A 288,358-nucleotide genomic window follows, 5' to 3' on the forward strand; every position below is an offset into this window, starting at 1 on the left:
TCTCATTGAATGGCGGAACAGGCTCGACGGGCTAAATGGACTCCTCCTGTTCCTATGCTCCTATCTTTACCACCTGGGCAGTGATCTGGTGGACTGGATCCCCGCCCGTTGTATGAAGCTGCCCCGATTTACATTCGCTTGAAACTGTTGGAATATAAATTGCTTTCCAACAGATGGGCGAACCACTTCTCGAGATTACCACCCATATGGTGAAGGCAAATCTTTACTCATGATATTTTCAATTACAAGGTGGGTTATAATTGTCTTGTTCATGCTGATTCACCTTCTAAAACTAAGGATTAGTAAAACTGATTTAATGTTTAACATAGTTTCATGCTTGCATGCAATCTGGGACTCTGAGTTTAAATAAAGCATCCATTCAGCAGTCACTAGATCTCAGTGAAAGAAAGACTTGCATTTCCATAGCGCCTTTCATGACCTCAGGGTGCCCAAAGCACTTTATAGCCAATGAAGTACTTTTGAAGTGTAGTCACTGTTGTAATGTAGGAAACGTGGCAGCCAATTTGCGCACAGCAAGCTCCCAAAGCAGCAGTGAAATATACAAGCAGATAATGGCCTAGAAATTAGGTTTGCCTCCGCCAGGGCTTTTGCGCCCGAAATTTTGCGCCCGCGATAATTGCCGCTGCGCCCGCCAAAAATTCAGCTGCCCCGCGCCCAGACGGCTGCGGGCGCTAATGGAGGGTTTCAGCGCCTCGCTATGGGCGCTGAATGCAGGTTTGCGGCGCTAATCCCCCGCTGCGGCACCCGATGCGGTGCGGCAGGCTGGGGTACTGCAGGCCTCCTCCTTCTGTTAAGGAGGAGCTGCCTGCAGCCGACCGCTGACCGGTCGATTCGCCCGACAAATGAGCCCGGCACCTCGGAGAAGTGCCGGGCTCGCGGGCCACACACATCAGTGCCGCGGGGGGGTGGTGGAGGAGTCCGGGGAGGGAGGTGCGGGCAGGCGGCCGCCGGGAAAGCGGCCGGCCGCCGCTCCACCTTAATGCGCCGGCGCTACGTGCTGCAACATCCCGTTGAACAATCGTTGGTTGCGGCTGCCACGGGCGAGGCGGCCGCAACTGAATTTGGGCGTCCGGCCGCGTTACCATGGCAACCGGGACGCTGCGCACACCGATGACGTCATCGGTGCCGGCGCAGCACTACCGGCTACCGCCGATGGTAGGGCCCAACGCAATTTCGATCGCGGCTATAATTCCGGCGCAAGGCCCTCTAACGCCTCTAATTGGGCGCTAACCCCACCGAATTTCTAGGCCTATCTGTTTTAGTGATGTTGATTGAGGGATAAATATTGGCCCCAGGACACCGGGGATAACTCCCCTGCTCTTCTTCAAAATAGTGCCATGGGATCTTTTACGTCCACCTGAGAGAGCAGACGGGGGCCTCGGTTTAACGTCTCAGCTGAAAGACGGCACCTCCGACAGTGCGGCACTCCCTCAGCACTGCACTGGAGTGCCAGCCTGGATTATGTGCTCAAGTTTCCGGAGTGGGACTTTAACCCAAACCTTCTGAATTAAAAGTGAGAGAGTGCTGCCAACTGAGCCATGGCTGACACAGTGTTGTCCAAGCCCCTGAACTGTAGGCTGAATCTTGCCCATTCTCTAACTTGAAATGGCCCAGCAGACAGTTCCTGATCAAACAAAGATTGCTTTGAAAAAACCCAGCATCAGAAACATCTGACCTGCCAATGGGGAATAAATAAGAAGCAATCTACCACTGATGTCGCTCTCTGCTGGCGCGTAACAGACTGACACATGCTTCCAGCAGTGTAGCTTCCTGCCCTCAGCCAGGATCTGACTTTGAAATCAGGATACTGCAGGTTTAGGAGATATAATGTGCTCTTTTATTCCAAGCCTACTCCAAGCTTTAATAATGCTCCACACTCCTGACGCCTAAGTGATCGGCACCCCATCCACTGGCTTAAACATTCACTCCCTCCACCACCAGCGTACCGTGGCTGCAGTGTGTACCATCTACAAGATGCACTACAGCAACTCGCCAAGGCTTCTTCAGCAGCACCTCCCAAACCCGCGACCTCCACCACCTAGAAGGACAAGGGCAGCAGGTGCATGGGAACACCACCACCTCCAAGTTCTCCTCCAAGTTACACACCATCCTGACTTGGAAATATATTGCTCTTCCTTCATTGTCACTGAGTCAAAATCCTGGAACTCTATACCTAACAGCACTGTGGGAGTACCATCACCACACGGACTGCAGCGGTTCAAGAAGAAAGCTCACCATCACCTTCTCAAGGGTGGCTAGGGATGGGCAATAAATGCTGGCCTTGCCAGCGACGCCCACAGCCCGAGAATGAGCATTAAAAAAAATTGAGGTTCTTTAAGACAGGGAACCTTCAGTAAAAAGCTTACGATAATAACACTTAAATAGCTCCAGAAAGAGCACACTGATAAGACGAGTGCTTTGTCTGTGTAACATGCTTTTAAACAGTGTTCTCCCGCTTTGACAGAATGATGTGTAAAGTGTACATTTCATGTAATAAGCTCTAGTTTATGCAGGACTGAAAACCTGTTTATCACAATCTATTACAGTATCTGTTTCGTTAAGCAAGTTCCGTGGTGGCTTGGCTATATACCGCCAAGCTTCATTAAAGTCGGGCGGACTTTGAGTTATTGTCTATATTCTAATGAATGTCCTTATGTAAATTATGCTTAATTATAATAATTCATTAATATGTTAAGTCTTATGTCGTTAAAATATGTCTCCCCTAGTTTTTCTTCACATTCCCCCCATGGTAAGAACGTAACTCAATCAGTAGATCTGATGCTGCCCTTCAACTGACTACCAGGTCTGGTTGCAAGTTGTACCAACATTGGTCTGACTTCTGCTCCTCTTCCCTTCTTCAGAGGGAGGTGACCAGTCAGCACTTTGCTCAGAGGGCATGGTTGCCGTCCATTTGCAGAAACCCAAATCCCAATGCTAAGACACTACGTCAGTGCAACACTGCGCTGTGCCACCTCTTATGTTCTGAGTTCTGCACAGAATCCCCCAGTGGCCCTGTGATCAAGCGAGCTATGCAGACCAACAAGGTGCCAAGTTCAATTCGCTGTCTGTTTGCTGATCTTAGAACATAAGAACATAAGACGTAGGAGCAGGAGTCGGTCATTCGGCCCCTCGAGCCTGCTTCGTCATTCAATAAGATCATGGCTGATCTGATCTTGGCCTCGACTTCACTTCCCTGCCCGCTCCCCATAACCCTTGACTCCCTTATCGTTCAAAAATCTGTCAATCTCCACCTTGAATATATTCAATGACTCCGCCTCCACAGCTCTCTGGGGAAGAGAATTCCAAAGATTCACGACCCTCTGAGAGAAGAAATTCCTCCTCATTTCCGATTTAAAAGGGTGTCGCCTTATTCTGAAATTACGCCCCCTAGTTCTAGATTGGCTGAGCTGATGAGAGGGCTGCTACAATTAACCTCAGCGCCCCTGGGTTAGAGAATGACCAATGAGCCAAGGTTTACAGTCCCGATTACGATCTAGTTGCTCCTGCTGCATGCGGACGTACTCTAACTGTGCACCCCAGTGCCATCACTCAATATTGAGGCTCGCACAGTAGTGGCCGCTCGTGCAAGGTATCAGACGGCAGTGGTTACCCATTGAATCGTACTTCAGCGAAGAGTCAATGCATTAAGGACAGGAGAGGATAGGAGGGGGTGAAAGTGGTGTCAAGAATTGGCGATTTAAAAAAGGAGACTAGACCGACACCTTGGGTTAGTGGGGGCAACAATTTTTAAAGTAAGTATTCAAATTAGGCTGGATTAACATAATTATTCTTCTCCTCAGTTTAGTAGAGACAGGACATTCAAGTTTTGCGTTATTATAGCAGAAAACTTACTTCCAATTAATCTGATACACATATGCAGAACAATTAGCATAATTCATTGATACAAGTGCTTGTAATGATCTCAGAACAACAGCATGCAAGTTTCAGGAAGGGTGAGCTTTCAAGTTTATAGACCACAAGGAGGATGTGAGAAACAACAACAACAACAACTTGTATTGATATAGCGCCTTTAACGTAGTAAAAGGCCCCAAGGCGCCGCACAGGAGTATTTTAAGACAAAAAATTTGACACCGAGCCACATAAGGATAAATTAGAGCAGGTCAAAAGCTTGGTCAAAGAGGTCGGTTTAAAGGAGCGTCTTAAAGGAGGAGAGAGAGGCGGAGAGGTTTAGGGAGGGAATTCCAGAGCTTAGGGCCCAGGCAACAGAAGGCACGGCCGCCAATGGTTGAGCGATTATAATCAGGGATGCTCAAGAGGGCAGAATTAGAGGAGTGCAGATATCTCGGGGGGGGGGGGGGGGTTGCGGGGCTGGAGGAGATTACAGAGATAGGAAGGGGCGAGGCCATGGAGAGATTTGAAAACAAGGATGAGAAAGGTTGCATCAACATCACTTGTCAAACCCCCCTAGTTCTGCTGCACCGTGTGACGTCAAGCGGGAATAGTTACAGATGAGGCTGGAGACTGTATACTTTGCTACATCAATACGCACTTCAGAACAAGGGAAGTATCAACAACAGATTTTGGAAGTATATAAGTTTATAAACTGTCTACTTGGAGTCCAGGAAGATTGATGAAAATTGACATGACAGCAAGCTAAACTTTGAATTAAAAAAAATCTTTGAATTTCTCTTCCCTTTCCTTGTCACCCTCTTGAAGACACTGACTCAAGTTGGTGTACAATTTCACAGGTGCTGGATACTCCAATACCCACCTGGCCCTTCGCGCTGTGTCCGCCTGGATTGTTGCTTGAGATTTGTGTGCCAGCTTTTGAAAATTCCAGCTCGCCCTCGGTAGGGAGCCTTGCCCACTTGCAGTACATACCTGGAATTCAGGCACATAAAGTTACCTCTGGGGTGCCAAAGGATATTCTACCGTGGGGGCACCACATACAAGCCTCATCCTGGCCATACTCAAAGCCCGTGCGCACCTGTGCATGCACACGCACCACAGCCTTTCCCTCTATCTGCTCCAGGGCCCTAAGGTCAACTGTAGTACCTGCCCCCCACCCCCTTACTTCCACCCAGTAGAGTTTAGCAAGTTCAACACAGATCAGGGATCGAAGCTAGCTCCCAGGCTCAGCTCCGGCAGTGCAGTTACCAGCCACCCATCAAGGCGAGAACTGAACGTTTAAGAACATAAGAAATAGGAGCAGGAGTAGGCCATTCGGCCCCTCGAGCCTGCTCCGCTATTCAATGAGATCATGGCTGATCTTCTGCCTCAGTTCCATTCACCGGCCCTATCGCCATATCCCTTGATGCCCTTACTAGTCAGAAATCTAGCGACTTCTGTTTTGAATATACCCAATGACTGAGCCTCCACAGCCCTCTGGGGTAGAGAATTCCAAAGATTCACCACCCTCTGAGTGAAGAAATTTCTCCTCATCTCAGTCCTGAATGGCCGACCCTTTATCCTGAGGCTGTGGCCCCTGGTTCTAGACTCCCCAGCCAAGGGAAACATTCTCCCAGCATCCACCTTATCAAGCCCTGTAATAATGTTGTATGCTTCAATGAGATCCCCTCTCATTCTTCTGAATTCAAGAAAATAACTGCATCACAAATCTCAAAACGCAACAATCACAGGTCTCACCAAAGCACTTTGCGAAGCTCTTTTTCAGCACCTACGACGGTTTACTTGTTCCAACAGCTGTAATGAATTAGAGAATACTGCTGGAAACTAGGCTTGGCTAATCAGTTAGACCAGCTGTAAATGAGTGTGTGTGGTGTTCCAGAGGAGATTTGCGGACAGCAAGGCAAAGTGCTGATAAGGCAGAAGACTGATGGGTTTTGCACAACTCGGTCAAATGATCGAGGAAGATGCAGGAAGGAGCTATTATCTGTTAGATTTGATATTGCAGTAGACAGTAGCGATAACGTGTGAATAGATGTTTCTGCTAGAGATACACTTAAAAAGGCTGTGTTGAAATTATCTAAATACAATATTGATAAGGAACACAGGAGCCTTATCAGGAGCATTTACTTTCCAATTGACAATTATAAAATATGATTTACAGAGATGTGCAGAAGATTTAGATTCCGTACAGTGGTTAAGTGCATTTTCAGCAGCCAATGCTACATGTTCATATCTTTACACCTCTGGGAGCAATAGCCCGGTACGTTTGAGGGCTGAGATGCAGCTTTTCTCTTATAGGCCACACAAGCTACTCTGAGGCTTGCTGCCGTGGGAAAGAATTTGCCCTCAGGCCATTTCCATGCATCCACATAGCAGCAGGCTTTACTTACACTGCTTTTGGTGAAGGCCCAGAAGCAGACCATGTTCTTGCCCTCTTGGCTGTGGAAAGTGCGTGGCACTGCGGCACAAAGCAAGAGGTACCACAAAGGCATCTTCTTTAAAACAGAAAGCATAGATGAGTTTTGTTCTTTTTTCAATATTATATTACGTTGTCTTCAAAATCCTCGATTTCAAAATTCTTATCCTTGTTTACAAATCCCTCCATGGCCTCGTCCCCTCCCGATATCTGTAACCTCCTCCAGCTCTACAACCCTCCGAGTTCTCTGCGCTCCTCCAATTCTGGCCTCTTGCGCATCCCCGATTTTAATCAGTCCACCATTGACGGCCGTGCCTTCAGCTGCCCTAAGTTCTGGAATTCCCTCCCTAAACCTCTCTGCCTCTCTCTCCTCCTTGAAGTCGTTCCTTAAAACCTATCTCTTTGACCAAGCTTTTGGTCGCCTAACCTAATATCTGTGTGTGACTCTTTTGTCTGATAATGCTCCCGTGAAGCGCCTTGGGGTGTTTTACTATGTTAAAAGGTGCTATATAAATGCAAGTTGTTGTACATTCCTAGGAATGCTACAACCAACTGAAGACCAGGTGAACTGCAGAAGACCTGTTTCATCTACTTCTTTTCAGGAGGCGCACAAGTGGACACGGTTCCATTTTTACCTCTCCGAATGCAATCAATTCATCTCCTCCAATGGCTTTTCCTTCCATGAAGTATGGCCACCTATTATGTGGTCTAAGGCCCATCCTATTCCTCATCTATATGCCGTCCTTTGGTGACAGCATCCGCAAACAAGGGGCCAACTCTCATGTGAATGCTGAAGACACCCAACTCCACCTCTCCACCAGCGCCCTTGACTCCATAAACACTGCTGCGCTGTCCAACTGCCCGTCTGACATTAACTTTCGTTAGTTTAACATTGACAAGGCAGGAGTTATCCTGCTTGGCTTCCACCAGACACTTTGCATTTCAGGTGCTGATTCCATCTCTCTCACCAGCTGTGCACTCAGACTGAAGCAAACAGTGCACCATCTTAGTATCATTCTCCACCCTGAGCTGAACATTCAACCCACATCTAGTCCACTGCCAGGACAGCTTTCTTCTATTCCAGATGCTCATTGATCACCTCCATCGAAATCCTCGTCCACACCTTCACCTCACAGCTCAATTGCTCCGCAGCCTTTTTTTGCCACACTCCCAGTTCCAACTCATCCAATAATATCCCGAACAAAGTCCTACTCACCTATCATGCTCCAAGTATCAGTATGGCTCAGTTGATAGCAGTCTCGCATCAGAGTCTAAGGTTGTGGGTCTAATTATAAAACGAGGCCAACAGTTCAGTGCAGTACTGAGGGAGCAGTGCATTGCCTTTTGGGCGAGATGTTAAATCAAGGCCCAATCTGCTTGCTTAGGGGGACATAAACGATCCCATGGTATTATACAAAGAGCAGGATATTCTCCCAATGTCCTTGTCAACATTTCTCCCTCAATCAACACCACCAAAAACAGATTAACTGGGCATTTAGTTTACTGCCATTTGTGGGAACTTGCTGTGCACAAACTGGCTGCTGTGTTTGCCTAGAATTCAAAATGCATACTTCGTGACGATATGAGAGGAAGATGGTTGTGGTGGTTTGAGGTCAATCATCACAGCCCCAGGATATTGCTGCAGGAGTTCCTCAAGGCAGTGTCCTAGGCCCAACCATCTTCAGCTGCTTCATCAATCACCTTCCCTCCATCATAAAGTTGGAAGTGGGGATGTTCACTGATGACTGCACAATGTTCAGTGCCATTTGCAACTCCTCAGATAATGAAGCAGTCCATGCCCGCATGCAGCAAGATCTGGACGACATTCAGGCTTGGGTTGATAAGTGGCAGGTAACATTTGCGCCACACAAGTGCCAGGCAATGACTATCTCCAAAAAGCAAGCATCTAACCACCACCCCTTGACATTCAATTCATTACCATCGCTGAATCCCCCACCATCAATATCCTCGGGGGTCGCCATTGGCCAGAAACTTAACTGGACCAGCCACATAAATACTGTGGCAACAAAAGCAGGTCAGAGGCTAGGTATTCCGCGGCAAGTGTCTCACCTCCTGACTCTCCAAAGCCTTTCCACCATTTACAAGGCACAAGTAAGGAGTGTGATGGAATACTTTCCACTTGCCTGGATGAGTGCAGCTCCAACAACACTCAAGAAGCTTGACACTATCCAAGACAAAGCAGCCCGCTTGATTGGCACCCCATCCACCGCCTTAAACATTCACTCCCTCCACCACCGGTGTACCGTGGCTGCAGTGTGTACCATCTACAAGATGCACTGCAGCAACTCACCAAGGCTTCTTCGGCAGCACCTCCCAAACCCGTGACCTCTACCACCTAGAAGGACAAGGGCAGCAGGTGCATGGGAACACCACCACCTCCAAGTTCCCCTCCAAGTCACACACCATCCTGACTTGGAAGTATATCGCCGTTCCTTCATCGTCGCTGGGTCAAAATCCTGGAACTCCCTCCCTAACAGCACTGTGGGAGTACCTTCACCACACGGACTGCAGTGGTTCAAGAAGGCGGCTCACCACCACCTGCTCAAAGGCAATTAGGGATGGGCAATAAATGCTGGCCTTGCCAGCGATGCCCACATCTCATAAACAAATTAAAAATAATAAATTTCTTACTTGACAACCTCCATTGGCTTTCTGTCAACTTTAAAATCTTGATACTCATCTTCAAATACATCCATGGCCTTGTCGCCATATCTCTACAATCTTCTCCAGCCCTAAGCCCCAACTATCCGAGTTTGTCCACCTCTGCACCCTCCACCCCATCCCACCATCGATGACAGCACTTTCAGTCATCATGCCTTTGCGTTCTGGAACTCTCCCTAAACCACTTTTCCTCGCCAACTCTCTCTCCTTCGAAAGCTTCCCGTAAACCTTTCTCCTCAACCATTCCTTCAGTCACCTAGCTTAACTTCTGTCTTGCTCACTGTACACTGTTCCTTCAAAAGGTGCCTTCAACGATTTTATAGAGAAACTTTTGTAATTATTGTAAGTTATTGTTAAAGCATCCCAAAATCAACTGGCACTGAACCCAAAAATTACTTTTATACTTACCCTGGGTTCTGTCAAATGTCAAATTGAACTCTGTATTACTCTCTTGCATGTATATACTGTCTGGGGTCTCCAATCTTCTGTGGGCCTGCTGGAAGTCAGTTTGGTAAACGGAGACCAGGGGCAGGATTTTCATTAGACCATGGAGGCGGGATTGGAGGCGTGCGGGGGGTTAAAATCCCAAAATCGGGGGTCCCGACCCCATCCCGCCTCCATGCCAGTTTCAAAGGAGGCGGGTACCCACCCCGCACTGGTACCCGCCTCCCCGAGGCGGGAAGGGGATTAGTGCCAATTAACTGCCTGTTAACAGGCAGTTAACAGGCAGTTTTTAGCCTAATCCCTATTTTTAATGTTGAAGTGTAGGATTCCCGACGGCTCCAAACCACGCCAAGTTAGAGGAGGCGGACCGTCGGGATGAAGGGCTTGGAGGGGTCAAGATGTCCGGTGTTCAGGTGAGTGATGGGTGCATGAGTGCAAAGGTAAGTGTGTTTGGTGTGTGTAAAGTGTTTAAATAAGTTTTACTTACATGTACTTACCCTTACAGCCTTCCTTCCTTCAGGTCTCGGGAGTCCCTCATCTCACCGGCACAGAAAGCAGAATGGCTGCGAGCTGTCAAAAATTGCAGCATTCAGCTTTCTGTTCCGGGGAGATCTCTAATTCAACCTGAGAGGAAGGAATTAACTTGTAGTACAGATTGTCAGTGTTTGACAGCTTCAAACAGCTGTGAAACGCTGATATTTCAGCTGTCAAAAGGCCTTGGCAGATGAAATTTCAATCTGTGACGTCACCTGTTGCCGGGTGGCCCTTAATTGGCCTGCTGAGCCCGCTGGGCGGGCTCAACAAGGTCAATCAAGTAAAAATCGCGTGGGTTGGCTAGAACTCGATGGAGGTGGGACTACAACCCCGAAAGTTGTAGTCCCGCCTCCTACCCGACTTCTCAATGAAAATCCAGCCCCAGGTCTTCCACATGTGCACCCAAGATTGGGTCACCATTTCCAAATCAGTCTTCTCCAATAGGAGAGCAGAGTCACTAGAAAGACGGTGTGCTCAGCCGCTTCTGCTCAAAGAAATTCTTCATTTGAATAGAAGTCACCCGGCCAGTTGTGAACACGCGCTGAGGCAGACCAGTGCAATAGGCAAACCCCCGCCATGACACGGACTCACTGATGCAGTTCAGCACCCTGACGAGGCCAATGAGGTAGCTTGGAGTATTGGCAGACATTGGGAAACCCAGACTAAACTGGGGTCACCACTTGCAGTAGAACAGTGCAGCGTGGGAGGTTTGGTGGTGTGCGGTCCACCCGTCGGAAGTCAATGTCACTGCAATGTAAAAACACCTTCACAAGCAACAGACACAGGAGACTTTCATCGAGGGATGACATTCCAGTTGGACGTATTCCAGGAAGTTTTATCCCGTGACCTTCCGCCTTTAACCGCTCCGCTCCCACCATTGGTCACTCGACACGTCCGTCCTTGTGGGTCACCCACGACAATTGGAAAGCAAACAGACTCTCCGTTAACCGATTGGCTGATTATTGACCTTAATTCTTGATATTCAGCCTTTTTCCCATCTCCAATATTTTATAAATCATAAACAAAAGTGCTCAAAGAAAATGAAAAAAAAAACACGCGATTTTTTTTGGTGTCCCAGTGATTTTTCTCCTGGGTTGCTCACAGCAGTGTCCTGGAGATTAATCTTAATTCCGGGAGACTCCAGGAAAATTCAGGAAGGTTAGTTTTCATCCCGGTCATTGGTGAGAGGACAGAGTACTAACCCGGCTTCCCCAACCTCATCTGTTCTTTTTCATAAGTAACTTTTTTTTTAAATCATGCATTTTTATTTGACTCACCTCCAATTGGGCTTCAGAGTCCTTGCGTGAAGGCTATGAAAAATTACTCTGGAAAACTCCCACTCTTTAAAAACGATACTTATCCAAGTCTTTCTTCGCTATCGCAGTTTTTTCAGTTGTAGCTGAAATGATTCTGACCTGAATAGTTTGCCCATAGGGGAACATTTGAAGTCTGTTTTGAAGCCATTTACTTCAAAGCAGGTGAACATTTTACTGAGAGAATCTTCCCCTCATGAAAAACAACCCTTCATTTCGATCATTTTCCCTTTTTGAACATTTTTGTTTAAAATGGTGTTGTCACTGCTGATGCTCCCGGACCCCTGGTGATATCATTGACATTTGCTTTTAATTCTTCATTTTTAATGATGAGACTCGCTCTTTTGGTTGATAGAACGTCAGGTCATATGTTAAATGAACAACAACTTGCATTTATACAGCGCCTTTAATGTAAAAAAAAAAGGTCCCAAGGTCCTAATGCTTAGCCCTTGAGGGAGAGATTCGGAGGCGTGACCAAAGCTTAGTTGAATGGATGGATTTTGAGTAGGGTTTTAAAGGTGGAGACAGAAAGTATGAAGGGCGAAGGAGAGAGTCCCAGTCCCAGTCAGAGGTCTGATATTCAGCTCAACCCAAACAATTAACCAGGGGCTGAATCAGTGTAAATAAAAATCATTTTTGGTGTTGGTGTTGCTGATTTAGATGCATGCCAGTATAACCTGCCATTGGACTCCAAGCAAAATTGCCTCTGTGCTGCTACATGCATCCCTCCCCCTGCATATCATCTACTGCAGCCAACACAGTCTGACTATGTCAGGTGCACCCCAACCAGCCAATACTAGGTACAACATTGATTATACGCACCATAAAGCTTGTACCCTCCATAATGTCACAACTGTGGTTGACATTTTGCTCCCTTTGAATATGAATGGAGAGGAAGTTCTGGACAACATCTCAATTTCCAGTTTAACATTCTGGGGTAGATGGCACTGGAGAGGTACCACCAACGCTGCCTCTGCAAGATCCTGCAAATCCATTGGCAGGATATGGGCACCAACGTCAGTGTTCTCGCTCAGGCCAACATCCCCAGCATCAAAGCTTTGACCACGCTCGATCAGCTCCGATGGACGGGTCACATCGTCTGCATTCCCGATACGAGACTCCCAAAACAAGCGCTCTACTCGGAGCTCCGACACGGCAGGAGAGCCCCCAGGTGGGCAGAGGAAGCGCTTCAAGGACACCCTCAAAGGCTCCTTGGAAAAAGTGCAACCCCCCCCCCCGACACCTGGGAATCCCTGGCCCAAGACCGCTCAAAGTGGAGGAGAAGCATCCGGGAAGGCGCCGAACACCTCGAGTCTCTTCGCCGGGAGCAAGCGCAAGCCAAGCGCAAGGAGCGCACGTCAACCCAAGCACCCCACCCACCCGCCCCTTCAACCACCGTCTGCCCCACCTGTGACAGAGACTGTAGGTCCCGCATTGGACTCATCAGTCACCTGAGAACTCATTTTTAGCGTGGAAGCAAGTCATCCTCGGTTCCGAGGGACTGCCTAAGAAGAGAAGAAGAAGCATGGGCAGCAGTATTGAAGGCTAATATTTAATCTTACAATATGGGCGTTGAGTTATACTTACAGCTATGCCAGTAATGCATTCATTCTTTAAAGTAACAGCCAGAAGTGTGGGTAGAAATTTGAACTTTGTACACAGTACTGCCCACCATTACACCCCCACCCCACAACTGTACATCACTGGGACTCAAGCAAAGACAACAACCTTGCCATTGTCCGTTATGTTTTCTGGACAAAACAAGCAACAGAAGGATGACCCCCTCCCCGCCCTCCACCTCCATTGCTGAGATGAATCAGGCAATTATTTCTCAGCAACTCTTGTTCACCTCCTAGACTTTCCCAGACTCTTGCTTGCAGCATGGAGGGGTGGCGAGGTGCCTTCAAGCTCCACCACACTGGAGCCACAGAATGTTAGGACACTGCCAGGCTTGCTTTATTCAGCCGTCCCATCGTGAAGAGGCGGCCAAGCACAGGGCACATGTTGCCCGCGCTGCCAGGCAGAAGCCTGGCGTAGAGCAGTGCCGACTGATGCCTGCAGTCCATGAGCCGCACTTCCTGTTGTTGCGCCTGGATGTACTGGACCGTCGGGACACAGCCTATAGAGCATAAATCGGGCGGGCCATCAACGGAGCACAAGATTTGATTTTGCTTCCCCCACCCCCACTTTGTTGTTTGCTTTTCCTGCGTTCTCGCTAGATTCTAAACTTTTTCCTTTTCCAATCTCCACTCTGTGGGTGGGTTGGGGAAAAAGTTCTTACAGCCTTAGTTCAGCGGGAGCCCAGGAAGCCAACTGGAAGTTTCACAGTGATACTGGAGCTCAGGCCAAGTACACAAACTTCCATGGGGCTGGAACCATGGAGCTGGAACCATGGAGCTCCCGCCATCAGCACCTGTGGTGTTAGATTCTGTACGAAGCTCTCTTATGCAGCAAGAAGCAAAAACCCAGAGAAACATAAAGCTCAGTTGAACACAAAGGTGTGAACAGATGGCTCTCAGAAACACACCGCATGAAGCACAAGATGAAGTGCAAGTATATATGAATAAAATTCACAGATCAGATCTTCGCACCTCCGAGTCCAAGTCACACCGCACTTCCTGACAAAGGCTGTGTTCACACACACACATTCTGCCAATGCACTTCAAGTAGTATTGCAGGCAGATCGTGACTCTTGCCTGCTATACCTTCGAATCTCGACTCGAAACGCATTATAAAGTGGCCTTTTCGTTCATCACCCTTTACTGACACGCATTTGCAATGGGTCTAGGCCACCTGCAATCCATAAAACATGACGTCTCGTTAGTTTGGCCGGGTCTGCGGACAAAGACAGGCCGGGAAAGATGGCCGCCTGCGGGGCCACAGGAAACCGGTGTGGGACGGAGCACCTGGGCAACTGGGAGAAACCGTACCTTCTGTGGGTGAAGGAATGCCGTGCGATGTCGCAAAGTCTGTGAGTTCGAGGAGACCATTTCATAAAATATTGGCCCCTTACTAAAATTTTTATTTTCTCCATTTCTTTTATAAGAATTACCAATTATTCTGTATTTGGTTGGACAAGGAAACAGCAAACCGATGATTGGAGTATTAAATTTATAAGAAAATATATTGAAATTTAAAATGCAGGATTTTGTCCTCAGCTCCTTATTCCCCTGCCTTCTGATTAATATCTTTCGTGATTTTCCAAGCAATTCTTACACCACCTTCAGACTGCTTCTAATTTCCTGCTCTCGGCTGAGGCATCGCTTGCTCGAGTCTAATATTAGCTTGCAGTCCTGCTCAAAGTTTCTCTTATTCCTGAATCCTGTGTTTCTCCTTCTTCCGGGCCTGATTTCTGCAACTCCTTTCAGATTTTCTCGCTCTTCCCTTCAACTTTCGCTTATTCTTGGCAGAAGCCACGCCTTCACCTACCTACCTACCTACCTACCTCTTCTTCTGGCTTGGACTTGTCTAGTCCTCGTGAGCATGTGCTCCACGTCCCAGCCTTTGCCCACTCCTGCTGGCCCTTGGGTTTCAGCCAAAGTTCCCTCACTTCTGCCAGGTTCCTCCAACTGCGGATTAATGTCAGTTCCCACTGCTGGCCTAGGCTTCACCACCAGTTGTCTACACCCACGCCCCAACCCCCCTCCCCACCCAATCTTACTCCTGGCCCAAGTTTCTCCATTGAGGTCCCCTGTGGGTTCCACTACCAGCCAAGACTTCTTGTGCTCCAGGCTCCCTAGTGTGATTATGTGATGGTACTATGTGTCACAAGGACACTGTTGCCAATTTGCACCATTTCAAAATGTAAGCTCATTATTGTGTTATGCGCTAACAAACAACTGAGTTTAAAAAAAGTAGGTTTAATGACTCCCACTATTTATTATTCAGTTATTTTGTTTGCTTGCTTGCCATGTTTAGCTGAAAATCTGGTTCAGTTCAGCTTTTCTCTGAATGCTGACCTACAGCGTGGCAGGATTCCAGTGTAATGCTTTCGAAGAAATGGCTCATTCGTGATGCTCTGATGTGCCAACGAGGAGCCCCATAAAAAGTTGAGATGATCTGGGTTTAGGTCATCTGTTGCTTGCCACGTGAGCTTCAGACCTCAGCTGCTCCACCAAGGGACATGACAAGCGAAACATAGAACATAGAAACATAGAAGATAGGAGCAGGAGTAGGCCATTCGGCCCCTCGAGCCTGCTCCGCCATTCAATGAGATCATGGCTGATCATCCAAATTCAGTACCCTGTCCCTGCCTTCTCCCCATATCCCTTGATCCCTTTAGCCTCAAGAAATATATCCAACTCTTTCTTGAATATATTTATTGAACTGGCCTCCACCGCCCTCTGTGGCAGAGAATTCCACAGGTTCACCACTCTCTGGGTGAAGAAGTTCCTCCTCATTTCAGTCCTAAATGGCTTACCCCTTATCCTTAGACTGTGACCCCTGGTTCTGGACTCCCCGACCATCGGGAACATCCTTCCTGCATCTAGTCTGTCCAGTCCTGTCAGAATTTTATAGGTTTCGATAAGATCCCCTCTCAATCTTCTAAACTCCAGTGAGTATAAGCCCAATCGACACAATCTCTCCTCATACATCATTCCTGCCATCCCAGGTATCAGTCTGGTGAATCTTCGCTGCACTCCCTCCATGGCAAGAACATCCTTCCTCAGGTAAGGTGACCAAAACTGCACACAATACTCAAGGTGCGGTCTCACCAAGGCCCGGGGCAGACAAAACTGTTCGTTCGTCCCTCCTTTGCTGAAGGTGCTGATTCAAGTTAGTGAACCTTTCAGCGAGCCCAAGGCGTCCTTTGATACCACATCCAGTGACTATTTATCATGTGTAGGTCCAGTGTGCAGCGGCAGGCTGGGGGTGGGCTGGTGTGGGGGAGGTCAGCCTCAATCAGTTTTGATCCTATGCTCATCCATCACAGCCACTGACGTAAGAAAACTACTAGGCACTTGGTCTAAGCGCTGAACAAAGTTTTAATCAACTGTTTTACAACATGGAGGTCTAGTTGTGTCCTTCACTAGTTCCTGTTAAGAATGGCCTGTGCAAGCTGGGCCTATGCCCTAGTATTTATACTCTCCATGGACAGCGCCACCCGCAGGCCGCTCAGTATTATTTCATAAGTCTTTCTTTCATGAATGACTGATTCATGTCAGCCACATGTTCCCCTTCCTTGCACTGATGTCATTGAGAGCAACCTCGTCGGGGAGAATTTTTCGGGGGGGTCAGCGGGCGCGTTTGGTGGCGGGTCGGCTGGGAAAAAATTTTTTTGACAGCGGGTAGGGAACCCACTGTCAACCCGCCTCCACGCTAGTCTCCCAGATGTCGGGTCGGTCATCGCTGAACAGGCCCGACACCATGCGGCAGGGGAGGCAATTTAGATTATTAAGAGCTTGTTAACAGGCACTTAAAAACTATTTTAAGCTCACCTTTAGATTTTTAGAGTTTGCCATTGGCTTCTCCATTGCTCAGGGATCACGTCGGGTAAGCAGGTCGGGTGTTGTGTCAGCATGTGATGATTTCTTTACTTGACAGCTGCAAATGTGGTATAAAAGCTCCCATCTCACAGCTGTTCACTTTCCAAGGTTAGAAGCTGTTGCTTACTGCATTTGGAAGACAGATTGAGCTTTATGCAGGTTGCAAGTGTTTGGAGCAAACTCTCTATCCAGCGTCACCTCATTGGAACAACCTCTCGCATCATTGACAGATCGCTTCTGTCATCCCAAGTTCACCTGCCATCTATTCCATCAACATCAGTGCCCTTGAAACTATCTCACCTTGGTCCTCAGAATCCCACCACGATCAGTTCCAACACCAGCAGCACCAGGCACACCAGCAGCACCAACAACAACACCAACCTTCTCCGCAATCAGCTGGTGCTGCGCAGGACAGAGGGCATCAGCACCTGACCACATTGCTGCCTGGGAGGCCAGGGATGGCCTCACCATGGCCAGAATTACTTCACTTGACCCTGTACACCCTGGCTGCTACATGATGAACCAGGTTGGCACCACCCCACACCGCCACCATAAAGAATCTCTACAATGCCCAAGCCATTCCTTTTACACTCATGACCATTGTGGGGGTACCGTTATGACTCACCATTCACTGCAACTCACTAAGCCACTTCCAAAGGTACACAGAAATCTGTCCAAGAATGCAAAGTGTTGAAAATAAAGATTTCAATGTTTGACACCACATTAACAGAAACTTCACATGAACATTGGCTAAAACACCCAAGTGGCTACCCTTGTGTGTTGTTAGTTGGTATGATTGGACTAGGATGAGGGTGAGTGTGAGGGGCGGCTAGTGAGATGGGGAAGTGATAAAGTAGATAGAGAGGGATGGGTGGAGGTGCAAGGTAAGTTGGTGTGAGTAAGAATGTGCAGGAGTAGGGTAGGGAAGGCAGAGTGATGGGGATGTGATGAGCGGCACAGCAGGATGAGGTTGAGTGTGGCTTTGCAGTAACGTTTTGTGATCTACTGAGATCATTGAAAGATTTGCGCCACTGCAGCCTGGTCCTCCTAAAGACATCCCTGCTGGTGTCCTCCTGTGCAATGTGCAACCAGGCTGCGTTGGTCTCCTGGGGAGGTCTCTTCCGCCCATTGGAAGGGAAGAGAACCTCCCTGCGTGCTGTGACTCCCTCCATAAGCATAAGGAGGGAGTCATGGGAGAGCCTGGATGCAGCCCTTCACCTCTGTGCAGTGCTTGTCAGTGTTTGCAGCACCTCAATGCTATAGAACACTCACAGCAGAACTGTCAAAATAAATTTGGACATGGCCCTTTAAGGAAACCGACTGATGACATGTCTTCAAGTGACATCATGAGACCCGCTTCCTTCAATTGGCCAGGAAACACGTCGGGCGGGCTTAACAAGCCCAATCAGCGTAAAATTCATTTCACAGAGCGGGCTGGAGCTAGCATCGGGGTCGCACCCCGCCACTGACCCCGGCCGCACTGGGCCCGGCGAGCTTGGGGAAATCGCGGCCAATCTCTGTAACTGCCGAATTTGCTATCACCCATTTTACACCACCGCACAAAGTCAAAATTACCCCCCTCGGGTCAGGCAAGAGATAGAGAAAGAGAGAGAAAGGGAGAAAGGGAGAGGGAAAGAGAAGAGAAAAAAAGAGAAAAGATTAAAAAAAGAAAATGAGAAAAAAGGGAAAAGAGAAGAGAGAGCGAGAGAAAGGAGAGAGAGTGAGAGAAGAGAGAGAGTGAGAGAAGAGAGAGAGAGCGAGAGAAGAGAGAGGAGAGAGAGAGAAGAGAGAGAGCGAGAGAAGAGAGAGAGAGCGAGAGGAGAGAGAGAGAGAGAGAGGAGAGAGAAGAGAGAGAGGAGCGAAAAGAGAGAGAGAAGAGAGAGAGAGAGAGGAGAGAGAGGAGAGAGAAGAGAGAGGAGAGTGAAGAGAGAGCGAGAGAAGAGAGAGAGAGAGAGGAGAGAGAGAGAGGAGAGAGAAGAGAGATAGAGAGAAGAGAGAGAGAGCGAGAGAAGAGAGAGAGAGAGAGGAGAGAGAGGAGAGAGAAGAGAGAGAGAGCGAGAGAAGAGAGAGAGAGAGGAGAGAGGAGAAAGAGAGAGAGAAAAGAGAGAGCGAGAGAAGAGAGAGAGAAGAGAGAGAGAAAAAAGGATAGGATACCCAACTCTGGCAACAATCTTGGAGGGAGAATTTTGGCTGAATACCAGCAGATTCCCGATGGGAATGGTGCAAATGGCTGTTTCCGTCATTGCTCTGGGGGTCCTGCTGAAGTTACAGTGGGATTCCAGCGGTTGATCTTTTTTGGAACCTCCAGTACACGAGCTGTGCAATCAGTCACGCATCTAATCTTATGCACAATATAAACCACTGCACCTTGTTTTGGTAGTAAGCTGCCTGTGAACAGGGAATTCTGCAAATGGGCAATCTAATCCTACAGGACAGGAGAAATGCTAGAGGTGGATATGCTCCTGCACCCTTTGGATGGACTGGAGTGTGTGTGTGTGCCTGTGTGGGGCCAGGGAAACTGGAGATAGGGACATAGGAACAGGAGTCGGCCATTCAGCCCCTCAAACCTGCTCTGCCAGGCAGTCAATTAGATCCTGGCTGGTCTCCAACTCAGCTCTATGGAGCTGCCTTTGCTCCGGATCCCCCGCTACCGTTACCTCACAAAAATCTATCGATCTCAAGTCTTCAAAAGGTCCAACTGTCTCAGCATCCACAGCTTTTTGGAGGAGGGGACTACCTCAGAACACTGGAACCCCCTTTGTAGGACTTAGCAGCCACTAGGAGAGGCAAGCGTGGCACTCAAGGAGATCAAGACGAGTGCGTACACACAAAGTGAGGTGCAGAACCAACTGGCTGGCAGCTGCAAACATCAGCGAACGTGATGTAAATGTTGGATCGCCCCTTGTAGATTAAGGCTGATTTTTCAGTTTGATACTTTTAAGTCGAGCTTTGGCAGATAAGTCAAAGCAGCGAGGTGTCCAAAGAAAAGCCATCCTCAGTGCAACACTGAAACTTAAAAGTACACTGCTCACTTTTGATCTTCTTAACAGCTCTCTGTTAATTGGGCCTGACCAGAGTAACCAGACTCATTTCAACTACTCTAGAGAGCAACACTTTAAGGCTGATTGCATATATTATGGAGATTTCCCACTATGGTGGCGCCACATCTGCAAAATGTTAAATGCGATCAATGCAGTAAATTAATTCCAGGATAAACTTGTACAGCTAAAGGATGGGAAGCGTTGCTGTCGACAGAACGTGGCTGAGGTGCTTCAAAAAAGAGGGGCAAACCATATGTCTCGCTGAAGTGAGCAGTCTGTACAAGCTGAAGGGTGGGCGTGTTTCAGCCGTGTAATTTTACTAAATGATAATGAATGGATCAGCATTGTAAAGAATAATAAGTGTCTTTACAGAGAACACATGGCTAATGTGATCTCCTCGACTGGTTTCAATCAGCTGAGAAAGAAAGACTTGCATTTCCATAGCGCCTTTCACGACCACCGGACGTCTCAAAGCGCTTTACAGCCAATGAAGTGTTTTTTGAAGTGGAGTCACTGTTGTAATGTAGGAAACGCGGCAGCCAATTTGCGCGCAGCAAGCTCCCACTAACAGCAATGTGATAATGACCAGATCATCTGTTTTTGGTTATATGTTGGTTGAGGGAGAAGTATTGGCATGGGGGGGGGGTCGAAGAGGAATTTCCCAGAGTATTTTCTTCCCTTATTGGCTGCGGTCTTTTCTCTGTTTATTTGCCTCTCCCAGGAGATGATAGCGGTGTGTGGGGAGGCAGGGAGGAAGGAAATGTCTAGCCATGATGCCAGCCATCATGAGTGTGGGCAGGCTTGATGGACCAGATGGCCTTTTCCTGCCCGCCATCTTCTTGTGTCAACTAAGTCACTAACTATTGGTTTATCTTAAGACAAAATAGATCAATCAATAATTAGTGGTTGGCACAAATCTTTTCAACCTTGCTGGTGCCCTGGTGTGAGACGCTTGGATCTTAACCGAGCTTCCTCAACGAAATTTTGTCCTCAGGTTTTGAATGAAAAGTCTACACACAATATCGTACTTTTCAGGTGCTGATAGCCTTGTTGTGCTTTTTCTGGTTTTGTAGTACAGGATTTCAACATTTGCGGTTGTTTCTGTTTATCATTAATCATTTTCATCTTTTTTCTCCCTTGTGGATTGAAATTAAGGAAGAGTAAAATCGGTTGGGTGTAAAATGACCCCTACACCCACCCTGTTCCAACCTGTTGGCTTAAAGATAGAAAGAACTTGCATTTATATAGCAACTTTCACGACCTTGGGATACCAAAAAGCACTTTACAGCCAATGAAGTACTTTTTTGAAGTGTTGTCACTGTTGCAATGTGGGAAACGCGGCGGCCAATTTGTGCACAGCAAGCTCCCATAAACAGCAATGTGATAAGGTCCAGATAATCTGTTTTTCGTGAAGTTGGTTGAGGGATTAATATTGGCCAGGACACCGGGGATAACTCCCCCGTTCTTCTTCAAATAGCGCCATGGGATCTTTTACATCTACCTGCAAGGGCAGACGGGGCCTCGGTTTAATGTTTCACCCGAAAAGTGGCACCTCCGACAGTGCAGCGCTCCCTCAGTACTGCACTGCAGTGTCAACCTGAAATTTGTGCCCAGGTCTCTGGAGCGGGAGTCTCTTGAGTCTAACCCACAACCTTCTGACTCAGAGGCGAGTCTGCAACCTACTGAACCACGGCTGACACTCTTGGGTTAGGTTAAAATTGGGGTGCACAAGTGGCCCATTTTAACGTGGCCCGCAGGCCCGAGAATTGAATGTATAATGTCATTCTAAACAACTGTCGGCTTAGCGCAGAAGAGACGAAAAACAATGGGACAGTCCCAAGCGGCTAAATGTTCCTTCCTGGAATCTTTGTGAAGCTATGTAATCAGTGAAATGTGAAAGTGTACAATGAGTATCTGTTAGTCGGGAAGTGATCAATAAATGTAAACCAGATGAGGAATCCGGAACATCTGCTGTCTTGCATTAAGAACGATAAAACAGCGCTAAGAGGATTCCAAATACTCTTGCAGTGGTTTGATGGACAGTTAAACTCCTCATCTCGGCTGCCTGGTTACAGATACTCTAAGCCTGCTGCTTAAGCATGCATATTTGATGCAAGTCTTTTGTTCCTATTGCAAAAATCCAGGTGGCCGTGCAAATAACATTATGACGCTGACTGTTAGGCACTTGGAAAGACCAAACCTAGTTAAACAAACATTTAAAAAAAATAATCAAATGGGTCGAAGATGGTAGATACCCTTTCCCAAATCAATAAAAACTCCTTTGCTTGGAAAGTCAGTGCGAGTTAACTGCCTTAAAACCTAGCATTGAGAATGTCAGTGACAACAGCGGGCGACCAACATGTCAAAACTTATGAGGCTCTCATTTCTGTTTATTTTCTCTTTGGAAGGCAATCTCATTCAGAATTCCGTTTGTGAGCTTATGGGCTGCCGTTTATATTGCGTCTGCAGACTTCACGTGTGTCAGCTTTATAGAAACATAGAAACATAGAAGATAGGAGCAGGAGTAGGCCATTCGGCCCTTCGAGCCTGCTCTGCCATTCAATGTGATCATGGCTGATCATCCAAACTCAGTACCCTGTCCCCGCCTTTTCCCCATATCCCTTGATCCCTTCAGCCTCAAGAAACATATCCAACTCTTTCTTGAATATATTTAATGAACTAGCCTCCACCGCCCTCTGTGGCAGAGAATTCCACAGGTTCACTACTCTCTGGGTGAAGAAATTCCTCCTCATTTCAGTCCTAAATGGCTTACCCCTTATCCTTAGACTATGACCCCTGGTTCTGGACTCCCCGGCCATCAGAAACATCCTTCCTGCATTTAGTCTGTCCAGACCTGACAGAATTTTATAGGTTTCGATGAGATCCCCTCTCAATCTTCTAAACTCCAGTGAGTATAAGCCCAATCGACACAATCTCTCCTCATACGTCATTCCTGCCATCCCAGGTATCAGCCTGGTGAATCTTCGCTGCACTCCCTCCATGGCAAGAACGTCCTTCCTCAGGTATGGTGACCAAAACTGCACACAATACTCAAGGTGCGGTCTCACCAAGGCCCTGTACAACTGTAGCAAGACATCCTTGTTCCTGTACTCGAACCCTCTTGCTACGAAGGCCAACATACCATTTACCTTCTTAACCGCCTGCTGCACCTGCATGCTTACCTTCAGCGACTGGTGCACAAGGACACCCAGGTCTCTTTGCACTTCCCCTTCTCCCAATCTATTGCCATTCAAATAATAATCTGCCTTCCTGTTTTTGCCACCAAAGTGGATAACCTCACATTTATCCACATTATAGTGCATTTGCCATGTTTCTGCCCAATCACCCAACCTGTCCAAATCGTACTGGAGTTTCCCGACATCCTCCTCGCAGCTTACCCTCCCACCCAGCTTTGTGTCGTCTGCAAATTTGGAGATATTACATCCAATTCCCTCGTCCAGATCATTAATATATATTGTGAACAGCTGGGGTCCTAGGACCGATCCTTGCGGTACCCCACTAGTCACTGCCTGCCACTCAGAAAACGACCCGTTTATTCCAACTCTTTGCTTTCTGTCCGCCAACCAGTTCTCTATCCAAGTCAATACCTTGCCCCCAATCCCATGTGCCTTAATTTTGCACGCTAATCTCTTGTGTGGGACCTTATCGAAAGCCTTCTGAAAGTCCAAATACACCACATCCACTGGTTCTCCCTTATCTATTTTACCAGTTACATCCTCAAAAAATTCCAGTAGATTAGTCAAGCATGATTTACCTTTTGTAAATCCATGTTGACTTTGTCCGATCCTGTCACTGCTTTCCAAGTGCTCTGCTATTACATCTTTTATAATAGACTCTAGCATTTTCCCCACTACCGATGTCAGGCTTACCGGTCTATAATTCCCCGCTTTTTCTCTACCACCTTTTTTGAATAGTGCAGTAACATTAGCTACCCTCCAATCCCTGGGTACCGTTCCAGAGTCTATCGAGTTCTGGAAGATGATCAGTAGTGCATCTACTATCTCTAGGGACACTTCCTTAAGTACCCTGGGATGTAGACCATCAGGCCCTGGGGATTTATCGGCCTTCAGTCCCATCAATTTTCCTAACACCATTTTCCTACAAATACTGATTTCTTTCAGTTCCACCCTTTCATCAGACCCTATGTTCCCCGGCATCTCTGGGAGGTTATTTGTGTCCTCCTTTGTGAAGACAGAACCAAAGTATGCATTTAGTTGGTCTGCCATTTCCTTGTTTCCCATTATAAATTCCCCCGATTCTGACTGTAAGGGACCTACGCTTGACTTCACTAATCTTTTTCTCTTCACATATCTATAAAAGCTTTTACAGTCAGTTTTTATGTTCCCTGCTAGCTTACTCTCATATTCTATTTTCCCTTTCTTAATTAATCCCTTTGTACTCCTTTGTTGACTCCTAAACTGCTCCCAATCCTCAGGATTATTGCTTTTTCTAGCCAATTTATATGTCCTCTCCTTGGATCTTATGCTATCCCTTATTTCCCTTGTTAGCCACGGTTGAGTCACCTTTTTTGTTTTATTTTTACGCCAAACTGGGATGAACAAATTCTGTAGCTCATCCATTCGGTCTTTGAATGTTTGCCATTGCCTATCCACCGTCAACCCTTTGAGCGCCATTCCCCACTCAATCCTACCCAACTCGCTCCTCAGACCATCGTAGTTTCCTTTATTTAAATTGAGGACCCTTGTCTCTGAGTCAATTACTTCATTCTCCATCTTAATGAAGAATTCGATCATATTATGATCGCTCCGACCCAAGGGGCCTCGTACAACAAGATTGCTAATTAATCCTTTCTCGTTGTATAATACCCAGTCTAAGATGGCCTGATCTCTGGTTGGTTCCTCGACATATTGGTCCAGGAAACCATCCCGTAAACACTCCAGGAATTCCTCCTCCACAGTATTGTTACTAATTTGGTTGGCCCAATCTATATGTAGGTTAAAGTCACCCATGATGACTGCTGTGCCCTTATTGCACGCTTCTTTAATTTCCCTTTTAATGCCATCCCCAACCTCCACCTTACTGTTTGGAGGTCTATATACCACTCCCACTAATGTTTTTTTCCCCTTAGTATTTCTCAATTCTACCCATACAGATTCCACATCATCATATATTCCTTCGTTTTTAAAAAAAATAAATAAATCGGGTCTATCTCAAGTGCTTTTGATAGATTCACTAAAATGGCCAGGTCGCAGATCCCTAAATCCTGCACTTGGCTTGCACCCCCAGCCACCCCGCCACCTTCAGTGAGCCTCGACAGGTGGCGGAGTGACAGTGCTGGGAATCCAGCGAGAGGATCAAGCCATCAGGTGTGGCCCAGGTCAGACGAGGTTTGGAGCTCCACTCTGCGTTGCCTTGACAATGGGCACGATCCTTATCTTTTTATTATTTGTGCGGCTGCTAAACTCTGCCCAGAGCTGCTAAAATCCCCGGCCGCATCAATTGAAGGACAATGGGCACAGAATGAATATTTATGAACATAAAGAACATAAGAAATAAGAGTGGGAGTCGCCCATACGGCCCCTCGAGCCTGCTCCGCCATTCAATAAGATCATGGCTGATCATCGACCTCATGGAGGATCTTAGCTACAAGGACAGGTTGGAGAAGCCGGATTGGTTTTCATCAGAGCAAAGGAGATTGAGGGGTGATTTGATAGAGGTGTACAAGATTATCATGGGATTGGATAGGCTAGACGGGGAAAGGCTATTCCCACTAGTTGATGGTACAAGGATTAGGGGACACAGATTTAAGGTTTTGGGCAAGCGATACAGGGAGGATGTGAGGAAAAACTTTTTTACACAGCGAGTGGTGAGGACCTGGAACTCGCTGCCGACGGAAGTGGTGGAAGCGGAGACACTCAAAGTTTTCAAGGGGAGACTGGATAGGCACTTGAGGGAAATAAACTTGCAGGACTACGGGGATAGAGCGGGGGAATGGGACTGACTGGATTGCTCTACAGAGAGCCGGCACGGACTCGATGGGCCGAATGGCCTCCTTTTGCGCCATCATGACTCTATGACTCAACTCCACTTTCCTGCCCGATCTCCATATCCCTTGATTCCCTAGAGTCCAAAGTGCCTTGGAAGTGCTTTAAGGCGGCTTTTTATTCCAGTTCTATTAGACGTGCAGGGGTGGGAGGAGAGACGTGCGGTAAGGTAAACCATCTCACCAGCTGCAGCCTGGGGAGCGCATAAAGGAAAATCGGAAGCGCTTCATTACGAACATGCAATCCTTCCTCCTTGATTCTCCTCCACCCAGACGATTATTTGATGGCCACGCACACAAAAAAAGAGGAAACTCTGCCCCAGTAACTGTGCGATCGATCCCTCACAGGAACAAAAGGAGGAATCACTGTCTGAGTGCACCCAAAGCCAAGGCTCATTGGTGGCACTCTTGCTTCTGGGTCGGAAGGTCGTGAGTTCAATCCCCACTACACAGACTTGAGTACTCGGTGGGCACTGTTGGTGCAGTATTGAGGGAGCGCTGCACTGTTGGAGGTGCCGTCTTTCGGATGAGGCGTCTGCCCTCTCAGGCGGATGCAAAAGATCCCACGGTGCTATTCGAGGAAGTGCAGGGGAGGACTTCCCTGGTGACCTGGCCAATATTTATCCCTCAACCAACATCACTAACAACCGATTATCTGCGGCGTCTGAACAGTAACTGCTTGGAGGCTGCATGGTGCCCGCTCTGGCCAAGTCTGTCCTAAAATGGCACTCGGAGTCCAAAGGACTCCTATTTGCATATTAAAAGGGGCTTACCTCCTAAAACAGGCAGATGCTTCGACCACCTTGTAAGCAGAGCACCGGCGCTAATGGGACAGTAAATTTACCGGCCCCATTTTGAAGCCATCACCGCCACCCCCCCCCCCGCCCCCGCTAATGCCGAGTTAAAATCGACCGCAAAGCGTTTTTCGACAGACGGCGAAGGAAAATCTTTCAGGGAAAGTCAGCCTGGGCTGCTCTTTGTAAGAGCTGACTGACGAGTGAGAGTTAGTGAAGGGAGCGAGAGGTGGGCGAGACAGCACCAGTGGGCCTGTATCCACATCTACAGATTTTAATACTCCAGCAGCCAGTGACTCAGCCCAAACTTGATTCATAGAAAGAAAGGACTTGCATTAACAGAGCACCTTTCACGACCTCGGCATGTTCCAAAGCGCTTTACAGCCAATTAAGTGGTTTCTGAAGTGTAATCAATTTTTTTATTTAGGAAACGCAGCAGCCAATTCGCACACAGCAAGCTCCCACAAACAGCAACGTGATAATATCCAGAAAATCTGTTGTTTTTTTTAAGTGATGTTGGTTGCGAGATAAATATTGGCCCAGGACACTGAAGTTAACTCCCTCTGCTCTTCCTCGAAATAGTGGCCGTGGGATCTTTTACGTCCACCTGAGAGAGCAGACGGGGGCCTCGGTTTAACGTCTCATCCGAAAGACGGCACCTCCGACAGTGCGGCACTCCCTCAGTACTGGCTCCGGGGAGTGTCAGCCTAGATTTTTGTGCTCAAGTCCCTGGAGTGGGGCTTGAACCCACAACCTTCTAACTCAGAGGCGAGGGTGCTGCCCACTGAGCCACAGCTGACATGCAAGTCATACTTCACTAATGGGTGATATTCACGTACGAACATATTAATGTGCTCATATAAAATTCCTTTGTGATTTTAGCATGGGGGGGCGGTTGTTAAACTTGTTTATTTTAAATGGATTAATGCCTTCATTAAAAAAAGTGGGCCATATTCATATCCTATTATCACACAGCATGACTTGAGCCCAGAAGTTCAGCACAGAGGTCCATAGGTGCAATCTAAACACTGCGCCTCAGCGACTGATTGAACGACTAGTTATCCCTCCATTAGAACTGCTCACTGCTGTAGTATGCAATGCCTTCTACCCGAGAACAGTATTAATATGCATTATATGCCGCACCAATTAAAAATGTGTTACTGCTGAAGAAAAAAGGGAGATGCATGCACTATAACAATCTATGTTAATGTTAACAAGGGAGTGCTTTGGGGAATTCAAATCAAATTTTGGTCTAAAATGTTAGTCATTTGCTAAAAGCACCCTCAAGGAAGATGTGGGAAACCTCATTTTCCTTCAAATGAAACTGTCAAAGAAGCTCATAATGATGTTGCTCATCATCATTTCACTTGTTCGGCAATTACTTTACATGTCAATAACCGAACGGTTTGCAAGAATCTGTGGCAAAGTGGATATTGTGTGGACCTTTCTTCCTAATGATCCCCCAATTTAGATCTAAATGCTGCACATTGCACCCACAGCCAGCCGGCAATGGGAAAAGACCCTCCCCCACCCCCCCGGCCCGTTCTTTACACAAGGTAAAAAAAAAACAACCCAGTTAAATTTGACTTGTGCTCAAACATTCAGATCCCCTGCATGAGGCTTTAAAATAAAAAAAGAAAATGATGCAAAGACTGACCAAAAAAAAAACTCTCTCACGTTCCGAGAGAGCTTGCAGCGGCTCCTGACATTTGACCCCAAATTGCACCGCTAGTCTGAAAGCATGTAATTAGTCGACAGGCTGTCTTTAGTCGCTGTTGAAAGTAGAGACTATTTAATAAAGAGCAACAGAGCACTGGGTGTCGTGTAATTGCTATGAACCCGGCGCGCTGGAAGGAATAATGGGCACCGTGCTATTAATAAAGCCATTTCAAGGCACATACAAAAACCAAACGTTGGACCTTAAATGAACATTGTGAAGTTAAGCAATTTACTGCACCCGTACTAAAAAAACATCTCGGCTGCACTGATTACTGGGCATCGCAGTTTGGAAGAGATGGCCATCAAGTCTGAAACTTGATCTTTCTACCTTTTTTTAAAAAAAGTATAAAACTAATGAATACGGTCTGGATGGTGAGGTAATCGGTTATTTTTTACACTCAAATATGTTTTAAAAGGTCCTCGTGAATGGCTTCACAGGAAGCTGGCAATCTGAAACAAAACCAGAAAATGATGGCAATGCACAGCAGGGTCCTTCGGAATCTGTAAAGCGAAAAGAAAGGGTCATGTTTAAACGCTGACATCCCCGAGAAATGATTTAGCATCGTCCATTAAACAGTTTGTGGAAAGCAAATCACTTTCCTTTGATAATTTGAAAAAAACAAATTTGCACACAGGCCTGAGAATGGCTCTGAGGTTAAAGGCACCGTGTGGTACGGTACACAGTCTAGCAGCACAGAGAGAGAGGGGGGCGTTCAGCCCATCGTGCCTGTGCTAGCTCTTTGAAAGAGCTCTCCAATTAGCCTCACTCCCCCCCCCCCTGCTCTTTCCCATAGCCCCTGCAGGATTTGCTTTTTCCAGTATGTGTCCTATTCCCTTATGAAAGTTACTTTTGAATCTGCTTTCCGGCAGCGCCTGCCATGATTATAAGCAAAGACAAGGCTGAGTGAAACTTAAAGAGGGAGGCTGGATTAGAGTACTCTCGTTTCTGGGTGTATTCTAATCGAAAGAAAGAGCATCTCTAAAGATAAGAGGTAAGCCATTTAGGACAGCGATGAGGAGGAATTGCTTCACCCAGAGAGTGGTGAACCTGTGGAATTCTCTACCACAGAAGGCAGTAGAGGCCAATTCATTAAATATATTCAAGAAGGAGTTGGATATATTTCTTAAGGCTAAAGGGATCAAGGGATATGGGGAGAAAGCAGGGACAGGGTACTGAATTTGGATGATCAGCCATGATCGCATTGAATGGTGGAGCAGGCTCGAGGGGCCGAATGGCCTACTCCTGCTCCTATCTTCTATGTTTCTATGCTTCTCACATCATCAGGACATCCCAAAGCGCTTCACAACCATGGAAGTGTTTTTGAAGTGTAGTTACTGTTGTTTTGGAGACAAACAGGGCAGCCAAGTTGCACACAGCAAGATCCCACAAATGGTAGTGAGCCATCCAGGACTGTAAAGGTCTCGCGTTCAGTCTTTGTTCTGCACCGAGTTAATTGAGCTTCACCTGGGCCATAGTGGATTGCTATAATTGATCGTGATAGGCTTGGGGGCAAGGCAAGTGGGGTCGGACCAGGGGGTGGGATTATCCAAGGTTACCACCTTGATCGCTATCCAGCAGCCTCTGCTGCACACAGTGGTTGCATGGTGAGAACAAGGTTCAGCTCTCTGATTATGCCTTTTATGGTAGAATTGCCTCCTGATACTGCGCGGGCTCATCCAGAAAGAATGGCCACCAGGGTGAGGGATCAGAGGGGCACCCGTTCCCATGGAGCACACTCACAGATTCAGCACGGGAGTGAAGATTATAATAGTCCGCCTTACCCCCCCCCCCCAAGCCCAGCCCAGCTCAGGTGCAACAGTGCGTTGCGTACAGGCCTAAGCCCAGACTAGTGTGATTGAAGTCTCCTCTCTCTATTGGATGTAAGGGTCCTGCGTGGAATCAGTTTGGGTGGACTCAAACCTGTCCTTAAAAAGGGTATGGAAAACTGCCCCATGGATAAAAATTCTGAACTGCAAATAAAAACAGAAAATGCCACAAATACACAACTGGCCAAACAGCACCTGAAAAGAAAAAGAAAAAGATTGTTTTAACATTTCAGGATAAGCCCATCAATGGACCTCAGAAGACTGCGGCATTACAACAGCGACGATGCTTCAAATGCACTTCACTGGCTGTAAAGCGCTTTGCGACGTCCTGAGGTGGTGAAAGGCGCGATAGGAATCAAACACTTAATTTCTTTCTTAATTCCTAATTTGGTTCTGATGGGGAACCTCAGTCAGAGCGAGGGTGGCTGGTGCGAGAAAGGAAACATTTTATTTGTGCAGTAAAGGCTAAGGTTACAGCACATTGTTGGGGCAGAAGGGAGGATGTCTTACCCTGGATCTAACTACCACTGGGCTCCCAAGATGGGAAACGATCTCCTTCTCAACAACAACCCGCATTTATATAGCGCCTTTAACCTAGTAAAACGCCCAAAGGCGCTTCACAGGATTGTAATTAGACAAATATTGACACCGAGCCAAAGAAGGAAACGCTCGGTCAAAGAAGTAGGTTTTAAGCAGCATCTTAAAAGAAGGAGAGGGGGCGGAGAAGTTTGGAGAGGGAACAGCCGGGGTTAATATCCCTCACTTTCATGAGTACAAACAAAATCACCAAAAGCCTGAGCGCTGTATTTTGCCATTGATATTAAGAAAGTTTCTTGCAACATCCTTTAGGTTAGAAGAACATTTTTATTTTACACAGAGGAGTACTGGAATATGGACTGCATTACCCACAAGTGGCTATTGAAAGTGAGTCGATCGTAGCATTTAATAGTGAATTTGTATAAACACTTGGAAATGAAAAATATTAAGTGACATAAGGAAGGAGCAGGGAAATTAGATAGAGTAGACAGTTCCTGTAGAGGAGCCAGGAGCAGTACAGGCTCAAAGAGCCAAATGGGCTGCTTCTGTGATTACATTTCTATAATACAAGTACAATATAATTAACTTGCGTTACCGATTGTTTTGAGATTCCATCGTGTTGGACTTAGGGTTATTAATACTGTTTTGTTGGGTAGTTTATTAAGGACAATGTCACAGATTGGCTGGTGAATAGACACTAATCCAGGATAGGGCCTTACATTCAAATAACCTAATTATATTTCTTAAAGGACAGATGGACACGATCTTAAGAAGTCTGTTGTAAAATGGGCACAGTTAACTGTTCAGCTCTCCAGACCGGGCAATCCTATTGTACAGAACTCATTTATACTGGATCTAGAGAAAGCACATATCATCACAAAAGTTGAGCAGCATTGAACAATGAGCAGCGCAAAAAATGGCCATTCGGCCCATCGTGCCTCCGGGATCAGACAGTCTGCCGATGCTCATTGTCCACGATTACACATGGAAAGCTGATCACTTATGTGAAGTATCCCAACATGTGTCACTGCCTTCAGTTGGGTGGTGTTGTGGGGGGGGGGGGGGGGAGGGTGGAGAATAAAGTCAGCCTGGCTTTCTTGTACAGAATAATTTAGGATTTTTAAAAATTCATTAATGGAAAGTGGACGTCGCCAGCAGGCCAGCATTTATTGCCCATCTCCAATTGTCCTTGAGAAGGTGGTGGTGACAACTTAGTGGCTCGCTGGGCCATCTCAGAGGGCAGTTAATAGTCAACCACATTGCTGTAAGTCTGGAGTCACATATAGGCCAGACCGGGTAAGGATGGTAGATTTCCTTCCCTAAAGGGCATTAATGAACCAGATGGTTTTTTTTACAACAATTACTGGTAGTTTCATGGTCACCATCACTGATACGAGTTTTTTATTCCAGATTTATTTGATTAACTGAATTTAAATTCCCCAACTGCCATGGTGGGATTTAAACTCATGTCTCTGGATCATTAGTCCCGGCTTCTAGCATTACTAGTCCAGTAACATAACCACTATACTACCACACCTCGTTTGTAACTTACTGGTTAAGTGAATGTTTTCCCTCCCTCCCCAACGTCTTGCCTCAATGTAAATCCATTCACGTGACATTCTGATGTATGCAAAGAACTCGGCTTCACTCGGAATGCACTAGTAAGGACCTGTCATTACATTCATTGACACATCAAGTCTTTTACTCCCCCACTTCACCTTTACAGCGTCATATCAGCAATGTTGAACTCCTTAGATGGTAAACACTGCTCATACAGCGGTCCCTTGTTATACTGTCATTGATGATGATAATGGAGAGGATCAGTAGTGAAATTCTTCCTGGGAATCGCTGAGGCACTCTCCCCTCACTCTCCATACCATTAGCACCACTGCAACCAAATGTGGCATGGTGCCACATGGCAATGCAGTCGACACTGGACTCAGAATAATACTCCACAATAATAAGAGTCATCGCCACAAGGGAGATAGACACCAAGTGAGACAATTCTGCTCAGACGCATCAACAAGTAACGGAAAGCAGGAGTGGCAGTGAAGCGAACAATCTAAACAACGGATGCATTAAAAAAACATCAAAACTTATTAAAGAATCTAAGTTCTCCTCATAAACAATGTGTCTGCGGGCTTGTACGCCAAGCTCTCTGCTGTGCCAGTTCTATAAAACAAGACCCCACATCGAAATCTGGAGAAAGTGCTGCGAAGCAAATTCATCTAATGGTCACTCAAGGTGATTCCTTACCAGTGTGTACAAGTTAACCGCTCTTATTCACCAATTTTTATTATTTCAGTCTCCTCCTCTTTCGGACCTCAGATGCCACTCATTTACTGGAAACACATGGAGGCGACATTCCATGGATTCTAACAATGACGCTCTGTAATCTGCTGATGGGGTGAATTTGCAGGCTATTCTACAAGGTAGTGTCTGCCCTTCCTCTAGTGGCACTGGTTACTGGCCAGGTGAAAATCCCTGGGCCGATCATTTTTTCCAACACCAGCTATACCCGTACCGGCCACTGGGAGGTGTGAAAGAGCAGCACAAGTTGATTGGTCCTCCAAAGTTTCCAACCCTCTTGTCACTGCCCCCTGCTTCCTGAAATGTCTGGCCGAGATCGGGAACTCAGTGTGTTGGGAACAAACCTGTGTCCCACTGCAATGAGGTGATGCAGTTTGTCAATTTAACAAAAAAAACACCTGGAAAACCACGCAGCAACTGTAGTGAAAAAACTGTGTGCATATAAAATATATTCTGTCTCTCTTTAAAAGAGATAGAGAATTTATTGAGAAAGAGATTTTTCAAAAGTGCTGGTATATGATCTATATCTTATTAAAAATGCCACGCCTGCGTGCCCTGGTCCAATCCTCTCCTGCCCTCTAACCCCCCACCCCACCTTCCCACCTGATGCCTCCCCCTGTGCAATGACAGGGGAGATCGACTAGTCCAACATAAAATATTCTAGGATTTACAAACTCTGACATTTCGGTCTGAGGAATTCGTGGGTTTAGATTTACAAGTAAAACGCACTCCTCAAAACAGTTGAATGCAGCTTTTCACTTTTTACATATCTCGTCTTGAAACTGCATGCCAAATAATACTGTCATCTGATGGCAACGATAGCCCTGTTAAATCAGCTAATGCTACTCTCAGTGTCACTGTGATGAAGAGACTTTAAAAGGGGTTGCAAGTAGAACGTGATTCCACAATAGCACCATAATGACAATGGGCGATTGTATGGGGCCGATGCCAAGTGGATTCAACCCACAGACCATATTGTGGGACAGGGGGCACAGAATTCTACCCCCTACAGCTCTTGCAACGATCCACTTCCACTGTTGCAGTACCCTTGATGCTACTTTTAGTGCTGCAAAGTGGGAAATCGCTGCTGAGCAACCCCGGAGGAAGCATAATAATAATAATAATAAAAAGGTTAAGACAACACTGGCGTGGACAGCAGGCTACTCGCCAAGTAACAAAACGTCCATGCAAATAATTGCACCGCCTTTGCAAGATCACAAAAAAAAGTTTGCGGACCAGAAAAAGCGCTCTCTTCTGCCAAATACAGACACTTGCACTCAATGCTGAATTCACCACAAAGTACCGCTCTTTAGTGAATCAAGAACCACTTCACGCATTGCATGGTGCCTGAGGAGCCCAATCCCCCCCATCCTTCTCACGGAGCTGGACATGGAACCCACGCTGCTTTCCAGACTGTGAGCCAGAGAACATCTGGGCCGCGGGCAGAGCGGGGAGAAACTGAAACTGTTGTCAAGTTTTTAAAAACCAAATATGCACAATACCACGGTGCCAGCAAGTGTCAGGAGACATCAGTGTCCACTCTAAACTGCACTAGGCGAATACCGAGGTCACAGATGGAGGCTGATTCATTCACTGCCCGCAACCAGCCAAGATACACACACTTGGAAAACCAGCAGAGAATTCAAAACATTAGAAATAAATAAACCTGCTAAAAGAGAGAGATTCAAATTACTCAGTGATTTCAAAGCAGGTGCCGACGGCTCAAATCCGCGAAAGGCAACTTTGATTTTACAAGGGCAGGGAAAAAAAAATCAAGTCAAATAAAGTAGAATTAACTTTAAAAGATAGGTAAAAAAAAAAAAATCCCAACAGCACACCTACCTCTTTCTGGGGCTTTCCAAACGGCGTACAAGCGGCGAGAAGCTTGAACCGGTAAACTCCCAGCACTCAACTTCTCTTATGGCAAGCTGCCTGTGACAGACCCAAGTGATTCTTCGGTGAGTGCAGCCTCAAGTGCTCGCATTTAATGAAGGTTATAGTGTGGGTTTGCAAAAAAAAAACGTCAGGTGCACATCAGACAGCAAGCGGGCATGTTGAGAAAGAGAGAGAGAGAGACACACACACATACATGCACCCTTCCTGAGTATGTGGAGCGTTTGGGAATACTGATTAGCAATGGAAACACGTTCAATTTAACTGACTCATCAAAAGAGGGCTTTGGTCTATTGCGAAGCTCAGGAAGAATTTTCTTTATTTAAAAAAAAATCCTGGAAAAAGTATTGCAAGCAGAACCACATGCACACACAGCACCTAATATGTGCTACTGTAAATGCCTGAGGCAAACAGTGAGGGAGGGAGGGGAATTGATGCAGACAAACTGTGAAATCGGTAGAAAGACACACAGACAGGCAGGTAGTAGATATATATACTGAAGATATGTTGGTGCATGGTAAGGTTAGGACTCAACTGTAGGAGTGACTGTAGGAATTACATTCACCAAGATTTAAAAAAAAACTGATCCATTGACAGGTATGCAAATCATTGGTGAAATGGTGACCTGTGTTTCAGACTGGTGTTAAAATCTGACAGTATCCATCCATTTGTCTGCTGACAGTATCTATCGGCACTCTCTCCCTCACACAGTAATGGGGTGCATGACAGCAAGGGGGCTTCATTGCAAAAATACCAGTCATTTACTGTTTTTTTAATTCACCATTCACAAAGGAGTTGTCACCGATAACGACTATGTTGCTCTAACGTTATATTGCATTTAGGGTTCCTAATCCTAAGAACAAAATTTATTGTACCATTTCAAACAACTTCACATTCACCCTAAATTCTTCTACTCAATCTGATAGGTTATCACAGGGGTGGCGGAGTGAGATGCAAGTTCATACCCACAATGTGTTATACAGAACAATCTCAACAACAACACAATATTCAAGGAACATGCAGCACTGTTAACATTTACCAAGTTCAGGGTGTAGCACTATACGACACTAAAGCCAGTTAGGGCCTTAATTAGGGAGTGCTGGAGGTAAGCGCACTGTGTATGCTGTGTTCACCTTTCTTTTGTATACTTGATCAAGCATCAGCCAGCTTCAAATCTATCAAACACGACAGCAAAGATTCACACAGACTGGTTACAGCACAGAAGGAGGCCATTCGGCCCGTTGAGCCCCTGCCGGCTCTCTGCAAGAGCGCTTCAACTAGTCCCGCTCCCCCGCCTTTTCCCCGTAGCCCTGCAATTTTTTTCACTTGTATCACTTCGCACTTTTCTGCGTTAAATTTCATCTGCCACATGTCCGCACATTCCACCAGCCTGTCTATGTCTTCTTGAAGTCTATTGCTCTCCTCCTCACCGTTCACTATACTTCCAAGTTTTGTGTCATCTGCAAATTTTGAATTTGTGCCCTGTACACCCAAGTCCAAGTCATTAATATATATCATGAAAAGTAGTGGTCCTAGATCCGATCCCTGGGGAACACCACTGTATACCTTCCTCTGGTCCGAAAAACAACCGTTCATCACTACTCTCTGTCTCCTGTCACTTAGCCAGTTTTGTATCCATGCTGCCACTGTCCCTTTTATTCCATGGGCTTCAACTTTGCTGGCAAGCCTATTATGTGGCACTTTATCAAACGCTTTTTAATAGTTGAGGGATATACAGCTTACCTTGTGACTAATGATACCAGGCAGAAAAAGGTAGCAGAAAATGCACTTACTTCATATTCACTGCACCCCAATGTAATTCTTTGGCTGGTAGTCAGCTGTGGCTCAGTGGGTAGCACTCTCTAGGTGGGAGGGGCTAGGACTGGGGCATGGCTAGGGCTGGGGCAGGGCTAGGACTGAGGCGGGGCTAGGGCTGGGGCGGGGTTAGGACTGGGGCGGGGCTAGGACTGGGGCGGGGCTAGGACTGAGGCGGGGCTAGGGCTGGGGCGGGGTTAGGACTGGGGCGGGGCTAGGACTGAGGCGGGGCTAGGACTGGGGCGGGGCTAGAGCTGGCGGGGCTAGGGCTGGGGCGGGGTTAGGACTGGGGCGGGGCTAGGGCTGAGCAGGTGCTGCTGGGTGCTGGAATAGTGCAGGCAGTTGGAGTGAGTTTGTAAAATGTTGGTGTTGGTTTATTTTCAGGTTTTATGCCTTTTTAGTCTATAAACAGCAGCCAGAGGACTGCTGAAGGGCCCGGGGCTCAGAGGACAATGCTCCCAGGATGAATTTAATCAGGGGAGAAAATATTGGGGGAAGGATTACATTACATAGGATTACATAGGATATATGGCACAGAAACAGGTCATTCAGCCCATTCTGCAAGCTTATTAATGTCACAGAATCACAGAATCACAGAAACCCCACAGTGCAGATAGAGGCCATTTCGGCCCATCGAGCCTGCACCGACACATATCCCACCCGATCCCCGTAACCCCTACACCAACACATATCCCACCCTATCCCCGTAACCCCACGTATTTAATCCCCCTAACACTAAGGGTCAATTTATCATAGCCAATCAACCTAACCTGCACATCTTTGGACTCCTGTAATTTGTTGCAGTCCTCAGTATTGACTATCCCTTCCAATTTGGTGTCATCCACAAATTTAGAAATTGTGTTTTTGATTCCAAAGTCTAAATCGTTAATATAAATTGTGAACAACAGTGGTCCCGGCACTGATCCTTGTGGAACACCACTACCCACCTTCTGCTACTGTGAATAGCTACCCTTTACCCCTACTCTCTGCTTTCTGTCCTGAAGTCAGCTAGCTATCCATTCTGCTACTTGTCCCCTGACTCCACATTCTCTGACCTTGTTCGTCAGTCTATTAAGTGGTACCTTATCGAAGGCCTTTTGAAAATTCAGATAAATTACATCTACAGCATTACCCTTGTCTACTCTCTGTTACCTCTTCAAAAAATTCAATCAGGTTGGTCAAGCAAGACTTTCCCTTTTGAAATCCATGCTGACTAATCATTATTATATTCCTGGTTTCTAGATGTTCTTCTGTTTTCTCCTTTAGTAGGGATTCCATTATTTTTCCTACTACTGATGTTAAGCTGACTGGTCTATAATTCCCTGGACATGTTCTATCCCCCTTCTTAAATATCGGTATTATGTTAGCTATCCACCAGTCCTCTGGTACTACACCTTTTTTCTAACGAATTATTAAATATGTGTAATAATGCCTCTGCTGTCTCTTCCCTAGATTATTTTAAAATGCGTGGGTGCAGTCCATCATTGTTTGCCAATATTGTTGCCCATTTTTTTCCCCCAAGTTCTAGTCTCAGCCCCTCAAAATCAGCTTTTCTCCAATCTATTAACCTAGTTTTCTTCATACTTATGTCCTTCTCAATTCTCATCTTAAAGGGAGAATAAAAGGCCCAAAGGTTTGGGCCGGGACCCCAGGAGGTTTGGAAAAGAAAACACGGTGGTTGGTCAATGCGAGGACAAGGAGATACGAGCTTGGGATATTATCCAGGCGGTACATGAGGACTGTGGTGAGGGAAGCTGCTTTGCCTGCCGACCAAAGCCGAATGTTGGGTTTGAGGTGATGGTCAGTGGCTGAGAGGAGGTGGAAAAACCTTTACTGAGTTTGAAGTTTGCAGATAAGTTCTTGGAGGTATCTCTGCTATATTCTGAAGGGGTGGTGGTCTCATTCTTAAACCTGCCAGTTTATATTGAGGATGATGTGCTAATAAAAAATTTGGAGTTGTGGGGCATTAAAATTTGCTCGGCAATAAGGAGATACTATTCAGGAACGTGAGTAGCAGATGGAACCCGTTATGTAAAGGTGCGGTTCCCAGAGGGGGTGAAGTAATTGCCCTATAGCATGAAATTCGAGACAATAGAAGGAGTGCAGTACTTCTGGGTACTGCATGATAACCAGGTGAAGGTTTGTTATTATTGTCTTGAACACAGCCATCTTTTAAGAAGCTGTCCAGACTTGTACTGTTATAATTGCGGTGAGTCTGGACACATCGCTCGGAGCTGCAAGGCGGAGAGCTGTGGGGTGTGTCACAAAGGCCCCACCCGCTGTGAGTGTGAGGCAGAAGGAAGCTCTATGAGTGATGAGGAGATGGGAGAAGGAGCAGGAGGTGTGAGTGGAGCGGCCAGAGGAGCGGAGCAGGCGGAGGACACAGCCGGTGAATGGTAGGAGAAAAGAGCGCAGGAAGAGGCAGAAAACTGCAGAGCAGAGAACAGGATGGAGATGGTGGAAAACACACCGAATACGGTGGAAAAGGACAAAGACAGTGGAGGGCAGCATGGGTCGAGGGCAGAGTCGAGTCACAATATGGCTTGGCTCTCCCTAAAGAATCTGTTGTCCGTGGGGTGAATGGGGTGCGCGGTAAGTGTAAGTACTCCAAAGAAAGACGGGTAATCGAACATCTCGGGGAGCAAGAGGGGGTAGGACAAGGAGAAGGTAATAGAGGCAGGAGCCTTAAAGGGACAGCGGGATGGGAGCAGGGAGACAAAAGGGAGCAAGTTAGGTGAAGACACGCCATTGTCCCAGAGAGAGAAGAAACGGGGAGCAAGGGTCTGCGGTGGAGATGAGGCTGAAGGAAGTGGCACTGTTGGAGAAACCGTGATGGTAGGAAGACTCTCTAAGGGAAAGGTATCTGATGGGGAGCAGGGACGGGAGGTTACAGAAGAGCTCAAGAGTGAGGAGTCAGAGGGGGACAGAGACATGGAAGTGGGGGGTGGGATGGCATTGTGTGGAAAGGGAAAGGTTAATGAGGGGCAGAAGGAGGGAGAAGGGGCAGCTCCTCGGCCCAAACCTAATGTAAGGAAGAGGCTGAAACTGCAGGGAAGGTTCAAACAGGAGGTGAAAAAGAGCCGGAGGCTGCAGGAGAAAGCAGCAGCTGCCAGAAAAGTTGGGAAGGAGCATGAGAGGAGGGAAGGGCCGGAGATTAAATGATGGGGAGATTATCAGACATACTTCCTTTATTAGGAGCCATGATTACATTGGTCTCGATTAATGTGAATGGACTGAGGGGTGAGAAGAAATTGCAGCAGTTTTTTGAGTGTTTTTGTTGGGTCTACAAGAAACCTTTTGGGATGAGGATATCCTTGGCCACTATTACATTTTTACTTATATTTTTTATCCCCACCTTTGTTTTGGCCTTTCCCCCCCCCCTTTCTTTTTTTTCCCTCTCTCTCCCACGTGGCAGCTGTCTCCCATCCTGCCAGCGCATTTCACACCTAATCTAGAGCCGTCTTTTGTCTCCACTAGTCCTATCACCATCTCGTCTCGTTCTGAATACCTCTTAATGTCTCTTCACTTCTCTTTTGTTCTCTCCCAGCCTGGCCTCTTAATCCATTCCATTTCCTGTGCTTCTTTAGTCTTGACAAAGGGTTCACCCGAAACGCTGACTCTATTTTCTCTCCACGGATGTTGCCTGGCCTGCTGAGTTTTTCCAGCATTTTCTGTTGTAATTTTGGATTTCCAGCATCTACAGTATTTTGCTATCATATCCTAAAAACAGTTTGGAAGGTTTGGCAGGGAGAGGTGTTTGCAAGTTACGCAAACATTAACCACAGAGGTGTGGCTGTTTTGGTGAGTCCGTCCATAAAAGAGAACATTGCCTTAGTGGACAAAGACACTGAGGGGAGATTTTTATGGCTAAAGGTAAAAATGGAGGAATTTAATTGCGATCTCTTTAATATCTATGTGTCAAACGACCATTGCAAGCGTCGTGAGTTTTTTTGGTGGTTATTCACAGAAGCGCCAGAGGCAGAAAACCCTTGTATAGTGGGGGATTTTAATGTATTTTTATCTTGGATGGACATTTCAGCCCAGATGACCTTTAAGGATGATAACTCCAGAGGGATGATTGTAAAAATGATGGCAAATTTAAATTTGAGAGACTTATGTGTTGTGTCCATCAGTAGTAAGACACAGACTGCAGGAGAATGGTACAACAGGTGTTTACTCAACGTGGCTCACTCTGGAACTGAACTGTACAGATTACTACTCAGTGCTATATACAGGTGTGTTTACTGCCGGTACTGCAGTATACATGAGCTGTAAAAAGTAGTTCCCCCCTTAAAGGTATATACATTACAATTCCTCCCCTTTTAGATTAACAGTACCATAACACTCATTTAACAATTAAATATCAAACTAATTACAATTAACACTTTTAACATACAACGTTAGCTGAAAATAGTCCATTTATATATTCAGTCTTTGGGGAGGCTTCCTGATCCTTTCTGGATAGCGCCTTTCCCAAGTGTCTTGCTGTTGGTGCGGAGGCGATTCTGGCACCCTGTCGTCGGTTGGGTCATCAGCTTCCGATGCTACTGTTTCTGGGGTAGATGCGACCTGTACGTCGGGTTCCTCACCAGGTACGTATGGGCGAGACATGGGGTTGACTTGTTCCTGTGACTCTAGGATCTGGTCAGCATGGCGTCTCACGATGTTCTCCCCAACGTCCACTGTGTACATTAGTTGGCCCTGCCATGTGCATATCGTTCCTGGCTGCCATTTTTCTGTTCGGTAGTCGCGGGCCAAGACTGGTTGCCCTACATTGAAGCTCCTTGTTGGCTTCTCATGGATGTGCTGGAATTGCTTACTCTCAACATCGCTTCGTACGTTTGGTCTGAGCAAATCCAGGTGAGATCTTAACCTTCGGTTAAAGAACATCATGGCCGGGGCCTGGTTGGTGATTGCATGTGTCGCACAGGCGAACAGGAAATTTTCCACCTTATGCTGCAGCGGAATGTTGTCATTGTACACAGCCTTTATTGCCTTCTTAAAGGTTTGTACGAACCTCTCAGCCAATCCATTTGTGGCTGGATGATACGGGGTGGATGTGTAATGCCGTACCCCATTCTTCTTCATAAATCTCTGGAACTCTTCGGACACAAACTGTGGTCCGTTATCGGAGCAAATCTGTTCTGGCAAGCCATTCCTGGCAAAAATAGTCCGTAGGACTGCAATAGTTTTCTCCGTGGTGGTGGAGGACATTTTGATGACCTCAGGCCATTTCGAGTGTGCATCCACGGCTATTAAAAACATTGGCCTAGAAATTCAGTCGCGTTTGCGCCCACTTATTGGCTATAGAGTGGTTTGCGCCGGAAGTTTTTTAGCGCCCGAAATTCAGTTGGTCCCTAACATCGGCGTTAGCCGGTAGCGCTGCGCCGGCACCGATGACGTCATCGGTGTGCGCAGCGCCCCGGTTCCAATGCTATTCCGTGCCGATGGCCAAATTCAGTTGCGGCCGCCTCGCCCGTAGCGGCCGCAAACAGCGTTTGAAAAACGGTGCCTTGCAGCTCCGAGAGGCCGGCGCATAAAGGTGGAGGGGCGGCCGGCCGCTTTCCCGGCGGCCGCCTGGCCGCACCTCCCTCCCCGGACTCCTGCACCACCCCCCCGCGGCATTGGTGTCTGACTCCCGCGAGCCCGGCACTTCTCCGTGGTGCCGGGCTCATTTGCCGGGGGAATCCAGCGGCGATCTCACAGCTGCAGGCAGCTCCTCCTTAAGAGAAGGAGGAGGCCTGCAGTACCCCAGCCTGCCGCACCGCATCGGGTGCCGCAGCGGCAGCTGGACGCCTGAAACTGACTTTCATCGCCCCAAACGAGGCGGCCAAACCCTGCAATAGCGCCCGTCTTGGGGCGGCGCAACTGAATTTCAGGCGGGCGCTACGGGAATCCGGGCGAGCGCAAAATTTCGGGCACTAAAGACCTGGCGCGGCGATACCGAATTTTTAGCCCATTGAGTCCATGAATGAACCAGCAAAATCAATATGCACCCGTTGCCATGGAGATGGGGGCCACTCCCATGGGTGTAGAGGGGCATGTGGTGGTGCATTTTGGACTTTCTGGCATCCTGAGCAACTCTTGGTCAGGTCCTCGATTTGTTTATCGACTCCCAGCCACCACACATAAGCCCTGGCAAGGCTTTTCATTTTTACCCCTCCCAGATGACCCTCATGAAGCTCATTGAGCACTCTATCCCTTAACTTGGGTGGAATTACCACTCGGGATCCACACATCAAGGTCCCCTGGCACACTGACAGCTGTTCTCTTCTTGTTGAGAATGCTGGCAACAGTGAGTCGCCATGTGCTGGCCATCCCTTCACCGTCAAATCATATACCCGAGACAGTGTCGGGTCATTTCGGGTCTCCTGTTCTATACGAGCGTTAGTTACCGGAAGGTATTCAACTATAGTTGAATGAAATATTTCGACAGAATCCACTGTTGGTGCTTCCTCCGCAGTAGGTAGTGGCAGGCGTGATAGCCCATCAGCATTTCCATGCTGTTTCGTGCCCTTATATTCAATCTCATAGTGGTGCGCCCCTAGAAAGAATTACCATCTTTGTAGTCGTTGCGCAGTCATCACCGGAACGCCCTTCTTCGGATTAAAAATGGAGACAAGAGGCTGGTGGTCAGTCAGCAAGTAAATTTCTGCCCGTGCAGATAGTGATTGAACTTTTTCACTCCCCACACTAGGCTGAGGGCCTCCCTGTCAATCTGGGCGTAGTTACGCTCGGCTGAGGTTAGGGATCGTGACGTAAAGGCTATTGGCCTCTCTGAGCCGTCCGAGAATTTGTGCGACAGCACCGCTCCAATGCCATAGGGTGACGCATCACACGCCAACCGAATTGGTAGTGCCGGGTTGAAATGGGCCAATACCTCTTTCGATGTGATTAGTGTTTTGCTCTTCTGGAAAGCTCATTTACATTCGTCACTCCACTTCCATGGCACCCCAGTTTGCAATAGGGTGTTCAGTGGGTGTAGTATTGTAGACAAATTTGGCAAGAACTTATGGTAGTAGTTTACCAGCCCGAGGAACAACCTCAGTTGTGACACGTTTTCCGGTGCTGGAGCCTTGACTACTGCCTCAATCTTTTCTGGGGACTTATGTAGCCCCTCTTTATCGATAATGTGGCCACAATACGAGATCTGTTTTTTAAAAAACTCGCATTTGGGGCGGTTAGCTCGGAGCCCATATTCCTTCAATCTAGTGAGCACCTGCTTCAGGTTGGCGAGGTGATCACTGTCATTTTCGCCCGTGACCAGGATTTCGTCCAAATAACACTGGGTCCCTGGGATCCCTTGCAGGACTTGTTCCATTGCCCTCTGCCAAATAGCCGGAGCTGATGCTACCCCGAATACCAGCCGCTTTTATTGGTAGAGACCTTTATGGGTGTTGATTGTGAGGTATTTTTTTGATGCTTCTTCTACCTCCATTTGCAGATACGCCTGGGCCAGATCAATCTTAGTGAAGTGTTTCCCTTCAGATAGCGAGGCGAAAATATCTTCAATCCGCGGAAGTGGACATTGTACGGTGTGAAGGACTGGGTTCACTGTTACCTTAAAGTCCCCACAGATGTGAACCTTCCTTGGTTCCCCAGGCATGCTGCTCAACGACTTTTTCATCACAGGGACGATGGGTGTAGCCCACTCGCTCCAGTCTACCTTGGACAGTACTCCTGAACGTTCCAAACTCTCCAGCTCTGCTTCGACGGCTGGGTGGATCGCAAAAGGTACCGGTCTGGCCTTAAAAAATTTTGGGCTTGCGTTTTCTTCGATTTTAATTGTTGCTGTCATGCCTTTTAGTGTTCTGAGCCCTTGCTGGAACACTTCTTGCGCGTCGGTTAGGATCTTTGACAGTCGCCCAGGTGTGACGTCGTCATCCTTTTTGGCAGCCACAGTCAGTGCTTGTATGGAATGCCAATCCAGCTGTATTTTCCGTATCCATTCACGTCCCAGTAATGGTGGTCCTCCATCTTGCAATACATACAGGTCTAGTTTTGGTGTTTCCTTACCGTTATATATAACGGTCACCCTTATTTTTCCTTTGGGGTAGACTTTTTGCCCCGTGTACATCTTCAAAATAATTTTTGTGTCTCTCAAGGGTATGTGTGAGAATAGCTGCTCATAGTCCCGTCGGTTTATGACTGTTAGGGCTGATCCTGTGTCCAATTCCATTTTTACCTGGACTCCTGCTATCTTGAGAGTGACCCAAATGGTTCGGTGATCCTCCATTTTGATCACATTATGTAGTTTCAGACAACTCAGCTCCCTGTTTTCGGAGTCGGTATCACTCTTTTGTTCGTCTGAACTATTCTCCGTCACCTTATGTACCTTCTTGTACTTTTCTTTTGGAGATTTCTTATTGCTGGTTTTCTTTCCTGACCTGCAGACTTGTGCTATGTGTCCTACTTTTCCACACTGTCTGCACACTTTGGCCGAGAAATTCGGTTGGCTTTGCGCCCAGTTTTCGCCCAAAGAGGGCTTTTGCGCCACTTGCTAAACTTCCCCCGATATTCAGCGGAGCGGTAATGGCGGCGTTAGCCAGTAGCGCTGCGCCGCCACCGATGACGTCATCGCTGTGCGCAGTGCCCCGCTACCGGCCCGACCGCCATATTGAGTTGCGGCCGCCTCTTCCGCGGCGGCCGCAAACAGCAACCAGAAAACGGGGCCTACCTGATGCGGTAGTGGGGCGAGTTAAGGCGGATGTGCGGCCGGCCGCTTTTTCGGCGGCCGCCTGCCTGCACCTCCTTCCCCGGCCTCCTCCACCGCCCCCCCCCCGCGGCATTGCCAGCTGTTTTCCGGGAGCCCGGCACTTCTCCGTGGTGCCGGGCTCATTTGCCGGCACTAGCGAGCGGCGATCGTGCTGTTGCAGGCACCTCCCCCTTAAGAGAGGGCGGAAAGCCTGCAGTACCGCAGCCTGCCGCTCCGCAGCGGGTGGCGCTGCGGCACTTACCGCGCCGATATTCAGTTTCAGCGCCCCAAGCGGGGGCGCCGAAACCCTTGATTTGCGGCCGGCTTCGACTTGGGGCGCTGAAACTGAATATCTGGTGGGCGCAAGTGGCTCTGCGCGCAGCGGTAATTTCTGGGCGCAAGCGAGCTGGCCGCCCCAAGGTCAATTTCTAGCCCTTTGTCTTTGAACCAGCAATCATTGTGGTCATGTGTTGTTCTGCCGCAGCGATAGCACTTCTCTGTTCTGTATGACATTTCGTTTGTGCCATATTCTTGCGGTCGCTGTTGTATCTCTGCAGCGCCCCGTGCTGCTGCTTCATATGATACCGCAATGCTGAAAGCCTTGTCCAGCGTAAGGTCCTTTTCAGATAAAAGCCGTTTCTGGGTACCTTCAGTTTGAAGTCCACACACAAACTTGTCCCTTAACGTATCTGCCAGTCCCGTTCCAAACTGGCAGTGTTTCGATAGTTTGCGCAGTTCTGTTAAACATTCAGCATTGCTTTCATCCTTATGCTGGTTCCGTTTGTGAAACTTGAATCTTTCTGCTATCAGCAGCAGTGTGGGGTTTAAATGTTCCTGTAGTATTGTCACTATGTCTCCAAAACTCTTTTCCACTGGCTTCGCTGGTGTTACTAGATTTCGTAATAAGCCATACGTCTTTGCACCCATTAAATTTAACAATACCGGCGCTTTCTTGTCATCTGACACCTCATTTGCCTTGCAGTATACCTCTATTCGTTCGACATATGTAGTCCAATCTTCGACTTCATTGTCAAATGCGGTGATACTGTCACTCTTCGGCATTTTGGGTGTGTTTAAAACGGCTTAAAATGGCGTCTCCCGCGCTTTCCTTCCTCCCCCGCTGCTGCCAACGCCGCTCTCGGCGGTCCTCGTGGCAATGACGGCGCCCTGTAGGTTTCGCGTGCTTCTTCTGCGCTGCTGCCAACGCCGCTCTTGGTGGTCCTCGTGGCAATAGCGGCGCCTCGCGGGTTTCTGCGCGTCTCTCTCCCTCTCCTCGACGCTGCTCAGCCCCTGAACACCGGCTGCGCCCTGTGCGCTCTGCCCTTTCTCTCTCTCCCCTGTCAACGCAGCTCGGCCCTTTGCTGTGCTGCTCGGTCGGGCTCTAGCCCGCCGCTGTCCGGGAAGGGTCTGCGCACTACCTGTTGCCAGCCCGTTTCGCTGGACCACTGCGACTGGAAAGCCAAGCCTGGCTCTCAACAGCCTCCCCTGCAATTCTCGAGTCTCTGCTGGATGACTGGGTGGTTGCCTGTGGTCGACGCCCGTGTCTCTGGCCTTGACCTCCAATCTACTGGTCTCCAGGAACGAATCCCTGGGAGGTGATGCAGAGTTGCAGGTAGGATCGAATTTGTCTCGTCGCCAATGTTGTGTCCGTCAGTAGTAAGACACAGACTGCAGGAGAACGGTACAACAGGTGTTTACTCAACGTGGCTCACTCTGGAACTGAACTATACAGATTACTACTCAGTGCTATATACAGGTGTGGTTACTGCCGGTACTGCAGTATACATGAGCTGTAAAAAGTAGTTCCCCCCTTAAAGGTATATACATTACATTATGGAGGGACCGGAACCCTATAAAAAGGGAGTTCTCCAGAACAGGTTGGGTTGGTGATGTTTTAAAACAGAGCTGAATAGATTTTGTGTTAATGCAGGAAGGGTTAACTTCTGAGGTGATGGAGATTTATTATAAAAAAGTATTTTTTAGTGACCACTCAGCTTTGTTTCTTAGAATTAGGAACAGCAGAGTTAAGTTCGGTCCAGGGGTGTGGATTTTAAACAATCAATACCTGAAAGAAATTGCTTATAAAGGAGGGATTTTAAATATAATAAAGATTGCTCGGAAGGAACCTTTGTTCTTGAAAGAAAGAAGAGTTTGGTGGGACAATTTCAAACATGAGGTAAAAGTTTTTTTTGGTCTGTTATGGGAAAAAGAGGGCGGCAGCTAACCAGCGTCGAGAAGAGAATATAAACAGAAGTTTTACGGATATCTGTAAAGCAGTTGACGGAGGGGATAAGGGAGCAATGAATAAGTGGGTGGTTTTAAAGGAAGAGTGGGAATTATTGCAAGCTGAAAAATGCAAGGGGGCCATTCTCCGTGCAAAGGCTAGAGATGCATTGGAGGGAGAAAGATGCACTAGATATTTTCTAGAGCAAGAGAAGCTGCGACAGAGATTATCATTAATTGGAGAGTTGACGGTTGGGGAGAGGATCATTAATGAAAGTGGGAGATTTTGGAAGCGGCTGGTAGCTTTAATCAAGAGTTATATACAAAAGAAGACATTTGCAAATTGGCGATGAAGAAGGTTAGTGCTTTTAATGAAGAGGGTTTAAAGGAGGATGAGAGAAGCATGTGTGACAAAGAAGTAAGATTAGCGGAAATAAAAATAGCAATAAGTGGAATGAAGAGGGGGAAGGGTAGCCCAGGGTCCAATGGACTAAGTGCAGAATTTTATAAAGAATTTTTAGAGATTTTAAGTCCATTGCTCTTAGAGGTTTTTAAGGAGATTAAAATTGAGGGAAGCCTGGCCCCATCTATGAGGAGAGGTATCATAAGCTTAGCTTATATAAAAATAAAAGGGATAGAAGGGATCTAAAGAATTGGAGGCCCATCACACTATTAAATGTGGATTATAAGATCTTGGCGAGGGTTATGGCAAATCGTTTGAAGGAGGTGTTACCGGAGATAGTTTGGCCCTCTCAGTCCTATGGAGTCATAGGCCGGGACATCGCAGACTCTGTGGTCTCAATCTGAGATGCGATAGAGCTCATGGAAGAGAGTGGGAGGGAGGCTTATGTATTAAAGATAGATCAAGAGAAAGCCTTTGATAGGGTCTCTCATGAGTTTTTATTGAAGGTTTTAGAAGCATTTGGTTTCAAGGACAATTTCATTCAGTGGCTAAGGATTTTTTAATTCAAACATATTTAGCTGTGTTAAATGTAATGGTTTTTTTATCCAAGTATTTTCCGATACAGAGGTCAGTGAGACAGGGTTGTCCCCTGTCCCCATTGTTGTACACATTGGTAGCAGAACCATTAGGTTACATGATGCGAAAGAAACAAGGTGTAGTTGGGATTGCGGTTCCCAGTTCCGGGCGGGTGTCGGTGATACACCAATATGAAGATGACACAACCTTAACATTGAGAAAATGGGGAGTCAGTGAGGAAAGCTATGGATGTAGTGGAGAAGTATTGTAGAGCTTCAGGAGCCAGAGTGAATTATAGTAAGTCCCAATGCCTGGTTGCGGGAAGGGGTAGGGGGGAACAGTTGGAGGGAAGCCCCTTTAAGGTGGTGGAGGTTTTGGAAGTTCTGGGGGTGCACATGGGGTGCAAGAAGGACAGGAATGAAGTGGATCGATTAAATTGGGAACTGAAGGTTATGAAAATTAAAAAGATTTTGGGAAGATGGAAAAGGTGGTTGAAAGTGCAAGGAAGAGTGACAGTGGTGTCCGCTCTCCTGCTATCTAAACTATGGTACTTATTGACGGTGGAGGATATTCCTGAGTGAGTGGAAAAGTCCATCCGAGAGGTTTGTGTGAGATTTTTATGGGAAGGGAAACCAGCCTTGGTTGCTTACAATACCATCATTGGATAGAGAAATCAGGGAGGTTTCAATTTCCCAGATATTGATTTGAAGAAAAAATCCTTTAGAATCAAATGGGTGAAGAGATTTCTTCAGAAGTCAAATACAAGTTTTTGGAAGAATTGTTTTGAGCATTTTTTTAAATGAAGTGGGATAGGAGGGCAGGGGATATTGTATATGGAATACAGTAATATGTTTTTGAAATCGATTAAACTTCTCCCTAGGTTATATAAGGAGGTTGTAGAGACTTGGGTCCAATTTATAAAAAGTGTGCAGTTTATGCCCAAGGGGGCTGAGGAATTTTTAGAACAGCCCTTATTTTTGAACAGGTGGGTCAACATCGAAGGAGAGGTATTATTTAATCAAGCTTTTATAGAAGCAGGTATTATATCTGTGAAAGATGTATTATATGAGATAATTCCAGGTTGGTTTCTGGAAGTGGTAGTGAGGGACATGGTTCAGGAGGAGGATCAGGAGGTAGAGGAAAAAGCAATTATGATCGTGTATGAGAAGATTGTGAGGGCAATGCCGCAAGATCGGATGGAAGAAATAAATGCGCAAATCTCCAAAGGAAGTAAAATGCGTCCCACTTTTCCAAGCTTTCAGCTGGAGAAAGGGGAGGAGTTGGTTCAATTTGACAACTGTAATACTCGAGATTTCTATGAGGTATTTAGATAATGGAGATTCAAGACACCTGCTGGTCAGGAGTTTTGGAAGAGTATAAACCCAAAGCTGGACTTCAACAGGATTTGGGAGGGAGTGTGGGTGAATTTTAAATGTCCAGAGTGGATTGAACTGGATTTCAAATTGGCTCATAAGCAGGTTTTTACCATGACGGTCCTATGTAAGATTGGGCGAGTGGAGGTGGCAACTTGCCCAGTGTGTGGGACATGAGATGAGACTCTGTCCCATTTACTGGTGTTATGTCTGCAGTTAAAGGATTTTAAGTACGATGTTCGACAGTTGTGTGAGTTTTTTTTGCTGGGTGGGGTCCGAAGAACAAGAATGGGAATCCCGCGGGACTCAATTTTAAGATGGGGATTGAAGGAGAGCCTGCCCGAGTCTAGCGGAGCGGCAATTAATTTAATATTCAGTTTGGCTAGATTTGTGATTGCGCAAAGAAGGAATGCGCTGTTTTTTAAGGGGAGGAGAATAAATCTAAGAGTATTTAAAATATAAGCTAAAAGATCATTATAAGGCTCTGTGGATGTTTTGTTCAGAAAGGAATTTAAAGATAGTATTTTATGATCAATTTTTAAAGTACAATAGATTAATATATGTTACAGGTGACAAATTAAATGTCAGGTTTTGATGTTAATATGTGTTGGAGGAATGGCTGTGCAGAGTGGCGGAATAGATTTGTATGATACAATAGAATGAGCACGCTGTTGTAAATGTTTTTAATGTTCACTGAATAATATTTTTTAAAAGTTGGCAGCACTCTCACCTCTGAGTCAGAAGGTCGAGGGTTCAAGTCCCACTCCAGAGACTTGAGCACAAAAGTCTAGGCTGTCACTCCAGTGCAGTGCTGAGGGAGTGCTGCACTGTTGGAGGTGCCGTCTTTCAGATGAGACATTAAACCGAGGCCCCACCTACTCTCTCAGATGGACGTAAAAGATCCTATGGCACTATTTCAAAGAAGAGCAGCGGTGTTATCCCCAGTGTTCTGGCCAATATTTATCTCTGAACCAACATTACTAAATTAGCTTATCTGGTCATTATCACATTGCTGTTTGTGGGAGCTTGCTGTGTGCAAAATTGGCTGCCGCCTTGCCTACATTACAACAGCGACTACGCTTCAAAAGTACTTAATTGGCTGTGAAGCACGTTGGGATGTCCGGTGGTCATGAAAGGCGCTATATAACTGCAAATCTTTCTTTACCTCTTTGACCACCTGCCCTAATATCTCTTTATCTGGCTCGATGTTAAAGTTTGTTTGATAATGCTCCTGTGAAACGCCTTGGGACGTTTTACTATATTAAAGGCGCTATATAAATGCAATTTGTTGTTGTTGAAGAATCAGAGGGTTTATCCACCCTAACCACATGTAGAACTCCTTGCAGACTGCTTACCACAGCGGGCAAGGATTTAAATCCATTAACATGAGTAAATTGTGACAAAAATGTCATCATTTTTATATTATTGAGTTTATCTGGATGCTCTCAGGATTCATTCATTTGGTTTCAATTGTCCCTAGTCAACAGAAACAGGTTGGCTGGTGGGAAGGTGTTTGTTTGGTGTGTTCTATTACTGTTCCTTCACATTATTGTACACATCTGTGTTTGAGCTAAAGTTGAGCGACAGATGTAAAGATCGCTGTATTGACTGATGAACATGCTTTTTAAAAGGGGTTCATTGTCTTGCAGCGCCTAATTGTACAAGTACATTTATGTTTTAAGCACCACAGGCAATATTTTATCTTTGGCTTCGCGTTTAGCTCTAGTATTGGCATTCTTGGCATCACTATCCCCTCTGATCTCAGATTGAACTCCCACATGTCCTCCTTTGCTAAAGCTGCCTCCAAGCAGCTTTATTTTCTCCTTTGTTCCAAGCACCTTTTCTTTCCCTGCAACAACTCTTAAATCTCCATAAAGCCCAAATCCATCCAAAGATCGAACCTCACTCCCAGGACAGCAGCACGCTGAGGTTATGCAACATGTGGTTCCGTGTTAGCGAGCATCCGGGAACGACAATGGCATCAGTGCCTAAGAGGCAAGTTTTCGAAGGGAGCCAAACCAGCTGGCTTCAGTTTTGTTGATACTGGGCTGAAGGAAGTTCTGCCTTGTTCAGGACTTGATGAATGATAAGGGCATTTGGACAGGGTAAGGACAATCATGGAATCGAGGGCGGTGGTGGAGAGGTACAAATGGTTGTATGCACGCGGAAGCAGATCTCATGTTTTAGGATAATGTTACTGATAGGGTTGCCAATTCTGGTTGGATGCATTCCCGGAAGTTTCATTCCATGACGTCTCACCTCCCACTCCCCCGCCATTGCTCGGCCAATTGGAAAGCAAACAGACTCTTCATGACTCAAATTGAATGATTCTTGACTGTCAGAAAGACTTTTTCCCCTCAATTTCTATATTTTTGTAATTAATAAACAAAAGTGTTCAAAGAATATGTAAAACAAATGCACCATTTTTTATTCGCTCCTCTGATTTTTCTCCTGAGTTTTGCTCGCGGCAGTGTCCCGGAGATTAATCTTCCATCCCTGGAGACTCCAGGACCATCCTGGAGGGTTGATAATCCTAGTTACTGAGGGGCAGCAGACAGTTAAGGGAGGGAGGTTCGGCATGGATGGGAGGTGACCAAGCGGAGACAAGAGGTGAAGCCATTACCTGTGAGCCTGTTATAAGAAATATACGTGTGAGACCAGTTTAATCACACTGGCCTGGAAACTGATGCTGCTGCTATTAACAGGAGAATGCTTAACATGTTGCTGTGAACCCAAATCTCTCTGCCTCTTGCTCTTTAAAACCTACCGCTTGACCAAGTTGTGTGTCAGCCAGTGGCTCAGTGGGTAGCACCCTCGTCTCTGACATCAGAAGGTTGCGGGTTCAAGTCCCACTCCAGAGACTTGAGACCTGGCTGATATTCCAGTGGAGTGCTGCACTGTTGGAGGTGCTGTCTTTTTGGATGAGACGTTAAACCAAGGCCCTGTCTGCTTTCTCTGGTGGATGTGAAAGATCCCATGGCACTATTTCGAAGAAGAGCAGGGGAGTTCTCCTCGGTGTCCTGGCCAATATTTAATCCCTCAATCGACATCATTAAAACAGATTATCTGGTCATTATCACATCGCTGTTTGTGGGAGCTTGCTGTGCGCAAATTGGCTGCCGCGTTTCTTACAATACAACAGCAACTCCAATTTAAAAAGTACTTCATTGGCCGTGAAGCGCTTTGCGATGTCCAGTGACCGTGAAAGGTGCTATATAAATGCAAGTCTTTCTTTCTTTTGGTCCTTGGTCCTGATATCCCCTTCTTTGGTTTGGTGTCAAAAATGTTTTTATTTGATGTCTCTCTCGTGAAGCGCCTTGGGACGTTTTGCTAAGCTAAGTGCGCTATATAAATGTAAGATGTTGTTGTTGATCTCTCTTTGTCTGCTATTATAGTGGAGGTGATTATCCATTTAAAATAAATAGGCTAACACCTGCATGAAAACAGCAGACAGAGAAATGCCATATGGGTGCCTCATGGGGTAGTCCCTAATATCGTGCGGTGACGCAGAACGGGCAGTATCGGATTGGCCGCCTGTTATACGTAGCGCCTGATAGGCAGTTCCATTGCACTCAATGGAATTTCAGGTACTGCGTTTAAGGGGCGGCTGATCCGAGAACGCCCGTTTTCACCACCGCCCGTAATATTGTTTCTAACCGTGTCCGCTGTGGCTCAGTGGGCAGCACCCTCGCCGCTCGCATCAGAAGGTTGTGGGTTCAAGTCCACTCCAGGAACTTCAGTTCAAAAATCCAGGCTGATGTTCCAGTGCAGTGCTGAGGGAGTGCTGCACTGTCGGAGGTGCCGCCTTTCGGATGAAACATTAAACCGAGGCCCCGTCTGCTCTCTCAGGTGGATGTAAAAGATCCCACGGCACTATTTCAAAGAGCAGGGGAGTTCTCCCCGGTGTCCTGGGCAATATTTATCCCTCAATCAACATCACTAAAACTGATGCTCTGGTCATTATCACGTTGGTGTTTGTGGGAACTTGCTGTGTGCAAATTGGCTGTCGCATTACAACAGTGACTACACTCCAAAAATACTTAATTGGCTGTGAAGCGCTTTGAGACGTCTGGTGGTCGTGAAAGGCGCTATAGAAATGCAAGTCTTTCTTTCTTTCTTTCTAATGATTATTCTACTAGGATGAGAGACTGGCCCAGCCTATCCCTGCCATCCAAGGTAGAAAAAGCAAATTGCCTTACTAGGGAGACATTTAAAAAAGGAATTCTTCCTACGATTGCAGAAACAACTTAAGAATTCCATTTGGGTTTGCCCGATAGAAACAGATCAAACCCAGTCTTTAAAATTAGCCGCCTACAGGGAGTGATGGAAGTGTGGAATTAGACTCTTTTGTATTTGTTGGAATTAATATTTCGATATTGTTCCCTCAGGTGACAACAGTCATAGGCTGAAGTCCCGGCTGATGATTGAGGAACATTACTCTGACGCTTATCAGTCAATGAGTGTTAACAGAGAACAGTGCTGGCACATTGAAAATGTCCTTTAGCTGACAGGATCCAACAAGACTGAACATCTTGCAGTGTTGTGTCACAACTCTGTGGCCTGCTGAGTGCTACATAACATCATGAGGAGTCGAGATGAAAAGAATGAGGGTGAAATAAAAAAAAAACCCAGAAGCGCTGTGAATGCCGTCAATCAGTAATTGAAAGAGGACGACAGGCTCCTGTTTTGAGCGGAAGGCTTCATCAGAGCTCGTCAGTCCTTGTCACATCAACCTGTCACATCCTGACTGACCTGCCGTGCATCTCATCACACAATGTGGCCTTTTACATTATAAGACTGCAGCCGATGGCAAACTGCCCATTCTCTTGCCGCCGGCTAGCACATAAGAACATAAGAAATAAGAGCAGGAGTCGGCCATACGACCCCTCGAGCCTGCTCTGCCATTCAATAAGATCATGGCTGATCTTCGACCTCAACTCCACTTTCCCACCCGATCTCCATACCCCTTGATTCCCCCTAGAGTCCAAAAATCTACCGATCTCAGCCTTGAATATACTCAATGACTCAGCATCCACAACCCTCTGGGGTAGAGAATTCCAAAGATTCACGACCCTCTGAGAGAAGAAATTCCTCCTCATCTCAGTCTTAAATGGCCGACCCTGTATCCTGAGACTATGCCCCCTAGTTCTAGACTCTCCAGCCAGGGGCAACAACCTCTCAGCATCTACCCTGTCAATCCCCCTCAGAATCTGGTATGTTTCAATGAGATCACCTCTCATTCTTCTAAACTCCAGAGAGTATAGGCCCAATCTACTCAACCTCTCCTCATAGGACAACCCTCTACAGACTATTTGACTATGTTCAGGTTTCCCCTTTGCGGACTCACACGTGTGCCCCAGTTAAGAGGGTCAGCTGAAGACCCCGAGGTAAATTTTCGCCTTCACCTTCCATCGCATGGGGTGGTAACCTGGCAGAACGGGTCGTCCGCACGTTATCGAACCTGTCCAATTTTCATTCCCGATTACCGCCAGTGCGGTGAAGACTGCCTGATTTAGGCTGCTCCAGTAGCGGGGAAGAGTGGCGCTGGGAGGCAGTACTCCATCCCTCTCCCCAAAAGCCCCGTAGCAACCTGAAAGCCCCATTTGGGACCATGGTTGACTTTGCTCAACCAGATTAGATTTATTTCCTCAAAAGAGCAGGCAGTAGTGGTGAGCTGAGGCTGCCAGTGTACCAGGCAGAGACAGGACTACAAGTACTGATCTCATTAATTTAGTTCAATCCTTTTGCTGTGGATTACCATGGAATGCACACCTGCCATCTTTTAACTATAGGAGACATGACACTTAATTAATTGCTTCAATAGTGCCTGGTATGTACACAAACTAAGTTAATGACTATTGGGCTAGTCTGATTGTTGTTGTTAATGCAGAATTAACCATGAGCTGGTAAGGTCGCCTCACTCACGCCCTTTGACCCCTGGTCCTTTTTAATGAACAGGTTTGCATTCCAAACTACTTGAATGGCATTAAATTGCAAGTAAATGCCTCTTATTTAAAAAAAATTGAATGCATACAAAAATAAAGCAATTCCTTACAGAGTCTGGGTATCTGAAACAAGAAGCAGAAAATGCTGGAAAGATGCAGCAGGTCAGTCAGCATCTGTGGAAAGAACAGACAAGTTCATGTTTCAAATGTCGAACCTTCATCAACTTCTTTTCCTTTTGTGTCAGCCGTGGCTCAGTGGGTGTCACACTCGCCTCTGAGTCAGAAGGTTGTGGGTTCAAGCCCCACTCCAGAGACTTGAGCACATGAAGTTCAGCTGACACTCCAGTGCAGTGCTGAGGGAGTGCTGCACTGTCGGAGGTGCCGTCTTTCAGATGAGATCACAGAAATCACAGAAACCCCACAGTGCAGATAGAGGCCATTTCGGCCCATCGAGCCTGCACCGACACATATCCCACCCGATCCCCGTAATCCCTACACCAACACATATCCCACCCTATCCCCGTAACCCCACGTATTTAATCCCCCTAACACTAAGGGTCAATTTATCATAGCCAATCAACCTAACCCGCACATCTTTGGACTGTGGGAGGAAATCGGAGCACCCGGAGGAAACCCACGCAAACACGGGGAGAATGTGCAAACTCCATACAGACAGTCGCCCGAGGCCGGATTCGAACCCGGGTCCCTGGCGCTGTGAGGCAACAGTGCTAACCACTAAACCAAGGCCCCGACTGCGCTCTCAGGTGGACGTAAAAGACCCCATGGCACTATTTCGAAGAAGAGCAGGGGAGTTATTCCCCAGTATCCTGGTCAATATCTATCCCTCAATCAACATTACTGTGATATCCGAGTGGTAAGGTCAGAAACTGAGATAAGCCTGACTTCAGGAACCAAAACTCAACTGTTTAATTATACATATGTAGCAGAGAACATAGCTCTTACAGCTGCAGCAAACACTTCCAATTCTTACTGTGCGATCCCAAAGATGGAGGATCAACCTCTGAGTCATACCCACAATGCAATGCCACTACCTTAATAACTGGTGTGCCAGGACATTACCTTAATACTGGTAAATATGATCCCTTAATATTTGTCTCCATCTGGTGGATAACTTAAGCATTACATCCCAGAGTACTATAATTACTAAAACAGATTATCTGGTCATTATCACATTGCTGTTTGTAGGACCTTGCTGTGTGCAAATTGGCTGCCGCGTTCCCCACATTACAACAGTGACTCTACTTCATTGGCTGTAAAGTGTTTTGAGACGTCCAGTGGTTGTGAAAGGCGCTATAGAAATGCAAGTCTTTCTTTCTTCTTTCCTTTTGGAGTGATGGTGTCCCACCTCCCCCCAGATGTCACTGCGTACTCTACCATCAATGGTAGACAGGGAACTGATGAATATAATTTGACCATTTTCCTTTTGCAGAATCGCCTGGTGAAAAGGATCAGTTGAAGGCCTGACATAAATTTTCAACTTCACCCTTGACTGCACGGGGAAAGAGAGGGTGGAGATTTCTCCAGAGAGCTTTGGCCAGCTCTGGTAGAATGGCCCTGAGCTGGATTTGATTCAAGTAATAGCATGCACTCAGTCTGGATGCCCAGATATCTGGTACCCCAGAGTAGACCGAGTTTGAGGAGGCTGCCCTGACCTCTCAATGTGCTAGAGGAATTGTCTGAATGGAGCCAATAAAAGGATTTGTATGGTCCCAGGAAAAATACATCTCAAATTGCCATGAGAACTGAGCCCTCTCCATTCCAAGATTTTTAACTTGTAGTCCACAGCGTAGGATGTTAAATTCTGATAATTATCTTCATCGAGGGGGAAAGAAAATCACCAAAAGTTTACTTTTTGTTTGAAATTAAGCACTGAATCAACTGATGCACCTAATCCAATGAAAACCTAATGTGTAATCTGAGCACACACCAGTTCTGACTGGTAAATTGAAGGAGAGAGACCATAATGTGGTGACAAGGCAAATGTCACAATCAAACCAGAGACAAACCGATACAGAAAACAAACTTCAAAGAGGCAATGGTAATCCTGAACTTTAACAATCCTTTTGTAGTTTCTTTTTTTTATGCGGCCACCAAAGTGCAGGATTAAGCATGGATAATACATTTCCGCTTGTTTTGCCCCATGTCAAGCACTCCCAGATCAAATAGAACATGGAAGGAGGCACGATAAAATGGAATTTATTCTTCTCCAAGTGCACCAGTCTCAATCTCGAGAGAATCCTCTCCTGCACCAATAGAATCCCCTTTCTCCTGTCCGCCCTCACCCAACACCACGACCTTCTGACCTTTGTCAATCATATTGTCAGTACAATGTTGTTTTCTGCAGTTTTATGCTGTCGACCCAAGTCAGAGACGGGAGAATTTATAATGGGGAATGAGGAAATGGAAGTGAAATTAAATAAATACTTTGTTTCTGTCTTCACGGAGGAAGACACAAAAAACCTCCCAGAAATACGAGAAAACCAAGGGTGTGACGAGAATGAGGAACTTAAAGAAATTATTATTAGTGAAAAAACAATATAATGGGACTAAAAGTCAAAAAATCCCAAGGACAGGATGACCTATATCCTAGGGTTTTGGAATATTGGACGCATTGGTTGTCATCTTCCAAAATTCTATAGATTCTGGAATGGTTCCTGCAGATTGGAGGATAGCAAATGTAACCCCGCTATTTAAGAAAGGAGGGAGAGAGAAAACGGGGAACTACAGACCTGTTAGCCTCACATCACTAGTTGGGAAAATGCTGGAATCTATTATAAAGGATGCAATAACTGGGCACTTAGAAACTAATAGTAAGATTGGGCAGAGTCAACATGGATTTATGAAAGGGAAATCCTGTTTGACAAACCTATTGGAGTTCTTTGAGGATGTAACTCTTGGAGTAGACAAAGGGGAACCGGTAGATGTGGTGTATCTGGATTTTCAGAAGGCCTTCGATAAGGTCCCACACAAGAGGTTGGTGAACAAAATTAGGGCACATGGAATTGGGGGTAATATACCAGCATGGATTGAGAATTGGTTAACAGACAGAAAACAAAGAGTAGGGATAAACGGGTCTTTTTCAGGATGGCAGGCTGTGACTAGTGGGGTACTGCAAGGCTCGGTGCTTGGGCCCCAGCTATTCACAATCTATATCAATGATTTGGATGAGGGGACTGAATGTAACATTTCCAAATTTGCTGATGATACAAAGCTAGGTGGCAGTGTCAGTTGCGAAGAGGATGTGAAGAGGCTTTACGGGGATCTTGACAGGCTCAATGAGTGGGCGAGAACATGGCAGATGGAATATAATGTGGATAAATGTGAAGTTATCCACTTTGGTAGAAAAAACAGAAAGGCAGAGTATTTCCTAAATGGTGAAAGATTGGAGAACAAGGGAAATTAGGATAGCATAAGATCCAAGGAGAGGACATATAAATTGGCTAGAAAAAGCAGCAAACCTGAGGATTGGGAGCAGTTTAGGATTCAGCAAAGGAGGACAAAGGGATTAATTAAGAAGGGGAAAATAGAGTATGAGAGTAAGCTTTCAGGAAACATAAAAACTGACTGTAAACGCTTCTATAGATATGTGAAGAGAAAAACATTGGTGAAGTCAAGTGTACATCCCTTGCAGTCAGAATCAGGGGAATTTATAATGGGGAACAAAGAAATGGAAGACCAATTAAATATATACTTTGGTTCTGTCTTCACAAAGGAGGACACAAATAGCCTCCCAGAGATGTCGGGGAGAGGGAGGAACTGAATGAAATCAGTATTTGTAGGGAAATGGTGTTAGGGAAATTGATGGGATTGAAGGCCGATAAATCCCCAGGGCCTGATAATCTACATCCTAGGGTACTTAAGGAAGTGGCCCTAGAAATAGTAGATGCATTGCTGGTCATCTTCCAAAATTCTATAGACTCTGGAACAGTTCCCCTGGATTGGAGGGTAGCTAATGTAACCCCACTATTCAAAAAAGGCGGTAGAGAGAAAATGGGGAATTATAGACTGGTAAGCCTGACATCGGTAGTGGGGAAAATGTTAGAGTCCATTATAAAAGATGCACTTGGAAAACAGTGACAGGATCGGACAAAGTCAACATGGATTTACAAAAGGTAAATCGAGCTTGACTAATCTACTGGAACTTTTTGAGGATGTAACTGGTAGAATAGATAAGGGAGAACCAGTGGATGTGGTATATTTGGACTTTCAGAAGGTTTTCGATAAGGTCCCGCATAAGAGATTAGCGTGTAAAGTAAAAGCACATGGGATTGGGGTAAGGTACTGACTTGGATAGAGAAATGGTTGGCAGACAGGAAGCAAAGAGTTGGAATAAACGAGTCTTTTTCCAAGTGGCAGGCAGTGACTAGTGGGGTACCGCAGGGATCGGTGCTAGGGCCCCAGCTATTCACAATATATACTAATGATCTAGACGAGGGAACTAGATGTAATATCTCCAAGTTTGCAGATGACACAAAGCTGGGTGGGCATGTGTGCTGTGAGGAGGATGCCGAGAAACTCCAGTATGATTTGGACAGGTTGGGTGATTGGGCAGATGCATGGCAGATGCAGTATAATGTGGATAAATGCGAGGTTATCCACTTTGGTGGCAAAAACAGGAAGACAGATTATTATCTGATGGCAATAGATTGGGAGAAGGTGAAGTGCAACGAGACCTGGGTGTCCTTGTGCACCAGTCGCTGAAGGTAAGCATGCAGGTGCAGCAGGCGGTTAAGAAGGCAAATGGTATGTTGGCCTTCATAGCGAGAGGATTCGAGTACAGGAGCAAGGATGTCTTGCTGCAGTTGTACAGGGCCTTGGTGGGACCGCACCTTGAGTATAGTGTGCAGCTTTGGTCACCTTATCTGAGGAAGGATGTTCTTGCCATGGAGGGAGTGCCGTGAAGATTCACCAGACTGATACCTGGATGGCAGGAATGACGTATGAGGAGAGATTGGGTCGATTGGGCTTATACTCGCTGGAGTTTAGAAGAATGAGAGGGGATCTCATTGAAGCTTATAAAATTCTAACAGGACTAGACAGACTAGATGCAGGAAGGATGGTCTCGATGGCGGGGGAGTCCAGAACCAGAGGTCACAGTCTAAAGATAAGGGGTGAGCCATTTAGGACAGAGATGAGGAGGAATTTCTTCACCCAGAGAGTGGTGAACCTGTGGAATTCTCTACCACACAAGGCAGTTGAGGCCAATTCATTAAATATATTCAAGAAGGAGTTAGATATATTTCTTAAGGCTAAAGGGATCAAGGGATATGGGGAGAAGGCAGGGACAGCGTACTGAGTTTGGATGATCAGCCTGATCTCATTGAATGGCGGAGCAGGCTCGAGGGGCCGAATGGCCTACTCCTGCTCCTATCTTCTATGTTTCTATCCCGCCCGTTATACACCCCGCCCGTTTTTTGTTGTCGTTAGAAGAATATTTCGTTCTTTTGGTGGTGTCGGTTGAAGAAGCAAGCCGGGTATTCACTGCTCTTTTTCGAATAGCACCATGGAATCTTTAACATCTATCTGAACCATCAAAACAGACGGAGGGAGCCACAGATAACTCTGACAATACAGTACCGCATTGGAGTGCGACAGCCTGAAATATGTGCTCACATCCTGGACAGGGGCTTGAGCCCAAAACATTCCGAATCTGAGGGACCAGCTGAGTCGGAGTGTTAGTGCTTGAGCCATGCTGAGGCTGTCTTGCCTCTTAATAGTATTTGGCAGACACTTTGCACCCTTCCCCCGCCCCCCTTACTTTCTCTCACTGGACAGCAAGAGAGGGAATCGTGCTGAACACACAGAGGAGTGAAGGAGATGCACAGCTGAGTGACTGACTGGAAGCCGAGAGATGGCGAGCAGCAGCATTGCCAAAGGACACGGGTGAAGGGGAGAGCTGGAGGTCACACCTTTGTCCTCTTGGTCAGTGCGACTTAACAGAACGGATGGACCTAACTTGCAAACATTGTGCGGTGGGCGGGTGCAGGGAACATCGAAAGAAAGTCCGTAATTCTGTCACTCGACAGATATCGTGGGACTGAACTGTTCTTCGGATTTTAAAAGACTTCATTCCTGTAGCAAATTAAAAGGCAGACAAATGATAATATTACAGTTTATTCAAAGAATGAAGTAACATTTTATGGCTCTGTACATTTCGTTAATTCTGCTTTATCACAATCATTGCAAATTCATTTCTGCAGCTGTTGAAAAGGATGGTCTGTTTCTTCTTTAGTTAAAGAGTCTTTCAATTCTCCAAAGGATTAAATTAATTTGAGAACAGCGCACACAGCTGCCAAATCTACACATGTGCCTTCTCATTTCTGTTTCTCAGTGATGTTTACTGGAGTTGCATTGGGCAGTGAAAGATCAACAAATACGGTGGAGTTAAGCTTACCCTATTTTAATCAGCTGCCTGGGCCCTACACTCTGGAACTTCCTCCTTAACTCTCCGCCTCTCTACCTCTCCCTCCTCCTTTAAGTCACCCCTTAAAACCTACCTCTTTGACCAAGCTTTTGGTCATCTGTCCTAATATCGCCTTATGTGCCTCGGTGTCAAATTTTGTTTGAGAACGCTCCTGTGAAACACTTTGGGACGTTTTACTACATTGAAGGTGCTGTATAAATGATGTTGTTATTGTTGCTGACAGGTCCAGGTAAGAGATCCTAGTCCTGGACTCAGGAACGTACCTACCATCTCCTAAACTTCCACTCCTTCTATGTGCTCCCCCAATCAGAGGAGGAAGCGAAGTGGATGGTTGCTAGGCTTCAGTGTTTGCCTCAAGAGATGGCGGTGCTGGGTCAGAAGATGACCCTGCAAGTGAAGGTGTCACAACTACTGTCGAAGTGGCTACCTGGGCCTGCCAACTGACCATCCATGCCAACTCCTGCTGTTGCCCTGCTGCTCAGCACACCCTGAACATAGTCAAGAGATCTATATGGGAGTGGAACTCTGGCCAGCTGTGAGGTTGTTGGCTGTCTCTATTTGATTCACCAATGTAGTGAGGCCAGAGGAGATAGCCTGCTGTAGACTGAAGCTGAAGATGACCTTTGCATTCTTGAGAGAAGCTAGTCTTGAGCTTAGGACCTTCGCCAGGAGTGGGAGGGGAAGGGGCTTTGCTGTAGAGGGCCTTGGAGTGGCCACGTTCTACATGGTGGTCCGCAGCTTGGTCAGGTAGTTGTCCAGCTCTGCACCGATACCGGTTGTGGACTCATCCAGTGACACCTCCAAAATGTATGGAGTGAATGACACACTCTCAAAATGACTCCATAATGTTCTGATGTTGAGCGACCAAAGAATGTTTTTAGACAGGTGCTATGTGGTCCAAATTCCTGGGCAGCTGATGGACGCCTCCAGCTGGTCCTCTAGCCAACAGGTTGTGCCTACACCTACAACCTACACTTTCTCCCCCTCACTCGTGTTTCAACCACGTGCTGCCCTCTCCAGAATGGATATATCTGTGCCGGTGCTTGCTAAGGTAGGAGTGGATGATGCAGGGAGGCTGTGAGCTGCCAGGTTTGAGGCTGTACAATCAGCCTCCTCTTGGACACTTGGAGGGGCAGAAGAGCACCGACATTACAATGTCAGCACTAAGGCACCCCTCGAAACACAGCAAGAGATTGGAATGTGTGACGCTGGAAGAGTGCAGTGTGGGGCTGTGTGTGAAGGAATGGAGGTGATAAGGAGATAAAGAATTACAGTAAACTCTTGTTTAAATGGCACTTAATCATCCGGAATTCTTTAATAACCGGCAAAATGGTATTCTGATTAATGCACATTCTAACTGCATGTTTAAATGGTGGGGAATGACTTACCACTTGTTCCCACTGTCGCTGTGGGCGCTGCAATCTTCCCCGCACAGTATCAGCTGGCTGTCCAGCCAATGAGGAACCCAAAGGGAAGTTTGACTGTATATTTGTGGGGCCCAGAATAAGCAGGTGTGCTCCTTCGACTTTTACAAAACCAGCTTGGGCCATTGCCACTCCATGTTCCACCTCCCCTCCTGAGTTCGGAACACCCCCACAGAATTACCACCTTCTGCTGGTCTGAGGTCGATATATAAATTGCCTCGGTAGGTATACCTCTCCGTTATCCGGAATTTTTAATCACCCGGCACCATCCCGGTCCCGTAGGTTGCCCCCATGCCCAGAATCGTAATGCCACGCTCCTCAGAACGAGTTCATAGTGTTGCCACGCCCTGCCTCAGAATTGCTCCACTTGTAGCTCCCCTGCACGCATGGCCCATTCCTCCGACACCTCGTTTACCAATCCCTCCTCCAACCCTTTCCTCTGTTTGGTGCTCACTTCCTTTATCAAATAGCCAGCAGCCAACGCATTAGTTCTGTGCTGCGGGAGGAGTGCTATTCTGGGTTGTCTACATCTGAGGATGGTATGATCATGCCAATTTCGAAGTTTGAAAGTTAGGTGTTTGATCCTTTCTGTTAAAGCTCGATGTCTGGCAAGACAAAGATAATTTAGCCCTGTCAACAATGTTCTATCTGTTCTGACTCACTGACAATCTTGGAAGCATATAATTTGGGATGAAATAATACGCTGCCCATCAACGTTAAGAAACACATGCTGGGAAACATTTAAATCACTGCCAAACATTATGTCTCATCACTTGATTGTCCCTCACTGTAGATTCGATTCTACAAATTAAGTGATTTTTTTAAATATAAAATTTGGACACAAAAGGTTTGCTCCAATTAAGATGGGATCAGGTTAACCTTTGGTTGGTTTAAATAAAAGCCTATTAATGAGCCATTGACCCACAGTGTCTGGACAGTTAACGTTCTCTGCAGCATTGACAGGGTTAAGACTGGTTCGTTAATCCAGCGCTCATTAAATGATCAACATTTGAACCCTCTGATGCACTATCATTTTTTCACTTGGACTGCACAGCTTTTTTCACTGGGATATGCTTTCAAGTGAGGGGTGGGAGGAAGTGCGAGTCCATTCTGTGTCAGTGCATGTACTGGTGTGTCATTTCCCTAACCGTGCATGTTATGCAGGGGGCACCTTATAATAAAACTTTTGTGAAAACAGGCCTCAGAACGATTGTTGGCCGCAACACACAGCTCGAGGAACATCACCTCATTTTTCAATTCGGCACTTTGCAGCCTTCTGGACTCAACATCGAGTTCAACAATTTCAGGCCATAACCTCTGCCCCCATTTTTTCCAGATGGCAGCTGTTGATGATTCTGCTATTCCCATTTACACCTCCTCTAGACCCATCTTTTGTTTCTTTACTTGTCTCATTACCATCTCCTTTTGCCTCGCACCATCATCCCTTTTTGTCATTTAATCTCTCCTGCCTTCCGCCCTATCACAGTCCTTCCCTTTTGTTCTTTCCCCTCCCCCCCCTTTCCCGGCCCGTACACTTGCTTAAAACCTGTCACAACACTAACGTCTTCCAGTTCTGACAAAGGGTCATCGACCTGAAACGTTAACTCTGTTTCTCTCTCCACGGATGCTGCCCTGACCTGCTGAGTGTTTCCAGCATTTTCTGTTTTTTATTTCAGATTTGCAGCCTCCCCAGTATTTTGCTTTTGTATGCAGCATTTTACATCAGAAGGTGGTCCTAAAACGTTGACATGTCATAAGCGAGGGCCCATTATACGCAACTCATTTTGTGTTGATATACTACTCACCGACAAGAAAAACTAGCAGCAGAAAAAGGGAAAAGTGCCCATCCATATCCAGGGACGTGCAGTATACAGCATGTGTGATATCAGATGTGCAGTACATGAGATGTATGAAAAGCAGAACTGGTCCCGCTTTCTCGGAGAAACTTCCTTCCTCTCATTTTTTTTTCTCTTCGTAACTTATTTCTTCTGCTGAAGGCACAGACTCCCTCACCGGGGTTGGGCCCAAAGGCACCAATCATTTTGCCCAAGTGGGGGCTTCACTCATGTGTGAGCGGACACCAATAATGAGGATGTCACAGACAAGCTGTGATCCGTATATATACAGGTAGACTATCCTTTATCCGAAAACCTCGGGACCAGCCGTGTTTCGGTTTTCGGAAAATTTCGGATTTCGGAAGGTATTTTATAAGACTGGGAAATTTGTCGGGGGTGAGGGTCGGCGTCGGCGGGGGGGTCGGGGGTGGGGGTCGGCAGGGGTCGGGGTCAGCGGGGGGTCGGGGTCGGCGGGGGTCGGGGTCGGCGGGTGGTCGGGGGTGGGGGTCGGCGGGGGTCGGTGTCGTGCGCACGACTTACGCTGAACGAAAACACTTTCGGTTTTCAGAGGATTTCGGTTTTCGGAAGTGCGGATAAAGGATACACTATCCCTTATCCGAAAGGGTGGGGGTCGGCGGGGGGTCGGGGGTCGGGGGGGAGAAAAGAATATCAGACAGGCCGCTGCAGCTATCGGACAGGCCGCTGTATTGTTGGGTTCACTCTCCCGGTATACCTCCTTCACACTGCCCGGCTTGGCCTGCAATCTCCTACCCAGGAGGGAACTCAGTGACCCTCTGCCCTGCTCAGCGTAAGTCGTGCGCCACGCTGGTCATGTCGTGCGCACGACTTACGCTGAACGAAAAAACCTTCGGTTTTTAGAGGGTTTCGGTTTTCGGAAGTTCGGATAAAGGGTAGTCTACCTGTACTTCCTGTGGTGGGGTGGGGGGGTTGGGTGGTCACTGTAAAGCAAACTAGAGCAGGGACTGTTAGGTCCGTGTGTTAATGGAGACACGGAATGCAGGAGTTGATTTAACAAGTGTTTACTGAACAAAGTCTGGAGGTGAACTAACTACACAAGACGCTATACAGGCTTATATACCCGAGTGGTTACTACCGGTACTACAGTATACAGGGGCTTCAAAAACATAGTTCCTCTTAAAGGTACATACACTACAGGGACCCTGGTTAATGTTTCCATTCTCTAACCCAGGGGGTACGACACTCAATGGTAAAGCCCGTCCCGGTGCCTTGGCTGAGGTTATCTAACTCAGCACAGACCAGTTATTGAACCTTGGATCTTCCTAGTCTGTACGGTCCAGAGACAGAGGCACCGAACATCTGTGGGGTGGTGCATCTTGGCATCAGTGCAGAGGTGTGCCCACCCTGGACCTCCTGACCCTGACCCTGCCAAAGTTCATGGGGTCAGGGGGAGGTCTAATGATTTGCATGGCCATTTCTGCTCACCAAGGAGGCCAGAAGGTCCATCTTAAGGGCCCAGGGTCAGAAAGAGGGGGGCGGGCATGGGTGTCTGGATGCCTCGCTTAGAAGTAACTTTAAGGTGCCACCCCCATCCCTCTTACAAAGGGAGCCACTTAAGCTTTTATTTAAAAAGAAATATGAGGCTGATATTCAGGATTCCAGGCAATGACCTCGGTCTGGACATCGCTGCTGGGCCCCACAACCACGATGAAGGCAGCAGGGACTAAGGAGGAGACAAGCATGGCGATGAATGAACTGGAAAATAGAACGACCTTGTGCTAATTAAAACTCACGTGTTCATTACTCTGCATGTCCTTGAGCTCGATTAGAAGGACCCGCTAACACCTCGTGGTGACAACTGGTGTATTTTGGAGAAGGACTGGGCTACATTTGAAAGAGGGCTAAACACAAAGCACAGCCTCCCTCGGAGTACTGCAGAAGCACTGCCTGGCAACTGAGAGTAAAGGAAAGGCAGAGAGCATTTCAATTAGCCCCACAGAGAAATGTAATTTCATAAAAGCTGAGGCAGGGGCTCCATGTATTGCAGGATGTAAGCGATAGAGGGAAATGCCTGGTTTATATGAAAAAGATGAGGAGATTCAAATTTGCCCACTGATCTACGTGACGGGGGAAGAAGCTATAGATATTCTCCACTCATTTGAGCAGACGGACAGAGGGGCCTCTGAGAGATAGTTATGGAAAGACCTGAGAGGCATTTGGTGGTGTGGAGAAATACAAATGATTTGATGGCTTCCATTTTCTAGGGAGTCTCAAACGCAGAAAGATTCAGTGGGGCCTTGCAAAATTTACCCTGTAATTTAGGAGACACTGAAATTTAACAAAAGGCAATAAGAGGGGCAATTTGTTGGCAGTTTTTACAGACCCACACTGTTTTGCAGAGCGCTGTGAGTACAGAACGCTATATGGTGAAATGTAATGATTTATGACAGCCTTGTAGTTGGCTTGCAACATAAATGATTGTTGGAAAGGCTTCAGCACGATCCTGACCTTACACTAGAGAAGGCAAAACAACACTCAAGACAGAACAAAGCTGTTAAAAAGCAACAGAGACTTCTTGGGAGAACCCAGACAGCTGGGAAAGCAAATGTAGATCATCTGAAGGCATGAAGAAAACTTCATGGGCGCGAAATTTGGTTACGCACCGCTCCCTGTAGCGCTGACGCGTTTCAGCGCCCCCTCCATTTCTGTTAAAGGGGAGGGATGCTGCGAGCTCTGCAGGGCCTCCTGTAGTGTCCGCGTATAAATAACACATGGACTGCAGGAGAACGGTAATAACAGGTGTTTACTGAACAGAGGGTATGCTGGAACTAACTGTACAAATTACTACACGGTGTTATATACAGGTGTGGTCACTACTGGTACTGCAGTATACAGGGGCTGTAAAAGATAGTTCCTCTCTTAAAGGTACATACATTACAATTCCTCCCCTTTTAGATAAACAGTACATAACATTCATTTAACAATTAAATAATAACTAATTACAATTACAATTTTCTTTGTACTATATACATCAGCTGAAAGTAATCATTTATAAATTAATTCTTTGAGGAGGCTTCCTGATCCTGTCTGGATAGCGCCTTTCTCGAGTATCCTGTTCTTGCGGCGGAGTCGATTCTGGCTCATTGTCATTGGTTGGTTCGTCAGCTTCCAATACCACTGATTCTGAGGTAGACGCAATCTGTACTTTGGGTTCATCACCAGGTGCGTATGATCGTGGCATGGGTTTGACTTGTTCCTGTGACTCTAGAATCTGGTCAGCATGGCATCTCACGATGCTCTCTCCAACGTCCACTGTGTGCATTAGTGGTCCCTGCCATGTGCATATCGTTCCTGGCTGCCATTTTTCTGTTCGGTAGTCGCGGGCCAAGACTGGTTGCCCTATCTTGAAGCTCCTGGTTGGCTTCTCATTGATGTGCTGGAATTGCTTATTCTCAACATTTGTTATGTTTGGTTTGAGCAAATCCAGGCGACATCTTAACCTTCGGTTAAAGAACATCATGGCTGGAGCTTGGTTGGTGACTGCATGTGTCGCATTCCGGTAAGCAAACAAGAAATTATCCATCTTGTGTTGCAGTGGTATGTTGTCGTTATACATCGCCTTTATTGCTTTTTTAAAGGTTTGAACAAACCTCTCAGCCAATCCATTTGTGGCTGGATGATATGGGGCGGATGTGTAATGCTTTACCCCATTATTCCTCAAAAACCTCCGGAAATCCTCGGACACAAACTGTGGTCCATTGTCGGGGCAAATCTATTCTGGCAAGCCATTCCTGGCGAAGATGGTCCGTAGGACTGCAATAGTTTTCTCCGTGGTGGTGGAGGACATTTTGATGACCTCTGGCCATTTCGAATGTGCATCCACGGCGATTAAAAACATTGAGTCCATAAATGGACCAGCAAAATCAATGTGTACCCGTTGCCATGGAGATGAGGGCCACTCCCATGGGTGTAGCGGGGCCTGTGCTGGAGCATTTTGGACTTTCTGGCATCCTGTGCTGCTCTTGGTAATTTCCTCGATTTCTTTATCGATTCCTGGCCACCACACAAACGCCCTGGCTAGGCTCTTCATTTTTACCCCTCCCAGATGACCCTCATGAAGCTCATTGAGCACTCTATCTCTCAACTTGGGTGGAATTACCACTCGGGATCCACACATCAAGGTCCCCCGGCACACTGACAGCTGTTCTCTCCTTGGCGAGAATGCTGGCAACAGTGAGTCGCCATGTGCTGGCCATCCCTTCACCGTCAAATCATAGACCAGAGAGAGTGTTGGGTCATTTCGGGTTTCCTTCTCTATACTTGAGTTTGTAACAGGTAGACATTTGACTATGGTCGAATGGAATATCTCAACAGGGTCCACTGCAGGTGCTTCCTCCACCATAGGCAGCGGCAGGCGCGACAGCCCATCAGCATTTCCATGCTGTTTCGTGCCCTTATACTTTATTTCGTATTGATGTGCCCCTAGAAAAAGGGACCATCTTTGCAGCCGTTGTGCTGTCATCACCGGAACGCCCTTCTTTGGGTTAAAAATGGAGACAAGAGGCTGGTGATCAGACAGTAAGGTGAATTTCTGCCCGTGCAGATAGTGATTGAACTTCTTCACCCCCCACACCAGGCTGAGGGCCTCCCTGTCAATCTGGGCGTAGTTACGCTCGGCTGAGGTTAACGAGCGTGACGCAAAGGCTATTGGCCTCTCTGAACCGTCAAGGAATTTGTGCGACAGCACCGCTCCAATGCCGTAGGGAGACGCATCACATGCCAACCGAATCGGTAGTGTTGGATTGTAGTGGGCCAATACTTCTTTTGAAGTGATTAGGCATTTACATTTCTGCAAGGCATGCCTACACTCATCACTCCATTTCCATGCTACTTCAGTTTGCAGCAGGACGTTCAGTGGGTGCAGAATTGTAGACAAATTTGGCAAGAACTTGTAGTGTCCGAGTATCAATAAAACACAGACTGCAGGAGAACAATAAAACAGGTATTTACTGAACAGAGGGTAAACGTCAGACTGAAGTACAGAAGCCTGCTAGGGCTTTTTATACAGGTGTGGTCACTGCCGGTACTGCAGTATAAAATCAGTTCTCTTAAAGGTACATACACAACAATTCCTCCCCTTTTAGATAAACAGTACATAACATTCATTTAACAAATAAATAATAACTAATTACAATTACAATTTTCTCTGTACTATATACATCAACTGAAATAATTATTTATAAGTTCAGTCTTTGAGGAGGCTCCCTGATCCTGACTGGATAGCACCTTTCTCGAGTATCCTGTTCTTGCGGCGGAGTCGATTCTGGCTCATTGTCATTGGTTGGTTCGTCAGCTTCCAATACCACTGCTTCTGAGGTAGACGCAATCTGTACTTCGGGTTCATTACCAGGTGCACATGCTCGTGGTATAGGTTTGGCTTGTTCCTGTGACTCTAGAATCTGGTCAGCATGGCGTCTCACAATGCTCTCTCCAACGTCCACTATGTGCATTAGTGGTCCCTGCTGTGTGCATATCGTTCCTGGCTGCCATTTTTCTGTTCGGTAGTCGCGGGCCAAGACTGGTTGCCCTATCTTGAAGCTCCGGGTTGGCTTCTCATTGATGTGCTGGAATTGCTTATCCTCAACATCTCTTCTTACGTTTGGTTTGAGCAAATCCAGGCGACATCTTAGCCTTTGGTTGAAGAACATTATGGCTGGAGCTTGGTTGGTGACTGCATGTGTCACATTCCGGTAAGCAAACAAGCAATTATCTACCGTGTGTTGTAGTGGTATGTCGTCGTTATACATCGCCTTTATTGCCTTTTAAAGGTCTGAACAAACCTCTCAGCCAATCCATTTGTGGCTGGATGATATGGGGCAGATGTGTAATGTTTCATCCCATTGTTCCTCAGAAACCTCCGGAAATCCTCGGACATAAGCTGTGGCCCATTGTCGGAGCAAATCTGTTCTGGCAAGCCATTCCTGGCGAAGATGGTCTGTAGGACTGCAATAGTTTTCTCCGTGGTGGCGGAGGACATTTTGATGACCACTGGCCATTTCGAATGGGCATCCATGGCGATTAGAGCCATTGAGTCCATAAATGGACCAGCAAAATCAATGTGTACCCATTGCCATGGAGATGAGGGCCACTCCCATGGGTGTAGAGGGGCCTGTGGTGGTGCATTTTGGACTTTCTGGCATCCTGAGCAGCTCTTGGTCAGGTCCTCGATTTGTTTATCGATTCCCGGCCACCACACATAAGCCCTGGCTAGGCTTTTCATTTTTACCCCTCCCAGATGACCCTCATGAAGCTCATTGAGCACTCAGTCTCTCAACTTGGGTGGAATTACCACTCGGGATCCACACATCAAGGTCCCCCGGCACACTGACAGCTCTTCTCTCCTTGGCGAGAATGCTGGCAACAGTGAGTCGCCATGTGCTGGCCATCCCTTCACCGTCGCCAGTGTAGTGTCCGAGTATCAATAATACACCGACTGCAGGAGAACAATAAAACAGGTATTTACTGAACAGAGGGTAAACTTCAGACTGAAGTACAGAAGCCTGCTAGGGCTTTTTATACAGGTGTGGTCACTGCCGGTACTGCAGTATAAAATCAGTTCTTCTCTTAAAGGTACATACACAACAGAACTTATGGTAGTAGTTCACCAACCTGAGGAACGACCTGAGTTGCGACACATTTTCCGGTGCTGTAGCCTTGACTACTGCCTCAATCTTGTCTGGGGACTTATGTAACCCCTCTTCATCAATCACGTGGCCACAATACGAGATTTGTTTCCTGAAAAACTCGCATTTGGGGCGGTTGGCTCGTAGCCCATATTCTTGTAATCTAGTGAGCACCTGCTCCAGGTTGGCAAGGTGTTCACTGTCATTTTCGTCCGTAACCAGGATGTCGTCCAAATAACACTGGGTCCCCGGGATCCCTTGCAGGACTTGTTCCATCGCCCTCTGCCAAATAGCCGGAGCTGATGCTACCCCGAATACCAGTCGGTTGTACTGGTAAAGACCTTTGTGAATGTTTATCGTGAGGTATTTTCTAGATGCTTCTTCTACCTCCATTTGTAGATACGCTTGGGCCAGATCAATCTTCGTAAAGCGTTTCCCTCCAGATAGTGAGGCGAAAATATCTTCTATCTGCGGAAGTGGATATTGTACCGTGTGAAGGACTAGGTTCACAGTTACCTTAAAGTCCCCACAGATGTGAACCTTCTTCGGCTCCCCAGGCGTGCTGCTCAATGATTTCTTCATTACAGGAACGATGGGTGTGGCCCACTCGCTCCAGTCCACCTTGGACAGCACACCCGAACGCTCCAGACTCTCCAGCTCTGCTTCGACGGCTGGGCAGATCGCATATGGTACCGGTCTGGCCTTAAAAAATTTTGGGTTTGCGTTTATCTTCAATTTTTATCGTTGCCGTTACGCCTTTTAGAGTCCCAAGTCCTTGCTGGAACACCTCTTTCGCGTCAGTTAGAATTTTTGACAGTCGTCCAGGTGTGACGTCGTCATCCTTTTTGTCAGCCACAGTTAGCGCCTGAATGGAATGCCAATCCAATTGTATTTTTTGGATCCATTCACGTCCAAATAATGGTGGTCCTCCATCTTGTAGTATATATAGATACAGTTTCTGTGTTTCCTTTCCGTTGTATTTAACGGGCACCCTTATTTTGCCTCTGGGGTAGACTTTTTGCCCCGTATATGTCTTCAAGACAATGGACGTGTCCTTCAAGGGTATGTGTGAGAATAGCCGCTCGTAGTCTCGTCGATTCATGACTGTTAGGGCTGATCCTGTGTCCAATTCCATCTTTACTTGGGACCCTGCTATCATGAGGGTGACCCAAATGGTTCGGTGATCCTCCTTTGCGATCACGTTGTGTAACTTTAGACAACTTAGTCTCCTGCTCCCGGAGTCATTATCACTCTTCTGATCTTCTGAACTGCTGTCCGTCATCTTTTGTACTTTCTTGTACTTTTCCTTAGTAGTTCTTTTAGTGTTGGTTTTCTTTCCTGACCTGCAGACTCGTGCATTGCCTGCATACTTTGTCCTTAAACCAGCAATCCTTCTGGTCATGGGTTGTTCTGCCGCAGCGTTAGCACTTTTCTGCTCCATATGCCATTTCATTGGTGCTATATTCTTGCGGTTTCTGTTGTATTTCCGCAGCTCCCCATGCTGCTGCTTCGTAGGATACTGCAACGCTGAAAGCCTTTTCTAGCATAAGGTCCTTTTCCGAAAGTAGTCGTTTCTGGGTTCCTTCACTCTGGAGCCCGCAGACAAACTTATCCCTTAAGGTATCTGCCAGTCCTGCTCCGAACTGGCAGTGTTTCGATAACTTGCGTAGTTCCGTAAGATAGTCAGCATTACTTTCGACTTTGTGCTGGTTTCTTTTATGGAACTTGAATCTTTCTGCTATCAGCAGCGGTGTAGGGTTTAGATGTTCCTGTAAGAAATTGACAATCTCTTCAAAGCTTTTCTCCATTGGTTTAGCTGGGGTAATTAAATTCCGCAATAGGCCGTACGTTCTCGCGCCCATCAAATTCAGTAATACCAACGCCTTCTTTTCATCGGCCACCTCATTTGCTTTGCAGTACACTTCAATTCTTTCCACATATGTGGTCCAGTCTTCTAGTTCGTTGTCGAAAGCAGTGATGCTGCCACTCTTCGGCATCTTGGGTGGTTTAAAATGGCGCCTCCCGCGCTTTTCCTTCTTCCCCAATGGATTAAAATGGCGCCTCCCGCGCTTTTCCTTCTTCCCCCGCTGCTGCCAACGCTGCTCCTAGCGTTCTAAATAGTAATGGCGGCACCCTGTGGATTTCGCGCGCTTCCCTTGCGCTGCTGCCAACGCCGCTCTCGGCGGTCCTCGTGGCAAATGGCGGCGACTCGCGGCTTTCTGCGCGTCTCTCTTTTGTTAATTAATTTTCTGAGTTTTATTCTTCTTCGACGCTGTCCACTGCGCGTCTCTTTTCCTTCCCCCTTTTTTATTTTCTTTAACGCTGCCCGGCTCTTGAGCACCGGCCACGCCCTGTGCGCTCCACCCTCTCTCTCTCTTTTTCTTCCTGACGACGCTGCTCGGCCCCCTTGCAGAGCCGCTCGATCGAGCTCTAGCCCGCCGCAGTCTGGGAAGGGTCAGCGCACTACCTGCTACCAGCCCGATTTGCTGGAACACCTTGACTGGAGAACCAAGCCCAGCTCTCCACAGCCTCCCCTGCGATTCTTTGAACTCTGATGGATCACTGGGCGGTTGCCCACGGTCGACGCCCATTGCACTGGCTTCGACCTCCAAGAAGCTTCTTTTCAGGGATGGATCCCCGTGAGGTGATGCAGTACTGCAGGTGAGTTCGAACCTGCTCGTTGCCACTGTAGTGTCCGCGTATAAGTAACACACGGACTGCAGGAGAACGGTAATAACAGGTGTTTACTGAACAGAGGGTATGCTGGAACTAACTGTACAAATTACTACACGGTGTTATATACAGGTGTGGTCACTACTGGTACTGCAGTATACAGGGGCTGTAAAAGATAGTTCCTCTCTTAAAGGTACATACATTACACCTCCGATGGCCCACACTAGCCCACCAGGGCAGCGTGGTGTCGTGGCCACAGCCCGGCACCGAGATGCGGTGCCGGACTGCGCAATGGCAGCCACGGACCACGCCAAGGGCCACCAGGAAGGACCGACCTGGAGGTCGGCCAAAAGAAGAAAATATCGGCGCAGGTCGCTGCCGCACCTCCCCTTTAAATACCGTCCGGCCAGCGGAGTGCAGCCCGGTTTCGCGACCTGCGAGGCTGGCGCTGACATTGCCCACGGCAGCCTCGCGGGCACAGCTGAATTTCTGCCGCGGGGCGATAAGGGGTCACAGCAGGGCGCTAAGGTGTCGCGCCGCTTGCCGATGACGTCGTCGCGGGTGGCACAGCCGCCCGGGGTGCTATCAGCTAGCGCCTCAGCAGCACCCCGCCGAATTTCTTGTGAGGCGCTATTATCGCGCCCCCCCCCCCCCGGGCAATAAGCCCTTTGCGCCCCCTGGAGGCGCTAACGGCAGGCGCAAAGGAGACGAATTTCGCCCGCCTATCAGTCTACAAAGGTGTTCCAACCAACGTACCCTCTGAATCGATGCCACAAATGCAGAAACAAGCCCACTGATATATGGAACGCTTACAACAGGTGTGGCCAGCCACCACCCAGAGACGTGTACCTGACAATGGCAGACACTCCATCATGAGCTCCAATATCAGGTGTGACTGAGACAGTTCAAGAAGCTGGGGATGTTTAGGTAACTCCCATTGTTCTGAACCTACCAGGCGGTTGGTGTCTTGAGAAGCCGCCATTGGGGACCTCCTAACTGGGCCCAATGCAGAGCCTGCGGCAAACATAGAAACATAGAAGATAGGAGCAGGAGTAGGCCATTCGGCCCCTCGAGCCTGCTCCGCCATTCAATGAGATCATGGCTGATCATCCAAATTCAGTACCCTGTCCCTGCTTTCTCCCCATATCCCTTGATCCCTTTAGCCTTAAGAAATATATCCAACTCCTTCTTGAATATATTTAATGAATTGGCCTCTACTGCCTTCTGTGGTAGAGAATTCCACAGGTTCACCACTCTCTGGGTGAAGAAATTCCTCCTCATCTCTGTCCTAAATGGCCTACCCCTTATCCTTAGACTATGACCCCTGGTTCTGGACTCCCCGACCATCGGGAACATCCTTCCTGCATCTAGTCTGCCCAGTCCTGTTAGAATTTTATAAGTTTCAATGAGATCCCCTCTCATTCTTCTAAACTCCAGCGAAAAAAGCCCAATCGACCCAATCGCTCCTCATACATCGTTCATGCCATCCCAGGTATCAGCCTGGTGAATCTTCGCTGCACTCCCTCCATGGCAAGAACATCCTTCCTCAGATAAGGCGACCAAAACTGCACACAATACTCAAGGTGCGGTCTCACCAAGGCCCTGTACAACTGTAGCAAGACATCCTTGTTCCTGTGCTCGAACCCTCTCGCTACGAAGGCCAACATACCATTTGCCTTCTTAACCGCCTGCTGCACCTGCATGCTTACCTTCAGCGACTGGTGCACAAGGACACCCAGGTCTCGTTGCACTTCCCCTTCTCCCAATCTATCGCCGTTCAGATAATAATCTGCCTTCCTGTTTTTGCCACCAAAGTGGATAACCTCGCATTTATCCACATTATACTGCATCTGCCACACTCCTGCCCAATCACCCAACCTGTCCAAATCATACTGGAGTTTCTCAGCATCCTCCTCACAGCACACACGCCCACCCAGCTTTGTGTGGTCTGCAAACTTGGAGATATTACATCTAGTTCCCTCGTCTAGATCATGCAATGGCCCTTCCCTTTAAGGGAGGGAAGGAGCCTGGGATCTCGGCAGTGCTGCACGGGACATTGTACAGCACTGCACCACTACCGCCCGCCCTGCATCCTTTAGCGCCCTAGGAAGGAAGTGGCGTGCTTGATTTAGCCCTCCATTTCCTTCCTGGAGCGCTAAACCCAATCTCGCCCCCTGCTAAGTTTCCCAGATTTCAAAGGTTACCGCCCCCAAATGGGGCAATACGGAATTCCTCTCCCTGGGATTTTGGATCAAATATAGCTCAGGCTGGCTGTAAGGATTCCATATAATATCAACTACATGCACTTATATAGCATCTTTAACTTCGTAAAATGTCTCAAGGTGCTTCACAGGAGTGACACCGAGCCACATAAGGAGATATTGAGAGAGGTGAAAAATGAGGTTTTAAGGACCGTCTTACAGGAGGAGGGAGAGGGAGAGAGGCGGAGAAGCTTAGGGAGGGGATTCCAGAGCTTAGAGTTGTAAGATTCTGGAAAGTGTAATAAAACCGCTGCTACCGTGTGGCGATCGAAATTGCGAACGAATTGTAAGATGATAACGGACATGTTGAAAATGCAGGAAATCAGCAGGTATTCTTTGTTTTTGAAGGCACAAAATGGTGGTCAGTATGGGTTCTTTGTTTGAGAGGCCACCTGGACAATGATTGACAAGGAAGTCCCGCCCCCATACATCTCACAGGAACAGGAACGTGTCATGCGGAAGGAGCTCCAATCAGGGAAGGCTTGGAGGCTGGGACTGACCTGGTGTGATTTACGATAACCTAGGGGCGGGAGTTTCCAAGTTTTCTGAAGAAAGAACATCAGAGAACACAGAAGAAGAACGCCGAAGACAGCGCAGGAGGGAGATCACCCAGAGTTGAAGGAGTATGTATGGGAATCCAATATAAGCTTAGATATTGTTAAAAGGGTACTTTTATGTACATTTGAATTAATAAGTTGCAGGCATATTTATTGCCGAGAGTTCTTTGAATTTATTGCCAAAGGTTCTTCTATACACACTCGAATTTTGAACTATAGTGTGAATAAAGACCAATTTTATTGATCACATCCTTGTCTGTCATTGTTAAGCTAATCCGTAATTCTCGAGTTCCGAACAGTAGTAAGAGAAAGTGCTACAGAGTCTAGGCAGCTGAAGGCATGGCCATGAATGTCGGAGCGATTAACATCGGGGATGCAAAAGAGGCCAGAATTGGAGGAGCGCAGAGATCTCAGGAGGGTTGTAGGGATGGAGGAGGTTACAGAGATAGGGAGGGGGGCAAGGCCACGGAGGGATTTGAAAACAAGGATGAGAACCATATGAGTTTGGTCAGTCTCAATGTACAAAAACAGCCCCAAAGAGCACTTAAAAAAACCCAGGAGTCTCATTCAGACAGGCTGCCAGATGGCTAGTGCGGGAAACGGAGGAATGTCACAACAGTACAGTCGGGATGCCATTCTTTCGCTGGAGCTGAGACGCATTATCGGGGCAAAGCAGAGTGGAATTTACTTTGACTTAGCGTCAATTCAGACAACGGAAGTTTAAAAAACAAAAGAAAGTTCCCCCCACCACCACCCCCCCCAAAAAAGTTGCGGCTTTGTACCATTATGCAGGGTTTGAAGTAAAATTAAATCTAAAAAGCAATGTGTCCCCGGTGCTGTAAAATGGAAACTGTGCCTTTCCTGCTCTGTGTGGCACAGTTCCACAATGGCTAGTGTATTTGAGGCTGGTTCCACACTGGGCAAAGCATTTAGTGCCCAGTGCGGAACTGAGCTTTTCAAAGGAGTCCAACGGAGCCAAAATAAGCAAAGGATCCCCTCCCCCCGAGCACTGATTAACCGCAGCGCCAGCCAAGTACATCACCCACTGCTGCTGTTTTAACAGGAGTGGGAAGCTCTGCTTGAAACGCTCTCTGCAAATGCTCTCATTGTTGAAGTGCAAAAAAGTATAACAAAAAAATGCTAAAGAATTTCCCGCCACCACCGGTACCTTGTGCAAAAGAGAAGAAAGAAAATCAGCGATGGTTATCAGTTCCAGCTGCCTTCCACTTCATTTCTCTGTGTGTGTGCGTGGGTGTGTTGGCGCTAAAATATTTGGCAGCAAGTGACGAGCGCTGAGGATACCGCGCAGCCAGATTGACTGGCAGTGGTTGCAGATTCCCTGAGTTGCATCTGCCCCTTTCATACTTTCTACCTCTTGTTGATGCTGGTGTCCATTTCTACAGTCGTTGTCGTTTTGCTGTCCACACAGTTTTGCTTCCAATCTATTTTAAAACCCCTCCGACAGGAGCTTACAGGTTAAGTTCAGTTCGAAGTGGCGAGGGTGGCCGGGACCGAATCAGAAAGGCCGAGGAGGCCAGTTTGTCTACTGGTTGAGCTCTGGTTGCTCGCAGTAACCAAGCTATGAGTGAAGATAGGTCATTCTCCTCACAAAACAAAAGCTTGTGGTCCTAAAGAGGCCCAGTGAGGAGAGGCCCAAATAAAATGTGCTTTATAAAGACAAGTTGTGACCTATTTGCTGAGCTTTTTCTGGCAAAATGCAAGTGTCTGAAGGCCCAACAATGGGTTTATTGTCACGTGTTCATAAAAAAAGGATAGCTCACTGTTACATTGTTATAGTATCACATCATTAAATGGAACTACTTTGGTATGGAACTACTTTGGTATGGTGTAGTTATATTGCTATGTGGCACACTGTGCAGTGCAGCGTCGGACATCTTGTATCACTCCACACCATGCGGCAGCACTGAAACAAAGCAAATACAGCTAAGTAAAAAGCACTAACTAAAAATGAACTAAAAGTGTCTTCTGTAATATATATAGTATAAGAACACAAGGAGACACAACATGGTGGCAGCGGTATAAGTGAGTACAAAATTGTGCTATACGAACTACGAATAAGACGAAAAGTGATTTTATGAGCTGATTGAGAGTGAATCGTACGGGAAACTAAAATGACTGTGCAAATGCAACCCCTCATGAACTGGGAAGCCGACGATATAGTAGAAGCATTCCGCAAGTTCAAACAGAAATGTGAGCTTACATTCAAAAGCTTCCTGAAGGGCACTACCAACGAGGAAAAGGTTAGTTACATTCTGTTGTGGACAGGAGAAAAAGGTCTAGATTTGTATAATAGCTGGAGTTTGACTGAAGAGGAGAAGGAAAACCCTGCGACAATTTTTGATAAATTCAGCAACCATCTAGAGCCTAAATCCAATCACCGTATACACAGATACAAATTCCAGAGTCTAAGACAGGAACCCGGTGAAACAGCTGACAATTTCCTGACAAGGCTGAGAAATGAAGCCAGCAAGTGTAAATTTAAGGAAATGGAGGAAAGGCTTGTGGACCAGCTAATATGGGGGTCAGCGCATGTAGAGGTACAAAAAGCCCTGATAGGAAAAGAAAAGCTCGGAATAACAGAGGCTATAGATACTGCGAGAGCTCATGAAGCCATGAAGCAGCAAATGAAAACGTTGATTTCTCAAACGGCTGACATGCGGACGGCTTCTGAGACGGACAACAGAGTGGATGCAGTGAGAGAAAAGTACAACACACAAAGACATGCACATGACAACGGGAGAAACATGTGCAGAAATTGTGGAAGACCGCATGATTACACAGACAAGAGGAAATGTCCAGCATATGGAACAAGCTGCAATGCATGTGGCAAACTAAACCACTGGGAAAAGAGGTGTAGAACGAAGAAAGACGGAACATACATCAAAAACAAAGGCGGACAGCAGAACCAGAGAAAGAAACACAATATCCATGCCATGGATGAGCAGGATGATGATGATGATCACGACAATGCACTAAACATTGAAACCATAAAGATACAGCTTCACGAGATGTCCAGAGCGGAAAATACTCCGAGGAGAGAATTGCACACCATCGTCCAAATAAAAAAAAAGGTCAAAGGTCGGCCCACAACCATCAACTTAAATTTGAAGCTGGACACAGGGGCTCAGAGCAACATTCTCCCATTGAGACTGTACCAGCAGATCTTTCCCAAAAACCTGAGAGAAGATAGCTACCCGAAAAATGGTTGTTTAAAGGCAAGTAATGTCACGTTGACAGCATACGGGGGGAGTGAGATTAAACAACTCGGAATAACCTTTATCAAAGGGACACATAAAAGAAAGAACATCAACTGCATGTTCTATGTCACCGACACTAAGGGGCCAGCGATCCTGGGATTAAACAGCTGCGAGAAGTTGAGATTGATCTCAGTGCATCACGAGCTGACGGAAACGCCACTGAAGATAGACAGCAACACCCCACTGGAGAACTACCCACAAATCAAGAGTAAATAAGACTTGATAGACATGTATCCGGAATGTTTCGATGATACAGTGGGATGTTTCGGAGATTTCCAATACCACATCACCATCGATCCAGAGGTAAAGCCCATTATCCATGCTCCACAAAAAGTACCCATCGAGCTGAAGACAAAGCTTGAAAGAGAGCTAAAGGAGATGGAAGAAAAGGGAGTGATCGTAAAGGTCACTGAACCCACAGACTGGGTAAACTCAATTGTGGTACGAGAAAAGCCAAACGGGCGTCTCAGAATATGTTTGGACCCCAAAGATCTAAACCAGGCGATAAAGAAGGACCACTATCCCACCCCAATGCTAGAGGAGATTATGCCATCACTGGCAGGAGCCAAGGTTTTCTCAAAACTAGATGCCAGAAATGGATATTGGAACGTGAAGTTGGATGAGGAATCAACAACACTGACAACATTCAACACACCATTTGGGCGTTACAAATTCCTGCGGCTACCATTCGGGTTAAAGGTCAGTCAAGATATCTTTCAACAGAAAATAGACAAGACATACAGAGGCTGTGAAGGAGCTATAGGAATAGCTGATGATATTCAGATCTATGAAGCAGATGAAAGAGACCATGACATGCGCCTACATGAGGCCATGGAGAGTACCAGGAAGGCTGGCATCAAGTTAAATGCAGATAAGTGCATAGTTAAAGTCAAGGAATGCCAATTCTTCGGTATGATTTATACACCAGAGGGAGTCAAGCCAAATCCAGAGAAGATTGAGGCGATTGCTGAAATGAAACCACCCAAAGACAAGAAAGAGCTGAGGAGTTACCTCGGCTTGGTCCAATACATGAGTTCTTTCATCCCACACATGTTGGAACATACAACAAATCTCAGAGAGCTATTGAAAGAAGATGCCGAATACCAGTGGTCTGAATCACACGAAAGGAATTTCAAACAACTTAAAGAACTGTTGTGCAAAGAAACAAGTCTGTCATATTATGACAGAAGAAAACCAGTCACTCTGCAAGTAGGCGCTTCTACCAGAGGACTAGGGGCAGCTCTGGTGCAGGAAGGAAAGCCGATAGCTTTCGCATCAAAGGCCTTGACGTCAGCCGAGACGAGATGTGAAATACCGTCAAGACCATGGCACACTGTTGGGGCAGAGCTCTTCATGTGCAATCAAGAATGGTACCTCATAGTGGAAGATTACTATTCCAAGTTTCCTTTTGTGAGAAGGATGAAAGACTTGAGAGCCACAACTACCACCAGGATTGCAAAAAGCTTAGAAATATAGAAACATAGAAGATAGGAGCAGGAGTAGGCCATTCGGCCCGTTGAGCCTGCTCCGCCATTCAATGAGATCATGGCTGATCATCCAAATTCAGTACCCTGTCCCTGCCTTCTCCCCATACCCCTTGATCCCTTTAGCCTTAAGAAATATATCCAACTCTTTCTTGAATATATTTAATGAACTGGCCTCCACCGCCCTCTGTGGCAGAGAATTCCACATGTTCACCACTCTCTGGGTGAAGAAATTCCTCCTCATTTCAGTCCTAAATGGCTTACCCCGTATCCTTAGACTATGACCCCTGGTTCTGGACTCCCCGGCCATCAGAAACATCCTTCCTGCATCTAGTCTGTCCAGGCCTGACAGAATTTTATAGGTTTCGATGAGATCCCCTCTCAATCTTCTAAACTCCAGTGAGTATAAGCCCAATTGACACAATCTCTCCTCATACGTCATTCCTGCCATCCCAGGTATCAGCCTGGTGAATCTTCACTGTACTCCTTCCATGGCAAGAACGTCCTTCCTCAGGTAAGGCGACCAAAACTGCACACAATACTCAAGGTGCGGTCTCACCAAGGCCCTGTACAACTGTAGCAAGACATCCTTGTTCCTGTGCTCGAACCCTCTCGCTCCGAAGGCCAACATACCATTTGCCTTCTTAACCGCCTGCTGCACCTGCATGCTTACCTTCAGCGACTGGTGCACAAGAACACCCAGGTCTCTTTGCACTTCCCCTTCTCCCAATCTATTGCCATTCAAATAATAATCTGCCTTCCTGTTTTTGCCACCAAAGTGGATAACCTCACATTTATCCACATTATAGTGCATTTGCTATGTTTCTGCCCAATCACCCAACCTGTCCAAATTGTACTGGAGTTTCACGACATCCTCCTCACAGCTTACCTTCCCACCCAGCTTTGTGTCGTCTGCAAATTTGGAGATATTACATCCAATTCCCTCGTCCAGATCATTAATATATATTGTGAACAGCTGGGGTACTAGGACCGATCCTTGCGGTACCCCACTAGTCACTGCCTGCCACTCGGAAAACGACCCATTTATTCCAACTCTTTGCTTTCTGTCCGCCAACCAGTTCTCTATCCAAGTCAATACCTTGCCCCCAATCCCATGTGCCTTAATTTTGCACGCTAATCTCTTATGTGAGACCTTATCGAAAGCCTTCTGAAAGTCCAAATACACCACATCCACTGGTTCTCCCTTATCTATTTTACCAGTTACATCCTCAAAAAATTCCAGTCGATTACCTTTTGTAAATCCATGTTGACTTTGTCCGATCCTGTCACTGCTTTCCAAGTGCTCTGCTATTACATCTTTTATATTGACTCTAGCATTTTCCCCACTACCGATGTCAGGCTTACCGGTCTATAATTCCCCACTTTTTCTCTACCACCTTTTTTGAATAGTGGGGTAACATTAGCTACCCTCCAATCCATGGGTACTGTTCCAGAGTCTATCAAGTTCTGGAAGATGACCAGCAATGCATCTACTATTTCTAGGGCCACTTCCTTAAGTACCCTGGGATGTAGATTATCAGGCCCTGGGGATTTATCGGCCTTCAGTCCCATCAATTTTCCTAACACCATTTCCCTACAAATACTGATTTCTTTCAGTTCCACCCTTTCATCAGACCCTATGTTCCCCGGCATCTCTGGGAGGTTATTTGTGTCCTCCTTTGTGAAGACAGAACCAAAGTATGAATTTAGTTGGTCTGCCATTTCTTTGTTTCCCATTATAAATTCCCCTGATTCTGACTGCAAGGGACCTACGCTTGACTTCACCAATCTTTTTCTCTTCACATATCTATAAAAGCTTTTACAGTCAGTTTTTATGTTCTCTGCAAGCTTACTCTCATATTCTATTTTCCCTTTCTTAATTAATCCCTTTGTACTCCTTTGTTGAATCCTAAACTGCTCCCAATCCTCAGGATTATTGCTTTTTCTGGCCAATTTATATGCCCTCTCCTTGGAACTTATGCTATCCCTAATTTCCCTTGTTAGCCACGGTTAAGTCACCTTTTTTGTTTTATTTTTATGCCAAACTGGGATGAACAAATTCTGTAGCTCATCCATTCGGTCTTTGAATGTTTGCCATTGCCTATCCACCGTCAACCCTTTGAGTGCCATTCCCCAATCAATCCTACCCAACTCGCTCCTCAGACCATCGTAGTTTCCTTTATTTAAATTGAGGACCCTCGTCTCTGAGTCAACTACTTCATTCTCCATCTTAATGAAGAATTCAATCATATTATGATCGCTCCGACCCAAGGGGCCTCGTACAACAAGATTGCTAATTAATCCTTTCTCGTTACATAATACCCAGTCTAAGATGGCCTGATCTCTGGTTGGTTCCTCGACATATTGGTCCAGGAAACCATCCCGTAAACACTCCAGGAATTCCTCTTCCACAGTATTGTTACTAATTTGGTTGGGCCAATCTATATGTAGATTAAAGTCACCCATGATGACTGCTGTGCCCTTATTGCACGCTTCTTTAATTTCCCTTTTAATGCCATCCCCAACCTCCGCCTTACTGTTGGGAGTTCTATATACCACTCCCACTAATGTTTTTTTCCCCTTAGTATTTCTCAATTCTACCCATACAGATTCCACATCATCAGAGCTAATATCCTTCATTCCAATTGTATTAATCCCTTCTTTAACCAGTAATGCTACCCCAGCTCCCTTTCCTTTTTGCCTATCTTTCCTGAATATCAAATACCCCTGGATGTTGAGTTCCCAGTCTTGGCCATCCTTGAGCCACGTTTCCGTAATCCCAACCAAATCATATTCGTTTACCTCTATTTGCACAGCCAATTCGTCCACCTTATTACAAATGCTCCTCGCATTAAGACACAAAGCCTTCAGGCTTGTTTTTTTAATGCTCTTAGACCTATTAGAATTATTATTTACTGTGGCCACGTTTGATTTAAACCGTTGATTTCTCTGACTGCCACTTTTGTTTTTCTCCTTCCTATCTTTTGCTTTTATCCCTGTTTCCCTTTCCTCTGTCTCCCTGCTCAGGTTCCCAACCCCCTGCCATTTTAGTTTAAACCCCCCCGAACAGTGCTAGCAAACCTACCCGCAAGGATATTTGTCCCGTTCTGGTTCAGGTGCAACCCGTCCGACTTGTACAAGTCCCACCTTCCCCAGAAGCAGGCCCAGTGATCCAGGAAACTAAATCCCTCCCTCCTGCACCAACTCTTTAGCCACGCATTCATCTGCTCTATCCTATTATTCCTATACTCACTAGCACGTGGCACCGGGAGTAATCCAGAGATTACAACCTTTGAGGACCTGCTCTTTAATCTGCTACCTAGCTCCCTAAATTCTTGCTGCAGGACCTCATCCCTCTTCTTACCCATGTCATTGGTCCCAATGTGAACCACGACCATCCCCCTTCAGAATGCCCTGCAGCCGTTCAGTGACATCCTTGACCCTGGTACCAGGGAGGCAACAAACCATCCTGGAGTCACGTCTACGGCCACAGAAATGCCTATCTGTTCCCCTTATGATGGAATCCCCTACCACTATTGCTCCCCCACTCTTTTTCCTCTCTTCCTGAGCAGCAGAAGCACCCCTGGTGCCAGGAAGTTGGCTGCTGCTGCCTTCCTCTGGTAAGTCATCCCCCTCAACAGTATCCAAATCGGTATACCTGTTTGAGAGGGGGATGGCCACAGGGGTCCCCTGCACTACCTGCCTGCCTCTACTGCTCTGCCTGATGGTCACCCATTTCCCTTCTGCCTGTGCAGCCCTTACATGCGGTGTGACCAACTCGATAAACGTGTTATCCACGGCCCTCTCAGCATTGTGAATGCTCCAAAGCCCATCCATCCGCAGCTCCAGCACCGCAATGCGGTCTGCTAGTAGCTGCAGCTGGATGCATTTCTGGCAGTGTCCCTGACTTCCCACATAGAGCAAGAGGAGCATAACACGGGGCTGGGCTGTCCTGACATGACTTACCATTTAATTAATTTAAATTAAATCAATACCACCAATTTAATGATATACTCAAGGGTGCTTGCCTGCCAGCAGTCCCCGCTACACCACAGAGACCCTAGAAACTATAAACCACAGAATTTAAGTTTTGCTGAACAAGGAATCCCGGAAAAGGTAATCTGTGACAATGGAACCCAGTTCACATCGAGTGAATTCAGAGCTCTGGCAGAAAAGTATGGGTTCAAAATAGTAACCTCATCCCCACATTTCTCAAGGGGACACGGGTTCATCAAAAGACAGATCCAGACTGTCAAGAGAACTCTCATCAAAAGTAGTGAGATGGGGGAAGACCAAGACCTTGCCCTCCTATCACTCAGATCAACACCACTGAAAGCAGACATGAAATCACCTGTGGAATTGCTGAATGGGAGGAAGTTTAAGACTACACTACCAGCAAAAATACATCCTCCCCAGGACCAGGAGGACTTCAGACAAAAGCTGGCAGAAGCAAAAATTATCAGAAGCAAACATTACGATAAACATGTAAAGACGCTACCAGAATTGCTGAATGGACAATCAGTGCATGTGCAAGACCCAGTGTTGAAAACCTGGAATCCAGCCAAGGTCATTGGAAAAGCTAATACTCCAAGATCCTACTTCGTAGAGACTGAACCTGGTAACCAATACAGATGGAACAGACTCCACATCAGACCTTCACCTGAACTGGATAAGCAGCAGACAACACCAGCAACATTGACAACACCAGCTACCACAAGCAGTACAACACCAGAAACAAGCGCTACAAATCAAACAACCACGAGCATGCACAGTCCAACTCCAAAGGCGACAGTAACAACAACAACAAGAGCGAAACACACCAAAACACCGCAGAGAGGAATGGTCACCACCAAATCCACAAGATGGAGGGACAACATAAGAACATAAGAAATAGGAGCAGGAGTAGGCCATACGGCCCCTCGGGCCTGCTCCGCCATTCAATAGGATCATGGCTGATCTGAATCTAGACTCATGTCCACTCCCCTGCCCTCTCCCCGTAACCCCTAATTCCCTTATCTGCTAGGAAAATGTCTATCTCCATTTTAAATTTATTTAATGTTGCAGCTTCCACAGCTCTCTGGGGTAGCAAATTCCATAGATTTACTACCCTCTGAGTGAAGAAGTTTCTCCTCATTTCAGTTTTGAAAGGGCAGCCCCTTATTCTAAGATTATGCCCCCTAGTTCTAGTCTCACCCATCAGTGGAAACATCCTCACTGCATCCACCCGATCAAGCCCCCTCACAATCTTATATGTTTCGATAAGATCGCCTCTCATTCTTCTGAACTCCAATGAGTAGAGTTCCAACCTACTCAACCTTTCCTCATATGTCAACCCCCTCATCTCTGGAATCAACCGAGTGAACCTTCTCTGAACCGCCTCGAGAGCAAGTATATCTTTTCTTAAATATGGAAACCAAAACTGCACGCAGTATTCCAGGTGTGGCCTCACCAATACCCTGTATAACTGCAGCAAGACTTCCCTGTTTTTATACTCCATCCCCCTTGCAATAAAAGCCAAGATTCCATTGGCCTTCCTGATCACCTGCTGCACCTGCATACTAACTTTGTGTTTCATGCACTAGGACCCCCAGATCCCTTTGTACTGTAGCACTTTGCAGTTTCTCTCCATTTAGATAATAACTTGCTCTTTGATTTTTTCTGCCAAAGTGCATAACCTCACACTTTCCAACATTATATTGCATCTGCCAAATCTCTGCCCACTCACTTAGCCTGTCTATGTCCTTTTACAGGTTCTTTATGTCATCCTCACTCATTGCTTTCCCTCCCATCTTTGTATCATCGGCAAACTTGGATATGTTGCACTCGGTCCCTTCCTCCAAATCGTTAATATAGATTGTAAAGAGCTGGGGTCCCAGCACTGAACCCTGCGGAACACCACTAGTTACTGATTGCCAGCCCGAGAATGAACCATTTATCCCAACTCTTTGTTTTCTGTTAGATAGCCAATCTTCCACCCATGCCAGTATATTACCCCCAATCCCGTGATTTCTTATCTTGATCAGTAATCTTTTGTGTGGAACCTTGTCAAATGCCTTTTGGAAGTCCAAATACACTACATCCACTGGTTCCCCTTTATCCACCCTGTATGCTACATCCTCAAAGAATTCGAGCAAATTTGTCGAACATGACTTCCCCTTCGTAAAACCATGCTGACTCTGTCCTATTAAATTATGTTTATCCAAATGCTCTGTTACTGTTTCCTTAATAATGGACTCCAACATTTTGTCAACCACAGATGTTAGGCTAACTGGTCTATAGTTTCCAGCTTTTTGTCTACTTCCCTTCTTAAATAAGGGTGTTACATTAGCAGTTTTCCAATCTGCCGGGACCTTTCCTGAGTCCAGGGAGTTCTGGAAAATGATCACCAATGCATCCACAATCCCTACCGCCACTTCTCTCAAGACCCTAGGATGTAGGCCATCAGGTCTGGGGGATTTATCCGCCTTAAGTCCCATTATTTTACTGAGTACCATCTCCTTAGTGATTTTAATCGTGTTTAGCTCCTCCCCCCCCCCCATTGCCCCCTGTTTGTCCAGTGTTGGGATATTTTTAGTGTCCTCTACTGTAAAGACTGATACAAAATATTTGTTCAGCGTCTTTGCCATCTCCATGTTCCCCACCACTAGTTTCCCGGTCCCATCCTCTAAGGGACCAACGTTCACTTTAGCCACCCTTTTTCTTTTTATATAGCTGTAGAAACTCTTGCTATCAGTTTTTATATTTTTTGCTAGTGTACTTTCATAATCTATCTTCCCTTTCTTAATTAATCTTTTAGTTATTGTTTGCTGGCTTTTAAATGCTTCCCAATCTTCTATCCTCCCACTAGATTTGGCTACTTTATATGCCCTTGTTTTCAGTCGGATACTATCCTTTATTACTTTACTAAGCCACGGATGGCTGTCTTTTCTTTTACTCCCCTTTTTCCTCAGTGGAATATATTTATCTTGAAAGATGTGAAATATCTCCTTGAATGTAGACCACTGCTCTTGTACCGTCTTACACTTTAATCTGTTTTCCCAGTCCACTTTAGTCAATTCTACTCTCATACCTTCATAGTCTCCTTTATTTAAGCTTAGTACGCTGGTTTGAGATCCAACTCTCTCACCCTCAAACTGAATTTGGAATTCAACCATATTATGGTCACTCATTCCAAGGGGATCCTTTACTAGGACAATTTTATTAATCCTGTCTCATTACACAGGACCAGATCTAAGATTGCCTGCCCCCTGGTTGGTTCAGTGACATACTGCTCAAGGAACCCATCCCTAATACACTCTATGAACTCTTCCTCAATGCTGCCATGCCCAATTTGATTAGTCCAGTCAATATGAAAGTTAAAATCCCCCATGATTATAGCTGTTCCCTTATTGCAAGCCCCAACTATTTCCTGATTTATACTCCGACCAACAGAATTGCAACTGTTAGGAGGCCTATGGACTACGCCCACTAGTGACTTTTTCTCCTTATTATTCCTTATCTCCACCCAAACTGTTTCACTATCCTGATCCTTTGACCCAATATCATTTCTGACTATTGCAGTGATTCCATCCTTGATTAACATAGCAACCCCACCTCCCTTTCCTTCCTGTCCAACCACCTGAGCGATATCGCGAATAAAAAAAAACCTCACGATTCTTTGCAGTTGATAATACTAGTTTAGATATAATATTTGTTAATTTAAATTGTTAAATTTCATGTTTTAGTTTTTTGAGAAAGAGTGATGTTACATTGTTATAGTATCACATCGTTAAATGGAACTACTTTGGTATGGTGTAGTTATATTGCTATGTGGCACACTGTGCGTGGGCAGTGCACAGTGCAGCGTCGGACATCTTGTATCACTCCACACCATGCGGCAGCACTAAAACAAAGCAAATACAGCTAAGTAAAAAGCACTAACTAAAAATGAACTAAAAGTGTCTGTAATATATATACAGGTAGTATAAGAACACAAGGAGACACAACACTCACAGTGTTTGGCCGATAAATATGGACCCAGTATTGAGCACTCTCGCCTCTGAGTCAGAAGGTTGTGGGTTCACAGTCCCACTCTAGAGACCTAAACACAGAATCTAGGCTGACACTCCAGCGCATTACTGAGGGAGGTGCCGTCTTTCCGATGAGAGGCTAAACCTTCTGCCTTCTGAGGTGGATGTAAATTAGTATTGAGAGGGAGGAGGCACTAGCGGTTTTAGCGGGCTTAAAAGTGGATAAATCCCCAGGTCCTGACGAGATGTATCCCAGGCTACTGTGTGAGGCAAGGGAGGAGATTGCAGGGGCTCTGACACAAATTTTCAGAACCTCTCTGGCCACAGGGGCGGTGCCAGAGGACTGGAGAACAGCTAACGTAGTACCATTATTCAAGAAGGGTAGCAGGGATAAACCAGGGAATTACAGGCCAGTGAGCCTAACATCAGTGGTAGGGAAATTATTGGAAAAAATTCTGAGGGACAGAATTAGTCTCCACTTGGAGAGGCAAGGATTAATCAAGGATAGTCAGCATGGCTTTGTCAAGGGGAGATCATGTCTAACCAATTTGATTGAATTTTTCGAGGGGGTGACTAGGTGTGTGGGTGAGGGTAGTGTAGTTGATGTAGTCTACATGGACTTCAGTAAGGCTTTTGACAAAGTCCCACATGGGAGACTGGTCAAGAAGGTAAGAGCCCATGGGATCCAGGGCAATTTGGCACATTGGATCCAAAATTGGCTTAGTGGCAGGAGGCAGAGGGTGATGGTTGAAGGTTGTTTTTGTGACTGGAAGCCGGTGTCCAGTGGTGTACCGCAGGGATCGGTGCTGGGTCCTTTGCTGTTTGTAGTGTACATTAATGATTTAGATATGAATGTAGGAGCTATGATCAGTAAGTTCGCAGATGACACGAAAATTGGTGGAGTGATAAATAGCGCGGAGGGAAGCCACAGGCTACAGGATGATATGGACGGGTTGGTTAGATGGGCAGAACAGTGTGTAACATTTGCATATTGAATTATCATTGGCCCGCAGGCATTAGTAAGGAATACCTATTATATTCACAATGTGATCACATGCTGAGTTGTCATTGGCCTGCAGGCATCTGTAAGGACTGCTATTGTTTAGAAGACCCAGGGGGTTCTGGCTCCATCTTGTCCATATGGTGCTGTATTGATTGAGAAAGCTTACAGACCTGATACTTCATTAAAAGAGTTTAAACTGTAATACTCCGTTGTCCTGCAATTTATTATTTTTGTACAAAGTGTGCAAAACAAGACACAGTGGCAAATGGAATTTAACCCTGAAAAGTGTGAGGTGATGCATTTTGGGAGGACTAACAAGGCAAAGGAATACACAATGGCTGGTAGGACCCTAGGAAGGACAGAGGATCAGAGGGACCTTGGTGTGCATGTACATAGATCTCTGAAGGCAGCAGGACAGGTAGATAAGGTGGTTAAAAAGGCATATGGGAATCTTGCCTTCATTAGCCGAGGCATAGAATATAAGAGCAGGGAGGTTATGATGGAGCTGTATAAAACGCTAGTTAGGCCACAGCTGGAATACTGTGTGCAGTTCTGGTCGCCACACTATAGGACGGATGTGATTGCATTGGAGAGGGTGCAGAGGAGATTCACCAGGATGTTACCTGGGTTGGAGTGCTTCAGCTATGAAGAGAGATTGGACAGGCTGGGGTTGTTTTCCTTAGAGCAAAGAAGGCTGAGGGGGAACCTGATTGAGGTGTACAAAATTATGAGGGACATAGATAGGGTAGATAGAAAGGAACTTTTCCCCTTAGTAGAGGGGTCAATAACCAGGGGGCATAGTTTCAAGGTAAGGGGCAGGAGGTTTAGAGGGGATTTGAGGAAAAGCTTTTTCACCCAGAGGGTGGTTGGAATCTGGAACTCACTGCCTGAAAGGGTGGTAGAGGCAGGAACCCTCCAACATTCAAGAAGCATTTAGATGAGCACTTGAAATGCCATAGCATACAAGGCTATGGACCAAGTGCTGGAAAATGGGATTAGAATAGACAGGGCTTGATGGCCGGCGCGGACACGATGGGCCGAAGGGCCTCTTTCTGTGCTGTATAACTGACTCTATGACCTGATGCTATTCACGGGGGGGGGGGAATAAAAAGTCACCAACGAGCTGCCTTCATTGTAATTTCAGTGTTAATTATCAGCGAGATCCTTCCTTCATTACAGCTGTGCAAGTCTCTTAGTGGGAAGCTGAAAAACAAAGGACCGATGATCCGACTCACAAATAAAAAAAAATTGAATTGAGGAATAGAATATTTCAGCCTCCCATTGATCACCATAACCAATCTAGTCCACTTGAAGTAATTTGCTGTCAACTCCTGTTACGGCACCAGCATTTGTTCAAGCAGTAATCTATTACACCTCAGTGTGTAATGAATTCCACAGGTCTTTGCCACTGCTGTTTCAACTTAAGATCTATCTGGGAAACTATCCTCACACTGACCTGTGAACTATTGATTCGTGACACGGTTTAATGGGTCTGCTAACTGAAGACAAAAAAAAAGCACACGCACCTCTCCAGGTTTTCTTCATGTACTGTTGACAACCATTGACAATATCATTAATAAATATACACAAATGGTAAAAAAGAAAATGGGTGAAGGGAGCTATTGGTCCACTCAAAACCATAGCGGGGAGCTGGAATCGTACAAATTTATTAAATATCTTATTTCAAACCTGTCTTTATTCATGAATGGAGGGCAAGTTGCCTAAGTCAGTTATGGGAGTGCAGGAGAAGCTGCACAGCAGGCAGATAACAAAGGATATTAATATAAAATGATTAGATACTTGAGGCAAATAATGAAAAATAATGTAACATGCTTCAGGAGAATTTAGATCTTTTTAGGTCACTGGGCCAGCAGATGCAGTACAATGGGGAAAGACGCCAAATAATTAGAATGGGAGACGGGAACCAAAAGGGAAAATGTGCGTCAAGGGGGTTAAACTGGATAACTCATCGAAACAGTCAATACAATGTTTAGCTGCAATTTAAAAAAAAAAGGCAAATATGATTCCAGATTGCTTTAACAGAAAATCAATTTAATTTTCTAATTAGCATTAACGTTTGAAAAGGAGAACATTTGCAGGGCTATGGGGGAAAGAGTAGTGGGTGAGGGGAGGGGGGCGGAGGGGGGGGAGAGGGATTAATTGTTTAGCTCTTTCAAAGAGCCGGCACAGGCACGATGGGGCGAATGGCCTCCTCCTGTGCTGTCTGATTCCATGTTAACGAAGGGGTTTTGAAAAGGTAAAGAGGGGAAAAAAAACTATGGGATCGATTTTGATTTCGGGCGGCCGTGATTTTGAGGCCCCGGCCTCATTGCATTCGAGCCGGCAACTTTTTACCTAAAGGGCAATGGAATAAGTTATCGGACAGACGGTATAAATGGGATCAAGAGATAGTTGGATGTGTTTCTGGAGAGAAATGGCTATGACGGATGTGGTGAGGAGAAACGTAGGTGGGATTCATTCTCGAGAAAGACACAGGCTCCTGCGGGTATAAAGGCCTTTTTATGTTACTAAAAATGCTTTTGTTCTGACAAAAGTGACACCATTCAGCTTTGTTTGAAGTAACACGATGTGAAGGAAAGATCTAAGCCTATAAAACGCAGTCTAAACTCAGTATCAATGCCATCGTTCAGCCTCTTCCCCCGTTGGTCAGTCACATACCCTCTTCATTATGTCCACGCTTCTAAATCGAAGAAGATAGAAATTACTACGACTTGCTTAGGCAGTCCCTCGGAACCGAGGATGACTTGCTTCCACATTGAAAATGAGTTCGCAGGTGACTGATGAGTCCAATGCGGGACCTACAGTCTCTGTCACAGGTGGGGCAGACGGTGGTTGAAGGGGCGGGTGGGTGGGGTGCTTGGGTTGACGTGCGCTCCTTGCGCTGCCTGCGCTTGGCTTCCGCTTGCTCCCGGCGAAGAGACTCGAGGTGTTCGGCGCCTTCCCGGATGCTTCTCCTCCACTTTGTGCGGTCTTGGGCCAGTGATTCCTAGATGTCGGTGGGGATGTTGCACTTTTTCGAGGAGGCTTTGAGGGTGTCCTTGAAGCGTTTCCTCTGCCCACCTGGGGCTCTCTTGCCGTGCCGGAGCTCCGAGTAGAGCGCTTGCTTTGGGAGTCTCATATCGGGCATGCGGACGATGTGACCCGTCCATCAGAGCTGATTGAGCGTGGTCAAAGCTTCGATGCTGGGGATGTTGGCCTGAGCAAGAACACCGACGTTGGTGCGCCTATCCTGCCAATGAATTTGCAGGATCTTGCGGAGGCAGCGTTGGTGGTACATCTCCAGTGCTTTGAGGTGCCTGCTGTACATGGTCCATGTCTCTGAGGCGTACAGCAGGGCAGGTATCGCTGCTGCTCTGTGGACCATGAGCTTAGTGCTGGGTTTGAGGTCCTGGTCTTCAAACACTCTTCCTCAGGCGACCGAAGGCTGCACTGGCACACTGAAGGCAGTGTTGGACTTCGTCATCGACGTCTGCCCTTGTTGACAGTAGGCTCCCGAGGTATGGAAAGTGGTCCACGTTGTCCAAGGCTTTGTCGTGGATTTTGATAATCGGGGGGCAGTACTGTGTGGCGGGGGGCAGGTTGGTAGAGGACCTTTGTCTTATGGATGTTTAGTGTAAGGCCCATGCTCTCGTACGCTTCGGTGAAGGTGTTGACGATGGTTTGGAGATAGAAATTAGGCCGCAAGAGAATAACATTTCAAATTCTTCTGTTGCTATAACAACTTACAAGCAATATAAAGCTGTTGAGCTTTTGAGCCCTACATATCAGGAAGGTCCCGGTTCAATTCCTGGCCTGTGCTGAATTAGCTGCACTCTCCTGGGGCTGGTAGCAGTAGCACAACACTTGGTCTCAATGATCCCCGGCTAGAATCCCAACAAATCAGCCAGGGCTCCTGTTCCTGATTGCTATTCAGTGACCCCTGCTGGAGAGTGTGTGCATGTGCGTGCACATGCAGCAGGTGAGAACAGGATGAAGCTTAGCTGTGATGCCTTCGTGGTCAAATAGTCCGCTGTCACACGAAGAATGGCCACTTGGAGTCACGCTTTCAAGAGGCGAAGAAAATCTGACAACGAAAACGGCCCTGGAAGAAAATGAGCCTTCCTCCCAGCATCCTTTCACCAGACTATCTCAGTGCCGCGATCTTTTACTTGCGTTTTGCGTTCAATTGTGGGGTTATAAACATGAAGGGCAGGAAAGACATGGGAATTTATAAAGAAAAGTCGGATTGACATTTCCAAACAGCTCTCAAAGTTACCCTCGCACATCTTCTCCATTTTGTGTGCTTCACTTTCTCATGAAACTTTCTCGTGCTTATATGCACAAAAATAGTCTGAAATTTTTCTAATCATCTGGCATGTTTATGAGTCCAATTTTAAAAATCAATAGTTTCCTCCACCAAACATACACACACCAAACCAAACAAATGAGGTGCCAGCAGTTCTTATCTCAACCTAAACCGCCACCTGCACTGATCAGAAATATAGACAGGCTGATATTAAATTTTAAGCAGTTGTGGAAAACTGCCACAGAGGAAAATCAGATGGGGTGTATAACAGGCGGGTGCATAACGGGCGGGGTGTATAACGGGCGCGGTGTATAACAGGCGGGTGTATAACTGGTGCGTGTATATCGGGCGGGTGTGTAACGGGCGGGCGGTTGTGTAACGGGCGGGTGTATAACAGGCGGGGTGTATAATAGGCAGGGTGTATAACGGGCGGATATATAACGGGCGGGCAGGTGTATAACGGGCGGTTGTGTAATGGGCATGTGAATAACGGGCGGGGTGTGTAATGGGCGGGGGGGTGTATAACGGGCGGGTGTGTAATGGGCGGGGGGGTGTATAACGGGCGGGGTGTGTAATGGGCGGGGGGGTGTGTAATGGGCGGGTGTATAACGGGCGGGGTGTGTAATGGGCGGGAGTATAACGGGCGGGGTGTATAACGGGCGGGTGTGTAATGGGCGGGGTATATAACGGGCGGGGTGTGTAACGGGAGGGTTGTTTAACGGGCGGGAGTATAACGGGCGGGGTGTGTAACGGGCGGGCTGTATGATGGGCAGGATTATAACATAAGAACATAAGAAGTAAGAGCAGGCATCAGCCATACGGCCCCTCGAGCCTGCTCCACCATTCAATAAGATCATGGCTGATCATCAACCTCAACTCCACTTTCCTGCCCGATTTCCATATCCCTTGATTCCACGAGAGTCCAAAAATCTATTGATCTCAGCCTTTAATATACTCAAAGACTGAGGGGGGAAAATTCAATTGTTTCTGTCTCCCGTTAGCGCCTTAAGAGGGCGCTAATGGGGCGCAAAGCAACTAGCGCCCGGGCGCGGTGATGTTTGCGCCACTCGCGAAATTAACTAGACTTTTTGCGGCGGTGCTAAACACTACCGACATGAGCTCCTGCGCCGGCAGATCGTGACGTCAGTGGAGTGCGCAACGCCCCGGTAGCGCCCCGGACCAGATATTGAGTGGCGCCCCCTGCCTTACCGCCTGCCGCTAACAACGACAGGTAGAGAGGAGCATTTTGCAGTCAGAAAGGGACTGGGGGAGCGCTAATTAAAGGCGACCGCTTCCTGCCTTTTTTTGTTGCTGACATTTGTGCACCACGCAGTCTGAGAGAGAGAGAGACTTCTGGAGAGATTCAACGCTGTGTGAAGGAGTTTTGAGTACTGAGCAGCACTTTGCAGGTTCATTTTGATTTGCCCTTCCTTGCTTCGCCAGCGCTCTGAGGTAGCGCCTCGCTCCTCGGCCTTTGCACCTTAAGGCAGGTGTGAAGCGCCTGATTTAGCGCTCCAATCACCTCCGGGGCGATAAAAGCCAAGTTTGCTGTCGGAGGCGATAATTAGCGCCAGGCCGATAATGGCGCCCCAAAAGGGGCGATACTGAATTTTTCCCCCTCAGCAACCACAGCCCTCTGGGGCAGAGAATTCTAAAGATTCACAACCCTCTGAGTGAAGAAATTCCTCCTCATCTCAATCTTCAATGGCCTACCCCTTATTCTGAGACTATGCCCCCGAGTTCCAGACACTCCAGCCAGGGGAAACAACCTCTCAGTGTCTACCCTGTCAATCCCCTTCAGAATCTTGTATGCTTCAATGAGATCACCTCTCATTCTTCTAAACTCCAGAGAGTATCGGCCCATTCTACACAATCTCTCATCATAGGACAGCCCTCTCATCCCAGGAATCAATCTAGTGAACCTTTGTTGCACCGCCTCCAAGGCAAGTATATCCTTCCTTAGATAAGGAGACCAAAACTGTGCACAGTACTCCAGGTGTGGTCTCACCAAGGCCCTGTACAATTGTAGCAAGACTTCCTCACTCTTATGCTCTAACCCCCTTGCAATAAAGGCCAACATGCCATTTGCCTTCCTTATTGTTTGCTGTACCTGCATGCTAGCTTTCTGTATTTCTTGCACGAGGACACCCAAATCTCTCTGAACACCAACATTTGAAATTTTCTCACCATTTAAAAAAGATTCTGTATTTCTATTCTTCCTACCAAAGTGAATAACCTCACATTTCCCTACATTATACTCCATCTGCCACCTTACTGCCCACTCACTTAGCCTATCTATATCTCTTTGCAGACCCTTTGGGCTGGATTTTCCAAGCCCTGAGGAGGTGGGCACGGAGGCGGGACAGTCGGTAAATTCGGAGAAAGTGGGGGCGGATGGCACCCCCATCCGCCCCCCATCCCGCCTCTGTGCCCTTCTGCCAGGAAGCGGGAAGCCGTACTGTCCCGGGTCCCGGCTCCTGGTGGTGGGAAACGCATTTCATCCTTTTAACTGCCTGTTAACAGGTAGTTAACAGGCCAAAAAAAGGATTTGTGCCATTTTACCTTCACAGGTGAAGGCTTCCCGACCTCGGAGAACCCCATCAGGTTGGAGGAGACGTGAAGGAGGTCTGCGGGGGTCGGAGGCACCTGGAAGTAAGATGTCGAGGTGAGTGATGGGTGCAAGTGTGGAGTGATAAGGATGCAAGGTGAGTGATAAGTTTAAAAAAATGTTCACTTACCTTGTTTTCTTCCTACAGCCTTCAGCTGTGCTGGATCGGGAGAGCCGACATCCTCCTTGTCAATTTCACAGACTGGCTGTTGGAACCTCCGAACCAACAGCCATGTGAAATTTACAAAGCTGAAAGGTTTGATGAGTCCTGAACACAAGAACTCATCAATCTACAGAGAATTTCAATGTTTGATAGCTTCACAGAGCTGTCAACTGCTGACATTTCTTCTTTCAAGAAGTCTTGACAGATAGCACGTCTGACGTTGACTTGCTCTGTCAGTGACTTCCTCCCTAATTGGTCTGCTGAGCCCACAGGGTGGGCTTAACAAGCTCAATCAGGGGAAAATCCCTCTGGTTGGTCAGGCGAGGATGAAGGCGGGACATTGACACGACAAGCAGCTGTCCCGCCTCCAACTCGTCTCCATTCAAAAAATCCAGCCCTTTGTGTTCTCCTCACAGCTCACGGTGCCACCTAGCTTTGAATCGTCAGCAAACTTGGATACATTACACTCGGTCCCTTCATCTAGGTCATTAATGTAGATTGTAAATAGCTGAGGCCCCAGCACTGATCCTTGCAGTACCCCACTAGTTACAGCCTGCCAACCTGCAAAAGACCCGTTTATCCCTGCTCTCTGTTTTCTGTCCATTAACCAATCTTCCATCCATGCTACTATATTACCCCCAACCCCATGAGCCCTTACCTTGTATAATAACCTTTTATGTGGCACCTTGTCGAATGCCTTTGGGAAATCCAAATATACTACATCCACTGGTTCCCCTTTATCTACCCTGCTAGTTACATCCTCAAAAAACTCTAATAAATTTGTCAAACATGATTTCCCTTTCATAAAACCATGTTGAGTCTGCCTAATCATGTTATAATTTTCTAATTGCCCTGATACCACTTCCTTAATGGATTCCAGCATTTTCCCGATGACTGATATCAAGCTAACTGGCCTGCAGTTCCCTGTTTTCTCCCTCCCTCCTTTCTTGAATAGCAGTGTTATATTTACTACCTTCCAATCCGCTGGGACCATTCTAGAATCTAGGGAATTTTGGAAGATCAAAACCAATGCATCCACTATCTCTGCAGCCACCTCTTTTAGAATCCTAGGATATTGGCCGTCAGGTCCAGGGGATTTGTTGGCTTTTAGTCCCATTAGCTTCTCTAGTACTTTTTTTCTACTTATTGTGGCGGAGCCACCAAGAGACTCGGGGCAATTAGCAACAATCCCTTTAACTACAGTGTAGTGCAGCTGCGGACTGCCCCTTTAAACTGTCTGTTAACTATACTGTATGTACTTTCTTGCACTCTGCGTGATGACGATCACGTGACCGCCAGTGGCGCGGAGAATGTGATGACGTCATGACGTCAGCTTCCATAAACCTTGCAGCAGTTATTGAGGGGCGGGCAAGCTGAACAGACCTGTGCACATCTTCTCCTGTAGTTTTACCAGTTAACTTGTTTGTTTATTAAACTTTGTTATTTTGTTTCACTGAGTTGAACTCCATTATTCGGATAGGAACCTCCGTCCCTATATTATATTAATTACGTTAACTTCCTCACCCTCATTAGACCCTTGGTTCCCCACTATTTTTGATATGCTTTTTGTGTCTTCTACTGCGAAGACAGATACAAAATATTTGTTTAACATTTCTTCCATTTCCTTATTCCCCATAATTTCTCCTGTCTCAGCCTCTAAGGGACCAACATTTACTTTTGCTACTCTCTTCCTTTTTACATACTTATAGAAGCTCTTACAATTTGTTTTTATATTTCTTGCTAGCTTTCTCTCATGTTCAATTTTTTCCCTTTTTATCAGTTTTTTGGTCAACCTTTGCTGGTTTCTGAAACTCTCCCCATCCTCAGGCTTACTGCTATGCTTTGCAACATTATAAGCTTCTTCTTTCAATCTAATGCTATCCTTAACTTCTTTAGTTAGCCACGAATGAATCACTCGTCCCGTGGAGTTTTTGTTTCTCAATGGAATGTATTTTTGTTGAGAATTATGAAATATTTATTTTAATGCTAGCCACTGCTTATCTACCGCCATGCCTTTTAATCTATTTTTCCAATCTACCTTTGGCCAACTTGCCATAACGGGCGAGCAATCCTCTACCGCCAGTTTTCCTCACAGACGTCTCCAGGACAAAGCTGCTGAGTGTTCCGGCATTCTGCCACATGTGTGTTCTAATTCGTTTAATTCTCCTGGACGTCTGCTGATTACTGCTTGCTGTTATCTTGTATCTGCCTATTGTGAGAACCCACTATCTAAATTACCTGATAATCAGTGAACTAAATACACTTATTAAATGGCAGCTGTGAATTACAAAGCCAGGCTGCATCCTGACTGGACTGTTAAGTGGGATGTGGAAGAGAGATGGATAACAAGTTTGGGGTGTTGGAGGACCCGAAGTAGAGCTGCTGGTAGCACCATCTTCAGACGGGTAAATTGAGCCAATCTAGAGTTGGTGGATTAGAAAATTGAAGAGAATAAGGCTAGGATTGAAAAGATTCCAGAGCAAAGATACAATTATCTGATTGAGAGCTGTGTCTATGGAGAGAAAATAAATCTGCCTAAACACATGGTTATCAGTGTAATGATTTGAGTAGATGACATTTTGATAGAAGCCAGCACTCAGTGATAAAGTAGAACTTTTTCATAGGATGCCACGAAGCTCTATATAAGTGTGAGTCTTTCTGCTGGAAGTCGCTGCCAAGACTCATGCACTCTCCACCTTTAAGACGTTCCTTAAAACCTACCTCTTTGACCAAGATTTTGGTCACCTGTCCTCATATCTCTTTACAAAGGATTACATCTGATATGCAGCACAGAAACAGGCCTTTCGGCCCAATCAGTCCATGCCGGCATTTATGCTCCACACGAGCCTCCTCCCGTCTTTCCTCATCTAAATCTATCAGCCTAACCCTCCATTCCCTTCTCCCTCATATGCTTGTCCAGCCTCCCCTCTTTATGTGGCTCAGTGTCAAATTCTGCCTGATAACTCTCCTGTGAAGCGCCTTGGGACGTTTTACTACATTAAAGGCGCTGTATAAATGCAAGTTGTTGCTGTTGTGTATTTCTACACTGAGAGGAGGATGAGTCTGAAAGTGAACACTGGAACTAGAAGCTTATGTGACTAAGTGTGGCTTGGTCTTGGAGATATCCAGCAGATGTTAATGATCAGGAAAGAATTAATGTGCGTGAAACTCATCACTGGGAAAGAAACTGTCAGCATCAACTTTGTGTGGAGCTCAGCCAGCACAGTTAGGAAGTATTTTGTCGGTAACTGTTGCGGACCACCAAGGTAGGTGCAGAGGCTGATATTAAACGGTGCGACAATAAAATGGGAACGGAGCGGGGGTAGAGAACTTTGACATAGTATGTGAATCAGTGCAGCAGGGTAGTTGTTAAATTTGATTTGGTGTTGAGTAGGATGTTATAAATGATCAGTAGCCTGGAGGTGAGGGAATATTTAAGTAGATGTGATCATAAAGGTTCAACGTGTGTTAATACCAACACAATAAAAGCACTTGCTTTCAGGAGAGCAATTTTAATGTGCAGAAAGAACTAAGATAATCAGAATTGAGTCAACATGGATAGGGGAAAGTAATTGTGGAGCAATGGCATTACTTTAGAGATTTGGAGTGTAATACATTTAAGGGTAAGTACATGAAGGAGAAGGGAATCGAATCATGTGTTGGTAAGGTGAGATGAAGTGAATAGAGTGGGAGGAGGCTCGTGTGGAGCATAAACGCCGGCATAGGCCGAATGGCCTGTTTCTGTGCTGTACATTCTATGTAATTCGCTGTAAAGAATCTGTGCATGCAATTGCATAAATATTGAGAAGCAAAAGAATACAATCACGGCCCAACTAAGTGACCGAATAGAGAGGTTAAAAAAAGGATCGAGGTAGATTTTGACTTTGTGCGATAGAGTAAAATGGGCGAGAGTGAATCAGCAGTCTACCTCTCCCAATTTTTATTTCCACTGAAGTCAAAATCTACCCCATAGAGTGCAAACAGAAAAGCTATGAGAAGTCAGGTAAGGGAGGTAATGTCATTGAAACATATAAGATTTTGAGAGAGCTTGGCAGGGTAGATGCTGAGAGGCTGTTTCCCCTGGCTGGAGAGTCTAGGACTAGGGGGCACAGTCTCAGGATAAGGGGTTGTCCATTTAGGACTGAGATGAGGAAGAATTTCTTCACTCAGAGGGTGGTGAATCTGTGGAATTCTCTCCCCCAGAGGGCTGTGGTGGCTCAGTCATTGAGTATATTCAAGGCTGAGATCGATAGATTTTTGGACTCTAAGGGAACCAAGGGATATGGAGATTAGGCGGGAAAGTGGAGTTGAGGCTGAAGATCAGCCGTGAACTTATTAAGTGGTGGAGCAGGCTCAAGGGGCTGTATGGCCGACTCCTGCTCCTAATTCTTATGTTCTAGAAGCTATTTCCCCAATACCTTATTTGTTTCTGTTTTATCTCAACCCTGCCTTCTCCATATATCCCCTTTTCTCCAGAAATGAATCATGTTATAGAAGGGCGCAAGCCCTGCTGCAGTTCTACAGAGCACTCGTCTCACCTCAACAGGGGTATGGTGTTCACTTTTGGGGCTTCACGGCAGGAAAGATACACTGGCCTTGGATGTCTCAGCAGAGTGAAACCTGGGATGGAGAAAGTTAGCTATGATGAAACTCAGGGTCAAATTAGTTTCCATTCCCTAGAGGTGAGGGAAGTTAAGAGGTGACTGATTGAGGTGTTTAAAATACTGAGGGGAATTGACAAGGTAGTTAGGGAAAACTTCCCCATCTAGTAGGGGAATCCAGAACATAGGGGCAAAATCTTCAAACTGGAATTGCGCTGACCAAACAAATATCAAGGAAAAATTTTTTCACACAAAGGATTATAAAAATGTAGAATATACTTTCCCAAAAGGTCCTGAACACGTAATTCATTAAAGTATTTCAAAGGAAGATTGATATTTTTCTTGAGAAGTAAAGCTATTGAACGAGGGCTGGAGATGGAGCATGGCTAACAAACTGGTGGCGCAGGCTTGACGGGCTGAACGGCCTACTCCTGTCCCTATGCTGGTTGTTCTCGCTTGAATCAATCTATACCATCCGCAAAGGATGTAAGGTAAACTGCGGCAGGCAGAAAAGGAGCATTAAAATGAAAATGAATAAATAGAAAGGCAAATTGTGATGGGGGTTTAACAGAATCAGACAGACTGTTTTTTTTTACTATGCTTATATTGGACAGAGAACGAGAATAAAAGATGGAGCTTGTAAAAGATAAGACTGCTTTTTTTGAATGAAGGATGTCCCAGGTTGGTAGAATTTTAAACTGGTTCTTCAGTTTGAATCATCAGTGAATAATTTTCAGGATCAAACAGCCCAGACGAATTGAGCATCTGTGGAGCACTTTGGGAAGATGCTCATTAGCAGGGCACTTTGGGAGATAAAGCAAAGTGGCCTGAAAGCTGGTTTGATATTGGGTAGGGGGATTATTATAGAAGGGTTTATGTGAGCAAGGGAGAAGTGATTACTGGGGTCCCCAAACAAGCTGGACGATGGGATTCAAAATGATTTCCACGTTCGTTACTTGTGTGTGGAATGGTAAATAGCTCCATGGACATTCATGTTATCCCAAGGGACCTCATGAGGCCCAGCAGTTGATCAAATGATTAGTGGAACACTACTTATTACATACTGTATGAATTACATTAACTTTGATTGAGATGAATGGTGAAACTGGAATCAAATGGAAGAGTGATCTATGAGTGATCACTGCCTACCTAACAACAGTAACTGCATTTTAAACAGTAATTCGTTGTGTTAAGTACCTTGAGACTTTTGGTGTGAAAGTTAATATAGAAATATTTTCATTATTAAACAAATCAAATGTTGGGGTTCATTGACAGAAATGCAAAAAAATCAAGTGCAGGCCATTCAGCCCATCAAGCCTGCTCCTCCATTTAATTTGCTGTAATCTTTTAAAATCTAATTTCCTTACATCTTCTCCATATCCTTTAAAACTATATACAAAAGAACCAAAGGCGACATTTTTTTACACAGCGAGTTGTTGTGATCTGGAATGCACTGCCTGAAAGGATGGTGGAAGCAGATTCAATAGTAACTTTCAAAAGAGAATTGGAGAAATACTTGAAGGAAGAAAAGTTATAGGGCTCTGGGGAAAGAGCAGGGGAGTGGGAGTAATTGGATAGCTCTACCAAAGAGCCAGCACTCCTTCTGTGCTGTATCACTATATCTTCTTCTTCTTGCGTATGGTCGTAGCAAAGCAAATCAGATGTCAATATCTAAGTCAGATATCCAGGCCAAAGCTTCCGGTGTAACAGCGCGGATATCTCGTAGGCTGCCTGTGAATTTCCTCTGAGGGCAGTGCTCAATGATGTGCTCCAGGGTCTGATTAGGAGCTCCACAGTCGCATGATGGGGATGCTTTAATCTTCCAGCTATGGAGAAGGTGGAATCATCTACCATGGCCGGTTCTGAGGCGGATGGTTGTCCACTGTTTGCGAGGAAGGTTTGATCCTTCAGGTTGTACTGTGGGGTCCTCTACGCAAGAGATTTTTAGTTCTTTTGTACCAGCTGAAATTGACGACAAGATCACTGATTTATGACGAGTCGGAAAAGTTTATTAAACATACAACTATATATGTGTATCTTAACAAAACTAGGCAGCAATTAACTAGTTCAAACAGGCTTTACTTCCCGTATATAACTTTGGACAGCGGAGCGTGTTGGCTTGACTTGTGTGTGTAGTGATGATTCTCTGTTCTTCCCAGTTCCCTGTTCCTTGTTTCTCCGCTGTGCCTGCCAGCACTCGGCTGGCTTCTTTTGTTCAGTCTTCAATGCCTGGGCCCCTTGTGCACAATCCTGTTGAGCCCAATGATTGGTTCCCAAGCTGCATGATCACCCTCCGATTGGTTCTCCTTGCTCCGGCACCGGCCTCGTCCAATGACGTCCTTCCAGAGGGAATTTCAAAGACAAGCTCACCTCCTTTGTTCAAACCATGCTGTCTCCAGCACAAACTCCTTCCGCAGTCAAAGGTCACAGTTCACAAGTTCATATTAGAGAGCCCGCCTATATTCGAGAGCCTGTCTATCCTCATACATACATTCCTAAACAATAATTCATCAGCAAGTTTCTACACATAAACATTAATTCATTAATAAATTCCTACACAAATTAATTAATTCCTAACCACACTCTCACATCTATAAGGAATCCATTCCGTATGTCATAGTTCTTCCAAGCATTTCTGACTTTGCATTGATGTATGTTCTACATTCTCACAATACTTTGTGTGAAGAAGTTTTTCCTGGATTTGCTTTTAATCGGCTTAGTTCAAATTCAAAGATTATATCCTCTTCTTCTGGACTCTCCTACTAAATGGAAGAGTTGTTTGTAATCTACCCTGCCTATTCTCTTCAGCATTTTAAACATCTCAATCAGACCACCCCTGAACATCCTCATCTGCAGGGAACGATAACCTAGTCTACGCACTCTTTCATCTCAACTCAGCCCCTTCATGCCTGCACTCTCTCCAAAGGCCAGTACATCCTTCCTAAGGTGGGGCATCCATAACTGAATAAGGCAAATGCCGCCTGGCCGCACTCTGTGTAATTGCTTTTACCTCGCGATCCCATTAGCCTTTTGGACCACTTTTCACAGTTGCAGCCAACATTTAATTATTTCATACCTGGACTCCTAAATCCTTGCCCTTCAATTCCTTCTTCCTTCAGAAATTCCTTCTTCCTGCAGCCAGTTGCCTCTTGAACCCATATTTGCTTCAATAACCTTTCTCGTGGGAAATGAACGGGATTGTGCCCAACTTCCTTTCTTACTCCTAACTCCCTACTTTTTAACTTGCATCCCCTGGCGCTCGAACCGGTTTTGACAGAGAACAACTTTCCTGTTGGGTGGAGAAGATGCAGAGGAGAAGAGAAGGACTTAACACAGCCTATAATGAGCTTTTGCTCTTCAATTAAAATGAAGACTGGGCGAAGGTACAAGAAATTATTTCATTTCGCTTCAAATAATGAGTGGTGCCATCAAGCAGAAGGCAGTTCATGCTTTTAAATTAATCAGAACAAGAGGTTCTTTGCAAATAAAGAAACTACAAGGCAAATGAGCGCTGAGAAGGAACTACTTTACCAAGAATTAATTCAAAAAAGTACAATCTCCGTGCAGTAAATACCAGATCCACAAAGCTTTTCCGAAAGGGAACCGGTGCAGACAAATGGAGCAGAATAAAACTGAAGCCAAGGGCAAGATGAGAACAGAATTGCGTGTAGTTTCAGGGGTAAGTGAATTGTACATTGATGAAGAAAGAATTTGCATTTATATAGCACCACACATGACATCCCAAAGCCCTTGTCAGTCAACGAAATACTCTTGAAGTGCAGTCACTGCTGTACTGCAGGGAAATGTGGCAGCCAATAGGCACACAGCAAGGACCCTCAAACGGCAATGAGGCAAATGACTAGATAATCTGTTTCTTTAGTAATAATGATCGTGGGATAAATGTTGGCCAGGACACTAGGAGAACACCCCTGCTCTTCTTTTTAATAGTGCCATGGGAGGGTGGAGGGCATCTCGGTTCAACCTCTCGTCTAAAAGACGACTCCTCCGACAGTGCAGCGCTCCCTCAGTACTGCACTGGAGTCTCAGCTTAGATTACGTGCTCTGATCCTGGAGTGGCGTTTGAACCCATGACATTCTGACTCAGTCAAGATTGCTATCACTGAGCCGAGGCTCACACCTGATAGATGGAAGCCACCTGTAGTACGAATATAGCTGTTAAATAGAATGAACTGAATCTTCCTAACGTAAAGGCATTTTTCATGTTCCAGAGTTTCTTATGGTCTTAAAATCTGCATAATCTGATTTTACCCACACCCAACTTTGTTGTTGTAATATCCACGGCATTAATAGCATAATGTACCTTAACTAAAAAATATGAATACAAAGCCCAAATGGTTTCCCAGCCTGTGGAAGCAAAGAATACTCTTCTAGCTTCTTGCACAACCACCACATTCTTAAAATTAATATCAGATATTTGAATGACAAAAATGGCTATTACAAAGAGTTTAGGCGAGCACATCAACAACAACTTGTTTTTGTATTGCAGTCTTAACACAGAAAAATGTAGCAAGGTGCTTCACAGAGACGTAATCGGACCAAAATGATTGCCAAGGAGTCATTAGGAGGGAACATAGGAATTGGGAGCAGGAGTCGGCCATACGGCCCCTTGAGCCTGCTCTGCCATTCAATAAGATCATGGCTGATCTTCGATCTCAACTCCACTTTCCCGCCTGATCTCCATATTCTTTGATTCCCCAAAATCTATCTATCTCAGCCTTGAATATACTCAAAGACTCAGCATCCACAGCCCTCTGGGGCAGAGAATTCCAAAGATTCACAACCCTCTGAGTGAAGAAATTCCTCCTCATCTCAGTCTTAAATGGCCGATCCCTTATCCTGAGACTATGCCCCCTAGTTCTAGACACTCCAGCCAGGGGAAACAATCTCTCAGCATTTACCCTGTCAATCCCCTTCAGAATCTTGTATGTTTCAATGAGATCACCTCTCATTCTTCTAAACTCCAGAGAGTATAGGCCCAATCTACACAATCTCTCCTCATAGGACAGCCCTCTCATCCCAGGAATCAATCTAGTGAACCTTCATTGCACCGCCTCTAAGGCAAGTATATCCTTCCTTAGATAAGGAGACCAAAACTGTGCACAGTACTCCAGGTGTGGTCTCACCAAGGTTCTGTACAATTGTAGCAAGACTTCCTCACTCTTATACTCCAACCCCCTTGCAATAAAGGCCAACATGCCATTTGCCTTCCTTATTGCTTGCTGTACCTGCAGGCTAGCTTTCTGTGTTTCTTGCACGAGGACACCCAAATCTCTCTGAACACCAACATTTGAAAGTTTCTCACCATTTAAAAAATATTCTGTTTTTCTATTCTTCCTACCAAAGTGAATAACCTCACATTTCCCTACATTATACTCCATCTGCCACCTCACTGCCCACTCACTTAGTCTATCTGTATCCCTTTGCAGACTCTTCGGGCTGGATTTTGTCAGCCCCCAGGAGGTGGGTATGGAGGCGGGACAGTCGGTAAATTTGGAGAGAGTGGGGGCGGATGGCAAACCCGCCCCCATCCCACCTCCGTGCCCTTTTGCCAGGAGGCGGGAAGCCGTACTGCCCCAGGTCCCGTCTCCTCAAGGCGGGAAAGGGATTTAATCCTATTAATTGCCTGTTAACAGGTAGTTAACAGGCAGAAAATAGGATTTGTCCCATTTTGCCTTTCCAAGTGCAGGCTTCCCGACCTCAGGGAACCCCACCGGGGTGTAGGAGGTGAGTAGGAGGTCTGCGGGGGTCGGAGGGCTCTGAAAGTGCCATGTAGAGGTGAGTGATGGGTGCAAGTGTGGAGTGGTAAATATGTAAGGTGAGTGTTAAGTGTTAGAAAATGTTCACTTACCTTTGTTTCTGCCTACAGCCTTCAGCCGCTGTGGATCCGGAGTCCCGACATCTCCATTGTAGATTTCACAGACTGGCTGTTGGATCCGCCAAAACAACAGCCAGGAGATTTCTGCAAAGTTGAAAGGTTTGATGAGTCCTGAACACAAGAACTCATCAAACTACACAGAATGTCAGTGTTTGACAGCTTCACAGAGCTGTCAAACGCTGACATTTCTTCTTTCATAGAAACATAGAGATAGGAACAGGAGTAGGCCATTCGGCCCTTCGAGCCTGCTCCGCCATTCAATGAGATCATGGCTGATCTTCGTCTGAGATCTTAGCTGATCTTACCAGTTCAGTACCCCGTCCCCGCCTTTTCTCCGTAACCCTTAATCCCCTTAGCCTTCAGAAATATATCCAATTCTCTCTTGAAAATATTTATTGAATTAGCCTTCACAGCCCTCTGTGGCAGGGAATTCCACAGGCTCACCACTCTTTGAGTGAAGAAATTCTTCCTCATCTCTGTTTTAAATGATTTGCCCGCTATTTTTAGACTGTGGCCCCTGGTTCTGTGCTCCCCTGCCATTGGAAACATTCTCTCTGAATTCAGCCTGTCCAGGCCTGCCATAATTTTATATGTTTCGATGAGATCCCCTCTCAATCTTCTAAACTCCAGTGAGTACAAGCCCAAACTATTCAATCTCTCCTCGTAGGTCATTCCCGCCATTCCAGGTATCAGCCTGGTGAATCGCCGCTGCACTCTTTCCATGGCAAGAACATCCTTCCGCAGATGGGGCGACCAAAACTGTACACAATACTCCAGATGCGGTCTCACCAGCACCTTGTACAGCTGTAGTAAGGTATCCCTATTCCTATACTCGAACCCCCTTGATATGAAGGCCAACATACCATTTGCCTTCTTAATCGCCTGTTGCACCTGCATGCTCTCCTTCAGTGACTGGTGCACAAGAACACCCAGGTCCCTCTGCACTTCCCCATCTCCCAATCTATTGCCATTTAGATAATAATCTACCCTCCTGTTTTTACCCCCAAAGTGGATAACCTCGCATTTATCCACATTATAGTGCATCTGCCACGTATCCGCCCATTCCCCCAACCTGTCCAAATCGCACTGTAGCCTCCTGACATCCTCATCAGAGCCCACCCCTGCTCCTAGTTTAGTGTCGTCAGCGAATTTGGAAATATTGCATCCAATTCCCTGATCCAGATCATTTATATATATTGTGAACAGCTGGGGTCCCAGGACAGATCCTTGCGGCACCCCGCTGGTCACTGCCTGCCACTCCGAAAACGAGCCGTTTATTCCAACTCTCTGTTTTCTATCCGCCAGCCAGTTCTCTATCCACGTTAATACTTTGCCCCCAATCCCATGAGCCTTAATTTTGCATGATAATCTTTTGTGTGGAACCTTATCGAAGGCTTTCTGGAAGTCAAGGTACACCACATCCACTGGCTCTCCCCCATCTATTTTACCAGTTACTTCCTCAAAAAATTCCAGCAGGTTAGTCAAACACGATTTACCCTTTGTAAATCCATGTTGACTCTGTCCGATCCTTTCCCCATTTGTCAAGTGCTCCGCTATTTTATCCTTAATAATGGACTCTAGCATTTTGCCCACAACCGATGTAAGGCTTACTGGTCTATAATTCCCTGCTTTCTCTCTACCCCCCTTTTTAAATATTGGGGTAACATTAGCTACCCTCCAATCCACGGGTACTGTTCCCGAGTCAATGGAGTTCCGGAAGATGATCCTTAGAGCATCTGCTATCTCCAGGGCCACCTCCTTAAGTACCCTAGGATGTAGTTTATCAGGCCCCGGGGATTTGTCGGCCTTCAGTCCCCTCAACTTACCCAACACCATATCCCTAGAGATACTAATTTCTGTCAGCTCCTCCCTCTCATTAGTCCCTATGTTTGCCGATATTCCTGGGAGGTTATTTGTGTCCTCCTTTGTGAATACAGAACCAAAGTATGAGTTTAATTGGTCTGCCATTTCCTTATTCTCCATTATATATTCTCCCGAATCGGACTGCAAGGGACCGACTTGGGATTTTACCAGTCTTTTCCTCCTGATATACCGATAAAAGCTTTTGCAGTCTGTCTTTATGTTTGCTGCAAGTTTACTTTCGTATTCTATTTTCCCCTTCCTGATTAATCCCTTTGTCCTCTTTTGCTGTATCCTGTACTGCCCCCAATCTTCCGGTCTGGTGCTTTTTTTTGCCAGTTGATATGCCCTTTTTTTTGATTTTATGCTGTCCCTAATTTCCCTCGTTATCCACGGTTGAGCCACCTTTTTAGGTTTATTTTTATGCCAAACCGGTATAAACATGTTCTGGAATTCTTCCATTCTATCTTTGAATGCTTGCCATTGTCTATCCACTGTCAATCCCCCCAGAAACACCACCCAATCAATCTTACCCAATTCCCGTCTCATACCCTCGTAATTCCCTTTATTTAAGTTCTGGACCTTAGTCTCTGATTCAATTTCCTCTTGACAGATGGCACGTCAGGCGTTGATGTGCTCGGTCAGTGACTTCCCCCTAATTGGCCTGCTGAGCCTGCTGGGCGGGCGTAACAAGGTCAATCAGGGGAAAATCCCGTTGGTTGGCCAGAAGCTGATGGAGGCGGGATTGAAAGCCGGCAAGCAACAGTCCCGCCTCCAAAAGCTTCCCATTGACAAATACCAGCCCTTCGGGTGTGAAATTCAGTTGGGGGCGGTAACCGAGTTAAGGCCGGACATTTAGCGCCCGGCGCTGAAGTACTGCCCCGGGCACTAAATTCGGCTTACCGCCCCGCACAGGAAGTGGAGCGCAATCTCGGGCACTCCACTTCCTGTTGGGGCGGTAACCAAGATGATGTCAGGGCGCGATTGTAAGCGCTCGGTGGAGCGCTGCCGTGTTTCAACGTCCCACCCCTTCAGTTAAAGGGGAGAGTCGCTGCGCACTCTGCAGGGCCTCCGATGGCCTACACTAGGCCACCAGGGCAGCGTGGTGCCACGGCCGCAGCCCGGCGCCGAGACGCGGTGCTGGGCTGCACGATGGTGGTCAGGACCACGCCACAGCACACCAAGAGGTCGGCCAAAAAAAGAAAATGGCGGCGTTGTTCACGGCCGCACCTCCCCTTTAAATAGCACCCCGCGAGTGGAGGTCGGCCCGGCTCACAATCCGCGAAGCTGGCGCTGACACTGCCTGCGGCAGTCTGGCGGGGCGCAGCCGAATTTCTTCCGCAGGGCAGTAAGGAGCCTCTGCAAGGCGCTAAGGGGGTGTGGCGCTATCAGGTAGTGCCTCAGCAACGCCCTGGGGGTAGCTTTTTTTGAACCCCTCCCCGGGTAATAAGCCCTTTGCGTCCCATTATCGTCCCCCGGAGGCGTTAACGGCAGGCGCAAAGGAGCCGAATTTCTAGCCCTTTGTGTTCTCCTCACAGCTCACTGTCCCACCTAGCTTTGTATCATCAGCAAACCTGGATACATTACACTCGGTTCCTTCATCTAGGTCATTAATATAGATTGTAAATAGCTGAGGCCCCAGCACTGATCCTTGTGGCACCCCACTAGTTACAGCCTGCCAACCTGAAAAAGACCCGTTTATCCCTGCTCTCTGTTATCTGTCCATTAACCAATCCTCTACCCATGCTACTATATTACCCCCAACCCCATGAGCCCTTATCTTGTGTAATAACCTTTTACATGGTACCTTATTGAATGCCTTTTATAAATCCAAATATACTACATTCTGCTGGTTCCCCTTTATCTACCCTGCCAAATACATTCTCAAAAAACGCTAATAAATTTGTCAAACATGATTTCCCGTTCATAAAACCATGATGACTGCCTAATCATGATTTACTAAGTGCCCTGATACCACTTCCTTAACAATGGACTCCAGCATTTTCCTGACGACTGATGTCAGGCTAACTGGCCTGTATTTCCCTGTTTCCTCTCTCCCTCCTTTCTTGAATAGCGGTGTTACATTTGCGACCTTCCAATCCGCTGCGGCCGTTCTAGAATCTAGTGAATTTTGGAAGATCAAAACCAATGCACCCACTATTCCTGCAGCCACCTCTTTTAGAACCCTAGGATGTAGGCCGTCAGGTCCAGGGGATTTGTTGGCTTTTAGTCCCATTAGTTTCTCTAGTCCTTTTTCTCTACTTATATGAATTACGTTAAGTTCCTCACCCTCATTAGACCCTTGGTTCCCCACCATTTTTGGTATGCTTTTTGTGTCTTCTACTGTGAAAACAGATACAAAATATTTGTTTAACGTTTCTGCCATTTCCTTATTTCCCATAATAATTTCTCCTGTCTCAGCCTCTAAGGGACCAACATTTACTTTTACTACTCTCTTCCTTTTTACATACTTGTAGAAGCTCTTACAATCTGTTTTTATATTTCTTGCTAGTTTTCTCTCATTCTATTTTTTCCCTTTTTATCAATTTTTTGGTCATCCTTTGCTGGTTTCTGAAACTTTCCCAATCTTCAGGCTTACTACTATTCTTCACAACATTATAAGCTTCTTCTTTCAATCTAATGCTATCCTTAACTTCTTTAGTTAACTACGGATGGATCACTTTTCCCGTGGAGTTTTTGTTTCTCAATGGAATGTATTTTTGTTGAGAATTATGAAATATTTCTTTAAATGCTAGTCACTGCTTATCTACCGCCATACCTTTTATTCTATTTTTCCAATCTACCTTAGACAACTCGCCCCTCATACCTATGTAATTAGCTTTATTTAAGTTTAAGACTCTCGTTTCGGACTTATGCAAGTCACTCTCAAACTTAATGTGAAATTTTATCATATTATGATCACTCTGCCCCAGAGGATCCTTTACTATGAGATTGCTCATTAATCCTGTCTCATTAACAATATAAGATCTAAAATAGCCTGTTCCCTGGTTGGTTCCATGATGTATTGTTCTAGGAATGGTGTTAGGAAAATTGATGGGACTGAAGGCCGATAAATCCCCAGGGCCTGATAATCTACATCCTAGGGCACTTAAGGAAGTGGCCCTAGAAATAGTAGATGCATTGCTGATCATCTTCCAACAGTTGATGGAATCTGGAACAGTACCCATGGATTGGAGGGTAGCTAATGTTACCCCACTATTCAAAAAAGTTGGTAGAGAGAAAACGGGGAATTACAGACCAGTAAGCCTGACATCGGTAGTGGGGAAATGCTAGAGCCCATTATAAAAGATGTAATAGCAGAGCACTTGGAAAACAGTGACAGGATCGGACAAAGTCAACATGGATTTACAAAAGGTAAATCGTGCTTGACTAATCTACTGGAATTTTTTGAGGATGTAACTAGTAAAATAGATAAGGGAGAACCAGTGGATGTGGTGTATTTGGACTTTCAGAAGGCTTTTGATAAGGTCCCGCATACGAGATTAGCGTGTAAAGTTAAGGCACATGGGATTGGGGGCAAGGTATTGACTTGGATAGAGAACTGGTTGGCAGACAGAAAGCAAAGAGTTGGAATAAACAGGTCTTTTTCCGAGTGGCAGGCAGTGACTAGTGGGGTACCGCAGGGATCGATCCTTGGACCCCAGCTATTCACAATATATATTAATGATCTAGACAAGGGAACTAGATGTAATATCTCCAAATTTTCAGACGACACAAAGCTGGGTGGGCGTGTGTGCTGTGAGGAGGATGCCGAGAAACTACAGGATGATTTGGACAGGTTGGGTGATTGGGCAGAAGCATGGCAGATGCAATATAACATGGATAAATGTGAGGTTATCCACTTTGGTGGCAAAAACAGGAAGGCAGATTATTATCTGAATTTCAATAAATTGGGAGAAGGGGAAGTGCAACAAGACCTGGGTGTTCTTGTGCACCAGTCGCTGAAGTTAAGCATGCAGGTGCAGCAGGCGGTTAAGAAGGCAAATGGTATGTAGGCCTTCGTAGCGAGAGGGTTTGAATACAGGAACAAGGATGTCTTGCTGCAGTTGTACAGGGCCTTGGTGAGACCACATCTTGAGTATTGTGTGCAGTTTTGGTCACCTTATCTGAGGAAGGATGTTCTTGCCATGGAAGGAGTTCAGTGAAGATTCACCAGGCTGATACCTGGGATGGCAGGAATGACATATGAGGAGAGATTGGGTTGATTGGGCTTGCACTCGCTGGAGTTTAGAAGAATGAGAGGGGATCTCATTGAAACTTATAAAATTCTGACAGGACTGGACAGACTAGATGCAGGAAGGATGTTCCCGATGGTCGGGGAGTCCAGAACCAGGGGTCACAGTCTAAGGATAAGGGGTAGGCCATTTAGGACAGAAATGAGGAGGAATTTCTTCACCCAGAGAGTGGTGAACCTGTGGAATTCTCTACCACAGAAGGCAGTAGAGGCCAATACATTGTGGCCCAGAAATTCGGGTCGGGGGTTTCCCGTGGGTGCAAGCCCCCGACCTGCACTTACTTTGCGCGCCGGCTGTTGAGATCTAGGGCACTGTGGAATTCCGCTCCGGGGCTTGGCCCAGCTGCCGGCGTGCAGTGCTCGCGTGTCCCAGGGGCGTAGTTAGTGCGATGCGTCCCCTGGGATCACATGAGCCATGGGCAGCCAATCGGAGGAGGGAAAAGCCCATTCATAAGATTGACAGGAAGACCTGTGAAAACTTATGAATACTGCGGGCCCCAAAATAGCAGTAAACCTTCAAATACATTTTTTTTTAAATCACACTTTTTAAATAAACTATAAATTGCATTAAATAACTATTTTAAACAATAATTTAAATTTTTGAAAATTAAAAAAAAATAAAAAACAGGGCTAAAAATAAACTTACCTTGCTTTAAAGTATTTAAAAATAATAAACCTGTGGAAGAAATGTTTTAATTTTAATTAATTGACCACTTACCTTGTAAAAAGCAGGCCTTACGCCTGCTTTTTAAATGTGTAAATCCTGCAGGCTTAACCTCGCGCGAAAACCTGCAAAAAAAACCTAAGTTCAAAGCGCACGCGCAGCCTCCCCTGCGTGCGCGTTCGGCCTCTGAACCCCTTCATTCAGAGGCTCGGAAGTGCCGGTTTCCCGCGCATGCGCAGTGCATGCAGGAAACCGGCATTTCCATTCGGCCTACGGGTGAGTACCTCGTGCGTACTCACCCGTGGAGAGCCGAATTTCTGGGCCAATAAATATATTCAAGAAGGAGTTGTATATATTTCTTAAGGCTAAAGGGATCAAGGGGTATGGGGGGAAAGCAGGGACCGGGTACTGAATTTGGATGATCAGCTATGATCGCATTGAATGGCGGAGCAGGCTCGAGGGGCTGAATGGCCTACTCCTGCTCCTATCTTCTATGTTTCTATGAATCTGTCCCGAATGCATTCCATGAACTCATTCTCCAGACTGCCTTTGGCAATTTGATTTGTCCAGTCTGTAAAAAGATTAAAGTCCCCCATGATTATTGCATTACCTTTGTTACAAGCTCCTACTATTTCTTGATTAATATTCAGTCCAACGGTATAGCTACTACACACTACTCCCACCAATGTTTTCTGCCCATTGTTCCTTATCTCCACCCATACTGATTCTACTTCCTGATCTTCTGAGCTGAGATCCTTTCTTTCTACTGTCCTTATGTCATCCTTTATTAACAGAGCTACCCCCTCCCCTCCTTTTCCATTCTGCTTGTCTTTTTGAATCATCAAGTACCCTGGAACATTTAGTTCCCAACCTTGGTCACCTTGCAACCACGTCTCTGTAATGGCTATAAGATCAAACCCATTATCTCTATTTGTGCCACTAGTTTGTCTATCTTGTTACAAATGCTTTGTGCATTCAGATAAATAGCCTTCAATTGAAATTTTTTACCATTATTCCCTGCTTTGACCTTATTCTCTGCTGCACTGCTACTGTTAAAATCTCTGTCCCTTCCTGTCACACACTGCTTATTTTTACCCAAATCACTACACTGCTCTGTTGCCTTGACCTTTCTCTTTAGCTTTCTAAATTTCCCCTCACCTGACACCTCCCCCCCTTTTTTAGTTTAAAGCCCTGTCTACAGCCCTAGTTGTCCGAATTGCCAGGACGCTGGCCCCAGCCTGGTTTAAGTGGAGCCCATTCCGACAGAACAGTTCCCTCTTTCCCCAGTACTGGTGCCAGAGCCCCCTGAATTGAAACCCCTTCTTCCCACACCACTCTTTGAGCCACGCATTTAACTCTCTGATCTGCTTGACCCTATGCCAATTTGTGCATGGCTCAGGTAGTAATCCAGAGATTATTACCCTTGAGGTTCTGCTTATTAATTTAGACCCTAGCTCCTCAAACTCCCTCAGCAGCACCTCATTCTTAGTTCTACCTATGTCGTTGATTCCTACATGGGCCACGACAACTGGATCTTCCCTCTCCCACTCCAAGTTCTTCTCCAGCTGTGAGGAGATATCCTTAACCCTGGCCTTTGGGACTCTCTTTCGTGGCTACAGAGAACACTATCTATCCCCCTGACTATACTGTCCCCTACCACTACCACATTCCTTCCTTCTCCCCCCACTTGGATGGCCCCTGTACCACAGTGCTGTGATCAGTTTGCCCATCCTCCCTGCAGTCCTTTTCCTCATCCATACAGGTTCCAAGTACCTCACACCTGTTGGACAAGGTCAAGGGCTGAGGCTCCTCCATCACTACATCCTGGGTCCCCATACCTTCCTGACTCGCAGTCACACCTTCCTGTTCCTGACCACTGACGAACTCTAAAGTACTACTTAACCTAAAGGGTGTGACTGCCTCCTGGAACAAAGTGTCCAGGTCACGCTCCCCCTCCCTGATGCATCGCAATGTCTGCAGCTCGGACTCCAGCTCAACAACTCTGAGCCGAAGTTCCTCGAATTGCAGACACTTACTGCAGATATGGTTGCTCGGGATCGTACTGCTGTCCACAGACTCCCACATGCTGCAGTTATGACACACCACCTGCCCTGCCATCTCTAACCTTGTTTTAGTTATTAATTAATTAGTTAACGCTTTGATTCAATTGATATTTTCTTTTCATTGTTTGATTATTTTAGCTAGTTTAAGTTATTAATTTAATAAGTACTAGCAAGTTACACTTTCTCAGCTCTTAATTTAACCCCTTTCCCTCACTTGGAGAGCAAAAAAAGTTGTAATACTCACCAACCAATCACCTATCTGCTCTCCTGTGATGTCACTCTTTGATTTTTTTGTTGTTGTTGTTTTTGAATAATTCAGCTCCGCTCTCGGGCCGCTCTCTCTCCTCTCGCCGCTGCCGCTGCTTTAATTCAGCTCCGCTCTCAGGCCGCTCTTTATCCTCTCGCCGCTGCCGCTGCTTTAATTCAGCTCCGCTCTCAGGCCGCTCTTTATCCTCTCGCCGCTGCTGCTGCTTTAATTCAGCTCCGCTCTCGGGCCGCTCTCTCTCCTCTCGCCGCTGCCGCTGCTTTAATTCAGCTCCGCTCTCAGGCCGCTCTTTATCCTCTCGCCGCTGCCGCTGCTTTAATTCAGCTCCGCTCTCGGGCCGCTCTTTATCCTCTCGCCGCTGCTTTAATTCAGGTCCACTCTCGGGCCGCTCTGTATCCTCTCGCTGCTGCCGCTGCTTTAATTCAGGTCCGCTCTCGGGCCGCTCTTTATCCTCTCGCCGCTGCCGCTGCTTTAATTCAGGTCCACTCTCGGGCCGCTCTTTATCCTCTCACCGCTGCCGCTGCTTTAATTCAGGTTCGCTCTCGGGCCGCTCTGTATCCTCTCGCTGCTGCCGCTGCTTTAAGGAGGGTCTTCAAGGAAAAGAGGGAGGTGTGGAGGCAGAGGGGTTTAAGGAGGGAACTCTGGTGCAGAAGGCCTAGATGGCTGAAGGCACCACAGTTAATGGTGGCGTGAAGGCAGGGGGAAGATGCACAAGTGGCCAGGGTCGGAGGAACAGAATTTGGTGGGGTGAGGGTGGGGTAGTGGTTGGGGGGGGGGGGCGGCTGCGGTGGTGGAGGTGGTTGTAGGACTGGAGGATGCTACAGAGATAGGGAGAGACAAGGATATGAAGGGATTTAAACATGTGGATTGGGGGACAAGGAGCCAATGTAGGTCAACATGAACAGGAGCGATGGATGAGTGGGATAGGATACAGGCACCAGAGTTTCAGGTGAGCTGAAGTTTACGGAACATGGAGAATGGGAGGGTGGCAAGGAGAGCATTGGAATAGTCAAGCCTGGAGGTGACAAAGGCATAGAGGAGTGTTTCGGTCGCAGATGAAGTAAGGCAGGGGTGGAGGTGTGTAATGTTACTGAGGTGGAAGTAGGTGGCCTTTGTGCTGAAGAGGATATGGGGTTGGGAGATCAGCTTGGGATTGAATAGGACGCCAAGGTTGCGACCTTATAAGACAGTGGCTGGGGAGGAGGATGGAATTGATGGCAAAAGTTTTTGACGGGCGCCAAACCCAATGACTTTGGTCTTCCCAATGTTTAACTGGAGGAAATTGCAACTCATCCAAAATTGGATGATTGACAAGAAGACTGACAGCACAGAGGCAGTGGTGGGGTCGAGAGGAGTGGAGTTGGATGTTATCAGTTTACATGCAGAACCTGATCCCGTGGGGTGGAAATTGGTATGTGTTGTGCCCATTATACCCCTGAAAAATGGGTGCATCAATGACAGATTCAGCAGTGGGATGGCCTGTGCACAATCCGCATGTGTGTACGGGCCACTGATGAATCCTCAAGTTCAATGTTCACTGTCCAGGTTAAGCTTCTCTTTGCTGTTCACTCTTCTGAATACCTGTAGCAGCCTCCTCAGCTTTTGTTTCTCTAGTGAAAATCATTTTGGTCTCTTTAGTCTTTCTTCATAATTTAGTCCCCTAAGGCCTATACTTATCCTTGTTAATCTTTGAATTCTTTCCACTGTATCCGTGTATTAAGTGTATAAACTTGCATTTCTATAGCGCCTTTCATGACCACCAGGCATCCCAAAGCGCTTAACAGTCAATGAAATACTTTGTGAAGTGTAGTCACTGTTGTAATGTGGGAAACGCGGCAGCCAATTTGCGCACAGCAAGCTTCCACAAACAGCAATGTGATAATGACCAGAAAATCTGTTTTAGTGATGTTGGTTGAGGGATAAATATTGGCCCCAGGACACCGGGGATAACTCCCCTGCTCTTCTTCAAAATAGTGCCATGGGATCTTTCACATCCACCTGAGAGAGCAGATGGGGCCTTGGTTTAACGTCTCACCCGAAATACGGCATCTCCGACAGTGCAGCACTCCCTCAGCACCGCACTGGGAGTGTCAGTCTGGATTTTTGTGCTCAAGTCCCTGGAGACTTCTAAACATCTAAAACCAAAAAAGAAATGCAGTCTCTCATCCACCTTGTAACGAACTGTTTGGAGGTTTGTTTTAAATTGAGAAAGTTAGATGAAATAGCAAGGCAGAACATCACCAAGGATTTTTTTTTAAAGTAGGTGGTACGATAAGCAGTGATTGGGACTGCTCTGAAATGGAGCAAAGGAGTGACACTGGATACTCAAGGTCAGCAGGACAGAACATCAGTACAAGTGCCCTCTTTGCGAGAAGGGCACCACTAATACGAATGGACAAATGGTCCACTCCAACTGAAATATATACACAAACAAACATCTCATTAAATTGTCATCTGGTTCCTTTTGCTGGTTATACGGTTGATCATGCCGAAGATATCAAGTGTACCAGTGGACGCCATGTGATCACTATCCGAGGTCCCCCAGGTGCACGTAAGCCCACGGAAGAGAGACAAAAAGATGGAGTGACACTCCCAACGGATCCTACTAGGATTACCAGCTCTGGTTAAACATACTCCTGGAGGTTTGATAACGTGACCTCCGGCCCATAACGTGACCTCTGGCCCATAACGTGACCTCTGGCCCATGCTCCCACCATTGATCGTGTTAAGTCTGTGTGTTATAGTGATAATTACTACACAGACTACAAGAGTAAATTCAACAGGTCTTTACTGGTTGGAGGTAGGGACTATACTGAATACAATATTACTACACAGTGCTTATATACCGGTGTGGTCACCACCGATATTACGTATACAGCAGCCAGAGAAAGTAGTACATCTCTTAAGGTGGAACAGGCTTAAGTTCTCTTAAGGTGGAACAGGTTACATACACCACAGATCGCCTCGCACATCCATCTCACCGGGCATTGCCTACCTGCACCAATAGGAAAGACTTCCTTACTTGTTTGGATGTCAGTCAAACCGCCCGCATCCCCAATATTTTTAGAACTAATAAACAAAAGTGTTCAAAGAAAATGAAAAGAAAAACTTTTTTTTTTTAAAAAGACCCAATGAGTTACTCGCAGCAGTGTTATGGAGATTAATCTTTAATTCCTAGAGACTCCAGGACAGTCCTGGCAACCCTAGATCCTTGACCTGTGAATGGCGGTGTTAGAAAGGCCCAGGAGCATAGCCACGAAGAGGCCGTCCCACCCGTAATGTGTGTATGATTCATTTAATGGAGTTTTTAAAGGTTAAAAGCAAAGTTCAAGTGTTTCCTTGTGAGCTGTGTTGGCAACTACAGCGAATGGGCCTGCCTTTGTTCCCCATTCCTCCATTTCTCAACAGAGGCCTGAGTGTTTCCAGCATTTTCTGATTTTTGTAATCAAATTATAGGTCCTTTAAAAAGCCATCAGAAGTTCATATGCTATTTTACAATTTAACCATCGCGGCAGATCGTGGTTTCAGTTACCAGAGCAATTTACTTGGAATGTAACAAACGCATCCAAAATTCAGAGGGCGCTGGAGCGCTCAGCACAATTAGACCATAACTTTCATCATAATAAGATGTGCGGGTTAGGTTGCTTGGCTATGATAAATTGACCCTTAGTGTTAGGGGGATTAAATACGTGGGGTTACGGGGATAGGGTGGGATATGTAGGTGTTACGGGGATCGGGTGGGATATGTGTCGGTGCAGGCTTGATGGGCCGAAATGGCCTCTATCTGCACTGTGGGGTTTCTGTGTGATTCTGTGTCTGTGTGAAGACAGCCTCTGCAGACAGACAAAGGTCACCATACCTGAAGCAAAACAACAACAACAACAACTTGCTTTTATATACCGTCTTTAACATAGTAACATGTCCAAAGGTGCGTCACAGGAACATAATCAGACAGAATTTGACACCGAGCTACATGAAGAGCCCAGTCGACCCTGCAAAGTCCTCCTCACCGACATCTGGGGGCTTGTGCCAAAATTGGGAGAGCTGTCCCACAGACTAGTCAAACAACAGCCTGACATAGTCATACTCACAGGATCATACCTTTCAGCCAATGTCCCGAACTCCTCCATCATCATCCCCGGGTATGTTCTGTCCCACAGTGCTTTACAGTCAGGAGGGAGTGGCCCTGGGAGTCCTCAACATTGACTCTGGACCCCATGAAGTCTCATGGCTTCAGGTCAAGCATGGGCAAGGAATTGATTACTACCTACTGCCCTCCCTCAGCTGATGAATCAGTACTCCTCCATGTTGAACACCACTTGGAAGAAGCACTGAGAGTAGCAAGGGCACAGAATGTACTCTGGGTGGGGGACTTCAATGTCCATCACCAAGAGTGGCTTCGTAGCACCACTACTGACCGAGTCTGGGCCTACGACAGGTGGTGAGAGAACCAACATGAAGGGAAAACGTACTTGACCTCGTCTTCACTAATCTACCCTGTCGCAGATGCATCTGTCCATGACAGTATTGGTAGCAGTGACCACCGCACAGTCATTGTGGAGACAAAGTCTCATCTTCACACTGAGGACACCCTCCATCGTGTTTTGTGGCACTACCACCATGCGAAATGGGATAGATTCAAGACAAATCTAGCCGCTCAAAACTGGGCATCTATGAGGCGCTGTGGGCCATCAGCAGCAGCAGAATTGTATTCCACCACAATCTGTAACCTCATGGCCCGGCATATCCCTCACTCTACCATTACCATCGAGCCAGGGGACCAACCCTGGTTCAATAAGGAGTGTAGAAGAGCATTCCAGGAGCAGCACCAGGCGTACCTAAAAATGAGGTGCCAACCTGGGGAAGCTGCAACACAGGACTACATGCATGCTAAAATGTGGAAGCAGCATGCTTTAGACAGAGCAAAGTGATCCCACAATCAACGGATCAGATCAAAGCTCTGCAGTCCTGCCACATCCAGTCGTGAATGGTGGTGGAGCATTAAACAACTAACGGGAGGAGGAGGCTCCATGAATATGCCCATCCTCAATGATGGTGGAGCTGAATTGCAGAGGTGAGGTGAGAGTGACAGCCCTAGACATCAAGGCAGCATTTGACTGAGTGTGGCATCAAGGAGCCCCAGTAAAACTGAAGTCAATGGGAATCGGGGGTTAAACTCTCCACTGGCTGGAGTCATACCTAGCACAAAGAAAGATGGTTGTGGTGGTTGAAGGTCAATCATCACAGCCCCAGGACATCGCTGCAGGAGTTCCTCAGGACAGTGTCCTAGGCACAACCATCTCCAGCTGCTTCATCAAGGACCGTCCCTCCAACTTAAGGTCAGAAATGGAGATGTTCGCTAATGACTGCACAGTGTTCAGTGCCATTCACAACTCCTCAGATAATGAAGCAGTCCATGCCCGCATGCAACAAGACTTGGACGACGTTCAGGCTTGGGCTGATAAGTGGCAGGTAACATTCACGCCACACAAGTGCCAGGCAATGGCTATCTTCAACAAGCGAGAGTCTAACCACCGCCCCTTGACATTCAACGGCATTAATATCCCTGCATCCCCCACCATCAACATCCTGGGGGGGTCACCATTGACCAGAAACTTAACTGGACCAGCCACATAAATACTGTCAGAGGCTAGGTATTCTGCAGTGAGTGTCTCACCTCCTGACTCTCCAAAGACTTTCCACCATCTACAGGGCACAAGTAAAGAGTGTGATGGAATACTCTCCACTTGCCTGGATGAGTGCAGCTCCAACAACACTTAAGAAGCTCAACACCATCCAGGACAAAGCAGCCCGCTTGATTGGCACCCCATCCACCACCTTAAATATTCACTCCCTCCACCACCAGCATACCATGGCTGCAGTGTGTACCATCTACAAGATGCACTGCAGCAACTCACCAAGGCTTCTTCGGCAGCACCTCCCAAACCCGCGGCCTCTTCCACCTAGAAGGACAAGGGCAGCAAGCGCATGGGAACACCGCCACCTCCAAATTCCCCTCCAAGTTACACACCATCCTGACTTAGAAATATATCGCCGATCCTTCATCGCCGCTGGGTCAAAATCCTGGAACTTCCTCCTTAACAGCACTGTGGGAGTACCTTCACGACACGGACTGCAGCGGTTCAAGAAGGTGGCTCACCACCACCTTCTCAAGGGTAATTAGGGATGGACAATAAATGCCGGCCTTGCCAGCGACGCCCACATCCCATAAAAACGAATAAAAAAAATATTAGAACAGGTGACCAAAAGCTTGGTCAAAGAGGTAGGTTGTAAGGAGGATCTGAAAAGATGAGAGAGAGATGGAGAGCTTTAGACAGGGAATTCCAGAGCTTAGGGCCGAGCTAGCTGAAGGCACGGCCGCCAATGATGGGGTGAAGGACGTGGGGGTTGGACAAGAGGCCAGAGTTGAAAGAACGTAGAGTTGTTGGAGGGTTGTAGAGCTGGAGGAGGTTACAGAGATAGGGAAGGGTTGAGGCCAGGGAGGGATTTGAACACAAGGATGAGAATTTTAAAATCTAGGTGTTGGTGGACCAGGAGCCATTGTAGATCAGCGAGCACAGATGTGAGACGTGAACGGGACTTGGTGCAAGTTAGGATCTGGGCAGCAGAGTTTTGGATGAGCTCGAGTTTACGGAGGGTGGAAGATGGGAAGCCGTCCAGGAGAGCGTTGGAATAGTCGAGTCTGGAGGGAGCGACAGCAGTGATGACAGACAGAATAGAAGAATTTAATTCCTCTGATTGCTAAACCATTAAAATGGAAAATATGAGCAGAAAGACTAATACTCAGACATTAACACTGAACCTCACAAAATATGACAGCTGACTTCAAAGGACTGGTTGTAACATTGAAGAATTCTCATAACATCAATCACTGCGCAGATTGCTCAGTTTCTTAGTTCTGACTGGAGATCTGAACTCTGTGGGCGTACTGGGAATTTGCATCACCCACGCACATTACATTATGAAGATCTCACATTTCATCCAATAATCCTGTCGCTCATCAAGCTGTGTAAGGAATACATTCTAAGAAGGATACTTAAACCTCTTATAGCCTGATGCTATCTTTATTGCACTCTCAGTGCCTTGTTGTGTTCCACCGCATCTATGTATTATTCAATCTGTAAATAAATCTGGTGAGCTCTAGCCTATACACTATCTGGCACCTTATTGAAGAAGACTGGATAAGATGTTTGGCATTCCCTGCAATCTTCAGTGTACTGCATACCATAATTAGGTGTGATTGTTAACCTCGGCAATGCTATTGCACATACATGGGCACAGGTTTCGGGTCATGGGGCCATGCTCTACTTACGGAAAAGCAAACACAAGACGGAAGTGTCGTGAGAATGCCATGAAGAAAAGAGTGCCACAATTTTGGGAATGAATGAGTTAGAGTGTGACAAATCTTACTTTCAACACAGCGAGAATGAAATGTGTGCAGATTACAGAAGGTTTCATTTGCAAAATAAAAAGATACTTATCTGGACAGGAACATATGGCTTTGCTTTGATCCGAAAATATACCAAAGCCTGAGAAACATCCGTGTCGTGACATTTTTGGTTCTGCCTCAGTGAAATGTTGTGGTGGTAAAATTTGGGAAACTCTGAAAAAACAAAGTACTAATGCAATTTCGGTCAAAAAAAAAAATCACATACGGTCTTAAAACTTCCTTTCAAAGTGAAAATAAAAAAATGATACGTGGGCCGATTTTTACGTCAGGTGGAGTGAGGTCGCTGCATGTCCATTGTTGACGGCATGAAACCCGAGCTATTTTGGCCTTAGTTACATGCCATCGCTAAGCTGCAGGTACCAAGTGGGTGTCCCCACCACAGCTCGTTGGTGGGCGGAGACAGAGGGTTGGAAGTTAGAGCTGCGGGTGGCCTTGAACAGGCCGGCAGTGGGTTGGAGTTTTTTCCGTGGGCCCAGGAAGCCCCGCCAAAACGTTGCCTCTGCCGTTTTGTGAGCGACCTCTGGCGGTTCCATTATGGACCGTTGTTTAGACTGCTCAGGGCCTGTTACGATTGGGCAGAGCTTGTGCAGGGCACGGTTTACCCATTCGTACAGCAAAATTGTAATCAGGGTCCTCTGTATAAAGAAAAAGAAAAACTTGCATTTGTATAGTGCCTTTCACGACCACAGGGCGTCCTAAAGCGCTTTACAGCAAATGAAATACTTTTGAAGTGCAGTCACTGTTGCAATGTAGGAAGATCTGTTTTAGTGATGTTGATTGAGGGATAAATATTGGCCCCAGGACACCGGGGATAACTCCCCTGCTCTTCTTTGAAATATTGCCATGGGATCTTTAATGTCCATCTCAGAGAGCAGACGGGGCCTTGATTTAACATCTCATCTGAAAGACGGCACCTCCGACAGTGCTGCTCTCCCTCAGTACTGCACTGGGGTGTCAAACATAGATTATGGGCTCAAGTCCCTGGAGTGGGATACATCATAGGATCCTGATTGGCATATTACACGTGGCCTCCCACCTGTAACAGGCAGGCGATCTGGCAGCCCATCTCAGGACCCTACCCAAGGTGGTGGCGGCTGCAAGCCCCAGCATAAACGATAGGGAAAGTGACCTGACATCATTTTTAGGCTGCACTTGATGCCAGGCAGAACGAGTTAAAATCAACCCTATGGAGAATTCACGAACAGAGAATGAAGCTCACTCACTGGGCTTGTGGAAAGCGGAAGAAGGGGAGTGAATGTACTCAGTGCAAGAAACTTCAGTGAATGGTTTATACTTTGTAGGAAAAGCAGCAAGCCAAGTGGCCCATTGAACCTGCCCACCATTTTGTTCAGACAAAGCAGCTCTTTATCTTTTCAACTCCAATTCTCTGCCCTTTACTATATTCATTAATTATCAATCTCCTTCTTAAACATCTCAATTGATTCTGCATCTATGGCCTTCAGGACAATGCACTGCACATTCTCATCATCCGTGCTCGATGGGCCGAAATGGCCTCTATCTGCACAGTGGGGTTTCTGTGATTTCTGTGATAAGGACCGTTCGTAATTCTTGATACCTGTGCATATTCCACAATAGGCTTTTTCTGCACAGGATTAAGGCAGACAGGAACGGCGACATTTACTGGGCCATTTACATAGTCATTTGCAAACCATAGCACTTCTCATTTTTGTAACATAATCTGGCTTGAAAATGGTAAGATGAATGCCTCGCACCCATTGCAAAGTGGATTCTAGTAGACATGCAGTTGTTAGTGGTCTGTAGGAACAGGACTTGGGTGGAATCAGAATGAAACTTGAATTAGTCAAATCCATCTACAGCGGGGCACAGTATAAACAGGGTATTAGAGAGCCAGGCAGTAGTCCTTAAAAACCAGCTGAAATACCTTGGCTGAAATGTGGCCACACAGAGAATTGAAGGAAATTATTTGCCATGAAAATTGGAAGCCCCCTCCATTTAGCGAAGTATGCCTAAAGTGTTGAGAACTTCCTGCATGCGGTAATGGACTTCACTACCAAAGGAGGAAGATTTCTTGGGGAGAAGGTTGTCCAACTCAACAGCCAGACTGTCAATTGGTGGCTTGGAGGGTAGTTGTACCAATTTGCTACACCGCCCACCCCCCGCCGCCCCTCCCCCCGCCACCACCCAACGCGGTCACATCATGTCCAATCTGGAACAACCAGTTTAGTCTATATGGTAGGCCAGTTGTTTGGTCAGAAGACCAGATCTTTCTCTGCTGGCAGTGGGGTATCTATGCCACGCTCTCTGTCAGCCGTGACTCAGTGGGTAGCACTCTCGCCTCTGAGTCAGAAGGTTGTGGGTTCAAGTCCCATTCCAGAGACATAATCTAGGCCAATACTCCAGTGCCGCACTGCTGCACTGTCAGAGGTGTTTTCTTTCCGATGAGACACTAAACCCAGATGCTGTCTGCTTTCTCAAATGGATGTAAAAGATCCCACGGCACAATTTCGAAGACGAGCAAGGGGGGCTCTCCCCGATGTGCTGGCCAATATTTGTCCCTCAGTCAACACCTAAAAACAGATTATCTGGTCATTATCACATTGCTGTTTGTGGGAGCTTGCTGTGCGCAAATTGGCTGCCGCGTTTCCAACATTGCAACAGTCACTACACTTCAAGAAGCCCTTCATTTGCTGTGAAGCGCATTGGGACATTGTGAGGTCGTGAAAGGTGCTATATAAATGCAAGTCTTTTATTTCTCTATTCAGATGTTCCAAATTACAGGAGGCAGATGGAATATGTAGACAAGCTTTCCCTCCCATGAAGACTGTAGAGAGCTGTTTCTCAAAGGTGCCAATTCTTGAAGCAGCAGTTGGCCAACCTCTTGCTTTGGAAAGTGGCCAGTTTCAGATGACCCCATCTGTGTCAACTAATGTGCACGCTTGGGATGAAGGAGGGTTCACTTGTGAGGGTTTGCATTGCTACTCCATTTTAGACTATTGATGCTGCACACAGGTCTGCCAACGGTTACTCTTTGGAGTCAGATTTGCTTATTTGGACGTAGAAACAAAATAAACTAATTAAATGCATCGCACTCTGGAAAGCAAAGACCACTCTGTATATTTAAATGGATTTGCAGTGCTGGCAGACCTATGTGCAGCACCAATAACCTGAATCACTCTTTCCCATCATAAATCTCACTCCTCACATCTTCCTGAGGGGAACAGTTGCAGCTGGGGACGTTAACATCTTATGTTGACTCCATGGGCCAACTGTGAGTTGAGAGCGAGCGAGAGAAAAGGAAGTCCAACAGCAACACCAAGAGGTGACTTTGTTGTATTCCCACTCAAGAGATTGGACACTAGCCATCGTTACCGCTGACTTAAGCTGACAAATGAAATGCTCTTGGTGCTGATCTTGTTGTTTCTAAGTCTAATACAAAAGCAAAATACTGCGGATGCTGGAAATCTGAAATAAAAACCAGAAAATGCTGGAAATACTCAGCAAGTCGGGCAGCATCTGTGGAGAGAGAAACAGAGTTAATGTTTCAGGTCGATGAAGGGCCATCGACCTGAAACGTTAACTCTGTTTCTCTCTCCACAGATGCTGCCCGACCTGCTGAGTATTTCCAGCATTTTCTGTTTCTAAGTCTACACGTGTTATTAAAACCACCAGTGAACGCTGACTCTACCTTGAAATATAGAAGCGGCTTGAGATTGAGGGAAGGAATTCCACATTCATTTTTATCAACAAGTCAGTGCAAGTACAGAAACAGGAGTTCAACTTTTTCAGCGAAACTAGTACCTAGAGAAAATGTTCCCCCCCTCCCATGGTCGCATAGTAGTAAAATCCTGAGCTCTACACCCTTAAATTGAAGCTGTGGGGGAAGAGGTGATACTTCAATCCCCATGCATGCCATGTTCCTTTTGCCAACTTTCCACACCAGTTTGCTGATATGGCTCCTCATAAGGGAATAGCTGACCGAATAAAGAACGTATATTTACATTCACCTTATTGCACACAGCCTGTTATAAATCTCATCATCAAGAAACTACTTATGAAATAACGCTGGACGGCCAGCTGGTGGCGCCGTCCAAGGAGTATAAATACTCGGGCGTGGGCCCAGCTTTCCAGGGACATTTTGTAAGGCAAGGAACTAGTGAAGTACAACTAGACCTCCATGTTCTGAAACAAGTTGATTAAAGCCTTGCTTTATACTCAAACCAAGTGCGTAGTGAGTTTTATTACATCACAGCCAATGAATGACTTCTGCAGCGCAGTCACCGTCAAGTAACTGCCACAGCCAATCTGCGCACAGGAAGCTCCCACCAGCGGCAAGTGAGCTAAACCGCCACTTGATATTTTGTTTGGCTGGTGGCGCCGGCTACCCTTTCAATTAAGGCCGTTGTAATGATATCAGCAAATAGAGATGGTATTTGCCTGTTCGATTATGATGCCTTAATAGCATGTTTGCATGTATTGATTTCTTTAGATTAAAAGACATCTTCTTTCATAAATGTCTCGTCATTGAACCCACAAAGAAATCAATACATGGTGTCAGAAGTGGCTGAAAGAGATGAAGAGAAAAAATCTGAAGTTAAATCAGCTCTCCACAGATTAGCAAGCCAAAAGAGAACATCGTTACTTACCATTAGAGAATAGCTAACGAAGTGAAAAATGGAAGGATTACACCCACCGGCGACGCTTCAGTTGACAGGTAATGTGGCTGAAAATTGGAGGAGATTCAAACAACGTTTAGAGTTGTATTTAGCGGCAGTCAGAGCTGACAAGAAAAGTGATAATAAGAAATCGTCAGTGTTCTTACATGTCGTGGGTGATAAAGCGCTGGAGGTGTATAATAACTTCACATTCGTTGCTAATGGAGACAAAATGAAACTAGATAAAATAATGGAACAGTTTGAGGCCTACTGCATACCTAAACGTAACATGATGTTTGAGAGGCACAGATTTTTCACATGTGTTCAGAAAACGGGTGAGACTATTGATCAGTATGTGACTGAACTGAGAAACAGAAGCAAAACGTGTGAATTTGGGGGACTGACAGACTCGCTGATAAAAGACAGACTGGTGTGTGGTATTCCAGATAATGGTCTAAGGGAAAGACTGCTAAGAGAGCAAGATCTAGACCTGGGAAAAGCCATAGCACTGTGTAAGGCTACAGAGACTGTGAAGTTGCAGGCAAAGGAGCTGTTCAGTGACAATAGCTGCAACATGGATGCAGTGAGAAAGAACGGATACAAACCGTTTAACAAAAAGAGCGCCAATGTGAAAAAAGAGGCATGGCCAGCGAACGAAAATGAAAGGGACAATCGAAAGACATGTAGTCGATGCGGTACACAGCATCCACCAAAAAAGTGTCCAGCATATGGTAAAACATGCAATAGTTGCAACAAAAACAACCATTATGCCTGTTGCTGCAAGAACCAAGTGCAACAAAGCAAGGTCCATGCAGTAGATGAAAGCGACATAGAGGAGTTCTATGTAGATGTTGTATCTGAAAACAAAAAAGAAGAAAGAGACTGGATGTTGACACTAAAAGTGAATGACATACACATTCCACTTAAATTGGATACTGGAGCACAAGTTAATGTGATATCAGAGACTGATTTTAAGAAAATTAGACCCAGACCAAAGATACATGGAATAAAAGTGAAAGTGACAGGATACTCAGGTACTGATATACCAGTGAAAGGAAGATGCATTGTCAAAGTAACACACAAGGACAGAGAGCACACGCTAGCATTAATCGTGGTGCCAAAGGATGTGCAAGCCATACTAGGTTTAAAAGCCTGTGAGAGACTGAACCTGGTAAAGAGAGTCCTCGTTGTGGAAAGCGAAGGAGAGACAGTCTATGATGAACTGAATGTGTTGCGTACACACCGGGTAAGCTGATGTATACAGCAGACACGTTGTCCAGAGCTGTTGACCCAGGAGAGCCCGCAAACACAGTGAAAAGACTGAAGTACAAGGCAAAAGACAGTGGAACTGACTTCTACCAAAGCATGCTTGTATACCGCACAACGCCGCTCGAGTGTGGTAAGTCACCAGCCCAACTCCTGATGGGACGTCGGCTAAGGTCAAACCTACCCATCCCGGAGAACCTCCTGAAAACAAAAGAGGGGGAGAAAGTGAGGAAGTTCAAAGAGCAACAGAAAGAAAAACAAAAGTACTACTATGACAGAGGAACACAAAACCTACCCGAACTCCACACTGGTGACCAAGTAAGGTTGAAAGACAAAACAAACACATGGACTCAGAAGGGAACTGTCCTGAGTGAAGTTCAACCAAGATCATACACCATTCAGACAGATGAGGGTGCTGTTCTGAGAAGAAATCGTCGAGATCTTCTCATGGGACCAGCCACAGCAGGTCAAGAGACTGATACTGTTGAACAACCTGATCACACAGCTGAGAACCAATCATCTGAGGCAACAACTCAGATTCAAGGACAATCAATCAGAAAATCCTCAAGACACGTGAAGCCTCCTGAGAGACTCATTGAGCAAATTTAAGGACTATTGTTATAGAAGGAAGTAATTTTATCTTATTCTTTCTTCAAGTTCTAGTGTATTGACATATTTCATGTGAACGCACAAAGCAAGGTTAAAAAACCTTGATCATGATAATGATAATGTAAGTTCATTAAGTGTTACAGTTAAAATGCAGATTAATACAAAGAAAACATGTTGTTAGTTAAAAGTAAAATACTTTTGTTTTAAGAAAAGGAGATGTAATGATATCAGCAAATAGAGATGGTATTTGCCTGTTCGATTATGATGCCTTAATAGCATGTTTGCATGTATTGATTGCTTGTGCCTGACCAGCAGAGGTCATGTGACCGAGAGAAGCAAGGCAGTTAGTTTTAGTTTCAGTTTCGTTCTAGATGCATCACAAGCATCGTGTCTCCTGTAAAAGCTGTATAAAAGAGTTGAACAGACTTAGATTAAAAGACATCTTCTTTCATAAATGTCTCGTCATTGAACCCACAAAGAAATCAATACAGCCGTGGGATCTTTCACGTCCACCTGAACAGGCAGACGGGGCCTGGGTTTAACGTTGCAGCTGAAAGAGGGAATTCCCCAAAAGTACTCCACCGCAATTGTCGGCCTGCATTGTCCACTCAAGCCGTGGAGTGGAACTGGAAACCCCCAAATCTTCTGATTTAACGGCAAAGCTACCAACTGAGCCCAGCTGATAACTCACGTACTGCATGCGTAAATGATCCATTCGTTCCTGAGCATGTTTCCTGTTGACCCAAGCACTACTGTTGGAGCGCCGGTAGCAAGTCTCCATATCTGCTCCTCGCAGTAGACTTGGCAACAAATAGTTAATTTTTTTTTTGTTCGTATATGGAATGTGGGCATCGCTGGCAAGGCCGGCATTTATTGTTCATCCCTAATTGCCCTTGAGAAGGTGGTGGTGAGCCGCCTTCTTGAACCGCTGCAGCCCGTGTGGTGAAGGTACTCCCACAGTACTGTTAGGGAGGGAGTTCCAGGATTTTGACCCAGCGGCGATGAAGGATCGGCGATATACTTCTAAGTCAGGATGGTGTGTGATTTGGAGGGGAACTTGGAGGTGGTGGTGTTCCCATGCACCTGCTGCCCTTGTCGTTCTAGGTGGAAGAGGTTGCGGGTTTGGAAGGTGCTGCCGAAGAAGCCTTGGCGAGTTGCTGCAGTGCATCTTGTAGATGGTACACACTGCAGCCACGGTACGCCGGTGGTGGAGGAAGTGAATGTTTAACGTGGGGGATGGGGTGCCAATCAAGCGGGCTGCTTTGTCCTGGATGGTGTCGAGCTTCTTGAGTTTTGTTGGAGCTGCACTCATCCAGGCAAGTGGAGAGTATTCCATCACACTCCTGACTTGTGCCTTGTAGATGGTGGAAAGGCTTTGGGGAGTCAGGAGGTGAGACACTCCCTGCAGAATACCCAGCCTCTGACCTGCTCTTGTTGCCACAGTATTTATGTGGTTAGAAAGAACATCTAAAAAAAAAATGTAATTCACGTAAAAAACTTCCATTTGTGGACGTGTTTTTTTTTCAGGAAATCATGACATTTGCATAATAATCTAGAATACAACCATTTGTACAAGTTTTTAAAAAAACAAAACAAGAATAGCAGTCATAATGAACAGCTGGGGATAACAGAATGAGTGCCGTGTAATTGTTACTGTTCAGTGAAGCAGACAAACTAATGGAGAGAGCGCCACAACTGACAGAGCAGTCATCTAAAACCACAGGTTGTCTCCCAGATACAAAAACAACGTGAACCCATCTTTGCAGTTTAGCGTGAGTCACAGAGAGGATTTTCAGCATTTCAAAAGAAGGCAGCTGCTTTTTAACAAGACGTTCAACAAGGAGGGGGGATCGAGACCGGCCACACAACTTCCGTCGGGACTTTTTCTTCAGAATTTAATAACTATGTGCGGACGTGGTCCATTCGTCTGTCTCTCATCCGTCTCTCAGTTTCAGCCTGAGCGTCATTCTCCACTAACAAGCTTATTAATTGTTGCGCTCGTGTGTAATGCAACAGCCACAGGTAGCTGGAGATCTTTTCGTACCGTTGCTGAACTGATTGTGGGTGTGACAAGGGAGCAGTGATGTACACTTGCAGATATCACACTCTACCTCCACCACATTATGAAATTTGCACCTAGTTTATGACCAAACCTGCAAGACACAAGAATCAATCATCTGCACTTGTTCACGGCACCCTTATTTAATTCAACAATATTGCAAAGGAAAACTGCACAGATTATTTTCCTGATGTCTCTCTCCTTCACAAATCGTAAACCCGAGTGCCTTTTTGTTCTTTTTAAAGAAAAGGATCCAATGCCTGTGGGGACACACTGCAAGCATGCAAATACATGCACCTGTATTCCATCAGTTCTCTGTAGAGGCAAAAGGTTACTTCGAAAAGTGGGTGGGTGGGCTGCCATAGCATAAATAGGACAGGATCAGGTCCTATTATTCCAGTCTCAAAATGGTCCTGACAGCAGGGCTATCTAATTTACCGAAAGGCGCGATTGTGGGTTGTCACTTGTCAAGAGGTTCGGAGCGACAGATAAGTGACATTATGCCGCATGGTACCCAGGGTCACTGTTCCATAATGCGACAGTTACGAGGAAGGTAAAACCCTTGACTAGAAACTAGTGTAGCTTAGGTAGCCTAGAGAAAGGGTGACGCCATAGGACATGGCAGCTGTCACTCGACTGGTGGGGGGGGGGGGGTGGGGAAATGTGCCCCTTTGTGACTTAACACCGGCTGTAGATTGTGACTTGTTGTGAGAGGGAGAGGGAAAAGGAGAGACCGGGGCAGTAGATAAGGAAATGCACGAGTTTGAGAGAAAAAAAGATCTGCCAATTATTTTGTCCAGTTGCATTCCTAAATTTAGGTGACAATACTCACAGGTCATCACGCAGCAAAGCATGAAGGTGCTTAATTGAGAAGGCTCAGTTATTAAAGGTATAGCCAATTATCATACACTGGTTAGCGTGCAGCATCTTGTGTTAGGTGTTAGTGCTTGCAGCCCAAAGATTGCATTAAAAACAGGACCATATTGAACAACTTTCATTCCCCTCATTATTGAATTAACTCCAACTCGGCAAGTGAACCAATTCCCCCAGTAGATGATTGTAGCACTCTGAGGTGTGCAGAACAGGAATATATGCAATTTCTGGACATTTTTGTTTTGTTTAAAATCGTATTTTGAACATTAACAATCACCAAGGGAAGAGATGGCAGGCAATTTTGTTTTCATAAAGTATATTGATGAATTGGTTCACCTTCTCCTTTCTTTAATTAGAGGGTTTTCCTGACTGGTCATCTCAGATTAGTGGTGCGCGTAAGCCCTCCGTAGTTGCTTATTGGTGGGTTTGCAGCCACTTTCCTCGCTTTCAATTTGTATGGACTATTTCTTCAATTCTGATTTGCTGCCATTTTACTTTGAGCCAACCAACAAACTGTGATGGCAAAAGTGTGGCAGCAGGAAGTAAGTGTGATAAACAGGAAGTGTGTGCTAGAGGCAAGACATTTACAACAACCTTTAATATATTATAAGTCTTTCTGCTGTGGCATTGTTCATTCAGTTGGATGATGAGATGTTTTATAAAGGCAGGAGTGTTACACCATGTGACGCACAATGCAATGTTCTGCTAAGGTGGAGTTATGTCCTATTAAAGGGCACAGTGTCCAATTACGTATTTACAGCACAGAAACAGGCCATTCCTCCCATCCTACCACCATCTAATACTATCTGCATAACTTTCTATTCCTTTCTCCCTCATGTACTTATCTAGCTTCCCCTTAAATGCATCTATTCTATTTGCCTCAACTATTCCATGTGGTAGCGAGTTCCACATTCTAACCAGTCTCTGAGTAAAGAAGCTTCTCTTGAATTCCTTATTGGATTTATTAGTAACTATCTTGTATTTATGGCCCTAAGTTTGGGACTCCCCTACAAGTGGAAACATCTTCTCTATGTCTACCCCTCATAATTTTAAAGACCTCTATTAGGTCACCCCCTCATTACTATCAGTTACATTTTAACAATTCTTTTTAACAAATTTTAAGCATCCCCTATATCACATGATCTTATTTACATTTCCTGTACCATTTAATTACCCGTACTGTGGGGAAGGGGGAGGGTAATTTATAAATACATTCGTACTGTGTAGGAATACCAGTCTCAATGATTCAATAGCTTCAATAGATTTAAAGTAATTAGCAAAATAACCAGAAGGAAGATGAGGAGAATTTTTTTTCATGCAGCAAGTTGTTATGATCTGGAGTGCACTGCCAGAAAGGATGGTGGAAGCAGATTCAATGGTAACTTTCAAAAAGGAATTGGATATATACTTGAAGGAGAGCTAATTGCAGGTTATGGGGAAAGTGCAGGGGAGTGGGACTAATTGGATAACTCTTTCAAAGTGCCGGCACAGGCACAATGGGCCAAGTGGCCTCCTTCTGCGCTCTATGATTTTATGATTTCAAGTTCAGGTCGCAGACTCATTCTTGTGCAGGGCCACGAGCACACCATGATTCCCTGATAGGAGACATACTTTTGGTAAACATCACTAGTTTGCCTGGGTTTGCCTTTGACATGGAGACAAAGGGTTGCACTATTCACTATTTTGCAACTCAGCTATTGAAGGGAACTGACTTTGAACAATAGTCCGAGATGCGATTCAGCCCCCCTAATAGGTAGCTGGCATCCTTATGTTCTTATCACCCAAGAAAGAACACAGAAACATAGAAGATAGGAGCAGGAGTAGGCCATTCGGCCCCTCGAGCCTATTCTGCCATTTAATGAGATCATGGCTGATCATCCAAATTCAGTATCCTGTCCCTGCTTTCTCCCCATATCGCTTGATCCCTTTAGCCTTAAGAAATATATCTAACTCCTTCTTGAATATATTTAATGAATTGGCCTCAACTGCCTTGTGTGGTAGAGAATTCCACAGGTTCACCACTCTCTGGGTGAAGAAATTCCTCCTCATCTCTGTCCTAAATGGCTTACTCCTTATCCTTAGACTGTGACCCCTGGTTCTGGACTCCCCCGCCATCGGGAACATCCTGCATCTAGTCTGTCTCGTCCTGTTAGAATTTTATAATGTTGAGATACAATTGAGTAGATTTCCAACTTGCCATCTGGGCATATAACTGGCACGACGGATCAGCCAACTGTTTTACATTTCCGTTGCAATCAGGGAAAATGAAATTTGGGCGGTTTCTATAACGGGTGGCCAAGCTGCCAAGACCAGTTTTACATCCAAGTGGCAAGCTGAAAATATACCCCAAAGATTCAACGCACTAGGACTCCAAATTCATCCCTGCAGCATGCGGGGTCACATTAAAACATTTCCTTTCGCCTTTGAGATGGAGCTCTAAAATGCTACTGTTTAAGGAAAGCTTGTCTGATCTGGGCTTGGAGCATGTTTAACGCTGCCTGTCGCACTTGCATTGCGAGGGCTCTAACATGTTTCTGTAAAACTGCACAATTTTATGCACGCCGCTTACTCTCCCACAGTTTGCCAAATTATGTGGCTAGTTATCAGCTTTGCTACATTTACTATGTCCTCCTTTTCAATCTAATCACAGACGAAGAGGGGGGAAAAAAAACCCTTTTCGTTCTCTGTGCCAAGAGCCACAGATGTCGGACACAACTGTTAGCCAATATGATCACAGTTGTTGTGTAATTTCATCAGTACTTATTGTGGGAAGTTTATACAAGGAACAGGGCCAGTGGTCTCAAATGACAGAATGGGATTGAAGCTTTTGAAACAGCTTATATGTTTATATGATTATATGGGTCTTGGAGAAATTTCAAGAGTCCTCATGTATGAGAGGGAAGACTTTGCCAAGAAACCAAAACCTTTTAAATACAACATGCTGTCACTCTTCACATTTTTGGAAAGAAAATATTTTCCCACAGGTAGGAGAGTGTATTCAGCATATGTTTGTGATATTTATTGCTCCGGATCAGTGATGTCATTGTTCGGCTAGGAGATGGCTAGATGTAGGGCAAAGCTCCTTCTACTCTGCACCAACAATGTATCTTGACCCTAACCACAGAGGAAGGACTACCTGACAGTGTCAGTATACCTATTTCAATTTCTCACGACCAGCCATTCGTATGTACTCTGCTGGTCAGATTGTCAACATAATGCTGAATTATGGGCCTCCGCAAGATCCTGCAAAAGGAGCACGCGTCAACCCAAGCACCCCACCCACCCGCCCCTTCAACCACCATCTGCCCCACCTGTGACAGAGACTGTAGGTCCCGCATTGGACTCATCAGTCACCTGAGAACTCATTTTTAACGTGGAAACAAGTCATCCTCGGTTCCGATGGACTGCCTAAGAGGAAGAAGATAATGCTGAATTATGGGCCATTTCGGGCTGTGGGCCCACAGGAACTGGGTCGAGACTTTCTAAACTCCATTCATGTCTGATTATTGAAACTTTAGTTGGACCAGAGCTGCATTCGGTGAGCAGTCAGGAGAAACAACCAATGAAGAAAAGAAGATGAACCAATTCATCATTTACCTGCCATCTCTTTCCCTCAGTTACTGAAGTTCCCCAAGTTCGAAATAAGGTTTCAAATACACTGGACAAACCACAGGTGTGAATTTTTCAGTCACAGCCATATACCCGATGTGCTTACTCACACCAAAAACATAGGTTGTTAAAAGTGGCAAACAATACAGGCCACAGGGTCAGCGAAGGAACATTAATGTAGTCATCTTTCCTTTCATCCTCCCTTTCTCTTCCTTTCCTGTCTCAAATTTTTTTTTTTAGCTTTCTTTCCTCTAGATGGTGTAAGCCCACACCAGGGATTGGAGCACTGCAGTACTGAGGGAGCACGTCACTGTTGGATGTGCTATCCTTCAGATCAGATGTTATGTTGAGCTTCCCATTCAGGTTAAAATGAAAAATTGCATGTCCTGGTCAACATTCCTCCCTCAACCAACAGCACTGAAAACAGATTAAATGGATAGTTATCTAAATAATTTTTATGGGATGTTACCAGCACAGAGTAGTTAGCATGTCTACTTACGTAATATCAGTCACTGCACTCCAAAAGTAATGCATTGTGTAAATCATTTTAAGACACTTTGAGAACATGATAATGGACTATACATACATTTAAGTATTTCTTTCTCTCTGCATTCATGTGGAGTGCTGGTGGAATTTGCAATATTTTTTCTTACTGTAGATGGTTATGGAGATAGGGACATCCCAGCATCACTGTAGTTTTAATAAAGGGCTTGTGCTAAGGCTATGAATGGTGGGGAAGCCACAACTCCATAACATTCTTTTGTTTTCTCTCAATAGATAGGGAGAGAAAGAAGGAGAAATGTCAGGACTTACAAGGTGCAAGGTTGAGCTCTTCAGACAAGAGGGTGAGAGAGCTGCTGGGTCAAGAATGACCACTATGCCATTCTCCCAGAACACACTGGGGGTGATTTTGCCAATGGGGAGCTTTTGGAGGCGGGACTCCCACTTGTCGGGTCAGTCCCGTCTCTATCAATTTCTGGCCAACCCATGCTATTTTCCCTTGATTGATCTTGTTAAGCCCGCCCAGTGGGCTTAGCAGGTCAATTAAGGGAAAGCCAGTTGCAGAGAACGTCAACGTATGATGTTTCATCTGTCAAAAATTTTTGACAGATCAATTGTCATCGTTTGACAGCTCTGTGAAGCTGTCAAACAGTGACATTCTCTGTAGTTTGATGAGTTCTTGAATTCAAGACCTCATCAAACCTCTTTCTTTTGCAGAAATGAGATGGTTGTTGCATTGGAGAATGCAACGGCCATCTGCCATCTCTACCGCGGAGGTGCGAGACTCTCCGCATACCCACCGATTGAAGCCTGCAGGAAGAAACAAAGGTAAGTACACTTTTTCTAACACTTTGCACTTACCTCAGATACTCACCTCTCCACACTTGCACCCATCACTCACCTCCACAGCACACTTTTGGACCCCTCCAACCCCCTCAGACCCACTGCTCGCCTCGCTGACCTGGCGGGTTTCGGAGCCTTCGGGAAGCCCGCACTTGTGAGGGCAAAATGGGGATAATCCTATTTTATGCCTGTTAACTATCTGTTAACAAGCAGTTGAGTGGCTTTAATCCCTTCCCGCCTCCAAGGAGACGGGACCCAGCGCAGGACGGCTACCCGCCTCCTGGCAAGATGGCACGAGGGCGGGTTGGGCACCCGCCGCTAAATTCTGCTATTTTCCCGGCAGTCCCGCCTTCATACCTGCCTCCCCAGGGCTGGCAAAATCACACCCATTGTTTCTGTTTCTGCTTGGTTGGATTCTTCTACACAATGGCAAAAGTAATTGAGTAACTGAAGAGTTAAAATGTAGCTTGTATGTTGCACCAACCCTAAGGCACGATTGCGTTCAATACACCTAATTCTCTCAAGATGTTCTGTGATTACATTACCATATCTGCCCACACAATGCGCCGTACTCACAGACCTGACAACACAAAGGTTTGTTTTGTTACGAAAAGTAAGGGGGAATTTTAAACACATGTCAATGTAAAAACTTTCACAAGTAATTTCACCCAGAGCAATCTTTAAAGTGGTGAATTATTGTCTTGATCGGTGATCGCCTTAGCAAATTCAGTTGTTTCTGAATATTGTGCGTATATACATTTTTGTGCACTTCCATTAGATATTATTACTTCATGTCGCATTTCGTTAATTAGTAAAACAGCAACAAATTCGGACCGAAGGGAATCAAGGGATATGGGGATAGTGCGGGAAGGTGGAGTTGTAGAAGGTCAGCCATGGTCTTATTGAATGGCGGTGCAGGCTCGAGGGGCCGGATGGCCCACTCCCGCTCCTGTTTCTTATGTTCTTATGCATGGTATGTATAATTCAGAAGCCAGGAAAGTGGCGAGAAAACTACCAATGAGAAACTATGAAGGACTTAGGAAAACAACCAATCTTAGATGACCAGTCATGGGAACGAACCAATAAAAGAAATATGAAGAACCAATCCATTATTTACATGATTTTCTGGAAAAAAAATTTGCTGCCATTTTCTTTTCTCAGGAACTGAAATTTCCAGAGTTCAAAATAAGGTTTCTAATACCAAAACATTAAAATGTTACATGTGCCACAATTAAATGATTTATTCTTTACCATACGTGTCTTTGAAGACCTTGGGCTGGATTTTGCCAGCCCTGGGGAGGCAGGTTTCGAGGTGGGACAGTTGGCAAAATGGCAGAATCTGGGGGCGGGTGCCCAGCCTGCCCCCAACCTGCCTCCGTGCCATCTTGCCAGGAGGCGGGTAGCCGTCCCACGCCGGGTCCCGTCTCCTTGGAGGCGGGAAGGGATTACAGCCACTTAGCTGCCTGTTAACAGATAGTTAACAGGCAGATAAGAGGATTATCACCATTTTGCCCTCACAAGTGTGGGCTTCCCAAAGGCTCCGAAACCCGCCAGGGTCCCCGAGGCGAGCAGGGGGTCTGCGGGTGCAAAAGTGCGCTGTGAAGGTAAGTGATGGTGCAAGTGTGGGGAGGTGAGTATCTGAGGTAAGTGCAAAGTGTTAAAAAAAATTACTTATCTTTGTTTCTTCCTGCAGGCTTCAATTGGTGGGTATGCGGAGAGTCTCGCACCTCCGCGGTAGAGATGACAGATGGCCGCTGCATTCTACAATGCAGCAACCATCTAATTTCTGCAAAAGAAAAAGGTTTGATGAGTTCTTGTATTAAAGAACTCATCAAACTACAGAGAATGTCAGTATTTGACAGCTTCACAGAGCTGTCAAACAATGACAATTCATCTGTCAAAAATATTTGACAGATGAAACGTCATACGCTGACGTTCTCTGTAACCGGCTTTCGCTTAATTGGCCTGCTAAGCCCGCTGGGCGGGGCTTAACAAGGTCAATCAAGGGAAAATAGTGTGGGTTGGCCCGAATTCGATGGAGGTGGGACTGAAACCCGGCAAGTGGGAGTCCCGCCTCCAAAAGCTCCCCATTGGCAAAATCCAGCCCCTTAATTCCTATTTTTACTTGAAGGCCTCATCCTCCATCAAAAACCTAGACTTGGAGAGGATATTTTTGCTCAGATTTATGACTTTTCAGTTGAAGGCAGATAGCACGGTCTGAGTGCGTGAACAATTTCACCGGCTGCTTCATTGACTTCGTCAGCTCAACTGGAGGACTCTTTCTCTTTATGTTTTCGGTTCTCTTTCCAAGCCTCAGGGTCAAAGTGCAAAAAAACCTCAATTCACATAAAGTTCTTGCTGAGTATTATTTCAAAAGGGTGAGCCCGCATGCGTGTGACGACAGCCCTTCAAATATGATAGAATTGATTACACACCTCCGACAGCCCTTTTCTCAGTCGGACCTGACAGACGGCACATCTGACAATGCAACTCTATCTCAATGCTGCACCGCAGTGACAGCTTTCATTACCTGCTCAAGCCGTTGACTGGGGGCTTGAACCGAAAGTTTTGGCCTCAGACATTTGAGAGCGTCAAACTAAGCCAAGCTGCCACCTGAACTCTGCTCAGCTTGTCAAAACAAACATCTCATTGCCTCTTGGAGATAACATCAAATTCATGTTTTTTGAAGATGTAATATTATTCTCTGGAACATTTTGTACACAAATTACTCTTTTTTTTCCAAAAATTGCTCTGGGCGATTTGTGATCACGTTTCCTTTACTACACAGCACCTTTACATCGCAAATGAGGAACCAGTTTGAACTCATATATACGCAACTGAGCAGTTGAAGGGGTAGAATTTCTGCAGGGGACACCTCTCCCGCTGTACCTTGGCGGAAACTCCGGAGAAGTGAAATACATTTTGCTCTCGTAAAGCATCTTCTCATGCAGTGAAGACGTGGAGAACCAGTTCACTTTCAATTTGTTTTAAATACATTGAACTTTCTTTTGGGCAACACGTTTTCATGGTTTTGGGGATTTATGTATTTTTACTTTGTGTGAGCCAGTGGGTAGCGCCCTCGCCGCTGAGTCAGAAGGTCGAGGGTTCAAAGTTCCCACTCCAGAGACTTGAGTGCAGAAATCTAGGCTGACGCTCTCAGTGCAGTGCTGAGGGAGTGCTGCACTGTCGGAGGTGCCGTCTTCCAGATAATACGTTAAACCGAGGCCCCATCTGCTCTCTCAGGTGGCGTAAAAGATCCCATGGCAGTATTTTGAAGAAGAGCAGGGGAGTTATCCCTGGTGCCCTGGCTGATATTTAACCCTCAATCGACATAACATTATCACATTGCTGTTTGTGGGAGCTTGCTGAGCGCAAATTGGCTGCTGCATTTCCTACATGACAACAGTGACTACACTCCAAAAAGTACTTCATTGGCTGTAAAGTGCTTTGGGACGTCCGGTGGTTGTGAAAGGCGCTATAGAAATGCAAGTCTTTCTTTTTACTTTGGTTGTGAGGTGAGTTTTATGTCTTTTGTTATTTTGGGAGTCTCGTATCGGGCATGCGGACGATGTGACCCGTCCATTGGAGCTGATCGAGCGTGGTCAAAGCTTCGATGCTGGGGATGTTGGCCTGAGCAAGAACACTGACGTTGGTGCGCCTATCCTGCCAATGGATTTGCAGGATCTTGCGGAGGCAGCATTGGTGGTACCTCTCCAGTGCTTTGAGGTGCCTGGTGTACATGGTCCATGTCTCTGAGGCATACAGCAGGGCGGGTATCACTGCTGCTCTGTAGACCATGAGCTTAGTGCCGGGTTTGAGGTCCTGGTCTTCAAACATTCTCTTCCTCAGGCGACCGAAGGCTGCACTGGCACACTGAAGGCGGTGTTGGAATTCGTCATCGACATCTGCCCTTGTTGACAGTAGGCTCCCAAGGTATGGAAAGTGGTCCACGTTGTCCAAGGCCTTGCTGTGGATTTGATAATCGGGGGGCAGTACTGTGTGGTGGGGGCAGGTTGGTAGAGGACCTTTGTCTTATGGATGTTTAGTGTAAGGCCCATGCTCTCGTACGCTTCGGTGAAGGTGCTGATGATGGTTTGGAGTTCGACCTCCGAGTGAAACTCCCAAAACAAGCGCTCTACTCGGAGCTCCAGCACGGCAAGAGAGCCCCACGTGGGCAGTGGAAACGCTTCAAGGACACCCTCAAAGCCGCCTTGAAAAAGTGTAACATTCCCACCAACACCTGGGAATCTCTGGCCCAAGACTGCACAAAGTGGAGGAGAAGCATCCGGGAAGGCGCCGAACACCTCGAGTTTCTTCGCTGGGAGCAAGCGGAAGCCAAGTGCAGGCAGCGAAAGGAGCGCACGTCAACCCAAGCACCCCACCCACCCGCCCCTTCAACCACCGTCTGCCCCACCTGCGACAGAGACTGTAGGTCCCGCATTGGACTCATCAGTCACCTGTGAACTCATTTTTAATGTGGAAGCAAGTCATCCTCGGTTCCAAGGGACTGCCTAAGAAGAAGAAGAAGAAGAAGAGATGTCTTATGTATAATCCAACGCAATGCAGTAGGGCCTGAAACCTTACTTGACACTGCTTTGAGTCCAAGAATATCAGTGCATATAACATGGCTGAAGGGCCCAGATACGATCATTAAAAATAGAAATGAATATCTTGATATACACTCACCACCGCTTACAGCAGACGCATTGTGTCAACGCAATTTGCCTGCTATAAGTAAGAAGTGAATGGTAAATCGTGAGAGAACATATCGGAGTAATTGCTGCGAGTCTTTGTTATAGTACTTTGTGCTAATCAATACCAAAGCATTTACAAGGGCAAATTAAATAATCTTATTAAAACTGATACCATTAATCATTGTGTTTAGTGCGCTGAAAGTTTTGGTGCAGTGTGCAGGTCGTTGAAATGTCCTGGCGGAGTACAAAAGTTAACAGCTTCATCCTGATGACTGGTGGCAACTTGCAAACAAGAACATGGCAAGCTTTCCACCTCCCATATCTTGTCTCTGGCCATGTACTCCAACATTACATAGGATTTACAGCACAGATACAGGCCATTCGGCCCAACTGGTCCATGCCGGCGTTTATGCTCTGTTCGAGCCTCCTCCCGTCTTTCCTCATCTAAACCTATCAGCATAACCCTCTATTCCCCTCTCTCTCATATGCTTGTCTAGCCTCCCCTTAAATGCATCTATACTTTTCAATTCAACCACTCCCTGTGGTAGCGAGTTCCACATTCTCACCACTCTCTGGGTAAAGAAGTTTCTCCTGAATTCTCTATTTGATTTCTTGGTGACTATCTTATATTGATGACCTCTAGTTTTGTTCTTCCCCACAAGTGGAAAAACTCTCTCTGTATCCACTCTATCAAAACCTTTCACAATGTGAAAGGCCTCTATTAGGTCTCCCCTCAGCCTTCGTTTTTCAAGAGAAAAGAGACTCAGCCTGTTCATCCTTTCTTGATAGGTATACCCTCGCATTTCTGGTATCATCCTTGTAAATCTTCTCTGCACCCTCTCCAGTGCCTCTATATACTTTTTATAATATGGCGACCAGAACTGTACGCAATACTCTAAGTATGGTCTAACCAAGGTTCGATACAGGTTTAGCATAACTTCCCTACTTTTCAATTCAATCCCTCTAGAAATAAACCCTAGTGCTTGGTTTGCTTTTTTATGGCCTTGCTAACCTGTGTCGCAACTTTGTAATTTGTGTATTGGTACTCCGAGATCCCTTTGTTCCTCTACCCCATCGAGACTCGCACCCTCCAAGTAATAAGTAACCTCCCTATTCTTCCTACCAAAATGTAATACCTCACATTTATTTGTGTTGAACTTCATTTGCCAATTATATGCCCATTCTGCAAGTTTATTAATGTCCTCCTGTAACTTGTTGCAGTCCTCCTCAGTATTGACTATCCCCCCCCAATTTGGTGTCATCCGCAAATTTAGAAATTGTGTTTTTGATTCCTTGTTCATCAGTCTATTATGGGGTACCTTATTGAAGGCCTTTTGAAAATCTAGATAAATTACATCTACTACATTACCATTGACTACTCTCTCTGTTACCTCTTCAAAAAATCCAGTGAGGTTGGTCAAGCAAGACTTTCTCTTTTGAAATCCATGCTGACTATTCAGTATTATATTTTTGGTTTCTAGATGTTCAATGTTAATAGCAAACGGTTAGTGCCATTTGCCCGATATAGGTAGCTGCCTGTGATAAGCGTGCATGGTGTATATGGTGAGTACTGCATAACATATGAAATAATCAACCAACGTTAATATGGGGATAGCAGAACATTAAGGCAAGTCCGATTCATGCCCTCTCTGTGTGCGTTTCAACATCGGCAAGGTCAGAATTGTGATTAATTTATTCTGCTGAAATTTTGTACCAACCCAGCCGACTGCAGACCTTCTAATGTCAGAAATTGAGCAGCAAGGTATTTTATAAAAGCCTTACACAAACTGTACATAATCCTGGAACTCCCTCCCTAACATCACTGTGGACATACCTTCACCACGTGGATTGCAGCGGTTCAAGAAGGCGGCTCACCACCACCTTCTCGAGGGCAATTAGGGATGGGCAATAAATGCTGGCCTTGCCAGCAACGCCCACATCCCATGAATGAATTAGAAAAAAACAATTAGCAGGGAGTGATAACATGGCTCCCACTTCCTTTGCCCCACCATTGGCAGCCATGCATTCAGCCGTGTAGGTCCTAAGCTCTGGAATTCCCTCCCCAAACCTCTTTGCCTCTCCACCTCTCACTTGTCCTTTAGCGTGCTGCTTAAAGTCTTCTTCTTTGACCAATCGTTGGGTCACCTAATATCTCCTTCTTTGGCTCATTGTCAATTTTTGTCTGGTCATGCTCCTGTGAAGTGCCGTGGGACATTTTACTACATTAAAGGCGCTATATGAATGCAAGATCCTGATGTCATCAAAGGTGCTATTACAAATGCAAGTCTTTGGGGGAAAAATTCAGTTGTTTGCGCCTTCCGTTAGCGCCTTAAGAGGGCGCTAATGGGGCGCAAAGTAACTAGCGCCCGGGCGCAGCGATGTTTGCGCCGCTCGTAACCCAAAACACTTTACAGCCAATGAAGGTCTTTTTGAAGTGCAGTCACTGTTGCCATGCAGCAAGCTCCCACAAACAGCAGTGTGATAATGACCAGATAATCTGTTTTTTTTTAGTGATGTTGGTTAAGGGATAAATATTGGCCAAGACACCAGGGAAAACTCTCCTCCTCTTCTTTGACATTGTGCCATGGCATCTTTTATATCCATCTGAGAAGGATCTCAGTTTAATGTTTCATCAGAAAAATGGTACGTCCGACAGTCCCTCAGTACTGCACTGGAGTGCTCACCTCGAATTCTCTGATGATTTGCCCATTGCAGGCCAGGCTCTGCCACTGGCTGTGTAGAGATTCCCCTGACTTTTATACCTCGGTTTATCGACCTCCAGCTGTCCGATTTCACAGCTGTGATTAGGGAGTGCGTGAAGAAAATGATACCACGTTAAAAAAATGATACCAAAAAATGTATTTATCTTGGTTACAATATCTGGGCAGTGGATTTATCAAGTGTACTTCAGTCACCAGTAGTAACATCAGTTCTAGTTGATCGACTAAATTTTTAAGAAAATATTAACTGGGGGACGGGGAAACGGTGGACCAGACAAATCCTTTCTTTATGGGGGCATGGCATTAAATTCAGTACAGACTAATGGGAGCAATCTACTCTTATCTGCTGGATCTAAGGGTCCTGTATGATATAAGTCTGGGCCATCTTAGTCTAGTTCCTAATGAAGCTGTGCCCTCAGCACAAGCCTCCACTGATGCAGCACTGATTGGCAACCTCACATCGAGAGGCCACAAGATTGCCGCTTCAGAAGCTAAGGCTAAGGCGCGAGGCTTGGGGTAGAGCAGAGGGAGCTTTATACTGCATCCAACTGCAGAGTGAAGCGCCCAACTTCACCACACTTCAAAGCCATTAATTGTACGTGAAGTGTTTTAAGGTACTTCTTAGATGTGATAAGACGCTATTTAAAATCAAGTTTTTTTATTTCTCTTTAATTATGCTCTGCCCAAATGGAATGATTCAAGCTAACACCAGATGCCCAAGATTGAAAACGTTATATTCCCAATGCTTGATGAGCATAATATTAATTTTAGAGGAAGAATTATTAAACATTTTGTCTACGTGTAGCATTACTATGTAACTTAATTTTAATTGAACAGCTATTTAAATTCAATTAACTTAATGCTTACTCCTACCACAATAACACACAACAGACCTGTTCGAAAATATTTCAATTCACTAATGCATTTCATAATTAATCTGATTAGACACCTTAAATACGACAATCAAGAGTTCATGCAGCATCAATTAAAGTTTGATTACCATTAGACTCCTAGTGTCAACAGTTAACGTTGTGCATTGTAAAATCTGATCCAGATGTTGCAGAATTTCCTTTGAACTGACATGTTTGAATGAATCTTTGTGCTGGTTAGGCTGCAGGCTGGCTGCACTGGACAATGGGGGCCAGTCCACTTTACAGCAATGAGTAATCCCAAGGCAGGTGCAGCAGAAGGCTCCCTGTGTTGCAGTAACGTGTCTCAACTTCAACCTGGCAAGTGCAGCCCCTATTTTTGGAGCACAGGAGGGAGCCACTTGGCCCATTATATCTATTGGCTAGAGCAACCAAAACTAATCCCACTGCACTGCTCTCTATCCACAGTCTTGTATCATTCACCTGCTTCAAATATTTATCCACCAGTCTGAATTTTTCCAATTCCCACAATAACCATTCTTCCTGTCGTCTCTTTAAGTGAGAATGCCAATTTAGTACCAAGGGGTGCGATCTTGCCAGCCCTGGGGAGGCGGGTTTGGGGGCGGGACTGCCGGGAAAATGGCAGAATTTGGGGGCGGGTGCCCAACCTGCCCCCAACCCGCCTCCGTGCCATCTTGCCAGGAGGCGGGTAGCCGTCCCGCGCTGGGTCCCGTCTCCTTGGAGGCGGGAAGGGATTACAGCCACTTAACTGCCTGTTAACAGGTAGTTAACAGGCAGATAAGAGGATTATCCCCTTTTTGCCCACACAAGTGCAGGCTTCCCGCAGGCTCCGAAACCCGCCAGGGTCACCGAGGCAAGCAGTGGGTCTGTGGGGGTCAGAGCGGTCCAAAAGTGCGCTGTGGAGGTGAGTGATGGGTGCAAGTGTGGAGAGGTGAGTATCTGAGGTCAGTGGAAAGTGTTAGAAAAAGTTTACTTACCTTTGTTTCTTCCTGCAGGCTTCAGTCGGTGGGTATGCGGAGAGTCTCGCACCTCCGCGGCAGAGATGACAGATGGCCGTTACATTCTCCAATGCAACAACCATCTCATTTCTGCAAAAGAAAGAGATTTAATGAAGTCTTGAATTCAAGAACTCATCAAACTACAGAGAATGTCAGTGTTTGACAGCTTCACAGAGCTGTCAAACGATGACAATTCATCTGTCAAAAATTTTCTCTGCAACCGGCTTTCCCTTAATTGGCCTGCTAAGCCTGCTGGTGGGCTTAACAAGGTCAATCAAGGGAAAATAGCATGGGTTGGCCAGAAGTTGATGGAGGCGGGATTGAAACCCGACAAGTGGGAGTCCCGCCTCCAAAGCTCCCCATTGAGAAAGTCCAGCCCATGGTCTCTTTTTTTAAATTTTGTGCTGCGATCTTGCAGAATTGGGTTGAGACTGCCCAAAGTCAACCCACTTTGGACGCTGGTAGAGAATCTAGGCTAGAATGAAAGGCCTCAGATGAAAGGGAACATGTTTTAAAATCAACGTTTCCTACATTACAACAACAACGTGTATTTATATAGCGCCTTTAACGTAGTAAAACGTCCTGACACCGAGCCACATAAGGATAAATTAGGGCAGGTGACCGAAAGCTTGGTCAAAGAGGTAGGTTTTAAGGAGCGTCTTAAAGGAGGAAAGAGAGGTAGCGAGGCGGAGACGTATAAGGAGGGAATTCCAGAGCTTAGGGCCCAGGCAACAGATTGAGCGATTATAATCAGGGATGCTCAAGAGGGCAGAATTAGAGGAACACAGCTATCTCGGGTGGGGGGGGGGGGGTGGTGTTGTGGGGCTGGAGGAGATCACAGAGATAGGGAGGGGCGAGGCCATGGAGGGATTTGAAAACAAGGATGAGAATTTTGAAATCGAGGCGCTGTTTAACCGGGAGCCAGTGTAGATCAGCGAGCACAGGGGGTGATGGGTAAACTTGGGACTACACTTCAAAAGTTGTGAAAGGCGCTATATAAATGCAAGTTTTTCTTTTCTGTTTCAAATCCACTGTCTAACACAGTTCCTTTTATAGCTTTGTCTCTTTTATTACGCTAAGTGCAAGAAAGTGACTTGTAGAATGGGAAATGTAAACGTGTGTCTGGCAAAAACCACAACACAGACCGGAGTTGAAATTGGAATGGATGCAGAGTACAGGAGCGCAAACAAAAGGACGTAGGGAAAGGGGAATAAAACCAACAAAGGGACTAAAGAACTCGTAGAAATGTGTGAATGTTTTGAAGTGACTTTATTTGGGAAGTTCAACCCAAAATAATGGGTGGGTTGGGGTTGGGCGGGAGGTTAAAGAGTTAAAAAACTGAATCACAACACCATCCCTCCTCCAACCCGCCCACTTCCGGTTTTAACGGAGGCGGGGCGATGGGTGGGGGCGCGGTGCGGGCAGCCAACCCGCTCCCATGAGGCGGGTCAACCATTTAATTACTAGAGTGAGGCTCCACGCCTCATGGTGATCCACCATTTCAAATTTAACTGGCTGTTTGTGTAATGTATATACCTTAAAGTGGGGAACTATCTTTTACAGCTCATGTATACTGCAGTACCGACAGTGACCACACCTGTATATAGCCCTGAGTAGTAATCTGTACAGATCAGTTCCCCTGTGAGCCACGTTGAGTAAACACCTGTTGTACCGTTCTCCGCAGTCTGTATCTTATTATACACGGACACAACATTGACGACGAGGCAAGTTCGAACCTACCTGCAACTCTGCATCACCTCCCGGGGATTCGTTCCTGGAGATCAGTGGATTGGAGGTCAAGGCCAGAGACTCGGGCGTCGACCACGGGCAACCGCCCAGTCATCCAGCAGAGACTCGAGAATTGTGGGGGAGGCTGTCGAGAGCCAGGCTTGGCTTTCCAGTCGAGGTGGTCCAGCGAAACAGGCTGGCAACAGGTAGTGCGCAGACCCTTCCCGGACAGCGGCGGGCTAGAGCCCGACCGAGCGGCACAGCAAAGGGCCGAGCAGCGTCGACGGGGGAGAGAGAGAGAGGGCAGAGCGCACAGGGCGCAGCCGGTGTTCAGGGGCCGAGCAGCGTCGGAGAGAGGGAGAGAGAGACGCGCAGAAACCCGCGAGGCACCGCCATTGCCACGAGGACCGCCGAGAGCGGCGTTGGCAGCAGCGCAGGAGAAGCGCGTGAAACCTACAGGGCGCAGCCATTGCCACGAGAACCGCTGGGAGCGACGTTGGCAGCAGCGGGGGAGGAAGGAAAGTGCGGGAGACGCCATTTTAAGCCATTGGGAGACGCCATTTTAAACCACACCCAAAATGCCGAAGAGTGGCAGTATCACCGCATTTGACAATGCAGTCGAAGATTGGACTACATATGTCGAACGAATAGAGGTGTACTGCAAGGCAAATGAGGTGTTAGATGACAAGAAAGCGTCGGTATTGTTAAATTTAATGGGTGCAAAGACGTATGGTTTATTACGAAATCTAGTAACCCCAACGAAGTCAATGGAAAAGAGTTTTGAAGACATAGTAACGATACTAAAGGAACATTTAAACCCCACACCGCTGCTGATAGCAGAAAGATTCAAGTTTCACAAACGGAACCAGCATAAGGATGAAAGCAATGCTGATTATTTAACAGAACTGCACAAACTATCGAAACACTGCCAGTTTGGAGCGGGCTGGCAGATACCTTAAGGGACAAGTTTGTGTGTGGGCTTCAAAGTGAAGGAACCCAGAAATGGCTTTTATCTGAAAAGGACCTTACGCTGGAAAAGGCTTTCAGCATTGCGGTATTGTAAGAATTCGCAATAATTTACAGTTCTGAAGATTCATTTTTTTGATTAAAGCATCCCTGGGAGATGTGCTTTTAAATTTCCAGGGATAAAAAAAATGGCAGTCGCACCACATGGCCGAATGACAAAAAGAGGCTTGGAAGACAAAGGACATCTAAACTGCAGAAGAGACTTTTTGTATCTTGAATGGGAAGCGTTAACATTTGAATGGATTTTAAATCACCCCAGTACTGGACAATAGAGCAGTGTATCTCCCTTTTGTTTCAGCACAGGGAGCTCTGAAAATCACATTAACTCAATCTAACCACTTTGAGTTAGCCTATCACAGCTTTCTCTTGTGTATGGGACCCTTTTGGGTGGGGAATTTTGCACACAGCCTGCAAGGCAGGACAGGAGGGGCTCACCAGATATAAAGATAGGGCTGAGAAGCCAGCTCTTGACTCTCTTGACTTCCTGGGACCATAGGTGAGCTCTCTCTCTCTCTCTCTCTTCGCTGGACCACATGTGAGCAGAGTTTCTGACTCTTCAACAAGGCAACCTAGCAGGAGTTAAGGGGGGATGGTGATTTAAGGGAATTGCTAAGATTGTTTAAATAACATTGTAGCCATTGTATCCCTCGTTTTCGCCGTCTGCAACCCCCCTGTTATATAGTTTTACAATTTTACTGTGTTCATGTGGGATAGTTTGATATTGTGATTATAGTTTCTTTTAGTTAATAAAGCTTGATTTTTTTCTCTCATCCAAACCACGTGTTCCGTTTTAATATCATTAATTATAAGTTCCTCCACTCAGAACTAAAGGAGGGGTAGCGATTCGAAACCGCTGTTTGTAAATTGGTTTAGAGTGCAGCAGCAAAAAGACTGCTGGCCAGGTAGATTACCTTAAACCAGTTTAAAAGAAGCCCCCTAAATCCTTACAATGGCGAGCCAGGTAGGAGTGGAGGCAGTTTTTGATTTAATAAGTGGTCTGGATCTGGAGAAAGCATCAGCCCTTGTTTCTCTCGTTGTTTTCAGTATGTGGGTAGCCCTGCGGATGTTAGCAGCAGCGTGTAGGCTGACCTATCGGGGTATAGGTGGCTGGGTTAGGAAGGTTGTGAAGAGAGAGCAGGAGGAAAGGTTTAGGGAAGCAAAGGCAGCTTATAAGCTGGCCTGCGCCCTAAGGTTTGAGGAAGCAGATCATGGCCCCTGTAGGGCAGAGATAGAAAGCCTTAACATGGCTTTAAATGCAGCAAGGGGAATGATTTGCGTGATCAACCCGATGACAGGTCAGCTGGATTTTACTGGCAGCCCAAATCAAACCGCCCCACAGGCAACACCCAGGGAAAGGCTGGCTAGGGAATTAGAGATCCCAAGACAGCAGCCCACAGCTCCGGGTCTTGAGGAGCTCTGGCAGCGAGGAGAGGTGGACAATGGGGTGGTAGGAGATCACCAGCAGGTCCCGCTAGGCAGGCGGGGACCAGGACCAGTGTACCCCTTCCAACAACGGAGGTACGGTCCGCCCGTGAGGAGTGAGCCTGAGAATAGGAATCCTCAGCCCACAGCATGTTCGAGTTCACAGGCAAGCACTGTGGCTTGTGTGGGGGGAGGAGCCATTCATATTCAGAATAAGCTGTTTAAGCCAGGGAACAGGAAAGGAGAGTTCTGGGACCCCTGTAGAGCAGGCCCAGTAGCAGAAATCCAGGACAAGGGAGGCACGCAGGGGATAGTTTTGGCCCCAGGAAAAAGGCAGGTCCAAAATTCCCCAGTTAAAGCCACCTGGGTGAGGGAACATGAGTTTGTTGTCCATGCAAGTTCAAGTTCACAGCCTACAAAAACAGGAACTGTGACTTGTTTCCAGGGAAAAGCAGACAAACCCAGAGAGAGATTTGCACCGGCAGGCTGCCAGGTACATTATACAGTGCGGGCTATTTGGACATGGGGGAGAAGGTTCCCAGCCAGCTGGGGCTGTGACCCAAGCTCAGGGTCCGCCAGCCAAAATTTCCCCCATAGAGACATCCCTCAGAAGGTCTCAGTGGGTGCCCCAGCCTAAGAAAGCCTGGTCACCCACTTTACAGTGGAGTAGGGCGGTTTCCCGAGCCAGGGAGAAGCCAGAGAACAGAGGTCCCCACTCAACAGCCATAAGCTGCGAGGGACCAGAGACAGGAGGCAGTCCAGCTTCGCTGCAGCCAGCAGCAATCTGCAACAGTCCAGAGATTAGACTGGCCGTCCGAAGACGGGCGGCACATGTATTATAGCTATGTGTGTGTATATAGCGTGCTTTAAGGTGTATTTTAAGTTTTGTTGATTTAACTAGTTTGTTAAGTAAGTTTAAAGAGTTTAAGTTTACATGTGTGCCGAATGTTTGTATTTTGGTCCGAGGTCGAGGGACCCGACCATGTCTCCACCTAAGGCAGCAGGTCAGTGAGACCTGGCTGCATGTCCCTTTTAAGTTTTTGCAGGAGATGGGAAAATGAAGCAGCCATGTTCGCCCAGCCCGAGCTGGACATCGAATGAAGATACGGAATGTTGGGGATCACCTCGCCACTGGACGAATCCAGGAGACCCCGCAGCGATCGTCGGGAAAAACCGGACAGAGTCTGGAGGAACTTGCCTACTCCTCCTACGGGGAGGAGATGGCCCCAGCTGGGTGGGGCATGGCCCCCAACCCAGCACTATCCTGACCGAAGTTCACGTGCGGGAGACCTCGCTGTTGAGGAGTCACGATGGGGAAGCGCGGGCGCCTTGTGATAGGGACGCGTTCCCCGGGGGTGGGTGGTGATGGCCCGGGAATGATTGTATAGAGGAGGGGGAGACCCAAGAGTCGCGTGGGTGCGGTCGGGGGAGGGAGGAACTCACCCGGGGGCCCACGGGCAAAGAAGATAAGTTGTGGCTGGGAAGGATGAGTGGGTGGCCGGATCAGTGTGGGGCCAGGGAGTGCCGCCACACAGGCACCCATCATTTTCTGCAGCCAGTCGAGGGAAGACGGGAGGGGGAGGGACTGGGAGTCATGAGATCCCATACTCCCCGGTCTCGGTCTGTGCCAAGGTAAATTTTAAACGTGAGGGGTACCCCGCCTCCACAGAGGGACAAGGGAACGGTTCGGGGCTGGTGGAGCAGGCTGGTCGCTATATCCATTCTGCCTGTTTTAAAGTTTAAGCTGATCAAAGGGGGGTGGAAGGTACTTTTACTGCCCGAGTGGGAGGAGCAATACCCACTCGAATTTCGCGACCCATCATCGGCACGTGATGATCGGGGTTCATAAGCATGTTGTTTAATTATTTTTTGTATTTTGTGTTGCAGCCCCAAGTTGAGCAGAGGCGTCGGATCCTCTCCGTGCTTGGGACCAGTTTGTGACAACTCCAAGTTGAGCAGAGGCGTAGGACCCTCTCCGTGCTTGCGATAATTTGAGCACATTGTGTAACTAAGATTGCAACATTTTGTAATAACTTATGATGTAAAAAAAAAGTGATTGTAAATTTGGTTTACACTGTATAATTTTACAAGCGTGTAGGGGTATGAGACCCCTTATTGAAAACTGAAGTATCTGTAAGATGCCCACTGTACCATGGTTTTTTTCTTGAATTTAAGGGGAATAGATGGGATGGGGATCAGTGGCAGATAGCTATTAGGTAAATACAGGGGATGGTTGTTTGTGGGGGGTCAGAAATCATTGCTCATTTCTTCAAGAGGATACTACAAGCAAGCTGGAAGTATCCAAGGGCGGACTGTAAGAATTCGCAATAATTTACAGTTCTGAAGATTCATTTTTTTGATTAAAGCATCCCTGGGAGATGTGCTTTTAAATTTCCAGGGATAAAAAAAATGGCAGTCGCACCACATGGCCGAATGACAAAAAGAGGCTTGGAAGACAAAGGACATCTAAACTGCAGAAGAGACTTTTTGTATCTTGAATGGGAAGCGTTAACATTTGAATGGATTTTAAATCCCCCCAGTACTGGACAATAGAGCAGTGTATCTCCCTTTTGTTTCAGCACAGGGAGCTCTGAAAATCACATTAACTCAATCTAACCACTTTGAGTTAGCCTATCACAGCTTTCTCTTGTGTATGGGACCCTTTTGGGTGGGGAATTTTGCACACAGCCTGCAAGGCAGGACGGGAGGGGCTCACCAGATATAAAGATAGGGCTGAGAAGCCAGCTCTTGACTCTCTTGACTTCCTGGGACCATAGGTGAGCTCTCTCTCTCTCTCTCTCTCGCTTCGCTGGACCACATGTGAACAGAGTTTCTGACTCCTCAACAAGGCAACCTAGCAGGAGTTAAGGGGGGATGGTGATTTAAGGGAATTGCTAAGATTGTTTAAATACATTGTAGCCATTGTATCCCTTGTTTTCGCCATCTGCAACCCCCCTGTTATATAGTTTTACAATTTTACTGTGTTCATGTGGGATAGTTTGATATTGTGATTATAGTTTCTTTTAGTTAATAAAGCTTGATTTTTTTCTCTCATCCAAACCACGTGTTCCGTTTTAATATCATTAATTATAAGTTCCTCCACTCAGAACTAAAGGAGGGGTAGCGATTCGAAACCGCTGTTTGTAAATTGGTTTAGAGTGCAGCAGCAAAAAGACTGCTGGCCAGGTAGATTACCTTAAACCAGTTTAAAAGAAGCCCCCTAAATCCTTACAGTATCATATGAAGCAGCAGCACAGGGCGCTGCAGAGATACAACAGAGACCGCAAGAATATGGCACAAACGAAATGTCATATGGAACAGAGAAGTGCTATCGCTGCGGCAGAACAACACATGACCAGAATGATTGCTTGTTCAAAGACAAAGTGTGCAGACAGTGTGGAAAAGTAGGACACATAGCACGAGTCTGCAGGTCAGGAAAGAAAACCAGCAATAAGAAACCTATCAAAGAAAAGTACAAGAAGGTACATAAGATGACGGAGAATACTTCAGACGAACAAAAGAGTGATAACGACTCCAAAAGCAGGGAACTGAGTTGTCTGAAACTACATAATGTGATCACAACGGAGGATCACCGAACCATTTGGGTCACTCTCAAGATAGCAGGGGTCCAGATAAAGATGGAATTGGACACAGGATCAGCCCTAACAGTCATAAACCGACGGGACTACGAGCGGCTATTCTCACACATACCCTTGAGAGACACAAAAATTATTTTGAAGACGTACACGGGGTAAAAAGTCTACCCCAAAGGAAAAATAAGGGTGACCGTTATATATAACGGTAAGGAAACACCAAAACTAGACCTGTATGTATTACAAGATGGAGGACCACCATTACTGGGACGTGAATGGATCCGGAAAATACAACTGGATTGGCATTCCATGCAGGCACTGACTGTGGCTGACAAAAAGGATGACGACGTCACACTTGGGCGACTGTCAAAGATCCTAACTGACGCGAAAGAAGTGTTCCAGCAAGGACTCGGAACACTAAAAGGCATGACAGCGACGATTAAAATTGAAGAAAACGCAAGCCAAAAATTTTTAAAGTCCAGACCGGTACCTTATGCGATCTGCCCAGCCGTCGAAGCAGAGCTGGAGAGTCTGGAACGTTCAGGTGTACTGTCCAAGGTAGACTGGAGCGAGTGGGCTACACCCATCGTCCCTGTGATGAAAAAGTCATTGAGCAGCACGCCTGGGGAACCAAGGAAGGTTTGCATCTGTGGGGACTTTAAGGTAACGGTGAACCCAGTCCTTCACACCGTAAAATATCCACTTCCGCGGATTGAAGATATTTTTGCCTCGCTATCTGGAGGGAAACGCTTCACTAAGATTGATCTGGCCCAGGCGTATCTGCAAATGGAGGTAGACGAAGCATCAAAAAAATACCTCACAATCAACACCCATAATGGTCTCTACCAATACAACCGGCTGGTATTCGGGGTAGCATCAGCTCCGGCTATTTGGCAGAGGGCAATGGAACAAGTCCTGCAAGGGATCCCAGGGACCCAGTGTTATTTGGACGACATCCTGGTCACGGGCGAAAATGACAGTGATCACCTTGCCAACCTGGAGCAGGTGCTCACTAGATTGCAGGAATATGGGCTCCGAGCTAACCGCCCCAAATGCGAGTTTTTTAGAAAACAGATCTCGTATTCTGGCCACGTTATCGATAAAGAGGGGTTACATAAGTCCCCAGAGAAGATTGAGGCAGTAGTCAAGGCTCCAGCACCAGAAAATGTGTCACAACTGAGGTCGTTCCTCGGGCTGGTAAACTACTACCATAAGTTCTTGCCAAATTTGTCTACAATACTACACCCACTGAACACCCTACTGCAAACTGGGGTGCCATGCAAGTGGAGTGACGAATGTAGACGAGCTTTCCAGAAGAGCAAAACACTAATCACATCGAAAGACGTATTGGCCCATTACAAACCAGCATCACCAATTCGGTTGGCATGTGATGCGTCACCCTACGGCATTGGAGCGGTGCTGTCGCACAAATTCTCGGACGGCTCAGAGAGGCCAATAGCCTTTGCGTCACGATCACTAACCTCAGCCGAGCGTAACTACGCCCAGATTGACAGGGAGGCCCTCAGCCTAGTGTGGGGAGTGAAAAAGTTCAATCACTATCTGCACGGGCAGAAATTCACCTTGCTGACTGATCACCAGCCTCTTGTCTCCATTTTTAATCTGAAGAAGGGCGTTCCGGTGATGACTGCGCAACGACTACAAAGATGGTCACTCTTTCTAGGGGCGCACCACTATGAGATTGAATATAAGGGCACGAAACAGCATGGAAATGCTGATGGGCTATCACGCCTGCCACTGCCTACTGCGGAGGAAGCACCAGCAGTGGATCCTGTCGAAATATTCCATTCGACTATAGTTGAATACCTACCGGTAACTAATGCTTGTATCGAAAAGGAAACCCGAAATGACCCGACACTGTCTCGGGTATATGATTTGACGGTGAAGGGTTGGCCAGCACATGGCGACTCACTGTTGCCAGCATTCTCGACAAGGAGAGAACAGCTGTCAGTGTGCCGGGGGACCTTGATGTGTGGATCCCGAGTGGTAATTCCACCCAAGTTAAGGGATAGAGTGCTCAATGAGCTTCATGAGGGTCATCTGGGAGGGGTAAAAATGAAAAGCCTAGCCAGGGCTTATGTGTGGTGGCCGGGAATTGATAAACAAATCGAGGACCTGACCAAGAGCTGCTCAGGATGCCAGAAAGTCCAAAATGCACCACCACAGGCCCCTCTACACCCATGGGAGCGGCCCTCATCTCCATGGCAACGGGTGCATATTGATTTTGCTGGTCCATTCATGGACTCAATGTTTTTAATAGCCGTGGATGCGCACTCGAAATGGCCTGAGGTCATCAAAATGTCCTCCACCACCACAGAGAAAACTATTGCAGTCCTACGGACAATTTTTGCCAGGAATGGCTTGCCAGAACAGATTTGCTCCGACAACGGACCATAATTTGTGTCCGAAGATTTCCGGAGGTTCTTGAAAAAGAATGGGGTAAGGCATTACACATCCGCCCGTATCATAATAATAATAATAATAATAATAATCAACTTTATTGTCATTGTTAGTGCACAAGTGCAGTACAATGAAATGTAGGCTTGCGGCTCCCGAGAGTGTACATTTAGATTAAGACATTTAAACATTCAACATACATTTGGCTTGTAATATATTAACATAAACATAACCATAATAAAGTGCATTGGCAGATGTGCAGGCTTTAGAGTTTATTTGTGGAGTTCAGTAGGATGACAGCCCTGGGAAAGAAGCTGTTCCTAAATCTGGTCGTACTGGTGCGAATGCATCTGTAGCGTCTCCCAGATGGCAGGAGGGCGAACAGACTGTGGCTGGGGTGGGTAGGGTCTTTGATGATGGTCCGTGACCTCCGTAAACAGCGTTTCTGGTATATGTGCTCTATGGTCGGTAGCCGGGTGCCGGTAATGCGTTGGGCAGTTTTGACTACCCGCTACAGGGCTTTCCGGTCACAGTAGCTACAGCTGCCATACCATACTGTGATACAGTTCGTCAGGATGCTCTCTATTGTGCAGCGGTAAAAGTTAGAGAGGATCAGGGGTGACAGGTTACATCCCTTCAGCCTCCTTAGGAAATATAGGCACTGCTGGGCCTTCTTCACCAGAGAGGAGGTATTGAGGGACCAGGGGAGGTCTTCCGTGATGTGGACTCCGAGGAACTTCAAGCTGTCCACCCTTTCCACCACAGCCCCATTGATGTGGATGGGGGTGTGACTTCCGCCTTTAGACTTCCTGAAGTCCACAATGATTTCTTTGGTTTTCTTGATGTTAAGGGCCAGGTTGTTATCGGCGCACCACTTCACGAAATGGATTGGCTGAGAGGTTCGTACAAACCTTTAAGAAGGCAATAAATGCTATGTACAATGACAACATTCCGCTGCAGCACAAGGTGGACAATTTCCTGTTCGCCTACCGGAATGCGACACATGCAGTCACCAACCAGGCCCCAGCCATGATGTTCTTTAACCGAAGGTTAAGATCTCGCCTGGATTTGCTCAGACCAAACTGTAAAGTCCGCGCCTCAATAATACACGGACTTCGGGAGAACAGTTTAACAGGTACTTTACTGAACAAGAGGCAGCTTGAAACTGAAACTACAGAAGCCTGCTAGGGCCTTTTATACAGGGGTGGTCACTGCCGGTACTGCAGTCACCAACCAGTTATTCCCTTAAAGGTACATACACAACACAAATGTCAAAAGAGATGTTGAGAGTAAGCAATTCCAGCACATCCATGAGAAGCCAACAAGGAGCTTCAATGTAGGGCAACCAGTCTTGGCCCGCGACTACCGAACAGAAAAATGGCAGCCAGGAACGATATGCACACGGCAGGGCCCACTAATGTATACAGTGGACGTTGGGGAGAGCATTGTGAGATGCCATGCTGACCAGATCCTAGAGTCACAGGAACAAGTCAACCCCATGCCTCGCCCATACGTACCTGGTGATGAACCCGACGTACAGGTCGCATCTACCCCAGAAACAGTAGCATCGGAAGCTGATGAACCAACCGACGACAGGGGGCCAGAATCGCCTCTGCACCAAGAGCAAGACACTCGGGAAAGGCGCTATCCAGAAAGGATCAGGAAGCCTCCCCAAAGACTTAATATATAAATAGACTATTTTCAGCTAATGTTGCATGTGTTAAGCGTTAATTGTAATTAGTTTGATATTTAATTGTTAAATGAGTGTTATGGTACTGTTAATCTAAAAGGGGAGGAATTGTAATGTATGTACCTTTAAGTGGGGAACTATCTTTTACAGCTCATTTATACTGCAGTACCGGCAGTGACCACACCTGTATATAGCCCTGAGTAGTAATCTGTACAGATCAGTTCCCCTGTGAGCCACGTTGAGTAAACACCTGTTGTACCGTTCTCCGCAGTCTGTGTCTTATTATACACGGACACAACAGTTTGGTTTTCCCAGGCCTCAGGGAACCAGTCAGCTAAAGCGAGGCGAGGACTGCTGGATCCAGGAGGTAAGTGCCTTTCCACTTACCTGCTGGATCCAGCACCCCTGCCTCGCCAACCCCCGCTATCGGACACACCCCCAACCCTTCCGATCTCCCCTCTCCCCAGGCCTCTGATCTGCCCCCCGAGGCCTCTGACCCACACCCCCACCACCCCGCAGGCCTCCGATCTGCCCCCCGACCCTTCCGATCTCCCACATTCTAATCACTCATCCGGTAAAGACATTTTTCCTACTTTCCTTTTTGGATTTATTAGTGATTATCTTATATTTAGGACCCCTAGTTCTGGATTCCCCACAAGTAGAAACATCTACTCTACATCTACCCTATCGGCCCCCTTCAGAAATGTAAAGACCTCGATTAATTTAAAGCATATTTTGAAATCCACAGTAAGTGGAGCAAACTAACAATCCATTTTTGTTTAAAAAAAAGGTTAGGAAAGATTAGCTACTTCATTATATCCCTAGCCCACATCTACAATTTTAAAATTACTTGTTCAAATACATTTTTGAAATCATTCAGCTCTGACAATCCTTTGTGAAGTTCCGATTCTTTAGGTTATAATTATTGGCAATTTCTTGAAGGGGGGAGAAAAAAACCGTAATTTAATTGTCAGTTTAAATCTTCAATGAACACAGAATCAGCACTGCATAAATACCCGAGTGCTCAAATATTTGGCGGAAGCTCAGGCTTTAGCACCTAATTAAGCATCACGCACATGCAGATTAAGAGAATACATTTCTGAACTTTTGTCATGACTGAATTTTTTTTCTGAGGCGCTAGTTATAGGACGTCAGTTAGGTTGCCGCCTCTTCTATCCCTCCCCGTCTCTAATTGGTACCCAGCAGTTGCACTAATTAGAGTAGGTGGCACACTGTTACTCATCAAGCTCACAGGCTGAAGGAAGGATGATATAAAAATAATGAGAACTTGGAGGGGAAAGCCATGCGTAAATAAAACTACCATTGCGCCACTGCTGCATCCACTGCAGACAGGAGAAACTCTGTAAAGTACAGCTTTTCAAACTGGTGGGGAGGAGGATGGGGGTTTCCTGGACCCCCAAGGGGGGGTCTTTGAGACAATGGGGGTCATTTTTTACTTTGCCTGCTGTGCAGTACCCCGGCAGAGTGGATCACCAGCCTGTTGTAGAAGCTGCCCGGTTTGCAACACACCGAAATCAGGCAGGATCTACAAAAAGAGTGGGCACCCTTCTTCGCCAGGTTACTGCCCAGGTGGCACAGTTGAAAATGACTCTCGATATATTTGTCCGCCCGCTCCCAGCTCTCTGTGTATGCCGAGTTATTTCTATCGTTGTAAATTAATAATAATATAAAAAATAAGTTTTACTTTGTGTAGCTGACACTAATTCGGACAAGGGGCTACTCGGGAGTGCATCAGTAGAATCATAGAAATTTACGGCACAGAAGGAGGCCATTCGGCCCATCGTGTCTGTGCTGGCCGAAAAAGAGCTCTCCAGCCTAATCCCACTTTCCAGCTCTTGGTCCGTAGCCCTGTAGGTTACAGCACTTCAAGAGCACATCCAAGTACTTTTTAAATGCGGTGAGGGTTTCTGCCTCTACCACCCTTTCAGGCAGTGAGTTCCAGACCCCCACCACCCTCTGAGTGAAAAAAGTTCTCCTCAACTCCCCTCTAATCCTTCTACCAATTACTTTCAATCTATGCCACCTGGTTATTGACCTCTCTGCTAAGGGAAATAGGTCCTTCCTATCCACTCTATCTAGGCCCCTCATAATTTTATACACCTCAATCAAGTCTCCCCTCAGTCTCCTCTGTTCCAAAGAAAACAACCCCAGCCTATCCAGTTTTTCATCAAAGCTAAAATTCTTCAGTCCTGGCAACATCCTTGTAAATCTCCTCTGTACCGTCCCGAGTACAATCACATCTCTAGCTGTGGCCTAACTAGTGTTTTTTACAGTTCAATCATAACCTCCCTGCTCTTATATTCTATGCCTTGGCTAATAAAGAAAAGTATCCCGTATGCCTTCTTAACCACCTTATCTACCTGTCCTGCTACCTTCATGGATCTGTGGACATGCACTCCAAGGTCCCTCTGTTCCTCTACACTTCTCAGCATCCGACCATTTATTATGTATTCTCTTGCCTTGTTAGCCCTCCCCAAATGCATTACCTCACACTTCTCCAGATTGAATTCCATTTGCCACTTTTCTGCCCACCTGACCAGTCCATCGATATCTTCCAGCAGTCTACAGCTTTCCTCCTCCTCATCAACCACACAGCCAATTTTTGTATCATCTGCAAACTTCTTAATCATGCCCCTTACATTGAAGTCTAAATCATTGATGTATACTTGAAAAGGACATCATCCCCTCCCACAGGCAACTTTGAAAACCACTAAGGCATTAGTGACCGACAGAAAGTAAAACACTGAAGCAGGAATCTCGGTCACCAAATCATTTAAGGAGGAACCAGAGAGATACATACATAGAGCCGACAACGGAAAGATATTGAAGCCTTATGGAAGAGGAAACTGCAGAAGAAGAGAAAGGAAATCTATTATTTACGGTGATGCCCCAGAGACTGGGAAGCATTGATGCGCAAAGGATCTTCCAAGACCTACAGTAAACACAGAGCAGAAACCATTAACCTTTCTCCAAAAACAGGAAGTGGCGGATTTATTTTTGCCAGCAGGACAATTGGAAGCAACGCCTCCTATTGGTTGGTGTTTCTTTCTCAGAAAGAAAGAAGACTTGCATTTGATGCAGCGCCTTTCACCACTCCTGGACGTCCCATAAAGTACATTTGAAGTGTAGTCACTGTTGCAACGCGGCAGCCAACTTGCGCACAGCAAGCTCCCACAAATGTGATAATGACCAGATCATTTGTTTTAACGACGTTGGTTGAGGGATAAATATTGGCCCAGGACACCGGGGAGAACTCCCCTGCTCTTCTTCGAAATAGTGCCATGGGATCTTTTACCTCCACCAGACGGGGCCTCGGTTTAACGCCTCATCTGAAAGATGGCACCTCCGACAGTGCAGCACTCCCTCAGTACCGCACTGGAGTGTCAGCCTAGATTTTGTGCTCAAGTCTCTGGAGCGGGACTATGAACGCACAACCTCCTGATTCAGAGGTGAGGATGCTACCCATTTTTTCTTATATATTATTTATTGAACATTAAAAACATTGTGATCATTCCATTGTATCATACAAATCCATTCCGCCGCTCTGCACAGCCATTCCTCCACCACATATTAACATCAAAACCTGAAGTTTAATTTGTCTCCCATAACATATACTAATCTATTGTACTTTAAAAATTGATCAGTAATCACGGCTCCGATTAAGGGAAGTGTGCCTGATAATCCCCCCACCATTTAATATCCGGCCCTTCCCTCCTCTTATGCTCCTTCCCAACTTTTCGGGCAGCTGTTGCTTTCTCCTGCAGCCTCCGGCTCTTTTTCACCTTCTGTTTGAACCTTCCCTGCAGTTTCAGCCTCTTCCTTACATTAGGTTTGGGCCGAGGAGCTGCCCCTTCTCCCTCCTTCTGCCCCTCACTAACCTTTCCCTTTCCACACGATGCCACCCCACCCCCCACTTCCATATCTCTGTCCCCCTCTGACTCCTCACTCTCGAGCTCTTCTGTAAACTCCCGTCCCTGCTCCTCGTCAGATACATAGGCCCAGAAATTCGGGTCGGGGGCTTCCCGCGGGTGCAAGCCCCCGACCTGCACTTACCTTGCGCACTGGCAGTTGAGCTGTAGGGCCCCGTGGAATTCCGATCCGGGGCCTGGCCCAGCTGCCGGCACGCAGTGCTTGCGTATCCCAGGGGCGCAGTTAGTTCAATGCGTCCCCTGGGATCACGTGGGCTGTGGGCAGCCAATCGGAGCAGGGAATGCTCCATTCATAAGTCTTGACAGGAAGTGCTGTCAAGACTTATAAATACTACGGCCCCAAAATAGCAGTAAACCTTCAAATAAATTTTTGTTTTTTAATCACATTTTTTAAATAAACTATAAATTACATTGAATAACTATTTTAACAATAATTTAAATTTTTGAAAAAAAAATTATATTCTAACAGGGCTAAAAATAAACTTACCTTGCTTTAAAGTATTTAAAAATAATAAACCTGTGGAAAAAATGTTTTAATTTTAATTAATTGACCACTTACCTTGTAAAAAGCAGGCCTTACGCCTGCTTTTTACATTTCTAAATTCTAAAGACTTACCCTCACGGAAAAACCTGTAAAAAAAACGTAAGTTCAAAGCGCACGCGCAGACTCCCCTGCGCACGCGTTCGACCTCTGAACCCCTGCTTTCAGAGGAACGGAAATGCCGGTTTCCCACGCATGCACAGTGCATGCAGGAAACCGGCACTTCCATTGGGCCTACGGGTGAGTACCCCGTGCGTACTCACCCGTGGAGACCCGAATTTCTGGGCCATTACCTCCCTTAGAGAGTCTTACTGTTATCACGGTTTCTCCAACAATGCCACTCCCTTCAGCCTCATCTCCACCACTGACCCTTGCTCCCCGTTTCTTCTTTCTCTGGGACAATGGCGCATCTGCACCTATCTTGCTCCCTTCTGGCACCTTTGTCTCCCTGCTCCCGTCCTGCTGCCCCTTTAAGGCTTCTGCCTCTTGCACTTTCTCCTTGTCTTGCCCCCGCCTGCTCCCTGAGATGTCCGACTCCCTGTCTTTCTTTGGAGTACTTACACTTACCCCGCACCCCGCTCCTGCCTCCTCTCCCCCTGTGGACACCAGAATCTTTAGGGAGAGCCGTGCTGTATTGTGGCTCGACTCTGCCCTCGACCCGTGCTGCCCGCTGCTGTCTTTGTCTTTTTCCACCGTACTTGGTGTGTTTTCCACCATCTCCATCCTGTTCTCTGCTCTGCAGTTTTCTGCCTCTTCCTGTGCTCTTTTCTCCTTCCATTCGCCAGCTGTGTCCTCCGCCAGCTCCACTCCTCCAGCCGCTCCACTCACACCTCCTGCTCCTTCTCCCATCTCCTCGTCACTCAAGGGGCTTCCTTTTGCCTCACACTCACAGTGGGTGGGGCCTTGCAGCTCCGAGCGATGTGTCCAGACTTGCCGCAGTTATAACAGTACAAGTCTGGACAGCTTCTTACAAGATGGTCGTGTCCAAGACAATAATAACAAACCTTCACCTGGTTATCATGCAGTACCCGGCAATACTGCACTCCTTCCATTGTCTCAAATTTCATGCTATACGGCAATGACTTTATCCCTCTGGGAACCGCACCTTTACATAACAGGTTCCATCTGCTACCCGCGTTCCTGGATAGTATCTCCTCTTTATTGCCAAGCAAATTTTAATGTCCCATGACTCCAACGGTTTTATTAACACCTCGTCCTCAATATAAACTGGCAGGTTTAAGAATGAGACCACCACCTCTTCAAAATATAGCAGAGATACCTCCAAGAACTTATCTCCAACTTTCAAGCTCAGTAAAGGTCTTTCCACCTCCTCTCGGCCACTGACCGTCACCTCGAACCCAACATTCAGCTTTGGCCGGCAGGCAAAGCAGTTTCCCTCGCCGCAGTCCTCATGTACCGCCTGGATAATATCCCAAGCTTGTATCTCCTTATCCTCGCACTGAACCACCACCATGTTTTCTTTTCCAAACCTCTTGGCGTCCCGGCCCAAATCTTTGGGCCTTTTTTTCCTCCCTCTCCCGAACATTTTCTCCCCTGATTAAATTCATCCTGGGAATGTTGTCCTCTGAGAGGCCCGGCATTCTGGCACATCTGGCTGCTATTTAAGGACCAAAAAGGCCCGAAAACCTGAAAAACCCCCCCCACAAAAACCCACCACCAACTTTTTACAAACTCACTCCAACTCGCTGCAGTAATCAAGCATCCAGCAGCATCTGCTCACTCCTAGCCCCCCCCACCTAGAGAGTGCGACCCACTGAGCCACAGCTGACACCTCTAGAAGGTGCCGATAAAGGGTTCCCACTTGACGGGTTAGTCTGTCCTTCTCTTCCAGATATTTCACATGAGATCCCCCAGATCCTTAAAAGTAACACAGCAAGAAGCAAACACTGCATTTGGTGGAATGCTCCAATTCTTTAGAAAGCAGCAGCTGTAAGTGGCTGTGTGACAGAGTGTGACTTATAGACTTACAGTTTACAGTGCAGTGCATGTAATCTAAATATCCTCTCGTTCTACAAAAGGAAAGTATATAATAAGCCTCTTTGTTGGCTGTGGTTCTCACTCTGTTCTACAGCTTAACTGTCATTTCTTTTCCCTCTCAGCTTCTAAAAAATACATATATTTTTGTCCCCTCTTCAACTTTCTCCCGCTCCCCCCCCTCTTCTCCTGACAGCACTGACTCCCTTACTGGGGTCCGCTCCCATGGACACCCGTGAGTACCTGGCAAAACAGACCATTATTCACGCGTTGCGAACTTCGCCAGAGAGTGTCGACAGGGTATCGGATTTATGGAGGCCATCACAGCCGAGCCCAATCCTGCTCTCATCTGGCATCCACGCACACACACTGTGCAGAGTTAGTTGGCCTCAGCTGGCTGGGGAGGGTGGAGGGTGGTGGGGGTGGGGGTGGGGGGGGCGGGCAGTAGTAGTGGCATTACAAATAACTTCAACGTCCCTGGTTAGGGAAGGGAAGATTAACCAGAGTGCCTGCTCCTTCTCATCATACAGTATCTGCTACTGGAGAGTTAGAAAATAAAATAACCTTTTCCCCCCCCCCCCACTATACTTGGCTTTGGGATGACACGGGGGGGATAAAAGAGCATCACTGATTCATTAGTGCAAGGTGACTGCGGCAAGTGATGTGTTATCGCTCAGGAACTCGGATTTCCGCTGCCTCTGGGACTAGTTGTAAAATTGTAGTATTCAGTCATGAAGTCGTTAAAGACACGATGTAAATGTGAATTCAATTGTAAGTGAGTGTGCAAATGGTCCTACTTTACATTAAATGGGTGTGCAAATGTTCCCACATTTCAGCTAGATAGTGCACACTATTTTCTAGAGAATCCATTATCCCACCTCCTTCATATTTTTGGCTTCACTAAAGCCTTTTGTTCTCTTACTGCCGCTATCTCTATTGGCTGGGCTTTCAGTCTGCAGTACCTCAATTGGTAGTTTAGCCCTTTTGACAGGAGTACATCCAGGCAGCTTCAGGACTCACCAATCCCCCTGACACTGGCAGGTTAAGAACATGAACACTCTACCTCACAGGAGCTTGAGTTACATATTATTTGTGCTCTGCTCCGTATCCTGTAATCCTATTTTATTGTACAGTTCTGCACTTGCCAAAACATCTCCATCTTGGTCAGCCACAGCCTACCAATTAAATAATATAAACACAGAATAAAGTAGTACTTTTGGTTGTGCAGTTAGTGCTTGTATGTTTTATTGCCATCAGAAAAATTTACCAAAAAACCGCCCACACGATTAAAAAAGTGGAATACATTACAGCAAGTTAAATTACAAGGTACAGGACAAAGCAAGAAAGACTTGCAATTGTATACCGTCTTTCACCACCTCAGGACGTCCTAAAGTGCTTCACAGCCAATGAAATATTTTGAAGTGTAGTCACTGTTTCAATGTAGGAAAATGCGGCAGCCAATTTGGGCACAGCAAGCTCCCACAAACTGCAAAGAGATAAGTGACCAGATCACTTGCATTTGGTGGTGTTGGTTGAGGGATAAATGTTGGCCAGGACACCAGCTTGGTTATTCCACTTTCCTAAATTGTCTCGTGTAACCTCACTGGCCCAGACACCTCCCTGCCCCGCCCTCCCCCGACCACGTCAGAAACCTATTAACGTTTAAATGTGACATTTTGGAGGCCACATTCAGCACTTGACCAGCATGACGTCATGACTGTGGCTTCAGTTATTCCTCATCCCCAAACAATTGGCCCAGCCAAGTACAGCTAGTGGATGTTTCAAGACTTGAACCACTGACTCGCAGCACTGTGATAACTAGACCTTCAAATTGCTGGACTGACAGCACCACTCATTAAGATGTCTTTCCCAATGTGCATTAGCTGTACTTGGACTCACCCTTGCGAATGAATGGTGCGAGATGTCTCCTAACCTTCAGGATACAATCAGAGCTCAATTCACCAACATTAAAGCCAAAAAAAAATCTTAATTGTTCAAGAACAAAAGCTTAGCAAATGAATTTTTAATTGTAGCGTATGTGTAATGGTTGCTGTTATTGCGCCAAATAACTTGTCCTCTCCCTTCTTTCCTCTCTGCCCACCATCCCTCGCCCGAACCATTCTATCCGATTTAAGAGGGTTCTAGAGGCAAATGCTTGCTGTTGTTGTGGGTTCAAGTCCCCACTCCAGAGACTTGAGCACAAAAATCCAGGCTGACACTCCCAGTGCAGTGCTGAGGGAGTGCTACACTGCCGGAGGTGCCGCCTTTCAGATGAGACGTTAAACCGAGGCCCCCTCTGCTCTCTCAGGTGGGCGTAAAAGATCCCATGGCACTATTTCAAAAAAGAGCAGGGAAGTTGTCCCCTGGTGCCCTGACCAATATTTATCCCTCAATCAACATCACTAAAACAGATTATCTGGTCATTATCACATTGCTGTTTGTGGGAGCTTGCTGTGTGTAAATTGGCTGCCGCGTTTCCTACATTACAACAGTGACTACACTTCAAAAGTACTTCATTGGCTGTAAAGCACTTTGGGACATCCTGAGGTGGTGGAAGGTGCTATAGAAATGCAAGTCTTACTTTTATTTTAAGCATCAGTCCAGGTGATAACAGGGGATTGAAAAAAATTGAGAAATCTAGGTTGCGATGTTCTTAACGGAACTTGTTTTAGGATTCACTGTAATCACGGATTGAATGAAACTTTCTAAAGATTTTAATTGACTTTACGTATAGCAGCTCAGCCTGTTTACAAACTCCATCTTGCCCACTCTTGTGCAACCTGGATCAAACTGACTTCTTAATGGATGTATTGCCAGATGCTGATTGTTAATTTACTTATTCAAAATGATATGAAACATTAACACTTCCTGAAGTCCCATTCAGATGGAGCTGCTCATCAGCATCTGGCCCTGAACACTCCCCCACCCCCTCCCCGGGCCCCTCTGCTTCATGACCTGAGCTGTCCGCCTAAAATTCAGTCCATTGCCATTCCAGAGGAATTTCCTGCATTCATTCGCTGCTGCGCACTCTTCACTTCCTTGCCCTCTGCCAGTCTCTCTCTGGAAAACATTTTGCCAACTGGTGTGGGCAGCGGAAGGTTTTCTACATGGGAATGTGTCCTGGTACCTTGGGGGATCTGGGCTGGGGGAGTGCTGCACAGTGCAGTGGCATCCAATAAACCCCCGAGCCAATTTATGGGCATCCTACCACACGTTCATTCTGCTGCCAGGACCAAACTACATTTCATGTTTATGTACAGCGCCAGAGAAGTACGGTAGCATAGTGGCTATGTTACTGGACTAGTAATCCAGAGGCCTGGACTAATGATCCAGAGACAAGTAAGATTAGGATCACAGGCCACACACCGATTACCCAAAGGGTTTTAGCAGTTGCAAGGCTTTTATTAAAGAGCTACAGTTTTAAAGCATAATCAGATATTAGATGTGGTTTAAGCTGAGTATAATAGACATACAACCTGTGACAGTAGAGAGCGATCTATGACTCCCGAATCAGAATGCCACGACCGGACGGACGGGGAGGCAGTACGGTGGTCTCGGATTGGGTGGATTCCTGCAGTCTGCTGCAGCGATCACTTCCGTTGGGTCATCCCTCGAGCTGTTGGAGGTGTGAGGCCGTCAGCCACCTCAGAGGCTAAACTTGACCAAGGTGTTAGGCCGTAGCCACCTCGGGGAGCTTTCGCCCCTGACTGCCTGATTTCCTCTCTCGGTCGTCTATATTTATAGTTATTTCGGTGGGCTGGTAATCACCTGGTGTCAATCATTTGATCCCCATCCTATTGTCCAATTGTGAAGCGGGAAGGCATCCCTCGCCATCCCTTTCTGCGTGGCTGACGAGGCCTCCCTCTTATCCTTCTGAGGAATGTTTTGTTATGTTTCTTTAAGGACATTTTATGACTTTTCGGCTCCATTTTTGTCTATTATCCCACCACCCTGTGATGTTTTGCATTTTACGACTCCCTTATCACTTCTATTTGTCTTTTGATGCTTGATATTCGACCTTGCTGGCATTTCTGCTCTCTGTTCCCGGCTGCATGTTGTCAGTCTCTGCTCTAAGAATTAAAACCCATCTTTGAATCTAACAGCTATTTCTTACAATTGGCAGATGGGGAATCTAAATTCAATTAAATAAATCTGGATTAAAAAACTAGTATGGTGACCATGAAACTACTGGATTGTCGTAAAAACCCATGTGGTTCACTAATGTCCTTCAGTGAAGGAAATCTGCCGCCCTTACCCGGTCTGGCCTATATGTGTGACTCCAGGCCCACAGCAATGTGGTTGACTCTTAGCTGCCCTCTGAAATGGCCCAGCAAGTCACTTATTCAAGAAGGCAGCTCACCACCACCTTCTCAAGGGCAATTAGGGATGGGCAATAAATGGCCAGCAACACCCACATCCAGTGAATGAATAAAAAAAAAAGGTTGCGGCCCCTGTTTCACTGCCTGGAGGGTCTTCCCCTCAACATCTGGTTACTCTTCCCTCCAAAACTGTTTATTGTTGTTCATCCGGTGCACAAGGTAAACGGATCTCCCAGTTGGTCCACCGCTGGGTCGTGCACTTGTCCAGATTGGGTAACGGTCTCTCCGAGTGTTCGCCCATCTTTCAATCTTCGGCAATAGACCCAGGTGACCATGGAGCGAGGCCACACAATGTTCACCAGTTCGTGCAATGCTTTCTATGGCTGGTCGGTACCATAGGTCATTGAGTGTTACACAGGTACAAATTTCCAAATGATCATGTACAGGTACTTTATTGGCGCATGTTTTAACGTGGGAAAGCTCTGTTTCTTTATTTATTCGTGATATTTAACGTCTCATCCGAAAGACGGCACCTCTGCCAGTGCAGCACCCCCTCAGCACTGCACAGGAGTGCCAACCTAGATTTTTGTGCTCAAGTCTCTGGAGTGGGACTTGAACCCACAACCTTCTGATTCAGAGGCAAGAATCCTACCACTGAGCTAAGGTTGTTATATAATATTGTACAATAACTAGGTACATAACATAGAACAAGAGGCAGGGAATTACAAGCATTAAATGGTTTTATTTTACATCATACTTAACAAACAATTTTTTTTTTAAAGTTTGTTTTGCACCATTATGGTTCGGGCTGAGTGCAGTGACGGCAAGGAGACAGTTGAACGGGTCACAGGTGTAACTGATATTCATTGCAGTTATAAGGTACTGTATGACAAGCACTGCTTCACTATGAGATTTTCCAGCTAGTTAATAAACTATTCATCGTGCAATATTGTATTTCAAAAGTTTTCAATATTTTTTTTTATTCAGAAGGGTGACACCTATCCACTTGACTCTGCTGGCTACAGACTCCTGCAGAGAGGAGAGAGGCAGCATTGCACTGAAGACCTTTCATATCGGTGCAGAATCAACTTGCGAAATTCAAGCTAAAACCGTACTAATTAAACCCGACTCTGAGATTAATAAATCAGGAGCACTTTCTTTTTTACGAGGCAAACCTATTAGTAAAATCTCAGCTGTTACTGGCACCATTGCAATCATGGGATGTGAAGAGAGTGGCTCTGTCAGGCAGGGTAAAATGCATTTTAAGCCTCTCGCTTGCAAAGAATCAAGATGAGATGCCTTTTGGATCAGCTCGCAATCATGTCAACCAGACAGTGACACGCATGAATGCCACAGACAATGTCTCAAGAAGTGTCAGCCTTGTGTACATCGCTGGAACAAAATGACAGAACAGCAACTAAACAAATTAGCTGCTCCTATTATTCCTTCCAGCCTTCCTTCTTTTGTGACAGAGATTGTAGAGCCTGGAACTACGTAATGCTCAAATTACTCATCACCCAACAACGTACCTGCAGATAGTAGAAAGAAAAAAGAAAAAAAAAGGTGAAATAACGGAAGTCCAAAATAAGAACAGAAAAAGCTGGAAATTTACAGCAGGTCAGTCAGTATCTGAGATGGTAGCTAGAGAGAAACAATTTCCTCTGGTGGAGGAGTCCAGAACAAGGGGGCATTGTGAAGAAATAAGCCATATAACCTATTCAGAAAAATACACTATCTGTTGAAGGAGTTCTGGCCTTATTAAAACATGAAAAACTGGGTTTGGAAATTTAGAAACCTAACGATGAAATAGCTGTGAAAGCATTCTGGCTATTGAGATAAGACAGTTGTTGACCCTGAATAAATAACCTTATTGAAGCAGAAGGTGCATGGCTCCGACAAGCTGACCTTTTGGGAACAAAAACAATGGTTCACCCTGGATAAGGTGTTCTAATTTTAAACTTCGTAAAGATGGCACATAAGATAAGGAACATCTGCCCTCGTAAAGATGACATAAAATAAGGAACACCCGCCATTCACACCATTTTTATATGGTGACCCTAGAACACCTGGAGATGAGACAAGATTCTGGCTGATGTGGCAGTAAGAATTGCAGAGGTCGGCAGAAAGATGAATAGAGATAATTAACTTGCATCAGCTGAAAACCTTAAAGGAAATACCACTGGAAAAGGGTATAAATATTGAACTCTCAAATGAAATATCAGACTCGCTTTAATCAGGCAAAGCGATTCTCAGCTTCAGAGGCGTCTCTGTAGTCTACCACTCTTTTGTACCTCGGGGATCAAAGGTATTTGGTATTGATGGATATCCTGTATAAGAGAACTTTAAGAACTGTAATACTGTAGCGAAGTTAAAATTTAAAAGTAAGATTCTCTGTTAAAAAGATCGTATGTTTTCTCTTTTTGGAACTGTTAAAGTTGCGATTGACTGATTCATCAACTGTAAATTGCCTGTCGGTTCTTTAATAAATCTCTATAATATTTTTAGAATTGTCTCACAAGTCTTCTGTATCAAAAACTCATGAACTCAATCTCTGTACACTCTTTGGTGAAGAGTTGCAGAATTCTGAGGAAGTTTTCCAGACCCTCATAATATCCAAGACTTTACAGTCTAGCTAAACTTATTAAAAGCGCTAACTGGAGGATGGTAAAATTCTCGGGTTGTTCCTTTTCTTTAGGGAGAGATAGCCCGGACCTTTAGACCCAATTAAGCGTCTTTAGGATTCGGCTACCACAAACTTTAGTTGAAAGTGAACGTCTGAGAAATACGCGTGATCCGGGGTAGCCCTAAAGGGGCTAGGACTAGTAAATATCCCTTCAGTATAACCTTAAGATTAGAGCTAGGCCATTCAGGGGTGATGTCAGGAAGCACTTCTTCACACGATGGGTAGTAGAAAGCTGGAACTCTCTTCCCCAAAAAGGTTGTTGAGGTTAGGGGCCAATTGAAAATTTCAAAACTGAGATTGACAGATTTTTGTTAGATAAGGGCCAGTTGATTTGTTATTTGTCAGCTTGCACACTGTGATGCTGAAACAAACACTAATATTACAGCAATAAAGCTATCAAAATGTCAGTTGTCACTTTAAAAGAAAAAAAAGACTTGCATTTATATAGCGCCTTTCACGACCTCAGGACGTCCCAAAGCGCTTTACAGTCAATTAAGTTTTTTTTTATGTGTAGTTACTGTTGTAATGTGGGAAACGCAGCAGCCAGTTTGCACACAGCAAGGTCCCACAAACAGAATTGTAATAATGACCAGATCATTTGTTTTAGTGATGTTGATTGAGGGATAAATATTGACCAGGAAACCAGGGATAACTCCCCTGTTCTTCTTCGAAATAGTGCCATGGGATCTTTTACGTCCACCTGAGAGAGCAGACTGGGCCTCGATTTACCGTCTTATCCGCAAGACGTCACCTCCGACAGTGCAGCATTCCCATAGTACTGCACTGGAGTGTCAGCCTAGATTTTTGTGCTCAAGTCTCTGGAGTGGGACTTGAACCCACAACCTTCTGACTCAGAGATCAGAGCACTACTAACTGAGCCATGGTAGACAGTAAGCATTTAATTCTTATTAATATATAATAATAATATAAATGGAGTTCGGATACAGATCAGCCTTGATCTAATTGAATGGCAGAACAGGCACGAGGGACCAAATGGCCTGCTGCTGTTCCTACGTTCCTATTTCCATCTGTAATTCAAGAAAATAGAAATCATTAATTCTGCTCATCCTCTTAGTCATTTCTTTCTTGTTCGCTGTTCTATTTTTAAACTTTAGTTAGACTTTCTTCTATTTAATCTAATCTATCTTTGTCAACTGTATTCTAACTTCAAACATTCTTACTTATCTTCTGTCCTTTTTTGGAGTTGGGAGCAAGTTCCAAAATACAGGATTTTCATTGGCCGAAAATCGGCCCTAACTCCCGCTTTCGCAGCCAATCGGAAGACCAAAATGTATAGATTGAAACGGACACATCACACATACACCCATGTCAACCTCTGATACATTGTCATGCTACAACCCTATGGAAGGCTCTCCTGTCGATGTGAAAGCTAGAGAGTGGCAAAGACGGGACAAATAAACACATCTGACGTACAGGAAGGGTTAACGCTCACAAATTTCGGCAGCTAAAGTCCAGGTCCCAGGTCCCAAGCTACGTAAAAAAGCTAACCCAAATCTGAGCCGTGATTTGACAGCATTACCCGCAAGGGCCTTCCACCAATAAAATAGGACATATAAGAACATAAGAACATAAGACATAAGACGTAGGAGCAGGTGTCATTTGGCCTCTCGAGCCTGCTCCGCCATTCAATAAGATCATGGCTGATCTGATCTTGGCCTCAACTCCACTTCTCTGCCCGCTCCCCATAACCCTTGCCTCCCTTATCGTTCAAAAATCTGTCTATCTCCACCTTCAATATATTCATTGTCCCGGCCTCCACAGCTCTCTGGGGTAGAGAATTCCAAAGATTCACGACCCTCTGAGAGAAGAAATTCCTCCTCATTTCCAATATGAAAACAAAGATATCAGGAGAAGCTAGACACAATTTGGATTCAAGATTATTGCTGCAAAAGGCACTCTGCATTGCCGCTGATGCCCACTTCACCTGCTCAGAAGCCGTTGATGCTGTCACTGCGAGGAGAGCCTTGAAGAAAGGCAAAAAGAGGTTGCATTCTGCAGTAGTGTCATCCCTCACCTTAATGAGCACAACAAAAATTAATATGTATCAAGACTGGCATTCAGCAAGGGGCGACATCCATCCCCGTCTGCAAAAGCCTGCTCCGCACTGGGCTCCTTCATTTGGCTCGAAAGATAAAGCGTTGCAAGTAATAATGATAAACTTACGGCGAAACGCAGCTGAGAAGGTAAGAAGAGCACCTTAAGAACTAACGAGGAAAGATGACAGGCTAAAATTAAACCAACACACTGTGAGTGTGAGAAAAACATCATCAGCTTGGTCATTAACATCAGGGATCGTAAAAGCACGACAGAATCATCCATGTGATTCCTGAACAAAACGTGTCAACTGCCGAAAACAGCTAACGCGGTAATTAAAAATTACGCGCGGCACAAAATTATGTAGATGTCAGAGAAACATTGAATTTAGGAGTTGTACACAATTTGTACACTTGTACTTCGGAGGAATTTTAATTATAACGATGAGAACTAAGAAACTCATTTTTTTTTAAACAGCAAGGATGCTGTACGGTAAGACATTGAACACGGTGTCCAGCTTTGATCAATGAAAGATGAAGCAAAGGAAGAAGGAACTTGTGTTCATAAAGACTGCTCAAGCCCCGGAGACAGTGCAGAGAAAGAACAAAAGGCTGATTGTGAGTGTCAAAAAGACTGGAGAAACTTGTATGTTTCAGTCTTGAAGGAGGTGACTGCTACCTCAGTAAATGATAGTTGGTCACAGAATGAATCATAGAATCTTACAGCACAGAAGGAGACCATTTGGCGCATCGTACCTGTGCCCGCTTTTTGAAAGAGCTCTCCAGTTAATCTCACTCCCCTGTCCTTTCCCCATAGCCCTGCAATTTTTTTCCCTTCTAGTATTTATCCAATTCCCTTTTGCAAGTTACTATTGAATCTGCTTCCACCGCCCTTTCAGGCAGTTCATTCCAGATCATAACAACTCGCTGCATAAAAAAATCTCCTAATTTCCCCTCTGGTTCTTTTGCCAATTATCTTAAATTTGTGTCCTCTGGTTCTCAGTCCGCCTGCCAGTGGAGACAGCTTTTCTCTATCTATTCTATCCAGACGCTTCATATTTGGCACTTAACTTCAAGTTGAACCATGACATTAGGAGAACACAGGTTTAAACTAGTAAAAGGCAAATTTAGGGCTGTTGTCAGGAAGTTCTTTGCACAGGGTGATCAACATTGAGTGATAAACAATGAGTTTCCATGTAAGTTAATGGAGGCATAAACTCTGGAATCATTTAAGAAATAGTTGGATGGATGAGCTATGGTGGGTCAACTGCTTTCCTCATTCATATCTAGCTTGTCATCGTGCGAGTAAGTGCCGACTATGGAAAATACCATTGCATACTGTGGACGCTTCAGAAAGAACAGCTTCTCCCCATGGTCCAGTGGGTAAATACACTGCACAGGGTGGGCACTGAACCACACAGACCACTTGCACTCAGGTAGCTGACCTCAGCCTGAGTGGCATTAAGCCCTCAGGGTCTCGGAGGCAGGGAGGGGAAATCAGCTAAAGCTCCTGATTCTGATTGGCGTCAGGCAACCCTGTTCTGGAAAGGGCCCGTGTGGACATCGGGCAAGGAGGGGACTCAGCTCATCTTGTCAAATCTCCCACAGCCGAACAATCGGTTACCAATCAACAGTTACAGCGCTTCAAAGTCATCCACTGGGTGTGAAGCACTGTGAGAGATTTCCTAAAGGATGCAGTGAAGCTCGATATAAATGTGAGCTTTCTGCTGACAGTAACTGTCAAAGCTCACACACGAGGAATGACCATTTGGGTAAAAGAAAAGAAAGAACTTGCATTTATATAACGTCTTTCACAACCGCAGCGCGTCCCAATGCACGTTGCAACCAAATGAAGTACTTCTGAAGCGTAGTCACTGTTGTAATGTGGGAAACGCAGCAGCCAATTTGCGCATAGCAAGTTCCCACAAACAGCACCGTGATAATGACCAGAACATCTGTTTTAGTGATGTTGATTGAAGGATAACTATTGGCCCAGGACACCGGGGATAACTCCCCTGCACTTCTTCGAATAGTGCCGTGGGCTCTTTTACGTCCAGCTGAGAGGGCAGACGGGGGTCTGGGCTTAAGGTTTCAACCGAAAGACGGCACCTCCGAAGGTGCAGCGCTCCCTCAGTACCGCACTGAGCATTAGGTGACAACCTCCAGAGAGGAGGGAACAAAAATTGAGGGGAAGAAGGTTTGGAGCAGGGATTGGTTTCACGGACGTCGGCTTGCTCTGCTGGATGTATGATCAGCAAGGGCCAAGGGAGAGAACAGTACTCCTAAAACCCGTGAATAAATATCAGAGTAGCTGAAGTTGGAAAGAGACCCTTTAAACAGGTAAGCACCTTTGTCTCCTATCTGTATTATACAGGAAACTCTCTTTTTACCGGCACCTAAATAACCGGAAATCTCTCTTAACCGGCAAAATTCAGGAGTAGGTTCAGGTAAGTTTTACTTCATATTAGTGGCCGTGTAACCGGGGTTCCTGGATCTGTGGCCGTGTAACCGGGGTTCCTGGATCTGTGGCCGTGTAACCGGGGTTCCTGGATCTGTGGCCGTGTAACCGGGGTTCCTGGATCTGTGGCCGTGTAACCGGGGTTCCTGCACCTGTTGCCATGCAACAGGGACGCCTAGATCTGTGGCCGTGTAACCAGGGTTCTCGTACCTTTTACTATACCTCTCTGTAATCCGGACTTTTTGATCAACCGGCAGCACGCCGGTCCCATCAGTGCCGGATAAAAAAGAGTTTCCTGTAGTACAAAATGATTATGCAGCAACAGTGGAATAGTGCAAGTATGAAGCCTACAATCTAATAATGGATCATAATCAAAATACATGAGAAGCAGCAGGATTTAAGTGAAGCAAGTATAAAGAAATACACTCATTGCTGGCTAATTTGAAAGTCCCACCTAACAATGCTGCTCTAATAAAGAATATAATCCAACAGTATTCGAATCTTCCAAATGTAATTACATTACTTAGAGGAGTAATTGAGTTAGATAAACACGGCACTAATTCAAGGCGCCTACAGTGTTTGCCCTGTTCAAACACAGGCAGTCCATTCAGTGTCAATCTTACCAAGATCGGCAACTTGTAGATATTTGATAATCTTCAACAATAATAGAGCTTTAGGGGATTAGTTCCTGGCGATGAAGTGCATAATTTTTATAAAACAAATTCTACCATCTCCCCTTTGTGTCATAACTTGACGTGATTGTCCTACTAAGAATAGCTGAAGAATTGTCTGCAACCCACAACAGCTGTCCATCATCAAACTCTATTGTTTAGTCAACTGGAGGCATTCTCTCATTCGCATACATAGACAGTTGTGCTAAACACCCAGGGCACTGTTACACTAACCTATTATTAGCAATTTCCATTTATATAGCTCCTTTTACATAGAACTACAAAGTATTTACAGCACAGAAACGGACCATTTGGCCCACCTGGTCTATGGCCATGTTTATGCTCCACACGAGCCTCCCATCTGACCCTATCATCATAATCTTCTGTTCCTTTCCCCCTCATGTGTTTATCTAGCTTCCCCTTAAATGTATCTATGTTATTCACCTCAAGTACTGCTTGTGGTAGCGAGTTCCACATTCTCACCACTCTCTGGGTAAAGAAGATTCTCTTGAGTTCCCTCTTGGATTTATTAGGGGCTATCTTATCTTGATGGCCTCTAGTTTTGGTCTCCGAAACAAGTGGAAACATCTTCTCTACATCTACTCTATCAAACCCCTTCATAATCTTAAAGACCTCCATTAGGTTATCCCTCAGCCTTCTCGTTTCTAGAGAAAAGAGCCCCAGCCTGTTCATCCTTTCCTGATCGGTATAACCTCTCAGTTCTGGTAGGAAAGTGATCCAAGGAACTCCAGAGAGAAGAAGTGAAGTGCGAGCGAGCCTTAGGAGGCGGGTTAGGAGAGGCGACCGAATGCTCAGTCAAGGAGATGTGCTCTGAAGTGGCCTTTAAAGCTGGGGAAGCAGTTTGTGAAGTGTAAGGGGTTTGTACATGAAGCTTCAAAGAGCAGGGCTGAGGCAGCTGAAGGCCCTGCCACTGAAGAGGGAGCGGAGACGAAGAGGAGGTGCAGGATGCATTTGCAGGTCGGTCTTACAGAACTGAAGAACATGGGATGTAAGGATGGAAAAGATTGCAGGTTTGGGAATGGGAGGAGGCCATAGTGGAATTAATAGGTGAGGCTGCGGATTTTTCAAATTTGATCTTTTAGGGGAGAGGGAGTCAGTGACTGTCAGCGAGGATGGGGCTGATGGGCAAGCGGGGCTTAGAAGAATGACTTTGATGGGCTGCTCTCCCCTTTTTACTCTTCAGTTGGTGGCAGTTACGTTGGGCCGTGTTGGGTAACCTGGAGGCCTGAATACTTAATGGAGTGAACTCCTAGGGGCTAGAAATTTGGCTCCTTTGCGCCTGCCGTTAGCGCCTCCGGGAGTGCTAATGGGACGCAAAGGGCTTATCGCCCGGGGGAGCGGCGAAAAAAGTGCCTCCCGAGAAATTTGGCAGGGCGTTGCTGAGGCACTGCCTAGTAGCAGTCCCGGGCACCTGTGCTGCCGGCAATAACGTCATCGCCGTGTGACATGACCGCAAAGCACTCCACCGCGGCCCCTTATCACCCCACGGCGGAAATTCGGCTGTGCCCCGTGAGGCTGCTGCAGATGATGTCAGCGCCAGCCTCGTGGGTCACGAACTGGGCCGACCTCCGCTCACGGGGCAGTATTTAAAGGGAAGGTGCGGCTGCGGCCTGCGTCGCCATCTTGTTTTTTTTTGGGTGTGCCGTGCTATGGTCCTGGCCACCATTGCGCAGCGTGGTACCGCGCCTCGGCTGTGGGCCGTGGTACCACGCCGCCCTGGTGGCCTATTGTGGGCCATCGGAGGCCCTGCCGCGTGCACAGCAGCCCTCCCCTTTAACTGAAGGGGAGGGGTATTAAAACACAGCAGCGCACCGTGGCACGCTGCCGATCACGCCCCGACATCATCTCAGTTACCGCCCCACCAGAAATTGGAGCGCCCGAGATTGCACTCCACTTCCTGTGCGGGGCGGTAAGCCGAATTTATTTTGTTGGGGCAGTACTTCCGCGCCCGGCGCTAAATGTCCAGCCTTAACTCGGTCACCGCCCCCCAAACGGGGCATAACCGAATTTCGCGCCCCTAATGTTTACTTAATAGGAACTGGCATTCTACAACAACAACAACTCACATTTACATAGCACCTTTAATGTCGTAAAACATCCAACAGCGCTTCCCAGGAGTGAATATCAAACAAAATTTGACACCGAGCCACATAAGGAGATATTAGGACAGGTGACCAAAAGCAAGCGGTAGGTTATAAGGAGTGCCTTAAAGGAGGAGAGAGAGCAAGAGTGTCAGCTGGCAGATTCCTATACCCACATTTTCACAGGTCTGCAATGCCATTGGTTCCAGATAGCTCAGGTCATAGGTCGTCATATTCAGGAGTGTAGTCAAGGGCGGGACAACCAGTATCGACCGCACCCCTGCAAATATAAACACATGCATTTTGACCGCTTGCCTAGTGTGGGCACTAAATCACAAACACTGGTGACTATTTCCAGTACACAGGTAGTCCAAATAATATTGTTAACCTGGCAGGCTGCCTAGGTCGCACCTTGTGAAGCTTTAGTTGAGTTGGTGCGGGCATGAAACAAACGGAATGTCCTGCCTGCTCTGGATGGCAATGGCCAAAAGTGTGCAATCAATAGAGCAAGCCCGAGTGCCAGTCAAGAGTATCTTAATTGGCTAAATGTGAGCATCATAATAGCACATGAAGTAAAACTTTATAACCCCTCCCGTATCAAGTGCTGTGCGTGTTAGCACCTAACTGACCCTCACTACGACTCTCCCTTTCAGAAAAGGAGTGGTAACAGTTCAAAATTTGTCAGGCCTGTCAGTGGGAGGTTTTTGGGTGTAGCCCCTTCTGACGCACGGCCATTATTTTATTAGCTCCCCCCTATAACAGCCTCGCTTCACTATGATCAATGTTCCCTCTAAAGTTCTTTTTGGGGGGGCCATGCTGCCCCTTTAATGGGCCGCGCGGCCCATTCAAAAATCCGTGCATGCGCGGTCTTTAGTATTTAAAAGCCGGTGAGCCAGCTGCGCGGGAGCTCCAGAGCGTTGCGCGGCTTAAAGGAAATATTAACTATGATGGGCCCGGGTTCTTAGCAAAAACAGTTGTCCAGCAATTGTTCAAGGTCTCAAAGCAAAGCGAGCACAGCATCGCCACCTCAGATAAACCTGCGTTGCCTGAGCAACCCCATTTAAACCAGATTATTACCTCAGGAAAGGATTTGTTAAGAATTTATTAAAGTATCGACACACTTGGTATACACTTTCCTCAATCATCTCCTCAAGGCGGAACAAGATCTTTCTCTTCTCATTCTGGATGCTAATGGCCCAATCGTGCATTTCCATCGCTTTTATAGAACTTTTACTCCCAAGAACTTTGAGTTCACGGCATAGCAAATCCCACCACCCCACCTTGTCTGAGGTTTAAAATGTCAATAAAAGTGCCTGATTCATTGAAAGATGGGCGAGTTGGTGAATTAATCTGGTGTGACATTTCTTTTTTGTTGAAGATTGAAATTAGATTACGTAGACCAACCAAGAGTAAAGGCACGATAGCAAAATACTGCGGATGCTGGAAATCCAAAATAACAACAGAAGACGCTGGAAAAACTCAGCAGGCCAGGCAGCATCCGTGGAGAGAGAAACAGAGTCAAAGTTTCAGGTTGAAACCCTTCTACAGAACTGAGAAAAAAAGGCAGGAAATGAAAAAGATTAAAAGGCAGTTTGGGGGCTGGGTAGAGGCAAACTGCGGTCGCAACTCTTTCTAGGATGACGGGCTCTTATTGATGCAACAACTCGGGGCGATGGGGTACGTTTGGCGCAAAGGCTGTGCTGGAGCGCAGGTTTGCTCAAACCATTACCCAATTTTGGCCATTGGCACCCAGAGCAGGTGCACTGTGGCAGCTTGATCCATATCCGGTGGGGAGGAGGACACTTTGTGGACCTCTCACGGACTTCTCTGTGGGCCGATTCAGCAGCAGAATCAATAAAGACCTGGAAGCAACTCTCCTTGCTGTCCTCGCTCCTGGAGAACTGGCTCTCAGGTGCCAGCTTCTGGCTCAGCGGGCAGCACCCTCGCCTCCGGGTCAGAAGGTTGTTTCAAGTCCCACTCCAGAGACTTGACAAAATCTAGGCTGGCACTCCAGTGCAGTGCTGAGGGAGCGCTGCAGTGTCGGAGATGCCGTCTTTCGGATGAGACGTTAAACCGAGGCCCCGTCAGCTCTCTCAGGTGGACGTAAAAGATCCTGTGGCACTGTTTTGAAGAAGAGCAAGGGAATTCGCCCCAGATTCCTGGCCAATATTTATCCCCCAACCAACATCACTAAATACAGATCATCTGGTCATTATCACATTGCTGTTTGTGGGAGCTTGCTGTGCGCAAATTGGCTGCCGTGTTTCCTAGATTACAACAGTGACTACACTACAAAAAGTACTTCATTGGCTGTAAACTGCGTTGGGACGACTTGAGGTCAGGAAGGGCAGCTATACGAATGCGAGTTCTCTCTGGAGTAGTAAGAAAAATAAATAAAGCAAAGCCGCAGTCTGTCACTCACAGTCTCCAGAAAGCAATATTAATATTTTCATCAACGGCACGAAGAGACAATAAAACCTTAGATTGTTTCCTTGGTGATTTTGATGTTTGAGTTGATCAAGCTGAGGGATGTCCGGGTTTTTTGTATAATACTGGCACTGTAGCAGGGCCAGGTGCCCCTGTTCTAATGAAGCCAGCAAATCTCGCTTCAAGTGGTGGTCCAGCGTGATTGGCACATCTTGGTGTTACAATCCCAACTTGGTGCTGGACTGATGCGTGTACTGACACAAATCTGGCACTAACATAGTATTATACAAACAGCTCTAACAATGTGCCTTAACTTCAACCTCCATCATTCATCAGTGTGAATTTTCCCCATTTCTGACACCAGACATCCGAGTTCTTTTTTTAAACATCATTATTTGAAGCTCTCTTATAACACTGCGTGGCATTTACACCAATATCTTTTTTCCCTTTTCATCTATTTTTATCTATCACATTATCGTCAATGTACCTGTTTGTCAGCACAGTTACTGCAGCGCTGGTGCATTGCCAGTGATGTCGTTCCTCAGGCGGAATATTAATCTGAGACTCTGCCTGCCCGCTCAGGTGGATGTAAAATATCCCATGGCGCTATTTGAAGAAGAGCAAGGGGATTCTCCTAATGTCCCAGCCAAACGCTTGTCTCTCAACCAACACCACCAAAGAAACAGATTAACCGGTCAGAGTTGTTTGCTGGTGTAAGTGTGAAAATTGGCTGCCAAAGCTGCCTACGTGATAACAATGATTATAATTCAAAATTAACTCATTGGCTGAGAATGGCTTAGGATGTGAAAGGCACTATATAAATGCAAGCTCTCGCTTGTTTCTTTTTATCTCTCTTTGACGCCTCCGCCTATCCATCGTAAGCTTGCTCTCCGCTGACATCATGAGTAGAGACAGTGGGCTGTAGGTAACACTTCATGATGTCTCTGAAAAAGAGACTCCACACAAAAATGGCTGCTTCCAGCCTGCCTCTGACCAGCACTTTGAAAACAAACACAGCAATGAGGGACAGGCAGTTGTCTCTTTGTACCATTCACAATTATAGAGCAAATGAGAATAAGTTTCTTTTATCCTTAAAAATAAGAACAATGAGGTAAATGACAAAGAACAATCCTTCCTTTTTGCTAAGCCTACATTTTGGGCCCATGGTGATGGACGGACTCTGACAGTGTTTGTTCAATCAGATTTCCTCTCCACCCCAGAGTGTAATTACAGAACATCATGGTATCCAGTACTAAGCAGGGAGAGTGCCAAGGACGTACTAGGGGTGTATCAGTGACAGGACTCCAGGGCCATAGGAAATGGTCAATGACAGCACAACTAAACAAGGCCATAATCTGATGAACAGCTATGAATTAAGAAATGTAATTTACGTATTATTGTAACTGAACATTCTGACAGGACTGGACAGACTAGATGCAGGAAGGATGTTCCCGATGGTCGGGGAGTCCAGAACCAGGGGTCACAGTCTAAGGATAAGGGGTAAGCCATTTAGGACAGAAATGCGGAGGAATTTCTTCACCCAGAGAGTGGTGAACCTGTGGAATTCTCTACCACAGAAGGCAGTTGAGGCCAATTCATTAAATATATTCAAGAAGGAGTTGGATATATTTCTTAAGGCTAAAGGGATCAAGGGGTATGGGGAGAAGGCAGGGACAGGGTACTGAATTTGGATGATCAGCCATGATCGCATTGAATGGCGGAGCAGGCTTGAGGGGCTGAATGGCCTACTCCTGCTCCGATCTTCTATGTTTCTATGTAACAAACTTGCGTAAACGACTGCACAACATTTCAAATCTCGCTTCTGAAATATAAATTTATTTGAAGGCAAACACAGTCAAGCTGAAAGAAAACAAGTCTGTTATGCTGTACTTCATGTTCCATAGTCTGTGCCGATATGTCTGCAGTAAGTTAAACATTTCCACTCACAGGAGCTCCGAAGTGAAGGTCACTTCTCTTTGTGTTCCACCGAAATGATAAAAGAGCCTCAACTACCAAAGCTAGAGTGGGTAGCCTGCACAAGGAAACACTAAATGCTACTGTTAGATCGCATCATATCTTATCAGCAGACTAAGCTACCCAGTGAACAAATGTGCTGAGAACTGCTATAAAAGGCGCACGTGTTTGACACGCATTTTATTCATAAATCAACAGAAACTTTCAAGTGTTAGTGATCCTGTGAAAGCTGTTTTGGCCCATTTTTCTGGGCCCAGAGAAGGTGACACGCTGCAAGTGGGGGGGGGGTCATGAGATGGAAGCCTGATTCTCACCCGAGATTGGGCCTCGGGTCTCACTTTCACAATAGAGGTGAGCTGCCAACGACTGTTGCACATCCAAAGGCGGCTCGCCCGATGTCGAGAACAAATTTGGCCTCTGCCTCACCTATCAGGTAAATCTGAGGGGGGGGGGTGCGGAGGCTAATGCGGGGGATGGGCCGAGTGCGGGTCGGCAGTGGCCCACAGGAGTGCCATGGAACCGGGAGGAGCACTCTGTCTCTCTACCTTTAAAAACCTTCTCAAAATCACCCTTTCGACCCACCTCAACTCCTATATCTAGATTATTAAGTTTGCTTCCCCTCTCTGTAAAGCGCCGAAGGACACTGGCTACATTAAGAGGGGTGAGATTGTGGAACTCGCTACCACATGGAGTAGTTGAGGCGATTTGCGTAGATGCAGTTAAGGGGAAGCTAGACAAGTACATGAGTGAGAAAGAAAGACTTGCATTTCTATAGCACCTTTCACAACCACCGGACGTCTCAAAGCGCTTTACAGCCAATGAAGTACTTTTTTTGAAGTGGAGTCACTGTTGTAATGTGGGAAATGCAGCAGCCAATTTGCACACAGCAAGCGCCCACAAACAGCAATGTGATAATGACCAGATAATCTGTTTTTGTTATGTTGATTGAGGGATAAATATTGAACAGGAAACTGGGAATAACTCCACTGCTCGTCTTCGAAATAGTGGCCGTGGGATCGTTTACATCCACCTGAGAGAGCAGACGGGACCTCAGTTTTAACGTCTCGTCCGAAAGACGGCACCTCCAACAGTGCAGCACTCCCTCAGCACTGCACTGGAGTGTCAGCCTAGATTTATATGGAGTGGGACTTGAACCCACAACCTTCTGACTCAGAGACCAGAGTGCTACCCACTGAGCCACAGCTAACACTAGAATGAATAGACGGCTGTCTTGATAGGGGGAGATGAAGTAAGGTGGGAGGAGGCTCATGTGGAGAATACTCACTGGCACAGACCAGTTGGGCTGTATGGCCTGTTTCTGTGCTGTAAATACTACATAATTAAGAGTGCTGTATAGATGCTAGTTACTATTGCTCACTAGGATGGGAGGTTAGGCGTGTTTTGTGAAGTAAGTTACCAGTGAAGACCACTAAAGCAGTCTATAAATGGGTTCAAGAGACAAGTGGGAAGAGAAACGATCGAGGGGCATGATGCGATGCCGGTCGGTGGGACCAATCAATGGAAAAGCGACGGGGCTTGTTGGATCGGGAATGGCAAAATATTTCCGCACAATGAACGCAGTTGAGAAATTCAGAGAGATAAAAGAAGTATCAAGCATTATTTGCAACTGTCTATTGTGTAAATGAGCCATCCCTCCAGGCAATGGAAAATAAAAGTGTGTGATTACCACAGAAATGTATGTGAAGCGAACAGCCTTTTGGTCAGTTGCTAGACATGAGGTTTCATTAAGAGAAACACATGTGTGTTTGACAGCAGTCTCCACATATTCACTTGCGCTGCTCACAACTGTCAGAGTAATGTTATCAAGATGGCAGTCTGCTGATAAGCGCCTCAGGCAGAAACCTAATTACACATATGGTGCTGGCTTTCTACTCCTTTTGAAATCTTGGAAGATGTTAAAGTCATTCAGCTGGTAAATTTTCCATTAGAGAGAAAAGAATCCGATGAAACTAAATCTGCCCAGAAATATGCCTTAGATTAAGGCCCGGGTAATCAGATGAGCACTTTTCTGTTGCCCTCTCTTAGAAAAAGTACTGCCTTATTAATGTGGAGGAGGGTTGCATAGGAGAATGCATGTTAATTTTTATGTTCAATATATGTCTTCGGTCATATCAGAAAAATCTGATTTAGGCAAATCTGCTACAACCTACTTATCATAAAATCATACATATTTCAGCACAGGAGGAGGCCATTTGGCCCATCATGCTTGTACCGGTGCTAGTTCTACATCAGAGCTATCTACTCTAATTCCTGGTCTTTGCTTTTTCCTTGTACATTTTGATAATTGGATTTGGTGGACAGCTCCTTACAATGGAAAACACCTCAAATCCCAAATCAAACTTGCAGAGTTCAATAGCTTATTGATGGCATACAATGGATGATAATCGGATAATTAGCCTCTGTTTTAAGCAGCTGACTTGGTTTGGGATTCGGGATTTGTACCATTGTGGATCAGCTAAGTGAGTTGGATCAGGATTCGGGATCAGCTGTAGCCCGACCGACAGATCAGCTGAACAGGATCAGTAGTAGGTGATCCTCCTGGTTCACCAAAAGCTGATCCCACATCCACCCAGTCACAAAAATGGCAGATCCCAAATTCACCCAATCACACTACAGCTGATCCCAAATCCACCCAATCGCATTGACTATGATCCCAAATCTGTCCAATCACACTACAGCTGATCCCCAGTCTGTCCAATCAAATTGCAGCTGATCCCAAATTCACCCAATCACACTACAGCTTATCCCAAATCCACCCAATCACACAACAGCTTATTCCAAATCCACCCAATCACACTACATCCTATCCCAAATCCACCCAATCACACAACAGCTTATTCCAAATCCACCCAATCACACTACATCTTATCCCAAATCCACCCAATCACACAACAGCTTATTCCAAATCTACCCAGTCACACTAAATCTTATTCCAAATCCACCCAATCACACTACATCTTATCCCAAATCCACCCAATCACACTACATCCTATCCCAAGTCCACCCAATCACACTACATCTTATCCCAAATCCACCCAATCACACTACATCTTATCCCAAATCCACCCAATCACACTACATCCTATCCCAAATCCACCCAATCACACTAAATCTTATTCCAAATCCACCCAATCACACTACATCTTATCCCAAATCCACCCAATCACACTACATCTTATCCCAAATCCACCCAATCACACTACATCTTATCCCAAATCCACCCAATCACACTACATCTTATCCCAAATCCACCCAATCACACTGCAGCTTATTCCAAATCCATGGATATAAAATGTCCCATAGCATTATTCAAAGAGGAGAAGGAAGTTCTCCCAGTGTCCCGGCCAACATTATTTCCTCACCACCAAAACAGATTAACCAGTTGTTCATCTCTTTGGCATCTATAAGATCTTTCTGTGCATAAAATGGCTGCTACATTTGCTTACAAAACAGTCACTCACTTCAAGGCAATTCATTGCATATAAAATACTTGGAAAATTCCTTTTGTTCCACTCTGAAAGGTTTCTGAAAGAAGTGATGAGGTGATCATATAACGGAAGCCTTTTTTATAAACTGAAAACAGAAAAACCCACACTTGCAAACCAGCCTGTTATAAGTGACTTACATGGTGTTTTAGCATTGACTAATTGTACAAATTTCTGCTCTCCCAAAAATAACTTCCGGGGTCAGTGGTCTTAAGTCACTCGGCTCACCCTCGCCTCAGACTCAGATTGTCGTGGGCAAAATACTGCGGATGCTGGAAATCCAAAATAACAACAGGAAACGCTGGAAAAGCTCAGCAGGTCAGGCAGCATCGGTGGAGAGAGAAACAGAGTTAATGTTTCAGGTCGATGACCCTTCGTCAGAACTGGAAAAAAGCAGGAAATGGAAAGCAAGTTTGGGGAATGGGAAAAGGGGGAGGGGATGAAAGAACAAAAGGAAAGGTCAGTGATAGGATAAAAGCAGGAGAGATTAAGAGATATTCAAGGCAAGGGAAGGTGGAAATGGAACAGGTTAAGGAACAAAGGATGGCTCTAGATGGGGTGTGAATTTGCACACAGCAAGCTCCCACAAACAGTATTATGATAATGACCAGATAATCTGTTTTTAGTGATGTTGGTTGAGGGATAAATATTGGTCAGGACACGAGGGATAACTCCCCTGTTTTTCTTCGAAATAGTGCCATGGGATCTGTTTATGTCCACCTGAGAGAGCAGATGGGGCCTCGGTTTAATGTCTCAGTTGAAAGATGGCACCTCTGACAGTGCAGCACTCCCTCAGCACTGCACTGGAGAATCAGTCTGGAGTTCTGTGCTCAAGTCTCTGGAATGGGACTTGAACCCACGACCTTCTGACTCAGGCGAGGGTGGAGGGTGCTACCAGCTGAGCCATTGGCTGACTCCAGCACTTCCTGGTGTAAAAGTAACTGTTGTAAATTCTCTTACTGATACTAATACATCATTGCACCATTTGACGTGCACCTCTTTTTGTTTTTCATTCACAATCCCTACTCTTTAATGATTCATTTTTCAAGGTGGTGGAGTGAGCTGTGGACAGTGGTGCTCACATTACTCGAAACCTATGTGTTGCTCTGTTAGGAGGTTATCACAGGTGAATAAATAATCTCAACATACAACATGGGCAGCATATTCAGCCTCGGGTCAGTGTGCAACACTTCTCATCATCAATAATCTCTAAAGACTTGGAGCATTGCGTGTACCACCTAAATGATAAGAACATCAATTAACACCATTCCATTTCAGGCGTGTTCCCTGTTGGATGAAAGCTTTTTAATTTACCATGAGGTGATGTGCAGGAACTATGAGTTAAGCAGCTAACCTGAGCTTGGCAACTCCAGAAAACAGCACAGTTCAACATAAGAACATAAGAATTAGGAGCAGGTGTCGGCCATACGGCCCCTTGAGCCTGCTCCACCATTCAATAAGATCACGGCTGATCTTTGACCTCAACTCTACATTCCTACCCGATCTCCATATCACTTGATTCCCTTAGAGTCCAAAAATCTATCAATCTCAGCTTTGAATATACTCAACGATTCAGCATCCACAGCCCTCTGGGGCAGAGAATTCCAAAGATTCACAACCCTCTGAGTGAAGAAATTCCTCCTCATCTCACTCTTAAATTATCCTTATCCTGAGACTATGCCCCCTAGTTCTAGACTCTCCAGCCAGGGGAAACAACCTCTCAGCATCTACCCTGTCAATCCCCCTCAGAATCTTGTATGTTTCGGTGAGAATGGAAGACCCCTGTAGGGAATAATGGGTATACACCTCAATACTATGGGGGTCATGTTGACTTTGGGCATTGTGTAGAATGCGCGGTATTGTAATATACCGTTTGGCGCCTCACTCAACTTTCGTTTCCATTAACTCCAAATCGGGAGATGTGTTTAACGGGTGGCCAAGCCGATATCACATGCTTTACACTATCGCCCAAAGTCAAAAAATAGCCCCACTAGCTGGGGACTTCCTCCCACTCCGCCAGCGTAGCTTTGCCGGATGTGCGGCAGAAACCCCTTTTACACGTGTTGGTGGGGTTTCCGCCGCTGTTCCAGCAAAGTGACAGCGATGGAGCGGGAGCAGCTCCTGGAAAATGACAGGCCTGCAGGACATTGCATTATTGTTATTTTTGTCAATTATTCTCTGGTAACTTTCTCTCCATCTCTCCTGAGGGCACTGACTCCTTGCTAGGGCATGTTTCCCAGTCACAAGAACATAAGAATTAGGAGCAGGAGTAGGCCACACAGCCCCTCGAGCCATTCAATAAGATCATGGCTGATCTTCTACCTCAACTCCACTTTCATGCCCGATCCCCTTATCCCTTCATTCCCCTAGAGTCTAAAAATCTATCGATCTCAGCCTTAAATGTACTCAACGTTTCAGCATCCTCTGGGGTTGAGAAGTCCAAAGATTCACAACCCTCTGAGTGAAGAGATTCCTCCTCATCTCGGTCTTAAAAGGCCGACCCCTTATCCTAAGGCTATGACCCCCTCGTTCTAGACGATCCAACCAGAGGAAACAACCTCGCAGCATCTACCCCGTCAATCTCCCTGGTCACAGGTCACCAATCAGTACCTTGTCAAATTGACATACTGTTCACGTGTGAATTTCAACAGTGATTGCAGGGCGGCTATTCAACCAAAGGGAGTTGCACAATGAAGCCAGATCCTATCGTCATCCAACATGCACACACATGCACTTCCCAGCAGGAGTCGTTGGATAGCGATCAGATGTAGGAACATGACTGGCTTTGCCCCTCTCGAGCTCATGACATTGGTTAGCGATAATAACTGGACTGTGGTGGTAGGAGCGAGTCAAATGGACTCTCTCTTTTAGCAGCTTTTCGCTGGAGTTTGGTTAATAAAGGAACTCAGAATTATTATCCAAAAAAGAAAAAGAGAGACTTGCATTCATATCACGCATTTCACAACCACCGGACGTCCCAAAGCGCTTTACAGCCAATGAAGTACTTTTTGAAGTGGAGTCACTGTTGTAATGTGGGAAACGCGGCAGCCAATTTGCGCACAGCAAGCTCCCACAAACAGCAATGTGACAATGACCAGAAAATCTGTTTTAGTGATGTTGAATAAGGGATAAGTATTGGCCAGGACACCGGGGATAATTCCCCTGCTTCTTCAAAATAGTGCCGTGCGATCTTTTACATCCACCTGAGAAAGCAGGCGGGGCCTCGGTTTAATGTCTCATCCGAACGACGGCACCTCTGACAGTGCAGCACTCCCTCAGCACTGCACTGGGCGTGTCAGCCTTGATTTTGTGCTCAATGCGCTAGAGTGGGACAAATAAGAATCAGGGGACTCAGGGGTTATGGGGAACGGGCAGGAAAGCGGAGTTGAGCCCAAGATCAGATCAGCCATGATCTTATTGAATGGCGGAGCAGGCTCGAGGGGCTGAATGGCCGACTCCTGCTCCTAATTCTTATGTTCTTATGTAAGAAATCTGGATCTAAATGATTGGTATGTTTATTTATTTAGGGGGAAAAATTCGGTTGCCTTGCGCCTCCTATTAGCGCCGCCGGCGATGACATCATCGCCGTGCGCAGCGCCCCGCTCACACCCCAGCCGCGATCTTCAGTAGCGCTCCCTGACTTACTGCTGGACACTATGTCCGACGGAGTCAGGGGGGCCTACCTGCGGCTGGGGAGGCGCTATGTAAAGGCGAGGTGCCGGGTGGCCATTTCTGTTGCACCTGCCTCCGCTCCCGTCCCCAGCCTTCTAACCCGCCCCACCCCCACAGAGTGCTGGCTGCGCTCCATGAGCCCGGCACTTCTCTTGAGTGCCGGGCTCTTCTGACGGCTCTCCTGATCCCTGGTGGCCCAGCTGGGCCCCGGGTCGTGCTGTGCAAGGCCCCTCCCCTTTAAGAACTAATTAGCAAACTCTGTCAAAGGCACGATGGGTCGAATGGCCTCCTTCTGTGCTGTAAGTTTCTATGATAGGCCAATATTTGCATTCAGGGAAGCCGAGTGTGGCCTAGACTCACCAAACGGCAAGGGTTGTGTCATTTCAGCTGTGCCATGTTACCATCACTCACAAGTCCCACAAAAGGAGTCCGGATTCAGCGTCCTAATAGCAGTGGCTGGTAGCCCAAAGTGGAAATGAGGGAACGAAGCAGGCTTATTTTTGCATCTTCAGCTGGGGGGGGGGGGGTGCGGGGGGGGGGGAGGCGGGGCTATTCTTCAAAAGCAGTACATTTGGCAGAAGATGATAAATATCTGGGATAAATCTGCCGGGCAGTGTAGCAGCAACACAGGATGAGGGCAGTGGGATCTTAGGCTGGACAGTCAGAATGCTAGAGGGATGAGCTTTGAGGGGTCAGATGGCCTTTCCTCATCCTTGACTTCTATTGCGTTCCTATTGATGCCGTGCATTATAAAATGATCAACTTGTGTGTAAGTTAATTCAGCTGTTACAACATCAGGCACAGGGACTCCATTCAGTCAGATACGTCTCCCCCCTTCAGTAACGTCAACATTAACATTGACGTAAGAAAAATACTAATCACTTGGTTTGAGTATAAAACAAGGCTTTAATCAACTGTTTCACAACCATGAGTTCTAGTTACATCACTAGTTCCTGGTTACAAAAACGTCCTGGGCAAGCTGGGCCCACGCCCGAGTATTTATACCTTCCTTGGATGGCGCCACCAGCTGGCCGCCCAGTGTTATCTCATGAGTCATTTCTACATGAATGGTAAGATTCATGACAAACACGACAGGAAAAAAGACAAAAGGATGTTAATCACAATCCTTCTTGAAGTTGCGCCATAATAATGATGAAACTTACTCTTTAAGCATATAATTTTTTATATACTATCCTCTTCCATTTGCAGGTTTTCCTGCTCAACTTTTTAATTCACAGTCAAGTACACATAGAAACATAGAAACATAGAAGATAGGAGCAGGAGTAGGCCATTCGGCCCCTCGAGCCTGCTCCGCCATTCAATGAGATCATGGCTGATCATCCAAATTCAGTACCCTGTCCCTGCTTTCTCCCCATACCCCTTGATCCCTTTAGCCTTAAGAAATATATCCAACTCCTTCTTGAATATATTTAATGAATTGGCCTCTACTGCCTTCTGTGGTAGAGAATTCCACAGGTTCACCACTCTCTGGGTGAAGAAATTCCTCCTCATCTCTGTCCTAAATGGCTTACCCCTTATCCTTAGACTGTGACCCCTGGTTCTGGATTCCCCGACCATCGGGAACATCCTTCCTGCATCTAGTCTGTCCAGTCCTGCCAGAATTTTATAAGTTTCAATGAGATCCCCTCTCATTCTTCTAAACTCCAGCGAGTACAAGCCCAATCGACCCAATCTCTCCTCATACGTCATTCCTGCCATCCCAGGTATCAGCCTGGTGAATCTTCGCTGAACTCCTTCCATGGCAAGAACATCCTTCCTCAGATAAGGCGACCAAAACTGCACACAATACTCAAGATGTGGTCTCACCAAGGCCCTGTACAACTGCAGCAAGACATCCTTGTTCCTGTACTCAAACCCTCTCGCTATGAAGGCCAACATACCCTTTGCCTTCTTAACTGCCTGCTGCACCTGCATGCTTACCTTCAGCGACTGGTGCACAAGGACACCCAGGTCTCGTTGCACTTCCCCTTCTCCCAATCTATTGCCATTCAGATAATAATCTGCCTTCCTGTTTTTGACACCAAAGTGGATAACCTCACATTTATCCACATTATATTGCATCTGCCATGCTTCTGCCCAAGCACCCAACCTGTCCAAATCATTCTGTAGTTTCTCGGCATCCCCCTCACAGCACACACGCCCACCCAGCTTTGTGTCATCTGCAAATTTGGAGATATTACATCTAGTTCCCTTGTCTAGATCATTAATATATATTGTGAATAGCTGGGGTCCAAGGACTGATCCCTGCGGTACCCCACTAGTCACTGCCTGCCACTCGGAAAAAGACCCGTTTATTCCAACTCTTTGCTTTCTATCTGCCAACCAGTTCTCTATCCAAGTCAATACCTTGCCCCCAATCCCATGTGCCTTAACTTTACATAAGAACATAAGAACATAAGAAGTAGGAGCAGGAGTAGGCCATACGGCCCCTCGGGCCTGCTCCGCCATTCAATAGGATCATGGCTGATCCGAATCTAGACTCACGTCCACTTCCCTGCCCTCTCCCCGTAACCCCTAATTCCCTTATCTGCTAGGAAACTGTCTATCTCCATTTTAAATGTATTTAATGTTGCAGCTTCCACAGCTCTCTGGGGTAGCAAATTCCATAGATTTACTACCCTCTGAGTGAAGAAGTTTCTCCTCATCTCAGTTTTGAAAGGGCAGCCCCTTATTCTTAGATTATGCCCCCTAGTTCTAGTCTCACCCATCAGTGGAAACATCCTCCCCGCATCCACCCGATCAAGCCCCCTCTTATGCTAATCTCTTATGTGGACAACATCCACTGGTTCTCCCTTACCTATTTTACTAGTTACATCCTCAAAAAATTCCACAGGCGAATTAATACAGTAATCAAAAGATATGATGCCTGTTCTCGAGTGTAACTAGGCAAACTGGACCGGTGCCAGTCTGCGCAGACATCTCTACCTGTTCCGTTTCAGTCTCACGTTTTCTTTTTTATAATTTCAAAATTTTAATGCAACCTCGCCGTCCCATGTACTTCATTTCATACTTTTTTTTGCTGCTTGTCAGTCGAAATATCCTTCCTTTTCTAATTCACTTACTTCCCTGAACAGCCATACTGAGAGAGGAAACCTTCAGGCCATTAGTCTGCACTGGGCTTGAATCCAGGTGTCTGTTCAAATGGACAGCGCTGCAGCCCAGTTCTCCTGTTTTTCGCTCTATAATTTTCTGTCTCCCTTTTCTTCTCTTGTTTCACTATCTCATTTTCTATTTCTCCCAATTTTAAGGAGCATCTTAAAAGAGGAGAGAAAGGCTGAGAGGTTTATGGAGGGAATTCCAGAGCTTAGGACCCAGGCAGCTGAAAACACGGCTGCCAATGGTGGTGAGATTAAAATCAGGGATTATAAACACTCCTGGTTTACCTGCCCTCCCAAATGGCAAGCTGCCTACAAGCAGTGCAATTAGTGCTTACAGCTCACCTGTGCTATTTAAATGAGGCCCGACGAACAAAATCAATCAGCTCTCTCGCTGACATCATCAAGTGGGCTGAGTGGGCACTCTGCCCATCACCCACCTGATCTACATTGCACACCAAAATCAACCCCCATAGAGTATTGAGTGGTGGGTGTTGAATTTGAGACCATCCTTTGTTTCTTCCTGCAAGTTTCAACCCTTGGGGAGCCGGAGGTGCCTCATCTCAACGGCAGAGATGACAGAATGGCTGCTGCATTCTCAGATGCAGCAGCCATCTGATTTCTGCTGAGGAAAGAGGTTTTGGTGAGTCTTTGTGCAAGGACTCATCATAGAACAGAGATTGTCAGTGTTTGACAGCTTCTTAAAGCTGCCAAACGCTGACAATTCATCTGTCAAAAATTTTTGACAGATGAAATGTCATACGCTGACAACCCATCCGCTTTCCCTTAATTGCAGGGCTTAACAAGGTCAATCAAGGGAAAAGAGCATGGGTTGGCAGGACGTCGTTGGGGGCGGAACTGAAACCTGACCACCAGCAGTACCGCCCCCAATTGATAAAATTCAGCCCTCGGTTTTTAGTGATGTTGGTTGAGGGATAAGTACTGGCCAGGTTGCTGGGGAGAAGTGCTCTGCTCTTCTTCGAGATAGTGCCGTAGGATCTTTTACATCCACCTGAGGGGGCAGACAGCGCCTCGGTTTAACATCTCATCCGAAGCATGGCGCCTCCAACAGTGCAGCACTCCCTCACTACTAGCACTGGGAGTGTCAGCCTAGATTTTGCGCTCAAGTCTCAGGAGTGGGACTTGAGCCCACAACCTTCGGACATCAAGAGGCAAGAGTGCTGCCCGCAGAGCCACGGCTGACAGCCAGAGAAGGTATAGTTGTTCGGGGACTCTCTCCGACACAGGATCCAGAAAAGACCAAGCCTGTTTCTTCCCCAGACTGTAATATTTTTCCTTAGCATGGCCTTTAACAAACTAATCACTTGAAGGAAAGTTATGCAAAATTTCTCCCTGCTCTGCGAAAGGCAATCAACCAAAACTCCGGAATATCCATACTACATTATTCATTCGTGACTGGTTGTTTTCTGTGTCATGACATTTTTATGGTCCCTGCAGCTCAGGAACCAATGAGTATTTGATCATCTCTCTTTATACAGTTGGAAGCCAATTATCCAAATATCATTCATTCAAATCAATCAGTTAACTTAACTGGCTGGATCTCCAGAATGCCAAACAATTATTTAATTGGACTCTACATTGGCTTCTGTGCTAAGCTGCTATTTTTTGGTACAATACAACACTGAAATTAATAAGCACAATGACACCTCTATCATTTGTGCTCCAATTATCTGCCTTCCTGATTAACCACCAGAATTATTGCAGAACAATGTGTTGCACAAGATGCCATCACATTGGAGAGTACTGGTATCTCAAATCAACCTCACAGTCCAAGAAAGATCCAGTTCAATTCATGTGGCTTGCACTGCATTTATATTTGTTCCCAGGTGCTAGCTCCCCAAGTGTATTCATTACCCTCTGTAAAGTAAGAAAGAACTTGCATTTATATAGCGCCTCTCACCATCTCTGGGAGCCCCAAAGTGCTTTACAACCAATTAAAGCACTTTTCAAAGTGTAAGCACTGTTGTAATGTAGGAAATGCAACAGCCAATTTGCACACAGCAAGATCCCACAAACAGCAAATGACCAGGTCATTTTTTTTTAGCAATTGGTCGAGGGATAAACATTGGCCAGATACCGGTAGAGCTTCCCTGTTCTTCTTCGAATAGTGCCGTGGGATCTTTTACATCCAGCTGAGAGGGCAGGCGGGGCCTCGGCTTAACGTCTGCTCTGAAAGGCGGCACCTCCGACAGTGCAGCACTCCCTCAGCACTGCACTGGAGTGTCAGCCAGGATTATGCTTCTAGTTATGATGCTCCAGCCATCATAAATGTGGAACAAGCTTGAAGGACCAGCCTGTCATTTTCTTATGTTTGTATGTAAATCATTTCTACCTTTTGAAATAAACAACACTTCATCTTTTACATGTCTTATGTTTCCTTTTCCAACGTGCATAATCTCATATATATATGCTCACCTTTAACGATCATCTACTATTGCTTAGCCCATCTTATTTTGTTCACATCCCGTTCAGTGCTCTCAGTAGCCCTCAACCCCGTCACCTTCTAGTTCTGTTTAGTTTCTGAATCTTTCATTTTACTCATGACTTCACCAACCCCATCACCAACCCTAGACCCCCCCAAAAGATGCTCCAACTCTGATTCTATTGGTGCCAGCAATGTGAGCTTACAAAGAAAAGAAAGACTTCTGCATTTCTATAGCGCCTTTCCCGACCTCGGGACGTCCCAAAATGTTTTACAGCCAATGAAGTACTTTTTGAAGTGTCGTCACTGTTGTAATGTAGGAAATGTGGCAACAAATTTGCGCACAGCAAGCTTCCACAAACAGCAATCTGATGATGACTAGAAAATCTGTTTTGGTGATGTTGATTGAGGGAAAATTTTGGCCAGGACACCGGGGAGAACTCCCCCTGCTCTTCTTTGATATGGTGCCATGGGATCTTTTACATCCACTTGAGAGAGCAGACGGGGCCTCGGTTTAATGTCTCATCTGAAAGACGGCACCACTGACAGTGCAGCACTCCCTCAGCACTGGACTGAGAGCGTCAGCCTGGATTTTTGTGCCTAAGTCTCTGAAGTGGGACCATGAACTCAGAAGCTTCTGACTCAGAGGCGAGAGTGCTACCCGCTGAACCACGGCTGACAGGTCATGGAGTGCCAGCAGGATATTTGACCATGGAGGGCCTCACGGCTGGGCCTGATCCTGTCCACACGCCTACACTTTCCTTCAGGAGTTGCAGACTAGCAACCAGGAGTACAATCCCCAGCTGACGTTTTACCCTTTCTAGCCCTCGGGCACCCAAGGTCAATTTGTAGCACCCCATCTCCTGCCCTGGTTATGATCATTTCTCTTAACTTCTCCCTCCCTTCGTGTATCCTTCCATCATCAATGTTTGGTATGTCTTCTTTCGCTGTGATTGACAGGCCTGTGATTGGTCCATCAGCACAAAATGCACATGTGTTACGGATGATATTTGCATACCGTAACAACGATTGCTGCTTTCACGATTACCATCAGTGCTAGTTTGCATTTGCATTTCAAACTTTGCTCCTTACTAAGCCCTTCTAATAGAATTAAAGTGTGCATAATGCCTGTGAGCTACACTGTGGAATCATAGAATCATAAGAACATAAGAAATAGGAGCAGGAGTAGGCCAACCGGCCCCTCGAGCCTGCTCCGCCATTCAATAAGATCATGGCTGATCTGATCCTAACCGCCAATCCACTATCACAGAACCATCTCCTGCATCGAACAGAATTAGACACACGAAATAGGAGCAGGATCAGGCTACACGGCCCCTGGGCCCGCTCCGCTACCCACAGGGCCATGACCGATCCGAACCTAGACTCATGCCCAAATTCCTGCCCGCTCCCCGTAACCCTTAATTCCCTTTACTTCTAGGAAACTGTCTATTTCTGTTTTAAATTTATGTAATGATGTAGCTTCTACAGTTTTTTGGGGCAGCATATTCCATGGACCTACCACCCTCTGAGTGAAGTAGTTCCTCCTCATCTCAGTTTTGAAAGAACAGCCCCTTATTCTAAGACTATGCCCCCTAGTTCTAGTTTCACCCATCATCGGGAACATCTTCCCTGCATCCACCCGATCCAACCCCTTCACAATCTTATATGTTTCAATAAGATCACCTCTCATTCTTCTGAACTCCAATGAGTAGAGTCCCAATCTACTCAACCTCTCCTCATATGTCCATCCCCTCATCCCTGGGATTAACCGAGTGAACCTTCTTTGTACTGACTCGAGAGCAATTATGTCCTTTCTTAAGTATGGACACCAAAACTGTACGCAATATTCCAGGTGCGGTCTCGCCAATACCTTGTACAACTGAAGCAATACCTCCCTATTTTTATATTCTATCCCCCTAGCAATGAAAGCCAACATTCCATTGGCCTTCTTAATCACTTGCTGCACCTGCATACTAACCTTTTGAGTTTCATGCACTAGGACCCCCAGATCCCTTTGTACTTCAGTACTTTCCAGTTTCTTGTCATTAAGATAATAACGTGCTCTACGATTTTTCCTGCCAAAGTGCATAACCTCACACTTTCCAGTATTGTATTCCATCTGCCAAATCTCTGCCCACTTACTTAGCCTGTCTATGTCCCCTTGAAGGTTTTTTATGTCCTCCTCACTCACTACTTTCCCCCCAATCTTAGTATCATCTGCAAACTTTGATATGTTACACTCGGTCCCCTCCTCCAAATCGTTAATATAGATTGTAAAGTGTTGGGGACCCAGCACTGACCCCTGCGGAACACCACTAGTTACTGATTGCCAGTCTGAGAATGAACCATTTATCCCAACTCTCTGCCTTTTGTTAGATAGCCAATCCTCTATCCATGCAAGAATATTACCCCCAATCCCGTGATTTTTTATCTTAAGCAATAATCTTTTGTGTGGCACCTTGTCAAATGCCTTTTGGAAGTCTAAATACACTACGTCCACTGGTTCCCCTTTATCCACCCTATATGTTACTTCCTCAAAGAACTCCAGCAAATTTGTCAAACATGACTTCCCCTTCATAAAACCATGCTGACTTTGTCCTATTAAATTATGATTATCCAAATGTCCTGTTACTGTCTCCTTAATAATGGACTCCAAAATTTTACCTACCACAGATGTTAGGCTAACCGGTCTATAGTTTCCAGCCTTCTGTCTACTGCCCTTTTTAAATAAGGGTGTTACATTAGCAGTTTTCCAGTCTGCCGGACCATTGCCGAGTCCAGGGAGTTTTGGAAAATTATTACCAATGCATCCACAATCCCTACCGCCACTTCCCTCAAGACCCAAGGATGTAAGCCATCAGGTCCAGGTGATTTATCCGCCTTGAGTCCCATTATTTTACCGAGTACCACTTCCTTAGTGATTTTGATCGTGTTTAGCTCCTCCCCTCCTTTAGCCCCCTGTTTGTCCAGTGTTGGGATATTCTTAGTGTCTTCTACTGTAAAGACTGATGTAAAATATACATTCAGTGTTTTTGCCATCTCCATATTTCCCACCATTAATTTCCCGGTGTCATCCTCTAAGGGACCAACATTTACTTTAGCCACCCTTTTTCTTTTTATATAACTATAAAAATTCTTACTATCTGTTTTAATATTTTTTGCTAATATACTTTCATAATCTAGCTTCCCTTTCTTAATCAATCTTTTTGTTATTTTTTGCTGTCTTTTAAAGTTTTCCCAATCCTCTATCCTCCCACTAGATTTGGCTACCTTATATGCCCTTGTTTTTAGTTGAATACTATCCTTAATTTCTTTACTTAGCCACAGATGGCTGTCTTTTCTTTTACACCCTTTTCTTCTCAGTGGAATATATATTTTTTGGAAGTTGTAAAATAACTCCTTAAATATACACCACTGATCATGTATCGTCTTACCCTTTAATCTTTTTCCCAATCCACTCTACTCAATTCCGCTCTCATACCTTCATAGTCTCCTTTATTCAAGCTTAGCACGCTTGTTTGAGATCCAACCTTCTCACCCTCTAATTGAATATGGAATTCAACCATGTTATGGTCACTCATTCCAAGGGGATCCTTTACTAGGACATTTTTAATTAATCCTGTCTCGTTACACAGGACCAGATCTAAGGTTGCTTGCCCCCTGGTCGGTTCAGTTACATACTGCTCAAGAAACCCATCCCTAATACACTCAATGAACTCATCCTCAAGGCAGCCCTGCCCAATTTGATTTGTCCAATTAATATGATAGTTAAAATCACCCATAATTATAGATGTTCCCTTATTACAAGCCTCAACTATTTCCTGATTGATACTCCGTCCAACAGAGTTGCCACAGTTCGGAGGCCTATAGACTACGCCCACTAGTGTTTTTTTCCCCTTATTATTCCTTACCTCCACCCAAACTGTTTCATTGTCCTGATCTTTTGACCCAATATCATTTCTCTGTATTACAGTGATTCCTTCCTTTATTAACATAGCCACCCCACCTCCTCTTCCTTCCTGCCTGTCCTTCCTGATCGTTAAATAACCTGGTATGTTTAATTCCCAGGCATTGTCACCCTGCAGCCATGTTTCTGTAATGGCCACAAGATCATACCCATATGTAGTTATTTGTGCCATTAACTCATCTATTTTGTTACGAATGCTACGTGCATTCAGATAGAGAACTTTCAAAGATATTTTGTGACACTTATTTCCTGCTTTTCCCTTTTTATTACATTACCTTTTACTCCATACCTTCTGCCCCTTCCTGACATGCTCTGGTTTTTAATTTCCCCACTGCTACCTAAGTCTATGACCTTCTCTGTTGTCATTTGTATTATTTGTTCTCTAGGAACCTCCCCCCCACTAGTTAGTTTAAAGCCCTCTCTACAGCCCTAGTTATATGATCCGCCAGGACTCTAGTCCCAGCACTGGCCAAGTGAAGCCCGTCCCAACGGAACAGCTCCCTCCTGCCCCAGTACTGGTGCCAGTGTCCCAGGAAGCAAAACCCATTTCTCCCACACCAGTCTTTGAGCCACGCATTTAACTCTCTAATTTTATTTGTCCTAGCCAAATTCGCTCGTGGCTCAGGTAATAATCCAGAGATTATTACCCTTGTGGTTCTGCTTTTTAATTTGGCCCCTAGCTGCTCAAACTCCCTCAGCAGAACCTCCTTCCTTGTCCTATCTATGTCATTGGTACCAACATGGACCACGACAACTGGATCCTCCCCCTCCCACAGAATGGTTACAGCACAGAAGGAGGCCATTCAGCCCGTCCAGCCCGTGCCAGCTCTCTGCAAGAGCACTTCAGCCAGTCCCACTCCCCCACCCTTTCCCTGTAGCCCTGCAAAGTTTTTTCCTTCAAATACTTATCAGACTCCCTTTTGAAAGCCACAATTGATTCTGCCTCCGCCACCCTTTCTGCAGATCCTAACCACTCGCTGCGTAAAAAAGTTTTTCCTCATGTCGCCTTTGGTTCTTTTGCCAATCACCTTGAATCTGTGTCCTCTGGTTCTCGACCCTTCTGCCAATGGGAACAGTTTCCCTCTATCTACTCTGTCCAGACCCCTCTTGATTTTGAACACCTCTATCAAATCTCCTCTCAATCTTCTCTGCTCTCCTTTCTATCCACGTAACTGAAGTCCCTCATCCCTGGAACCATTCTCGTAAATCTTTTCTGCACCCTCTCTAAGGCCTTCACATCCTTCCTAAAGTGTGGTGCCCAGAATTGGGCACAGTACTCCAGTTGGGGCCGAACCAGTATTTTATACAGGTTCATCATAATTGTTAGATCCGTGATTCTGAGAGTATGATGTTTTCGAATAACTACACGGATGCTGTAACTTAACAATCAACAGGTGTTTACTGGAGTAGGGTAGTCTCAAGACTGGGGATACAGAGGCATGCTCAAGGCTTATATACAGGTGTGGTCACAGCCGGTACTACAGTATACAGGAGCTGTAAAAGTAGTTCTCTCTTAAAATACATACACTACAATTCCTCCCCTTTTAGATTAGCAGTACCCATAATATTCAAATAACAATTAACACTTTAACATGCACATTAAACAAAAATAGTCCATTTATAGATTCAGTCTTTGGGGCGGCTTCCTGATCCTTTCTGGATAGCGCCTTTCCTGAGGTTCTTGTTCTTGGTGCGGAGGCGATTTTGGCCCCTTTTCGTCGGTTAGTTCATCAGTTTCCACTGCTACTGGTTCTGAGGTAGATGCTACCGGTATGTCGGGCTCATCCCCAGGTACTCGAGACATGGGGTTGACTCGTTCCTGTGAGGCTAAGATCTGATCGACGTGGCGCCTCACAATGTTCTCCCCGACATCCACTGTGTACATTAATGGCCCCTGCCTTGTGCATATCGTTCCGGGTTGCCATTTCTCTGTTCGGTAGTCACGGGCCAAGACTGGTTGTCCTACATTGAAGCTCCTTGTCGGCTTCTCATTGATGTGCTGGAATTGTTTATCCTCAACATTTCTTCGCACATTGGGTCTGAGCAAATCCAGACGAGATCTCAAACTTCGGTTAAAGAACATCATGGCCGGGGTCTGGTTGGTAACTGCATGTGTCGCATTTCTGTAGGCTAATAGGAAATTGTCCACCTTATGCTGTAGTGGAATTTCATCGTCGCACATGGCCTTTATCGCCTTTTTAAAGGTTTGTACGAACCTCTCAGCCAATCCATTTGTGGCTGGATGATACGGGGCGGATGTGTAATGCCTTACCCCATTCCTTCTCATAAATTTCCGAAATTCTTCGGACACAAACTGTGGTCCATTATCAGAGCAAATCTGCTCTGGCAAGCCGTTCCTGGCAAATATGGTCCGTAGGACTGCAATCGTTTTCTCTGTAGTGGTTGAGGACATTTTTATCACCTCAGGCCATTTCGAGTGAGCATCCACTGCTATTAAGAACATTGAGTCCATGAATGGACCAGCAAAATCAATATGCACCCATTGCCATGGAGAGGAGGGCCACTCCCATGGGTGTAGAGGGGCATGTGGTGGTGCATTTTGGACCTTCTGGCATCCTGAGCAGCTCTTGGTTAGGTCCTCGATTTGTTGATCGATCCCCGGCCACCACACATAAGCCCTAGCAAGGCTTTTCATTTTCACCCCTCCCAGATGACCTTCATGAAGCTCATTTAGCACTCTCTCCCTTAACTTGGGTGGAATCACCACTCGGGATCCACACATCACTGTCCCCTGGCATACTGACAGCTGTTCTCTTCTGGATGAGAATGCTGGCAACAGTGAGTCGCCATGTGTTGGCCATCCCCTCACTGTCAAATCATATACCCGAGACAGTGTCGGATCATTGCGGGTCTCCTTCTCTATATCCGCGTTAGTTACTGGCAATCGTTCAATTATTGACGAATAAAATATCTCGATAGGGTCCACTGCTGGTGCTTCCTCCACAGTAGGCAGTGGCAGGCGTGATAGCCCATCAGCGTTTCCATGCTGTTTCGTGCCTTTATATTCTATTTCATATTGGTTCACCCCTAGAAAAAGGGACCATCTTTGTAACCGTTGTGCAGTCATCACCGGAACGCCCTTCTTTGGATTAAAGATGGAGACAAGTGGTTGGTGGTCAGTCAGCAAGGTGAACTTCTGCCCATGCAGATAGTGTTTGAATTTTTTTACTCCCCATACTAGGCTGAGGGCCTCCCTTTCAACCTGGGCGTAGTTGTACTCGGCTGAGGTTAGTGACCGAGACGCAAAGGCTAATGGCCTCTCCAACCCGTCTGGGAATTTGTGCGACAGCACCGCTCCAATGCCGTAGGGTGATGCATCACATGCCAAATGAATTGGTAGTGCTGGGTTGAAATGGGCCAAGACCTCTTTTGATGTGATCAATTCTTTGCACTTCTGGAAAGCTCGTTTATGTTCGTCATTCCACTTCCATGGTACCCCTGTTTGCAGTAGGGTGTTCAGTGGGTGTAGTACCGTCGACAAATTTGGTAAGAACTTATGGTAGTAGTTTACCAGCCCGAAGAATGACCTCAGTTGTGACACATTTTCCGGTGCTGGAGCCTTGATTAATGCCTCAATCTTTTCAGGGGACTTATGTAACCCCTCTTCATCAATAACGTGGCCACAATACGAGATCTGCTTCTGGAAAAACTCGCACTTGTGGCGACTAGCTCGTAGCCCATATTCCTTTAATCTAGTGAGCACCTTCTCCAGGTTGGCGAGGTGATCACTGTCATTTTCGCCCGTGACCAGGATGTCGTCCAAATAACACTGGGTCCCTGGAATCCCTTGCAGGGCTTGATCCATCGCCCTTTGCCATATAGCCGGAGCCGATGCTACCCCGAACACCAGCCGGTTGTATTGGTAGAGACCTTTATGAGTGTTGATTGTGAGGTATTATTTCGAGGCTTCTTCTACCTCCATTTGCAAGTACGCCTGGGCTAGATCAATTTTGGTGAAGCATTTACCTCCAGATAGCGAGGCGAAAATATCCTCAATTCGTGGAAGCGGATATTGTACCGTGTGAAGGACTGGGTTCACTGTCACCTTAAAATCCCCACAGATGCGGACCTTCTTTGGTTCCCCAGGCGTATTACTCAACGACCTCTTCATTACAGGAACGGTGGGTGTAGCCCACTCGCTCCAGTCTACTTTGGACAGTACTCTTGAACGTTCCAACCCTTCCAGCTCTGCTTCGATGGCTGGTCTGATCGCATAAGGCACTGGTCTGGCCTTAAGAAACTTTGGGCTTGCATTTTCCTCTATTTTAATTGTTGCTGTTATGCCTTTTAGTGTTCCGAGTCCCTCCTGGAACACTTCTTTTGCGTCAGTTAGCATTTTTGACTTCGTCCAGGTGTGACGTCATCATCCTTTTTGGCCTCAACCTTCAGTGCCTGTATGGAATGCCAATCTAATTGTATCTTCTGGATCCATTCACGTCCTAGTAGTGGTGGTCCTCCATCTGGCAATACATATAGGTCCATTTTAAGTATTTCCTGGCCTTTGTATATCACTTTCACCCTTATTTTTCCTTTGTGGTAGACTTTTTGCCCCTTGTACATCTTCAAGACAATCTCTATAGCTTTCAAGGGTATATGTGAAAATAGCCGCTTGTAGTCCCTTTGGTTTATGACTGTTAGGGCTGATCCTGTGTCCAATTCCATTTTTACTTGGACTCCGTCTAACTTGACTGTGACCCAGATAGTCTGGTGATCCTCTATTTCGGTTACATTATGTAGTTTCAGACAACCCAGCTCCTTGCTTCCGGAGTCTGTATCACTTTTCTGTTCGTCTGAACTACTGTCCATCACCTTATGTACCTTTTTGTACTTCTCCTGTGGAGATTTCTTGCTGTTGGTTTTCTTCCCTGACCTGCAGACTCTTGCTATGTGTCCTGCTTTTCCACGCTGTCTGCACACTTTGTCCTTGAACCAACAATCCTTCTGGTCGTGTGTTGTTCTGCCGCAGTGATAACACTTCCCTGTTCCATATGACATTTCATTGGTGCCATATTCTTGCGGTCTCCGTTGTATCTCTGCAGCGCCCCTTGCGGCTGCTTCGTGTGATACTGCCATGCTGAAAGCCTTGTCCAGCGTAAGATCCTTTTCTGATAGAAGCCGTTTCTGGGTTCCTTCATTTTGAAGCCCACACACAAACTTGTCCCTTAACGTATCTGCTAGTCCCACTCCAAACTGGCAGTGTTTCGATAGCTTGTGCAGTTCCGTTAAGTACTCAGCATTACTTTCGTCTTTATGCTGGTTCCTTTTGTGGAACTTAAATCTTTCTGCTATCAGCAGCGGTGTGGGGTTTAAGTGGTCCTGTAGGATTTCTACTATGCTTTCGAAGTTCTTATTCATGGGCTTCTCTGGGGTTATTAGGTTTTGCAGTAAGCCATAAGTTTTTGCGCCCATGGAATTTAACAAAACCAGTGCTTTCCTAGCATCTGGCACTTCATTCGGCCTGCAGTACACCTCAATATGTTCCACATATGTTGCCCAATCTTCGACTTCATTGTCGAATGTAGAGATACTGCTACTCTTCGGCTTCCCTGGGTGTGATTTAACTGTCAAAAATGGCGTCTCCCACGCTCTCCCTTCTTCTCCGCTGGCACAAAATGGCGTCTCCCGCGCTTTCCTTTCTTCCTGCGCTCGCCCTTCTTCTCCGCTGCGGCTTCTAAAAATGGCGTCTCCCGCGCTCTTCCTTCTTCTCCCTGCGGACACTGCTCAGCCCTTGAGCCCTGGCTGTACTCTGCGCGTTTTTTTCTGTGCACCTTTCCCGTTTCCGCCGCTCGGTCCTGAACCCGGCTGCTGCTTTACCCTCTCTCTCTCTGTTTTGTTTTTCCTCGACGCCGCTCGGTTTTCAACCCCCGGCTGCACCCTGTGCGCTTCACCCTCTCTCTTACCCCGTCGACGCTGCTCGGCTTTTTCTCTGCCGTCGGTTGGCTCCAGCCGCCGCTGTCCGGCAAGGGTCTGCGCTGTACCTGTTGTCAGTCTGTTGCTGGATCGTCGTCGCTGGGGAACCAAGCCCGGCTCTTAGCAGCCTCCCCTGCGATGTTCACTCTCTGCCGGACGACTGGGCGGTTGCTCGTGGTCGACGCCCGTGCTTCGGGCCTCGACTTTCTTCCACCGCCCTCCCGGAGCGAATCCTTGAAGGGAAATGCAGAGTTGCAGGTAGATTCGAATCGACACTCGTCGCCACTGTTAGATCCGTGATTCTGAGAGTATGATGTTTTCGAATAACTACACGGATGCTGTAACTTAACAATCAACAGGTGTTTACTGGAGTAGGGTAGTCTCAAGACTGGGGGTACAGAGGCATGCTCAAAGCTTATATACAGGTGTGGTCACAGCCAGTACTACAGCATACAGGAGCTGAAAAGTAGTTCTCTCTTAAAGGTACATACACTACAGTAATAGCCACACTTTTGTACTCTATTGGCTGGATTTTGATACTGGAGACGTGTAGGAGGCAGGAGTACAACTTTCGGGGTTGTAGTCCTGCCTCCATCGAGTTGTGGCCAACCCACGTGACTTTCACTTGATTGACCTTGTTGATCCCGCCCAGCAGGCTCAGCAGGCCGATTAAGGGCCACCCAGCAACAGGTGACGTCACAGATTGACATTTCATCTGTCAAGAGCTTTTGACAGATGAAATATCAGCGTTTGACAGTTCTTTGAAGCTGTCAAACACTGACAATCTGTACTCTAAGTTAATTCCTTCCTCTCAGGTTGATTTAGAGATCTCTCCAGAACAGAAAGCTGAATGCTGCAACTTTTGACAGCTCGCGGCCATTCTGCTTTCTGTGCTGGTGAGATGAGGTACTCCCGAGACCTGAAGGAAGGAAGGCTGTAAAGGTAAGTAAAGGTAATTAAACTTCTTTAAACACTTTACACACACCAAAAATATTTACCTCTGCACTCATGCACCCATCACTCACCTGAACACCGGACATCTCGAATCCTCCAAGCCCTTCAGCCCGACGGTCTGCCTCGCTAACTTGGCGTGGTTTGGAGCCATCGGGAATCCCACACTTCAGCAATAAAAATAGGGATTAGGCTAAAAACTGCCTGTTAACTACCTGTTAACAGGCAGTTAATTGGCACTAATCCCCTTCCCGCCTCGGGGAGGCGGGTCCTAGCACAGGTCGGATATCCGCCTCCTTTGAAACTGACATGGAGGCGGGTTGGGGGTGGGATGGGTTCGTGCCCCCTGATTTCGAGATTTTAACCCCCACACGCCTCCAATCCCACCTCCACGGCCCAATGAAAATCCTGCCCTATACCTCTATTCCATGGGCTTCAACTTTGCTGGCAAGCCTATTATGTGGCACTTTGTCGAACGCCTTTTGAAAATCCATGTACACCAGCATTGCCCTCATCTACCCTCTCTGTTATCTCATCAAAAAACTCGATCAAGTTGGTTAAACATGATTTGCCTTTAACAAATCCATGCTGGCTTTCCTTAATTAATCCACACCTGTTAATTTTGTCCCTGATTACTGTTTCTAAAAGCTTCCCCACTACCGAGGTTAAACTGACCAACTCTTGTTTAAAACAAACGAGGACCTGTCAGAAAATCCCAACCAAAACTGACAAGAGTCAGGCAGGTTTTACATTCCCTCAAATGCTCCCTTCTACTTATAACCATGTTAGAAATGATTGAAATCAATACTAAAATTGTATTTTGCATTACCTACACAGAGGGATGCTTTGAAGTCAATCGCTAATAAGACAAGTTATTTGAAACAATAAATGCACAGGTCATAGGCAATAGCAGCTTAGCAGTGAGTCCTCACTCAGCACCATAGGATGACGATAGATGCTGGAGTTATTATTGGATTATTCGATGCTCAGAACTAGGCCTTTAGTTCCCTCCCCAGACCTGTTTGCCTCGCAGCCTCTCTCTCCTCCTTTAAGGTTTTGCTTAAAACTTACCTCTTTGACCAAGCTTTTGGTCACCTGTCCTGATGTCTTGATCTTTGGTTTGGTGTCTGATTACGCTCCTGTGCAGCGCCTTGGGACGTTTTACTACATTAAAGGCGCTATATAAATGCAAGCTGCTGTTGTTATTCTTCTCAGTGTCAGAAATGCAGCCACTTGTTTCATTGGATAAAATGGTACTACGATCAACTAAAAGTTGATGAACTTGAGGAAGGGACAATGGCAGTGAAGGAGCAACTCACAGCATCTCAAAATGGCTCCGTGCCCGTTCAGCCAAATTCCTGATCTCGACCATACTGCTATGTGGGGGGTCGGTTTCAGCAGTAGCAGAGAGAGAGATGGAAAGTCAGAAGGAAAGGAAATGTGGTTAGCTGACAATCCCCGCGTGCCACCTGCTAGGTGGCTCAAGAATGGCAATGGTGGAGGGCTGATAGTTGTCCACACACCAACCCTACTGTCATGTATTGATTGCGAGTTTGACACCAGTCAATACGGTAATGTAATGTGCATTGCATTATGGGAATTACCCAGGAAAACGGCAGTCGGCCATTTTACACAATAAAGTGAACATCGCAGTTATAAGTCTGTCTGCCTGACTCTGATTTAATTTGACGTATCTACATGCTTGATTGAATGCATTAAAGCAAAGATACAACATTGGCGACGAGGATAACGAATGGAATCATTTTAGATAGGTCGTTGCCCAAGTTTTAGTTAGCTAGGATGGAGAAGACCGGCATTCAAAATTTTGCATGCTTCACCGAGCCAGCCACGCTTGGTCCAAGATGGACGAGATGGTTAACGTCTTTTGAGCTTTATGCCGATGGCAAAGGACTCATTATTGACGATACCTCTACAGGTGCCACAAAGCAGAGGAGAAGAGCTCTACTTCTACACCTAGCAGGACCAGATGTCCAGGATATCTTTTCGACTCTACCGGACACAGTAGAGCCAGCAGACTACATAGAAACATAGAAGATAGGAGCAGGTGTAGGCCATTCGGCCCTTCGAGCCTGCTCTGCCATTCAATGAGATCATGGCTGATCATCCAAATTCAGTACCCGGTCCCTGCCTTCTCCCCATATCGCTTGATCCCTTTAGCCTTAAGAAATATATCCAATTCTTTCTTGAATATACTTAATGAACTGGCCTCCACCGCCCTCTGTGGCAGAGAATTCCACAGGTTCACCACTCTCTGGGTGAAGAAATTCCTCCTCATTTCAGTCCTAAATGGCTTACCCCTTATCCTTAGACTATGACCCCTGGTTCTGGACTCCCCGGCCATCAGAAACATCCTTCCTGCATCTAGTCTGTCCAGGCCTGACAGAATTTTATAGGTTTCGATGAGGTCCCCTCTCAATCTTCTAAACTCCAGTGAGTATCAGCCCAATCGACACAATCTCTCCTCATACGTCATTCCTGCCATCCCAGGTATCAGCCTGGTGAATCTTCGCTGCACTCCTTCCATGACAAGAACGTCCTTCCTCAGGTAAGGCAACCAAAACTGCACACAATACTCAAGGTGCGGTCTCACCAAGGCCCTGTACAACTGCAGCAAGACATCCTTGTTCTTGTACTCGAACCCTCTTGCTACGAAGGCCAACATACCATTTGCCTTCTTAACCGCCTGCTGCACCTGCACGCTTACCTTCAGCGGCTGGTGTACAAGAACACCCAGGTCTCTTTGCACTTCCCCTTCTCCCAATCTATTACCATTCAAATAATAATCTGCCTTCCTGTTTTTGCCACCAAAGTGGATAACCTCACATTTATCCACATTATAGTGCATTTGCCATGTTTCTGCCCAATCACCCAACCTGTCCAAATCGTGCTGGAGTTTCACGACATCCTCCTCACAGCATACCCTCCCCCCCAGCTTTATGTCGTCTGCAAATTTGGAGATATTACATCCAATTCCCTCGTCCAGATCATTAATATATATATTGTGAACAGCTGGGTTCCTAGGACCGATCCTTGCGGTACCCCACTAGTCACTGCCTGCCACTCAGAAAATGACCCGTTTATTCCAACTCTTTGCTTTCTGTCCGCCAACCAGTTCTCTATCCAAGTCAATACCTTGCCCCCAATCCCATGTGCCTTAATTTTGCACGCTAATCTCTTATGCGGGACCTTATCGAAAGCCTTCTGAAAGTCCAAATACACCACATCCACTGGTTCTCCCTTATCTATTTTACCAGTTACATCCTCAAAAAATTCCAGTAGATTAGTCAAGCATGATTTACCGTTTGTAAATCCATGTTGACTTTGTCCGATCCTGTCACTGCTTTCCAAGTGCTCTGCTATTACATCTTTTATAATGGACTCTAGCATTTTCCCCACTACCGATGTCAAGCTTACTGGTCTATAATTCCCCGCCTTTTCTCTACCACCTTTTTTGAATAGTGGGGTAACATTAGCTACCCTCCAATCCATGGGTACCGTTCCAGAGTCTATCGAGTTCTGGAAGATGACCAGCAATGCATCTACTATTTCTAGGGCCACTTCCTTAAGTACCCTGGGATGTAGATTATCAGGCCCTGGGGATTTATCGGCCTTCAGTCCCATCAATTTTCCTAACACCATTTCCCTACAAATACTGATTTCTTTCAGTTCCACCCTTTCATCAGATCCTATGTTCCCCGGCATCTCTGGGAGGTTATTTGTGTCCTCCTTTGTGAAGACAGAACCAAAATATGTATTTAGTTGGTCTGCCATTTCTTTGTTCCCCATTATAAATTCTGACTGCAAGGGACCTACGCTTGACTTCACCAATCTTTTTCTCTTCACATATCTATAAAAGCTTTTACAGTCAGTTTTTATGTTCTCTGCAAGCTTACTCTCATATTCTATTTTCCCTTTCTTAATTAATCCCTTTGTCCTCCTTTGTTGAATCCTAAACTGCTCCCAATCCTCAGGATTATTGTTTTTTCTGGCCAATTTATATGCCCTCTCTTTGGACCTTATGCTATCCCTAATTTCCCTTGTTAGCCACGGTTGGGTCACCTTTTTTGTTTTATTTTTATGCCAAACTGGGATGAACAAATTCTGTAGTTCATCCATTCAGTCTTTGAATGTTTGCCATTGCCTATCCACCATCAACCCTTTGAGTGCCATTCCCCAATCAATCCTACCCAACTCGATCCTCAGACCATCATAGTTTCCTTTATTTAAATTGAGGACCCTAGTCTCTGAGTCAACTACTTCATTCTCCATCTTAATGAAGAATTCGATCATATTATGATCGCTCCAACCCAAGGGGCCTCTTACAACAAGATTGCTAATTAATCCTTTCTCGTTACATAATACCCAGTCTAAGATGGCCTGATCTCTGGTTGGTTCCTCGACATATTAGTCCAGGAAACCATCCCGTAAACACTCCAGGAATTCCTCCGCCACAGTATTGTTACTCATTTGGTTGGCCCAATCTATATGTAGATTAAAGTCACCCATGATGACTGCTGTGCCCTTATTGCACGCTTCTTTAATTTCTCTTTTAATGCCATCCCCAACCTCCGCCTTACTGTTTGGAGGTCTATAAACCACTCCCACTAACGTTTTTTTCCCCTTAGTATTTCTCAATTCTGCCCATACAGATTCCACCTCATCAGAGCTAATATCCTTCATTACAATTGTGTTAATCCCTTCTATAACCAATAATGCTACCCCACCTCCCTTTCCTTTTTGCCTATCTTTCCTGAATATCGAATACCCCTGGATGTTGAGTTCCCAGTCCTGGCCTTCCTTGAGCCACGTTTCCGTAATCCCAACCAAATCGTATTTGTTTACTTCTATTTGCACAGCCAATTCATCCACCTTATTACAAATGCTCCTCGCATTAAGACACAAAGCCTTCAGGCTTGTTTTTTTAATGCTCTTAGACCTATTAGAATTATTATTTACTGTGGCCATGTTTGATTTAAACCGTTGATTTCTCTGACTGCCACTTTTGTTTTTCTCCTTCCTATCTTTTGCTTTTATCCTTGTTTCCCTTTCCTCTGTCTCCCTGCTCAGGTTCCTAACCCCCTGCCATTTTAGTTTAAACCCTCCCCCACAGCAGTAGCAAACACTCCCCCTAGGACATTGGTTCCAGCCCTGCCCAGGTGCAAACCGTCCGGTTTGAACTGGTCCCACCTCCCCCAGAACCGGTTCCAATGTCCCAGGAACTTGAATCCCTCCCCCTGGCACCATTCCTCTAGCCACGTATTCATCTGAAGTATCCTTCTATTTCTACTCTGACTAGCACGTGGCACTGGTAGCAATCCTGAGATTACTACCTTTGAGGTCCTGTTTTTTAATTTATCTCCTAACTCCCTATACTCCGCTTTTAGGACCTCATCCCGCTTTTTACCTATATCGTTGGTGCCTACATACACCACGACAACTGGCTGTTCACCCTCCCCTTCCAAGATGTTCTGGAGTCGCTCGGAGACATCCTTGACCCTTGCACCAGGGAGGCAACACACCATCCTGGTGTCTCGTTTGTGGCCGCAGAAACGCCTATCTATTCCCCTTACAATTGAATCCCCTATTACTATAGCTCTACCCCTCTTTTTCCTCCCATTCTGCGCAGCAGAGCCACCCCTGGTGCCAGGAAGTTGGCTGCTGCTGCCTTCCTCTGATAAGCCACCCCCCCCAACAGTACCCAAAGTGGTGTATCTATTGGAGAGGGGGATGGCCACAGGGGACCCCTGCACTACCTGCCTGCGCCTAGTACTCTGCTTGTTGGTCACCCGTTCCCTTTCTTCCTGTCCAACCTCTACACGGCAGTGGTTAGTGCTTTGAATCACTACTTCGTGCCCCAGGTCAACGCAGCATTTGCTAGACAGACTTTTCATAAGTTGTCCCAGAAGACAGGTGAGACTGTGCAACAATTTGCTACTCGCTTGCGGCAGGCTGCTAAAGACTGTGCTTTTGGGGGGGATGTGGATAATCAAATAAGAGACGCTATCCTGAGTAGGTGCACATCAGCCTATGTGCGGAGGAAATTGCTAGAGGAAGGGCAAGGTCTAACGCTCGCTCGCACGTTACAATTGGCCTCACAATGTGAAAATGTCGAGGAGCAGATGTCAGCCATGTCATGTACAGAGAAGGCGGAGACAGATACTGTTCGTCGTGTTACACAGAAAAGAGGGTATTATGCGAAAAGCTCAACAGGGAAACCAAAGGGAAATGGCGATGGGAACGAAAGGAAATGTTACAGATGTGGACACACAGACCACAAGGGCAGAGATCCGAAATGCCCAGCACGTGGACAAACATGTCATAAGTGCAAGGGAAAGGATCATTTCTCCAAAGAATGCAGCACAAAGGGTACAAAGAAACACAGTGTGAACAATGTAGAGGAACAAAATGACTTTGCATTTGCTGTTACTGGAAATAACGTGACAGAGCGACTTACCTTTTGTGTGGGGGGAGTAAACCTGAGAATGTTAATTGATTCGGGTGCAACTAGTAATGTGATAGATGAGAATACATGGGAAGGATTAAAGTCAGAACACATTAAGTGTCAGTCACATGTCCCTAAGACAGAGAGAAAGTTATTCTCTTATGCTTTTAGCCGACCACTGTCAGTTAAAGGCGTATTCACATGTGGGATTACAATAGGTAAGAGAACTGAGCAGGTGGAGTTCGTTGTGGTTAAAGGCCATGGAGAGCCGTTGCTAGGAAGGGAGATAGCCATGAAACTGGGAGTTTTAAAAATAGGCGTAGATGTCTCAGCTGTGGTAGATGTAAGACAGCTACTAGAACAGCGGTATCCAAAGGTGTTCCAGGGAGTAGGAAGGCTGAACACAAAACAGATCAGTTTGTATATCGACCCACAAGTGAAGCCTGTGGCCCAGCCACTCAGGCGTATACCATTCAACTTAAGGGGGGCAGTAGAGGCCAAAATAAAACAATTGAGGGACATGGACATTATCGAACCTGTAACTGGTCCCACCCCATGGGTAAATCCTGTGGTTATTGTGCCAAAAGCAGATAAGGATGTAAGGTTATGCCTAGACATGAGACGAGCAAACCAGGCAATAGTGAGGGAACGATATCCAATCCCCACCGTTGATGAGATACTCCAAGGTATGAATGGCTCGACGGTGTTTAGTAAGAAGCTAGACCTGAAATGGGGTTATCACCAGCTAGAACTGACCCCTGAATCACGAGAAATCACAACGTTTGCAGTACATAATGGAGTATACAGGTACAAGAGGCTGATATTCGGTGTATCTTCAGCTAGTGAGCAATATCAGCACGAGATAGCTAATGCCTTAGCTGGAATAGAGGGTGTTGAAAACATCTCAGACGACATTATCGTGCATGCAAATGACCAGGAAATGCACGACAGACGCCTGCACGCTGTCATGACCAGACTAATGGAAAGTGGACTGACACTAAACTCAGAGAAGTGCCAATTCAACATGGACCAATCGATTTTCATGGGAATCCTGTTGTCTGAAAAGGGCATCGGACCAACAGCAGAGAGAGTGCGAGCGGTGGCAGAAGCTCGGGAACCAGAGAATGCTACAGAGGTGAGGAGTTTCTTGGGACTCGGGTACAGTAGCAGATTCATCCCGCTATCAGAGCCACTGCGACGCCTGACGAGAAAAGACACACCATTTAAATTTGGATCACAACAGAGACAGTCATTCAGTGCACTCAAGGAAGAGTTGGCCAGAGCCGGCACTTTAGCATATTTTGATAAGGACGCACCAGCCAAGGTGATAGCAGATGCGAGTCCTGTAGGTTTAGGCGCAGTACTAGTTCAGGACCAACAGGGACAAGAGGTGCCAATATGCTATGTAAGTCGTAGTTTAACAGACTGTGAGAGGAAATACTCTCAAACAGAGAGAGAAGCCTTAGCTCTTGTATGGGCTTGTGAGAGGCTGCATCCATATGTGTATGGCCGAAAATTTAACTTGGTAACTGACCATAAGCCATTACAAGTGATATACGGCCCACACTCTAAACCCTGTGCCCGTATAGAGAGATGGGTACTTAGATTACAGCTGTACGATTTTAAGGTGATACACATTCCAGGCAAGCAAAACATTGCAGACCCACTGTCACGATTGCTGGGGGAGACAGCAAAACAGGAGAGACATTCTCATGGCTCAGATGAATACGTGAGATTTGTAGCTGTGAGTGCGACACCAAAAGCACTCACTACTAGAGAGGTGGAGGAAGCCTCTGCTACCGACCCAGAGCTGATTGAGGTACGGAAGGCAATCACAAACGGACAATTTGAGAACTGTAAAGCTTATGCAGCAATTGCAAACGAGCTGTGCGTAGTGGGGTACCTAGTTCTTCGGGGAACACGCATCGTGCTACCCACAGTGTTACACGCACGAGCCCTGGTGTTAGCACATGAAGGACACTTGGGAATAGTTGGAACAAAGCAACATCTCAGAACCAAGGTTTGGTGGCCTGACATGGACAAGGCAGCTGAAAAACACTGTAAAGCGTGCCACGGCTGTCAGATAGTAGCCAGACCCGACCCACCTGAACCGTTGAGACCAACACCATTACCAGAGGACCCCTGGCAGGGTGTAGCTATAGACTTACTGGGACCCTTGCCATCCAACCACTCCATTCTTGTGGTAGTTGATTATTATAGTCGTTACTATGAATACGACATCATGACCTCCACAACAACAGAGAAGGTTATTGATAGTTTAGAGTCAATCTTCAGCCATCATGGTTTGCCAATCACCTGCAAATCTGATAATGGTCCCCAATTCAGATCTGAATTATTCAAAGAATACTGTGAAAGCAACGGGATCAAACACCTGAAAACGACAGCAAAATGGGCTCAGGCTAACGGAGAAGTCGAGCGCCAGAATGCATCGCTGATGAAGAGAATCAGAATTGCTCAGTCAGAAGGACTAGATTGGAAATGTGAACTTAGAAAATATGTGACTGTTTACAGGAGCATTGACCATGCCATGACAGGAAAGAGCCTGGCAGAGCTGCTCTTTAAACGGAAAATGAGAGGAAAGCTGCCAGACATCACAGAGTCGCGCACAGACATGGAAGTACGTGACCGGGACGCAGAACAAAAAGGCAAGTCCAAACTGCACGCAGATGAACAGCGGAGAACACAATACTCAGAGGTGGAAGTTGGCGACACGGTGCTGGTATGGCAGGACAAAGTGGACAGGTTCACCACTCCTTTTAATGCCACACCCAACAAAGTTTTGAGTAAAACAGGGAGTCAAGTAGTAATAGAATCTCCAGACGGAGCACGCTACTCGAGAAACACTACGTTTGTGAAGAAATACAGAACCAATGGACCAAAGGAGACACTCCATGAGCAGGAGGAAACACAAGGGACTGAGGACAGTATAGTAGACCCTGACACACATACCACTGTGACACAAGCAATACCCACTGACACCAACATGTCAGACATACCCAATACAGCCAGACCTCAAAGGGTTAAAAGAAAACCCCAAAGACTGTCTGATTATGTCACAACATAAACTGTGCGAGAACTGCATGGGTGATGTTAAATATTTAAACCTGGGAATTATTTAGTTGTGTGGTAAGACACATGTTTGTAAAAAGTTTATAAGCCAAATAAGTTATGCAGTGTTATTGTAAGCAACTGTTTGTAAACTGTAAGTTTGTTTCCAAGGAAAAGGGGGATGTCGTGTATTGATTGCAAGTTTGACACCAGTCAATACGGTATGTAATGTGCATTGCATTATGGGAATTACCCGGGAAAACAGCAGTCGGCCATTTTACGCAATAAAGTGAACATCGCAGTTATAAGCCTGTCTGTCTGATCTGATTTAATTCGACATATCTACATGCTTGATTGAACGCATTAAAGCATAGATACAACAAGCACCATAGGATGATGATAGATGCTGGAGTTATTATTGGATTATTCGATGCTTAGAACGAGGCCTTTAGTTCCCTCCCCAGACCTGTTTGCCTCGCAACCTCTCTCTCCTCCTTTAAGATTTTGCTTAAAACTTACCTCTTTGACCAAGCTTTTGGTCACCTGTCCTGATGTCTTGATCTTTGGTTTGGTGTCTGATTACGCTCCTGTGCAGCGCCTTGGGACATTTTACTACATTAAAGGCACTATATAAATGCAAGCTGCTGTTGTTATTCTTCTCAATGTCAGAAATGCAGCCACTTGTTTCATTGGATAAAATGGTACTACGATCAACTAAAAGTTGATGGACTTGAGGCATGGGCAATGGCAGTGAAGGAGCAACTCAAAGCATCACAAAATGGCTCCGTGCCCGTTCAGCCAAATTCCTGATCTCAACCATACTGCTACGTGGGGGGGGGGGTCGGTTTCAGCAGAAGCAGAGAGAGAGATGGAAAGTCAGAAGGAAAGGAAATGTGGTTAGCTGACAATCCCCACGTGCCACCTGCTAGGTGGCTCAAGAATGGCAATGGTGGAGGGCTGATAGTTGTCCACGCACCAACCCTACCGGCTGCAGAAGATACACGGCCTGTTGAGGTTAAAAGGGGTGATGAGATACACCATGGTGGTAGTCTAAATCATGAGCCCCGATCCTGGAGTGGGTCTTGAGCCCCGATCCTGGAGCGGGTCTTGAGCACAGGTCTTGGAGTGAGACTGGAGCCCCGATCCTGGAGTGGTCTTGAGCCCCGATCCTGGAGTGGGTCTTGAGCTCAGATCCTGGAGTGAGACTTGAGCTCAGATCCTGGAGTTGGTCTTGAGCCACAATCCTGGAGTGGGATTTGAGCTCAGATCCTGGAGTGGGTCGTGAGCCCCGATCCTGGAGTGGGATTTGAGCCCAGATCGTGGAGTGGATTTGAGCCCAGATCCTGGAATGGATTGAGCCCTGATCCTGGAGTGGGATTTGAGCCCAGATCCTGGAGTTGGTCTTGAGCCCCGATCCTGGAGTGGGTCTTGAGCCCTGATCCTGGAGTGGGTCTTGAGCTCCGATCCTGGAGTGAGTCTTGAGCCCTGATCCAGGAGTGCGTCTTGAGCCCCGATCCAGGAGTGCGTCTTGAGTCCCGATCCTGGAGTGGGATTTGAGCCCCGATCCTGGAGTGGATCTTGAACCCTGATCCTGGAGTGGGACTTGAGCGCAGATCCTGGAGTTGGTCTTGAGCCCCGATCCTGGAGTGGGTCTTGAGCCCCGATCCTGGAGTGGGTCTTGAGCCCCGATCCTGGAGTGGGTCTTGAGCTCAGATCCTGGAGTGGGATTTGAGCCCCGATCCTGGAGTGGGTCTTGAGCTCAGATCCTGGAGTGGGATTTGAGCCCCGATCCTGGAGTGGGATTTGAGCTCAGATCCTGGAGTGGGATTTGAGCCCAGATCCTGGAGTGGGATTTGAGCACCGATCCTGGATTGGGATTTGAGCCCCGATCCTGGAGTGGGATTTGAGCCCAGATCCTGGAGTAGGGTTTGAGCTCAGATCCTGGAGTGGGATTTGAGCCCCGATCCTGGATTGGGATTTGAGCCCCGATCCTGGAGTGGGATTTGAACCCTGATCCTGGAGTGGGATTTGAGCCCCGATCCTGGAGTGGGATTTGAGCCCCGATCCTGGATTGGGATTTGAGCCCCGATCCTGGAGTGGGGTTTGGGCCCCGATCCTGGAGTGGGATTTGAGCCCCGATCCTGGATTGGGATTTGAGCCCCGATCCTGGAGTGGGATTTGAGCCCCGATCCTGGAGTGGGATTTGAGCCCTGATCCTGGATTGGGATTTGAGCCTCGATCCTGGAGTGGGATTTGAGCCCAGATCCTGGAGTGGGGTTTGAGCCCCGATCCTGGAGTGGGATTTGAGCCCCGATCCTGGATTGGGATTTGAGCCCCGATCCTGGATTGGGATTTGAGCCCCGATCCTGGAGTGGGGTTTGAGCCCCGATCCTGGAGTGGGGTTTGAGCCCCGATCCTGGAGTGGGATTTGAGCCCCGATCCTGGATTGGGATTTGAGCCCCGATCCTGGAGTGGGATTTGAGCCCAGATCCTGGAGTGGGTCTTGAGCTCAGATCCTGGAGTGGGATTTGAGCCCAGATCCTGGAGTGGGGTTTGAGCCCCGATCCTGGAGTGGGATTTGAACCCTGATCCTGGAGTGGGATTTGAACCCCGATCCTGGATTGGGATTTGAGCCCCGATCCTGGAGTGGGGTTTGAGCCCCGATCCTGGAGTGGGGTTTGAGCCCCGATCCTGGAGTGGGATTTGAGCCCCGATCCTGGAGTGGGATTTGAGCCCAGATCCTGGAGTGGGTCTTGAGCTCAGATCCTGGAGTGGGATTTGAGCCCAGATCCTGGAGTGGGGTTTGAGCCCCGATCCTGGAGTGGGGTTTGAGCCCAGATCCTGGAGTGGGTCTTAAGCCCAGATCCTGGAGTGGGGTTTGAGCCCCGATCCTGGAGTGGGATTTGAGCCCCGATCCTGGAGTGGGATTTGAACCCTGATCCTGGAGTGGGATTTGAGCCCCTATCCTGGAGTGGATCTTGAGCCCAGACTCCTCTGACAGAGCCAAGAGCCTAAGTGATATTTAAAATAAATTCTGAATGGTTATGCAGTGCTTGGCACCCAGACAGATAGCTTGGTAAAATACCTGCCCTGCACAACCATGCTGTTCTTCATAAGGGACACTTATGATGTTATTCAATATTCCTATCAGAGATAACTTCAAATCAATAAAGAAAAATATGATGGTGCTTCAACTCATTGAAGCAGCAAGTTCAAGACTGTAATTTTTGCTATCTTGAGTATAACTACAGTATATACCAGTTCTTATCTTCATCCACATTATGTCGTGTTCTGAATGATAAGCAAAAAATTCCAGGTCTCTTTTCTTAGAATAAGTTGCTCATCTCCTCCCCTAAATAATGCCGATTAACAGTGTTTTCCACAAGTCTGCTGATTTTAATATCTTTCAAAATCTATAATATATAAAATCTAGTCAAGGAACCTGCGTTTTTTTTTTAAGTGGGTTTAACTATGCACATTTCCTGCCGTCTGTCACGTTTCAAAGTTATACTATAACTGATGAACATTTCTGGGTCACACTTTCACCTGTTTGACTCAAATTTCATATTCCTCAAAAAACCTCAACCAATCAGAATTCTAATTGTAGTGTCCGTGTGTAGATAAAGACACTGAAGACAGGAGTTGGTTCATAGGTATTTACTAAGCAAGTCTGGGGGGAGTTTCTAAAGGATATACACAATACACAGGCTTATATAGCCCAAGTGGCAATTACCGGCATTACACACACCTGGGGCTCTTAAAGGCACATACACCATAATTGCTCTTAAAGGCACATACACCACAATTCCTCCCCTTCTAGCTAACTAGTACATCATATTTTAAGTAATTATTAATTACATGTTATATGCAAAATAATATACATTGCTGTATTAATTAATTGTAAGTTAGTCTCTCAGGAGGCTTCCTGACTCGGTCCGGATAACGCCTCGGGGGTGTAGTAGTTTCTGGTGGTGTAGTAGGTTCTTCTGGCAAGGCTGATTCAGCTTGAAGGCCAGTGTCGGGTTCATCGGGCTCCAGTATCACCGGATCGGAGGTAGATATGGGTATCTCTACTTCATCGTTAGATGTATAGAGTGATGGTGTAGGTTGTCCCTTTTCGGATGACTTGATGATTTGGTCAGCATGGCGCCTTATTATGCTGTCTCCGATGTCCACGGTATACATCAGTGGTCCTAATCGTGTGCAGATAGTTCCAGGCTGCCATTTCTCGGTACGGTAGTCCCGGGCCAAAACCGGTTGGCCTATCTGGAAGGCCCTAGTTGGCCTTTCATTCATGCCCTGAAACTGCCGGTTCTCCACGTCCCTTCGGATGTTGGGCTTGACCAAATCCAGCCGGCATCTTAGGTTTCTATTGTAGAACATCATGGCGGGAGTTTGGTTAGTAACCATATGCGTTGCATTCCTATATGCAAATAAGAAGTTATCCACCTTGTGCTGAAGTTTTATGTCTTCATTACCCATGGCCTTGATGGCCTTCTTGAAGGTCTGGACAAACCTTTCAGCCAATCCATTGGTGGCGGGATGGTATGGGGCGGACGTGTAGTGCTTTACCCCATTGTTCTTTAAGAACTTTCTGAATTCTTCGGACACAAATTGCAGTCCATTATCAGAACATATCTGCTCCGGCAGCCCATTCCTGGCAAATATGGTCTTTAATACTGTGATGGTTTTTTCCGTGGTGGTGGAGGACATCTTTATTACCTCCGGCCACTTGGAGTGTGCATCAACTGCGATTAAGAACATTGAGTTCATAAATGGACCAGCAAAGTCGATGTGCACCCTTTGCCAGGGAGATGAGGGCCACTCCCATGGATGTAGAGGGGCCTGTGGCGGAGCATTTTGGACCTTCTGGCATCCTAGGCAGCTCTTGGTCATGTCTTCGATGTCTCCATCGATACCTGGCCACCATACAAACGCCCTAGCTAGGTTCTTCATTTTCACTCCACCCAGATGCCCCTCGTGAAGCTCCTTTAGCACTTTATCCTGGAGTTTGGGTGGAATCACCACTCTGGATCCACACATCAAGGTTCCTCGGCACACTGACAGCTGTTCTCTTCTTTGCGAGAATGCTGGCAACAGTGGTTCGCCATGTGCTGGCCATCCCTTCACTGTTAAATCGTAGACCCGTGAGAGAGTATGGTCATTTCTTGTCTCCCTTTCAAAGGCAGAATTTGTCATCGGTAGACATTCCACTATGGTAGAGTGGAATATCTCTACTGGGTCTACTGTAGGTGCCTCTTCTATCGTTGGCAACGGTAGGCGTGATAAACCGTCAGCATTCCCATGCTGTTTTGACCCCTTGTATTCAATGTTGTATTGGTGTGCCCCTAGAAAAAGGGACCACCTCTGTAGTCTTTGTGCCGTCATAATGGGGACACCTTTTTTTAGGGTTGAATATGGAGATGAGGGGTTGATGGTCAGTCAGCAAGGTAAATTTTTGTCCGTGTAGGTAATGGTTGAATTTCTTCACTCCCCATACCAGGCTGAGTGCTTCCCTGTCTATCTGGGCATAGTTACACTCAGCTGAGTTCAATGAGCGTGACGCAAAAGCTATCGGCCGTTCCGAGCCATCAGGGAATCTATGGGACAATACCGCTCCTATGCCGTAAGGGGATGCATCGCACGCCAGTCTGATTGGTAGTGATGGGTTGTAATGAGCCAAAATTTTCTCGGATGTGATTAAGTCTTTACATTTATGGAAGGCACGTTTACAGTCTTCGTTCCATTTCCAAATCACTCCTGTCTGTAGAAGACCATTAAGAGGGTGTAGAATAGTTGATAAGTTCGGTAAAAATTTATGATAGTAATTTATTAATCCCAGGAATGACCTTAATTGTGAAACATTTTCAGGTGCTGGGGCTTTTATAACTGCTTCAATTTTTTCAGGTGACTTATGCAACCCTTCCTTATTAATTATGTGGCCACAATATGATATCTGATTTTGGAAAAATTCGCACTTGGGGCGATTTGCTCGTAGGCCCCGTTCTTTCAGCCTAGTGAGCACCTGCTCCAAATTGGCAAGGTGCTCGTTGTCGTTTTCTCCTGTTATAAGGATGTCGTCTAGGTAGCATTGAGTCCCCGGAATCCCTTGCAGGACTTGCTCCATAGCTCTTTGCCAGATAGCTGGAGCTGATGCTATTCCAAAAACCAGTCGATTGTACTGGTACAGGCCTTTGTGTGTGTTTATTGTGAGATACTTTTTAGAGGTCTCCTCAACCTCCATCTGTAGATATGCCTGTGCCAAGTCAATTTTTGTGAAACGTTTCCCTCCGGATAGTGAGGCGAAAATATCTTCTATCCTCGGAAGAGGATACTGTACCGTGTGAAGGACCGGGTTTACAGTCACCTTAAAGTCCCCACAGATGCGAATTTTTTTCTGTTCCTCAGAGTTATTTTTCAATGTTTTTTTCATGACTGGAACGATGGGTGTTGCCCATTCGCTCCAATCTACTTTGGATAATACGCCTGCCTTTTCCAAATTCTTCAGCTCTGCCTCGACTGCCGGACGTATTGCGTATGGCACCGGTCTTGCCTTAAAAAATTTTGGAATTGCTGTATCTTCCACTTTTATTGAGGCGGTGATGCCTTTCAAGGTTCCTAGTTTGTCTTGAAACACTTCTTTGGCGTTGGCCAAGATGTCTTTTAATCGTTCAGGTATGATGTCATCATTGTTTTTTTCCTTACTGGTCACCATCAGTGCCTGAATGGAGTGCCAGTCTAAACGTATCTTCCTTATCCATTCACGTCCCAACAACGGTGGACCACCATCTTGTAGAATGTATAAATACAACTTTTGTATTTCTTTGCCGTTGTATACCACAGGCACCCTTATTTTTCCTTTGGGGTAGACTTTCTGCCCCGTATATGTTTTTAAGATAATGGATGTGTCTTTTAGAGGTATATGCGAAAATAGCCTCTCGTAATCTCGTCGATTTATTACGGTTAGAGCTGATCCTGTATCTAGCTCCATTTTAACTGGGGACCCTGCTATTGTGAGGGTAACGCAAATGGTTTGGTAATCCTCTTTGGCAAGTACATTATGTAATTTGAGACAGCTTAATCTCTTGTTTCCGGAGTCGCTATCGCTATTCTGGTCTTCGGAGCTATTGTCCGTCATCATTTGTACCTTCCTGTACTTTTCTTTATTGATTTTTTGTTTTCTGTCAGTGGATTTATTTTGTCCAGATTGGCATACCCGTGCAATGTGTCCAATCTTACCACATTGCCTGCATGCTTTGCCCTTGAACCAGCAGTCCCTCTGGTTATGGGTGGATCTGCCGCAGCGATAACATCTTCCGAACTCCTGTGTCATTTTATGGGTGCCGAAGTCCTGTGTCTCTTGTTGTATCTCTGCAGCTCCTTTTGCTGCTGCTTCGTATGATACAGCCATACTGAAAGCTTTGTCCAATGTTAAATCTTTTTCAGAAAGCAGTCTTTTTTGTGTTCCTTCACTTAAGAGACCGCAAACAAATTTGTCTCGAAGATAATCCGATAGTCCTGCTCCGAATTGGCAGTACTTTGATAGCTTTCTTAATTCGGTTAGGTAATCAGCGTTACTTTCATTCTTGTGTTGATTTCTCTTGAAGAACTTGAATCGTTCCGCTATCAGCAGCGGTGTTGGGTTTAAATGCTCCTGCAGGGTATCAACAATTTCTTTAAAAGTCTTGTCCTTTGGTTTGGCTGGAGTGATTAAATTTCGTAACAGCCCGTATGTCTTCGCGCCCATTAAGTTCAGAAGTACTGAAGCTTTTTTTTCATCTGTTATTCCATTTGCAGTGCAATAAACCTCTACTCTTTCCACGTATGTGGTCCAATCTTCTATTTCGCCATCAAAAGCCTCAATATTACCAGATTTAGGCATTTCAGAAAAGATATGGTGCTTCCCGCGCTTTTTTTTTCTCTCTGTAGCAACGATATGGCGCTTCCCGCGCTTTCCCGCCGCTGCTACCGATAACAACGCTGTTTTACTGTGGTTTCCGTTTATTCACTGTTGGAGACTCGTTCCCGACGGAGGTCTAAACGCTGACCTGCTTGCCGCGCCGGCCGTCTCTCGAGTGCACCCTCCCAGTCCGTTATTGCTTGCCTCCGATTTCGCTGCCTGTCTCAGCTGCAGAGCTCGCCGCTGGAGCTCCAGCCTGACGCCCAGGAAGGATTAGCGCAGTACCTGTCACCAGCTTGGCCAGCTGGTGAAACCACAGTTTCTCTTACTTCCTTGAGTCTTCTGGACGCTGGAGGAATCGATCTCCTTGAGGTGCTGCCGAATTGCAGGTAAGTCCGTTTCCACTTCGTCGCCACTGTAGTGTCCGTGTGTAGATAAAGACACTGAAGACAGGAGTTGGTTCATAGGTATTTACTAAGCAAGTCTGGGGGGGGTTTCTAAAGGATATACACAATACACAGGCTTATATAGCCCAAGTGGCAATTACCGGCATTACGCACACCTGGGGCTCTTAAAGGCACATACACCATAATTGCTCTTAAAGGCACATACACCACACTAATTATGACCAGTCAGCAAAAATTACACAAGCTGAACCAATTAAATTGTTGAAAATGCTTTCCTTTTACCACTTTTCGTTTTCCACAAACTCAAATATGCAATGATGCATTTAAGGGAAAGCTAGATAAGTAGATGAGGGAGAAAGGAATAGCAGGATATGCTGGTAGGGTGAGATGAAATAGGGTGAACATAAGAACATAAGAAATAAGAGCAGGAGTTGGCCATTTGGCCCTTGGAGCCTGCTCCGCCATTCAATAAGATCATGACTGAACTTCTACCTCAACTCCACCTTCCTGCACTATCCCCATATCCCTTGATTCCCTTAATATTCAAAAATCTATCGATCTCTGGCTTGAATATACTCAACTGAGCCTCCGCAGCCCTCTGGGGTAGAGAATTCCAAAGATTCACCACCCTCTGAGTGAAGAAAAATCTCATCTCAGTCCTTGTGCACCAGTCGCTGAAGGTAAGCATGCAGGTGCAGCAGGCGGTTAAGAAGGCAAATGGTATGTTGGCCTTCGTAGCGAGAGGGTTCGAGTACAGGAGCAAGGATGTCTTGCTGCAGTTGTACAGGGCCTTGGTGAGACCACACCTTGAGTATTGTGTGCAGTTTTGGTCGCCTTATCTGAGGAAGAATGTTCTTGCCATGGAGGGAGTGCAGCAAAGATTCACCAGACTGATACCTGGGATGGCAGGAATGACGTATGAGGAGAGATTGGGTCGATTAGGCTTATATTCGCTAGAGTTTAGAAGAATGAGAGGGGATCTCATTGAAACTTATAACATTCTAACAGGACTAGACAGACTAGATGCAGGAAGGATGTTCCCGATGGTGGGGGAGTCCAGAACCAGGGGTCACAGTCTAAGGATAAGGGGTAAGCCATTTAGGACTGAGATGAGGAGGAATTTCTTCACCCAGAGAGTGGTGAACCTGTGGAATTCTCTACCGCAGAAGGCAGTTGAGGCTAATTCATTAAATATATTCAAGAAGGAGTTAGATATATTTCTTGAGGCTAAAGGGATCAAGGGAGAAAGTAGGGACAGGGTACTGAATTTGGATGATCAGCCATGATCGCATTGAATGGCGGAGCAGGCTCGAGGGGCCGAATGGCCTACTCCTGCTCCTATCTTCTATGTTTTCTATGTTTTCTATGTCCTAAATGTCCGACCCCTTATTCTGAGACTGTGACCCCTGGTTCTAGACTCCCCAGCCAGGGGAAACATCCTCCCTGCATCTACCCTGTCAAGCCCTGTAAGAATTTTGTATGTTTCAATGAGATCACCTCTCATTCTTCTAAACTCTAGAGAATATAGGCCTAGTCTACTCAATCTCTCCTCATAGGACAATCCCCCCATCCCAGGAACCAGTCTGGTGAACTTTCGTTGCACTCCCTCTATGGCAAGTATATCCTTCCTTAGGTAAGGAGACCAAAACTGTACACAATACTCCAGGTGTGGTCTCACCAGGGCCCTATATAATTGCAGGGTGGGAGGAGACTCGTGTGGAGTATCAACCAGTTGGGCCGACGAGCCTGTTTCTGTTCTGTAAATTCTATGTAAGCCTGTGTAAGTATCCTGAGTTCAAAATAAGGTTCCTAACACAATAAAACTGTTTTGTGTCCCTTCGTAGCTTCCTTAAGATCCTTGCTTGCAGACTCCACATGGGGCAGGGTAGATCGAAGCCGACTGTTTCCAGTAGTTGAGGGGTCTCGAACAAAGGCTATAGACACCAGATTAAATGTACGAGATTTAGAACTGAGGGCAGGAGAAACTTCTTTACACAGAGGGTTATAAGGCTGGGGAATTCAATTCCAGGGTTAATGGTTGAGGCAGAAATTGTGTCAACATCCAAGATCGGATAGGATATGCAGATGAAGGAGAATGGGAGAGAAGGAGAATGGGAGAGAAGGATATGCGGATGAAGGAGAATGGGAGAGAAGGATATGCGGATGAAGGAGAATGGGAGAGAAGGATATGCGGGTGAAGGAGAATGGGAGAGAAGGAGAATGGGAGAGAAGGATATGGGAGAGAAGGAGAATGGGAGAGAAGGAGAATGGGAGAGAAGAAGAATGGGAGAGAAGGATATGGGAGCAGGGTGGCTAATTGTAATTAGAACTCTTTGCTTGTGTACAGGGTAAACACTAATAACACTAATGGGTCAAATGGCCTGTTTCCATGTTGTCATTTATATGTACGCATTGCTCCAGGTTGATATTCCCACCGCCCCAAAGCGGTCGCTATTGTTACTCACAAGGAGTTACCTGTGAATACAGTTCCCAGAATGCCACAGTCTGAACATGCTCACTGTGCAGGATTTCCCAGGATGCATCAGTATGGTCCTCTCAGTGTCGGTATGGTTTTCCTCATTCTGTGAGAAGATTTCGGAGTTCCTTTGTTTATTCCAAATGATTTGCAAACAATCTGAATTGTAAAAACTTTTTTTCAGGTAAAGTTTCACTTTTAAACTATTATCAGATGTTTAATTTTTACTTCAAAGGCCGGGAAGCTAGCTCACAGGCATGTGGAGGGAGTGAGCATTTTGAGCTGGGCGGTTCTTTTCTCATTGCATGTTATTTGCTGAGTCTGGTACAGAGGTCACACTTTTTGAACTGAGTTGGAGCCTCGTCACAGAGCCAACATATAGCAACTGCTGAATGAACTTGAGAAGTTACTACAGTGGAGAGAATTGGAATCACCGTACCATCTATTTATGATGTACCAGTGGATCTCCCATGGCGTTGCTGATCATGAGTCAGAGAACATGTGAGAGATGGTGAAGTAAGTGGATAGCAGTAAAGTATTTCACGTTTGTTCAAATTTCCCAGTAACAACAACACTCAAGAAGCTCGACACCATCCAGGACAAAGTATCTCATTTAATTGGCACCCTATCCACCACCTTAAACATTCACTCCCTCCACCACCGGCGCACCGTGGCTGCAGTGCGTACTGTAATGTATATACCTTTAAGTGGGGAACTATCTTTTACAGCTCATGTATACTGCAGTACCGGCAGTGACCACACCTGTATATAGCCCTGAGTAGTAATCTGTACAGATCAGTTCCACTGTGAGCCACATTGAGTAAACACCTGTTGTACCGTTCTCCGCAGTCTGTGTCTTATTATACACGGACACTACATTGGCGACGAGGCAGGTTCGAACCTACCTGCAACTCTGCATCACCTCCTGGGGATTCGTTCCTGGAGATCAGTGGATTGGAGGTCAAGGCCAGAGACTCGGGCGTTGACCATGGGCAACCGCCCAGTCATCCAGCAGAGACTCGAGAATTGTGGGGGAGGCTGTCGAGAGCCAGGCTTGGCTTTCCAGTCGAGGTGGTCCAGCGAAACGGGCTGGGAACAGGTAGTGCGCAGACCCTTCCCGGACAGCAGCGGGCTAGAGCCCGACCGAGCGGCACAGCAAAGGGCCGAGCAGTGTCGACGGGGGAGAGAGAGAGAGGGCAGAGCGCACAGGGCGCAGCCGGTGTTCAGGGGCCGAGCAGCGTCGGAGAGAGGGAGAGAGAGACGCGCAGAAACCTGCGAGGCGCCGCCATTGCCATGAGGACTGCCGAGAGCGGCGTTGGCAGCAGCACAGGAGAAGCACGCAAAACCTACAGGGTGCCGCCATTGCCACGAGAACCGCCGGGAGCGGCGTTGGCAGCAGCGGGGGAGGAAGGAAAGCGCGGGAGATGCCATTTTAAGCCATTAGGAGGCGCCATTTTAAACCACACCCAAAATGCCGAAGAGTGGCAGTATCACTGCATTTGACAATGAAGTCGAAGATTGGACTACATATGTCGAACGAATAGAGGTGTACTGCAAGGCAAATGAGGTGTCAGATGACAAGAAAGCATCAGTATTGTTAAATTTAATGGGTGCAAAGACGTATGGTTTATTACGAAACCTAGTAACCCCAACGAAGCCAATGGAAAAGAGTTTTGAAGACATAGTAACGATGCTAAAGGAACATTTAAACCCCACACCGCTGCTGATAGCAGAAAGATTCAAGTTTCCCAAACGGAACCAGCATAAGGATGAAAGCAATGCTGATTATTTAACAGAACTGCGCAAACTATCGAAACACTGCCAGTTTGGAGCGGGACTGGCAGATACCTTAAGGGACAAGTTTGTGTGTGGGCTTCAAAGTGAAGGAACCCAGAAACGGCTTTTATCTGAAAAGGACCTTACGCTGGAAAAGGCTTTCAGCATTGCGGTATCATATGAAGCAGCAGCACGGGGCGCTGCAGAGATACAACAGAGACCACAAGAATATGGCACAAACGAAATGTCATATGGAACAGAGAAGTGCTATCGCTGCGGCAGAACAACACACGACCAGAATGATTGCTGGTTCAAAGACAAAGTGTGCAGACAATGTGGAAAAGTAGGACACATAGCACGAGTCTGCAGGTCGGGAAAGAAAACCAGCAATAAGAAACCTACCAAAGAAAAGTACAAGAAGGTACATAAGATGACGGAGAATAGTTCAGATGAACAAAAGAGTGATAACGACTCCGAAAGCAGGGAACTGAGTTGTCTGAAACTACATAATGTGATCACAACAGAGGATCACCGAACCATTTGGGTCACTCTCAAGATAGCAGGAGTCCAGGTAAAGATGGAATTGGACACAGGATCAGCCCTAACAGTCATAAACCGACGGGACTATGAGCGGCTATTCTCACACATACCCTTGAGGGACACAAAAATTATTTTGAAGACGTACACGGGGCAAAAAGTCTACCCCAAAGGAAAAATAAGGGTGACCGTTATATATAACGGTAAGGAAACACCAAAACTAGACCTGTATGTATTACAAGATGGAGGACCACCATTACTGGGACGTGAATGGATCCGGAAAATACAACTGGATTGGCATGCCATACAGGCACTGACTGTGGCTGACAAAAAGGATGACGACGTCACACCTGGGCGACTGTCAAAGATCCTAACTGATGCGAAAGAAGCGTTCCAGCAAGGACTCGGAACACTAAAAGGCATGACAGCGACGATTAAAATTGAAGAAAACACAAGCCCAAAATTTTTTAAGGCCAGACCGATCTGCCCAGCCGTCGAAGCAGAGCTGGAGAGTCTGGAACATTCAGGTGTACTGTCCAAGGTAGACTGGAGCGAGTGGGCTACACCCATCGTCCCTGTGATGAAAAAGTCATTGAGCAGTGTGATAATAATAATAACTTCCGGGAAGTTATGTGCACGTCACTTCCTGTGAACTGTGAACTGTGAACTCTGTGCATACGTCACTTCCTGTGCATACGTCACTTCCTGTGTTTGGACTAGTATAAATACTGAACTGCTCAGTATTGTAAAAGGGCTTCACCTAGAGGCATGGTGAAGACCGCTCTTGTATATCGTTTAATTATAAGTTGCTTAAAGCCTACTTTAAAGTTCCTTGATGTGTGAGTCTTTTTATTACATCAATTTAAGCAACTTAGTATTTACACTCACAAATACTAGACCTTCGGACAAACTCGGAGTTAAGGATCCAGGGAACCACCCATCATGGAAAACATCCTTAAACCTACTCGTCTGGACTTGGACCCAAACGCACCAGCAGCTGGCAGGGTATGGAAGCATTGGTACCGTACTTTTGAGAATTTTCATGATGAATGTAAAGTGGATGCTCCTACTAAACTGAGGATAGTTATCAACTATGTGACCCCAACAGTGTTTGAATATGTTGATGAATGGGATAATTACGATGAGGTGATCCGGGCACTTAAAAAACTATATGCCAAGACCACAAATGAGGTCTATGCTAGACATCTACTGGCCACAGCCCGACAAGGGCCAGGGGAATCGATTAACGAATTCCTCCAGGAACTTCGCAGGCTCAGCGTAGATTGTAACTTTCAGGCAGCCTCGGCTGAGCTGTACCGCGAAGAAATGATTCGTGATGCTTTCATCTGCGGGATTGCCTCTCCATTTATACGCCAGCGTCTGCTAGAAAGTAAAACACTTGAGCTACAAAAGGCTTTTGACCTGGCTTGTTCTCTGGATTTGGCAAAGAAAAATGCAGACCTCTATCAGCTGCCCAGATCTCGATCTGCTGCTGTAACTGCAACCAGACGATTCAAGTGGCCTCAGGTGAACTCTATCATGGAGGAATCTAATCCTGATGATAATTCTGATGAAGAAGAGGAGGATGACCCCACTTTAGCAGCCTCTTGGCAATCTAGGAAGGAATGCTTCTTTTGTGGAGATTCTTTTCACCCTAGGAAATTCTGCCCTGCTCGCAATGCGATCTGCAGTCATTGCGATAAAAAGGGACACTTTGCAAAAGTTTGCCAATCAAGAGCCTCTATGAGGGCCTATCCAGCTAAGGCCTACCGAACTGCCCCAATTAGGGCCTATCAAGATGCTCCGGCTAGGACCTATCAAGCTTCTTCTCGAGCTCTCTCCTGAAGAAGCACACCGAGAGTTTCAGCCACTCTCTGTGCAACCACATCAATTACAGCTGCTTGCCCACAGAACCTGTTTCATGCAGCTACAAAAGTTTCAATTAATGGGCATACCTTAGATGCCTTAATTGACTCAGGAAGTACTGATAGTTTCATTAGAGAACAGATTGTTGCGAAATTGAAACTACATATCTTCCCATCGGACCAGGCAATTGCGATGGCTCAGTCATCACTTAATACCAGAATCTCCGGCTTTTGTATTATTGATATGACACTTAATGGTCGTATGTATCCCTCCACCCGACTTTCGGTGCTCAAGGACTTATGTAGTGATCTCATCTTAGGGCTGGATTTTCAAAAACAGCATAAGAAACTCACCATTGAGTTCGGCGGATCCAAACCTGGACTTACTATTTCTAATATACTGTCTAAATTACCGTTTTGTGCATTATCAGCAGCTTCACTTGATGAACCCTCATTATTTGCCAGTATTCCTCCTCGATGCAAACCAATAATAACGAAATCACGGCGCTTTAGTCAGGAAGACCAATCTTTTATTGAGGCTGAAATCTCTCGACTTTTAGCAGAGGATATCATCGAACCATGTTCGTCGCCCTGGCGGGCTCAAATCGTCATCGTCAAGAACCCTCTAAAACCTCACAAACAACGACTATGCATTGATTATTCGCAAACCATCAATCAATATACTGACTTGGACGCCTACCTATTGCCACGCATTGATGATATGGTTAATAAACTGGCCGAATACAAAGTGTTCTCAACTTACGATTTGAAAAGTGCCTATCATCAGGTACCCTTGAAGGTCTCAGATAAGCAGTACACGGCCTTTGAGGCTAATGGACGGCTGTACCAATTTCGTCGCCTTCCATTCGGGGTTACTAATGGAGTGGCTGTCTTCCAACGGGCAATGGATGGCCTGGTTAAGCAGGAAAACTTAAGGGACACTTTTCCCTATCTTGATAACATTACTATTGCAGGTCACGATCAACAGGAACACGACGCCAACCTCCAAAAATTTCGGGATGCTCTCCATCACCGTAACTTAACTTTGAATGAATCTAAATCTGTTGAGTCGCAACTGACCATCAACATCCTTGGCTACTGCGTAGGCAATGGTATCATTAAGCCAGACCCAGAAAGACTTCACCCGCTCCAAGAGCTCCCGTCACCTAAGAATCCGGCTTCTTTACGTTGGGCTCTCGGTCTGTTTGCATACTACGCTAAATGGATTCCTCATTTTTCAGACAATATCCAACCCTTGCTGCATGCTAGATCATTTCCATTGGAAACAGCGGCTGTTGCAGCCTTTAACCTTCTCAAAAAACAGTTGGAGAAAGCGGCTCTTCACTCCATTGATGAGACTCTCCCTTTCATAGTCGAATGTGATGCCTCGGAGGTGGCGATCTCGGCTACTCTAAATCAGGACGGTCGTCCTGTACCATTTATGTCCAGGACCTTACAAGGTGCCGAGCTACATTATCCTCCGGTTGAGAAGGAAGCCACAGCCATCATAGAGGCGGTACGGAAGTGGAACCATTTCCTAGCTCGCCAGCACTTTACATTAATCACGGACCAGCGATCAGTCGCCTTCATGCTCGATAATCGAAAACGAACCAAAATTAAGAATAATAAAATACAGCTTTGGAGGATGGAACTGGCCTCTTTTGGTTACACCATTCACTATCGACCTGGCAAGGAGAATGTGGCCCCGGATACCCTCACACGAGCATTCTGCTCCACTATGTCGTCCTCTACTCTCATAGATGTCCATAATGGATTGTGTCATCCTGGCATTACGCGCATGCTACATTTCGTACGATCACGGAATCTCCCTTTTTCTACTGGAGATGTAAAGAAAATGTGCTCAGAATGCCGGCTTTGTGCAGAATTAAAACCTCAGTTCTTCCGCCCCTCAGATGGTATGCTCATATACGCAACCCAACCGATGCAATGACTTAGCATCGATTTTAAGGGCCCAGTGCCCTCTTCAACTCGGAACACATATTTGCTCACCATGATTGATGAATATTCACGTTTTCCGTTTGCCTTCCCCTGCTCCAATATGCTGGCGTCCACAGTAATCTGCTGCCTTGAGCAGGTATTTTCTCTCTGTGGCATGCCGGCTTACATTCACTCGGATCGGGGTCCATCCTTTATGTCAAGGGAACTCAAGGACTATCTCTCAGAACGGGGAATTGCTACAAGCAAAACGACGCCATATCATCCCATCGGAAATGGGCAGGTAGAGAGGTATAACGGTATCATCTGGAATTCCGTACATCTTGCTTTAAGATCTCAGGGCCTACCAAACCAGCAATGGGAAACAGTGCTTCCGGATGCATTGCACTCTATACGGTCCCTTCTTTCTACAGCCACAAATACTACACCTCATGAGCGGTTCTTTGGATTCCAGCGTCGCTCATCTTATGGGACATCCCTCCCATCATGGCTAACTACTCCTAGACCTGTACTACTCCGAAGATACGTTCGGACGTCTAAAAATGACCCTCTCGCAGACGAGGTCGAACTAACCGATGCCAACCCCACCTATGCATACATACGATATCCCGACAGCCGAGAATCTACCGTATCATTACGGGATCTGGCTCCCTGCCCACCAGGACCTAGTGGGGCATCGAGTGATGGTATTTTACCAGGAGCCTCTTGGAACCTACCAGGTACCCCTCTCCAGGATCCTGATCTGACACCAACTAGCTTGGTACCGGTAGAACCCTGTACTCAAAGTTGTGACCCTCCCAGTACCGCGCACCAAAGTACTGATCCGCCACAGACCAGCTCTGCACCTCCCTCTGAACAGAGACAGACCGACTCTGCACCTATTGGGACTTGTACACAAAGCCATGATCTCCCCGACCCTTCACAGGGTAATCCAGGCCACACAGACTCTGACCAATGGCCAACAGCATGTAAGCGGACCAGCGACCCTCTACGACGGGAACCCAAACGGGTGCGACTCTTCCTTGTTCGGCGGCTGCGGAACAAAAGGAAGACCACAGCCTTCTAATCTCGCAGGAGGGAAGAATGTGATAATAATAATAACTTCCGGGAAGTTATGTGCACATCACTTCCTGTGAACTGTGAACTGTGAACTCTGTGCATACGTCACTTCCTGTGCATACGTCACTTCCTGTGTTTGGACTAGTATAAATACTGAACTGCTCAGTATTGTAAAAGGGCTTCACCTAGAGGCATGGTGAAGACCGCTCTTGTATATAGTTTAATTATAAGTTGCTTAAAGCTTACTTTAAAGTTCCTTGATGTGTGAGTCTTTTTATTGCATCAAGCAGCACGCCTGGGGAACCAAGGAAGGTTCGCATCTGTGGGGACTTTAAGGTAACAGTGAACCTGGTCCTTCACACCGTACAATATCCACTTCCGCGGATTGAAGATATTTTCGCCTCGCTATCTGGAGGGAAATGCTTCACTAAGATTGATCTGGCCCAGGCGTATCTGCAAATGGAGGTAGAAGAAGCATCAAAAAAAGACCTCACATTCAACACCCATAAAAGTCTCTACCAATACAACCGGCTGGTATTCGGGGTAGCATCAGCTCCGGCTATTTGGCAGAGGGCAATGGAACAAGTCCTGCAAGGGATCCCAGGGACCCAGTTTTATTTGGACGACATCCTGGTCACGGGCGAAAATGACAGTGATCACCTTGCCAACCTGGAGCAGGTGCTCACTAGATTGCAGGAATATGGGCTCCGAGCTAACCGCCCCAAATGTGAGTTTTTTAGAAAACAGATCTCGTATTGTGGCCACGTTATCGATAAAGAGGGGTTACATAAGTCCCCAGAGAAGATTGAGGCAGTAGTCAAGGCTCCAGCACCGGAAAATGTGTCACAACTGAGGTCATTCCTCGGGCTGGTAAACTACTACCATAAGTTCTTGCCAAATTTGTCTACAATACTACACCCACTGAACACCCTGCTGCAAACTGGGGTGCCATGGAAGTGGAGTGATGAATGTAGATGAGCTTTCCAGAAGAGCAAAACACTAATCACATCGAAAGAGGTATTGGCCCATTACAACCCAGCATTACCAATTCGGTTGGCATGTGATGCGTCACCCTACGGCATTGGAGCGGTGCTGTCGCACAAATTCTCGGACAGCTCAGAGAGGCCAATAGCCTTTGCGTCACGATCACTAACCTCAGCCGAGCGTAACTACACCCAGATTGACAGGGAGGCCCTCAGCCTAGTGTGGGGAGTGAAAAAGTTCAATCACTATCTGCATGGGCAGAAATTCACCTTGCTGACGGATCACCAGCCTCTTGTCTCCATTTTTAATCTGAAGAAGGGCATTCCGGTGATGACTGCGCAACGACTACAAAGATGGTCACTTTTTCTAGGGGCGCACCACTATGAGATTGAATATAAGGGCACGAAACAGCATGGAAATGCTGATGGGCTATCACACCTGCCACTGCCTACTGCGGAGGAAGCACCAGCAGTGGATCCTGTCGAAATATTCCATTCGACTATAGTTGAATACCTACCGGTAACTAACGCTTGTATCGAAAAGGAAACCTGAAATGACCTGACACTGTCTCGGGTATATGATTTGACGGTGAAGGGAAGGCCAGCACATGGCGACTCACTGTTGCCAGCATTCTCGACAAGGAGAGAACAGCTGTCAGTGTGCCGGGGGACCTTGATGTGTGGATCCCGAGTGGTAATTCCACCCAAGTTAAGGGATAGCATGCTCAATGAGCTTCATGAGGGTCATCTGGGAGGGGTAAAAATGAAAAGCCTAGCCAGGGCTTATGTGTGGTGGCCGGGAATCGATAAACAAATCGAGGACCTGACCAAGAGTTGCTCAGGATGCCAGAAAGTCCAAAATGCACCACCACAGGCCCCTCTACACCCATGGGAGTGGCCCTCATCTCCATGGCAACGGGTGCATATTGATTTTGCTGGTCCATTCATGGACTCAATGTTTTTAATAGCCGTGGATGCGCACTCAAAATGGCCTGAGGTCATCAAAATGTCCTCCACCACCACGGAGAAAACTATTGCAGTCCTACGGACCATTTTTGCCAGGAATGGCTTGCCAGAACAGATTTGCTCCGACAACGGACCACAGTTTGTGTCCGAAGAGTTCCGGAGGTTCTTGAAAAACAATGGGGTAAGGCATTACACATCCGCCCCGTATCATCCAGCCACAAATGGATTGGCTGAGAGGTTCGTACAAACCTTTAAGAAGGCAATAAAGGCTATGTACAATGACAACATTCCGCTGCAGCACAAGGTGGACAATTTCCTGTTCGCCTACCGGAATGCGACACATGCAGTCACCAACCAGGCCCCAGCCATGATGTTCTTTAACCGAAGGTTAAGATCTCGCCTGGATTTGCTCAGACCAAACGTACGAAGAGATGTTGAGAGTAAGCAATTCCAGCACATCCATGAGAAGCCAACAAGGAGCTTCAATGTAGGGCAACCAGTCTTGGCCCGCGACTACTGAACAGAAAAATGGCAGCCAGGAACGATATGCACACGGCAGGGCCCACTAATGTACACAGTGGACGTTGGGGAGAGCATCGTGAGATGCCATGCTGACCAGATCCTAGAGTCATAGGAACAAGTCAACCCCATGCCTCGCCCATACGTACCTGGTGATGAACCCGACGTACAGGTCGCATCTACCCCAGAAACAGTAGCATCGGAAGCTGATGAACCAACCCACGACAGGGGGCCAGAATCGCCTCCGCACCCAGAGCAAGACACTCGGGAAAGGCGCTATCCAAAAAAGATCAGGAAGCCTCCCCAAAGACTGAATATATAAATAGACTATTTTCAGCTAATGTTGCATGTTAAAAGTGTTAATTGTAATTAGTTTGATATTTAATTGTTAAATGAGTGTTATGGTACTGTTAATCTAAAAGGGGAGGAATTGTAATGTATATACCTTTAAGTGGGGAACTATCTTTTACAGCTCATGTATACTGCAGTACCGGCAGTGACCACACCTGTATATAGCCCTGAGTAGTAATCTGTACAGCTCAGTTCCACTGCGAGCCACGTTGAGTAAACATCTGTTGTACCATTCCCCGCAGTCTGTGTCTTATTATACACGGACACTACATGTACCATCTACAAGATGCACAGCAGCAACTCGCCAAGGCTTCTTTGTCAGCTCCTCCCAAACCTGCGACCTCTACCACCTAGAAGGACAAGGGCAGCAGACGCATGGGAACACCACCACCTCCAAGTTCCCTTCCAAGTCACGCACCATCCTGACTTGGAATTATATCGCCGTTCCTTCATCGTCGCCGGGTCAAAATCCTGGAAAAGCACTGTGGGAGTACCTTCACCGCACGGAATGCAGCGGTTCAAGAAGGTGGCTCACCACCACCTTCTTAAGGGCAATTAGGGATGGGCAATAAATGCTGGCCTTGCCAGCAATGTCCAGATCCCATGAATGAATTAAAAAATATTGTAAATGCAAACACAAGAATGATTTCACTACCAATTGTCATGGGGAGGTTTGCTAGTGCTTTTGGGGAGGGTTTAAACTAAGTTGGCAGGGGGATGGGCGCCAGCATGTAGCATTAGAAAGGAGAAACAAAGGGCACAAAGGATTGGGAGAGACGATAGCACTAAAGTAAGAAATAGTAAGGTATTAGGTGGGGTCAGACTAACAGAGAACACAGGATGGTCTAAGATGGGTGTACACTGTATGTCTGTGAACGCACAAAGCCTAGTAAACAAGGTTGGTGAGCTGCAGGCGCAAATAGCCACCTGGGAATATGATGTCGTGGTAATAACGGAGACCTGGCTCAAAAAAGGGCAGGATTGGGTATTAAATATTCCTGGATATAAGGTGTTCAGGAAAGATAGAGAAGGAAAGATAGGAGGTGGTGTAGCAGTATTGGTTAAGGAGAATGTTACAGTGCTGGAGAGAGAGGATGTCCTGGAGGGGTCAAGGACAGAATCTATATGGCTAGAGTTCAGAAATAATAGAGGTGCCATTACACTACTAGGTGTATTCTATAGACCAGCAAATAGTGGGAAAAATATGGAGGAGCAAATCTGCAGAGAAATTACAGAGAGATACAAAGAGATACAAGAACTATAGAGTAGTGATAATGAAGGACTTCAACTATCCTAATATAGACTGGGAGAATAATAATGTAAAGGGCAGAGAGGGGGAAGAATTTCTGAAGTGTTTTCAGGAGAACTTTCTTGATCAGTACGTTGCCGGCCCAATGAGGGAGGGGGCATTGCTGGATCTGGTTCTGGGGAATGAGGTAGATCAAGTGGAGCACGTGTCAGTAGGTGAACATTTAGGGAACAGTGATCATAGTATCATAAGGTTTGGATTAGCTATGGAAAAGGACAGGGAGCAATCTAGAGTAAAAATACTTAATTGTAGGAAGGTCAATTTCAGTGGGATGATAACAGATCTGGCCCGGGTAAATTGGAATAAAGATTGGCAGGCAAAACTTTAATGGAACAATGGGCTGCCTTTAAAGAGGAAATAGTTTGGGTACAGTCGAGGTACATTTCCACTAGGGGGAAAGATAGGGCAACTAAAGTCAGAGCTCCCTGGATGATGAAAGAGATAGAGAGTAAGCCGAAGCAGAAAAAGAGCACATATGACAGATGTCAGGTCGAAAATACATCTGAGAATCAGGCTAAATATAGAAAGTTCAGAGGAGAAATGAAAAAGAAAATAAGTGGGACAAAGAGAGGGTATGAGAATAGAATGTCAAAAAGATAATCTAAAAGTCTTCTATAGGCATATAAATAGTGAACAGGTAGTAAAAGGAGGGGTGGGGCTGATTAGTGACCAAAAAGGAGACCTACGCATGGAGGCAGAGGGTATGGCTGAGATGCTAAATGAGTACTTTGAATTTGTCTTCACCAAGGAAGAAGATGCTGCCATAGACTTAGTGAAGGAGGAGGTAGAGGAGATACTGAATGGGATAAGAATTGATAAAGATGAGGTACTAGAAAGGCTGGCTGTACTTAAAGTGGATAAGTCACCAGGACCGGATGGGATGCATCCTAGGATGCTGAGGGAAGTGAAGGAAGATATCGCGGAGGTACTGGCCATAATCTTCCAATCCTCCTTAGAAATGGGTGTGGTGCCAGAGGACTGGAGAATTGCAAATGTTACACCCTTGTTCAAAAAAGGGTGTAAAGATAAACCCAGCAACTACAGGCTGACCAGTTTAACCTCAGCAGTGGAGAAGCTTTTAGAAACAATAATCAGGGACAAAATTAAGTCACTTGGACGAGTGTGGATTAATTAAGGAAAGCCAGCATGGATATGTTAAAGGCAAATTGTGTTTAACCAACTTGATCAATTTTTTGTCGTGGTTGATGTGGTGCACATAGATTTCCAAAAGGCGTTCGACAAAGTGCCACCTAATAGGCTTGCCAGCAATGTTGAAGCTCGTGGAATAAAAGGGACAGTGGCAGCATTGGTAAGAAATTGGCGAAGTGACAGGAAACAGAGTAGTGGTGAACGGTTGTTTTTCATACTGGAGGAAGGTATACAGTGGTGTTCCCCAGGGGTCGGTTCTAGGACCACTGCTTTACTTGATATATGTTAATGACTTAGATGTGGGTGTACAGGGCACAATTTCAAAATTTGCAGATGATACAAAACTTGGAAGTATAGTGAATAGTGAGGAGGATAGTGATAGACTTTAAGAGGACACAGACAGGCTGGTGGAATGGGCAGACACGTGGCAGATGAAATTTAATGCAGAAAAGTGCGAAGTGATACATTTTGGTAAAAAGAATGAGGAGAAGACATATTACTACATGGTACAGTCCTAAAAGGGTTGCACGAACAGAGAGACCAGGGGGTATGTGTGCAGAAATTGTTGAAGGTGGCAGAGCAGGTTGAGATAGCAGTTAAAAAGGCTTACGGGATCCTGGGCTTCATAAATAGTGGTATAGAGTACAGAAGCATGGAAATTATGATGAACCTTTATAAAATACTGGTTCGGCCCCAATTGTAGTACTGTGTCCAATTCTGGGCACCACACTTTAGGAAAGATGTGAGGGCCTTAGAGAGGGTGAAGAAAAGATTTACAAGAATGATCCCAGGGATGAGGGACTTCAGTTACATGGATAGACTAGGGAAGCTATGGTTGCTCTCCTTAGAGCAGAGACGATTGAGAGGAGATTTGATAGAGGTGTTCAAAATAATGAGGAGTCTGGACAGAGTAGATAGAGAGAAACTGTTCCCATTGGTGGAAGGGTCGAGAACCAGAGGACACAGATTTAAGGTGATTGGCAGAAGAACCAAAGGTGAAGTGAGGGGAAACTTTTTTAGGCAGCGAGTGGTTAGGATCTGGAATGCACTGCCTGAAAGGGTGCTGGAGGCAGACTCAATCACGGCTTTGAAAAGGGAATTAGATCAGTACCTGATGGAAAAATTTGCAGGGCTACGGGGAAAGGGCGGGGGAGTGGGACTAGCTGAAGTACTCTTCCAGAGAGCCAGCATGGACTCGATGGGCTGAATGGCCTCCTTCTGTGCTGTAACCATTTTATGATTCTATGATCTTAGCCCCCCCCACCCCCACCCCACTTTGGGACAGAGTAAGGGAGCCAACCAGCATCTGTCCTCGGACTGCTTACCAGCGATATCCAACAATGTACCAATCTGAAAAAAAATGTAAAGCATATGGGAAAAAAAATCACAAAGAAAGTAAGAGGAAAAAATATTTACAACCCTTACAGGGGAGCCTGGGAAATGTCCTTAAGAAATCTATGCTAATGCTTATCTATGCGACATTTTAATAATAAATCTTTTTCAGACATAGTCAGTTAAAAACAACATTCAGAGGTAGGAGTAAATGACGCTCATAATAACCTTCAGTGTAAATAGAATCTGCATGAAGCTCAGAGTTTGGCTTTCAGTCAAAATTCCCTCAAACTGAGAACAGTATCTTGCAAATACTCCCGTCCCTCAAGATTAGAAAATATGTTGATGATTTATTAAGGAAACATGAGAGGGAAATAGAGAAAGAGATAGAGAGGGAGGGATAGCGATAGATATAGATAGAAATAGAGATAGAGCTAGTAGAGATAGAGATAGATATCTATAGATAAAGAGACAGACAGAGAGAGAGAGAGATAAATAGATAGAGAGAGAGAGAGAGAGATAGAGAGATAGATAGAAATAGATAGATAGACAGATAGATAGATAGATACAGACAACTTCCTGGTATAGTGCAGTCTTATACAACTCTGAGTTATATAAATATGGGGCAGCTTAATAGAAGCAGCTAGATGTTGGTGACGCAGTCAATTATAGAGTTAAGCTGTTTTTGACTTACTAATTGTGCACCTGTTGATATTCATGAGGCGTTCGACAGGAGAGCAGGTGACAGTCGTGCTGCTGGAGTGAGGAGCCCTGTAGGTATTTCATTGTGTATAAATTCTCGGCATCTTTCAGTAGATATGCAAGTATAATGCAGTGTTAATAAGGTCAAATGTTGGCAGATTAAAGGCCGCATCATACAGTTTTCACTGCAGAACTCATTTAATTTTGGTAATCTGTTTCTCTTCAGAATTTGCATTGCTTGACACACTCTGCTTTTTACTTTGTTACCTATAAACTACAGGCTTCCAATTAACAAATGAGTACATCAGTGCGGGTTAGGTTAAGTTCTTTAAATATTTTTCTATTTTCACTATCTTTTACCTCCTCAGCTCCAAATATGTCGTCCTATACAGTTGCATTGAAATTAAGACACACTTCACCAGTCCTTACTCATTCTGTCATGGGACCTCAACCTCCTTACCTCCCTCAATCTTCGCTTTCTCCTGTGTCCTACAGGGTTCTACTATCCAAGCATGGCTTCATCTTCAGACAAAATTTGACTGAGCTTCATAAAGAGATATTAGGACAGGTGACCAAAGAGGTAGGTTTTAAGAAACAGCTTCAGGAGGAGGTGAGAGGTGCAGAGGTTTAGGGTGGGACATCTTGATTTATCAGACTTTCTGGCTTGTTTTTTTAAACCATCGACCTTCACTGTGGGCCTCAGCCAAGGCTCAGTTGGTAGCACCCTCGTGGGTTCAGAAGGTCGTGCGTTCAAGTCCCACCCTAAACCTCTCCACCTCTCACCTCCTCCTTAAATCGCTTCTTAAAACCTACCTCTTTGACCAAGCTTTTGTGTCAAATTTTGTCTGACAATACTGCTGTGAAGCTTCCTCCTGCAAATACAAGCCTGGCATTACCTACTCACTACTTCGTGATTTTTACCCTGTGTTCCCTTTTACTCTTTTCAACCTGTACTATTATGGGCCTTGGCCCTTCATTTTGGTTTCTCAACTTACGAATGAATCAACCCTTCACGTACTTCCTTATGACCAGCTTAAGAAAAAATGTGTAAAAAGCAGACTGACATCAATGCATCTTTTATGTTTGGGGAGGGTGGAAAAGGTGTGTGGCTCAGGAACAAGGGACAGGCATAGAAGGGACAAGGGGAAAGATAGGTTACAAAATGGGGTTACAAAAAATAAAGATAAGGGAGCTGAAAACCTATTAATTGGAATATCAGGATAGCAAAATACTGCGGATGCTGGAAATCCGAAATAACAACAGATAATGCTGGAAATACTCAGCAGGCCAGGCAGCATCCATGGAGAGAGAAACAGAGTTAACGTTTCAGGTCTGGGACCCTTCGTCAGAACGAAGGTTCTTCGACCTGAAACGTTAACTCTGTTTCTCTCTCCACGATGTTGCCTGGCCTGCTGAGTTTTTCCAGCATTTTCTGTTGTTATAATTGGAATATCATGTTGGGAACTAAATTATTGCAATTTGTCAGACTGCCTGTATTGAAACATAACCCATGGACAGAGCTAAATAATTTGGAATTAATTGGTACCCAGGACAAAGGGAGGATTCAATAGTTGCGACCATTAGCCTGAGCTGTACTCTAACTGGTTCTGTAAGACATTTTCAATTCACCAAAATTTTACTCGTCGAAATACACTGCTTTTCCATTTTAACAGTGGCTGAACGTCTTGATGTGCCTCCCCATCTTTAATTAGCATTAATTACCTTCTCGCCTTCTCTCGTAAAGTATCGAAACACGGGGATTAATTCTGTGAGCCTCAGGATTAAAACTTCATCACGTTAAATCTAGTCCCACCAGCCACTGTCTATTTAACAACTAGGCCACTGGTTTATGCCACTTCCTGTCCCAAAGGCCACATTCCCAACCAGAAATGAAGCAACTAATTGGTGCTCAGGCTGCAGTTTTTTTAGGCACAATAAATAACGTCTTCGGCTTTCACACTCGGCCTTCTCCTCAGGGACAGTGCCACATCTTTCTTTGCGTCTCTGTTGCATCTATCATGCATAACCAACGACAGAGGCGCTCAGCGGATTACAAATCAGAGCAGTAATTACTTCTTCCCCCTGTCAAGCTGATTAACATTTTATCAGTGGGGTTGGCACAGAGTTTAGTCTCAAGCCAACAAACAAAAAAAAAAGGGAGCCTGCACTGTCGGGTCTAAGGAGACACTTGGGCACCATGGGAGCTGGCCTGACGAGACTCCATCGTGCGTTTTCTGCTTCTTTAACACAAATTTGATCTGAAAACATTTCGAAAGCAACACTTCCCTCGCTGAAGGAAAGATAGAATCTGAGGGGAGGAGCTTGCCGGAAACAAAAAAATGTAACAGGAAAATGTTAAAGTGTTTCTCGTGCTGTAAGCGTTCTTCCAAAGTCCTCCCTCAAATTCCTCTTCACCTCTCCCAAAGGCACCGCCTCTTCCGACCTCATTCGCCGTCACCTCGTCCAAGTAATCATTCTGCAAAAACGTGAGCTAAGACAGCAAGAGTCAGCAGCCTATAAACCATAGAAGAATATTGCAGCCAAACCCGATCTCATCGTCATTTGTGTGGGCATTCTAGCCCTGCACAGTGATCAGGAGCCAAAGTTCAGACTGATGAGACGTTAAACCGAGGCCCCGTCTGCCCTCGCAGGTAGACGTAAAAGATCCCATGGCACTATTTCGAAGAAGAGCAGGGGCGTTATCCCCGGTGTCCTGGCCAATATTTATCTCTCAATCAGCATCACTAAAACCAATTATCTGCTCATTACCACATTGCTGCTTGTGGGAGCTTGCTGTGTGCAAATTGGCTGCCGCGTTTCCTACATTACAACAGTGACTACACTTCAAAAACACTTCATTGGCTGTAAGGCGCTTTGGGGCGTCCAGTGGTCGTGAAAGGCGCTATAGAAATGCAAGTCTTTTTTTTCAATATTGACCACTCCTACATCTGCTGTCTACAAGCCAGATGCACTGTAAAGCTCTATTCACACTGTCCAAACCAAAATCACTTTTATTAACCACAATGGAGTACCTCCTGCAATGCCAGTGTGCCAATTCTAGCAGTCATCCCGCGTGGCCTCTTTTGAGTGAGGTGCCCCAACGTACTTTTAACTTGTGCCATAAAACAAGCGGTTCTGTGCTCTATGCCCATGTTAGTTGGAGATGAACCAAACATGTTTCATGTAGAATTCTTACAGCCAGCAGGGAGAGGAAACTTTCATGCCATTCCTTTAGTACACAAGTGTGGGTTTCTGCCGAGTCGCCTCAGTCAGGAGCACTTGCATCTGTGAATCAGAAGGCTGTGGGTTCAGGTGCTACACCATGATCTCAGAGGATAAATTCAACTCCACTGAAAAGTCAGAAGATCATTTTGTTTTGCAAAAAAGGTTTTTACCTGAACATCCTTGGATGACTCTGCATCTCCAATTATCATCGCTCCACCATTGTCAGGAATGACCCAGGTTCTGCCTCGCCTCACCACCAGAGGGCACCATGAACTCTTAATTGTTTCCTTCTTTCTTCCTAATCGTACTCACCTGTGCATGGTTATATGCCTGCTATTTAAGTGGTGCTTAGTTTTATGTTCGGTGCTCAGTCTTGAGTTTCACACTGCCTTGTGATCCTCTTGCCGGCCTGCTAGCCTGTATCTGTGCTGTTGTTATTTTGTTTGTTTCTAGTAAAGTCTATCTTTGTGTTTGCAACCTATCCTCTGCCAGAGTTTGCCTTCCTGCAGTTGGGTTCACCCAGTGCCATTCGTCACAGCAAGACTGAGCCAAACATGGACCCAGCAGAGAGGGACCAATGGCCATGACGCGTCTTTGAACATCTACAACTGATCTTGGATGAACTGCGGTGCATCGCCACATCGTTCTCCCGAAGCCAGAAACAGCTGGAGGCCCTCGTCATTGCTTTCCATCAGAGCCAGAGTCAGGCGACCCAAGCTACTCCAGCACCGTTACCCGCTCCTTCGGTTTCACTTCCCCCTCTGAAAGAACCCCGATTACCAGCACCCGAGCGCTATGACGGTAACCCGGGAGGATGTCGAGGCTTTCTAACCCAGTGTTCCCTGGCTTTCGAGCTGCAAGGTTCATTGTTTCCCACTGACCGTTCCCGAATAGCCTACATTGTTTTGCTACTCACTGGCAAAGCACTTACCTGGGCTACGGCCGTCTGGGAACAGCAAACTCCGGCATGTTCAAACTACCAACTTTTCACTGAGGAAATGAGAAAGGTCTTTGATCATCCTGTCAGTGGGAGAGAGGCATCTAACAAACTGCTTCGGCTTCACCAGGGGGCTCGTAGCGTTGCGGACTTTGCCCTTGAGTTTTGCACTCTCGCGGCGGAGAGCCAATGGAATTCGGAGGCGCTCATCGCCACTTTTCGCCACGGTCTCACGGATGAAATCAAGGATGAACTGGCTTCCAGAGATTTGGTGAGTGATTTGGAGTCTCTCTTTGATATGTCCATTCGAGTGGATAATCGTCTCCGTGAGAGGCGAAGAGAACGCCGCTCCTTTTTCACCCCACTTCCGGAAACAAGAGCCTTCTGTAGTGTATGTAACCTGTACCACCTTAAGAGACTACCTTAAGGTGATGAACTACTTTCTGATGGCTCCTGTATATTGTAGTACCAGTGGTGACCACACCGGTATATAAACCCTGTGGAGCAGTTTGTATTTCAGTTCAGCCCTGACCCTCAACTACTAAAGACCTGTTTAAGTATTCTGTTGTCTGTGTCCAGTTATTTAGCATAACTACAATTGGGAAAACACAGACTCAACAGTGGCGACGAGTCTGATCGTACCTAGCGGCAGTTTTGAAGCTTCGTCCTCAGAACGGGCGTCGAAAAGGGGCATCCGCCCTCATCATCCTGCTGAGCACCGCAGCGCACGGGAGGCATCGAGAGCCCGGGTTGGATTTGCTGGCCACGAAGTCCACCAGCAGCAACAGGCAGTGATCATCCCTTCTACGACAGCGGCGGGTAAGCCCGATCTAGCGACACGGAGAGAAAGTCGGCCGAGTTGTCAGTGGGAGAAGGGGAGGGAAACCGAAGAAAAGGGCGGAGAACACGACCGCAGCCGGTGTAAGGGGCCGGACTGCAATCGGGCAGAGACGCGCAGCAGCCAGAGAAGCGTTAATGTCCACGAGGACCGCGGGAGCGGTGGGGAACAAGAGCAGCAGCGTCGGGGGAAATAAAGAACTGCTGGGAGGCGAGAACGGCAACAGCGCGGTAATCGCCATTTTAGTCGGCGGGGGAAGAAGACAAGCGCGGGAAAAGCCGCCAAGCGTGGGAAGCCGCCATTTTGGAAAATAAATAAAATAAAGGAAACTCAACAAGATGCCAAAAACGGGTAACATCACTGCTTTTGATAGCGATGTAAAAGATTGGGCCACGTATGTGGAACGCGTTGAAGTTTATTGTACAGCGAATGAGGTACTGGCGGATAAGAAAGCACTAACCATATTAAACTCGATGGGTGCGAAGACGTACGGGTTATTAAGGCACCTTGTAACACCAGATAAACTGGTAGGAAAGAGTTTCGCGGAGATTGTTACTATCCTGCAAGAGCATTTAAACCCCACGCTGCTGCTGATAGCGGAACGATTTAAATTTTACAAAAGAATTCAGCTGAAAGAGGAAAGCAACGCTGAATTCTTAATCGAACTGCACAAGTTATCAAAGTACTGTCAGTTCGGTACAGGACTAGCAGACGCTCTGAGAGATAAGTTCGTGTGTGGGCTATTAAAGGAAGGAACCCAGAAGCGACTGCTAGAGGAAAAGGATCTTACGCTGGACAAAGCTTTCAGCATTGCAGCATCGCACGAGGCAGCAGCACGAGGCACTGCGGAAATGCAGCAAAGGCCATCGGAATTCAGCACCAATGAAATGGCATTGGGTGCAGTAAAGTGTTATCGTTGCGGAAGGACAACGCATGATCAGAACCAGTGCTGGTTCAAAGATAAAGAATGCAGGAAATGTGGCAGACTTGGTCACATAGCGAAAGTATGCCAGTCAGGAAAGAAGACCAGCAACAAAAAGTCGCCGCAGGAGAAGTACAAGAAAGTACACAAGGTGACAGAGAACAGTTCGGATGAACAAAAGACGGATTCAGACTCCAGCAGTAAGGAACTGGGTTGTCTAAAAATACATAATGTGGGTAACACAGCAGACCACCAAACTATCTGGGTCATGCTTCGGATAGCAGGAGTCCAAGTAAAGATGGAATTGGACACTGGATCGGCATTGACGGTCATGAATAAGCAAGAGTACAAAAGGTTATTCTCACACATTCCCCTGAGGGATACGGAGATTGTATTGAAAACATACACGGGGCAAAGAGTATACCCCATCGGAAAGATAAAGATAAAGGTGGTCTACAAGGGTAAAGAAAGTCAGGGAATGGACTTGTATGTGTTACCTGAGGGAGGTCCACCACTACTGGGACGGGAATGGATCCGGAGAATAAATATGGACTGGCATTCCTTACAAGCACTAACTGTAGATTCCTGTAAAGAGGACGACGTCAAACCTAAACGACTGTCCAACATATTGGACGATGCTAAGGGGGTGTTCCAACAGGGACTGGGAACACTGAAAGGAATTACGGCAAACATCAAGGTTGAAGAACATGCAAATCCAAAATTTTTCAAAGCCAGACCGGTACCTTATGCGATACGACCTGCTGTGGAAGCAGAGCTGGAAGGGCTAGAACGTTCAGGAGTACTGTCAAAGGTGGACTGGAGCGAATGGGCCACGCCCATTGTTCCCGTCATGAAGCGTTCGTTGAGCAACAAGCCGGGGGAACCTGGGAAGGTTCGCATCTGTGGCGATTTCAAGATCACTGTTAATCCGGTTCTTCACACGGTGCAATATCCGCTGCCGCGGATTGAGGATATCTTCGCTTCGCTGTCTGGCGGGAAACACTTCACCAAGATAGACCTGGCGCAGGCGTACTTACAGATGGAAGTTGATGAAGCGTCACGCCAGTATCTCACGATCAACACACATAAGGGCTTATATCGGTATAATAGACTGGTTTTTGGAGTGGCATCAGCTCCAGCAATTTGGCAAAGGGCCATGGAGCAGGTATTACAGGGAATTCCAGGCACACAATGCTACCTGGACGACATTCTGATTACAGGAGATGATGATAAGGAACACCTCGCGAATTTGGAGCAGGTGCTCACCAGATTGAAAGAATATGGACTCAGAGTTAATCGCCAGAAATGTGAGTTCTTTCAGAAACGAATCTTGTACTGCGGTCACGTCATTGACCAGGAGGGGCTTCATAAGTCACCTGACAAGGTCGAAGCTGTTGTGAAAGCTCCCGCTCCGGAAAATGTATCCCAGTTGAGGTCGTTCCTTGGGTTGATTAACTATTACCACAAGTTTCTTCCAAATTTATCCACGGTGTTACACCCGCTGAACACTCTTTTGCAAATGGGAGTACCATGGAAGTGGAGTGAGGACTGTAAGCGGGCTTTTCAAAAAAGCAAGGCACTGATCACCTCTAAGGAAGTGTTGGCTCACTTTAACCCAACGCTGCCTATTCGTTTAGCTTGTGATGCTTCTCCATATGGTATCGGGGCAGTGCTCTCACATAAGTTGCCAAATGGCTTGGAAAGGCCAGTCGCGTTCGCATCCAGATCATTGACCTCCGCTGAGCGCAACTATGCTCAGATAGATAGGGAGGCTCTCAGCCTCGTGTGGGGAGTTAAGAAATTTAACCATTACCTGCAAGGCCAAAGGTTTACGCTGCTGACAGATCACCAGCCGTTGGTTTCCATCTTTAACCCTAAGAAGGGTGTTCCGGTTATGACGGCGCAGAGGCTTCAGAGATGGTCCCTTTTCCTAGGGGCACATCAATATGATATCGAATTCAAAGGTACAAAGCAACATGGTAATGCTGTCGCGCCTGCCACTACCTACAGCGGAAGAGGCACTGGCAGTTGACCCTGTCGAGATATTTCACTCGACCATCATCGAATGCTTACCAGTCACCAATGCGAGTATTGAGAGAGAGACCAGAAACGACCCGACACTGTCTCGGGTCTACGATTTGACAGTGAAGGGATGGCCAACACATGGCGAACCACTGTTACCGGCATTCTCAGCCAGACGAGAGCAGCTGTCCGTCTGTCAAGGAACATTGATGTATGGAACAAGGGTGATTATTCCTCCTAAATTAAGGGAGAGAGTTCTGAAGGAACTGCATGAAGGTCATCTGGGGGGAGTCAAGATGAAAGGCCTTGCTAGGGCTTATGTGTGGTGGCCAGGTATCGACAAACAAATAGAGGATCTGACTAAAAGCTGCTCAGGGTGCCAAAAAGTTCAAAATGCACCTCCAATTGCACCGCTGCATCCGTGGGAATGGCCGTCAACCCCATGGCAACGTGTGCATATCGACTTTGCAGGTCCATTCATGGATTCCATGTTTCTGATAGCGGTAGACGCACATTCTAAATGGCCAGAAGTGATTAAGATGTCGACCACTACCTCGGAAAAGACAATCGCAGTTCTAAGAACCATATTTGCAAGGAATGGGTTGCCGGAACAAATATGTTCAGACAACGGACCACAGTTCGTGTCAGAAGAATTCCAGAAATTCATGAAGAAGAATGGGGTGAAACACTATACATCTGCCCCATATCATCCGGCTACAAATGGGTTGGCTGAGAGATTTGTACAAACGTTCAAAAAGGCGATAAAGGCCATGAGCGAAGACCATATTCCACTACAACACAAGGTGGACAATTTCCTGATGGCATATCGAAACGCCACGCATGCAGTGACAAATCAAAGCCCTGCAATAATGTTCTATAACAGGAGGTTGCGGTCCCGGTTGGATTTGTTAAAACCCAATGTGCGTAGGGAAGTCGAAAACAAACAATTCCAGCACGTAAATAACAAGGGCACTCGGAGTTTCGAAATAGGACAACCAGTGTTGGCCAGGGACTACAGGAATGATAAATGGCAATCCGGAACAATTCGTGCCCGACAAGGACCCTTGATGTACACGGTAGACGTCGGTGAGAATGTAATACGACGTCATGCTGACCAACTTGTGGAATCGAGAACAAGGGTCGACCCCATGTCTACGACAGAGACACCAGTTGAAGAAGTTATTGAGCCTGTAGCATCTACCTCAGACTCAAACGTACATGATGATGTTCAATCCATAAGAGATCAAATGGATGAGTCACCCCAGCAACGAGAACCAGAGACCCCTGAAAGGCGTTATCTGGCCCGGATCAGGAGGCCTCCTCAGAGACTGAATCTTTGAACAGTTTTGTATAAAAGTTGTATATATATGTTATTCATGTTATGTTTAAATTGGGGTGTACACTGTTAAGCTAAAAGGGGAGGAATTGTAGTGTATGTAACCTGTACCACCTTAAGAGACTACCTTAAGGTGATGAACTACTTTCTGATGGCTCCTGTATATTGTAGTACCGGTGGTGACCACACCAGTATATAAACCCTGTGGAGCAGTTTGTATTTCAGTTCAGCCCTGACCCTCAACGACTAAAGACCTGTTTAAGTATTCTGTTGTTTGTGTCCAGTTATTTAGCATAACTACAATTGGGAAAACACAGACTCAACACCTTCCCTGCTTCGAAGCCATCCGAGAGCCTCCGAGCCATCCCGAGTCCATCTTTGACTGTTCCAGAGGAGCCCATGCAGTTGGGAGTAGCTCGTCTCTCGCAGCCTGAACGTGATCGCCGAATGAGAGAGGGATCTTGCCTCTATTGTGGGGAACCGGGCCACTTTCGCTCTTCTTGTCCAGAGTTGGTGGGAAAAGCCAGGGCTCGTCCAGGACAGAGGGACCTGAGATGAGCGTAACCGTCCCTCCCGGCCCCACTGTTTCTAGGGTCCTGCTGGCATCTTCCCTTTTCTGGGGCAATCAACAACATGATCTTAAGGCCCTGGTGGATTCTGGGGCCGATGGTAACTTCATGGATCTGGGTTTAGCTAAACAGCTCAAGATTCCCCTGACCCATCCAGATCACCCCCTCACTGTTGTCGCCCTGGATGGAAGGCCCCTGGGCTCCGGAACTATTCACCATCTTACTGCCCCCCCTGTGTTTGGGCGTGGAAGGACAACATTTCGAGACCATCCAATTCTCCCTTATCCACTCTCCCGAGTTTCCATTAGTTCTGGGTTACCCTTGGTTGGCCTGCCATAATCCACGCATGGATTGGGCTGCCGGCCAGCTTACGGAATGGGGCTCCGCCTGCCACACCACCTGTCTTCGCTCCAAGCCTCCTTCCCAGCCCCAGGAACCCCCATCTCACTCTGAATTGTCCCGAGTGCCTCCCGAGTATGAGGATTTAAGAGAGGTTTTTAGTAAGGTTCAAGCCACATCACTTCCCCCTCATAGGCCATATGACTGTGCCATTGACCTCCTGCCTGGGACATGCCCACCTAGGGGTAGGATCTTCTCTCTTTCTGCTCCAGAGACCGCCGCCATGGAGGATTACATCCGTGACGCCCTCACCGCTGGCTTCATCCGTCCGTCCACCTCTCCTGCTGGTGCCGGTTTTTCTTCGTGAGTAAGAAAGATGGAGGTCTCTGCCCCTGCATCGACTACCGTGGCCTTAACAAGATTACTATAAAGAACCGTTATCCTCTTCCGCTCATGTCGACGGCCTTCGAGCTACTACAGGGAGCCACAGTCTTCACAAAATTGGATCTCCGCAACGCCTACAACCTCATCCGTGTCCGCGAAGGGGACAAGTGGAAGACGGCATTCAACACATCTACTGGGCACTATGAGAACCTGGTCATGCCCTTTGGATTGACCAACGCCCCTGCTGTGTTCCAGGCGCTCATCAACGACGTCCTCCGAGACATGTTGAATCGCTTTGTCTTTGTCGACCTGGATGACATTCTCATTTTATCAAACTCTTCACGATCATGTCCAGCATGTAAGGCAAGTCCTGCAACGTCTGCTTAACAACCTCTTGTTTGTCAAGGCTGAGAAGTGTGAGTTTCACGTTTCCACGGTTTCATTCCTGGGCTTCATCATCTCCAGCGGCAATATCCAAATGGACCCAGGCAAGACCCAAGCTGTCCAAGATTGGCCACCACCCACCTCTCTCAAACAGGTGCAACGTTTCTTGGGGTTTGCTAATTTCTATCGGAGATTCATCAGGAACTTCGCCACCATTGCTGCCCCTCTCAACGCCCTCACCAAAACCGCTTCCACCCGGTTCAGTTGGTCCGCTGAGGCTGCGCAGGCTTTCGAGGATCTCAAGCGGCGCTTCACGTCTGCTCCCGTCCTCGTGATTCCAGATCCCTCACTCCCCTTCATTGTCGAGGTGGATGCCTCTGATATAGGAGTGGGTGCCGTTTTGTCCCAGCGGTCTAACGACAACAAACTGCACCCTTGCGCCTTCTTTTCTCGCTGACTCACTCCTGCAGAGCGAAACTATGATATTAGAAACAGGGAACTACTAGCAGTTAAGTTGGCACTGGAGGAGTGGAGACATTGGTTGGAGGGGTCTAAACACCCATTCATTGTCTGGACAGACCATAAGAATCTGGCCTATATCCAGGAGGCCAAACGGCTTAACTCCCGTCAAGCTCGCTAGGCACTGTTTTTCAATCATTTCGACTTTGTCCTGTCATATCGTCCAGGATCCAAGAATCTCAAGCCTGATGCTCTCTCCAGGCAATTTGATCCACCTGAGCGGGAGAGACAACCAGAACCTATTCTTCCAACTTCTCGAACTGTAGCACCGGTTCGCTGGGGGATCGAGACGCTGGTCAGAAAGGCGCAACAGAGGGAGGCAGACCCTGGCAACGGCCCACCAGGTCGCCTTTTTGTTCCCAACACGGCACGCTCACAAGTCCTGCAGTGGGGGCATTCGTCTCGACTCACCGGTCATCCAGGATGCTGGAGTTTCTTCGCAGAAGGTTCTGGTGGCCCACCATGGAGAGGGACATAAAGGCGTTCGTGGCAGCTTGTGCTACTTGTGCACGAAACAAGAACCCTCGATCCCACCCCCAGGGTTTGCTGCATCCTCTCCCCATTCCCACCCGCCCCTGGTCACACCTCTCTGTGGATTTCATCACAGGCCTTCCACCATCTCAAGGCAACACTGTCATTCTGGTCATTGTGGATCGCTTCTCCAAAGCCTGTCGCTTTCTGCCCTTGCCCAAGCTTCCCTCAGCCCAAGAGACAGCTGAGCTCATGGTCCAGCATGTTTTCAGGTTGTTCGGTTTGCCTCTTGACATCGTCTCTGACCGTGGTCCACAATTTGCCTCCCGGTTTTGGAGAGCTTTCTATAAGCTCATTGGAGCTACTGTCAGCCTTTCCTCGGGTTTCCACCCTCAGTCTAACGGTCAAACGGAACGGATCAATCAAGACCTGGAGACAACCCTGAGGTGTCTCGTGTCCGCTAACCCTGTGACCTGGAGCCGTCACATCGTCTGGGCTGAGTATGTGCACAACACCTTTCGCTGCTCCTCCACAGGAATATCGCCATTCGAGTGCCAGTTCGGGTTTCAGCCTCCACTGTTGCAGGAGCTCGAGGTGGGGGTTCCCTCCGCGGAGAAGTTTGTCCAGTGCTGTCGACGGACCTGGAGGAGAGTGCAGCTGGCTTTACAACGAGCTTCTCGGCAACGACGGATCCAGGCCAACAAGCGGCGCAGACCGGCTCCTTCATTCCGTCCTGGTCAGAGGGTCTGGCTTTCTACTCAGGATCTCCCGCTGCAGGTGGAGTCCCACAAGCTGGCGCCCCATTTCATCAGTCCCTTCACGGTGTTGAGGAAGGTCAACCCGGTGTCCTACCATCTCCAGCTGCTTCGCTCCATGCGGATTCATCCCACCTTCCACGTCTCCCGGCTCCGGCCAGTGGCCATCAGTTCCCTGGTGCCCGCCACGAGGCCTCCCCCTGCTCCCCGCATCATCGACGGCCAGCCTGCCTACATGGTCCGTCGCCTGATGGACTCTCGCCGGGTTCGCGGGGGCCTCCAGTTCCTGGTGGACTGGGAGGGATATGGTCTGGAGGAACGCTCCTGGGTCCTGGACCGGAACATCCTGGATCGCGACTTGGTGCAGGACTTTCTTCGTCGTCGCCACGGACCTTCTGGGGGCACGTCAGGGGCCGTTCCTGGGGGGGGGGGTCCTGTCAGGAATGACCCAGGTTCTGCCTCGCCTCGCCACCAGAGGGCACCATGAACTCTTAATTGTTTCCTTCTTTCTTCCTAATCGTACTCACCTGTGCATGGTTATATGCCTGCTATTTAAGTGGTGCTTAGTTTTATGTCCGGTGCTCAGGCTTGAGTTTCACACTGCCTTGTGATCCTCTTGCTGGCCTGCTAGCCTGTATCTGTGCTGTTGTTATTTTGTTTGTTTCTAGTAAAGTCTATCTTTGTGTTTGCAGCCTATCCTCTGCCTGAGTTTGCCTTCCTGCAGTTGGGTTCACCCAGTGCCATTCGTCACAACCATTGGCGGCCGTGCCTTTAGCTGCCGAGGCCCTAAACTCTGGAATTTGGACCTCCTTAAACCTCTCCGCCTCTCTACCTCTCTCTCCTCCTTTAAGACGCTCCTTAAAACCTACCTTGCTGACCAAGCTTTTGGTCACCTGCCCTAATATCTCCTTACGCAGCTCGGTGTCAACTTTTGTTTGGTGACATTCCTGTGAAGCGCCTTGGGACGTTTTGCTACGTAAAATGCGCCATCTAAATGCAAGCTGTTGTTGTGGCAAGTTTTGAATTTAATTTTGCCTGTCAGAAGGTGTGATTTGCATATCTGCGGCCAATGTAAAGGTTCCCTCCCCTGTGGATAAGCTTGTGCTGCTGGACCATGGCAGGGATGGCAGCAGCACCCACAAGCAGTAAACCGGGGGCAGCCTGCCTTGGAGGAAGATGGAAAAAGAGGGTGGCAAGCCGTAAGCAGAGGAACGGGGAAACAAGGGAGAGGGGGGAATGAAGAATGATGGTGCGGGAATAGAAGGACCGTGGCCTAGAAATTGAGTTTTGGCTTAGCCAGGGCTTTAGCGCCGGAAGTTAGTGCCAGCGCTAAGTCCCCCTGCGCGCACCAAAAATTCAGCAGGGCCGCGCCCAAACGGCTGCCGGCGCTACTGAAGGGTCTTTGCGGCGGTAAATCGGCGCTAACTGCCGTTTCGCGCCGCAATTCCGGCGCTGCGGCACCCGATGCGGTGCGGCAGGCTCGGGAAGTGCAGGCCTCCTCCTTCCCTTAAGGAGGAGCTGCCTGCACCCGATCGCGGCCCGCGAAAATCTTTTAAAAAATGAGCCCGGCACCTCGGACAAGTGCCGGGCTTGCTTCTGTTCCGGGGGGGGGGGGGGAAGTCCGGGGAGGGAGCTGCGGCCAGGCGGCCGGCGGGAAAGCGGCCGGCCGCCGCGGGGCCTTTAATGCGCCGCGCAAAGACTCGTAAGACTCTGTTGCCAGAGTCTTAGTTGCGGCTGTCACGGGCGAGGCGGCCGCAACTGAATTTCGGCGCTGGGGCCCGTCGGCATGGCAACCGGGACGCTGCGCACACCGATGACGTCATCGGTGCCGGCGCAGCGCTACCGGTCTACCGCGGCGTAAGGGCCCCAGGCAATTTCGGCGCCGGCGCCAAATGCAGCGCTAGGCCCTCTAGCGCCGCAAAATCGGCGCTAAGGGCACTCAATTTCTAGGCCTGTGTCCGTTTGACTGCGAGGCTTCCCTTCTTATTCCAAGTGGCTTGGAGCAGGTGCGCAGTAAGGGAGAAAGGGGGATTCCTCGGGAAATAATCGTTAGTGTTTCGGGAGGGACTGAGGCCAATGGCTTTGCCAGCTCCCAAAGGGGCTTCTGGTTGTCTCTCCCTTGCCTGCCTCCAAATAAAGCACATCACAAAAAAAGAGGGAAGGGGTGACTTAGGACTGAATCTAACTTTCATCATTAAGTGTGAAATACTAACAGCATTCTGCAACAAGTCCTGCAGCAAACAAAACTATTTGTTAATCCAAAAATAAAAACCTCTCTTGACAATACCAGATTACCCCTTAAGACAGATACTAGAATGATAGCAGAACTGAGAGGTTATACCTATCAGGAAAGATAGAACAGAGAAGACTGAGGGGTGGCCTGATAGAGGTCTTCAAGATTAGTAAAGGGTTTGATAGGATAGATGTAAAGAAGATGTTTTCACTTGCAGACAAGACCAAAATTAGGGGCCATAAATAGAAGATCGTCACTAATAAATCCAATAGGGAATTCAGGAGAAACTTCTTTACCCAGAGAGTGGAGAGAATCTGATACTCACTACCACAGGGAGTAATTGAGGCAAGTAGCACAGACACATTCAAGGGGAAGCTAGATAAGCATATGAGGGAGAAAGGAATAGAACGGTATGTTGATAGGGTGAGATGAAGAAAGGTGGGAGGAGGCTCGTGTGGAGCATAAACACTGGCACAGACCAGTTGGGCTGAATGGCCTGTTTCTGTGATGTAAATACTTTGTAATATCAGAGAAAGAATCAACCAGGAGTGAGCAGCTGATACAGAGATCTGGAAACAAAATGTCTGCCTGTCCTCCTGGTTGAGGTAGCACAAAGGGAGAAAATCACAGGGCTATGGGGAAAGAGCAGGGGATTGGGGCTCTTTTTTATATTCGTTCCTGGGATGTGGGCGTCGCTGACAAGGCCAGCATTTATTGCCCATCCCTAGTTGCCCTTGAGAAGGTGGTGGTGAGCTGCCTTCTTGAACCGCTGCAGTCCGTGTGGTGAAGGTACTCTCACAGTGCTGTTAGGGAGGGAGTTCCAGGATTTTGACCCAGCAATGATGAAGGGATGGTGATATACTTCCAAGTCAGGATGGTGTGTGACTTGGAGGGGAACTTGGAGGTGGTGGTGTTCCCATGAACCTGCTGCCCTTGTCCGTCTAAGTGGTAGAGGTTGCGGGTTTGGGAGGTGCTGCTGAAGAAGCCTTGGCGAGTTGCTGCAGTGCATCTTGTAGATGGTACACACTGCAGCCATGGTACGCCGGTGGTGGAGGGAGTGAATGTTTAAGGTGGTGGATGGGGTGCCAATCAAGCGGGCTGCTTTGTCCTGGATGGTGTCGAGCTTCTTGAGTGTTGTTGGAGCTGCACTCATCCAAGCAAGTGGAGAGTATTCCATCACATTCCTTGTGCCATGTAGATGGTGGAAAGGCTTTGGGGAGTCAGGAGATGATACGTTCGCCGCAGAATACCTAGCCTCTGACCTGCTCTTGTGGCCACAGTATTTATGTGGCTGGTCCAGTTAAGTTTCTGGTCAATGGTGACCCCCAGGATGTTGATGGTGGGGGATTCGGCGATTGTAATGTCACTGAATGTCAAGGGGTGGTGGTTAGACTCTCGCTTGTTGGAGATAGTCATTGTCTGGCACTTGTGTGGCGCAAATGTTACCTGCCACTTATCAGTCCAAGCCTGAACGTCGTCCAGCTCTTGTTGCATGCGGGCATGGACTGCTTCATTATCTGAGGAGTTGTGAATGGCACTGAACACTGCAGTCATCAGCGAACATCCCCATTTCTGACCTTATGTTGGAGGGAAGATCATTGATGAAGCAGCTGAAGATGGTTGGGCCTAGGACACTGCCCTGAGGAACTCCTGCAGTGATGTCCTGGGGCTGTGAAGATTGGCCTTCAACCACCACAACCATCTTCCTTTGTGCCAGTGGAGAGTTTTCCCCCGATTCCCATTGACTTCAGTTTTACTAGAGCTCCTTGATGCCAGACTCGGTCAAATGCTGCCTTGATGTCAAGGGCAGTCATTCTCACCTCACCTCTGGAATTCAGCTCCTTTGTCCATGTTTGGACCAAGGCTGTAATGAGGTCTGGAGCTGAGCGGTCCTGGCGGAACCCAGACTGGGCATCAGTGAGCAGGTTATTGGTGAGTAAGTGCTGCTTGATAGCACTGTCGACGACACCTTCCATCACTTTGCTGATGATTGAGAGTAGTCCGATGGGGCGGTAATTGGCCAGATTGGATTTGTCCTGCTTTTTGTTGACAGGACATACCTGGATAGTTTCCCACATTATCGGATAGATGCCAGTGTTGTAGCTGTACTGGAACAGCTTGGCTAGAGGCGCGGCTAGTTCTGGAGCACAAATCTTCAGCACGACAGCCGGGGTTTTGTCGGGGCCCACAGCCTTTGCTGTATCCAGCGCGCTCAGCCGTTTCTTGATATCACGTGGAGTAAATCGAATTGGCTGAAGACTGGCTTCTGTAGTGGTGGGGACCTCAGGAGGAGGCCGGTATGGATTATCTACTCGGCACTTCTGCCTGAAGATGGTTGCAAACGCTTCAACCTTGTCTATTGCACTCATGTGCTGGGCTCCACCATCATTGAGGATGGGGATATTCATGGAGCCTGCTCCTCCCGTTAGTTGTTTAATGGTCCACCACCTTTCACGACTGGCAGGACAACAGAGCTTTGATCTGATCCGTTGATTGTGGGATCGCTTAGCTCTGTCTACAGCATGCTACTTCCGCTTTTTAGCATGCATGCAGCTTCCCCAGGTTGGCACCTCATTTTTAGGTATGCCTGGTGCTGCTCCTGGCATGCTCTTCTATACTCCTTATTGAACCAGGGTTGATCCCCTGGCTTGATGGTAATGGTGGAGTGAGGGATATGCCGGACCATGAGGGTACAGATTGTGGTAAATACAAATCCGATGCTGCTGATGGCCCGCAGCACCTCATGGATACCCAGTTTTGAGCTGCTAGATTTGCCCTGAATCTCTCCCATTTAGCACGGTGGTAGTGCCACACAACACGATGGAGGGTGTCCTCAGTGTGAAGATGGGACTTTGTCTCCACAATGACTCATTGCTCTTTCAAAGAGCTGGCAGGGGCACGATGGGTTAAATGGCCTCTTTCTGTGCTGTAAGATTCACAGACGTAACCCATTTTTAAAAAGTTACAAGTGTAAAGTGTCTTTGTAAACATCAAAGTAGGTGCTTAGGTGAGCCTTGATTGGCATTGCTGATAGTGTCATCCACTATGTTGTCCCATTCAGCTACATTAAAAATACGCAGATATGAACTTTAGTTTTTTTTTTAAATTCCCAGTGAACAAGCAGGTCCAATGTTTTGATTTTTTGGCCTTTTGGTTTTGTGGGCAGGTCGAGCGGGATGTTGCTGTAAGTGTCACCCACTTGCAGCCTGATTCTGTTTCCCAGACAGTGCGTGGTGCAGTGACAGGCAGTGACAGACACAATTAGGCTCAGGAGTGTGACACTTCTACAGTGCTGGTGTACAGCCACTGGCAGGCCCGCAGGTCTCAGTTGGCAGCCTGCTTTTAATAGAAGTCATTTGTATCTACAATATATTTGGAGTCCAAACCTGAATACTTTTGTGATCCTGTGCATAATGTAATACAAGGAAGGGGTCAGGAGGAGGCTGGGTGGTCTTTCTATCCACCAAACCGTGGCTCTACGAACCTGCAGTCTAATTAAAGCTACCCATTGCGCTAAGAGAGTAAACATAGGGGAGCCTAAAGATCTGAAGCTGGTGACGTCGACTTCTCATTCTTCTAATTAAACAAGGAGAGTGAGGAGCACACAGTGACCCTGGGGGCATTCTTACCAGGATCACTGCAATTGTCCATTCAAGACAGGTAGGGCAGGATTTTCATTCAGGAGTTGGGTTGGAGGCGGGACTACAACTTTCGGGGTTGTAGTCCCGCCTCCATCGAGATGCGGCCAATCCACGTGATTTTCCCTTGATTGACCTTGTTGAGCCCGCCCAGCGGACTCAGCAGGCCAATTAAGGGCCACCTGGCAACAGGTGACGTCACAGACTGAAATTTCATCTGTCAAGAGGTTTTGACAGATGAAATATCAGCATTTCACAGCTGTTTGAAGCTGTCAAACACTGACAGTCTTACTTCTAACCTGAGCCCTTCTCCACAGACTCAGTTAGAAATCTCTCCTGCACAGAAAGCTGAAGGCTGTCACTTTTGACAGTTCGCAGCCATTCTGCTTTCTGTGCCGGTGAGATGAGGGACTCCCGGGACCTAAAGGAAGGAAGGCTGAAAAGGTAAGAAAAGGTCATTTAAACTTCTTTAATCACTTTAGACACACCAAACACACTTACCTTTGCACTCATGCACACATCACTCACCTGAACACCGACATCTCGACCCCTCCAAGTCCTTCAACCCGATGGTCCACCTCGCTAACTTGGCGTGGTTTGGAGCCATCGGGAATCCCACACTTCAACCTTAAAAATAGGGAATAGGCTAAAAACTGCCTGTTAACAGGCAGTTAATTGGCACTAATCCCTGCCCGCCTCGGGTAGGCGGGTCCCAGTGCGGGGCAGGTACCCACCTCCTTTGAAACTGGCATGGAGGCGGGTTTGGGTGCAGGATGGGGTCGAGACCCCTGATTTCAGGATTTTAACCCCCCACACACCTCCAATCCCGACTCTACGGCCCAATGAAAATCCTGCCCCAAATATATTGTAGATACAAATGACTTCTATTAAAAGTAGGCTGCCAACTGAGACACTTTCAGTGGCTGCCTTGGAGTTAGCACACTGCTGAATATTCTTAGCAACACCTTACTCAGATCTGCACCTCGACTGTTTCTATAAGGAGATTCTCAAATTGACTAGTTCAACTTGCTAAGTGAAATAAAACATTCACAGCCATCAACTCACGTTTTGCCTTCCCAATTACAACCTTGTAACTGCTGCAGTGGCACTGCATGTTGGAGCACTGCAATGCTAGAGAAATTGGATGCTCAAGGCTCAATTCCCCACAACATCCAGCTCCTGGCCCGAGTCATGCGGAGCATGGGCGTGCTGTCTCCCCATTGGGGAAACAGGGTATCCTCCCGAGGCTGCTGTCACCCAGCACTGGTTAAAGAGATGGGTAGGAGGTCATTTGGGTTCAGGCCTATCATCTACCCTATCATCAGGGAGTCCAGAACCAGGGGTCACAGTCTAAGGATAAGGGGTAAGCCATTTAGCACAGAAATGAGGAGGAATTTCTTCACCCAGAGAGTGGTGAACCTGTGGAATTCTCTGCCACACAAGGCAGTAGAGGCCAATTCATTAAATATATTCAAGAAGGAGTTGGATATATTTCTTAAGGCTAAAGGGATCAAGGGATATGGGGAGAAGGCAGGGACCGGGTACTGAATTTGGATGATCAGCCATGATCTCATTGAATGGCGGAACAGGCTCGAGGGGCCGAATGGCCGACTCCTGCTCCTATCTTCTATGTTTCTATGTTTACCCTTTGAGTGGTAAAGGCATGCCATAATTAATTAAAAACGAGTCCCTGAAGGCATTAAGAATATGAGGCCTTCACTGGAGGACAAATATCTTCACCCAAGAAGAAATTTAAAAATATAATTGATAGGACCCTTTATGCCATTTTCTTTTTGGAGCTGAATTCTTATTGTGTTGATAATCGATGGTTCAGTTCAGATTCTTAACCATGGAAATGTCAAACTAGAACTCCCAGTGTCTTAACAGAATTGGCACATTGATTTACAACCTCCTCCTTTTAGACTCAGATAGCTCCTGTTCACACGGCTTCAACTAAAACTGCATACAACCCCTGCTTTCTGTTGGCCTATCGTGGGGCAGCAACTGGGCAGAAAACAATCAAACTCTGTTTTTTATTACATGAAATTCTGGGATCTTTACTGGTGATTTGGGATCATATTCTGCAACTCCATTGGTAACATTACTAAGACCGCCTACTTCCACCTCTGGAACATCACTCGGCTCCGCCCCCTGCCTCAGCTCATCTGCTGCTGAAATCCTTGTCCATGTCTTTGTTACCTCTAGACTTGACAATTCCAACGCACTCCTGGCTGGCCTCCCACGTTGTACCCTACATAAATGTGAGGTCATCCAAAACTCGGCTGCCCGTGTCCCAACTCGCACCAAGTCCTGTTCACCCATCACCCCGTGCTCGCTGACCTACATTGGCTCCCGGTTAAGCAATGGCTTGATTTTAAAATTCTCATCCTTGTTTTCAAATCCCTCCGTGGCCTCGCCCCTCCCTATCTCTGTAATCTTCTCCAGCCTCACAACCCTCCGAGATATCTGTGCTCCTCTAAGTCCGGCCTCTTGAGCATCCCCGATATAATCGCTCCACCATTGGTGGCCGTGCCTTCAGCTACCAAGGCTGTAAGCCCTTGAATTCCCTCTCTACCTCTCTTTCTTCCTTTAAGATGCTCCTTGAAACCTACCTCTTTGACCAAGCTTTTGGTCACCTGCCCTAATGTCTCCTTATGTGGCTCGGTGTCAAATTGTGTTTGATAATCGCTCCTGTGAAGCACCTTGGGACATTTTACTACGTTAAAGGTGCTATATAAATAGAGGTTGCTGTTGTTGTTCTTGTTGTTATAGTCAGGGCCATTAGTTAGTGGTGACTGAATTAGTCAAATTCTGTTTTTATTACATGGGAGGATCATTGATGCCAAACACAGACCTACAGGCTATCTTATAACTCAACACAGCATATGATTGCAGGCAGAAGCAGTAGGGATGGACAACAACAGCAACCTCTATCTATTTATATAGCACCTTTAATGTAGTAAAATGCCCCAAGGTGCTTCACAGGAGCGTTATCAAACAAAATCATAAGCACAACATATCTGGCAACAGATATTGAACCAAAACTCAATGCACTTGGAAAGTATATACAGCACAACACTATCTAAATCTTATCATTAAGCTTTACCAAGTGATTGTACTTGCGACTGAAAATGCTATTACGGAGATGATGAACTGAATATTTAAAGCAAAATGGAGCTCATTTAACACAGATCAACAGGTCACCGGTTCAAACACAGAGCTGTGACAGACCCGGACATGTTTGGAATATATCTGCCCATTTATCAAATTCTTTGAGTGCAGTATAAAGTCAACCCTCTAACAAGTTGGGGGAGGGGGGTTCTACATGGATGGATACTAAAATGTGTCTAAAATACTGAAGATCTTCTTTAAAAATTGCGTCCCAAAGTGAGGGAGGCACAGTACATCTTATCAGTGGTATTTAATATTTGAATTATTTACGGTATGTGTGTGTTCGTTGCTTGGCTGATGAAACCAAAGGTAAAACACAGCTCAGTGTGTTTTTTTACACCAATTATGCCGGCAGTTTTCAGCCGGACAGACGGACTGTGGCCGGTACCCGCTGCACAATCCCTTCCTTCACTACCTGCCCCTGCTGCAAGATGATCATTTGACGATTCACTTGGGCGTCACTCACAATTTTCAACTCGATTACTGAATTCTACGCGCGAACCAATCATCTATACTAAATATACTGTCATCCATTCAAGAAAGGGTCTGCTGAAAGGCACTGACGTTTCTGCGGGAGCCTTGCAGTCTTCCCAAAATTGCCAAGCTTCAAGTTTATGACTTAACTTTCGTAGCCCTCCCCACACATTGACAGCACACACACCTGCCTCTTAACATTCTCTCAGGTTTACAAAGCCTTAGCAACAGAGGGAGGGGGGGCGAAAAATAAAATATATACAGCGTTCATGGTTCGCCTGCTTATTATAATTAGGAGTGTGACAGCAGCTGAGCGGTAAGAGGAGATGATACTTGCAGTCAGTTTTACTTGCTTTCCAAGGCTGTATCTGTCAGAAGGCCCGCATATTAAAAAAATTACAGTCAAGCCACCGCAGCACGCAAAAAAAAAACCCCGAAAAGGCAGAGATTTTGCATTGAAGCAATGAAGCTAAAATACAGAAATGGATATTTTCTCCCCTCTCCTCCCCATTAAGCCGGTTAGTGTTTAAAAAAAATAAGGTCTTACATGTTGTTTAAACACATTCAACATCTTTGCAGAATTATCCTTCACCCGAGAATGTTTGGATGAATCAAGGAGATTAAGCGGGATCATTCTTTCTGCTTCTCTTATCACAATAGGATTTTCTGAGGGAGAAAACGAAAGACCTTGGCTAGGAATGCTGGTAATGAAAGCTAACAGACAATGGTTTCATGCAAGATCGTGATTGTCTTATTGTCTGATGTTGTGCAACAATGAACTCTCTGGATTAACAGTTTTAAGCGGAATTCACTTCCGCAGCTGCCTCTGAATGGCTAAATAGCAAATGACATCTGAAGATATGAAAATAGGCACATATTTCCTTTAAAAATTCCTTAAATTCTCTCCCGTCTCTCCTGAAGGTACGAATTAGTGCTGGGATACATTATTACAGGGGCAGGTAACTCTGGTATCTTGCCCCAATGCCCATTCTTCACTTGTGCACCTAGATAGTGAGTGTCATCAACCTATTCCACTGTGAATGCTATCACATCACAGTCCATTGATTTTTATTATAAACTGTACCTCAAATGGATGCAAAGCTCTATGATTTAAAAAATAATAATTGCACAAGACATGATTATTGTGCCTTAACCCAACATTAACTCTAGCCATATGCCCATTTGTCCTACTGCCGACTGATATTTGAACTGATCACCATCGAAAGGTTTCGCGGCCTCCAGACCGGGTGCTCCGGTTTCCTCCCACAGCCCAAAGATGTGCGGGTTAGGATGATTGGCTATGATAAATTGACCCTTAGTGTTAGGGGGATTAAATACGTGGGGTTACGGGGATCGGGTGGGATATGTGTCGGTGCAGGCTCGATGGGCCGAAATGGCCTCTATCTGCACTGTGGGGTTTCTGTGATTTCTGTGATAGCAACAGGAGGAGGCCATTCAGCCCTTCGAGCCTAGTCTGCCACTGAATGAAATCATGACTGATCTGTATTCTAACTCCATCCACCCGTCTTGGCTCCATATCCCTTAATACCCTTGGCTAGCAAAAATCTATCGCTCTCAGAGTTATAATTATTAATTGAGCCCCGGCATCTGCTGCTTTTTCTGGGAGTTCCACACTTCTACCACCCTCTGCGTGAAGAAGTGTTTCCTAACTGCTCTCCTGAATGGCCTGGCTCTGATTTTAAGGTTATGTCCCCTTGTCCAGAGTGGAAGAAGTTTCTCTCTATCTACTCTACCAATTCCTTTCAAAATCCTGAAAAAAACTTCAATCAACTCACCCCTTAACCTTTTATATTCCAGAGAATACAAGCCTAGTTTGTGTAATCTCTCCTCATAATCTAACTCTTGGAGCTCCGGTAACATTCTGGTGAATCTGCACTGCCCTCCTTCCAAGGCCAATAGATCCTTTCCAAGGTGCAGTGCCCAGAACTGTACACAGTGCTCCAGATGTGGTCTCACCAGGGCTTTGTATAGCTGTAGCAAAACTCCCTCCCCTTTATATTCTCGCCCTCTAGTTACAAAGACTAACATTCCATCAGCCTTTTTGATTTTTTTTTTGTAATAACTTAACCCTAACCCTAACTCTGGGCACTTGTTATGAATGCTCTACCACTAGATGTCACTATTCAATTTAGTGAATATTGCACCATCACCTGTCTATATTGTCTTGGGGAAAGCAAGACAACACACACATGGTGACAACACACATATATACTTCAAAGATACACCAAAGTCAAGCCAATTTTATTCTCTACATGTTAAATCATCCAAATCAGTCACGACACAATTAAGGGAACGCAATCCAAAATATGACATTAGTCAGGCATAAGGGGTCAGCTGGTGAAATTCCCATTCCCGGAAATCCAGTGGGGAAATGATTACCACACTCACTGTGGTACTTCTCAGGCCCATGTGACCTTTCACCTGTATAGACAGCGTAAAATTGGCAATGAAGAATAGATCAAAGGAAAAGCATCAGAAATAAAAGGCCTCCTACCCAGAGCATTGAATTTGTTTTATATGATGACCTGTGAAAGGGAATCTGTATGTGTTTCCACTGACAAAGGCAACAATCCATTGGGAAGTCAGCAAGTGCTGGATATAGGCTGGCTGAATCAAGGTAAGCAGGCAATGGTATCGTTTACGGGACTAAAATTACCATGTAACACGAGATGATTTTGTTTGGAGTCTTAATCAGGAAATCGCATTTCAATATTCACCTCTTTACTGCTCCATCTCTTCCTACAACTAGGAACCAGTGCACGCTGCTGTGCCCTTTGGAGCTCCACAAACACCCTTCAAGCAACTCGGAAAGTTCCAATGTGGAGATGAGAAAGAAAGAAAGACTTGCATTTCTATAGCGCCTTTTATGACCACCGGACGTCCCAAAGCGTTTTACAGCCAATGAAGTACTTTTTGAAGTGTAGTCGCTGTTGTAATGTAGGAAACGTGGCAGCCAATTTGCGCACAGCAAGCTCCCACAAACAGCAATGTGATAATGACCAGATAATCTATTTTAGTGATGTTGGTTGAGGGATAAATATTGGCCAGGACACCGGGGATAACTCCTCAAAATAGTGCCATGGAACCTTTTACCTTCACCCGAGAGAGCAGACGGGGCCTCGGTTTGGTGAACCTGTGGAATTCTCTACCACAGAAGGCTGTGGCGGCCAAGTCACTGAATATATTTAACATAGAAACATAGAAACTAGGAGCAGGAGTAGGCCATTCGGCCCTGCTCCGCCATTCAACGAGATCATGGCTGATCATCCAAACCCTAGCACCCGGTCCCTACACCGACAGCCATCCCACCCAAGCCCTATCCCCGTAACCCCGCGTATTTAATCCCCACTAACACTAAGGGCCAATTTTTATCATGGCCAATCAACCTAACCCGCACATCTTTGGACTGTGGGAGGAAACCGGAGCACCCGGAGGAAACCCACGCAAACACGGGGAGAATGTGCAAACTCCACACAGAGTCACCCGAGGCCGGATTTGAACCCGGGTCCCTGGCGCTGTGAGGCAACAGTGCTAACCACTATGCCACCGTTAAGAAGGAGATAGAAAGATTTCTAGACACAAAAGGCACCAAGGGGTATGGGGAGAGAGCACGAATATGGTATTGAGATAGAGGATCAGCCATGCTCATATTAAATAGGTGGAGCAGGTTCAAAATCCTACTCCTGCTTTTCTATGTTTAACATCTCACCCGAATGATGGCACCTCTGACAGTGCAGCACTCCCTCAGCACTGCACTGGAGTGTCGGCCTAGATTTTTGTGCTCAATTCTTTGGACTCACAACTCACAACCTTCTAACTCAGAGGTGAGGGTGCTACCCACTGAGCCATGGCTGACACTGCCAATGAGGGATAGTGTGTCGGGTGATTGCCTCTATAACAGGACATCCCTCAACTACTGGCCTACCTGTGGCTTCATGAAAGTCACCACCGCAGTACACATGGGGTTGCCCAACCCTAAAGGATTAAAGATTAATCTCCATATCACTGCTCTGAGCAACCCAGGGAGAAAAATCATAGGAGCATTAAACCTGTGGCTTTTTTTCATTTTCTTCGAACACTTTTCTTGCTTAGTTCTAAAAATAGTGGAGAGGGGGGAAAAAAGGCTGCTTGATCAGGCGGAGCGGTTGGAGGCAGGAGGTCACTTGATGAATCCTCCAGGAATACGTCTAACCAGAGTTGGTAACCCTAAATACAGATCAGTTATCGGCAGATTATTGGGTTCCATTTTCAAAGAGACTTGAACAACCTTCAAACCCCTCTGCTCTGCAATCGACAATATTTTCCAACCCCTATAACATCTTGAATAGCCCAGGCTTGAGGGTGGCATTATCCACTCTGGCCAGGGCTCCACCACTATCCCTGTCCTGAATGAACAAATAGTGCAACGATTCTGAAATTTTACAATTTCGACAATTCGACAGCACCTCTCAAACCCGCGACCTCTACCACCTATAAGAAGAAGGGCAGCAAGCGAACGGGAACACCACCACCTCCAGGTTCCCCTCCAAGTCACACAGCATCCTGACTTGGAAATATATCGGCCATTCCTTCATCGTCGCTGGGTCAAAATCCTGGAACTCCCTCCCTAACAGCACTGTGGGAGCACCTTCACCACACAGACTGCAGCGGTGCAAGAAGGCGGCTCACCAAGGGATGGGCAATAAATGCTGGCCTTGCCAGCGACGCCCACACCCCATGAGTATAAAAAAATTTTGAATGTGACCACTTCTTATTTTTTTTTACATTTCTGGAACTGGTTTATTATTTAATGGATCACCTTTTCCCACTTCGACCAAGTGCAATAAATCCAGATGTCATTCCCAGATTTCAAAACACGTATTACTTTGAGACACAAGAATTTCACCTGGATTTAGTCCGGCTCCATTCAAAACTGAAATGAAAGCTATCCATTCACGCCTTGGTCGCAATGATGTTATGTTGGTGCTCAGCTTTCTCTGCCTGTGAGTGGGAACTCGAAGATTAGCTGCTCCCTGTGCATGCTCACATTGATTGTGATTTAAAGCATGATCAATAATAATTAGAACAAATGAAGACCAGTGACCTTTTTCAAACTGTATCTATAATGAATTAGCTTCCCATCAAAGGCAATATTGTTCTCTTGGTCCTGCCTTCCTCCTGGGTCTAAACAGACACTTCTTAGGCAGTCCCTCGGAACCGAGGATGACTTGCTTCCACATTAAAAATGAGTTCTCAGGTGACTGCTGAGTCCAATGCGGGACCTACAGTCTCTGTCACAGGCGGGGCAGACGGTGGTTGAAGGGGCTCAGTTGGTAGCACCCTTGCCCCTGAGTCAGAAAGTTGCGAGTTCAAGTCCCACTCCCAGGACTTGAGCACATAAAGCTAGGCTGACACTCCCAGTGCAGTACTGAGGGAGCGCTGCACTGTCGGAGGTGTCCGCTTTCGGATGAGACGTTAAACTGAGGCCCCATCTGCTCTCAGTTGGACATAAAAGATCCCATGGCACTATTTCGAAGAAGAGCAGGGGAGTTATCCCTGGTGTCCTGGCCAATATTTATCCCTCAACCAACATCACTAAAACAGATTATCTGGTCATTATCACATTGCTGTTTGTGGGACCTTGCTGTGCGCAAATTGACTGCCACGTTTCCTACATTACAACAGTGACTACACTTCAAAAGTACTTCATTGGCTGTAAAGTGCCTTTGAGATGTCCGGTGGTCATGAAAGGCGCTATATAAATGCAAGTCTTTCTTTCTAATCGGGATCCCAGTGCTTCAATGTGCAGATCTGACCAGTCACCTCTGTGCTGTGACTTTTCCCAAAAGCATTCAAAATAACTCTAAAATCAAGCACTCGCACCGAGTGCTAAGTGGGGAGGAGGGGGGAGGGGGAGTCAAGTTGATTTCCCAGGTATTGATCTCATGTTTATCTTCCTGTGTCTTTCACGGCAGCCTTCAATTTAAGTGTCTTTTTTAAAAATTCTGGTACAAATTAATCCCAGAGAATTTACAGCCTCTGAGGTAATGTCTCGCTGTCCAATTTAATCCTGTGAAAGAAATCAAAGTAAAACAACAAAACCAGCCGGAATGGGGAAATCATTATTTTGGTAACCTTTTAATCCTCAAAATAATAGCCAGAAAAAATATAATGTTGAACATGAACAAACTACGAGATTTTATAAGTAAATCCTTTCTACCCAGGTCTGCCTCGAGTTTGCTTTATTCCTTGTTTAGCACCTCATTCACAATAAGTTGCTGACTGGCAATTCATCAGCCCACAGAAGCGACATTCCTCACATGCAAGATCTTAAACAAAAAGAATACTTTTGCAGACATTGAGTGGCACACTGTCCGCCCAGCCTAGACTGGTTTCAGATTAACCCAAGACTGACGTATATGTGTTTCTCAGTTACTGCGTGCATTTGCTGACAAAAATCACCATGGGATTTAAACTTCCTGTCCTGTGACCGAGGTCGCATCAGAATGCTGCTGAGAAAATCTCTTCAGCCCTTGCACCTCTGCAGCTGCGCGGTCAGTGAGCTATTGGCCATTTTTTCCTCATTTTCAAGGTTAACGTGTATGCTGATGTATACGTTTGGTTCTGACTCCCCATTGTGCTACGTTACAGGAGATCAACTCATAGTTGTTCAGAAGCAAAAATACTGCGGATGCTGGAAATCTGAAATAAAAACAGAAAATGCTGGAAATACTCAGCAGGTCAGGCAGCATCTGTGGAGAGAGAGAAACAGAGTTAACGTTTCAGGTTGATGACCCTTCGTCAGAACTGGGGGGAAGATGGGTAACATGATTATTGAAGCATTACATTCCATACTAACAATTACCATCAATCATCCCGTCAATTTTTCTTTTGGCCCGCAGGGCCCCTGACGTAAGAAAACTACTAGGCACTTGGTCGAAGCATTAAACAAAGCTTTAATCAACTGTTTTACAACATGGAGGTCTAGTTGTGCCTTTCACTAGTTCCTGTTAAGACTGTCCTGCGCAAGCTGGGCCCGTGCCCGAGTATTTATACTCTCCCTGGACAGCGCCACCTGCAGGCCGCTCAGTATTATTTCATAAGTCTTTCTTTCATGAATGACTGATTCATGTCAGCCCCTTTAACGGGCTGCGTGGGCCATTCAAAATTCCACGCATGAGCGGCTTTTCTATTTAAAAGCCGGCTCACCGGCTGCGCGGGTCCTTCAGAGCACTGTGCGGCCGTGCGGCTTAAAGGCAACATTGTTTGCCAAGTGTTAAATGCCTAACCGAGTAAAAAAAAGGTTTGCTGCCATAAACTTCTCAGGTCGAAATAAAATGACACCAGACCATTTGGTTCAACAAGCAAGTTCTGATTGGTTATAAATGATTGTCTTTGTTTCTTAGTCATAACGTTTTATTTATTTTTTGTTAGTGTGGTTCTCATTGCCATTCTTTTTGGATTGTCCCCCACCCCACTTTGTCAACCTGCTCAGGCTTTATTTTGGATCTGTCAATGATCAACCGCATTTTCCACCCATTACAGTACAATCCTGTACATTGAACACATCTAGCTGAACTACCTCAGAGTAGTTTTTCTTGGCTTGCAAAAAACGAAATGCCCGCCTGCTTTTGGCAGGCACTGCTATGCCTCATGATTATATTTTATTGAAATCACCGTGCATAAAGAAATCTTTGTACCACATTTAATTGTTGTTGGCCAACTCAGCGTGGATTGACTCTCAAGATGGTTCCCTTGCAATGTGATGTAATTTAAGTTTTCAGACTTCAGTGGCCCTCCTTCCCTTCCAACAACAGTGAGTGTTTGTAAGTATTCAGCTGTGTAGGGCATCACAATGTGGTCCTCATTTGATGTCCATACATATTGTAATCAACCACCACCTAGACCGAAGGGTGTGTTGATGCGGGGGTGGAGGACACAAGCACAGTCACAAGATTGGTAAATGAAAAACAGCAGTTAGCTGTGTTTTATTTTTAGAAAACGGGGGAAAAGGTTCACGTCTGGCAAAATCCAAAAACATATGATGTTCAAAAAGAAAAATGAAGAACAAAACCATCACCTGCCCTGGGTGGTTAGGAAGGCAGTCCTTAAATCGATTTCCTCCAAAAAACAATAAGCCAGGGTTACTTTACCACTGGATCTTTCTCAGCCGGTCCAGGGATCATATCAGGCTCTCAGAACTAAACAATATTCCACCCGGGTTCAATAGTAGACCTCTCTGTGGCAGCTGCAAGCTGGTTTTCAACAGCAGTCTTGGCTTTTTCTTGGCTATCTCCTCAGGTACTGGCCCTGTCCTGGCCCTCTCCTCAGGCACAGGCACTGGCCCTCAGGCTCAGGCCCAGGCCCAGAAGGGATGCACTAGTTTGCCTTTTGAACTCCTGAGCTAATGGGTAGATATGCCTCAGGTGTGTTGGAGGTGGGTGTGGCCTTCACCTGAATTGGAGTGAGAGGGGTGGCCACATACCGTCCATCCACCACAAACCGCCCCCATAGCTCACAATATATATCTTTCAGAAGGAATCAATCAATAGCAATCAGCAGTGGGAACCCTGGCTGATTTTTGTCTCTTCACTAACCTAAGGCCACTGTGGTCAATTGTGCTACCATTGCTCATCAAACATGAACCTTCTTGCTCTTTATGGCCCACACTCTATGCCCCATGTAACAAAATCATTAATGCAAAATCATTAATGCATTTATAAGGAATGTATTTCCCATTTTCCTACACATTGGAGATCCTTATTTACCCATTAAGCCATTTAGGGATCTTTGTGACTAATTGCCATCTACACAAAAGAGTAACTGAATGGATTTGTACCTTTACGGTTCCTCTTCGCCAACCTCCTTGACTTCTTTGAGGAAGTGATAACCCAAGTGAATGGTGGCAAGTCCCAAGAAGTGGTGCACTCACACTTCCAAAAGGTATTTGACAAAATTCCACACCAAGAGCTCTTAGTTTAACTCAAAGCTGTAGGGATTCAGGGTAAACCTGGGAATGGCTGGAAGGGAGAAACAATGAGTACTCAATAGAGGAGATATGTTAAGGTGCGGGACGTTCTTAGTAGAGTTCCCCAGGGCTCGGTGTTGGGACCACCGCTGTTTCTTATTTACATAAATGACTTGGGGCGCGATCTTGCCAGCCCTGGGGAGGCGGGTATGGAGGTGGGTCTGCCGGGAAAATGGCATAATTTGGGGGCGGGTGCCCAACCCGCCCCAACCCGCCTCAGTGCCATCTTCCCAGGAGGTGGGAAGCCATCCTGCGCCGGGTCCCGTCTCCTTGGAGGCGGGAAGGGATTAAAGCCTATTAACGGTCTGTTAACAGGTGAAATGAGGAGACTCTAGGATCTCTCAGGATGGATGAACTAAGATGGGCCGAATGGCCTTTCTCATTATCTTGTGATATTAGTGAATTAAGGTATTAAATATCAGCTTGGCTAAGTTGGTAGCACTCTTGCTTCTGAGTGAGAAAGTTGCAGGCTTTATCATAGAATCACAGAATCATAGAAATTTACAGCACTGAAGGAGGCCATTCAGCCCATCGTGTTTATGCTGGCTGAAAAAGAGCTTTCCAGCCTAATCCCACTTTCCAGCTTTTGGTTCATAGCCACCCACCCTCTGGGTAAAAAAGTTCTCCTCAACTCCCCTCTAATCCTTCTACCAATGACTTTAAACCTATGCCCCCTGGTTATTGACCGCTCTGCTAAGGGAAATAGGTCCTTCCTATCCACTCTATCTAGGGCCCTTATAATTTTATACACCTCAATCAAGTCTCCCCTCAGCCTCCTCTGTTCCAAAAAAAATAACCCCAGCCTCTCCAATCTTTCCTCATAGCTAAACTTCTCCAGTCCTGACAACATTCTCGTAAATCTCCTCTGTACATGCCTTTCCTGTAATGTGATGACAAGAACTGTACTCTAGCTGTGGCCTAACTAGGTTTTTATACAGTTCAAGCATAATCTCCTTATGCCCCATTGGATTTGAGCATATAATCTAGGCTGACATTCCAATGCAGTTGTCAAGGAGTGCTGCATTGTTGCACGTGCTATCCATTGAACAAGATGTTAAACCAAGGTTCCTCCAGCTTGTTCCAGTGATCCTGATCCTATAGGAAATGGCAAGGAGATTGCTTGATATCCTAGGCAACAGTCCTCCCTCAACCAACACCACAAAAACAAAATAACTAGTTATTCATCTTGTTGCTGTCTGTGGGATCTTGCTGTGTGCACATGTCTATCTCATTTACCTACATAACAATGATCAATGCACTTCAAAGTAATACATTGTGTGTAAGGTGCTTTGAGACATGCGAGAGCTACAAGGCCCTACATAAACACACACATTTGTTTTGATCAGCCACTGGAAAACTAAACACAACTTGGTGATGCAGCCTGAGGCCTGAATACCCAAAGGTGATGACTCCTCCTGTACGAAGGGGGCTTGTCCTAGTCACTCTGAATGTGGTCCCTTGGACAGCAGTCACATAGCTGTGTAACTCCTTGGAGTCCATCTATAGAACAGACAGATGGTCAAAGAGTTACTGGAATTGGCAAACGGGAGAGTGGAGTTTGCTGCTATCCCAGCTATGACAATTCACTAACTGACAGATAGCTGAAGCACAGTGGGAAGTCTCCAGCAAGAGTAGTCTTTGTAACATCAGCCAGACAAAACCTTCCATAGAAGAGGTCTACAGATGACAATTTCTCTAAAATGAATTTTTTAATTTCCCTCCAAGAACTCTCTGGGATAATATCTGCGCCGGTTCAGAGGCATTTAATTACCAACTCACTAAATGATGCGGTTAACCTACATCAGAATGCTTGGTTCAAAAGGATCTAAATTCAACATCGTTGCACCCATTTTAAGGGGCCTAAAACAAGTGCACTGATAACCAGTTTAGCACTGCAGAGGCCCATGCCCGATCTGCACAGGTGCTAAACTGGTTGGGTCCTTTTGCTTTTAATTGACTTAAAGAGTAAATTACAAAATACAGATGAATTGCACAAGGCATGTTACTATTGGTGAGAAAATCTCCCCTCCAAAAAAACTGAAATGTCACCTTAGATTATAAGCCACCTCGTATATGCAGAGAACAAAGAAACGTGGTGTAGCTTATATTCCAGATTTTACAGCAGCATTTTGCCATCATTGTTTAAGAAACTGTTAAGTTTAAGTATCAGATTTAGCGATCACCTACTCTTTTCTGAGAAAGAAATAGCAGTGCTTGATGCCTTTGCACTGAAAGGAAACCGTGTGAAATAGTATGATCATGTCTTCCTTTTAAGACCAACTGTGTTTATCTTAGTACGATAGCAAAATACTGCAGATGTTGGAAATCCGAAATAACAACAGAAAATGCTGGAAAAACTCAGCAGGTCAGGCAACATCCGTGGAGAGAAATTTGAGTTGACGTTTCGGGTTTGACCCTTCTTCAAAACTGGAGAGAAAAGGAACTAGATCGAGTTCAACAATTTCAGATCATAACCTCGGCCCCTATTTCATTTTTACTTATATTTTTCCACTCCTTTCCTCCCCCCCCCCCTTTCCTTTTGTTTCTCTCGCACACCTGGCAGCTATCTTTTGCCCTGCCAGTACACTTTACACCTAATCCCAGCCTATTACCATCTCGTCTAGCTTCTAATCTCTTTTACTTCTTTTGGTTCTTTTATTCTTTTGTCCGATCGCAGCCCTGCCTTCGATCTAGTTCCTTTTCTCTCCAGTTTTGAAGAAGGGTCAAACCCGAAACGTCAACGCAAATTTCTCTCCACGGATGTTGCCTGACCTGCTGAGTTTTTCCAGCATTTTCTGTTGTTATTTTGTGTTTATCTTATCTGTTACATAATCCCAAACATTATAGATTTGCAGAAATTTCAGCTCATTCCTGCTGGAGGCCGAGCTATCTACTCAAATCCCATTCCCCTGCCCTTTCCTGGAGCGGGAAACACTTGAACAGTCACTGAACTCTCTCGTTTCCCCCATTCTATGCTTTAAAATGACTGACTAAAGCTAGCTTGGGAACAGATATTTTGTGTACAATTTGCACTGATATCATGGACTCTCATTCCAGCGACACCATAAACAGGGACTTTGGGTGGCTTTAATAGGCTATTCCTCGCTCGTGGTATAAAAGAAGTTATCAAATTGCAGCACTCACAATGTGAATCGCAAGTGTCAGCAATGCTGTGTCCGCTTCCGTGTTTCCTCTCAGCTGATCTGTCGTGGAGCTCCTAGCAACCATTGGCAGGGATTGGCAAAAGGCTGGCGGTCAGCGTTCGCACGCTGTGTAACTCAGAGAGACCTGTAGGAGGGGGGGGGAAATATAAAAATGAATTTAAGAAATAAAATTAAAAGATACTGCAACACGTAACAGCAATTTTCATTCCTTCAACAGTTCTGCCAGAAAAAGATAATACTGGAGCTAATAGAGACGAGGAGATTTGAATATGACATTTAGCCCCTTGAATAAGTCTTTACTCTAGTAATATTTTCAAAGGTCTACAGAGAATGTCATATTATGTGATCCAGGAGTCAACATTTGCTATCTTATATTGGAGGCTCAGGCCTCTGCTATATTACGGGCAGGATAAACAGATTCTTCAAATTTTCATTGAAAGATTGAACTCGTAAGTCAAGTGCAATTTTATATTTCCTACTGAGATCCCGGAATATTCCAAAGGTAATATTTGTATTGAGAATTTGCCAAAAGAAGAAAAAAATCGACTTTTACTCCTATAAAAGCATGCTACTGAGCCGCTTTCTTGAAACAGTGGAGACGAGTCTTCGTGTAAGGAGCCTGCGATAAAGCTATACACAACATCGGGCTGGAATTTCGCCTCGGGCGGTGGCGCAGAACGGGCAGTATCCGGACTGGCCGCCCCTTATACGCAGCATCTAATATTCAGTTCCGTAGCAGGCGCTGCATATAACGTGCGGCTGATCCGATACTGCCCACCGCCCGAGATGAATTTCTAGGCCATCGTGTTGAAAATGTCGAAACGGCACTTGCTACTTTTTTTTATTACTTTATCAAAATACCCCTCAAAGCTATTTGCTAGCTTAAAAATGTGATTTAAAAAGTATTAGTGTCACTTTTTGGACTGTGGCGATAAATAAATTAACTTTCCCCCACATTCGCTCATCCCCCACCACCTTTGCAGGTGTCGATTCACGATGGGGTACAGTTACATTGACGCTGGCAGCTGTCCAGTACCATGCCCAGATGGATTAGATGCTGAGTAAAGCTCCCTCCACAATGCCTCATCAATCCAACTTCCTGCAGGATCACACAACACTTCCGGTCCCTCCTTACTTTCAAAAACCACCTCAAAAACTTAACTTCGTCCAATCCATTCCCACGTGATGCAAGTTCATTCCATTGTCAGCCATGGCTCAGTGGGTCACACCCTCCTCTGAGTCAGAAGGTTGTGGGTTCATAGTCCCACTCCAGAGACTTGAGCACCAAAATCTAGGCCCCAGTGCAGTGCTGAGGGAGTGCTGCACTGTCGGAGGTGCCGTCTTTCAGATGAGACGTTAAACCGAGGCCCCGTCTGCTCTCAGGTGGATGTAAAAGATCCCATGGCACTACTTCGAAGAAGAGTAGGGGAGTTATTGCCAGCGTCCTGACTAATATTTATCCCTCAATCTACAAAACAAAAACTGTTTATCTGGTCATTATCACATTGCAGTTTGTGCGAGCTTGCTGTGCACAATTGGCTGCCACGTTTCCTACATTACAACAGTGACTACACTTCAAAATAGTACTTTATTGGCTGTAAAGTGCTTTGGGATGCCCTGAGGCAGTGAAAGGCATGACATAAATCATTGGTGAGACCACAATTTGAGTATTGTGTGCAGTTTTGGTTGCCTTATCTGAGGAAGGATGTTCTTGCCATGGAGAGAGTGCAGCGAAGATTCACCAGACTGATACCTGGGATGGCAGGAATGGCGTATGAGGAGAGATTGGGTCGATTAGGCTTATACTCGCTAGAGTTTAGAAGAATGAGAGGGGATCTCATTGAAGCTTATAAAATTGTAACAGGACTAGACAGACTAGATGCAGGAAGGATGTTCCTGATGTCCCTGGGAGTCCAGAACCAGGGGTCACAAGCTAAGGATAAGGGGTAAGCCATTTAGGACCGAGATGAGGAGGAATTTCTTCACCCAGAGAGTGGTGAACCTGTGGAATTCTCTGCCACAGAAGACAGTTGAGGCCAATTCATTAAATATATTCAAGAAGGAGTTGGATATATTTCTTGAGGCTAAAGGAATCAAGGGATATGGGGAGAAGGCAGGGACAGGGTACTGAATTTGGATGATCAGCCATGATCTCATTAAATGGCGGAGCAGGCTCGAGGGGCCGAATGGCCTACTCCTGCTCCTATCTTCCATGTTTCTGTTTCTATAAATGCAAGTACTTTGTTTCTTTCATCATTCAGCCTCGTTGCTCCTTTGAGCGAAGCTGTCAATTCAGTGCCAATTTTCTGGACAATTTTTTAATCCTGTAGGCCTATGTCCACTAAAGTTTTTTTTTAGCTAGGATGTTGGCAGCCGTTAGGAAGGAACTTGCATTACATGGGAATGGATTGGTTGAAGAGAAGATTTTGGGGTCGTTTTTGAAAGTAAGGAGGTAGGCCTGGTACCACTGGCTCCAATTTTACTGAGCGCAGCAAATTCTGGGACATTCATGTAATGCACAACATTCAGTGAAAATTTCTTACAGTGGGTGTTATTTCAATAACAATTCAACCCATGTTATAAATAATTCAACTTGTGCCTTTACCATTCATGATAGAGAGATATTACAAAGACTTACATTTCTATAGCGCCTCTCATGACCACCAATCGTCCCAAAGCGCTTTACAGCCAATGAAGTACTTTTGAAGTGTAGTCACTGTTGTAATGTAGGAAACGTGGCAGTCAATTTGCGCACAGCAAGCTCCCACAAACAGCAATGTGATAATGACCAGATAATCTGTTTTAGTGATGTTGATTGAGGGATAAATATTGGCCAGGACACTGGGGATAACTCCATAGGATCTTTTACATCCACCTGAGAGAGTAGATGGGACCTCGGTTTAACGTCTCATCTGAAAGACGGCACCTCCGACAGTGCAGCGCTACCTCAGTACTGGACTGGAGTGTCAGTCTAGATTTTTCTTGTGCTCAAGTCCCTGGCGTGGGACTTGAACCCACAACCTTCTGACTCAAGAGGTGAGTGTGCTACCAACTGGCAATCAACAGGACTGTTAAATACTTAATAAAAGCATGGATGCCACGCTAAGACTATCTGTCAGGTTTTTCTTCCCTTGAAGTTATACTCTACTTCTGTGAGCTGCTTCAGTTATCAGATCAGCCAAGAACTGATAAAAATTCAGCACAGCTTTCAATTCAGTCATATCTGAAGCCTGCATTCAAATTGGGTCCTAACAGCATAAGAATTGGCCATATGCTTACTTCTCTAAAGAGACAGTTGACAGTCCAATAAGACATCACGGAAAGGATCCCAACTGTCTAATACAATAAAAAAAAATCACTCAGTATTGATGTTCTGCGAGTAGCACATTTTAAATTATAACATACCATGATGAGCAACCCTTGCTAAAGACATCTAGAGGCGTATGTTCATTACACCATTTCTACTTTAACTCATTCTTTCCCAAAACTTGAAAACTGTGGAAGTCCTCACCTCCCTCGGTCGTTCCTTCTCATATAACCTACAGACTTTTAATATCCAAGCTACCTTGAAACATATAAGATACTGAGGGGGTTCGACAAGGTAGATGCAGAGAGGATGTTTCCCCTCGTGGGGAAATCTAGAACTCGGGGGCACAGTCTCAGAATAAAGGGTCTCCCTTTTAGAACTGAGATGAGGAGGAATTTCTTCTCTCAGAGGGTCGTAAATCTGTGGAATTCTCTGCCCCAGAGAGCCGTGGAGGCTGGGTCATTGAATACATTTAAGGTGGAGATAGACAAAGTTTTACAAGGTAAGGGAGTGAAGGGTTATGGGGAGCGGGCAGGGAAATGGCTTTGAGCCCAAGATCAGCCATGATCTTACTGAATGTCGGAGCAGGCTCGAGGGGCCAAGTGGCCTATTCCTGCTCCTATTTCTTATGTTCTTATGTACCTAACCACTTCTACTTGATTTATCTAATCTTCTCTCCTACTATTTTCAATGTATCTACCTCGACCACTGCAATGCAATATGAAAATGGAAACTGGCCACAGAAACTTGATTGGACAATTTATTTCAAAATCTTAGGTCTCATGGGGGTGGCTCCCCATTGTCCTTTCAGACTTGAATAAGGATACTCTTGTTAGGTTGGGAGAAGGGGGTGCTTTTCCAACCCTGAGGTGGGACCTGTGCCACTCATGAACACCAAGATATAGCCATTATCTTCATGCTTTAAATATTATTATTCAATTAAGCCCTCAAAAATGTCCACATGTAGCAGAAAACAAAAGATAACCTTAGTTAATGACAGAACCAACAAGCACTTGGCATACACATATTCTGGTATAGCCAGGTGTGTATGGTTTTTGGACAGATAATCCAATATGAGGCATTGAGAGGCAGAACTGTTATTAAAGTGTTGTCTCCTCCAATTAAGTGGATGTATGTTTTTGTCAAACTAATTAAAATCTGGCAATTATAGTTTCTGACACATAAGAACATAAGAAATAGAAGCAGGAGTAGGCCATTCGGCCCTTCGAGCCTGCTCCGGCATTCAATGAGATCTGATCTTCTGCCTCAACTCCATTCACCGGCCCTATCGCCATATCCCTTGATGCCTTTACTAGTCAGAAATCTATCGACTTCTGTTTTGAATATACCCAATGACTGAACCTCCACAGCCCTCTGGGGTAGAGAATTCCAAAGATTCACCACCCTCTGTGTGAAGAAATTTCTTCTCATCTCAGTCCTGAATGGCCGACCCTTTATCCTGAGGCTGTGGCCCCTGGTTCTAGACTCTCCAGCCAAGGGAAACATTCGCCCAGCATCCATCCTATCAAGCCCTGTAATAATTTTGTATGCTTCAATGAGATCCCCTCTCATTCTTCTGAATTCAAGAGAATACAGGCCTAGTTTACTCAATCTCTTCTCATACGACAGTCCCGCCATCCCAGGAATCAATCTCGTGAATCTTCGTTCACTCCCTCTATGGCAACTATATCCTTCCTTAGGTAAAGAGACCTAAATTGTACACAGTACTCCAGGTGTGGTCTCACCAAGGCCCTATATAATTGGAGTAAGACTTCTTTACTCGTGTACTCAAATCCTCTTGTAATGAAGACCAGTATGCCATTTGCCTTCCTAATGGCTTGCTGCACCTATACATTCACTTTCAGTGACTCATGTACAAGGACACCCAGGTCCCTTTGAGCATCTGCATTCCCCAATCTTTCACCATTTAGGAAATACTCTGCCTTTCTGTTTTTTCTACCAAAGTGGATAACTTCACATTTATCCACATTATATTCCATCTGCCAAGTTCTCGCCCACTCACTGAGCCTGTCGAGATCCCCTTGAAGCCTCTTCACATCCTCTTTACAACTGACACTGCCACCTAGCTTTGTATCATCAGCAAATTTGGAAATGTTACATTTAGTCCCCTCATCCAAATCATTGATATAGATTGTGAATAGCTGGGGCCCAAGCACCGATCCTTGCGGTACCCCACTAGTCACAGCCTGCCATCCTGAAAAAGATCCGTTTATCCCTACTCTTTGTTTTCTGTCTGTTAACCAATTTTCAATTAATGCCAGTATATTACCCCCAATTCCATGTGCCCTAATTTTGTTCGCCAATCTGTTGTGTGGGACCTTATCGAAGGCCTTCTGAAAATCCAAATATACCACATCTACCGGTTCCCCTTTGTCTACTCCACTAGTTACATCCTCAAAGAACTCCAACAAGTTTGTTAAACAGGATTTCCCTTTCATAAATCCATGTTGACTCTGCCCAATCTTACTGTTAGTTTCTAAGTGCCCAGTTATTGCATCCTTTATAAAAGATTCCAGCATTTTCCCAACTACTGATGTGAGGCTAACAGGTCTGTAGTTCCCTGTTTTCTCTCTCCCTCCTTTCTTAAATAGCAGGGTTACATTTGCTATCCTCCAATCTGCAGGAACCATTCCAGAATCTATAGAATTTTGGAAGATGACAACCAATGCGTCCATTATCCCAATGGCCACCTCTTCCAAAACCCTAGAATATAGGTCATCCAGTCCTTGGGATTTATCGACATTTCCTCCCATTAATTTTGCTAATACTGTTTTTTTACTACTAATAATTTTTTTAAGTTCCTCATTCTCGCCACACCCTTGGTTTTCTCGTATTTCTGGGAGTTTTTTTGTGTCTTCCTCCGTGAAGACAGAAACAAAGGGCTGGATTTTGTCACTGGGGTGGGCTGGGGTCGTGTAATCTGCTTTTCGTGTTAGCCACCCGATTCTAAATTGATGTGGGAGAATGATGCGATTTTAACTTAAGTGGGCAATTGGGTTCCAGCGTGTGGGAACCCATGGCCCAATTAGATTTTTGAGTCTGAAACTCGCCTCTGATGATGTCATCATTGCTGCTGCATTTAAGGTCTGCAACAAGCCTTGCTCCTTCTGCAGACTGCCAACCTTTTGGCCTTTCATGTTGGACCTGGAGGCAGAATGACCAGCGAGAGACCCAGGTCTGCTCCCAGATTTGATGACGTTGCCCTGCAAGCTTTAGTGAAGGGAGCAAGAGCCAATAAAGAGGTGCTCTTCCCTTCTTCAGGGAGGAAGAAGCCTCCCCAGCAGACCAAGGCTGTGTGGATCAAGGTGGCCCAGGAGGTCAACTCTTTGTCGATAACCCACAGAACTTGGCTTCAGTGCGGGAAGAGGTTTCATGACCTTCTGCGCACTGGAAAAGTGAGTATGACTTTCCCATCACCCTCAATCTGATCCCCATTGCCTCTCCTCACCAGCACTCAGCTTTAGCAACCTCTTCCTCCACATCCCACTTGACACTGACATCCATGCACCCTTACCCATTCCCTCTCTCGCTATGGTCATATTCACCTAACTATTCGACTATGCAGCCCTGACACTCCCTATCACTGTGCTGCTATGAAAACAACTTACAACACACAGGGAGGGCCCTTGGTCTTGCCACCTCACTCCATCTTTGTCTCCTTCTAAGCATCTATGCTATGGATTCTCTACACTCACTCCTTTATTCTCACTCAAACTCCACTTGTCTCCCTCATTGCAGGAAAAGAGAGCTCACAATAAGAGGGAAAGAGCCAGGACAGGAGGAGGGCCACCCTCAGTAGCCCAGCTCACCCCCTGGGAGGATGCGGTCCTGGAGATCGTGGGAGTGGAGGACGATGCGCAAGTGGGGAACGGACAAACAGGTGCATCACAGCAAGCTGGTGACAGAATAGTTTTCCATCTCTCTCATTGACACTGCATGAGTTGCTGATAATGATTCTGAAGCTCTAACAGATGGACTTATGATCATCTGCAATATGCAATGTGCATGTAACCTTGGCATCACATCTCTGGCTCTTTCCTTTACTCCCCCACAGGACCATCGCAAGCACCTGTCCCCACTAGCCAGGAGGAAGGGCCTGAGCATCCAGACTCCTCAGAGGAAGCTGCAACCTCTGAGGGTGCAGCGTCAGCAGAATTCAGCGCACCCAGCACCAGCGCAGACACTCACAGCTCGGTGGTACCTTCGCAATATAGTGCAGTGTTGTCACCGGGTGTATTACAGCTCACAAGTGAGCATCAGCAGATTGTGGAGACAGGGACAGCAGTGGAGAGTGCTAGTCGGAGGGCGCAGGACTCTCCCAGCTCGGCTCAGCTGCATGTCGACCCTCCGCCTTTGGGTCCATCCACAAGATCAGCGGTGTTGGAACTCCAGGAACAGATGCAGGAGTCTCTGGCAGATTTTGTCTCCAGGGTCGCTGCGAGTGTGGAGCGAATGGAGGAGCAATTGCGAACATGAGCAGAGCCTTTGTGGAGTCATTGGCGTATGAACGCATCACCACGGAAAGGATGGCAACCTCCATGGAGGTGATAAGTCGCCAGAGTGCAGAAAACATGGCGAGTTTTCTGAATAGAAAGACATCTCTGGAGGAGCGATGGTCGTCTATTGAACAGAGAAACCAGACCTTCATGGAAGTCCTTCTGAGTAGGACTGCCAGTGCAGATATGGGTCCCCATGGCCCCCCTGATGTGCAGCAAGGTGCTCTCAAGCCACGTGCAAGCGCTGAGGGGGACCTGACCCATGAGAGGGAAGTTGGTGGTAGACATCAAGGAAGTGGCGGCTCCTCCCCAAGCGCTCACGCTTCCATGCCACTGCAGAGCCCTCGGTCGGAGCACCACCAGAGTCCCCACCCAACTGAGATCGGCGTCTCAACCATTGCACAGCCGCAGGAGCAGCAGACTGTTGGCGAGCCCTCACAGGTTCACAACCCTAGAGGACGCCCGCCAAAGGTGTCGAGACAGGAGCAGCAAGAAACTGAGCAAGGGGCCTCCACATTTGCAGAAGCCACAGGAGAAGCACCACGTAGGAGAATGCATAAGAAAACGATACTGCACACATAGTCACAAGGGTAGTCACTTGGGTGAAATTTGATGTTTAATGTTAAAAAGCCATCAGATGGTTACTGTAAATAAAAAATCTGATGGCTACTGCTGCAGTTTTGGCATGTGTCATTTTGCTAATGGGACTTCCACATTGAGGGCTTAGGATTACTTGCAATTGTCAGTATGGTGGTCAAATTGTTAGGAATCCACTGGTTCTTGGCCATTGTCGAAGCTCTGCTAAGAAGCTGCGAGGCAAAAGTGCTTGATTGGCTAGGCTAAGCAAATCTGGCCAAGATGAGTGCATTCCTTGCATCCCGGGCAGCAATGTTCTCGCGTACTGTTGCCGCTGGTTGATGGGCCTCTGCAAGATGTTCGTTTTTGCTCTCCTCCTCTTCCTCCTCCTCCACCTCCTCCTCCACCTCCTCTTCCTCCTCCTCCTGCTCACTTGAGGAGGATATGTGAGGAGCCACTTGGTCCTCAGGAATCTGCAAGCCACGACGCCGTGCCATGTTGTGAAGTGCACAGCAAACCACGACGATTCTGGAGATCCTGGCTGCTGAGTACTGCAGGGCTCCACCTGATCTCTCCAGGCATCTGAAGCGCATCTTCAGCAAACTGATGCTTTGCTCGATTATGGATCTGGTGGAAATGTGGCTGGAGTTGTATCTCTCCTCAGCTTCGTTGGAT

Source organism: Somniosus microcephalus, chromosome 17 (genome assembly GCF_052327205.1).
Source record: "Somniosus microcephalus isolate GS21.2 chromosome 17, FLI_Smic_1.0, whole genome shotgun sequence".
Taxonomy (NCBI): domain Eukaryota; kingdom Metazoa; phylum Chordata; class Chondrichthyes; order Squaliformes; family Somniosidae; genus Somniosus; species Somniosus microcephalus.